Source organism: Giraffa tippelskirchi, chromosome 2 (genome assembly GCF_054371585.1).
Source record: "Giraffa tippelskirchi isolate mGirTip1 chromosome 2, T2T-mGirTip1v1.2.pri, whole genome shotgun sequence".
Lineage (NCBI taxonomy): Eukaryota > Metazoa > Chordata > Mammalia > Artiodactyla > Giraffidae > Giraffa > Giraffa tippelskirchi.
This window is the reverse complement of record NC_137276.1, coordinates 132515751-132804108: the sequence shown is the minus strand read 5'-3', so window position 1 is coordinate 132804108 and position 288358 is coordinate 132515751. Positions and strand designations below refer to the sequence as shown.

General features: G+C 35.9%; 1 long non-coding RNA gene and 1 pseudogene across 1 annotated transcript; both read left to right on the top strand.

The window, feature by feature from the left end:
- Window positions 1-67515: 67515 nt before the first annotated feature.
- On the top strand, window positions 67516-280263 carry LOC145539221 (uncharacterized). Its single transcript, XR_014077642.1, has 4 exons — window positions 67516-67668; window positions 227247-227363; window positions 228387-228463; window positions 277746-280263. It is a non-coding gene; the product is annotated as an uncharacterized LOC145539221 (long non-coding RNA).
- On the top strand, window positions 108468-109460 carry LOC145539774 (mortality factor 4-like protein 1; annotated as a pseudogene).
- Window positions 280264-288358: the final 8095 nt, after the last annotated feature.

Below are 288358 nucleotides of genomic sequence, written 5' to 3'. Positions count from 1 at the left end.
ATTTCCTTTGTAGGGAAAATAGATGGTTTTTTTTTTTTTTCAGAACGTTGGCAGTATTGGACATTATATGTTCTTCCATTTCTTGTAAGAATTAGGTTTATTTCATTTTTAACTTTTTTATTTTTATATTTTATTTGTTTATTGAAGAATTGTTGATTTACAATGTTGTATTAGTTTCATGTATACAGCAAAGTGATTCGGATTATATATATATATATATAGAGAGAGAGAGAGAGATTCACACACACACGTACACATATATATTCTTTTTCAGATTCATTTCCATTATAAGTTGTTATAAGATATTGAATATAGTTCCCTGTGCTATACAGTAGGCCCTTATTGTTTATCTACTTTATATACAGCAATGTATATCTCTTAAATTTAGTCTGTTAGGGAAAACTTAGAAATGCATCTTTCTTGCCCTCATTTTCTTGACAACTTACAGGAATCACAAACTAAATCTTGCCAGAAAGCTGTAAAAAGACTACATTTCCTATTTCTTTATTCCTGTACCTAGGTTCTGCTGAGCACCCTATGCCCATCATGGCTTGCAAACCATTATATATAGTAATGTTCCAAAATTCCTCTTATCATAGTTCATTGATATTCCTTCAGTCACTGCAAATTATGAAATATAACATTCATTTCTACATATGAATTCTCCAGTAGGGTCATGGCTATTGTTTAAAAATTAATTGTCTTCAATTAGTAGGGATGAAAATACTTACTATACAAGAATTGTAGCTCATCATTTGATGATGGAGCCTCCATAATTAGAAAGGATAAATTTACTCCAACATTCAGAACTGAAAATATCAAGTTCTTTCACTTTTTGAATAAAATATAGATTAACTACCAAGTTGGTGAGAAACACAATATCAGTTCTTAAGGAAACTTCTACCCCAGTATCAGGGGAGGTGATATTTTCAGAAATCTCATTCTGTCAAGTACACATAAGGAGAGCCCAATATCTTTGGTTAACACAAGATGTTCCTGGTAGACCCATTTTCCAAATTTCAGGCCTCCTTAATGTCAGGTCACTCCTCTGCCCTGTGTTTGGATCATACTTGGGTATCTGGGTCAAACAAGGATTTTACTAGGTTTTGGAGCTTCCATGTACAAAACTTAACTTTCTGTGGGTCCTCAGGGTACTGAAAAAGTGGATTCTATAGATCTGTTCTCACATAGACTTTCCAGTCTTGAGAAAAAAATCTCTAAAAACCGACCTCACCCTAAAGCCACTTTTGCACATTTGACTTGAAGTTCTCATTGTGTTATTTCCTTCATTGGAGAGCGTCTTACTTTTTATTTGTACATATTAAAAGCTCTTTAAGATTAGAGGAAGTTTTGTTTTATTGCCACTTTTGCGCATTTGACTTGAAGTTCTCATTGTGTTATTTCCTTCATTGGAGAGCGTCTTACTTTTTATTTGTACATATTAAAAGCTCTTTAAGATTAGAGGAAGTTTTGTTTTATTGCACTAACAAGATTTTTTTCTTTGCTCAATTTGATTTTGTCTATATACACATATAATAGCTCAGTGATTAACTTTGACTCTTTCTGAGATCAGACAAATCTTGAATTGAAATTTTGGTCCCAACATTGACTTTCAAAGGTCTCAAAGTTTCACTTTTATCTCCACTGTAAAATTAGAATTATCATAGCATTATTATGAACATTGCACAAATAACATATATAAATTGTATAGCCCAGAGCATGACACACAGGAAAAAAAACACCTCTCAAGAAATATGGTAATCATTATCACTAACATTTTGATACTAAATAAAAGATGTGTGCATTATATGTAAAAACTTTCTCTTACTTGTTCATAGTAATTTAACTTGAATTTTTATTTTTCATTTGTCTGGTAACTTATTTGTCTGGTGTTCTTTTCACTGCTCTGTCCTCAGTCCTTAAAATCAGATTGAGAACTTAGTAAATACTCATTTAATATTTGTTGGTTTAATGAATAGTCATAGACTTTCACTAATAGAACCCTTCCTTGGCAAAAAGCTATGACAAAACTAGACAGTGTTTTAAAGAGCAGAGACATCACTTTGTGACAAAGGTCTGTATAGCCAAAGCTGTGATTTTTCCAGCAGTCATGTATGAATGTGAGAGTTGGACCATAAAGAAGGCTGAACACCAAAGAATTGATGCTTTTGTACTGCAGTGTTGGAGAAGACTCTTGAGAGTCCCTTGGACAGCAAGGAAATCCAACCAGTCAGTCCTAAAGGAAATCAGTCCTGAATATTCTTTGGAAGGACTGATGCTAAAGCTGAAGCTCCAATACTTTGGCCACCTGAAGCAAAGAGCCAATTCATTGGAAAAGATCCTTATGCTGGGAAAGATTGAGGGCAGGAGGAGAAGGTGGCAACAGAGAATAAGATGGCATCTCTGACTCAATGAACTTGAGTATGAGCAAATTCCAGGAAATAGTGAAGGACAGGGAAGGCTGGCATACTGCAGTCCACGGGGTCATAAAGAGTCAGACACAACTTTGCAACTGAACAACAAAGAGAATGCTAGATGGGGGCTGAGGGTTGAAAGAGATTTTCTTCAATTTCTTTTTCAAGTGTGAAGTACAACAAACCTTTAGGCAAGAAAACACATGGTCATTTCCAATCTTTTTGAATAGGTAAGGAAAACTATCTAGGGCTGATAAACAGAATACAGCTTATTTTCAACTTATTTACAGTTTATTACAGGATTACTAAGTAATCCTGTCATGATGAAAAAGTTTGAAAAACTGAAAAGATCGCATCAAATAAATCGAAGTCATTTGCCATTCATGGCAAAATTGACTGTGATATTGTTTGGATTCCAGACACTTGACTTTTATAATTCTAGCTTCATCTACATCCAAATACTAGAAAATGAGTTGTGTAATTCTTACAGCTCTCATCCTGTGATTACAGTGCTGTTCCCATGATCAAGCTGTGTCTATTACAAATCCCAAAAGATTTTGATACTGAGGAATACAGTTTAAATGGAAAACTAGTGGGTTTGGTAATAATGAGATAAAGCAGATTTTCGTGTTTGAGAAACTAGTGTTGGAATCATGCAGTCATGAATGCCCTTCCATCTCTTCTGAAAGAAAGCAGTTTTGACAGTGAATACAGTAAAACTGAAATGACTGATCAATAGTAAAAGGGGCAGAATAAAACAACAGCAGTCTTGTACTTGAAACCCAAAGATGACAAAAATCTGTTCCTTTAGAACATGACAAACTATCTTTTGTCTTGGTAAATTAAAAAGATGCTTTGCAAATGCTGCAAAACCATGCTTTTGTTTTTCTGACTTATACTTCTTATAAAACACCAATTAACATCATATATTTTAGAAAACTGCATTTAAATTTTTCTATAACTGTGAATGAGAGTGAGTTTGGCAGTCTTTTAATAAGAATAAAGTAACATTCGTAATGAGTCAAAGGGCAGTCAAGTGATACTAAGAATGATTTCTTGAAAAACAGAATCAGTAAATTTTTCTTAGAACAGCTTTTTAATATATATATATGTATACAGATACTTTTGCAACAACTATAAAAATTTTTATAAAGACAATATAGTGTTTACTATAGTCTTGCACATATGTACAAAAATAAGTTAAACAGGATTTAAAACCTTGAAAATTGTAACTACCATTTAAATAAACAATTTATTTGCTACTATTTATACAATAATGGGACGTCCCTTGTGGCTCAGAGGGTAAAGCATCTGCCTACAATGCGGGAGACCCAGGTTTGATCCCTGGGTCAGGAAGATCCCCTGGAGAAGGAAATGGCAACCCACTCCAGTACTCTTGCCTGGAAAATCCCATGGACGGAGAAGCCTGGTAGGCTACAGTCCATGGGGTCGCAAAGAGTCAGACATCACTGAGCAACTTCACTTCACTTCGCTTCATACAATGATGACTTATAAAATTAAGAAAAAAAAATTTTTTTACCTGTGATATTCACTGTCTTTTAAAGCCATTATTATCATTCAACTAACCAAACACCTACACCTTCAGATAATGCAAGAATTCTGGTGACTAAGATTATACTATTAGCATACATTGTCTCATGTTTAATTTATGACTCTGAAAGTTTAGCTTTTTCCTTTCTTCTTTGGACTGTAGGGATAGTGCTCAGTTTCAGCTAATCCTTTCATCTTTTTTCAATCTAGATTGTGAAGGTCGAACTGAATATAATATTCCTTATAAAATCAGAACCAAGGTCAGCCTTTGAATTTTATGATCAAAATTTCCCACAGGAGAGAAGACTAAGACCTGGGAATCAATCCAGAATCTGAAACCACCATGAGCTAATTACTGAACACTCTTCTCTGAAGGTCTTGGTTTAAAAACAAAATATATTCCTTGAAAAAACTTTACAGCTGCAAGTCCAAGTTAAAAATAGTAACAACCAAATGGCTTCTTTATTTTAACATGTGGTAATTTAAGTAGTTTTTGTAAAAAATGACCACATTGCATTCCTGGCAATTGCTTGGTTCCTTTACTCCGGACTCAATGCATTTGCAAACCCATGCACAGCATTTTGACATGACAACATGTTCTATAAAAAACCCTCTCTTACACATCTGTGTCATTTTTTTCTATGCAAATTCAGAATAGATTCACTTCTTAATGGATTATTAATTTATGAGTAGGGTAAATGAAATGCTTCTAAACTTTAAAAATGTCCTTGTAAGTGAGAATTAAGAAAAAGAGAGAAACCTCTACTAATAACCGCTAAATGTATACTCCACCTTTACTCTTCTTGTTTCTATTTTCAACTTTTTATTTATTTCCATGGCAAGAATAATACATAGCTGCTTTTCTCTATTTCCAATTCCACATGCTATCCAGCAATAAGAACTGGAAACAGTTTTGTGTACTCTTTCTAAATGCTTAAAAACATACACACATTCTCATATTAGAGCCTCTTATTCTGATGTTTCAATAAGTATTTGATCAAAAATATCTATTAAATTTACTAGAAGAGGACAACACATTTCACAATATGGCAGTTTGTTCAATTTTCCTTAATTTGTCGGTAGAGTTATCATATCATTTTTAATATCTGTGGATTATTTGAGTACATAAAATATATGATGTGTATGTATGTATGCACATATAAATATATGTGCTTGCTTTCCTCAATGATAAGTGTTAAAATTGTTTCATATAGCTGTTTCTTAAAAAGTGGCAATAACATCTCTACACATACATCTATGCATATATATAAGTGTAAGATAATTTTATTTATTTCTTGAATTCCAAATCAATGATCTTTATTTTTAAATATTAAAATCTTGAAAGTAAACAAAAAGGTATAGTGAAAAATGTATTAGCAGCCATGTCCTTAGCATCCTGATGTAACAGCTATTAGCATTTAACCATATTTTTATATCTATTGAAATGTGTCAGATTTTTACTTGAAATGCATTCCCTTCTTTCCATCAAGGAAACCTTGATCCTAAAGTTCAGGTTTACATGCATTGTCAATGTTTGTATTTCACTACAATATATGGTATATATCCAAATATGTTATTATTTGGCTTCTTTTGCATTTACCTTAACTGCAAAATTTTCTAAATATTCTTTTAATTTTTTTTTTTTTACACAGCAGTCATACAAGTAGGCATATGGGGATCAAGTTCATTCATAATTTATAAATGCTGTGTTATAGACAAATTTCAGAATATTGTACAGTTTGCTTTTTCATTACCCTATTGATGGTCATTTAGTTTATTTAAATTTTCACCACTAGAATGAATTGTTTGCTGATTTATCTGGTTATCTTGTAGTATATGCATTTACTCAGGTGATATCAGTATACCTGCTTGAAAGTAGTACTGCTTCATAATAGAGGTTGTCAGATTCAGTTTTATTAAAAGGTGATCTTATGCTGTCCAAAGTGATAAAGCTAATTTATGGTTTCACTATTGGATATGAGAGTTAACATGCTCTGTAATGGTGGATCAATGATAGAATTCTCACCTTCTACATGGGAGACCCTGGTTTGATTCCTCACCAATGCATACCTTTAGCTGCTAGGCACTTTACATTTTGGCCTTCCCTAATGGCTCAGATGGTAAAGAATCTGCCTGCAATGAAGGAGAACTGGGTTCAATCCCTGGGTAGGGAAGATCCTCTGGAGAAAGGAATGGCTACCCACTCTAGTATTCTTACCTAGGAAATCCCATGGACAGAAGACCCTGGTTGGTTATAGTGCATGGGGTCACAAAGAGTTGCACATGAATAAGCAACTAACACATATATTTGTCAACAGTTTTAACACTTCATTATATGAAAGCTTTGTAAAATTTTAATTTATGACAATTTTATAGTTCTGAATCAGCATTTAATTGTCTTAGTTGTCTTTCTCAGATTATTAGAGAAGTTGAATGAATTTCATAGATTGGGAACCAACTAGATGGTTCCTTTGATAAAATATATTTTGTTCATAATTGTTTTGCCAATATGTAGAAGTTACTTATGTATATCTTCTAGTAATTATTTATGTTTTATTTGTTGCAAATACCTTTAGACAGACCAGAATTACCTTTCAAATTATTATTGTCATTATTTTATAAAAGATGACTTGTAAGAAAATGTCAGTATTTATTTTCATGAATTATATTGAATATTGAGAATTAATATCACTAGCTTCCATAACAAAATAGACCTTAATGACACAGATAACCACAGTGGTGTGATCACTCACCTAGAGCCAGACATCCTGGAGTCCAAAGTCAAGTGGGACTTAAGAAGCACCACTACAAACAAAGCTAGTAAAGGTGATGGAATTCCAGTTGAGCTATTTCAAATGCTAAAAGATGATGCTATAAAAGTGCTGCACAACTATTTATTTCAGGAAATTCTTGCCCAGATAGTTAAGGTTAGAAAACAATAAAGAACTTTATTGTCAGCAAACAAATTTATGTAACTGGACAAACTTTCCTCCATCAGAAAAATAGAAAGCTAAGCTAAGCATACAGATTACTTATGAAATAATGAATTACTTATCAAGATTAACTTCATGATCTTCACTTCTTAGTGTCTATCAATCCTACACTATTTCGTTGCTGATTTGGCCTAGTTCTAATTAGTTTCTCACCTTGAAGCCTCTGAAACAATTGAGAGCAGAGTCAGAGATGTGTCAATATTTTCTATGACAAATCAATTTCTTCTAAGAAGTATTAAGACTGTGAAAATGGTGTTCTCTCTTACTAAAGTAACTTTCAGTTCACTTCAGTTCAGTCGCTCAGGCGTGTCTGACTCTTTGCGACCCCATGAACTGCAGCACGGCAGGCCTCCCTGTCCATCTACTAACTCCCTGAGTCCACCCAAACCCGTGTCCATCGAGTCGGTGATGCCATTCAGCCATCTCATCCTCTGTCATCCCCTTCTCCTCCTGCCCTCAATCTTTCCCAGCATCAGGGTCTTTTCCAATGAGTCAGCTCTTCACATGAGGTGGCCAAAGTATTGGAGTTTCAGCTTCAACATCAGTCCTTCCAATGAACACCCAGGACTGATCTCCTTTAGGATGGACTGGTTAGATCTCCTTGCAGTCAAAGGGACTCTCAAGAGTCTTCTCCAATACCACAGTTAAAAAGCATCAATTCTTCGGTGCTCAGCTTTCTTTATAGTCCAATTCTCACACCCATACATGACCACTGGAAAAACCATAGCCTTGACTAGACGGACCTTTGTTGGCAAAGTAATGTCTCTGCTTTTTAATATGCTATCTAGATTGGTCATAACTTTCCTTCCAAGGAATAAGCGTCTTTTAATTTCATGGATGCAGTCACCATCTGTAGTGATTTTGGAGCCCAGAAAAATAACATAAGCCACTGTTGCCACTGTTTCCCCATCTATCTGCCATGAAGTGATGGGACCGGATGCTATGATCTTAGTTTTCTGAATGTGGAGATTTAAGCCAACTTTTTCCCTCTCCTCTTTCACTTTCATGCAGAGGCTCTTTAGTTCTTCTTCACTCTCTGCCATAAGTGTCATCTGCATATCTGATATTATTGATATTTCTCCTGACAATCTTGATTCCAGCTTGTGCTTAATCCAGCCCAGCGTTTCTCATGATGTACTCTGCATATTAGGTAAATAAGCAGGGTGACAATATACAGCCTTGACATACTCCTTTTCCTATTTGGAACCAGTCTGTTGTTCCATGTCCAGTTCTAACCGTTGCTTCCTGACCTGCATACAGGATTCTCAGGAGGCAGGTCAGGTGGTCTGATATTCCCATCTCTTTCAGAATTTTCCACAGTTTAATGTGATCCACACAGTCAAAGGCTTTGGCATAGTCAATAAAGCAGAAATAGATGTTTTTCTGGTACTCTCTTGCTTTTTCGATGATCCATCAGATGTTGGCAATTTGATCTCTGGTTTCTCTACCTTTTCTAAAACCAGCTTGAACATCTGAAAGTTCACGGTTCACGTATTGCTGAAGCCTGGCTTGGAGAATTTAATGAACTTAATTTGCTGATTTGAGTAATCAGCTTTGCTATGTGGTTTTCTGGAAGAAACAAACAGATGACAACCCTGGAAGTCACACTGAGTTCCAGTCAAGATCATCCTCACTGCTGTACTTCAAAATCCCCAGCTGGGAAACACTGCACTCCTGGGAGGTCATTTTAGCCTTCTTCCCAACCCCCCCCACCCTGCGCCCCACACCTCCCAGGGGTTATAGTGAGATAGGGGTTACGTTGTGTCTGATTCCGATTTTTTTTTTTTTTTGGCTTTTAAAGCTCTCAAATATTTCCTGAGGAATGAGCAGCACTTTTATGAATCTTTAACTATCTGATCAGATATAAAAACTTTTCTCCTGGGCAAAAATCAGCCTGTTTAATAACAACATGACTGTCCATTTTTACACATTCTGCTGTGAATCATTAAGAGGGAAACCATGAAGTTGAGGATGGATGCAAAACCAATATGGTCATCTCTTGAGCTGAATGTAAAGACTGATGGATTTTTCAACAGAGTATTGTTCTTTACAGACAAAATTTCCTTGGTTCAACTCTCAAAGGCTTGGGAGAAATCTCCCCTCTCTCATCTTGCTTTTTCCTTAAGGTGTCCCTAAGAATCCAGTCTGGAAGTGATCTCTTCTCTAAGAATATGGTCTGCCAGGAACTGAAAATCTATTAGGTCTCAAACAGAGAGAACCAGCCATTAAGTTAGAGGCCTGAGAAATAAGATACACAAATATTAGTCATTCAACAATTTTCAGACACTCGTATGACTGTCTTGTAAGTTATGTTCACTCCACATCAGATCACTGCTTCTTATGTGTATTCAATCTATAGCTTTAATTCTTATGCCTATCTTTAAAAATAGCACAGTTTCACCAAGGATAATTAGAATTCAATAGCCATTTGGGAAACTTTCAATATGGACAAAACAGTCATTTGATAAGTGCCTAAAAATAAAAAGGGAAGACTGTAAAATTACAAACATCCAATGGTCTATATTTTGCATTAGTATGTTAAAGTTTCTAATGAAATTCTAACTGCATAAGTGTTTTGATAAAAAAATGTCTTTGCCAAGAAAAATTATGAACCTACAAAGCTTTCTATTCTCCTACATCTCCCAAATCCCAAAGTTAACACAGTGGTCTTTATTTTAGTGACCATCTTCCCCTGTGCTATGTGCTTTCATTATCATCTCACTCTAACCTTTTTATTACCCACTTTCTTTCATTTTTTTTCAAGCCAGAAACACCCTCAGCTTAATTGCTTCTTAAAATTAATCTCCCTTTGAAACAGGTACAATCCTCATGGTTAATTTCAGATCCTGGTATCATTCTCTGCTGATAACTGTTATCTAAGAATTTTCAAAATTCTGAGAGTATATAATTCTGCACTTCAAGATTTATAAAAATTGGTTTATATCCTGAAAGCAATCTCAAATGAAAAAAATTGTATATAAAGACAGAATGGGGAGATTCTGTGGGTGATTTATAAAACAACAAATTGCATAGAACACAAAAATTCAGAAAACCTAGACACTGAACAATATCTTTTGGAGGATTTACCTAGAGTCTCTCCTGTGAAATAGATTGGACTCTAATTCAATCTTGCAGATATGAAAGAATGAATCCAATGGAAACTCCCAAAATAGGTTAACATAACTGAAGAGCATTCAGAAGTGGATTCTGAAACTGATGTGACACTGGCTTTCTTTTTACTTTTTTACAACTAACCTTAAGACATAAGTAAATGTATTTAATTTGTGAGCCAAAACCAGATTGGTAAACGACCTTGTTCCCAGATTCCTAACTCCTCACTGAACAATTGCAAAGAGTGGACAAAAGCAGACCCTAGGCATTAAGTATCTGACAAGGAATCATCTTGATAAAGACACTTGAGGATATTGTACACAGTAGTTCTCTCCCACTGAGGGATAAAAAACAGCAAAGTCTAAGTGGGGAGTCTGAATTTCACCTTCAGTCTTCCCCAATAGGGTGATGTCAGTGAAGGCTAAGAGAACCTGAACTTTTAGTAATGCCAAGTTATGACTGATTTTATTTTTCATAATTAACCTGTCATTTGCATTTTACAATGCTTACTTAATGTTTTCTCAGTGTTTCCTGTTTCATTCTTAATACCATTTACTTATATTTTTTCTCAAAACATTTTGCCAGAAATTTGTTTTATATTGTCATTTTCTAGAACCAGCTTTAAGTATTCTGACCTAATAAGTATTATTACCATAATAAGTATTATTATTACTTATTAATAATAATACTTATTAATAAGTAATCATACCATAATAAGTATTATTATGTATTATAATTATTCTGCCTTCCATATTCACTTATATTACTTAATACTTTTAAGTTCACAAACATTTTACTTTGATTTATTGAGTTGATTAAGCATTAGTTAGAAATATATTTAGAGATAACAGTAAAATTCCTTGTAGTTGTTTATTTGGTTTAATAAATAAGATTTTCTTTATTTTCTCTTATTCTCAGAAAAACTGGAAATGAGTGAATTGATGTTAAGATGACAACATAGTTCCCACTTCAGTTCCTCCCACAAATAGACCAACTAGCAAATACCCAGAGAGAAGAAACCATTTTGAAAATCCCACAACCCCAGGCTGAGGCTGATGCACCCCCACCTCCAACCATAAAGACTGAGAAGTGAAATCTGAAAGAGATGTGACAGGTAAGAGGAGCTAAGCCACTACACTTGGACCATTATACCCCTCTCCCAGGTCATCATAGCACTGCAATAAGAGGACCCCCCCGCCATGGGTCTCTGGTCTCTCTAGTGGGAAAAGAAAGCCCAAGGTAGACATCCATGCCCTTCAACATTGTGGGATGCTTCCTAGGAGGCCCACTGGGCTCTTAACTCCTCATGCAAAATCACTGGTGGAAACTGTGGGTTAAACCACTGGGGATCAAACAGAGATGGAGAAGGGGTGAGGCTTATAGTAACCAGTGTTCTTATCTTGGAGAATCCACATTACTGCTTGCAGCAGCACTCAACCAGAGATGGCAGCCAGTGGCTCTCAGATGTGGGATTGCTGGATCATATGATAGTTCTAGTTTTAGTATTTTGTGCAATCTCCATACTGTTTTCCACAACACCTGCACCATTTACATTCCCACCGATAGTGTATAAGGATTCTGATTTCTCCATAACCTCACCAGTTCTCCTTATTATTATCATCCATCTTTTTAGGTTCACAGATTAAAATTTATTCTCCTTGCCCATACCTGGTCAGTTGAGAGAAAGCACCTATTTTCTAATATCTTGCTTGATAGAGGAGGTCTCCCACTTAAGAATTGGCTTCCCTGATGGCTCAGAGGTTAAAGCGTTTGCCTCCAATGCGGGAGACCTGGATTCAATCCCTGGGTCAGGAAGATCCCCTGGAAAAGGAAATGGCAACCCACTCCAGTATTCTTGCCTGGAGAATCCCATGGACGGAGGAGCCTGGTAGGCTACAGTCCAAGGGGTCGCAAAAAGTCGGACAAGACTGAGCGACTTCACTTTCACTTTCCCACTTAAAAGAAGAGTCAGGTAGGCTCTTTGTGGCTCAAATTTTTGATTTCTTTTTGTAACAAGTCTTAGAAGAAAGAGGCCTGGGACTTTCTTCCCTAACCACTTCCATTATCTCAGTGTATGGATTCTCTGGTCTTACATAGTGAGGGGGAACTTTCTCTTGTGAGCCTTAGAAAGAGTGGGTAAAGGCACTTTCAAATGATAATCTGCAAAAAACAAAAGGTGTGAGAAATGGAATATTATTCAGCCATAAAGAAGAGCATCCTGCATCTTGTGACAACATGTCCATGTAGCATTTCCCTGAGGGCATTATGCTAAGTGAAGTAAGTCAGAGAAAGATAAATACTGTATGATTTCATTTATATATGGAATATTAAAAAGCTGATATTATAGAAACAGAGAGTGGATTGGTAATTGCCAAGAATGGAGGCTAGGTTGGAGAAAAAAATGAATGAAGGTGGTCAAAGGATACAAAATTCCAATCATAAAATGATTGAGTTCTGGGATTATAATCTACCATATAATCACCATAGTTACAATTGCTAAGAGAGCAGATCTTAAAAGTTCTTAACATACACAAAAAAGTGTAAGTATATTAGCTGATAGGTATGATAACTAATCTTATTGTGGTAGTCATTTCACAATATTATATATCAAATCATCAAATTTTAAATCTTAAACTTATACAACGATATGTGATAATTATATCTCAATAAAGCTGGAAAAATAGTTTTTTAAAAAAATTACTAGAGGCGATCTTTTTAGGGCAAGGTGAACCTGAAGTATTATGTTGTATCTTCGATATCCATAGACTCTCTTCTCCAAATTACTCCATCATCCAAAATAAATGCTAACACTCTAGCTATGTAATCAGTGCTACAGATAGTAATATCTGCTATAGATAATAAGGAAGACAATTGAAGAAATGAAGGACACTTCCAAGTTTTGCACAAAAATTTGAACCTCAATGCTGAAAATAAAGTCATAAATGTATATTTAAGGCGGTCAAACAAAGATTTTTGGATAGAAAATCTAGTCTTTATTCTGAAGGTTATATACCAAGTTAAAATCAGAAATTATATTACCCAGAAAGAATAGGTGAAAAAGTATTGGATTACGTATGTTCTCAGCTAAAAATACTTATGAATTAATTCTGAGCCCTTTTTTTTCTAATAGCTACATTTAAAGTTCATGTTATGGGCTGAATTGTGTTGCCAACCAAAATTTTTATGTTGAAGTACCAACTCCTGGTACCTCAGTATGTAACTGTGTTTGGAGATAAGAACATTAAAGAAGTGATAAAATGAAAATGAGATTTTCATGGTGTGCCTTAATTCCATATAAGAAGCTGAGATTAGGACACTGGCATGCGTGCCCAAAAAGGAAAGACCATGAGAAGGCACAGCAAGAATGCAGTGCCTTCTAGCCTCCTAAGCCATATTTTATATAGATGCTTTTTCAAAGAAACATGGCAACAGTATTAAAAGTTGTTTTTATGAAGTAGCTTATTTCTTTAAATTATTTGATCCACTATTTATCTCTAAATTTCTCTTTGCTTGATTATTTTCACGTTACAGTACTTTGTTTCTTTTTGACAAATCCCAATTAGAATAGCATATTGCACGTTTACATGGAACAAAACTGATTTTTCCACTGTAAATTTTAGTTGTTTCTAAAGTGTTCAGTTGCTTGCGGTAAATAAGCCACCACATTCATACTAACTAAAACATTTTGACGATGCAACTTCTTTTAGATTGCTCTGCAATTGATTATTTTAGTGTTCAACTTAGAATATCTGTGATTTCACATATTTCTGCCCCACAATCCTCTGGGAGTGAAGGTTTTTAACAAAGAATTTTTGATCAACTCTCTTCTCGGATGTTGACAATCCAGTATCTATTCAATAATTATGAGACTATGGTTTTGAAATGCTTCTGCTTTGGAAATGATATAATCACTAAATGATCTCAATGCATATTGATAAGAAACAAATGCCAGTATATGCTCCATAATTTAAAACTGAAATTATGATTGTAGATAGTATATAAGGACATTTCAAAAATATAGGAATTTCATATAAATATATCCTAATGAAAATTTAGGATTGCTTTTATATGACAGTGCTGCCCATGAAATTTAACATGTCAAAATAACCCTAATTAGTTCAAACACTTTCCTTTCATAAGGAGAAAGAATACATTTTTTGAGACTTTTCAGAAGCCCTCTGGAAAGTCTCAAATAACTTTCAAGGTCAAAAAGATTATATTTAGGATTTGATTTTTGGAATTTTTGTCAAAAATATCAAAAAGGTTTAAAACAGTTGAATAGGATCAAAAGCCACTGTTTATGAAACTTAGTTAAGCATTTAACCAAGTGACAATCAAAGACTTCAAAGGCAAATACAAAAAGCTACATACTCATAAAAACTTAGCTCTTTTAATAAAGAAGATTCAGTTTTCTTAAGTAATCAAAGATTTGATAAAGATAACACTTAGCACAGAAAATAATTTTGATAAAACCTACTCCTTCTAAGCAGATTACTTAAAAGGTAAAGAAAATCCTTTCATAATCCCATAAAGAACAGTCCAATAAAACTTTATCTTTTTAGCAGATAAAATAAAATTAAAATTTGATTTTATTTAAGTACATTTTGATATTTAATATTATCTTCCTTCAGTTCAATTAAATACAGCTCTTTTATAAATTTGTTTGACAATATCCTCCATAGATAGAAAAAACATCATACATACAGAACATATGTACACAGATATATATAAATTTACAGAAACAAGCAGAGACCCCATAGCTTTTATTCTAAAAATTTAGCCATGAATCAGGTATACCAATAGAGAACTCCATTAGTTTATAAATAACAGTTGAAACCAAATTGTTTCTGGCAGATGGAACAAGTTAAGGATACCCATTCACATAGCTAAATCTTTTTACTAATATTTATGGAGAGGGCTTTTAAAATTTGTATTTGTCCTTGATGAGTAATCTTACAGAGTCTATGGTTTACGGCAGGAGAGTTTTTATGTCAGTCTGTATTTTTAAAGGTGTCTTTTTTCCTGGTTTTGTTTTGTTTTGCTTTGCTTTTTTCAGTCTCCATGTACAATGTTTTGGTTATTTCCTGGGGTGTTTCCATTTCAAATATATGAAAATATTTATAACTTCAAGAGACAGAGGAATAATGTAAGTCTTCTACTAAGAGTTTCTGGGATATATTTCTATATGCTTAAAGGTCTAAGGTGGTTGCTATTTAAATTTTTCTTTGTATTAGGGGTTGAAAGGTATGGCCAATCTGTCCATTTCCTAGCCAATCACTACAACATCCTCCTCTTCATTTTCATCACTTTCCAGGGATGCCGTCTCTAATCATCTTAATCAATCTTAGCTGGTTTTGTCACAAGCACTGGAAAGCTTATTCAAGTTAGCTTGTGCCCTCTTTGCTTTGCAAAACAGCACTCTAAGGTCTCCAGTTTATTACTCTGCTCTCGCATTTTTTCTACTTGCCCCAAAGCTAGCAGAGTAGAATACAACAGCACGTCCTTTGATGCTATCAGCTGTTTTTCCAGCTTTCTGTCTTGAGTTTGAGCCTCTAGTTGGGTATTGATATCCAGCTGAGCTGCCCACAGTAAAGGCCAGCTCACTATAGCAACCATTCATCTCTTTTCTTTCCCACAATGAGCTATATACAGTTCTTCAAATAAGTGCATCAAGCAACCAGCATTTGGAGGGCATCCTCATATTCACAAGGCAGTCTACAAGCATCTGACATATAGGCTACCCCTCCCTATACAGAGGTCTACGGACAACTCGGGATTTTCTCCAAGGATGTTTCTTCCCCTTGGCCTATTCCTTTGTCTTCCTGACTGGCTCACCAACTGTTGGCTCATAAACCAGCCCTCACACATACAGGGCAAGGTGAGACTGAAGAAAGAGGCAGACCAGGTTGGTAGGTAGACAATTAATAACAAGGGAACTTATTTATGAGACTTGTTTTAGGAGGCTGCAAGATGAATAGATCTTTACACCAGCCTGCCAAATCTTAAAATCTTAGAGATCTTAACCAGTTTCAGTCACGTATACTGTCCAGGTGATCTCAACATCACATTACTAGGTCAAGGCTATGTCCTTGAGGCAGCTTCTGGCATGAGGAAAGGAAAGGAATATCCGGAATGTACATTCCAATGATATAGACGGGAGTGAGGAGCCTCTGATTGCCAGGTTGCAGGCCTCAGGATGAATAGAGGTCACTCACACTCTCTCAATGACCTTCTCCAACAGTAGGTGCTGAACATCCACCAGTATTCTGCTAAATCTGATAAGCTATTCTCATTGCACAGATCAATAAATAAACACTATGGAAATTTTTAAAACTTGCCCATCTTTCCTCCCGTCCTCCAATGAGGAGTACAATGATGCGTAGTCAGTTGTGTTTATTGAGTCCATGTTTTTAATTATCAAAATGTCATTTTTAAAGATCTAGTACCACTTCCCTCTTCTATGTTAGAACCCATAATGAGAGGAAAAAAAAAGTCATCTATCTAAGTATTATTTCTCTTGTTTCATTTTTTTTTTCTTTTGTTTATTTATTTCATCTGTTCTCTCTGAAGATTTATCAGGTTAAACTAAATAGTAAGAAAAAGAGAGAAGATTTCATTTATTTACTCATCAATAATAATTATGATGTTTCTCTGGGCAATGGGGAGGCCTAGTAAAGGAGACAAGCTTATAGAATTTACCTTCTAATGGAGAGAGGAAACAACCAATAACCAAAGAGATGGAGATTATGCCATTGATGTATAAATATCAAGACAAAAGATGAGGGTTTCATAGGTGGTCAGTAGGGAAGTCCCACTAATGGAGTAGAGACCTAAAGAAAGAATGAAAGCTAGTTATGCAGACATCTGAAGGAAGATTATTACAGGCAAAAGAAAGAGAAGGAGTAAAAGACATAAGGAAGGAATGTGTTGCTAATGCTTGAAGAAGAGCAAGGAGACAAATGTCACATTTAAAAAAAGTAAATATAGAGCTTTTTATTTAAATTTCCAAATATGTGTGTATGTATACATTTCTTTTTCTTCCTAATGTATTAAAATATAATTCACATATAACACTGGTAAGTTTAAGGTGTACAAGGTAGTGGTTTTATTGTTGTTGTTGTTGATAATCTCAGTCATGTTCAACTCTTTGTGACCCCGTGGAATGCAGCACATCAGGCTTCCCTGTCCTTCATCATCTGCCAGAGCTTTCTCAAACTCATATCCATTGAATCAGTGATCCCATCCAACCATCTCATCCTATGTAGTCCCCTTCTGACTTCAATCTTTCCCAGCATCAGGGTCTTTTCTAATGAGTAAGCTCTTCACATCAGGTGGCCAAAGTATTGGACCTTCAGCTTCAGCATCAGTCCTTCCAATGAATCTGCATGATTTTATACACTTGTGTGTTTGTGTGTGTGTGTGTGTGTATGTGGAAAATGATTATTTTATGTGTAAAATAATTACCACAAGTAGATTAGTTAACACATCCATTCCCTCATATAGTTACAGTTCTGTGGATTTTTTTTGGCCAAAGGGAACAAACTTTTAGTTATAGAATGAGTAACATCTGGAGATGCAATGTAGAGCATGGTGACTATAGTTAACAACACTGTATTGTACATTTGAAAGTGCTAATAGAGTAAATTTTAAAAGCTCTCATCACTAAAAAAATCAAAAGTATATTTAATAGATTTTCTGAATAGAAATCTCTGCTTTTATTTAGAAAAACGTAAAGCCAAAATGATCTGTCTTCTCTTTCATTAAGGAAAATATGAAATACAAAGTGTAAGTAGTACTTTGAAATGAATATACCTCTGTTAAAAAGGCACTGTAAAGCATACCACTTGGGGCTAAAAATATTCAAGCACCATGTTAAAATCCCTTCACTTTGATGATAAGGCAGGCTAAGAATACATAAATTTGTGATCTGGGAAACTAAATAAAGAACTTGCCTCTAACCACTCAGATTTGATGAAAATATATGTATATATTAATCCTGTCTGATCATGATTGAAAGATTTCTTATATTATTTTTACATGCCAGTTAATGTAAAGGTGTAAAGACTTTTTTCTTATAAAAGACAACTACATCTAAATTTGAAATTCACTGGCTTAAGCTACACTCCTATAGACAAGAAATATGTTTTTGTAAGAAACAGTCCATAAAAATATATGCATATTATTTTTATTTAAATTCTAAATGAGATCATCATGTTTTTTCTATTCTATTCTATTTCTATTTTTTCTATTCTTTTCTCAAAATAAGTATAAAAGTTAAAAGAGGTTTTGTTTGTGGTAGATGACTGCTGTGATCCTTTACATTTACAAAGTAGATATTGACATAAAATTATTAAGGCACAAAAATTATTTTTAGAGTTTCCAAAATCTAAACATTGAATGGGGCATAATTTATACTTCTACATTAACTTTCATTGTGATAATTCATTAAAGTTGCATACTCTGAAAATGAAAAATATTTATCTGTATTTCTGTTCAAGAAATATTTACTCAGAACTCCGTGTGCACTAGACATCCCCATTCTGGGGATAAAAGAAAAATTAAGAAAGTGAAAGCAAAGTGTTAGTCACCCAGTCATGTCTGACTCTTTGCAACCCCATGGGCTGTAGCCCACCAGGGTCCTCTGTCCATGGGATTCTGCAAGCAAGAATACTGGAAGGGTTCATTCCCTTCTCCAGGGGATCTTCTTAACCCAGGGATCGAACCTAGGTCTCCTGCTTTGCAGGTGAGCCGCCAGGGAAGCCCCCAAAAAAGAAAAATAAGGTGCAGTGTTTATCCTCAAGAAGATCACAGTCTAGTAGGGAAGCAATACTAATAAACAGATTAAGATTATGATATTAAGTACGAGAGGTGAAATGATCATGATATGCCTAAGCTGGTGTGATGTACAAAGATAGACAGCAGACAATATACATGGAACAAGAAAATAATTCAACAGTCATTTAGAAAATATCTCTTAATCTTTTACTATTTGCCAGTTAGTGTTTTTGTGACTGGGAGCATGGCAGGGAAGGAAACCGCTTTCACAAGACTTATATTTCATGATGGGGAAACAGATAAGTTGTATGTCCTTTGGGCAAGCTCAGGGAGTTAGTGATGGACGGGGCTCCTGGTGTGGTGCAGTCCATAGTGTTGCAAAGAGTCAGATACGACAGAGCAACTGAACTGAGCTGAAGTTATATGTCAGGTGATGGTAAGTGCTTCATTCCTGAAAGGAATTATGAATCTGGACTTGACAGCCATTTGAGATGTAGGAAAAACTTGCTTAAAGTAACTTGACTGGGATCAGAAATAATGTCAATTGTCATTCTCATTATCACCATGTGAAGGGAACAGATTAAAAGCCAATGAAAATACATTGTTCTAGAAATCTCTGTTTCCAAGTTTATATGCACAGTATGGAAAGCATGATAATAACCAAGAATGACTAATATGATACGCCTAGTATGTTAGGATAAGTATGTCGAGGAGTAGACAGAGGCAAAGGTTTGACTATTGGGTAGTCCAGATGAGAAACAAGGATCGATAACCATAATAAAGGTTATAGTGGGAAGAAAAAATTATAACCGTCCTAATTCTTCCTTCTCATCTTATAAAGAAGGTGCATTCTTTTTGACCTGGCATCAGCCTCTCCAGATACTGTGGGGTGGGATGGAATAATAGGTAAGGAGAGAAACTCTTATTCTTTATAACAGAAAGGAAAATACAGCAGTGACTTTTTTGTGGGGTGGGAATTATACTTAAAGAAGAAATGTATATCAAAGGTCCATTTACAGAAATATATTTAAGGTCTTACTTTGTGGTGGATATTATGACTCCAATCTTGTGTCTTCATGATACCTGAGTAGACATCTGTCTTACTAAAGATTTTGTTAATGGATCTATTGCTCTGTTGAGAAAGCATCATTCTTCAAGAAAACTTGACAAAATTACTAGAGAAAGACTATAACAACAGTTCCTTTTGAAAACACAGTATATGTGGACTGAGAATCTGAAATAGCCTGGGGGTTTTCATTTTACTTTTTCAAAGACAATGTTAACCTTTAAAATATATAGTTGCTTTTTAAAATTGTGTATCCACAGTAAACCCTTCTGGTCAAATGTTTTTATATACCTAATAATTTTTAAAATGTACTTGTAAGGTCACAGTTTGGACAGGAAGAGCAAAAGACAACCTGCAGGTTTCAATTCCCTTCAGAAGTGTTTTCTGCAAATCAGTCAAAGGAACTCTCACATTTATTGGCTAGAATGCCTATCTCAAGTGGTAAGCTTTCTAAGAAAAAAATAAGAGAATGGATGTTTTCTAGGTAGGTAGTAAGTTTCATCTGTCTAAATAAAAATATACATTCAAAGTATTGTTATTTTAAAATTCTTATTTTAAGTGATTTAATTGAATTATTGCTGCTTGTAGAAACTTGGAGAAGGGAAGGGCAACACACTCCAATATTCTAGCTTGGAGAATTACATGGACAGAGAAGCCTGGCGGGCTGCAGTCCATGGGGTTGCAAAGAATCAGACAAGACTAAGCTATTTTATATATATACATACCAACTGCTTATACTGGTAAAAGTAAAACAATGGGTTAAACAATTTTAATATAAAGAGTAATTAAAATTTAGTAATAATAAACAAATATGTTCTTTAGTAGACTAAGAAAAACTTAGACAATGAGCTCTGGCATAGACATCTCTCTATACTAATTGAATGAAATATCTCTAAGGATCACGAATTGGAAATCTTTCAAAACATGTCATTCATGTCTATTTCTTGGTTGCCTTTGGGCATAAATGAATTTCAATCCTAGACAATTTATAAATCTACCTTTCCATCAGTTCAGTTCAGTTGCTCAGTCGTGTCCGACTCTTTGCGACCCCATGAATTGCAGCACGCCAGACCTCTCTGTCCATCACCAACTCCCAGAGTCTACCCAAACCCATATCCATCGAGTCGATGATGCCATCCAACCATCTCATCCTCTGTCGTCCCCTTCTCCTCCTGCCCCCAATCCCACCCAGCATTAGGGTCTTTTCCAATGAGTCAACTCTTCGCATGAGGTGGCCAAAGTATTGGAGTTTCAGCTTCAACATCAGTCCTTCCAATGAACACCCAGAATTGATCTCCTTTAGGATGGATTGATTGGATCTCCTTTCAGTCCAAGGGACTCTCAAGAGTCTTCTCCAACACCACAGTTCAAAAGCATCAATTCTTTGGCACTCAGCTTTCTTCACTGTCCAACTCTCACATCCATACATGACCACTGGAAAAACCATAGCCTTGACTAGATGGACCTTTGTTGGCAAAGTAATGTCTCTGCTTTTCAATATGCTATCTAGGTTGGCCATAACCTTCCTACCAAGGAGTAAGTGTCTTTCAATTTCATGGCTGCAATCACCATCAGCAGTGATTTTGGAGCCCAAAAAAATAAAGTCTGACACTGTTTCCACTGTTTCCACTGTTTCCCCATCTATTTTCCATGAAGTGATGGGGCCAGATGCCATGATCTTAGTTTTCTGAACGTTGAGCTTTAAGCCAACTTTTTCTCTCCTCTTTCACCTTCATCAAGAGGCTCTTTCCATAGTTTCTAACAAAGGCAGGCAAATTCAGCCAACATTTTATTATAAACATATTTCAGGTGAACATCATCAGCTAACCATAGATAAACTTAATATATTAAACATTTCATGCTGAATTAGGAAATACTTTAATCTGTTTGTCCTTTCATTCAGAAAATATTTACTTTGAACCAGTTAAGTATTGCCCCTACTGAGAATCTATGATTCAGCTTAGTGTTTTGAAATATGTTCTATATAATTAACTGATTCATGGTTGATTAAAGGAAAAAAGTTTTACGTTTTGTAAATATTTTCGTCTGCTTGCTTGAAAAGTTGTCTATGACTTGGGAGTACTAAGCTTAGTATAATTAGGCTGTTGATGTGAAGAGGCTCTCGGCGGGGGGTCATGGGAAGAGGGGCAAACTCATAAGAAATGGCACAGACCTAAAAGAAAGATAGAATCAAGTGAGATCTAACAAGGGCTGTACTTCACAAATACTCCTTTCAGCTTGAGACCAAATCAAAAAGAAAGGGGCAAGAGTACCCTCACTTCAAAAGCTGACCTAGAATAGTTTTTCAATGGTTACAGGCAAGTATTCTCACTGGGAAAGGCAAAGTCTGCAATTACTAAATGGTTTTAACCTAAACTCTGATTAGATATGGTTCATACAAATGCCACTTGCTGGAATGGAAAAGAAGGAAGTTCAAATGGTTAAATCGAGTCAAAATGTGAAGGTTGTATGCACCACACAAAACTGAGTGATTTGAAACTTCTTTTGTATGAAATTGTGCTATATCTTAATTCTTATATCAAGCCAGAAGATATATTGATTGATTTATCACTAAGTGATAAATTTTCTGAACCCTGGTATATTTTCGCCAAAGTTCATCTTATGTAGTACGATGTCATCATTAAAGTAATGTATAGAGAAATAAAAGGATAGTTCTAGATATTAAATTTCTTACATTAAATGTAAAAATCCCCAAGGAACTTTGAAAAAAGAAAATTATTGGATCTTCCTGGAGGATTTTTTTTCTTTTACAATTATTGTTGTGTTAATGCTTTTTTGCTAGTGTTATCAATGTTGCAATCATGCCCATGTTAAGTGAATTTCTCCAAGAATAACAGATAACTGATCAAATGTTGTTTGGCCCACTAATGTTGGACTAACAAATGTGATGATCAAAGATGTCTTGATCAACCATGAGGGGCTTTTTAAAAGCTAGCTTAGAAAAAAAAAAATGAGTTTAGGGAGTTCCCTGGTGGTCTAGAGGTTAGGATTCGACACATTCTTTAAAATGATTTTTGGTTTATAAATCTGCCAGACTCTTTACGGACATGTTTATTTCAAGTTGTTAATTTTGAGAGACAGCGAGAGAATCAAGTGAAAAATGCAAGTTATTTTAAAATCCAACATAATTGGTATGAAAGGTAGTATATCGGCAAAGAGTAGTAAAGGTATACATTTCATTATTTAAAGAAGGAATAGGGAGAGGCTGTGATTGGAGAAGATTTAGAACACATTATAAAGAAAATAGATGTGTGGCATTCAAAGAAGTCTGTTACAATGTCTTGGAGCCATAGCTTACAGAAACATGCAAGCAAAATTGCCATCTGCCATTCAGAATGCATAAGTCTGTGCATTCAGTTAAGAAACAAGAACTGAGATGCTTTTCATTTACTTTCACAAAACCTTATAGGAAAAATAAAACCTACATGATCTGATGGCAGGAAGCTGCGGGGATAGCAGGGTGTGGATTAGTCTTTGAACTTCATGAATACATGAATGGCAGTAGAAGTACAATATGGAACAATTTCTAGGCAAAGTACAAGTCTTAGAGACAGAGAAAGGAGCTATACATGCAAGAATTTGGAAGGGACAGAATGCACAGGTAGAACTAACACAAAGTATCACTTATAATGTAGTCGCAGGAGGCAAGAAAGGATTAACAAATTTAGCAATTTACCTTTGTGGCATGCTTTGGAAGATTTCAAAACCAGGAGTACGAACTTCAGTGTAGGTGTTTGCAATATAGCTCAATGATGTGAAGTTTCATTAGGCTTGCTTCTGGCAAATCCCAGATTACTTCATGGAAAAAAAGATTCCATGAAGATATCGAAGACATCAAAATTGAAGATATTGAAGATAATTTCAGTATTTTGGAAGTGAGACAATGTGGGAGGATATGAGAAGAGAACTCTTAATTATGCAAGGATATTGGATTTTCTGGGCTTCCCAAGTGGCACAGTGGTGAAAAATCTTCCTGCCAATGCAGGAGACACAAGAGATATGGCTTTGATCCTTGGGTTGGAAAGATCCCCAGGAGAAGGAAATGAAAACCCACTTCAGTATTCTTGCCTAGGAGATTCCATGGACAGAGGAGCCTGGCAGGCTGCAGTCCATGGGGTTGCAAAGAGTTGGGCATGAGCATGATTAAATTTTATCCAGAAAGCAATGAAAGTATCATTTGCATTTTAAAAATTCTTCTTTGCTTTGTGGATAATATATGGAGGGGAGATGAGGTCAGAGGCAGAGGGATAAATTGGAGAATGTTGCTTGATTCAGGGGAGAAATAGTCATGTTAGAGAGAAGATTATAGATTCAATGAATATTTCAGAGTTTGACTTGTCAGTATTCAAAGATTAATTGAAATGAAACTGTTGAAGGAAAAGATGAAATTAGAGGAGAGAATGGAGGAGCCTGGTAGGCTGCAGTCCATGGGGTTGCTAACAGTCAGACACGACTGAGCGACTTCACTTTCACTTTTCACTTTCATGCATTGGAGAAGGAAATGGCAACCCACTCCAGCGTTCTTGCCTAGAGAATCCCAAGGACAGGGGAGCCCGGTGGGCTGCCATCTATGGGGTCACACAGAGTCGGTCACGACTGAAGCGATTTAGCAGCAGCAGCAGCATAGCTCTCTGGCTTGAGCAAATAGGAACAGACTGTCATTCTGAGATGTAATAGGTATTTGGTAGGAGAAGCTTTATGGTAGTGGGTAGTGGTGATATGTTTTGGGTTCCTTTAGAACAAGTTGGAGCAGCAGGAGCTCTCATTCACTGTTGTTGGGACTGCAAAATGTTACTGCCACTTTGGAATGTTTGGAGGTTTATTACAAAACTATAAACACACTCTTACTATTTGATGCAGTAATCGTGCTCTTTGGTATTTACTCGAGGGAATTGAATATTTGTGCCCATGAGATGCCAGCACAGTGATATTTATAGCAGTTTTACTCATAATTGCTCAAACTCAGAGACCATAACATGTCCTTCAGTAGGTAAATGGATAAATGTACAACCAAACATTGGACTATCATTCAGTGCTAAGAAGAAATGAGCTATCAAACCATGAAAAGACATGAAGAAACATGCATGCATATTATCAATAAAAGAAGCCAAACTGAAAAGAATATGTACATATAATTCCAACTACATCAAATTCTGGAAAAAACAAAAACTTTATAGACAGTAAAAAAAATCACAGTTTTCCAAGGGTTGGAAGGGAAGGATGAATAGGTAAAGCAAAGTGGACTTTAGATCAGTGAAACACTCTTCTGTTATGATCACTACAATAAAGGGTACACATCATTACACATTTGTCAAAACTCTTAGAACATAAAACACCAAGAGTGAACTCCAATGTAAACTATGGACTTTGGGTAATGGTGTGCCAAGATAGGTTCATGGAATGTAAAAAATGTGCCATTGTGGTGCTGGATGTCCAGGTAGCGGAAGTTGTGTTATGTGTGAAGGTGGGGATGTGGACAGGGTATATATGGGAACTTTATGTACTTTCTGCTATTTTGATATTTTGTTGTGAACCTAAAACTTCTATAAAAATTACTTTATTAATTTAAACACACACAACCTCATGGGATCTTGGTAAATTTCATATTCTGTGTATATTTTTTATGACACACATAGTTCCTGAAAGAATGTTTGGATGTGTATAAGGATACAGGAATCTGTATCTACGTCTATATTCATATCTCATAAGGTGGGAGAAAATAGGGGGAAGCTGAAAGAAAAGCTAGGGCAAGTACAGAAATTAGTCTATAATAAATTGAACATATCTATAATATTTACCTTTGCACCTCTACAGGGCTCAAAATTTATTAGAAACTCTTGTTTAAAAAGAATATATTTTACTCATTTACACATTTCACATCACAGGGTCAAATGTATTTTTGAAGATGTGACAATTACTCTTTAAAGATAATGTTTACTGGAATAAGTCCTTGATGGCATTGTCTTTTCATAGTTTCAGGAAGGCTTTGCTTCCTGAGCTCCTGTCTTAGCATTTTCTCCTGTAGAGACCATAAGTCATCTTCCAAAAGCAATTTTGCAGAAGTGGTAGGTGGAGCAATAAAGTGCAATCCAGTTACTAACTCTCTATTGCTTTTATTGAACCCAGTGGCAGAACTTTCATATAAAGTATCCTATATGAAAGACTCCACATACAGTCTGACAATACAACAAATGTGTGTACTCAACCAAACTTTCCAGTATAATCCCCTGTTGGGCATAAAATGTCTGTGCACATAGACATGCAGGCATTCAGAGAAGCTGAATGACTTTAGCTTGTCTTAAGCTTCAGCATCCTGGGTTGCATATGCGAGCTGTCCATCAGAGAGGAATTCATGCAGTGAGATATGGAAAGAGAGAAGTAAAGACTAGGACAAATCAGATCAGCATGCTTCAGACTGAAAACTCATGAATTCCTAAATGTGTTGTGACCTAGCTTACCCTATATAAGTCTGGAAAAGCACTCTTTCTATTTGTATCAAATAAAAGAAGTAGTGTAAGTTATAAATGACTCAATTTCACATGTAAAAATATACATCAAGTATAGATTTGAGCTGACATTACCAATTCTCTTACTTGAAACATAAGTACATGAACTGTGACAAGTAAATGTGGCAGAGCAAACAATATCTATGAAGCATTTATAATGTTCTGCCAAGAAATCTTTCAATGTTTATTGTAACCACCAACTTTACATATACCATAAGAAAACAGAATTTCCCTTTACATATCCTTTATTTTTAAATTAAACTTTCACTGCATTATGCTTTATTTTACTAACTGTGTAGCTTGAACACAAATTACACAAATAAGAATAAATACTAAGTCTTTTCTGCCTTGAGAAACACACACACACCAAATTATAGTATTTTAAGAATTAGAAGTCTTAGAACATAATAAACTCGATGATGTAAAACTCAGGCTCGTAAATAACACACCAGTACTGCATGATATTTTGATCGATACAGATTTTAAACTCAAATACCAATATGGGTCAAGTAGATAACCTAACTGATAAATTTGGACAGCTGGAATCTGTGGTAAAAAATAAATTGTCACCACCCAGTCTTCCCTTGTGGCTCAGCTGATAAGGAATCCTCCTGCAATGCTGGAGACCTGAGTTCGATCCCTGGGTTGGGAAGATCCCCTGGAGAAGGGAAAGGCTACCCACTTCAGTATTCCGGCCTGGAAAATTCCATGAACTCTCTAGTCCATGTGGTCGCAAAGAGTTGGACACTGAGTGACTTTCACTTTCACTTTAAGTGGTATCCTACAAAAATCATGAAACTGAGTTGTGCCTTATCTTCTGATTTTCTAAGTTAATTGGGAATGGAGATTTTATATTTAAAACAGACAGCCTATATATAAAATATAGACAATTAATTCTAAACACATGTGTGTGTATACATATATATGTATATATATATGTATTTATCTCCCTACTTCTGCAGGATGGTCCTAGCCAAATAAAGACTCCCATTTAACAACAATCTTCCAAACCCAGGGATCGAGCCCAGGTCTCTTGCATTGCAGGCAGATTCCTTACCAGCTGAGCCGCAAGAGAAGCCCATTTAACACCACCAAAATTAGGCAATTATTAACAATATGAATAAAGTTATTTTAGGCATATGATTGAAATATATACATATATAATATTCCAGAGAAATAAATGGTTAAATTGTATGAAAATATTTTTATCAATGTCTGGAGAAAGCAAATTGATTCTATTCATGTCCTGAAATCTATGTATATACACAAGGTTTTATAATTTTCAAAATTAAATTATGTAGGTTTATGCTTTGAAACAAATGCAATTTTAATGTTGACTCATAATTATAAATAGAAAAAAATTATTAAAAGTTTAGAAAAATGGTCTCTCTCTCTCTCTTTAGTTGCTAAGTCATATCCATCCAACTCTTGCAACCCCATGGACTGTAGCCTGCCAGGCTCCTCTGTCCATGGGATTCTCCAGGCAACAATACTGGAGTGGGTGCCATTTCCTTCTCCAGGGGATCTTCCTGACCCAGGAATCGAACCTGGGTCTCCTGCTTTGCAGGCAGATTCTTTACCAACTGAGCTATCAATTGTTTAATCATGTACTAATCATATTTTTCTTAATATTTCAATACTATTCATTTATTTAAAATTTTAAATGATATTTTCTCACTGTTGAAAATATTGACAAATAAACATATAAATTAAAAGCATGCAGATACATCAAAGAGATAGTCAGGGTTAAACTTTTGGTGAATTCTATTCCTGATACTTTAATTGAATATATATAACCAATAGAGAATTTAGAGTGAATTGGCTTTAAAGTTCTATAATCTGTCTTGTAATTTTTATAATATGAGCATTTATACTATTAAACAGTGTTTGGATATTTATTTTTAATGGCAATGTGATATGCATCATGTAATTACACATAGTTTATTAGGCAAAACTTATAGTATTAGTAATGTGTGATGCTCTCAATATTTTACTATTATGAAAAATGCTATGAAGGACATTTTATTCATTAATATTTCTTGGCATCTTTAGAATAATTTGCTAGAGAAATTCTGAATCACATAACACAATTAAATTTACTGCCAGAATGCTTTCCACCATTCTGTGAAAATTTCCATCTCTGCACAGTCCTGCTAGCTGTAAATATGAATAATAAACAAAATTTTGTCAATTTGATTGATGATAATCTCATGAAATATCTATTCTTATCTCCTAATGAATATGAGCAAGCGTATTTTTCTGTGTTTGCTATTTGTATTTCTTTTCCATCCAATAATTTTTTTATTATACTTGCTCATTTTTCTACTGGGGAGAAAGTGATTAGTGATATATTTTCAAGGATTTGTAGTAAGAACAATAATCCTTTCTCTTTCATAATTATTGCAATTCTTTTCCTATGTTTTCACACTTTAGTACTTTTACTGAACTAAAGGAGTGGATAAGGTACTAGAAATATCTAATATTTACATGTTTATGTCATTTTGCAAAATATGAGCGTAGCAAAAATAAGAAAACGCTAAAGCAGATTTATTTACCCTCGATATATATTCATTTTCTTATGAATTTTCTCTCACTTTATAAAAGATTCTATTTCTTGTGTCAGAGTGAGAACAATCTTTAAGTTCTTCTCTCTAGAGAAAGTAGATGAAATAATTAGCTTCATAAAATTGTAGCAAACTAAGGAAAATTAGGCAAAATGATAGATTCTGATTTTGACCATTGGGTTGGGGAGACTGCTAAGTATAGAAAAGATATAAAGACTTCTTTAAAACAATCCCTGTCACACTGCTCTAAATATGACTGAATGTGTGGTATACTGTGTAAATGCTTGTAACAGAAATATATCTTGTTTCTAGTCCTAATAAATATTCCTGTTGTTTTATTCCATATTAAATTGACCTGTGCTCCATGAATGTTTGGAAAGAATTTAAAATTGTCTTTACTTTCAAGTAGGAAGATAGAGAATAATTTTAAGACTCAAAACCACCTTTCACATGTCCCAGAGAAATGAAAATGCAGTTCTATGTAAAGGAATATGATTATGTTGCAGAGATGCACTCTTGTGATTGTGAATTTATAGTTGGAAACTTTGACAGTTGGGAAAAATTTTTAAATTAATTGATCCAATGTAATATAAGGATTGGGGGCAGGAGGAGAAGGGGACAACAGAGGGTGAGATGGCTGGATGGCATCACCAACTCGATGGACATGAGTTTGGGTAAACTCCGGGAGTTGGTGATGGACAGGGAGGCCTGGCGTGCTGTGATTCATGGGGTTGCAAAGAGTCGGACATGACTGAGCAACTGAACTGAACTGAATATTAAGTATAACAATATCACAAACTGAAGTTTTTAATGGGTGCCACCTGTATATTTTATTCAAAGAATCCATCACAGAAATTAATTCTACTGAATAATCTATAATTTCATGATATACTATGAAATCCAACTTAAATCACTTTATACAGTTTAACTTTGCCTCATATGGATTGAATTTTTGATAGTGAACAAGAGAGCTGAATGAATAAAGAAGATGGTGTATAACTACACAAGAGTGTGGGATTCTTGGGAAGAGGAAGTTTAAGTGATGAGTTATGATCATTCTATTTTCATTCATGTAATAAAAGTATATTGTTATTTATATAAGTAATCCAAGTTGCCTTTTTATTAATCTGAGCAATAATGTTTGCTTAATCTTATTTAGAGATCCAACCCTTGAAAAATGTAACTACATTAACTTTGAATTATATTAGTTTTAATGTAATCAATGTATTCTATTTAAAACATATAAAATGTATTAATGAAAGAAGTGTAAATATTAAATCAAACTGAGGAGCTTCCTGAATTTTATATAGTTTATATGCCTATTCATAGAATATTCATGGATAAATCGTCACTAACAAAACCAAAAATGAATCATTGATAAATCATTGTCATGGATGATGTCTATGAGTGACTAATTTTTAATTAGTCAGTTTAAACTGAGAAAATCATAAATAATTTTCCAGTGGGGTGATTTAATTTAATATTGAGTTATAGAAAGATGATGAAATACAGCTAAGATAAATTAGAATCAAGTGGATATCAATCAGGATCTAAAGATGAATTAACAGGCAAAGTTGCTAGAAAATTTTATCAACTTATCTACATGAAACATTTCTGGGACAAATTCTTTCAAGCCGGCTTGAGGAATAAACAAACATCTAGCAGCAGAATTGATCATAACTGGTGAGAGTTAATATTAGAGAAATATTTCTTAGGAGAGAATGAGACCAACACATGGCACTTGACACATATTAGGAGTTTAATAAATGTTAAATAAAATTTAAGATTTAAAATAGGTGGGGAAAAGCAGATCAAAACAGTATCTGATTCTGATAGATGTTTATTGAATGTCAGATTTAAAATAGCTACTCAAAAAAAGATATTTTAATCAATTAATTCACAACTAATTTGATATTTATATCTTGCCAAGTACAAATTAAGCACCTGTATATACTCCTGAAGGTTAATAAATACATTCATATGAATGCAGCTACAATTTTAGTATTTATAAAGTTTTAAGTTAATTAATGATTCCAAGAGAAATACATTGCATATGTATGAATTTCTGTGTTTTATGACTTTATTTATCATTATTTTAAAAAATCCATTGCCTTTGGGGAAAACATCAATTTCCTTTGGGTTTATTTGTATGATAAACATATAATATAGTCACACACTGCAGTAATCATAAAACTGAAATTAGTAGTTGCTCTAGACAAAATGTAAAAATCAAAAACTGGAAAAGTTCTCACTTATACTGACAAAATCATGTTTCATGTTGATGTTAGGTACAAATCAATGCAATACTGTAAAACAAGTATGCTTAAATTAAAAATAAATTTTAAAAATTTTTGAGAAAATTAAAATTTAAGTACTGTACATCATTTAAAGACATGAATGAAGCAACTTGGCACGCAGGCACACAGTTCATTTAAAACATCCATACTAAGGACAATGAGTCTGATTTTGCATGAATATATGATTTGTTTATTTGTGACTATCATATATATTATTATCAATATTTTAGAATATCATATGTCATATAGCTCTGGTATAAGTAATAGTTTTGTAAAGAAATATTATTATAGCCATGAAGTGGCAACGAAGAAAAGCTAAATGATCAAAGAACAATTTTAAATGAGATAGAGTTTAAAAAAATGGTTAGGAGGTGATGACCATTCATTGAAAGTCTGCTATATCCCAGAAAATGTGCTATATATTTTCACATTGTTTAATTTTCCAAAATAACTTAGCAGATATTTTTATTCTCATTTGTTAAATAAATAACAGTTTGATGAATTAAAGGAAAGAATTATGATTCTTTCTTTTCCTGTATGAATGATTCAGAAATGATTCATACATCTTCTAAAATTATGCAGCTAGAAGGTGACAAAAATTGTTCAACCATAACTGCAAAACTTACATTTTTACCATGATATCATGCTGAATTTTGGTATAATATAATTCAAATTACAATTAAACTGAGACAAATTTATACCATTATTCCTCTTCGTGTGGAAAGGCAGTTCAACATAAATCCTGATAATGAGAGACATGGTCTATGAAAAAGTCAGAGACTATTCAAATGGCCATATAAGTAAGTAAACAAAGTTAACACTGGATGGGGATTTCCAAGAGGAAGTAAAGAGCTTTCTAGTCCTGTACAAATAACCATGGATCAACTGGCTAAACAACCTAGCCCACTTCTCTATTGTGTCTCTGTGCTTTATCTATCTGAGTCATAGACCTTGAATACATCACATGATCAAACCAACTCATCCAAACATTAAGCATGATGCTCACCTATCTTACTGAAGAACTATAAGTATTGATTTTCCAAGATAAAATTTCCTAACTCCCAGAGGCTATAAATGACTAATTATATTCACCAAATAAATTAAATCTTCCTAGAGTCAGTTTATTTACCACTGGGAGTCCTGAGATTTCAGTCTTTACATGACAATGTCTGCCCTGTTGTTCTTCAGTTGTTAAGTCGTGTCCACCTATTTGCCACCCCATGGGCTGCAGCACACCAGGCTTCTCTGTCCTTCACTATTTCCTGGAGTTTCCTCAAACTCAAGTCCATTGAGTCTGTTATGTCTTGTGAACATCTCATCCTCTGTCACCCCCTTCTCTTCTTGCCCTCAATCTTTCCCAGCATCAGTGTCTTTTCCAATGAGTTGAGTCTTCATATTATGTTGCCAAAGTATTGGAGTTTCACCTTCAGCATCAGTCCTTCCAATGAATATTTCTTTAGGGTTGACTGGTTTGATCTCCTTGCTGTCCAAGGGACTCTCAAGAGTCTTCTTCAGCACCACAGTTCAAAATCATCAGTTTTTCAGTGCTCAGCCTTCCTATGGTCCAACTCTCACATCCGTATATGACTACTGGAAAAACCATAACTTTGACTATATGGACCTTTGTCATTCGTCAGCAAAGTAATGTCTCTACTTTTTAAGATGCTGTCTAGGTTTGTCATAGCTTTTCTTTCAAGGAGCAACCATCTTTTAATTTCATGGCTGCAGTCATCATCCATAGTGATTTTGGAGCCCAATAAAATGAAATCTGTCTCTGTTTTCACTTTTTTTCCCCATCTATTTGACATGACGTAGTGGGACCAGATGCCATTATCTTCATTTTTTGAATGTAGCCAGCTTTTCATTTTCCTCATTTATCCTCATCAAATCGCTCTTTAGTTCCTCTTCAATTTCTGCCATTGGAATATCATCTGCAGATCTGAATTTGTTGATATTTCTCCCAGCAATCATGATTCCAGCTTGTGTCTTCCAGCATGGCATTTCATATGAGGTATTCTGCATATAAGATAAATAAACAGGGTGACAATATACAGCCTTGACGTACTCCTTTCCCAACTTGGAACCAGTCTTTTGTTCCATGTCCAGTTCTAACTGATGCTTCTTGATCTGCATACAGGTTTCTAAGGAGGAAGGTAATGTGGTCTGGAATTGCCATCTCATTAAGAATTTTCCACAGTTTGTTGTGATCCGTATGGTCAAAGGCTTATGAAGCAGAAGTAGATGTTTTTTTCTGGAATTTCCTTGCTTTGTCTGTGAGCTGACAGATGTTGGCAATTTGATCTCTGGTTCATCTGCCTTTTCTAAATACAGCTTGTACATCCTGGAAGTTCTTGGTTCACATAACATTGAAACCTGGCTTGAAGGATTTTGAACATTAATTTGCTAGCATGTGAAATGAGTGCAATTGTATGGTAATTTGAACATTCCTTGGCATTGCCTGGTATGACCTAAATCAAATCCCTTATGATTATACAGTGGAAGTGAGAAAAAGATTTTTTTTTTTTGAGAAAAAGATTTAAGGGACTAGATCTGATAGAGTGCCTGATGAACTATGGATGGAGGTTGGTGACATTGTACAGCAGACAGGGATCAAGACCATCCCCCCAAAAAAGAAATACAAAAGGAAAAATGGTTGTCTGAGGAGGCCTTACAAATAGCTGAGAAAAGAAGAGAAGTGAAAGCAAAGAAGAAAAGGAAAGATATACCCATTTGAATGCAGAGTTTCAAAGAATAACAAGGAGAGATAAAAAGCCTTCCTCAGTGAACAATGCAAAGAAACAGAGGAAAACAATAGAATGGTAAAGACTAGAGACTCTTCAAGAAAATTAATAATCTTCAAGAATATTAATAATCATGGCCTACCTACCATTTACCAGCTGAGCCACAAGGGAAGCCTCCAAGTTGGCTTAAAACTCAACATTCAGAAAACTAAGATCATAGCATCTGGTCCCATCACTCCATAGGAAATAGATGGGGAAACAATGGAAACAGTCAGAGACTTTATTTTCTTGGACTCCAAAATCATTGCAGTTAGTGACTGCAGCCATGAAATTAAAAGTACACTTTCTCCTTGGAAGAAAAGTTATGACCAACCTAGACAGCATATTAAAAAGCTGAGACATTACTTTGCCAACAAAGTTCTGCCTACTCAAAGCTATGGTTTTTCCAGCAGTCATGTATGGATGTGAGAGCTGGACTATAAAGAAAGCTGAGCATCGAAGAATTGATGCTTTTGAACTGTAGTGTTGGAGAAGACTCTTGAGAGTCCCCTGGACTGCAAGGAGATCCAACCAGTCCGTCCTCAAGGAAATCAGTCCTGAATATTCATTGGAAGGACTGATGTTGAAGCTGAAACTCCAATATTTTGGTCACCTGATGCAAAGAACTGACTCATTTGAAAAGAGCCTGATGCTGGGAAAGATAGAAGGCAGGAGGAGAAGTGGACAGAGGATGAGATGGTTGGATGGCATCACTGACTCAATGGACATGAGTTTGGGTAAACTCCGGGAGTTGGTGATGGACAGGGAGATCTGGCATGCTACAGTCCATGGGATCACAAAGAGTCAGACACAACTGAGCGACTGGACTGAACTGAACTGGGATTGATAAAACTGACCTTTTCCAGTCCTATGGCCACTGGTGAGTTTTCCAAATTCGCTAACTTATTGAGTACAGCATTTTAACTGCATCATCTTTTAAGATTTTAAATAGCTCAACTGGAACTATATCACCTCCAATAGCTTTGTTTGTAGTAATGCTTTCTAAGGCCCACTTGACTTCACACTCCAGGATGTCTGGCTCTAGTTTGGTGACCACATCATCATGGTTTTCTGAGTCATTAAGACATTTTTGTATAGTTCTTTTATCTATTCTTGCCATTTCTTCTTAACCTTTTCTGTTTCTGTTAGGTCCTTGCCATTTCTGTCTTTTAATTTACTCATCTTTGCATGGAATATTCACCTGGTATCTCCAATATTCTTGAAGAGATCTCTAGTCTTTTCCATTCTATTGTTTTCCTCTGTTTCTTTGTAGTGTTCATGTAGGTATACTTTCTTATTTCTCCTTGCTCTTCTCTGAAACTCTGCATTCAGATGGGTATATCTTTTCCTTTCTCCTTTGCCTTTCACTTCTCTTATTTCTCAGTTATTTGTAAAGCCTCCTCTGACGACCACTTTGCCTTCTTGCGTTTCTTTTAATTTAGGATGGTTTTGCTGACTGTGGCTCAGATCATGAGCTCCTTATTGCAAAATCAGGCTTAAATTGAAGAAACTATGGAAAACCACTGGACCATTCAGGTATGGCCTATATCAAATCCCTTATGAATATGCAGTAGAGGTGACAAATAGATTCAAACAATTAGACCTGGTAGACAGAGTGCCTGTAGGACTATAAACAGAGGTTTGTAACATTGTACAGGAGGTGGTGGTTTTGTCTGTTTTTTCTTATAATTTTTTTCCAATCTGATAGATAAGAAAGGAATGTGAGTTTAGTTTTAGTTTGCATTGCTTGGATTACAATCTAAGCTTGTTCTCTTCTCTTATGTTTATAGGCTGTTTATATATTTTTCTTTGTAAATTACCTGTTCATCAATTGGAAATATTTCATAATACTACATACACATTTATACTTTGCCATAGTAAACTGTTTCTAGAATCTTATTGTTTACTTTTAAAAATATCAAAATACATGCATTCATTTTATATACATTATTCACCATGCAATATATTCATACATGGTTTTTCCTGGAGCCTTTAATTTTAATAACAAAATATTGCAAGCACAGGAACAAGCAAGGATTTCTTCTTTCACCACTACTATTCAACTTAGTATGGAAATTCTCAGCTACTGCAACAAAAATGGAAGAGATTATATATATATACATATATATATATACACAAAGAAAAAATTACATTTCATTTGCAGAAAAAATGGTTATCTATGTAAAACATCTTGCCCACCACCAAAAATGCACACAGATATTCTTGTAACTAATAAGCGAGGCTTACAGGGTTGCAAAATATAAGGTTAATATACAGATGAAGCACAAAATGGAATCAAGATTTCCAGGAGAAATATCAATAACCTCAGATATGCAGATGACACCACCCTTATGGCAGAAAGTGAAGAAGAACTAAAGAGTCTCTTGATGAAAGAGGAGAGTGAAAAAGTTGGCTTAAAGCTAAGCATTCAGAAAATTAAGATCATGGCATCGGGTTCCATTACTTCATGGCAAATAGATGGGGCAACAGTGGAAACAATGGCTGATGTTATTTTTCTGGGCTCCAAAATCACTGAAGATGGTGATTGCAGCCATGAAATTAAAAGATGCTTACTCCTTGGAAAGAAAGTTATGGCCAACCTAGATAGCATATTAAAAAGCAGAGACATTACTTTGCCAACAAAGTTCCATCTAGTCAAGGCTATGGTTTTTCCAGTAGTCATGTATGGATGTGAAAGTTGGACTATAAAGAAAGCTGAGTGCTGAATTGATGCTTTTGAACTGTGGTGTTGGAGAAGACTCTTGAGAGTCCCTTGGTCTACAAGGAGATCCAACCAGTACATCCTAAAGGAAATCAGTTCTGGGTGTTCATTGGAAGGATTGATGCTGAAGCTGATGCTCCAGTACTTTGGCCACCTGATGCAAAGAGCTGACTGATTTGAAAAGACCCTGATGCTGGGAAAGATTGAGGGCAGGAAGAGAAGGGGATGACAGAGGATGAGATGGTTGGATGGTGTCACCAATTCAATGGACATGAGTTTGGGCAAACTCCGGGAGTTGGCGATGGACAAGGAGACCTGGTGTGCTGAAGTCCATGGTGTTGCAAAGAATTGGACACGACTGAACTGAACTGACCTGACCAGTAGTTCATTATTTTTCTATATACCAGCAGTGAACAATTGCACCTTAATATTAAAAGAAAGTAGCAATTTTTTTATCATCAAAAAGTAAGCATAAATCCAGGAAAGCAAACACAAAACCTGTAAATGAAAAGCTACACAAACTTCTGAAAAGAAACAAAGAAGTTCTTCTGTGTTTATTGATCAGATTATTCAATATTTTTACACTGTCAATTCTTCCCAACTTGACCTATAGACACAATGCAAATTTCATCAAAATTTTAGGAAGGGATTTTGTAGATATCAATAAATGATTCTAAAGTTTATATGGAGAGGCAAATATATGGAAAAGCCAAAACAGTATTAAATAAGAATAAGGCTAAAGACTTACACTAACTGATTTCAAGACTTAATATAATGTTACAGTAATCAGAACAGTGTGATGAAGAAATTAAGATACAAATCAATGGAACAGAGTACAGAGTTTAGAAACATTCACACAAATACAGTCAATGGCAAGACAAAGAAGCAAAGACAAGTCCATGGATAAAATATATTCTTTTTGGCAAATGGTGCAGGGAAGATTGAATATCCATATACAAATAACTGAAACTAGACACAGAGCTTATACTATTAGTACACACATGCACAAACTAAATAATAGACCTAAATGTAAAATGAAAATCTATGAATCTTCCAGAAAAAAACAGGAAAAATGTTATAGGATCTTGAGGTTAGGATGAGTTTTTAAATATAAGAATAAAAGCATAATATATAAGAGAAAAAATGATGTTATGAATTTAAGAAATATAAAGCTTAAAGCTTCTGCTCTGCAAATGACACTGTAAATAGAATGAAACAACAGGTCACAGACTGGGAGAAAATACTTGCAAAGTATATATCTGATTAAGGACTTGGATTCAAACTCTATAAAGGATTTTTAAAACTCGACAATAATAAAATACATAACCTGATTAAAAATGGGTAAAAAGACCTGAATAAATACTTTGCTGACTAATATATACGAATGGCAAATAGCAGGTGAAAAGATGCCCAACGTAATTTATTATTCAAGAATTTGAAATTAAAACATCAGTAAGATACCGTTAGCACGTACTAGAAAGGCTAAAATCCAAAAACTCCAACAATACCAATTTCTGGCAAGAAATGTGGAGAATAGAAATGCTTAGTCACTTGTTGTAGAATGCAAAAGAGTACAACTTTGGAAGACAGTTTGTAAGCTTCTTATGGAGTTAAACATAGTCTTACCATAAGAACCAGCTATTGCTCCCTGTGTTTAGCATTTTCTGCTTCTGAGTATTTACCCAATGGCTTTGAAAACTTATGTACATATAAAAATCTGTATGCAAATATTTATAACAGCTTTTCTCTTAATTGCAAAAACTGGAAGCAAACACAGTGTCCCTAATAGACACAGGAAAACAAAACTCTGTTACAACCATACAATGAAGAATTAGTCACCAACTTGAAAAAATGAGCTACCAAGATATGAAAGGAAATGAGTGAATAAATGCATATTGCTAAGTAATTGAAACCAACCTTAAAAGGTTACATACTATATGATTCCATTAAATGACATTCTGAAAAAGGTGAAACTACAGAGATAGTGGAAACATCACTGGTTGCCAGGGTATTAGAAGTGGGGGTTAAAAGGTGGAGTAGAGGGGATTTTTAAGGCAATGAAACTACATTGTATGATACCATAATTGCAGATACATGACACATGCTTTTGTCAGAACACATAAAACTTTAAACATGAACAGTTCAGTTCAGTCACTCGGTCGTGTCTGACTCTTTGCAACCCCATGAACTGCAACATGCCAGGCCTCCCTGTCCATAACCAACTCCCGGAGTTTACCCAAACCCATGTCCATTGAGTCAGTGATGCCATCCAACCATCTCATCCTCCATTGTCCACTTCTCCTCCTGCTTTCAATCTTTCCCAACATGAGGGTCTTTTCAAATGAGTCAGCTCTTCACATCAGGTGGCCAAAGATTTGGAGTTTCAGCTTCAGCATCAGTCCTTCCAATGAACACCCAGGTGTTCATTTAGGATGATTTCCTTTAGGATGTACTGGTTGAATCTCCTTGTAGTCCAAGGGACTCTCAAGAGTCTTCTCCAACACCACAGTTCAAAAGCATCAATTCTTCGGCGCTCAGTTTTATTTATAGTCCAGCTCTCACATCCATACATGACTACTGGAAAAACCATAGCCTTGACTAGATGGACCTTTGTTAACAAAGTAAGGTCTCTGCTTTTTAATATGCTGTCTAGGTTGGTCATAACTTTCCTTCCAAGGAGTAAGGGTTTTTTAATTTCATGGCTGCAATCACTATCTGCAGTGATTTTGGAGCCCCCAAAAATAAAGTCAACCACTGTTTCCACTGTTTGCTATCTATCTGCCATGAAGTGATGGGACCAGATGCCATGATCATAGTTTTCTGTATGTTGAGCTTTAAGCCAACCTTTTCACTCTCCTCTTTCACTTTCATCAAGAGGCTCTTTAGTTCCTTACTTTCTGCCATAAGGGTGGTGTCATCTGGATATCTGATGTTATTGATATTTCTCCCAGAAATCCTAATTCCAGCTTATGCTTCTTCCAGCCCAGCATTTCTCATGATGTACTCTGCATAAAAGTTAAATAAGCAGGGTGACAATATACAGCCTTGATATACTCCTTTTCCTATTGGAACCAGTCTTTTGTTCCATGTCCAGTTCTAACTGTTGCTTCCTGACTTGCATATAGGTTTCCCAAGAGGCATAAACTGTGAACCACAAATAATGCAATTCTCATCTAGGAGTTCAGACAATCCCATGATGAAATGCTGAATATGACAAAATAATCTAAGCCTATGACAAATACATAAAACAACCACACCGGAGGTAAAGGAAAAAGAATGTGCTAATCTAAATAATTTTGTAAATGAGTAGAGTCTGTAAGACTAAAAGCAAAAGAAACTATACATAAATACTATACATAAGTAATAATTTATGAGGTTGTTTCCTATGGTGGCACAGTTCAGATTCTGATATATTACATTTGTATATATTATACATACGTAATGTAACTTAACTATTGATATGTGAATGATAGCTAATAGAAGTCAAGTTTGCTACTGTTGGAGTGGAAGGTTATATACAAACGTTGGGAAGATAAGATGTTCCATGTAACAATGGACTGGATTTAGAGACATTAGTATGAACTCATGCTTACCTATAGAAAACCTATAGATATCAGTGCTTACCTAAAGGATAACTTACAGATATGTGTCTATAATGACCAGTAGGCATGTATGTGTCTCTTTGATCTACAGGCTGAGAGGTCCCAGAAGTCATCATATCCCAGTAGCAATGAAAACACCTACCATTCAAATACTTGCTTCTAGTACCATATGCCAATGGGAGGAACCCCACTGATTGGGAATATGTCTAATTCTAGGACTAAGGCAAGAAATGTACAAGATGAACCCTAATCATCTTACAATTACAGAGTAAGGAAGTGCTAAGAAAAAAAAAATCACATTGAAAGGGTATATGCCAAGGGACATAGGAGCCAGAAAGTGTTCTCAGTGACCAAAACTGAGAAGTAAAGCACATAGCATTGATTTATATGCCAAAGGGTAAAATAAATACGCATGAGTTCATACTGATAAAAATAAATGATCTGATAAATAAACGAGAAAAAATAGACAAATCTCTGGCTAGAAAAATTCTTAATAATTTATGTAGGTACTCCACTCTGAAGGCGATGGAGTGGAATTTCCACTCAAGTGTGTATGCATAGTGACTTGCTCCCAAAGAATACACTATAGAAAGGGAGAGGGAAAAAAAAGAGCAACTTTACAGTGGAGAAACCTGAAATGTTAATATCAATAGCGATAAGGTAAAAAAAATTGCAACTAAGACCAAGGAGGAAATGAGCTTGCCCAGGGAACACAATAGAAAGAACACTGGTATGGCTGTAGCGTAGGAAATGAAGGGGATGTGGACACAAACCAGTGTCAGTAAAGGCAATCAGGATATGAAATATACTTGAACTAGGGCTGTATACTGGTCTTATGTGGCTTGATATATCTTTGTGTTTTAATGGTAAATGATCAACTTTCTGTGGTCGTTGTTGCTCACTCAGTTGTGTCCTAGTCTTTGTGACCCCATGAGCTGCAGCACACCAAGTTTCCCTGTCCTTTGCCATCTCTCGCAATTTTCTCAAACTCGTGTTCATTGAGTTAGAAATGCCATTCATCTATATCGTTCTCTGTCTTCTCCTTCTCCTGCCTTCAATTTTTCCCAGCATCAGGGTCTTTTCTAATGAGTTGGCCCTTCACATTAGGTGGCCAAAGTATTGGATCCTCAGCTTTAGCATTAGTTCTTCTGTGGTTATACACCAATTATTCTCAACTGTAGTGGTTGACTTTGTTCCTATTAAAATAGTCACTTTTGGTGTGGGGAGGCACGTAAAGGATTTCTCTGCACTAAGAATATAAAAAGCATTTTTCAGTGACATGCTCACAAAAAGCGTTTTCATTACCTAAATTGCTTTGTTTGGCTTTTCGTCAAAGTGTATAATGTGTTGTGAAATGCAACAGTATTAATACTTGGGACACAGTGTTAAGACTTTTAAAAAAGGCAAAAGAGTCATCCCTACACTTTTCAGGGCCATAGTCACTGTGGTCTGGTCAGTCCCATGCATCACAGAGGGATGTAGACATGCCCAGGAAGGCACTCTGAAGCACTAGGCCCTTTGCAACCCAGGGCTTGAGTCAGGGCCACACTTGCCCAGGTCTAAGGAGGTACTGTTCTTTGTGTAACTGAGAATACTCTATATTATTCTCAGTATTATTCCCTATAATACTGATTCAGCATTCCTCTCCACAATTTATTCCCCACTGTGGTCAAAGGATTTGGAGTAATTTATTAAACAAAAGGTTTAAGAATGGTTAATCCCATGGCTCTCGCTCAGGACCTAACAATAACAAGCACAGAACTTCTCCTTTGGGAGAGGACTGAAGGTGCCTCTAGGCACTTTATTTGCTCTAAATGGTAATTTTAATTCAGGAGAAGAAAGTTCTAAGCCCACTTTGAAAACGGAGTCATATTTTCTGATCTGGTTTTACTTTGATTTTTTACTCATAACTCTTGTGTTAGAATTTAGAGGGTACGTAGTGTTCCTTCATGTATGTGAAAGCCCTAATATTTAAAAGAAAATAGCATTTGTAAACTATAAAATGACACAAAATTTATGGACAAAACCATGTGCTCATGTATACCATGGTTTGAAATCATATATGTACAAAGGGTTACACAGTTTGCATGATTGTCCAGATCAGGTTAAGTATAAACTGGTGAATGCATGACCTGTATAAGAACATTCCCACTCACCAATTTTGAGACTGTTATTCAAAGAAAACATTTGGAAATTAGCTTATCCTAGGGCTGCTAAAATGCATTTTCTTTGAGGTTTGAGATTGATTGTGCTTATTCTTTTTAATGTCCCTAGTACCCATCATTACCTGGTGTGCTATTAGGTACCCAATGAATATTGCTTTATTAATTGCTTAATGGATGAAGGATCAGTTCTCTTGAATTTATGATTTATTATCTATAGCTCAGATTGCCCTAGTCAAATGTTCTTCTACAGTTAATACTAACAAGGTAACAGTGTTTAGGTGTGCTAGATTGCCAGTCTAAAGTAATTATACACACACACATTGTTCAATACAAAAAGTGAGAAATAGAACATCTCAACAGACCCATCACAAGCACAGAAATTGAAACTGTAATCAGCAATCTTCCAACAAACAAAAGCCCAGGACAAGATGGCTTCACAGCTGAATTCTACCAAAAATTTTGAGAAGAGCTAACACCTATCCTACTCGAACTCTTCCAGAAAATTGCAGAGGAAGGTAAACTTCCAAACTTATTCTATGAGGCCACCATCACCCTCATACCAAAACCAGACAAAGATGCCACAAAATAAGAAAACTACAGGCCAATATCACTGATGAACATAGATGCAAAAATCCTTAACAAAATCCTAGCAAACAGAATCCAACAACATATTAAAAAGATCATACATCATGACCAAGTGGACTTTATCCCAGGGATGCAAGGATTCTTCAATATCAGCAAATCAGTGAATGTAATACACCACATTAACAAATTGAAAAATAAAAACCATCTGATTATTTCAATAGATGCATAGAAAGCCTTTGACAAAATTCAACATCCATCTATGATAAAAACCCTCCAAAAAGCAGGAATAGAAGGAACATACCTCAAAATAATAAAAGCTATATATGACAAACCCACAGCAAACATTATCTTAAGTGGTGAAAAACTGAAAACATTTCCCCTAAAGTCAGGAACAAGACAAGGGTGCCCACTCTCACCACTACTATTCAACATAGTTTTGGAAGTTTTGGCCACAGCAATCAGAGCAGAAAAAGAAATAAAAGGAATCCAGATTGGAAAAGAAGAAGTAAAACTCTCACTGTTTGCAGATGACATGATCCTCTACATAGAAAACCCTAAAGACTCTACCAGAAAATTACTAGAGCTAATCTATGAATATAGTAAAGTTGCAGGATATAAAATTAACACACAGAAATCCCTTGAATTTCTATACACTAACAAGGAGAAAACAGAGAGAGAAATTAAGGAAACAATTCCATTCATCATTACAATGAAAAGAATAAAATACTTAGGAATATATCTACCTAAAGAAACAAAAGACCTATATATAGAAAACTATAAAACACTGGTGAAAGAAATCAAAGAGGACACAAATAGATGGAGAAATATACCATGTTCATGGATCGGAAGAATCAATATAGTGAAAATGAGTATACTACCCAAAGCAATCTATAGATTCAATCCAATCCCTATCAAGCTACCAATGGTAATTTTTACAGAACTAGAACAAATAATTTCACAATTTGTATGGAAATACAAAAAACCTCGAATAGCCAAAGCAATCTTGAGAAAGAAGAATGGAACTGGAGGAATCAACCTGCCTGACTTCAGGTTCTACTACAAAGCCACAGTCATCAAGACAGTATGGTACTAGCACAAAGACAGGAATATAGATCAATGGAACAAAATAGAAAGCCCAGAGATAAATCCATGTACCTATGGATACCTTATCTTCGATGAAGGAGGCAAGAATATACAATGGAGAAAAGACAATCTCTTTAACAATTGGTGCTGGGAAAACTAGTCAACCACTTGTAAAAGAATGAAACTAGAACGCTTTCTAACACCATACACAAAAATAAACTCAAAATAGATTAAAGATCTAAATGTAAGACCAGAAACTATAAAACTCCTAGAGGAAAACATAGGCAAAACACTCTCTGACATAAACCACAGAAGGATCCTCTATCACCCACCTCCCAGAATATTGGAAATAAAAGCAAAAATAAACAAATGGGACCTAATTAAAATTGAAAGCTTTTGCACAACAAAGAAAACTATAAGGAAGGTGAAAAGACAGCCTTCAGAATGGGAGAAAATAATAGCAAAGGAAGCAACAGACAAACAATTAATCTCAAAAATATACAAGCAACACCTGCAGCTCAATTCCAGAAAAATAAATGACCCAATCAAAAAATGGGCCAAACAACTAAACAGACATTTCTCCAAAGAAGATATACAGATTGATAACAAACACATGAAAATATGCTCAACATTACTCATTATCAGAGAAATGCAAATCAAAACCACAATGAGGTACCATTTCACGCCCATCAGAATGGCTGCTACCAAAAGTCTACAAGCAATAAATGCTGGAGAAGGTGTGGAGAAAAGGGAACCCTCTTACACTGTTAGTGGGAATGCAAACTAGTACAGCCACTATGGAGAACAGTGTGGAGATTCCTCAAAAAACTGGAAATAGAACTGCCATATGACCCAGCAATCCCACTGCTGGGCATACACACTGAGGAAACCAGACTTGAAAGAGACATGTGTACCCCAATGTTCATGGCAGCACTGTTTATAATAGCCAGCACATGGAAGCAGCCTAGATGCCCATCAGCAGATGAATGGATAAGGAAGCTGTGGTACATATACACAATGGAATATTAATCAGCCATTAAAAAGAATACATTCGAATCAGTTCTAATGAGGTGGATGAAACTGGAGCCTATTATACAGAGTGAAGTAAGCTAGAAAGAAAAACACCAATACAGTATACTAACACACATATATGGAATTTAGTAAATTGGTAAAGATAACACTGTATACGAGACAGCAAAGAGACACAAACATATAGAACAGTATTATGGACTCTATGGGAGAGGGCGAGGGTGGGATGATATGGGAGAATGGCATTGAAGCATGTAAATTATCATATGTGAAATGAATCGCCAGACCAGGTTTGATGCATAATACAGGGTGCTTGGGGCTGGTGCACTGGGATGACCCAGAGGGATGAGATAGGGAGGGAGATGGGAGGGGGGTTCTGGAAGGGGAACACATGTACACCCATGGTGGATTCATGTCAATGTATGGCAAAACAAATACAATATTGTAAAGTTAAAAAATAGATAAATAAACTAATTTAAAATAAAAAATGAGTAATGTTAAGGACTGATGTTATTGGTTATATCAAATACATAAGACATTGGTATATTCTGTTACATAAGTTCAGTTTTATGTATTAGGGAAATTGAAATCAAAGAAACTTTCTAAAAATGAATCTTACAAATGGGTGAAATATATATTAATAAATAAAGAAGATTCTGAATGTCTTTTACTTATAAGTTTTGTATTGAGATACATAAACTCAATCATGGTAGGTTAAGTATTTTCTTCAATTTTTAAACAGTTTCTGATAGTTTTTCATTTCTAAGAATATCTAGTTTTATCTTAGAAAATATCAGGAGATTCATCATTTTTAATTTTGTAATGTTTGCTTGTCCAAAGTAATAAATTCTCTGTATCATAAAAGTGTTTAGAAGCTGTTGATTTCCAAGTTCTTTATTTACATATGAATGTACTACCTAAAATCCAAATGTGAACAGGAATATCATGTCAAACTTCTATTTACAACATAAAATCCTGTGATAAAACTGATAGAAATGATTGATATATAAGTGAATCCTAACAGTAAACATTTTGGATTCAGTTTGAAATTTAACTACATCTGAGTCATTATAAACAAAATAGCAATCATATTCCTTGGGATGGTTTGAACAAACATTACTGAAGGTCAAGGATTTAATGATAATATTTTCAAATTTCCCCCAAATTTTCTTACTGATTCAAATTTCATGGAATAGGCTTCCATATGTTCTTATATTGTGGAAAGAAAGTTACCACAGGAATTTAGTGTTCAGGAATTTTGACACTTTTAGACTACCTATTACCAGAAATTAATAAAAGGTGGCACCAAAATGAAGTGTGTATTCCTTTGCACCCCAAATACAAATTTACTTTTGAGTAGACACCCTACTACCCACAAATGCAGAAGCATGCCTATACTTTCAGTTAATGGCATTCGTTTTTACTTCTTTGTAAATTTGAAGCAATCAGAAGAGACCATTCACAGATTTCTAATACCTTATCTCCTCTACTTTCAGCATCAGAGCTACATCTCATTCCTTCCTGCCTATTATCAAAGATGAACTCTCCGTGAATCTTTATCAATTCAATCACTCTGTGGCACTAAATCCACTGCATTTCAGTATTCTACCTAAAGATATTGCCTCCCACAACATTTTCCTCTTTCTCTCTTCTACATCAAAATTTCGCTTTTTACTGGATCATTCTTGTTACCATTCAAACATTCCTTAATTTCTTCCATTAAAAATAGAGAAAGAAAGCCTCTTGATCACATTTATCTTAATGAGCTATCACTTTAGTTTGCAATAACAATCCTCAAAAGAGTTGCACATATTTGCTATCTTAGGTTCCTTTTTACCCATACTCTCTTAAGTCAATTCTCCTCTGGCTTTCACTCCCAGTACTCCAACCAAATTGCTTTTATTACAAGAGCCAATGTTCTCCATACTGTTGAATCCAATGATCAGTTTCCAGACCTCATTTTACTTGAGCTACCAGCAACATTTGGTGTATGTGATCATCCCCTATACTGTAATTCATTTCTTTGCTTGGTTTCTAAGATACCACACTTAATTTTCTTTGCACCTTACTTGACACTCTTTCTTATACCCTTTTACTGGGTATAATTTCACCATAATCACTTGGTCATAATCATAATAACCTCTTTCCTAAACTAGTACTATGGGTCCCTTATTGCAACATCTGCATCTATTATTGCCTCTCACATCCCTCATCCCCATTCTTTTTTTAAAATATTTTATTAATGTGTATATTTATTTATTTATTTTTCGCTGTGCTGAATCTTCATTCCTGCATGTGGGCCTTCTTTAGTTGTGGCGAGTGAGAGCCACTCTCTAGTTGAGGTACTTATGGTGCCCTATGTTGTTGCAGAGCTCAGGCTCTAGAGCGCAAGCTCAGTAGATGCGGCACCCAGGCTCAGTTGCTCAGAGGCATGCAGGATCTCAGTTTCCTGATCAGGGGTCAAACCTGTGCACTCTGCATTGTAAGGTGGTTTCCTAACCACTGGACCACCAGGGAAGTCCCTATCTCCATTCTTTTGTCAACACAACTGCCAGGATGATTCTTTAAAAATCTTAATCAGATCAGTAAAACCCTAGTTAAAACTCCACAATGGCATCATACATTTAAGAGTTAAAATCTTAAGTTCCGTACGATGGCCTAGTAGGCCCTATTTGAGCCAGCCTTCCATTATTTTCTTTCCTTTCCTCTTTCCTGTAAGCGCTTTGCTGCACTGACCTTGGCATTCCTTGAACACAAGATTCTCTCCTGCCTTAGGGTCTTCACACTGCCATAAATGCCAGAAAATTTGGACAGATATTTCTATGGACAACTCTATCATCTTCTTCATGATTTGCTCTAATACTGGTTTTGAAAAAATCAACCTCATCTCACATCTTGCATGCCCAATTTCCCTTACCATTATTGACATTTTTCCTATCCATTTGAAAATTACCTTGTGCCATACTATGGGCTTTCCTTGTGGCTCAGCTGGTAAAGAATCCACCTGCAATGAGGGAGATCTGGGTTCAATCCCTGGGTTGGGATGATCCGCTGGAGAAGGGAAAGGCTACCCACTCCAGTATTTTGGCCTGGAGAATTCGATGGACTGTATAGTCCATGGGGTCACAAAGAGTTAGACACAACCGAGCAACTTTCACTTTCACTTTTGTGACATACTATATACCTATATGAATTGTCCCTTGTTAAACTACTAAATTTTAAGTCTGGATTCCCTGGTGGCTCAGATGGTAAAGAGTCTGCCTACAATGCAGGACACCTGGGTTTGATCCCTGGGTCGGGAAGATTCCCCTGGAGAGGGAAATGGCAACCCACTCTAGTATGCTTGCCTGGAAAATCCCATGGATGGAGGAGCCTGGCGGGCTACAGTCCATGGGGTCACAAAGAGTCGGACATGACTGAGCAGCTTCACTTTCACTTTCTTTTTCAAGTGCAGGGCTTTTAACTTTATTTTTTAGTTCGAAAGAAATTCCAAGTGCTTGGGGTATAGTGGTTGCTCTAAAAATAATGAATAAGTGGACAAAAAACAATTTCACCGAATAACATCATTTATGTTACACTCTTATGAATCTAATTGCATCATTTAGCATTTCTTAAATTGTTGTGTATGTGTGTATTTATAATCTGCCTCATGATTATTATTAGTGTAGTTTATGGTGATGTTTTTCCTATACTGTGTGAAACCATGCTCAACAGGAAAACCCAGAGATGACTGTTTTCACCAGATAGCTGCATTATATACAAACAATCACATTCTATGATGTATTTTGGGTTAATCTTTTGGGGCTGTTGATGTTGTTTCTCATTCATTTAGGATACACACACACACACACATGTGCACGCATGCTAAGTCACTTCAGTCGTGTCTGACTCTTCATAACTCTATGGACAATAGCGTGCCAGACTCTTTTGTCCATGGGATGCTCCAGGCAAGAATACTGGAGTGGGTTGCCATGCCCTCCTCCAAGGAATCTTCATATATATATGTATATATACATATATATATGTATATATATATATGTATATATATATAGGCTTCCCAGGTGGTGGTAGTGATAAAGAACTGGCCTGTCAATGCAGGAGATGTAAGAGATGTGGGTCGGGAAGATCCCCTGGAAGAGGGCATGGCAAACCATTCCAGTATTTTTGCCTGGAGCATCCCATGGACAGAGGAGCCTGGTGGGCCAAAGTCCATGGGGTAACAAAGAGTCGAACATGTTGAAGCAGCTTAGCAGGCATGCATATATATATATATATATATACACAATATATATATATATACACACACACACACATACACATATATGTATGTATATATACATATATGTATATGTGTATATATATATATGTATATATACATATATATATGGTTTGTGTGTGTTTTGACTCATGTCTTTTTAATTTGAGAGGCTTTTTTTCTTTGTCCTATTCTGTACTCAAATTTTCTACAGATTTGTCATGTCTTTCTTTGGTCATACACGTAGTGGTCAAGTGTACACTCTAGAATTAGGGTACTAGCTGAAATCCCGGCTTTTTCATTTACTGTGTACTCTTGGAAGCTGATCAATATTTCTGCACTTAGTTTTTATATCTGATAATTAAAGATGATAATTGCACATCTCATTGGATTTTTGTGAGGATTAAATAAGAACTCTTCTAGTGGGGTCTGGCACATAATAAATGCTAACATTTTGTGTCTCTCATATTTCTGCCCGAGTATCAACTTCTTGCTTCTTTCTAACTTCTTATCATAAAATTTATTTTTTTCTCCTCCAAAAACACTTGCACAAAGAAATTTTGTAAAAACTTTAGTCTTCAGATTTTAAATGGTAGAATTCAATTTCTGCTTGATCATTTAAAGAAAGGTCACTTATGCTTTTGTCATATTATGAGTCACTGACTATATCTCTCACTCTCACTCTTGTTCTCAGTCTGTCTCAAACCTACACACAGGGGTATTTTTTTTCTTTGTTGCCCATAGATTATTTTATTAAAGTAATTTTTTTTTTTCAGGAACTGTGGCCACAGGCCAGAAATTTTACTCTTAGGTGGAGCCTTCCTCATTTTAAGTTTTACAGCAGACACAAGTCTCTCAATGCTAAACATGGTCACCTTGACCACTCCTGTGGAATATCCCTCGGGGCCCTAGGAAGTTGTGGCTAAAGGCATTATTATTTAATTATATCACACCCAGTATCATAAGGTTACATTTGTTAGTATAAAGACACATCTCTGCTCTGGTTTGGGGATTTCTTCAATCCTCTTTTAAGATTAAGATGACATCAACTCCCATAGTTCTATGAACTCCCATATCCAAAGTGCAATATTATCAACACATGCAAAGTTGACAAGCGTTCATTGCCTTACTAATGAACTAAGTATGTTCTCTATAATGAACCAAAATGTTGGAAAATCTTCCTACATTTAGAACTAATATTTAGTACTATTTTTATGCTTAATTCTGTAAGTATGATAAGAATAGCTTTGCAGTTTAAAATAATGGTATGGTGGAGCCAGTTTATGTGCTTTCAAATTTCTTATCTAGATTCTGATATACAGAGTCTAAATATATTCCTCATAAAGCAAATATTTTCTCCACTTTATTGCATATGTTATCCGTCACAGTTCTTGTTTGCAAATGACACTGGTTCAAGCAGATTTAAATGAAAAAGCAGTTTTAGTACAGAATCACTCAGAGTAAGGCAGAAAAAACTGGAGAATCTATCTTGGAAAATAGAAAGGAACAAAGAAGGCTTTAAATCACAGCTAAAGTCAAAACAAAACATCAGAACCCTTTGGGTAAGGACATTATTTCCACTGTTTCCAAACACTTGTATTTCTGACTTCACTGTAGACAGGGCCAGCACTGGACAATGGGAGCCCTACAGGTTCTATGGCAATTACTGCTTCTAGAAATTAGACATCACCTTTGTTGCTGATTCAGAGTTAATTCTCCACACTCTATTCTGTTTTTCATCAAAATAGTTCAAAGACTAGGAGTCTGGATTTAATTTGTTAAACAAGAGAGGCTGAGAAAATAAGTATCTGCTCTTTCCCTGTTCCATAGGTGAAGGTGAACTCTACGTAGAACCAGATTTCATGAGTGGTTAATTTCCCAATTATCTGAAGGAGTTCAGAACAGGTTACCAAAAATAATGAAGTTTGATTCAATTTCCACTAGATAGTTTGCCAATAAAATTAATGTTTAAAAACTTGGAGCAAGAGATTATATGTATCCTCACATTCATTGCAGTTATTCACAGCAGCAAGATATGGAAACAACCTGTCCATTAATTGATAAATAGATGAAGAAAATGGGACACTATATACAATGAAATATTATTCAGCCATAAAAAAGAAAAAAACCATTTTTGACAACATGAATGAGCTTTGAGGACATTATACTAAGTGAAATAAGTTGGATAGAGAATAAAAATACTGTGTGATCTAACATACAGAATACAAGTGTCAGTCTCATAAAAACAAAGAGTCAACTGGTGATTGCCAGGGTCTGGGGGTTTGGGGGAAATGGGCAGATGTTGTTCAAAGGTTACTAACTTCTATTTACAAGATAAGTTCTAAGGATTAAATGTACAGCATGGTGACTATAATTAACAAACTTGTATTGTATTTTTGAAATTTCAAAGAGAAGATCTTAAACGTTCTCACCACACATATACACACAAATGGTAATTATGTGAGACGATAGCTGTATTAACTTATCAATAATGCTACCAAATGTAAGCTTGTGTGCCTGACACACAGGGAGGCCAAACAAACTGAAATGTTGGAGTCTGGAGCAGAGAAAGCTTTATTGAAGTATCATGCAAGGATGTAGGTGGCTTGTGGCCCCCAAAACCTGAACTCTCTGAAGGGTTTCATTCAGCCAGGTATTTTTAAAGACAAAGTGAGGGAGGGGCATGGTTAGTTGTTATAAACTTCTTGGTGTCAGAATCCTTTGTTCTTGCAGTTATCAGGTAGATCAAGTAAGGATGTTCCTGTAAACTTCCAATAAGACAAATACTGTTCTCTGTTCTGCAACTGTTTATCACTGTATGAATAGATTCTTAAAGATCAGAGCCTTGAGAATAGGCTCTCATGTATCTCTCAGGCTGTAAGCAAAATTATTTTATGAAAGATGTAGATCTAGCATGACTAAGCACAGGCAACAGAGCACAAAGACTAAAGTAAAAGAAACAGATCTAATATGGGGTCAGACTTGTTCTTCCCTATTACAATAATATTTTATTATGATTACCATAATAATCTTATTATGATAATCATTTCACAATGTATTTATATATCAAATCATCACACTGTATAATTTAAAATTACACATGAATATATGTCAATTATATCTCAATAAAGCTGAGGAAAAAACCCTCAGGGCAGTATTTTTTAATATGGCTATAAAATAATACATTTCCACTATTAAATATTCAAGTACCTGCATTAGAGAAAACTACTGCTCACATTTTGATAAACATGGTTTGAATATTTCTCTATGTGTTCATGCAATATGTAATCTTTGTTACTAACCTGGCATCAGTTTCTCATAACACAGAGTCCTTTTTGAGGTATGAAATTACCCCTTCCCCATGCAGTTATGTGCCATAAGAGAGACTGACACTCAACTTCATTTTGGGGTATGAATGATATAAAGTGACCCAATCTACATTACCAGGGAATAGTCCAGGAGGACATATACATTTTTTTTTAGAGTCTGCTTAAAATTCTAAGAAAATTTCTCTTTGATTTTAAGAGAGTGAGCTATTGTAAAACATTATAGATAGACACAAGAAAAATGAATGTAGCCCTGATTGCAATTGGCAGCCATTCTACAACCGAAATAGAAAAAGTTCTAAAATGAAGTTGACAAAGAAGGGAAAATAAAATCACTGAAAAAATCTGAGCCCATGAAAATATTTTAAACTGCTGGATCTAACGAAAGTTGAAACTTTGTTGCTTCATTGTATGTTATCAAATATATTACCTGTGGTGAAATTTAATTTTAGTTAGATTTTCTACTGTTTGCGGCTCGAAGAGCTTTAAATAGAGCTAAACAAAATAAACAGAAAGTCACACAGTACAAATTTTCACAACATTTAAACCTTTTAAGCTACTCTCCCCCCATCTCAAAATAGATATATTAGCTAATAGATTGATTTAAAAACTCATAGTTCCAACTTTTACGAATTTTAGTAATGCATAGTATAGATGTATGTTATTTTATTTCAGCATGTCCTTATTAATGAATGTCTAAAATATTTTGTTTTGTTTTGTTACTATAATTAATGCTGTAGTGGCAAAATCTTGGCATGCCTCTTTGTGCATAATCATTATTACTACATTAACTGTAGTGTGCATGTGTGCTCACTTCAGTCGTGTCTGACTCTGTGACCTAGCATAGCCCACCAGGCTCCTCTGTCCATGAGATTCTTCAGATAAGAATACTGGAGTGGGTTGCCATACCCTTCTCCAGGAGATCTTCCCAATCCAGAAATAGAACCTGGTCTCTTATGTCCTCTGTATTGGCAGGTGGGTTCTTTACCACTACCACCACCTGGGAAGTCTATTAACTGTAGAGTGATTACTAAAAGTATTACATGTAGGTCAACCAATATACATATTTTCAATGTCAAAATTGACAGCAATATTACTCTCCAGAAATTTACAATGACTCATATTCATGTAATTGTAAAAATATTTATTTCTCTATGTGATTATCAGATTTGGGGCTGAAAAGTTTTTTAAACATTCCAATCTAAGTGGATAAAAATATTATATTATTATTTCAGATTTTAATTCTTTCCTTGCTTGTACAAGCCTATGTGACTTTTTACATTTGGTTATCATCATTACTTCTTTTATAAAATACTTGTATATGCCTTTACCCATATACTCTTTGGGGTGTTCATCTTATTTCTTGTTGCTCTGTAGGTGATCAATGTATATTTGTTATTTTAACATTTTATTGCAGGACTTGAAAACATTTTCTTTTGTATATAAATGTGCTTATTGCAACTTTACATATATTCATTTTGATATAGCCAAATCTGTTATTCTTTCTTTTATGGTTTTTAATTACTCTCTTGCTTAATTTATTAAATTTTCTTCCTCTAAATTGTGATTCTCAACTGTTTTCAGCCTCAAAAGGGATTGAAAATGTTCTATCATCTCAATGCAAATCTAAAGAACACTAAAAAAGTAAATGTTAATTACCAAAGTTAAACAGGATATATTGTTAATTGTGTTTTATGCAGTTTTAAGTGAACTGTCAATGGAGTGGTGGCTCAGTTTGTAAAATCATGATTAATTCATGCCATAATTAAGAAAACAGTACTCATCTTGGCTTTTGATTTGTAATTCTTTAGTATATAGTGTTAGTTCATGTTAAAGTATATAAAGTTTGTTATAGGAAAATATGGAGTAAATTTATAATTGTGGAAAAATAAGAGTATTCATATATACTGTACATAAAATATGTTCAAAGTAAATAATTATCAATTGCAAATCAGAGTAACATAGTATCATCTTTACTTTTGTTTGAAGGTCTTAGATGCATATTCTATTATATTTCTTTATGGCCTTAACATAATTCTTACTAGTACATATATTTCTGTCTCTTAAAGAATTATTTGCCACAAGTTTATATAATTAATATCACAATCTTGACAGTCTTAAAGGTGAATTAATAAAAAAGACTTGTGAGCTCTCAATTATCACTTGTAGTTACATGATATTTTCTTGCAATAAAAGAATACAAAAAAGAATAAATTATTCAAGGTTGTTTAAATTTATTTTAATAATCATTTGAGCTCTTCTCAAATACATGCTTATCTCCAGTGTATAGTGTATGTTTAATAATTATATGTTAAATAAGTGAAAGTGAGTCATCTAGGTAACATAGTAAATGAAAATAAGACATTAATCTAATAAATTTACTCTAAGCAACGAAAGCTATTTTAAGCACTAATTATGTGGAATTACTGGGGCAATAACTCTAATGTGAATGAGATATCTTTAAAATGTGCTAGTTATTGTCCTAATTTCAAGATCGCCTCTATCACAGGTTCTCCAAAGCTTTATTATATATGCATACATACACTACAATATTATACACAGTTTTTTTGGCCTTTTTTTGCCTTTGGTTCACTTTTTTTTTTTAGAAGACACAGTGCTGATACCTCTTCTACTTGTTTCTTTTATTCTCTCATGCCCTACTCTCTACTTATCCTATTATTATTATCTCTTACTGATGACATCACTTCCATTTCATTTTCTACTAATTCCAACTTCTCCTTTGACAAGGGCAACTGTCTATGTACTCCACACACTTACTATCTTTTGTGTGCTGAATGTTGTTTTATTTTCATGAGATCAAAGCGTGAAGATGGGACTTGAGTTTCAGCTATGACATGTAAACAGTTTAGAAGTCCTGAGGGCACAAGGTAAAAGCTAAACAAACTGAAAAACCAGTGTTTTTCTTAGACTTATCAGAAAATTGAGATTGTAAGCCATATCACTACCTTAAAATCTGGAGAGACATGCTACAGTACAGCAACACAGCTAACCAGACAGAGAAGCTGCCAGAGCCATAAACTGGTAGAACACTTAAATGATAACTTTGATGAATTACTGGAGGCCTAGTTTGGACTCCTGAGAGTGAAAAACCCCTAAAGTGATTCAGTCTTGGAGGGGGATCTCACATTTTGGGAGGATTTTGCTCCAGGAACTCAGAAAGAAGTTCCTCACATTGATCAGTTAAGAAAACTTCCCTCCTGATTGGCAAGGGGTAAAGTACCCATTGTGAAATACGCCAAGTGTACACTATGTATAAGTCCTTCTCTCCAGTGAAAATACTTGACCAGGGAGCCTTGTTCTACATAGACAGGGGTGTAATTACCTAACACAAACATTGACTAACCTTTCAACCTCACATAAGTGGGAAAGAAAAAAGGATAAACACTTGTGAAGGCCACAGTCAAGCTACACAGGCCTACTAAAGGATTAATATTAAATCAAAAGATGATAGAAAAATTACCTTCTCAATTCCTTACCACAGCTTGAGCAAGCCTTCAAAGTAATAACAGGGAATTATCACTGGAAATGATGCAAAGCATATGCAATCTTTAGGAAAATGTTTTCAGGGAAACACAAAGTCAAGAAGTTTAATTAATAAGGGATATGTAACCCTTGTTCATGAACTCCAATTAGCCTAGGAAGTGGGATTTTTTGAGGGGTATAGAAATGAATTTATATTCTTGAAGACATTATCTGAAGCTTTGAAGTCAAAATTAGGAGATTCTTCCATCATAGTAACATACTGGTACTCATGTCTGTGATTTTAGCCACTTAATTTGCAGCTTTGTTTGATGAACTATACACTCTCTCAGTTACAAAAGTACATTAAATATATATATATATGTATATTTATATATATATGTGTATATATAAAGTGTATGTCTGTGTATAAAATAGAACATGGAACAATGATAAAATTAGGTTTTTAGGGTTTATGGCATACAAATTAGGGAAAAAAAACAAGACAAAGCTTTCAGACTATAAACTAAAATTTAAAACTGCTCTTCTAATAATGAGGTATGAAAATCAAGAATACATGTATTAATAGAATACATGCTTTAAGATTTATGCAGATCTTATACTGTGCATAAAATTATATAAAGTAGTTTTATTATTTTTAACAATAAAAATATTACTTTTTTGCTTTGAATTACATATGCTACCCTTTTGCCTTCTGAATATACCCCATTTTGAACTAATATATAGTTGTAAATAATAAATTCCATGGTAGAAAATTCCTAGGCATTTCAGAAGATGATGCAACCCCAAATATTTTCATCAGTTAATTCATCCCTCAATTTACTCTTTTACTAGAATGTTATTACCTTTTCTAACAAAAATGTATATTTGAGGCATGATCGTATAAATGGGCACTGCACACAAACTAAATGAAATATCCCTGTGCTTGTACTTAGAGACTCAGAAGAATCTTTGTGTAACTCAGGTTTATTTATAGAAATCAACTCTAGTTACCCTAGTAGCAATGAATTTAAAACATAGCTCAAATATTTTTACAGCTCAAATAATGGTTGAGAAATGAGCAGGAATCCAATATGGCCAGATAGGCTGATCCACACCAAATCATACTAAAATAAGTGTCAGGTTGGAATGCCATCATCACTGCAGCTGATGACCAAAGCCCACTGTTGGCATTACTTCCACTGAACCTGTATGCTGTCATCACTATTTCTGGTCCTGTTGGCACAGCTGCTACTGGGCTTTGGGAGCTTCTGATGATTAAATGAGCATTAAGTTCCAAACTCTTTGCAACAGTCTTTACAAACTGAGTTCGGAAAGATAGGACTATGTATGACTCAACACTGTCCCCATCTCTCACTCCACATCTAGTCTTCTGGGAAATCTATTGTCTTTTAAGATAAATGCATCATATGGCCACATTTCACTATGTCCGCTATATCCCAATACAAGTATGCAGTGATCTTTTTGTCTGTGTGTGTGAGTGCCAAGTCCCTTCAGTTGTATTCAACTCTATGGATGGTAGCCGGCCAGGCTCCTCTGTCCATGGTATTCTCTAGGTAAGATATTGGAGTCGGTTGCCATACCCTCCTCCAGGGGATTTTCCATGGAACCAGGGATCCAGCCTACATCTGTTATGTCTCCTGCATTGGCAGAAGAATGACATGGTTTGATTTATGATTTAAAAAGATAACACTGGGGACACCCTTCCTAGGTGGCACTAGCGCTGCCTAGGAAGCCAGATTGCAGTAGATTTCTTAAATACTTGTTTTCACACTGCTCTGTCCTCAAGGGTGTATCCAGTGTGATCTTTTAAAATCATAAATCAAACCATGTCATTCTTCTGCTCAGAATTCTCCAGTGTCTTGCTATTTCACTCAGAAGAAATTCCAAATAAGCAAAACTCATTGAATGGCTAGATGCAAACACTTGAGTAATTGGACTTCCTGTTAATTCCTCACCTTGATTCAGTCCTCCTGGCCCTCATTGATCCTGCATAAAGGCAGATGTGCTCCATCTTAGAGCTTCTCACTTGCTAGTTCATCTGCAGAAAGGCTCTTCTTCAGATACCCACATGACTAACTCCCTCTTCTTTCTCAAGTCACTACTGATTTCCCATTTCCAAATGTAGTCTGCCTTCTCTCCCTGGCATTCCCAATCCACTCAACCCAAATCTATTTTATCCCAGGGAAAACTTCAATTAGCAATTTACTCTTTTATATGTATTTTTATGTTGTTTGTCTTCTCTCATTCTTTTTATTTTCACTTAAAAACATATATATTTTCATAAATATATATATTTTATCATAAATTTATTTATTTTTAATTGGAGGATAATTGCTTTACAATATTATGTACATCAACATGAATTAGCCAAGGGTATATACATATATCTATTCCACACCCTCTTGAAACTCCCCCCACCCCTCTAGGTTGTCACAGAGCACCCGGGGTTTTTTTCCTGTGTCATAAAGCAAATTCCCATTGGCTGTAGAAAAATAACCTATGCTAGGGTAGGTGTTGAGGAAGAGGGAGGGATGACTAAGCAGATCATAGATGATTTTTCGGAGAAGGCAATGGCAACCCACTCCAGTACTCTTGCCTGGAAAATCCCATGGATGGAGGAGCCTGATAGGCTGCAGTCCATGGGGTCGCAAAGAGTCGGACATGACTGAGCGACATCACTTTCACTTTTCACTTTCATGCATTGGAGAAGGAAATGGCAACCCACTCCAGTGTTCTTGCCTGGTGAATCCCAGGGATGGGGAATCTGGTGGGCTGCTGTCTATGGGGTCGCACAGAATAGGACACGACTGAAGCGAGTTAGTAGCAGCAGCAGCAGCAGATGACGATGATTTTTAGGGCAGTGAAACTCTTCTGTGTAATATAATGGTGAATCTGTGTCATTATGTATTTGTCAAAACCAATGGAAAATGCAGCACTAAGAATAAATCCTAATGTAAAGTATGGAGTTTAGGTGACACTGATGTGTCAGTATAAGTCCATCAAGTGTAATGAATGTGCCACCCTGATGTGGGATTGCTAGTGGCGGAAACTGGGTGTACAGCAGTGGGTATATGGTAGCTCTCTGTATTTCCTGCCTGATTTTCCTGTGAACCAGAAGCTATGCTAAAAATAGTCTATTAGTAAAACCCTTTATATTAGAAAAAATAATTATAACTGAAATTAGATTAGTATCCAGAATACATCAAGAGTTTCTAAATGTAAATAAAAAAATTAGGACAAGATATAAAACATTTCCAAGCAAGAAAATATGAATGGATATAAAAACATGCTATATTGCAAGAGGAAAATGTGAATCAAAATCATGCCCTCTAAAACGAATTTTTGTGTAATTCACATACATTGAAAATAACACTCTTAATAATTATAGTAATTAATTGAAAAAATATGGAACATTGGGACCTAGTTTATAATTCTGGTGATGTTTAAAATGACACATCTGTTTGATATGACAATGTGACAGTATCTGAAGTGTTACTTTACAGCCTGTTTTTAAAGTCCTTGAAGTAATGTTTCCTAAATATTTAACACCAAGAAATCTATTTCAAATAAACTGGAGCTAATTGAAATAGAAGGCAAATCTTCAGATGGAAGATTTATAGTATCAAATGTTGACACCAGTTAAATGAAGCTGCACTTTCCCAAGAGGACAGCTGGACTCTTCCTGCCATGGGCATCAGAAAGACCACTGATTGTATAGTTTCTGTGGCCCATTTAGGTGTAAAATAGTGAAATGGTGCTGTCGCCCCAAAGTTGAGGATTTGCTACCTGGGTCCTATGGAAGTATTAAGTAGAAGTAAGAGTCTGTAGTAAGAATCACTTTAGAAATAGTCTTCTGGTCTTTAGACTTTCACATTCTATAATGCTTACCTGTCAATGAATATGGCATTGCCAATCCAACCTGATGTCATTGTCACCCTGAATTTCCTCCGTGTATGGTTCCACCTTGGGTTGAACTGGCAACTGGCACGTGCTGAGTCAGAACACTGGACTAAGACTATTCTGACTTCTATGGTGTCCACACACATGCATTTAAATACACTTGTAACTGGTTGATTACCATGAAGTGTAACTTCCACTTAATAAAAGTTTTTGTGTATCTGCTTCTAAAAAAAAAAAAAATCCTTGAAGTATCTTTGCTTTTTCCTCTCTATAGGCATAGTTATCTTGAAGAATGTTTCCTGGCTTCTCTGAGAAAGGCTAAGAGAAAAAAACAAAATTCATATTTCAGAGATTACCATAGGAGAGTCTCACAGGTATATCTAATCTTCTTTTCATTCAATGAGTTCTGAATTCATTTTTTCTGGGAAATGTGTTTGGCACTGTGACTCAAAATCTGTTTACAGGATCTTGTTTTACATATATAAACACATCATTATATATATATTTGCACACACACATATGTGTGTATATATATATATATATATGCATGCACACATATATGTATATATGCACAAATATATACACACATGGGCTTCCCTGGTGGCTCAGATGGTAAAGAATCTGCCTGCAATGCGGGAGACCCGGGTTCAGTTCCTGGTTTGGGAAGATCCCCTGGAGACGGGAATGGCAACCCACTCCAATATTCTTGTCTGGAGAATTCCATGAAGAGAGGAGTCTGGCAGGCTACAGTCCATGGGGTCGCAAACAGTCAGAAAAAATTGAGCAATCCACACACACACACCACACATATATAGGTAAAATATATATACAAATATATTTTTCAATTATACAATCAAAAATAATGTGTAGTTAAAATAAAGATGACTTTTGGGAGGCTGCTCTGTATTTCAGTCCTCAGAGTCATGAACAATTAGAATGAACCTACAAGATTCTTTAAGGCAGACCATTTTGATGACTATACTAACTCTGAAATCTATTTTGACAACCATACTCACTCTGGAGCTTTGTGCCACTCGTTGATCTTTACCTCCTTGGGGTCATTTCACTCTCTTAGTTGTAGTTGAATTCAATCCATTTCAACCACAGAAAATTCTACTAGCATCTGTGTGTGTGTGTATGTGTGCACATTAGTCATTCAGCCATATCTGACTCCTTATGACCTCATGGACTATAGCCCACCAGGCTCCTCTGTCCATGGAATTTCCCAGGCAAGAATACTAGAGTGGGTAGCCCTTCCCTTCTCCAGGGGATCTTCTTGACCCAGGGATCAAACCCAGGTCTCCTGCATTGCAGGAAGATTCTTTACCATCTGAGCCACCAGGGAAGCCCCACTAACATGTATAGTTTAGATAAAAAATTGCCACAAAATTGCTTGTCAAAGATGGTGACACCCCTCCTCAAAGTATATCCTTTGTCCTTGGTGGAAAAATGTCTTCTGGGTCCTTCTAGGGGATCTTTAGGACATGGATGGTCCATGCCAAATTCATTGCACCAATTTTATGTCAAAATCGTTTTATTTTTCAACATAGTACTTGGATTTGCTGGCATTTTCATTCATCATCAGCTATCAGTGTCACCTGATCAATTATGTGGCCCACTTACAGCTGTAATGCTACCATAGTGAATCTAGAAACTCTAGCATATAGATTGATATTAATTCAGTCAATCTGAATTAATTATGCACTCAGAATACCTATCTACAGTCCCCAGTATTTCTGTAATATAAATACCAATCTAAATTGTGAAAATGAAACACTGAAAATCTTTTGGTATAATGCCTCTTTTCAAGGTTATCTTTAATTGAAAATCCCCAGAGGATTTTAAACTGTTACCTAATTCAACGTTTCTCAATATTGGCTAAATTTCAAAATCAGCTGGGGATATTGAAGATTCTTAATGTCCAAGTCATTCCCAAACTAATTGCATTAGTATTCCTGGAGAGGAATTCTGGCATCAGGACTTTTGAAAGCTCCCTGGGCAATTTCACTGCATAGACAAGGTTGAGAAATACTGCTTTTGTCACCGAACAAAACTTGGGTCCTCTTGCCCACACACAGTAAAGCCAATCTACTGACTCTGGGTTGTGGTAAAGGAAAGTGCAGTGTTTACTACATGGTGCCAAGCAAGAAGTCTGAGTAGCTAGTGCTTAAAAGGTCTAAACTCCCTGAAAGCTTTCAGGGAAAGAGTCTTAAAGATAGGATGAGGGAGGTGAGTTTGTGTGGTGCATGATCAGCTCAGGGACGCTCTTCTGATTGATTGATGGAGAGGTAATTGGGAGTCAGCATCATTAGCCTTCCAGATCTAACTAGTCTGGAGTCTACCTGCTTGTGCCAGCATACAGTTAACTTCTTCCACCTGGTGAGAATTTCAGTATCTGCAAAACTGCTCAAAGGATGTGGCTCAGAATACTGTGTATAGCCTAGCCCTTGAGAAAATCTATGGTTCTATTTAATGGCTAAACCATTATTATTTTGTCTTGTTTGACTGTTTGTATTGTCTTTGACTGCTTGACTTGACTTTATGTATTTTCTCATTGTCTTGTTAAATTTACACTTTGGAACTCAGGGAAAGCCTAGGAGGCTAAAGTTTTTCTACAGATAGGAGGCAACCAAAGGACATGAGGGGGAGAGGTCTGTTCTGGGAAGACCCCATAGGGTCCCACTCGGTTACACTTATAGAAGACAGTGATAAATGTCATATACAGAGGTTGAATGTTGGCCGTCCAAAAGATATGTCCAGGTTCTGATCTTCAGAACCTATGTCTGTTAATTACCTTATATAATGAAGACTGAATATTGTCTTATATGGCAAAAGAAGTGATTAACAATCTTAAGAGGCTTTTCCTAAATTATCTGGGTGGGTCCCAAAAGGAATCACCTGTATCTGTGTAAAAGCAAGGAGGAGGGAGTTTAGGGACAGACACACAGAGGAGAGGATATTTACAGAGGAGAAGGTGCAGTGAAGATGGAGGCAGAGATTGGAGTGATGAAGCTACAAGCCTAGAATGGCTGGCTACCACTATAAGCTAAGAAGAAACATCCAGTGGAATCTTCCTCACAACCCTTGAAGGGAGTGTGGCTTCACCAACACCTTGATTTCAGACTTCTGGCTTCCAGAACTGTAAGAGAATAAATTTGTTATTTTTTTAAGCTGCCAAATTTGTGACTATTTGGTAAGTAGCCATATGAAAACTGATACAAGGAGGAATAAAAAGCAAATTTATTTTTCAAGGAAATTTCCACATGTTTTAGTCTTAGATAATGGCTACCAGGAAACACACATAGCACATACCTGGTACCTGGTACTGTCCTGTGCATTTGCTGTGAAGAGGAACAAAGGCACTCAGCAGTAGAACATATGTACACACTCTGATCCTTGAACAACTTAGAGGTTAGGGGTACCAACTCTCTGTGCAGTCAAAAATCTGTATAACTTTCCAGTTGACCATCTATATTCGAGGTTCTGCATCTGGGGATCTAACCAGCTGTGAATCATGTAGTACTAAATACGCATTTATTGAAAAAAAAATCTAAATATAAGTGGACCCACACAGTTCAAACCTGTGTTGTCCAAGGGTCAACTGTATGTATAAGTGTAGAGACAGAGCCAGCAGAATGAGCATCTCCCCATCCTTATTGAGATATATTTTGACTTATGAACAGCTGAACCATGGGGGTCCTCCAGAAGACAAACTCTAAGCATGGCAAAGGAACTGAGAACATACAGCCCACCATGTAACAATGCATACTTCCTGGTTCAGTATATAATCTTTTGTAGCTTAAGTAACTCAAGTAGAGAGTTCACAAATCAAATATTGATGCTATCAGTCAGAGGCCCTGTTGAACTAGCTTTTTGCTAAATGATCAAAATAAAGGAAAGAATAAGCCTCCTCAGGCCATCAGAGTTTCTCTAGCACTTTGCATATTTGAAATCGATTTAATTCTTTCAACAACCATATTTTATAGGCACTATTATCCTTATTTGCACATTAGGAAATTAGTCTCAGAGTACCTGCTCAATTAAAATGCCAAAGGAAAGGTTGAGATTTGAACACCATAGGCTGGCTCTCCTACCTGTACTTCTGCCCACATAGCTACATCTTAGTGAGTGGGACTCTGAGGTTTCAATGTGTCAGATTTAGTAAGTCAGGGTCATGTTCCTGGACAGGTGACCCATTCAGTTACACAGGACTCTGAACTTAAAATAGTCCTGTGATTGGCTTAATTCATCTTGAAATCTTAATTTTAAACAAACATAGCCCTTAAACAATGGGCGATACATTTTGCAATGGGTTCTCCAAATTACATAGTCAGTCTTGCTCTAAGTTTTGGAATTCTCCTGAATAGTTTAATTCTATTCTTGGTTTTCCATTCCTTACTTTACACAGTGCTTATGTGCACATGACATTAGAAACTATATTTCAGAGTTTCTAAATGCATACCTTAACATCATTTTTTAATATTGCTGATTTTTGGATGTGCCTTTCAAAAAATGGCATCATATGTTCCTTGTTCTGGTGGCAGTTCTGAGTAGCTGTGACCTACACTTGTGCAAAAATAATCATTGCTTTCCATATTACCATTAAATCAAGTTAGCTACATAACAACACATGTTGTGTTTAATTATCACTCAAAATGTCTTCAAAAAGATTGTCACACTTTTTACAAAACTCTGTGAATAATCACTAGACACTCTGTTAAAGAGCAAATTTTAGTTTATTTGACCTCACTGAAATAAGAGAAAACACCACCTTGATATTCTTAGAATTAATTTAGTAGGATGAAATCAGAAGTGGGATCTTTATAAGGATTTGGGGTCTCTGAGCTCAAGTGGTCTCAGGTGGTTCTTTTAAGGTGGAGAACCAAAGGGCTTAAGCCAAAATATGTGAGCCTTTGTCCCATTCCTTTACTGTTTGGGAATTTCCTGAAGCAACATGCACAAGTCATTTATGGGTTGACAAACTTATCTTTCCTGAAACAAGCTACAATATCATGGGCTACAGGTTTTGTTTTTAAAACTAAAGTTTACTGTGTTCACAGGAAATGTACAGTTTATACTAATGGGAGTAATACTACAATTCCATATTTTGTTACAGAGCAAAAGGCACCACAGAAACAAAACAGCCCACAAGCACAAAAAGCTGTGCAAAATTTCTGCACCAAGTTGGGAAGAGCATAAGCTATCAAACTAGATACAATGTAACTGGAGGCAGAATAAATTGCCAATTTCTTTAGAAGAGGAATTTTTTAAAAAACAAGTTAGTAAGAAGGTTTTCTGTTTCAGGCCAATCCATTGTTCAACTTTTGACAGCTTGCCAGGAAATTTGCATTTTGGAGAGAGCTGTTTAATTTCCAAGTGCTTCAACTCAGTGAATGAAGAAGAGTTTATTTTATTTAGAATGGACCAGCATAAAAATTTGGCAGGTGTCAGAAACTTGGAAGAATACCCCAGAAGCTCTAACAGAACTTTTGTAAAAAAGAAACTGGAGCCTATTACATAGAGTGAAGTAAGCCAGAAAGAAAAACACCAATACAGTATACTAACACATATATATGGTATGTAGTTAATCGGTAAAGGTAACCCTATATGCAAGACATCAAAAGAGACACAGATATATAGAACAGTATTATGGACTCTATGGGAGAGGGCAAAGGTGGGATGATATGGGAGAATGGCATTGAAGCATGTAAATTATCATATGTGAAATGAATCACCAGTCCAGGTTTGATGCATGATACAGGGTGCTTCGGGCTGGTGCACCGGGATGACCCGGAGGGATGGGATGGGGAGGGAGGTGGGAGGGGGGTTCTGGAAGGGGAACACATGTACACTCATGGTGGATTCATGTCAATATATGGCAAAAACAATACATTATTGTAAGTTAAAAAATAGATAAATAAACTAATTTAAAAAAAAGAAATGCTGTACCATCAACAGTATTGGGGACACAACAATAAAATTGCATGGGAAAATCAATATATCAATGACTCCAAATTGAAACGAGATTAAAAAATTCAGACATTGAATTTAAGACCACTTTGGTTATACCTTAGCTAGTTTATTCCATAAGAGTTTCCTTTATGGACTATGTGTTAGTTACTCAGTCCTATAGGACTCTACAACCCTATGGACTATAGCCCACCAGGCTCTTCTGTTCGTGGAATTCTCCAGGCAAGAATAATGGAGTGAGTTGCCATTTCCTTCTCCAGAGGATCTTCCAAACCCAGGGATTCAACCCTCGTCTCCTGCATGGCAGGCAGATTCTTTACCATCTGAGTCACCAGGGAAGCCCATTTTATGGACTATAAGAGTGACCAATTCATGATAAAATAATTTACATAAAAACCTTGTCTTGGTTAATTTTTTGTTTTGTTATTCTAAATCTTACTGGGCTGCCGTCTCTGGGGTCGCACAGAGTCGGACACGACTGAAGCGACTTAGCAGCAGCAGCAGCAGCAGCTTCTCACAGCAGAAGTGAGTTTGGAATGCCAGGGTCATATTGGGATCCTCACAGTGGGGCTCCAGGAACCAGGGAACACGGGAATGAAATAAGTGCCACACTGCAGAGGACCAGGACTTCTGGCCAGGAGGTCCTTGAAGGAAAGGATGCCAGGAAGGACGGGTCAGGGCACCACGTTTCACCACCTTAAGAAAAAGGGCTCTCGGCACTCATTGCTGCACAGTGACCCTCCGCATTCTGAACCTGGTAGGTAAAGGTATCTATGAAGCGGTAGTGGAGGTCCAGTGGCTGCAACAGAGAACGCACTTCCCCCCCAGGCAGCGGCAGCCTTTGATAATGTGTGTAGGAAGGAAGGGCTTGGGGACGCTGAAGTGCTTCCTTAGCACTAGCTGTTCACCCTGTTTGTGAAAAACGCTTCGCCCTTGAGGGCCCGTCTGAAGTCCCCCATGAGCCTGAAGAGCGGCGGGATACTGATGATGTCTTGCTAGGTCAAGACCAGATCTCGCTTCAGTACCTCTTGGTTCCAGTTGATGCAGCTGTCTGCATATGAATTCTGTTCTCTCAATTTCTTGTTTGACAGAATATTCATTATTTTTGCGGTTTTTCTTCCGCCTCGAAAAGCAGAGCTTCCCTGCTTTTCCCTGAAGGAGGTGGTCCTCCTTCAGGTGTTTCCACAACAGTTTGTGAGTAGCAGCTGGAAGCTATTTCTTGGCGCAGGAACCCAGCTCGTGCGTCACGTGACCTGTATACAGCCAATAGGCATACCGTTTTAGGGAGGTCTGCAAGTCCTCAGGTCTGAGGATCTTCCGGGTAGAGCGGTGCGTCTCATGGCTCCATTGCTCGAGTAACAGCTGTTTCCAAGAGAATTCTGTCCAGGAATCTTTCTTCTCCTGGACAGTAACCAGAGGTCTCATTCCAGGGCTTCCAAAGGAGTTGAGGTCAGTAATCTGTTTCTTTTTTTACATAGGGATACCAAAAATAATGTCACATTATTTCGTTACTAGCGTGTTCAGTTTGATGAATCAGGGCAGCGATTCAGAAAAAAAACAAGATCAAACTTTATCTACTTTCTTTACGCTGAGGCTATCAGATAAGATATTCTTTAACAAGGTCATAGAAAGTTCCTGGGTTGCTAAATTGACTTTTCAGTTCAGTTCAGTCACTCAGACCTGTCCGACCCTTTGCGACCCCATGGACTGCAGCACGCCAGGCCTCCCTGTACATCACCAACTACCGGAGTATACTCAAACTCATGTCCATTCAGTCAGTGATGCAATCCAGCCATCTCGTCCTCTGTCACCCCTTTCTCCTCCCGCCTTCAATCTTTCCCAGTATCAGGGTCTTTTCAAATGAGTCAGTTCTTTGCATCAGGTAGCCAAAATATTGGAGTTTTAGCTTCAGCGTCAGTCCTTCCAATGAATATTCAGGACTGATTTGCTTAAGGATTGACTGGTTGGGTCTCCTTGCAGTCCAAGGGACTCTCAAGAGTCTTCTCCAACACCACAGTTCAAAAGCATCAATTCTTCGGTGCTCAGCTTTCTTTATGGTCCAACTCTCACATCCATAAATGATTACTGGTAAAAACATAGCTTTGACTTAGACGGACTTTTGTTGACAAAGTAATGCCTCTACTTTTTAATAAACTGTCTAGGTTGGTCATAACTTTTCTTCCAAGGAGTAAGCGTCTTTTAATTTCATGGCTGCAGTCACCATCTGTAGTGATTTTGGAGCCCCCCAAAATAAACTCTGTCACTGTTTCCACTGTTTCCCATCTATTTAACATGAAGTGATGGGACCAGATGCTGTGATCTTATTTTTCTAAACGTTGAGCTCTAAGCCAACTTCTTCACTCTCCTCTTTCACTTTCATCAATAGGCTCTTTAGTTCTTCTTTGCTTTCTGCCATAATTGTGGTGTCATCTGCATAACTAAAGTTATTGATGTTTCTCCTGGCAACCTTGATTCCAGCTTGTGCTTCATCCAGTCCAGCATTTTTCATGATGTACTGTGCATATAAGTTAAGTAAGCATGTTGACAATATACAGCCTTGACATACTCCTTTCCCGATTTGGAACCAGTCTGTTGTTCCATGTCCAGTTCTAACTGTTGCTTCTTGATCTGCATACAGATTTCTCAGGAGGCAGGTCAGGTGGTCTGCTATTCCCATCTCTTGAAAAATTTTCCACAGTTTGTTGTGGTCCACACAGTCAAAGGCTTTGGCATAGTCAATAAAGCAGAAGTACATGTTTTTCTGGAACTCTCTTGCTTTTTCAATGATCCAAAGGATGTTGGCAGTTTGATCTCTGGTTTCTCTGCCTTTTCTAAATCCAGCTTGAACTTCTGGAAGTTTATGGTTCACGTATTGTTAAAGCCTGGCTTGGAAAATTTTGAGCATTATTTTGCTCGTGTGTGAGATGAGTACAATTGTGTGGTAGTTTGAGCATTCCTTGGCATTCCCCTTCTTTGACATTGGAATGAAAGCTGACCTTTTCCAGTCCTGTGGCCACTGCTGAGTTTTCCAGATTTGCTGGCATAATGAGTTCAGCACTTTCATAGCATCATTTTTTAGGATTTGAAATATCTCAACTGGAATTCCATCACCTCCACTAACTTTGTTCATGGTGATGCTTCCTAAGGCCCACTTGACTTCACATTCCAGGATGTCTGGCTCTAGATGAGTGATCACACCATTGTGATTATCTGGGTCCTGAAGATCTTTTCTGTATAGTTCTTCTGTATATTCTTGCCACCTTTTCTTAATATCTTCTGCTTCTGTTAGGTTCATACCATTTCTGTCCTTTATTGTGCCCATCTTTGCATGAAAATTTCCCTTGGTGTCTCTAGTTTTCTTGAAGAAATCTCTAGTCTTTCTCATTCTATTGTTTTCCTCTATTTCTTTGCACTGATCACTGTGGAAGGCTTTCTTATATCTCCTTGCTATTCTTTGGAACTCTTTATTTAAATGGGTATGTCTTTCCTTTTCTCCTTTGCCTTTCACTCCTCTTCTTTTCATAGAGAAAAGCTGTTTGTAACGCCTCCTCAGACAACCATTTTGCCTTTTTGCATTTCTTTTTCTTGTGATGGTCTTGGTCACTGCCTCTTATACAATATCATGAACCTCCATCCATAGTTCTTCAGGCACTCTATCAGATCTAATCCCTTGAATCTATTTGTTGCTTCCACTATATAGTATTGGGGGATCTGATTTAGGTCATACCTGAATGGTCTAGTGGCTTTCTTTACTTTCTTCAATTTAAGTCTGAATTTGGTAATAAGGAGTCATGATCTGAGCCACAGTCAGCTCCGGGTCTTGTTTTTGCTGACTCTATAGAGCTTCCCCATCTTTGGCTGCAAAGAATATAATTAATTTGATTTCATTATTGACCATCTGATGATGTCCATGTGTAAAATTTTAGTAAGGTATTTTCTTCTTCTGTACTTTCTATGTCATTAGTTACAGACATCCATCCTGCAGTTATTAAAATTCTTGTGTCCTTTTCTCTATTTTAGGGGGTAGCCAGCTAAAACCCTAATGGCTCCAATGAGCACCTCATTTTAGTAGATCCTCTGTATCAATTTAGTTACCTCTTTTGTTAATTTGTGTCTTGGAATGCTGGATTCTAATACTAAAACTCAATGTTTACTGCATTCCATCTGAATTAAAAAAAAATACCCAATCTCCACCTGATGGCCACCTGATGCGAAGAAGTGACTCATTTGAAAAGACCCTGATGCTGGGAAGGATTGAAGGCAGGAGGAGAAGGGGACGACAGAGGATGAGATGGTTGGATGGCATCACCAACTCAGTGGACATGAGTTTGAGTAAACCCCGGGAGTTGGTGATGGACAGGGAGGCCTAGCGTGCTGCAGTCCATGGAGTCACAAAGAGTCAGACATGACTGAGTGACTGAACTGAACTTAACTGAACCCAATCTCCAGGTTGTCCCTACTCCTGGGAATCTCTTTCTAGAAACCTACCCTGTCCCTGTTTGTAGTATCTGTTTCAGTCAGAGATTGTGACCGAAAGTGAGGTGTCCAGCTGCTTGCCCTGTGAAGCCAATAAAGAGATAAAGTTGGTGGAAAGGAAAAGTTTGCTTTATTTTGGAGTCTGGGGATCAGAGATGGAGGGAAAAGGGCAGAAGTCTTCTGCCCGAAGGCTGACTTTCCCTAACAATCAGTCGACAAGGACTTTTACAGGTGAAATGAGGGGGCTCCAGGTAGAAACAGCACAGTCAGCTCTGTTGTTTTGAAATTGGTCACACAGTACTCTGATCAGCATCATCTTGATTGTTTTAAATACAGTTAGTATTTAGTTCCAGGGTCAGTTTGTTCCCATTTTTTTTGAGCCCAGTTCTCGGAATTACGCCAACTTATATCTGGTCATTATGTAGTTAACTTCTTCCATCTGGTGGGGGTTTTAGTATCTATAAGATAGCTCAAAGTATATGGCTCAGAATATTATCTGTAGTCCTTGAGGAGAAACTCAAGGTCTTTGACTTTGCTTAATGACCAAACTATTATTTGGTCTCCTTTGACTGTTTTCCATTGTTTTTGTGTTTCCTCACTTCTCTGATTTATTCTTTGGCTAAACTTTTACCACAGAGAAGAGGCAGGCCAAGAAGTGGGGGTGGGGGGTGGGTTGGGGGTGGGTGAGAGGGGGGAGGATCACAGGGTTTTGCTCTGTTTCAAGATAGTGGTTGAATTTATCAGAGATCAACCATGGTTAACTACTCAGAACAGGAACTTACTAGAAATACATTGTTTAGGTAACATGGTTGTTCTCTGTGCCATTATTATCTGAATTCAAAGACTCACATTGTATATAAATGTGTATGTCTTCGGTACAATACTCTGTCAGTTGTCAAAGGAGCAAAGAAGTCTAGTACCTAAACTATGTAACTTTGGGAGTAGAAAGAATACCGCTTCTCCGTGTATTCATGTATAAGAACTACATGTTGATATATTCTTAAAAAATGGGACAGGTTTTTGAATGCCAGTATGCAGGGAGTGTTCATTGTGTCTTCAAATTCACCTGAGAATTGTTCCAGTTATGTGTTAGGGATGAGGCAGAGGATAAAGAGTTTTCTAGGCTGTGGGAGTAAAGGAAACTGGTCAGAATCATAGTTTAGGATTCTTGTTTAAGATGGAAACTGCCAACTTTTATTTGTCCTTTTACCCAAAATCCTGCAGAAATGATAGGAAAAAATGCATAATTTTATTGAATAGAAAAAGGAGAAAGAGTGGGAGACTTTTACTTTTGTAATTTTAGAAAGCTGAAATCTCACTGACCAATGAAGAGAGAGAAAGAATGTGAGAGTGTGTTTGGTACGGAAAACAGGAATATATTGCGACAGAAATGTAGGTGGTTAAACAAAAGACTGCATAGTGAATAGCAGAGCTAGATCTTTCACCCTTCCCACATTTTCAGGGAAATAAATCCATTCATTGGCAGCACCAGTGTTGGTCCCCAGGTTAAAACCATAAAGGGCATGATCTGTCTGGGAAAGGCCTGGGCTCTGTGCTATTGTTTTCTTGGAGAAAAGCCACCTTTACTTGGCATTGAATGGTTTCATTTTCAAAATCACCACTTTATTGTTAGCCACTGTCATTAAACAGAATTCTCAGTCATCTCTTCCAGAAGATACCTCTTAAAGAAACAGAATTATATAACTTGTCAAAAAACTCACACTGTCCGTCCATATTAATAAAATTTTATTTATAAATTCAAAGTATACCTAAGGGGAATTTTGAGAACCATTGACTTGACTTAAAAAGACATTTATGGAAATAAAACAAGTTAAAAATTTTAGTATTTTTACATTTGTATTTGTCACTGCCTTAAAAGTTTTGTCTAAAGTATGTGATGATTAAGTCTTCTTAGTTTAATAAAGCGGAGAAGGCAATGGCACCCCACTCCAGTACTCTTGCCTGGAAAATCCCATGGACGGAGGAGCCTGGTAGGCTACAGTTCATGGGGTCGCTAAGAGTCGGACACGACTGAGCAACTTCACTTTCACTTTACCCTCTCATGCACTGGAGAAGGAAATGGCAACCCACTCCAGTATTCTTGCCTGGAGAATCCCAGGGACGGCAGAGCCTGGTGGGCTGCCGTCTATGGGGTCGCACAAAGTCGGACACGACTGAAGCGACTTAGCAGCAGCAGCAGCAGCAGTTTAATAAAGAAGAATGAGAAGCTACTTCTCCCCCTTTCCTCCTTAAGTGCTTCTTCTTGAGAGCACAAAACCTTTTGATTTTACAACACAAGGTCCTGGGCCTTCTGGCTGTTGAAATGTAAATGCAAACCTCCAAGCCCCAACATTTATTTAGGAGGCCTCCATAAGAAAAGCTATCACAAAGTGTATTTTCTTGTCTCAACGAAATGGAGGGAAGCTTTTTTCTTTTTTACTTTTCTGTATAAATTTTATGAAATGCTGTCTGGACTCTGTAATCTTTCTTGTTTTACTTTACATACAAATAATCTAAGAGGAGAGGGAAAAAGTTGGCTTAAAGCTCAACATGCAGAAAACTAAGATCACGACATCCGGTCATGGCAAATAGACGGGGAAACAGTGGCAGACTTTATTTTTTGGGGCTCCAAAATCACTGCAGATGGTGACTGCAGCCAAAGAATTGATGCTTTTAAACTGTGATGTTGGAGAAGACTCTTGAGAGTCTCTTGGACTGCAAGGAAATCCAACCAGTCCGTCCGTAAGCAAATCAGTCCTGAATATTCATTGGAAGGACTGATGCTGAAGTTGAAACCCCAATACTTTGGCCACCTGATGCAAAGAGCTGACTCATTTGAAAAGACTCTGATGCTGGGAAAGACTGAAGGTGGGAGGAGAAGGGGACCACAGAGGATGAGATGATTGGATGGCATCACCGACTCAATGGACAGGAGTTTGAGTAAACTCTGGGAGTTGGTGATGGACAGGGAAGCCTGGCATGCTGCAGTCCATGGGGTCACAAAGAGCTGGATAGGAGTGAGCGACAGAGCTGAACTGAATCTATTAGTGTTAATAGTTATCCAGTTATATATTATAATTGTTTTCTGCTAATTTTCTGTTGGTAGGGAGAGGACTTTTGTTGACAAGATTACTTTCCTGACTATATATATATATATGTATATGTATATAGATAGATAGATAGATAGATATGGAATTGGCTTTTATAATTTATACTACTAGTTCTGGAAGCAGAACCTTCACCTTTAATCCACCTCTAAGAATTTTTGTACTTACATATAGGATGCTTATCAGGAGCAATGCACTAAAACAAAAAAATAAATGACATAATTTAAAGCAGCATTTCAGCACATTGGGTGAGATAGTTGGAGTAAACATAATTTCTGTAAAGTTTCTCAAACCATACTATACCTGAAATTATGCAATTTCTAGTCAGTTCACTGTATGTCACATTTGTGTATTTTACTATTTCCTGTGGCACACTATTATTAGCTCTGAGAATTGGGAGTGGAAATGAGTTTGTTAATCTGATGGTTATTCAGTTCTGCCTTCCTTTTTTAGCCCCAGCTGAAAATATATTCAAAGACTCAAGTGGCGAATCATATTTATTTCGGTAATATAGACTTAAATATGCTTAATTCTGCTCATCTGTCTGAAATGTTTTACATAATATTTATTATTTAAATAGTACTTAAATTGTGATCTGTGTTTAGAAAATAGGTAATTATACAATTAGATTCTATTTTTAACCTTATATCTGGAATGAAAAGTTTTGCTGCAATTATTACACAGAGGCCACTTTCACTGTAATTCTGAATTTTCATGAGTCCATTGGGAAAGCTTAAGATGTGTGTAGGGGTAATGTGAGTTTTATTGGACTTCCTTCCTCAAGAAATAACCATACTAATTATTTTCTATGTAGTGTACATATGAGTTGCATTGTTCTGCACCTCCTTCAGTATTAATGTGTTCCCTGGCTAGATGCTATATTGTGTATAAATTCATGCCTATGTATCAGGCATTTTGTAAGACCCTAGATGGTGGTGATGACTGGGGCTCTGTTGGTAAGAAAAAAAAATTCTCTATAATCAGAATTGATGTCAATTTCTGTGAGAATGAATTGTTACCCTTGGTAACAGGATAATTTCTTTTCTCAGGAAATGTGCCATATGGGTGCTTCAGAATCAGTCTTTCTTTTGCAGAGATTAAACATTCCGAGATGGCAGAAGCTAGATTGTTAGAATTCATGCCTTTGGGCCTTGTGTGGTCTCCATCTTTACCCAGTGATTATTCCATTCCTGCACCTGTTATGCCAGGTCTGGCATAGCCAATAACAAAGACTGTTTAATATCAACAAGTAATTTTGTCTACTTGGTAGTTCAGCACTCTTTCCATGGTGAGTGCTTGCTGGTGGGCATTTATATCAGGCATGAAAAATGTCACTTGATGCCCCCTTTCATATGCTTCTTCCATAGACTTTATTTTATCTGATATTCCAACCTTTTAATTTTAAGTCCATTCACCATTGCCCATAATTACACAAATTCTCATATCTGGCTATATCCCCTTCCCTAGTAAGTCACTGGTTTAAGAGTAGGACCTCTGTTCATTGGGAAGATTTTCACTCACTCATTGTCCTTCAGAGCTACCACTGAGTGGATGCAATGTAGCCTTCATTTTTTGGGTGAGTGGGTGGGTGGAGGTGTTGTTTTATATACTGAACCAATCTATCTATTTCTTTTCCATGGGGATTGTCTTGATCGCTGTCTCCTGTACAATGTCACGAATCTCTGTCCATAGTTCATCAGGCACTCTGTCTATCAGATCTAGTCCCTTAAATCTATTTGTCACTTCTACTGTATACTCATAAGGGATTTGATCTAGGTCATACCTGAATGGACTAGTGGTTTTCCCTGGCATCACTGACTCGATGGACATGGGTTTGGGTAGACTCTGGGAGTTGGTGATGGACAGAGAGGCCTGGCGTGCTGCAATTCATGGGGTTGCAAAGAGTTGGACATGACTGAGCAACTGAACTGAACTGAATCTATCTATAAACCAAGCTGAACTTTTCATATTCCTTCCATATACCCATAGATAACAAGGTGAAGGAAAAATGAAAATATGGTGGGTGACATGGGAATCTAGGCTTTGTACTTATGCAATTTACTTAAGCCTTCTAGTACTGCTCAGACCTGATCCTTGATGCACCATTTCTATCCCACAATGAACTATTGCTGGATCTATCCAATTTGATGATTTTATGGGTTATCACAATGGGAATATATCCATTGGGGCTGTTCTGGAATTTAACCCTAGTTATCAATCTCATAGCCAAAAAAAAAAAAAAAGATGCAGACAACTCTTGAGGGTGCACTTTGTTGCCTTGCAGAGAGGAGGACTTTGCAGCTTGTTCCCATATCAAAAAGCTGCTATTATTTTAATAGGAAGGAGTGTGCTCCTGCTGAAGACTGAAGATTGTAACTGTGAGCCCACAGAGGAGTCCACACAGTAACCCAGATTTGTTTCAACCAGGATCCTAAACACAGCATAACAGTTCTGCCTAAACTGAGCATGAATTCAATAGTCTCTGTAGCTAAGAGATCTTAGTCTCATGAGTCTGCTCCTCATTTTGTCCTACCCCACACTGCAAGAGCTAAGGGCCTCTTCTTAAACCACAGCAGAGGCTCTCTAACTCACACCCTTAGCTACACTCAGGTTTTCATTGTCCTTCTGCAGGATATCTGTGTAACTGTGTAGATAATGGCCAGTTCCATTATCCTTATATGTATCCTGCTTCTGAACTTTTCAAACTCCTTGTTCCTTACACTGGCTGGGGCATTCCCTTCCATGGTTGTAACACTATATCCTCCAGGCTGTTTTCCATGTTGCTCATGGCTTCACCCTCAAAGCTATGACAGTTCCTGATGGCACTTACAACAAGAAGCAGTCAGGTGGGCAAACTCCTTGTGGGAGTTTCCCTTGTGAAAGGAGATATGAGAAACTTAACGGTCGTGTCTGCACTAGTTTATAAACTATGTTATGTCCTTCCTGTAGCATGATTAATTTAGATGATAAAAATATCATGAAAATGTTTATTCGACATGTGACAATTTTTCACTAAGAAGGTAAAAACAGTATGATGCATGTTCTCTGCTCTGAATTTATCATTAGAATGAAATGTGTGTTAGGTTCAAGTAGCTATACTTAGAGATACTGTATAATGCTCATGAGAAATTTCTTAGGAAATAAGCATGTTTAGAGATGAAGTTAGAGGTCATATCCACTTGAGAACTAGAAGAAGGCAGGCTAGAGGTGCCATTTAAGCTTGAAATTGAAATGATAGTAAAAATTTGGAAAATAGATTATTCCAAAGAGGAGAAAAAATGAGGAAACTATAAGCGCAGGTGGAGGAAAGTGCAAGAGGTGCTTTGGGAAAGGGAGCAAGCACTTGAACTGGATATAGTATACTTAGTACAAAAGAGTGCCGCATGTGTTTAGGTGATGGCAGATTGTCGAGAGCGTTAAAGACCAATTTTGAGTAAGCGCCAACCCAGTGCAGCTGTGGAACTGCATTTTTGGCCCAGGCAGAGCCACTTCTACAGCTGGCCTAGATATTTGCTAAAATTTCATTAAGCATTACCAGTACTTCATCGTGGAATCCATGGAGGCATAATATCCTTTGCTGGTTGGTCTGTTTTGTGTTTTGGAGAAGTTTACAACATTTTGTGAGGGGGGGGATAAGAAAGCAAACTTTTTCTGCTTTCCTACAAAGAACTTCATCTTTTAGATAAACTCATTCCTTTCACAGATAAGGACACAGACTTCATAATCAGTTCCTTCTTGTTAGTTGTGTCATGATATCATTGATGAAACATTAAACAAATTCAGCATAATGGGCTTGGGAATGCAAAGGTAAATTTCAGATTTGTTAAGGAAATAAAAATAACAAGCCTTTGCATCTAATGGGACGTGTGAAATCAGGGAGAGAGTGCAGTTAATGATGGGGAGACTGGTGATAAGAATAAACAAAGGTAATGAACAAATTAAACAATGCCACAATAACACTAAAATGTAGCAATTTAAGTTTATATATTTGGTAAATTAAAAATACACTGTGATTATTTTAAGTCACTATTTGTTTTATGAAAAATGTCAGTCTTTTCAGTAAATGTTAATGGAAAAGTTTATTTAAAAATTGTGCATTGGGTTCATGAGTTAACGTGTCACCTATTTTCAAAATTAGTAGGTGCTGATAAGAATTCCGTAGCAAAAATGTGATTACTTCTATTGCTCTTGATACTGGGAGTGATGATTTGTTACGATAAGTGTAAGTTGGTGTTTCATGCTTAATTTCTGTATTATTATATTGAACTTATTATGGTATAAATGTAGTTCTTAAACTTGCAACCTTCTATGTGGATGTCAACACACATACACCTACTTTAGGTCAATTTGAAAAGAATACCAAGTATTAAACATTTTCAAAGTTTAAAAATAAATTTTGATATTTCAACACTGTGACTACTTTCAGCAACAATAAAAATGTACTTTGAAAATATTGATATCAAGGGGAACTATTTATATGGTTTTAATTTCTTTGAAAGCAAGATGCCAGTAGGCTCTAATAAAAATACATCTTTATCTGAAGGGAAAATGTTCATACAAACGGTGGATGTAGATGCTTTCAGTATTGTATTCCCCACATGTTTACTAGTGTTTATTGAAATTTTTATCTATAATTTTACTTGGTTAGCTATACAAATGTAAAGTGTTTCATGCTTAATGAAAACACTTATCAAACCTACCTGTTATTCAGATACATCTACTGACTTGTGTTTCAGAACTATGCCCAGTTATTTACATTTTCTGAAAAGAAAAGACGATATGTTGATTTTTAAATTTGTATCTTTTGATCACTTCACTCATTTTATACCCCCAACCCCCACTTCTGGCAACCGCTGATCTATTCACTATATCTATGAAATCAGTTTGGTTTTTATTTTATCTTTTTTAGATTCCACATATTAGGGAGGCAACATGATACTTCTTTCTCTGTATGATTTATTTCAAAGAGTGTAATACACTCAAGGGCCAGTCAAGGTGTCACAAATGGCACCTTGTGCCATTGCTGGATGTTATCCCATGGTGTGTGTGTGTGTGTATTTAATTGACTTCTGAACAACACGGACTGATGGACTGGAACTGCGAAGGTCAGTTTACATGTGGATTTTTTCAAGAAATATGTCCTATAATAAAAAACAATCTACTGTTGGTGAAATCTGTGGATACCGAACTGCAGGTAGGAAGGGCCAGCTGTACAGATGTACTCAGATTTTTGTCTTCATGAAGGGTCAGCACCCCTAGCTCCAGTATTATTCAAGAGCCAACTATGTATATAATATAAAATCACATTTTCCTTATCAATGAACACTGCATTGTTTCCATGTTTTGCCTATTGAAAATAATACTGCAGTGAACATAAGGGTGTAGATATATTTTTGAGTTACTGTTTCATATCCTTTGGATAAATACCTAGAAATGGAATTGCTGGATAATATGGTAGCTCTATTTTTAATTTGTGAGGAACCTTCGTACTGGTTTTCTATAGTGGCTATACCCATTTACATTCCCATCAACAGGAAGCTAAGGTTCCCTTTTCAACATCATGTGTTGTTTTTTGTCTTTTTGACATTAGCTCTTTTAATATGGTTGAGTTTGTATCTCTTAGTTTTGATTTGCATTTCTCATTGTGATGCTGAGCACCATTTCATGTACATATTGGCCAATTGTGCATTGTCTTTGGGAACACATCTATTCAGATCCTCTGCCCATTTTTTAAAATAGGAATGTTTTATTGTTTTTATTATTGAGTTGTGAGTTTTTATAGCTTAGATGTTAACCCCTTATCCGATACATGAATTGCAAATATTTTTACCATTTGGGAGGTTGCCTTTTCATTTTTAAAAAAAGATTTATTGGTTGATTTTTAGCTATGTTGGATCTTTGTTGCTGCTCCTGGGCTTTCTCTATTAATAGTTACAGAGGGTGGGGCTACTCTTTGCTGTGGTGTGTGGGCTTTTCATTACAGTGGCTTCTTTTGTTGCAGAGCATAGGTTCTGTATGCGTGAGCTTCAGTAGTGATGGTGCATGGACTTAGTTGCTCTGCAGTATGTGGGATGCTCCTGGACCAAGGGTCGAACTCTTGTTCCATGCATTGGCAGGCAGATTCTTAATAACTGGACCACCAGGGAAGTCCTGCGTTTTCATTTTTGTGATGGTTTCCTTTGCTGTGCAGAAGCTATAGTTAATGTTCTAATTTCTTCTTCTTGTTATTCTTTTTTTTTTTTTTTAATTTTTTTGCTATTATTGCTTTTGCTTTTGGGGTAATGTCCAAAAATCATTACCAAGACTGAGTCAGTAAGTTTTATGCCCATGTTTCCTTTGAGAAGTTCTGTTGTTTCAAGTCTTATGTTCAAATATTTATCCATTTTGTGTTAATTTTTATGTATGGTACAAGATAGTGGTCCAGTTTCATTCTTTTGTATGGGGCTGTCCAATTTTTCCAAATAAATTTGCTGAAGAGACTTGCTTTCTAATTGTACATCTTGGCTCATTTGCCATAAAATGGCCAACCATATATGTAGGTTTATGTCTGGGCTTTCAATTCTGGTCCATATATCGTGTATCTGTTTTTATGCTGACATTAAACAGTTTTAATGACTGTAGCTTTGTAATGTAGTTTGAAACAAAAAGGCATAATGCTTCTAGCTTTGTTTCACTTAAGATTTCTTTGGCTATTTTGGGTCTTTTGTTGTTGTTGTTCAATCACTAAGTTGTGTCTGATTCTTTGAGACCCCATGGACTGCAGCACGCCAGGCTTCCCTGTCTTTCACTATTGCCCAGAGTTGGCGCAAACTCATGTCCATTGTGTTGGTGATGCCATCCAACCATCTAATCCTCTGTCACCTCCTGCCCTCAATCTTTCCAAGCATCATGGTCTTTTCCAGTGAGTCAGCTCTTCCCATCTGGTGGCCAAGGTATTGGGGCTTCAGCATCAGTCCTTCCAATGAATATTCAAAGTTGATTTCCTTTAGGATTGACTTATTTAATCTTGTTGTTCAAGGGACTCCAATAGTCTTCTCCAGCACCATAGTTCAAGAATATTAGTTCTTTGGAGTTCAGCCTTCTTTATGGTCCAAATCTCATATCCATACATGACTACTGGAAAAACCATAGCTTTGATTTTATGGACCTTAGTTGGCAAAATGATGTCTCTGCTTTTCAATATGCTGTCTAGATTTCTCACATAGATTTCCTTCCAAGGAGCAAGAGTCTTGCAATTTCATGGCTGTAGTCAACATCCACAGTGATCTTGATGATCTTGTTGATCTCAGTGATTTTGGCCCAAGAAAATAAAATATGTCAGTGCTTCCATGTTTCCACCTTCTATTTGCCATGAAGTGATGGGACTGCATGCCATGATCTTAGTTTTTCAGATGTTTACTTTTGAGACAGCTTTTTCACTCCTTTATCACCCTCATCAAGAAGCTCTTTAGTTCCTCTTTGCCTTCTGCTATTAGAGTGATATCATCTGTGTCTATGAGGTTGTTGATATTTCTCTTGACAATGTTGATTCCAGCTGGTGATTTACCCAGCCTGGCATTTTGCATAATGTACAGACTGGTTCCAAATAGGGAAAGGAGTACATCAAGGCTGTATATTTTCACCCTGCTTATTTAACTTATATGCACAGTACATCATGAGAAACTCTGGGATGGATGAAGCACAAGCTGGAATCAAGATTGCCAGGAAAGATATCAATAACCTCAGATATGCAGATGACACCACCTTTATGGCAGAACATGCAGAAGAACTAAAGAGCCTCTTGATGAAAGTGAAAGAGGAGAGTGAAAAGTTGGCTTAAAACTCAAAATTCAGAAATCTAATATCATGGCATCTGGTCCAATCACTTCATGTCAAATAGATGGGGAAACAGTGGAAACACTGAGACTATATATTTTTGGGCTCCAAAATCACTGCAGATGGTGATTTCAGCCATGAAATTAAACGACGCTTGCTCCTTGGAAGAAAAGTTATGACCAACCTAGACAGCATATTAAAAAGCAGAGACATTACTTTGCCAACAAAGGTCCATCTAGTCAAAGCTATGGTTTTTCCCAGTAATCATGTATGGATGTAAGAGTTGGGCTATAAAGAAAGCTGAGCACTGAAGAACTGATGCTTTTGAACTGTGGTGTTGGAGAAGACTCTTGAGAGTCCCTTGGACTGTAGGGAAATCCAACCAGTCCATCCTTAAGGAAATCAGTCCTGAATATTCATTGGAAGGACTGTTGTTGAAGCTGAAACTCCAGTGCTTTGACCACCTGATGCGAACAACTGACTCATTTGAAAATATCCTGATGCTGTGGAAGATTGAATGTGGGAGGAGAATGGGATAACAGAGGATGAGATGGTTGGATGGCGTCACTGACCTAATGGACATGAGTTTGAGTAAACTCTTGGAGTTTTTGATGGATAGGAAGGCCTGGCGTGCTGCAGTCCATGGAGTCACAAAGAGTCGGACAGGACTGAGTAACTGAACTGAACTGAAGTCTGCATATAAGTTTAAAAAGCAGAGTGATGATATACAACCTTATCATACTTCTTTCCCAATTTTAAACCAGTCCATTGTTCCATGTTTGTTCTAACTGCTGTTTCTTGACCTGCATATAGAATTTTCCATAGTGCTGTGATCCACACAGTCAAAGGCTTTAGCATAGTCAATAAAGCAGAAATTGATTTTTTTAAAATTCCTTTGTTTTCTCCATTATCCACCAAATGTTTGAAATTTGATCTCTGGTTCCTCTGCCTCTTTGAAATCCAGCTTGTACATCTGGAAGTTCTCAGCTAATGTATTGCTGAAGCCTAGCTTGAAGGATTTTGAGCATTACCTTGCTAACGTGAAATGAGTGCAATTGTATTGCAGTTTGAACATTCTTTGACATTGCCCTTCTTTGGGATTGGAATGAAAACTGACCTTTTCCAGTCCTGTGGCCACCACTGCATTTTCCAAATGTGCTGACATATTGAATGCAGCACTTTTAACATCATCTTCTTTTAGGATTTGAAATAGCTCAGCTGGATTTCCATCACCTCCACTGGCTTTGTTATTGTAATGCTTCCTAGGGCGCACTTGATTTCACACTCAAGGATGTCTGGCTCCAGTTGAATGATTACATCATCATGGTTATTTGGGTCATTAAGACCTTTCTTGTACAGATCTTCTGTGTATTCTTACTACTTTTTCTTAACCTGTTCTGCTATATGGTTACTGTTTCTGTCCTTGATATCTCTAGTTTTCTTAAAGAGATTTTTAGTCTTTCTCATTCTTTTGTTTTCCTCTATTTCTTTGCATTATTCATTTAAAGCCTTCTGATATCTCCTTGATATTCTTTAACTCTACATTCAGTTCAGTATATCTTTCCCTTTCTCCCTTGCCTTTCACTTGTCTTCTTTCCTTAACTATGTGTAAAATGCCTCAGACAATCAATTTGCATTTTGCATTTCTTTTTCTTGAAGTTGGTTGGTCACTGCCTCCTGTACAGTGTTACAAAGCTCCATAGTTCTTCAGGCACTCTAACTACTATATCTAATATTCCCTTGTCACCTCCAATGTGTAATCATAAGGAATTTGATTTAGGTCATACCTAAATGGACCAGCGGTTTTCCCTACTTTCTTCAATTTGTCTGAATTTTGCATTAAGGAGCTCATGATCTGAGCCAGTCACCTCCAGGTCTCGTTTTTACTGATTGTATATCCATCTTTGACTTTTCCATCTTTTACTGCAAAGAACATAAATCTAATTTCAGTATTTACTGTCTGGTGATGTCCATGTGTAGAGTTGTCTCTTGAATTTTTGGAAAACAGTGTTTGCTATGACCAGCATGTTCTCTTGACAAAACTCTGTTAGCCTTTGTCCTCCTTCATTTTCTACTCTAAGGCCAAACTTGCCTGTTATTCTGGATATCTCTTGACTTCCTACTTTTCATTCCAGTCCCCTATGATGAAAAGGGCATCTTTTTGGGGGTGTTATTTCTAGAAGGTCTTGTAGGTCTTCATAGAATTGTTCAACTTCAGCTTCTTTGGCATCAGTGGTTGGGGCATAAACTTGGATTACCTTGTTGTTGAATGGTTTGCCTTGAAAACAAACTGAGATCATTCCTTTGTTTTTGAGATTGCACCCAAGTACTGCATTTTGGACTCTTTTGTTGACTGTGAGGACTGCTACATTTCTTCTAAGGGATTCTTGCCCACAATAGTAGATAAAATGGTCATCTGAATTAAATTCACCCATTCCCATTCATTTTAGTTCACTTATTCCTAAGATGCCAGTGTTCACTCTTGCAATCCCCTGCTTGACCATGCCCAATTTACCTTGATTCATGGGTCTGACACTCCAGGTTCCTATGCAATATTGTTCTTTATAGAGCCAGACTTTACTTTCACCACCAGACACATCCACAGCTGACTGTCTACAACAACACCTTTGAAATTTACCTTTGCCTTCCCTTTCCCATTATGCTGAATTTGTTTAATACTTCATCAGTGACATCATTACATAAGTAACAATAAGGAACCGTTTGTGAAGTCTGTGTCCTTATTTATGAAGGAAGTCATTTTATCTAAAAAATGAGGTTCTTTGTAGGAAGACAGAAAAAGTTTATTCTACTCGTTTTATTATACCCCCACTCACAAAATTTGTGAAATCATGGGGTGCATTTAATAAGAGGCTGGTTATTAAAATAAATAAATGTAATGAACAAACGATGAAACAATGCCACAATAGCACTAAAATGTAGCAATTTAAGCTTATGTATTTGTAAATTAAAAATATGCTTTGATTATTTTAAGTCACTATTTGCATTTTGAAAAATAACAGTCTTTTATCAAATGTTAATGGAAAAGTCGATTTAAACTGCACATGGAGTTCATGGACATAGAGTTCATAAATACTATATGTAATCCAACTTAATGTGTCACCTATTTTCTGATAAGAAGTCTTGTTCCTTGGAAGAAAAGCTATGACCAACCTAGACAGCATATTAAAAAGCAGAGACATTACTTTACCAACAAAGATCTGTCTAGTCAAAGCTATGGTTTTTCCAGTAGTCATGTATGGATGTGAGAGTTGGACCATAAAGAAATCTGAGCACCAAAGAATTGATGCTCTTGAACTGTGGTGTTGGAGAAGACTATTGATGTTCCCTGGACTGCAAGGAGATCAAACCAGTCAATCCTAAGAGAAATCAGTCCAAAATACTCATTGGAAGGACTGATGCTGAAACTGAAGCTCCAATACTTTGGCCACCTGTTATGAAGAACTGACTCATTGGAAAAGATCCTGATGCTGGGAAGGATTGAAGGCAGGAGGAGAAGGGGACGACAGAGGATGAGATGGTTAGATGGCATCACCGATGTGATGGACATGAGTTTGATTAGGCTCCGGGAGTTGGTGATGGACAGGGAAGCCTGGTGTGTTGCAGTCCATGGGGTCGCAAAGAGTTGGACACGACTGAGTTACTAAACTGAAGAAGTCTTTAGCTAAAAATGTGATTACCTCTGTTGACCTCGATGCTTGCGAGTAATTATTTGTTAGGATAAGTGTAAGTTGATGTATCATGTTTAACTCCCATCTTGCAATATTAAATTTATTATGGTATTCATATAATTCTTAGACACACAACCCTATATTTGAGCAAATACACATGTACATATATGTACTTTAGGTTAACTTGAAATTAATATCAAATATTAAACATTTTCAAAGTTTAAAAGTGAATTATTGCGTTTGCACATTGAGACTTCTTTCAGTAACAGTAAAAATGTCCTTTAAAAACAGTTGATCTCAAGGTTAATTATTTATATGGCTTTCTTCTTTGAAAGGAAAATGTTTGTAAGCTCTAATAAAAATATATCTTGGCTTTATCTGAAAGGAAAAAGTTCATAAAAATATGGATATAGATGCTTTCAGTTTTGTATTCACTACATATTTATTCCAGTGTTTATAAGAATTTTTATCTAGGATTTTACTTGGTTAGCTATACAAATATTAAGGATTTCATATTTAATGTAAAATTTTATCAAACCCACCTGTTGTTCAAATATACCTACTTAGTGTGTTTCAGAATTATGCTTATTTTCACTTACTGAAAGGAAAGGACAATGTCTTTATTTTTAAGTTTGTACCTATTGATCATCTTCAGTCATTTCACACACACACCTATCCCCAACATCTGGCAATCACTGATCTCTTCACTCTATGAATTTGGCTTTGGGGGCTGTTTTATTTTTTTTTTTTTAGTTCCATATAAAAGTGAGGCCATATGATATTTGTTTTTATCCCAGGGGATCTTCACAACCCAGGGATCAAACCCAGGTCTCCTGCATTGCAGGCAGATTCTTTACCAGCTAAGCCACCGGGGAGCCCTGATTTCTTCCACTTAGTGTAATACCCTCATGGTCCATCCAATTTGTCACAACTGGCAGGATTTCCCTTTTTATTTCAGGATAATATCCCTGTGTGTGTGTGTGTGTGTGTGTGTGTGTGTGTGTGTGTGTCTATAAGTGACCTTTGAATAGCACTGGCTGGAGCTACAAGGATCAGCTTACGTGTGGATTTTTTTCAAGAAATATGTACTACAGTACAAAACAATCCACTGCTAGTGAAATCTGTGGGTTTTTTTCGAGAAATATGTACTACAGTACAAAACAATCCACTGCTGGTGAAATCTGTGAATACAGAACTGCAGATATGGAGGGCCAACTGTAAAGATATAACGAGTTTTGACTACATGAAAGGTCAACGCTCCTAACTCATTGTTGTTCAGAATTCAATTCTTAAATATAATATAAAATCACATTTTCTTCTTTCATCCATTGATGGATGATGCTGTTTCCATGTCTTTCCTGTTGCAAACAGTGCTGTAGTAAACATGTGGGTGCAGACATCTTTTTGAGTTAGGTTTCATATCCTTTGGATAAATATCTAGAAATGGAATTTCTATATAATGTTGTATTTCTATTAATATTTTGAGGAACTTCTATACTATTTTCTTTAGTGGCTGTACTCACTTACATTTCTACCAACAATGAGCTAAGGTTCCCTTTTTTCACCAATGTGTATCTTTTGTCTTTTTGACAATAGTTGTTCTAACAAGGAGTAAGGCTATATGGCATTGTAATTTTGATTTGCATTTCTCATCGTGAAGTTGAACATCATTTCATGTACATGTTGGCCATTTGCGTATCATCTTTGGGATAGTCTACTCAGATCCTCTGTCCATTTCTTAAATAGGAATTGTTTAATTTTGTTACTAAGTTCTATGAAATTTTTATATTTGGAATATTAACCCCTTATCAGATATGTAAATCATAAGTATCTTTTCCTATTTGAAAGGTTGCCTTTTCATTTTCATGATTTTCTTTGCTGTGTAGAAGCTTTTAATTTATATGTAGTCACACTTGTTGATTTTTGCTTTTGTTGCCTTTGTTTTGGAGAAATGTTGAAAAAATCATTACGAAGACTAATGTCAATGAGCTTCAGTTCAGTTCAGTCACTCAGTCGTGTCCAACTCTTTGCAGCCTCATGGACTGCAGCATGCCAGGTCTCCCTGTCCATCACCAACCCCCGGAGTTGACTCAAACTCACGTCCATTGAGTCGGTGATGCCATTCAATCATTTCATCCTCTGTCATCTGCTTCTCCTCCCGCCTTCAATCTTTCCCAGCATCAGGGTCTTTTCAAATGAGTCAGTTCTTCGCATCAGGTGGCCAAAGCATTGGAGTTTCAGCTTCAGCATCAGTCCTTCCAATGAATATTCAGGACTGATCTCCTTTAGAATTGACTGGTTGGATATCCTTGCAGTCCAAGGGACTTGCAAGAATCTTCTCCAACACCACAGTTCAAAAGCATCAGTTCATCAAATTGATTCAAACCAAACAATTAAGTCATTTAAGTCAGTAAACTTAATGCCCATGTTTTCTAATAGGAATTTTGTGGTTTCTGGCCTTATGTTCAAATCTTTATATATTTTGAGTTAATCTTTATGTATGGTATAAGATAGTGATCCAGTTTCATTTTTTGTATGTGGCTGTCCAGTATTTCCAACACAATTTACGGAAGAGACTTGCTTTCCCATTATATATCTTGACTTCTTTGTCACAAATTAATCAGCCATAAAGGTGTAGGTTTTTGTCTGGGTTGTCAATTCTGTTCCATTTAGCATATGTGTCTGTTTTCATGCTGACATCAAACAGTTCTGTGATGACTATAGGTTTGTAATATAGTTTGAAATAAGGAGGCATGATGCCTCTAGCTTTGTTGTTCTTTCTTAAGATTGCTTTGGCTATTTTGGGTCTTTTGTGGCAGCATACAAATTATTGGATTATTTGTTTCATTTTAAAATCTGTGAAAAATTTATTGGACATTTGGCAGAGTTCACACTGAATCTGTGGATGGCTTTGAATAGTATGGACATTTTAAAAACATTAATTTCTCCAATCTATGAACATGGAATATCGTTCCAATTATTTGTGTCTTCAGTTTTTTCATCCATGTTTTACAGTTTTTAGTGTATCGGTCTTTTACTTCCTTGCTTAAATTTATACCTTGGTGTTCTTTTGATGCAGTTATAAATGAAATTGTTTTCTTAATTTCTTCTTCTGATAGTTACTAGTGCCCAGAAAAGCAACAGATTTTTGTATATTGATATTTGTATCCTTTACTAAATTTGTTTCTAGTTTGAGCAATTTTTGGTGGAGTCTTTAGGGTTTTCTTTTCTGATTTGGAGCCTTTTCTTGCCTAATTGCCCTAGTTAGGACTACTAATACTATGCTGAATGAAAGTGATGAGAATGCGCATTCTTGTCTTGTTCCTGATTTTCTGGGGAAACTTTCCGGTTTTCACCAGTGAGTATGATGTTATCTGTGAGTTGGTCATGTATAGTCTTTATTATGGTAGGGTACATTTCCTCTATATTCACTTTGAGAGTTTTTAATCATAAATTCTGATGACTTGTCAAATATTTTTTCTTCATCTTTTGAGATATTGATTTTTATCCTTCATTTTGCTGATGTAGCATATCATATTGATTGTGGATGTTGAACTATCCTTGCAACTGTAGAGTAAATCCCAGTTGATCATGATTTATTATCTTTTTTTTTTAATTTTGTTGAATTCAGGTTGTTAATATTTTGTTGAGGATTTTTCTCTGTTCATCAGGAATATTAGCCTGTAATTTTCTTATGGCCTCCTATCTAATTTTAGTATCAGATTAATCATGGTCTATGAAGCACATTTGAAAGAGTCCTCTCTCCTCCTGTGTTCTGAAAAAGTTGTACAAGGATTGATATTAGTTTTTATTTAAATATTTGGTAGAATTCAACAGTGAAACCATCTGTCTTGGACTTTGTTGGGAGGTTTTGATTACTGATTTAATTTCCTCACAGATTCAGTTTGATTACTTACTAAATTAATAATTATTCTGTTCAGACATTGTTTTTTCATGGTGAAGTTTTGTTGTATGTTTCCAGAAATTTATTAATCCCTTCTAGTTAATCAAATTTTTGGCATATAATTTATAGTATAGATATGAAATATGAATTCTGAAGGGACCCAAATATCCAGTCTGTAAAAGTTCTATTGACTATATGGGTCAGATAATTCTTTGTTATGGGAGGTCATCCTGTGCACTGGAGCAGATTTAGTGGCATCCCTGCCACTAAATGTCAGAAGCACAGTCTATTCACAAAAAGTCAGAAGCAGTGCTCAGATGTGAAAACCAAAAATGTCTCCAGCTGTTGCCAAGTGTCCTCTGGAGATCAAAACCACAATGGTTGAGAACAACTGCTCTGGATGAATAGTTAAAGAATCCTTAACAGGAAAATGTGTGTGTGTGTGTGTGTGTATATATATAAATTTTCATGTACACACATTATATATACACACTTGTATATATCTACTTTATATATATATATATATATATATACATACTCATACATGCACAAATTCCCTTAGAATATGTTATGTATAATAGAGGCAGGGAAAAATTAATGGTATGCAGACTAACTATATATCTTCTTGGGTAATTCATAAATTGAACTGACTTAAATGACCTTGCCTTACTTATACTCTCTACTAGAGAACAGGATACCAAAATTCTAGTTTATCACATTATTAAAAACAATAAACTCAAATTTTATATTGTGTATATTTTAATAAATTATTTAATTAAATTTTAAATTAAAATATTTTAATTTAATTAATGAAAAATTTCATATTTTTATTTTCACAAATAAATGCAACCTCACCATACAAAAATAATTGAGCCAATTTTGTATATTTAAGTCCTTGAATTTAACATTTTTTAAAAAGGAAAAATAAAAGTTTATTCTCAGGTGAAGATTTTAGCATGTATCATGTCAACAAAACAAGTCTATTTTGGCAAGTTGCTATTCCTGAGACCAGAATTAATGGACTGCTTAGAATAATTCATTGATTCAGAAATAATGTATTGAATATCAGCTATGTTCTAGCCATTGTGATGGGTACCAGGAATATTATGGTGAATAAGACAAGGAAAAAATACTCTTTAACTATCGTGGAAGTTTCTTTCTGATTGGGGCTGGGGGTTATTGAGGAGATAGAAAATAATCATATAAATGTATTAAAGATACTTATATAACTATATAGCTATATAATTAGTGAAGCAATAATATATGTAACTGATTTAGGGAGTGCTTGATGGGGTTTGAGTAGTGTTACATTAGGTAGATAGAGAGCTCCTAAAGATCTTTCAGGAGAAATGACATTTGAACTGAGAGGTTAGTGATGGAAAGTAGGCAGAACTGTGAATGAGAAATATTTCAGCCAGAGGATCAGCAACAGCATAGTTCAAAGAGTGTGGCATATTACAGTGATAGCTCACTCATATGGCTGAAACTTGAAGGAAAGAGATAGGAGATTTTTTTTTTAATGACTATCTTAAATGATTTTATTTTTTCTAAAAATGACTATCTTAAATAACTTATCTTCATTAAAAATGGTGTTACACTTTTTAATTTATTAAGCATTGCCATTTAGATTGGTAGCTAAGATGTACATTTAAATCTAAGCTCTGTTTAAATTTCAAGGAATTTGTACCAAATCATACTGTTACTTTCTGAACTTACTTATTTCGATTATTTGAAAGATTTGCTCAAACAAAAATTAAGTGCTCACCCTAGACTTTTTCTTCGCCAGTCAACTTGGCTAATATTTCTGGCAATTTTTTCCTTACCTATCTTCATTCACTTCTTTTTTTAACCTTATCTTGTCTCCTGTCTTGGTCCTCACCATTTTGATTGGGTTTTAGTAACCTGCTTGCTATACCAATGAGTAGTTGTTTAGTTTGGAAAATACCAAATTAATGCTCTGTTAAACCTTTTTAAACTTTAAAGTTTGTACAGCTGCCTGTTTTCCCCATAGAAAAATGATAGATCCTTAAAGTTGGAGATAGGTGTTTAAGGCTTTTTGTAAACTCTGTATACTATTTAATCCCTTTAAGCTCCAGTGTAATACTTTATTCACTCATATATAGTTATTTAATTCCAGGGCATGTACAGAGTTCATGGGATACACTTGTAAATAAACCAAAATAAATAACTGGCTCTCATTGTGGTTACATTCTCAAGGAATGAAGTAGACTAAACATTGTAAACACTATAAATAAGCTATATACTCTTTAAAAATGAAATGCTATGAAAAAAGAAAAATATCCCAACAATTTTTGTGACTGTGCATGTACATGGTATTTGTTTCAATTGCAAAAAAGGTAGTCAGGGTATACTTTTGGAGATGATGATATTTGAGCCAAGACAAGAAGCTTTTTATTCAATCCATATTGAAGAAGCAATATAACTTATCACTGTAATTATGATTCAGTATACTTGACCAGCAGAAAATGTGTCTGGAAAGCAGACATAAATAAGAGCATTTACAGTTATTTTGAATGTAAGCTACAAACTCAGGTTTGCAGTAGTCATTTCCTCTGCCTATTAGAAAATTATAGCTTTTGTTTCCTTAATTTTAGATTGTGTCCCTTGCTAAGAAAATTAAATTTCATAGATCTCATTTTACAAGAATGAATACTTCTTACTAAAACAAGTTGCAGTAGTTTCCTCAATTCTTTCAATAAATGAGAACCAGAGGTTCAAGCTAATTTAACTGACAAAAAAATTAGTTTGGTAAGTGATACTTTATAAAAAGTCTATTCAAGCATATTTGCATTTTATATATGCATGTGAATGGTGTGTATGTGGGTATATATATTACTGAGATAAAGTAAAAAAATCTGAAACTATACATAATTTCACCAAATTTATTTTTGCTTTATTTCATTAACAGATGCCATCAACCATAATTAAATTAGATGATAAATGACCTTTTTCAAGTGACTAACTGTAGAATATGAGGAAATTAACTATTTTCAGTTATATTTTTCATGTAGAAAGTGAGTTCTCAACTCGAATTTTATGGGTTCACAAGTAAAATTGAATAACAGTGTAGTGAGTCTCAAAATAATAATCGGAGTACCTAAGACTTAATTTCAAGTGAATAAGACACTATATGTTCAAATATGCACGTATTATTGTAAGTTAAGGCTGAAAGAGTAATTCATCATGTGTCATCTTGCTTTGTTGAACTTACTTTGGTTGTGTTACATACAGTTGCTGTTATGTTTTAAATGACTCCTGAACTGTCATAAATAGTGTTATTTCCTTAAATACAATGATTTGTTCATTAATATTTAAAGCAGTTATGTTTGCCAAGTAATGTTAGAATAAAATCTGTAGTGTCAATTCACATTTGTTTCCTGAGTTAGAATAGTCACTGTCAAATGAATAAATATTTTCAGATATAAACAGTTCCTAAGGATAGGAAATATGTAATATTCTGATCATATTATTTTAGTCAACATATCTATAGCTAAAAGTTAGCATTTGGAAATGAGGATTTGAAGGCATATTTTAACATGGCAAATAGACGTATATCTTAATACTTAATTACATATTAAATACTATTTAGGAACCTGGGAGTTTAGGGTTGGTAAATCAAACTATTTATTTGGAATGGATAAACAACAAGGTCCCCTTGTAAACTATAGGGAACTATATCTGATCTTTGATAAAACATAATTCAAAAGAATATTTGAAAAAATGATGCATAATGTGTATAGATGAGTCACTCTGCTGTATAGCAGAGACCAACACAATATTGTAAATCAACTATACTTCAGTAAAAAAATACTATTTAGTAAATTAATTCCAGATCTTAAAAAGAGCTTAGTAATTTTTGCAAAAACACATCTTCTAGTCTGCTGTTGGTTTGTTGATTTTGTAGAATCCTAATAAAATAAGTTGAAATATCTTAATATTTTTAGAATAATGTCTTTAAAAGATAAAATGCTGTTTGTTATTCTATCCACAATTCTCCTTTAATATATAATCTTCATTTGATTTTATAAGCATGGACTGCTGTTGATGAAAAGCAATGTCATTTCTAAAATCTGTATAAAATTTGGAAGTTTCTTAAACATGATGTATAAGAAGGCAAATGAACCTTGGGGTCAGAAAACTTGAACTAAGAAACTTGTTAGACTTAATGGAATCCCAGTAAATACAAAAATGATATTTTTAAAATGAAGGGGATCTGTTGAGGTCCTTTGATGGACCGGAACCTGGCGGTCCAGAGTCGATGATAAGAAAGTAAAAGAGACCAGGAGGGTTCTGGGAGAATAGCATTGAAACATGTATATTGTCATGTGTGAAACAGAACACCATCCCATGTTCGATGCATGAGACAAATGCTCAGGGCCGGGGCAATGGGATGGCCCAGAGGGATGGGATGGCGAGGAAGGTGGGAGGGGGGTCCAGGAAGGGGAACACATGTAAACCCACGGCTGATTCATGTCAATGTATGGCAAAAACTACTACAATATTGTAAGGTAATTAGCCCCTAACTAAAATAAATAAATTTATTTATAAAAAAAATAAAATAAAAAAAGAAAGTAAAAGAGAGAAAGAGGCTGATGTTCCCTGGTTTATGCAGAAACCAATAAAGCCCTTGACACAGGGCTTGCGCTGCTCACAAAGGCTCAGGGCATCCTCTTGAGGAGGTCTTGAAACCCCGGGCAAGAAAGTGAGCTCAGCGAATTTCCACATTCCAGAGAATTAGCCTAGAGAGAAAGAAGGACACGGGAACCCAAGCTGCTCGGATGGAACAGGGTCCTTTATTTGTGGAAATGCAGGTTTTTATATCTTCATACAAGACAGCTTTAGGCAGTAAAAATAATTGAGGAAAAAACAAAGCCAAGCAAATAACAAATTCAAAAAGGGTCAGAAAACATTCCGTATCCTGAGTAAGTGGGGCATAACTGAATAGATTACATTTAAGTAAGGTCATTGAAGGGAGTCACTAAAAGGCATCCAAGCAGGTGTCTTTTCTCATGATCTCATTCCTGAGAGCTGTTTGCAGTTCTGCTCATCCTTGTTTTCCAGTGACTGATAAGGAATAGAGAATCCTTGAGAACCGGCATACAGAATAACATATTGGATCCCTTAAGGCTGAATGTCCCCCAACAGGGATAGAGTTGACAGTAAAGTTCATAAAGAGAAGCAGAAAAAGAACAGTAGATATATAGACTAAAAGGGAACTTATATTAGGAAGGAAGTCGTTTTACCAAACAAGACAATATCCTGAAAATGTTCTTTAATTAGTTTGGTACTGGCACATGAATAGAAAAGTCCAGAAATAAACTAAACTACATATAGAAATCCATCATTCAGCAGCAATGTCAAAGATAAGCTTTTTTTTGGACAGCTGGATAGGCATCTGGAATAAAATACGTAAATTGCTCATTCGTGTCTGACTCTGTGACCCCATGGACTGCAGCATGCCAGGCTTACTTGTACTTCGCCATCTCCTGGAGCTTGCTCAAACTCATGTGCATTGAGTTGGTGATGCCATCCAACCAATTTGTCCTCTGTTGTCTCCTCCTCCTGCCTTCAATTTTTCCCAGCATCAGGGTCTTTTCTAAGGAGTAGGTTCTTCGCATCAGGTGGCCAAAGTATTGGAGCTTCAGCTTCATCATCAATCCATCTAATGAATATTCAGGATTGATTTCCTTAAGATTGACTGGTTTGTTCTCCTTGTAGTCCAAGGGAGGCTCAAGAGTCTTCTCTAACATCACAGGTCAAAAGCATCAATTCTTCAGTGTTCAACCTTCTTTATGGTCCAACCCTAACATCCATACCCTACTACTGGAAAAACAATAGCTTTGACTATAGGGACCTTCGTTGACAAAGTAATGTCTCTGCTTTTTTTTTTTTTTAATAAATTTATTTATTTTAGTTGGGGGCTAATTACTTTACAATATTGTAATAGTTTTTGCCATACATTGACATGAATCAGCCATGGGTTTACATGTGTTCCCCTTCCTGGACCCCCCACCCACCTCCCTCCCCATCCCATCCCTCTGGGTCATCCCATTGCCCCGGCCCTGAGCCCTTGTCTCATGCATCGAACATAGAATGGTGTTCTGTTTCACATATGATAATATACATGTTTCAATGCTATTCTCCCAGAACGTCCCACCCTCACCTTCTCCCTCAGAGTCCATAAAATTGTTCTATGCATCTGTGTCTCTTATTCTGTCTCGCATATAGGGTTATCGTTACCATCTTTCAAATTCCATATATATGCATTAGTATACTGTATTGTTGTTTTTCTTTCTGGCTTACTTCACTCTGTATAATGGGCTCCAGTTTCATCCATCTCAGTAGAACCGATTCAAATGTATTTTTTTTAATGGCTGAGTAATATTCCATTGTGTATATGTACCACAGCTTCCTTATCCATTCGTCTGCTGATGGACATCTAGGTTGCTTCCATGTCCTGGCTATTGTAAACAGTGCTGCGATGAACATTGGGGTACACGCGTCTCTTTCAATTCTGGTTTCCTCGGTGTATATGCCCAGCAGTGGGATTGCTGGGTCATATGGCAGTTCTATTCCCAGTTTTTTAAGGAATCTCCACACTGTTCTCCATAGTGGCTGTACTAGTTTGCATTCCCACCAACAGTGTAAGAGGGTTCCCTTTTCTCCACACCCTCTCCAGCATTTATTGCTTGTAGACTTTTGGATAGCAGCCATTCTGACTGGTGTGAAATGATACCTCATTGTGGTTTTGATTTGCATTTCTCTAATAATGAGTGATGTTGAGCATCTTTTCATGTGTTTGTTAGCCATCTGTATGTCTTCTTTGGAGAAATGTCTGTTTAGTTCTTTGGCCCATTTTTTGATTGGGTCGTTTATTTTTCGGGAATTCAGCTGCAGAAGTTGCTTGTATATTTTTGAGATTAATTGTTTGTCTGTTGCTTCGTTTACTATTATTTTCTCCCATTCTGAAGGCTGTCTTTTCACCTTGCTTATAGTTTCCTTTGTTGTGCAAAAGCTTTTAATTTGGAACTGTAGGAATCAACCTGCCTGACTTCAGGCTCTACTACAAAGCCACAGTCATCAAGACAGTATGGTACTGGCACAAAGATAGAAATATAGATCAATGGAACAAAATAGAAAGCCCAGAGATAAACCCACGCACATATGGACACCTTATCTTCGACAAAGGAGGCAAGAATATACAATAGAGAAAAGACAATCTCTTTAACAAGTGGTGCTGGGAAAACTGGTCAACCACTTGTAAAAGAATGAAACTAGAACACTTCCTAACACGATACACAAAAATAAACTCAAAATGGATTAAAGATCTAAATGTAAGACCAGAAACTATAAAACTCCTAGAGGAAAACATAGGCAAAACACTCTCCGACATAAATCACAGCAGGATCCTCCATGACCCACCTCCCAGAATATTGGAAATAAAAGCAAAAATAAACAAATGGGACCTAATTTAAAATGTCTCTGCTTTTTAATAAGCCGTCTAGGTTTGTCATAGCTTTTCTTCCAAGGAGCAAGCGTCCTTTAATTTCATGGCTGCAGTCACCATCTACAATGATTTTGGAGCCCAAGAAAATAAAGTCTATCACTGTTTCCATTGTTTCCTCATCTATTTGCATGAAGTGATGTGACTGCATGCCATGATCTTAATTTTATGAATGTTGAGTTTTAAGCCAACTTTTTCACTCTCCTCTTTCACCTCTATCAATAGGCTGCCTAGTTCCTCTTCACATTCTGCCATAAGGATGGTGTCATCTGCATATCTGAGGTTATTGATATTTCTCCCAGAAGTCTTGACTTCAGCTTGTGCCTCATCCAGCCAAGCATTTCACATGATGTACTCTGCATATAAATTAAATAAGCAGGGTGACAATATACAGCCTTGACCTACTTCTTTCCCAGTTTGGAACCAGTCCATTGTTCCACGTTCAGTTCTAACTGTTGCTTCTTGACATGCAAACAGGTTTCTCAGGAGGTGGTAAAGGGATCTGGTATTTCCATCTCAATAAGAATTTTCCAGTTTGTTGTGACCCATACAGTCAAAACCTTTAGCATGGACAATGAGGCAGTAGATATTTTTCTGGAATTCTCTTGCCTTTTCTGTGATCCAGTGGATGTTGACAATTTGATCTCTGGTTCCTCTGCCTTTTTTTAAATCCAGCTTGAACATTTGGAATATCTTGGTTCACATACTATTGAAGCCTAGCTTGGAGAATTCTGAGCATTACTTTGCTAGTATGTGAAATGAGTGTAGTTTACAATAGTTTGAGCATTCTTTGGCATTGCCCTTCTTTGAGATTGGAATGAAAACGTACCTTTTCCAGTCCGGTGGCCACTGCTGAGTTTTTCAAATGTAGCACTTTGACAGCACATCTTTTAGGATTTGAAATAGCTGGAATTCCATCGCCTCCACCTGTTTTGTTCATAGTAATGGTCCTAAGGTTCGCTTGACTTCGTGCTGTAGGATGTCTCGCTCTAGGTGAGTGATCACACCATCGTGGTTATCTGGGTCATTGAGATCTTATTTGTATAGTTCTGCTCCGGAAAGCCTGGCATGCTGCAGTCCATGGGGTCGCAAAGGGTCACAACCGAGTGACTGAACTGAACTCTGTGTTCTTGCTACCTCTTCTTAATATCTTGTGTTGTTTATAGGTCCATACCATTTGCGTCCTTTATTGTGCCCATTTTTGCATGAAGTGTTTGTTTGGTATCTCTCATTTTCTTGAACAGGTCTCTAGTCTTTCCAATTCCTTTGCTTTCCTCTATTTCTTTGCATTGTTGACTTAGGAAGGCTTTCTCATCTCTCCTTGCTCTTCTTTGGAACTCTGCATTCAGGGTGGGTATATCTTTCCTTTTCTCCTTGCCTTCCACTTCTCTTTTCTCAGCTGTTTGTAAGGCCTCCTCAGATAGCCATTTTGCCTTCTTTCATTTCTGTTCTTGGGGGTAGTTTTGATCACCTCTTCCTGTACAGTGTTACAAACCTCCAGCCATATTTCTTCAGGCACTCTATCCGATCCCTTGAATCTATTTGGCACTTCCACTGTAGAATAGTAAAGATTTGATACAGGTCATATCTGAATGGTCTAGTGGTTTTCAACACTTTCTTCTATTTAAGTCTGAATTTTGCAATAAGGAGTTCAGTATCTGAACCACAGTCAACTCCCAGTCTTGTTTTTGCTGACTGTATAGAGCTTCTCCATCTTTGACTGCCAATAATATAATCAATCTGATTTCAGTATTGACCATCTGGTGATATCCATGTATAGAGTATCCATGTATAGAGTTGTCTCTTGTGTTGTTGGAAGAGTTTGTTTGCTATGACTAGTGCATTCTCTTGGCAAAACTGTTAGCCTTTTCCCTGCTTCATTTTGTACTCCAAGGCCAAACTTGGCCTGTTACTCCAGGTATCTCCTGACTTCCTACTTTTGCAATCCAGTCCCCTGTGATGAAAATGACATCTTTTTTTTTTTTTTTGGTATTAGTTCTAGAAAGTCTTGTAGGTCTTCATAGAACTGTTCAACTTCAGTTTCTTCAGCATTTCTGGTTGGGACAAAGAGTTGGATTAATTTGGTATTGAATGGTCTGTCTTGGGAGTGAACCAAGTTCATTCTGTCCTTATGGGGATTGCACCCAAGTAATGCATTTCAGACTCTTTTGTTTACTATGAGGGCTACTCCATTTCTTCTAAGGGATTCTTGCCCACAGTCACAGATATAATGGTCATCTGAATTAAATTTGCCCATTCTGGTTCCTTTTAGTTCACTGACTCCTAAAATGTCGGTGTTTCCTCTTGCCATCTCCTATTTGACCACTTCCAATTTACCTTGATTCATGGACTTAACATTACAGATTCCTATGCAATATTATTCTTTCTCATTTTCATTAGTTTTCTGTATTTCCTATTCAAAGTTCATACAACATTGACTGCTTTGTTCTTTTCTTTTCTACAATAATGTATTTCTCCTTAAATTTTTGCTCTCCCTGTATCCCCTTGGTTGATTTGAACAGTACTTTATTCTTGTTCTGAAAAATCTGTTATATTAAAACTTTGCAATTTCAAAATTTTATTTACAGATTTTCCCCTGCAAGAAATAAACACCTCATATTACCTACCAGTCAAAATTAGCTGATATTCACACAAAATACCATGCAATTCAGCAGTTCTTGAAATTGAACACACTCTTTTTAAAGATATTTTATTAGTTATGCTAGAATATATTTTATTTAGTCCAGTTATAATTATGAAGTTACTATTTTGATGATATAGCACAATTTAAATGTTGAAGAATTTATTTTCAAATAGATTCTAAACTATACATTTCTAAAATTTATAATACCTTTGCCTGTCTCTGCTGAAGAGTATTCCTCACTTTCCTTTTTATTACACTAAGAAAAGCACTAATATTCATATATTATTTGGTATACAGCTTGGCTTATTATCAGTTTTATTTGTTTCATATCAAACACTTGTGTTTCTACATTCTTCACATTTTCTGAAATGCACTAGTTAACAATGATATCATGCCACTGCTATAGTGAATCTAGCATTTTAGAGATATAATTATAATATCAAGATAACCTTATGTTGTTTCTTCTTGAAATGCTAACGCTGCATTCTATTTTCATTCATTGCCAAAAATTAGAGTTGAGAAATGAAAGAATAAGATTTATACTATATGTAGAAAAGTTGTTGAAAATATCACTGAAAGCCATCATTAACGTATAAGGGTATATTTTTGTTAAAGACACCAAGTTGAAGCAATTTGCCATTTTTTGCTAATTTTAATTACTGCCTTTGTGAATTTCTTTATAACTGCCAAATTTTCAAGTAATGGCGTGTTCAGTGATGGCATTCATCAGGTTGTCATTCATTTTTGTGAAGTTAAAACTAATTGGCAATGCTTTCAAGAGCTGCTTGTTAAAAAAAAAAAGTTTAGATAGATATGTTAGAGTTGGGAAAAAGCCCTCAAACTGCCCAGCAAAACAGATGGTTCAATATAAATTTAAAAAATTGCATGTTTGCCAAGCTGCATGCATTGCCTGCTGTGTAAAAGCAAGAAAACAGTAATATACCTTTAATATATCTTTTCTGAAGAAATCAGTGCTTAAGACATGAATTCTAAGTTTCATGATATTTAACCAAAAGTAACATAATAAAAAGTAGCATCATAGTAGATCTTTTGATGGTAAAAGAAGGGTATTCTGAATATTTTACCATGTAAATGTTATGTGGCTATCAGGAGGTTCTGAAATATTATATGCAATCATTTCTTAATACTTCACATAGGAGCCTCAACTCTGTATTTATAAATTAAATGAATACATACCAAACCCATATCACATAACAGGAGGCCATCGATTCTCCAGTTAACTAAAGCCTTTTATAAATGTTACCCTGTTTTGCCTATTGAAAAAGAGAGATGGGTGTGTCTTTCACAGAGCAGGGCTAGATGAGGTGGGAGGGGCCAGTCCCCATACTGTTTCTTATCTCCCTTGAGCCCACAGTGCCTGAAATGAACTCAGTTTTCTGATAAAGATTCACTCTGCAATAAATCAATAATAAAAAATTGACCAAAACCTAACAAAAATATTTAGTTAGAAATTAAGGAATACATTGCTAGCCAATCCTGCATGATGGTTCTCAAAAGGTAGTCCCTGTTTCAGCAGCACTAACTCACCTGAGAACATGTTAGAAATTCACATTACTGGGCCTCACTCCAGATCTACTGAATGAGAATCTCTGGGACTGGGCCCAGCAATCTGTATTGTAACACACTCTCCAGGTGATTATGATACAAACTAAAATTTGAGAGACATTGTCACAGAATATATGAAACTAAAAAAGGAAATATGAAATTCTAGAAAATAATAAAAAGAATGCTGTTTATTTATGGAAGAGTGGAATTTGTAGTGATTTATATGCTTATAGATATTTTTAAAAGGTCAAAAATTAATAATTTAAAGCTATAATTTATATTTTAAATATTTAAGGTTATTAAAAGGATAATGAGATACCCACATTCTTTTTAGGGGTGCAGCATAACATTAAAAACAATATATAAATAGCAAGGTGCATATATATGTGTTTTATATTTAATCTTGGAATGAACACTTAAAAGGTAAAATATATAAACAAATGTAAAAAAAAAAAATGCCACTGGTTAAAATGGAGCTTGCAGAGACTCAAGACACACAAAGTAAAATTCAATTTTAATTGACTTAATATTTTTGGGTGCCCTTTCTTCATAATGAAACATTGTAGCAAATGACAACTCCTGATCATAGTTTCTTGAGAACTAGATACTTGAATCAGTCCAGTTCAGTTCAGTCATTCAGTTGTGTCCAACTCTTTGCAACCCCATGGACTGCAGCAAGCCAGGCTTCCCTGTCCATTACCAACTCCTGGAGTTTACTCAAACTCATGTCCGTTGAGTCGGTGATGCCATCCAGCCATCTCATCCTCTGTCGTTCCCTTCTCCTCCTGCCTTCAATCTTTCCCAGCATCAGGGTCTTTTCACATCAGTTAGTTCTTAGCATCAGGTGGCCAAACTATTGGAGTTTCAGCTTCAGTATCAGTCCTTCCAATGACTATTCAGGCCTGATTTGCTTAAGGATGGACTGATTGGATCTCCTGCAGTCCAAGGGACTCTCTAGAGTCTTCTCCAACACCACAGTTCAAAAGCATCAGTTCTTCAGTGCTCAGCTTTCTTTATAGTCCAACACTCAGATCCATACATGACTACTGGAAAGACCATAGCTTTGACTAGATGGACCTTTGTTGGCAAAGTAATGTCTCTGCTTTTTAATATGCTGTCTAGGTTGGTCATAACTTTTCTTCCAAGGAGCAAGCATCTTTTAATTTCATGGCTGCAGGCACCATCTGCAGTGATTTTGGAGCCCCCCAAAATAAAGTCTGTCACTGTTTCCACTGTTTCCCCATCTATTTGCCACAAAGTGATGGGACCAGGTGTCATGATAACCTGAGCATATTCAAGTCTGTGGATAATCCATGAATCTAAGATGTTCCTTAATTTTTAGTAGAGAAATAATTTGAAATGAGGATCTGGTTGTAAAATATGCATTTTCTGACTTCAGAGGAATTTGGCACATTACCAAATATCTTCTTTAAGTCTACAGTTTATCTGTTATCTATACTTGAAGTACTGTATACAAAGGCTGGATAAAGTATGTTACATTAAAACCTATAAGATATTTGAAGCATAGAGGATAAGTCTTACTTTGCCTCTCATTAGTCCTTTCCCATTTTTGCCGTTTGTTTTTGGTATTTAGTTACAAAGACTTTAATTATTTAGAGCATGATTATTGTACCAGGAAAATATATTTTCCTAGGGGAGTAAGTGATTGAATATTACGAATCAAAAATGATCTTTCAAGTTACAAAATGGCGAGAATACATAATTTAAAATAATGGATAGAGTACAAAAAATTTTAGGAATATAATAATGTTCCAGAAGGAATTTTCATGTTAGCATCATTAATACCAGTTTTGATATATTAAATACTTAGAAATTCAATGTATTAATAATTCTAAGAACTAGGCACATTCTTGATATAGTTAAAACAATACCTTTAAAATGGAACTCTAAAGAAATGGAGAATGAGATGGAATTTAAGCTGCTCTTAGATGTATATTTTTTCCTTTGATCTTTATATAATACAGTGTTACATTGCTAGCACAGTTAATAACATTCATAAAAAATGAAGAATAGTACATGACTAGTTGTATTCTATACTAATTCAGATAAAAAGACAATTGTGAAGATTAAGAATATTTGCCTTTGCTAATATTGATGCAGACTCTATGTAAGTTTACATGTACTAAAGTTGTTTAGAGTAAAACTTATTTTATCCAGGTGCTTCTCAAATGAAATATTATAATTACTGGGATCTGTTATTCAAAATAAAGTACATAAAGTAGTTATTGAGGGTTTTTTTCCTTTTTTACTATTAAGGATAATCTAGCATCAAATTTTCTTCAGGTGGAAATACTAGGTAAATATTAGCACTTTTAAAACAAAGAAGTATTAATATTTTGAAAAATAAAGAATATTAGACAAGGGATAATATGAGAAAAGTATAAAAAATGTATATTTGTATCCAATTTTAATTCAATATATTTGGTTTTTACAACATACTTGCTTAATATACATATTTGGTTAACTTTAAATCATTAAATGTAGTTGTACACATATGTACAGGTATGTGTATATTCATATATGTATATATACATATGTGGGTATATATGTGATATGTATATATAAGTTATGTAACATGTGGAAATTAACATTTCTTCAATAATTCGATATTGAGATCAATGATATCAATATTTCATTATTATAGCCTCTTAATAAAAGCCTATCCATAATAAAAAGTTTCCTCATGGCTCACTGAATTAATTTTGCACATTAAATTCAAGTTAATAGTGAAAATCTATGTGCCATTTCCCCACAGAGTTGATAAGCCTCATGCTCCCATCACAGAGAGTAGTAATGGTACTATTAATGACAGTGGAGTCACTTGTTATGACAAATTATTAGTTCTAAAACACCCAGCAAACTAAAATGGCATCCTGTCAATTTCTACACTTTAGATATGATCAACAATAGGCTATTACAGCAATAATTAAGCAATAACTCATCACTGAAATGGAAATGCTATTAAATCTAGACAGCAAGGAGAAAGGGATACTATAAGGCTATAAAATACAGTTCTTCAGTTATATTAGGAGTTAAACATTAAAAGATCAACTAATATAAAGTCAGATAATATAATGGGCCACAATTCTTACATAATGGCAAATAATATGCAAAAGTATTGGCATGGAAACAACTTGCTTATGTTATTATAATTTCTAATGAAAAATTGTATGATTTGGAAATATTTTCACTAATATATATGTTTGGCTCAAATTTGGTTTTAAATGTAAAAAGTAATTAAATGAGTTGTATATGTTATTATCTAGCATATACTATACCCTATGGTGTTAGTCTAGTAATTTAGAAAAAAACAAGCTCATCACTGAAAGCTCTTTCTGTAAATATATAATGGAAGGAAAAAGGAGGAAAAACTGTTATTTGGGAATATGCTGTTAAAAACTGTCAATGAAAATTCTGAATTACATTTAACTATGCCAGTTTCTGGGTTTCTCTGGTGACTCAGATGGTAAGAATCTGCCTGCAATGCAGGAGACCTGGATTTAATCCCTGGGTCTGGAAGATATCTTGGAGAAGGAAATGGCTGCCCACTCCAATATTCTTGCCTGGAAATTCCATGGGCAGAGGAGCCTGGTAGGCTACAGTCCATGGGGTCACAAAGAGTTGGACACTACTGAGCGATTAACACTTTCACCTTCACTTTTCATTCCAGTCTCTAATATAATGATTGAGTTTAGGTAATAATCATAATCTATTCTGTATAAGGACTTACACTGCCATTATCAATAGTAAAGCCTTACAGGTCACAGTAACACTTCAGCATATGAGCCAATATCATAAGCTATAGGGGTCTGTCACCAGTCATTATCAAATAGCTAACAGAGCCCTGTATTTTCTGAAAAGAGAAAAGAAAGATTGAAGGTATCACTTAGAATAATATTGAAATATCTTAAGCAAAGTCATATAATATACTTAAGTGTGTTTGGTTTTTTGTTTACGCTTTGATATCAGGAAGTCATTTAAAAAGCTTTTTGTAACAATAATTTTTGTATGCTACATTCCCAGGCATCTGGCAATCATCTGAATTATCTCAATTCTGTCTTTCACCTAACTCCATATCTCTGTTACCAAGTTTTGTTGGTTTTATACTTTTAACATTTTTCCAAAGCTACATTCCTTCCATATCTATTGTTAGCACAGTAATTAAATGAGTTATAGGACACTAACTGTACTACTTAGCAGTCATAACTTCTCTTCCAATCTCTGTTATAGCTTTATTCAATAATCTATTGAATAAAGCTTTATTCTCCTTTATGGAGACTAGTCTAAAACAAAACACATTATACCTTTAGATAGTTTCTCATTACTTTGAATGTGATGTACATTCAGTCAGTTAGATGAGTAGTTCTAAAACATTACTATATGTATGAATCACTTGGTGAACATGTTAGATTCACTTTACTAGCTAAATTCCAGAGCTTAACCCTCAGAAAGTCTAATCTAGAAGGTCTACATGGGGTCAGGAATCTACATTTTATTTTTTTTAGTTTTCTAGTATATAGCAAAGTGATTCATATATATATATATATATGCTGCTAAGTCACCTCAGTCGTGTCCGACTCTGTGCGACCACATAGAGGGCAGCCCACCAGGCTCCGCCATCCCTGGGATTCTCCAGGCAAGAACACTGGAGAGGGTTGCCATTTCCTTCTCCAATGCGTGAAAGTGAAGTTGCTCAGTCGTGTCCAACTCTTAGCGACCCCATGGACTGCAGCCTACCAGGCTCCTCCATCCATGGGACTTTCCAGGCAAGAGTACTGGAGTGGGGTGCCAATGCCTTCTCCAATATATATATATATATATAAACATATATATATATATACATATACAAATACATATATTAATATATATATATATATCCTTGTTCAGATTCTTTTCTCATATAGGTTATTACAAATACTGAGTACAATTCCCTGTGCTATACAGTGGGTTCTTATTAGTTATCTATTTTACGTAAAAATAGTGTGTGTATGCTAACCCGAATATCCTAATTTATCCCTTTCCCTCATGTTTCCCCTTTGGTAACCATGTGTTTGATCTTCAGATCTATGAGTCTGTTAGTGTTTTTTAAGTAGGTTAGTTTGTATCATTTTTTAATTAGATTTTACTTATAAGTGATACCGTATGATATATATCTTTGTTTGACTTACTTCACTTAGTATGATAATCTCTCGGTCCATCCATGTTGCTTTAAATGGTGTTAGTTTGTTCTTTTTAATGGCTGAGTAATATTCCATTGTATATATGTACTACATCTTCTTTATCCAGGAACATGTAGGTTCCTTCCATGTCTTGGCTATTGCAAATAGTGCTGTCATAACTTTGGGGTGCATGTGCTTTTTCAAATTATGATTTTCTCCAGGTATATGACCAGGAGTGGGATTGACAAATTATATGGTAGCTCTATATTTAGTTTTTTAAGGAAACTCCATACTGTCCTCCATAATGGTTTTATCAATTTACATTCCCACTGTCAGTGTAGAAGGAGGATTCCCTTTTCTCCACATCCTCTCTAGTAATTATTGTTCATAGACTTTTGGATGATATCCCTTCTGACCCATGTGAGATGATACCTCATGGTAGTTTTGTTTGCATTTTTCTAATAATTAGTGACATAGAGCATCTTTTCATGTGGTTTTTGGCCATCTGTATTTCTTTGGAGAAGTGTCTTTTTATGTCTTCTGCCCATTTTTTGATTGGGTTGTTTTATTCGATATTGAGCTGCAAGAGCTATTGGTATATTTTAGAGACTAATCTCATCAGTCACTTCATTTGCAAATATTTTCTCCCATTCTGTAGGTTATCTTTTTGCTGATGGTATCCTTTGGTGGGCTAAAGCTTTAAGTTTAAAGTCCCATTTTTTTTTTTTTTTTATTATTCTAGAAGGTAAAAAATCAGAAAAGATCTTGCTGTCATTTATGTCAGAGTGTCTGCTTGTGTTTGCCTAGAGTTTTTAGTATCTGGCTATATTTAGGTCTTTAATCCATTTTTCAGTTTAATTTTTGTGTATATGGTGTTAAAAAGTGTTCTAATTTTATTCTTTTACATGTAGCTATCCAGTTTTTCCAGCATCACTTACTGAAAAGACTGTCTTTCCTCCATTGTATATTCTTGTCTCCTTTGTCCTCCTCTTGTCTCCTTAGTTGACCACAGGTATGTAGCTCTGTCTCTGAAATTACTGTCCTATTTTATGGACCTATATTTCTATTTTTTTTCTAGTACATTTTTGATGACTAAGCTTGTAGTAAAGTTTGAAGTCAGGTAGCCTGATTTCCTCTAGTTCTGTTTTTTATTTATTTATTTTTTAGATTGCTTTGGTTGTTTGGGGTCTTTTGTGTTTCCACACAAATTATAAACATTTTTGTTCTAGTTCTGTGTAAAGTGCCATTGGTAATTTGATAAGGATTGCATTAAATCTGTAGATTGCTTTGGGTGGTATAGTCCATCCTCACAATATTGAGTTTTCCAATCCAAGAACATGGTATATCTCTCTCTGTTTGTGTCTACCAACTATGCTCTAGATGACCTGGCTCTTTCCCACTATTTAACATATTTTAAGCTTAATAGTACAAATTTGTTTGTAGTACTCTCTCTTCCTTATGCTGAGGGATGCCAAGGGATGTATAAACAGAAATTGTCTATAATAATGAAGATAGAGAATGACAGGACTGCTATATTTCTCTATAAGGGTAGTCAGGGATGACATCTAGGTTATGATAGCTTTTGAGTTGAGAGCCTAATGAAGTAAAGGGGAAAGCCTATTAACATCTGTATTAAAACCATTCTGGGCAAATACAAAGGTTCAGAATCTGGAGTTCAATGGAAAAGGAGTCATCAAAGGATACAGAGTTTGAGATGTAGGGCGAAGCATCATCTTTTAAGGCTGGATAATAGAGATTTCCAGTAAAGAATACCTAGAGTGCTAGGTAAAAATGCACACTCCATTACTGAATTTTTCTGAGGTAGAGGAGCTCCCAAGGTCTGTACTTCAAAAATGTTTCCAAAGGGATCTTCCTGACACAGAAATTGAACCAGGATCTCCTGCATTGCAGGCGGATTCTTTACCAGCTGAGCTACCAGGGAAGCCTGGATTATGATATAACATATAATAAATTAAAATTTCAATGTAATGGAAACACATTTTAGGAGAGTACCTCTCAAACTCAGACAAGCATCAGAATTCCCTATTGGACTGGTTAAAATATATTGCTAAGCTTCATCTTCAGATTTTTCTGATTCAGTAATTTTGGGAGTTGGGCCTGAGAATTTGCATTTTTAACAAGTTCCCAGGTAATGCTAATACTTCTGGTGCTGGGATCATATTTTAAAAACCACTGAAAAATGTTGAGCTAAACCAGGCCCAGGATGTAGAGCTGGCGGTGTCTAAAGGTGCATCTCATGCAGAATGGGGTGGTATAGAGTAGCAGGTGCTGGTGGGTGTGGGTGGGAGAAGGAGGAGGTAGTGGTGGCAAATCACTTATAAATGGTGACAAAGCAGGATCAGAGGCCTAAATTCCAGGGGTGTGAAAGAGTATTGTGCTTTCATGGGCCTCTTCTTTGTTTTATTCTATTTTTTTTGAGAGGGAGGGGGGTTGTCTTTACGAACCAAATTGTGTGAAGATGACCATAAAGGATAAACAAGTGAAATACGTTACAGTGGTTGGAATAAAAATTGGGATGAATGGGTTCCAAAGCAGGGTACTCAAATACGTGGGCACCAATCTGCAGAAATAATGAGAACTTCAGAAAGCCAATCAGGAGCAGTATGCAGAGGGGAAGACAATGAGGGGCTGCCCCTGGAAAGACCTCTGGTCTGCAACAGAAAAATGTTAAAGTGAAAACAAAAAGAACAAACAGAAACACCTGAAAATAGAGAAGGTACCAATGAGACACCTCAGTCTCCTCAGGAGAAAAGAGCCTAAGTAGATCCTACTGCTGAAAATGAGGAAACATTCACGGAGAGAGTTGAAGTTAATACAAAGATTCCTGAAGAACTAAAACCAGGGCTTTTTCATGACTGGGACTTAATTACCTGGCAAAAACAGCTCTTTTATCTTCCTGCCAAGAAGAATGTGGATTCCATTCTAGAGGATTATGCAAATTATAAGAATCTTAAGGAAACACAAATAGTAAGGAGTGTGCTGTTTAATGGAGTCCTGCAAGGGATAAAGGAATACTTCAGTGTAAAGCTGGGCACTCAGCCGCTCTACATATTTGAGAGACCACAGTACTCTGAAATCCTCGCAGACCTCTCTGATGCACCCATGACCCAGGTGTATGGAGCGCCACATCTGTTGAGACCATTTGCATGAATTGGAGCAATGTTGGCCTATATGCCTCTGGATGAGAAAAGTCTTGCTTTATTACTGAATTATCTTCATGATTTCCTAAAATATCTGGCAAGAACATTACAACTTTGCTTAGTGCCAGCACTTATGAAGTGGCTTCTCCAGAGTACCATCAGAAAGCTGTGTGAGGCACTTATACTCTGTAAATTCGTTTTTGTTTTTTAGTCTTTCTCTTGTATGAATGATGTACTTTGGAAATGTTAGTGTATAACAGGATTGCTGGATATCTGTTTGATTTCAAAGAGAGAAAATAAAAGGAGTTACAGCTACTTTTTTCTTTTTTTCATTTCAAAGTTGCTACCAGGGTATTCAACGATGGCCAACAGAGAGACATACTGTAGAGTATTTCATTGCTTAATTGACAAAGCTGCTTTTGAATATTTGTGGTTCTAGTCCTTTGATACTACACACTTTTATAATATGTGTTAATGCTGTATGAAACAATGCTCTGATTCCTAGTGCCAAAGGTTCTATTCAGCTGAACACACATATCCATTTTCTGTCCCCGCCCCCAGCTTTTTTAATGGTGCTTACTTCAAGAGCCCATCCTTTACAAGTCATCCTTGTTGTTCATTAGGCATTTTATCTTTGCTCAGATTGTTGAAGGATGGTCACTTGTTTCACAGGTGTTGCATTTTATTATGTTTTAACATGATAAATATATTGCACTGTAGCTACAGTTTTCTGGAAAAGCTAGTCTTTTAGAAATCATTTTTCATATCGTCAATATTTTTTTTCTTTAAATGTCTAAAAAAAGAAAAACGTTGAGCTACATAACAAAGACCAGTTTATAATTTCAAAGGGTTCAAATGTTGATTCACAGGTAATTAAGACCAAAAGGTACAGGGGAATTTCTGGCAAGAATAGACTTCTAATCATCCAAGTGATAAGACATTGATTCTTTTTTTTTTTTTTAAGCTAAAAAGACTGGCAGTGAGGCTGTAGTGTATATAGTGAAGGGAAGGTGGTCAGAGAACTCAAATTCTTACTAGAGAGAGATGCAGATCGAGCAAGATCCTCCAGGTTCTTATAGACCATGTTTGTCAAAAAATTAAAATATAAAGATGTATTGGATGGCTTTAAAAGAAAAAACATCATCATCAGAATTATTTTGAATATTTGAGGGAATGCTAAACTGACAGGAAACTAGAACACTAAAGAAGATAAAAGAACAGGAAACATGTTGATTTCAAAGTTATAGTGATCTGTTTCATGTGTCCCTATACTAATGAGTGTTAATACTGAAAATAATTTAGTTAAGTAAATGTATATGAAATAATTTTCAATATTTAGGTGAATATAAAAATGTAAGTTATTTTTGGTATTAATGCTTATTTGTATTATTTCAATTCCTCCCTGGTGGCTCAGCTAGTAAAGAATCTCCCTGCAATGCAGGAGACCCAGGTTCAATCCCTGGGTCAGGAAGATCCCCTGGAGAAGGGATGGGCAACCCACTCCAGGATTCTTTTTATGAAAGTAAAAGTGAAAGTCACTTAGTCATGTCTGACTCTTTGCAACCCCATGGACTAGACAGTCCATGGAATTCTCCAGGCCAGAATATTGGACTCTTTGTAACTCCATGGACTATAATACAGTCTGTAGAATTCTCCAGGCCAGAACACTGGAGTGGGTAGCCTTTCCCTTCTCCAGAGGATCTTCCCAACCCAGGGATCGATCACAGGTCTCCCGCATTGCAGGTAGATTCTTTACCAACTGAGCCACAAGGGAATATAGTCACCTGAAATTTGAAGACTAATTATTTCATATACATTTACTTAACTAACTTTATAATAATCACTTGAAGTAGATAGAAATTAATACCTCCCATGAAAATATAAAGGGCTTCCCTGATGGCTCAGACAGTAAAGAATCTGACTGCAATGTGGGAGACCTGGGTTGATCCCTGAGTTGGGAAAATCCCTTGGAGGAGGGCATGGCAATCCACTCTGGTATTCTTGCCTGGAGAAGCCCCAAGGACAGAGGTGTTGGGTGGGCTACAGTTTATGGGGTCACAAAGAGTCATACATGACTGAGTGACTAAGCACATGAAAATATAAAGGGAGTTTTTATTAAAATGAACTGAATTCTTGGTACTTAATCAAACAGATTTATGAGGTATCTTGGAGATAACCTACAAAGTGAGTTCAGCCATGTCAAAGGATTAGTCATAAGTTCACTAACATATATTGAGGAAAAAATGCAACTCCCTTTGGTGGTAAACATGCGTGTAAATAGGCTGAAAGAACCCCAGATATATACTAGGTTGACTGAAATAGTCATATGTTTTCATTTCTCTTATCCATCAATCATTTATTGAGTATATGGCTTTTCAAAACAATGAAAGGAAATATTGGAAATTAAAAAAATGTCCCTAAAAAGAAAACATTAGATGTCTTATTAATGGGTTTTACTTCATGTAGCTTAGTTACACTGTAAAGTAGTTTCATGTTATTCTACTTATGCAATACTGTACCTCACACATACACACTTATATGAGCATATGTATATACCCATATACACCTACATTCACTATTCTGCATGAATTATTTTTGTACATTGTAGTTGTTATTCAATCACTAAGTTGTGTCCAACTGTGCAACCCCATGAACAGCACAGTCCAGGCTTCCATGTGCTTCACTGTCTTCCAGAGTTGGATCAAACTCCTGTCCATTAATTTGGTAATGCCATTCAACTATCTCATGCTCTGTCTCCCCCTTCTCCTCCCGTCCTCAGTCTTACCCAGCATCACGGTCTTTTCCAATGAGTCGGCTCTTCCCATCAGGTGGCCAAAGTACTGGAGCTTCAGTTTCAGCATCAGTCCTTCCAATGAATATTCAGGGTTGATTTCCTTTAGGATTGATTGGTTTGATCTCCGTGCTGTCCCAAGGGACTCTCAAGAATCTTCTCCAGCACAATTCAAAAGCATCAGTTCTTCAGTGGTCAGCTTTTATATGGTCCTCCTCTCATATCTGTATGTGACTACTGAAAAAATCATAGCTTAGACTATACAGACATTTGTCAGCAAAGTGATATCTTTGCTTTTTAATGTGCTATCTAGGTTTGGCATAGCTTTCCTTCCAAGGAGCAAGTGTATTTTAATTTCGTGGTTGCAGTCACCATCAGCAATGGTTTTGGAGGCAAGAAAATAAAATCTGTCTCTGTTTCCAGTTTTTCCCCATCTAATTGGTATGAAGTGATTGGACTGGATGCCAAGATCTTAGCGTTTTGAGTATTGAGTTTTAAGTCAGTTTTTTCACTCTCCTCTTTCACCTTCATCAAGAGGCTCTTTAGTTCCTCTTTGCTTCCTACCATTAGAGTGGTATCATCTGCATATCTGAGGTGTTGCTATTTCTCCTGGCAATCTTGATTTCAACTTATGATTCATTCAGCCCAGCATTTCACATGATGTACTCTTCATATGAGTTAAGCAGGGTGACAACATACAGCCTTGATGTACTCATTTCCCAGTTTTGTATGGGGAAGCACGGTGATTAGATCAAAATATATCCATAAGAAAGAACAAAAAGAAAGGATTGAATAGAGAAATTAAAATAGCTCAATTTAAGAATATTACAATTTGACATTGAAGAAATAAGGAAATAAGGTAATTTCTGACTATTGCTCATTAATAGACTGCCTGATTTTCTAATATTACCAAATTATACCAACTTCATGAGGCTGCCTATATTATGTAGAAGGAAAAAATGGTGACCTAATTTTGGCCAAAACAATGGAGATAAATCCAAGTTTATCAGTCTTTTCTTAATGAAAATTTATATACTTTACCTTTTTCACTCATAAAGTCTGAATCCATCTTGTGTCTTGGAGTACATTGATAAGGGTGTAGTTTCATGGTGAGGGGAACACTCCTACCTTGTAACCAAGCTGCTGATCCAAGCCTGATTAATGTAGTATTCCATCATACCATCTACATGAAATTTTACAAGTATTATATCATAGTAGTTACATGAAGAATTGCACAAGTCTATATATTTGGCATAATGTTAAGAGTAATTGGCAAAAGTTTATATGGCTCAACATTTAATAAGGCATTTAGAACACTCCACAATTTATTATTCCTATGACAAATAGAGTATTTTCTAAGAAAATTTAACAATTAACAATATACTCTTTCTGCAATGTGGCCTTGTCATTTCTCCATCAAAAATCATATTATGTTTTTCTTTCTATTTCTTTCTCTCAAGGGAAGTGTAGGATGAATGTTCTACCATTAGAATATATCAGGAATGTTGCTGGTCTGGTAGTAAGCATTTGCCACTTCTTATCTTATGGGACATTCACTCTTGAGATCCTCTCACTAGGGAACAAACCATGCTGTGCGAAGAGGAACCCAAGCCCATGTGGCAAGTTCATCTACAGGAATTCTGCGTTACAACTCCACCTTAGTTCCCAGCCAACAACCAGACAATTCTGCCACCCAAGTTAATGGGTCACCTCCTCTGTGTGGACCCAAATAGGGGATCTCAAGTAAGAATCACTCACTTAAGTGTAGTCAAATCACTGCACCACAAAGATACTTTGTTATAAGCCACTAAAATTGGGCCATTTGTTATGTAAGAATGGATAAATGAAATACAAACAAACACTCCAGCTGGAAAATCTGTAAGTCCTTCATTAAGGAACTTAAAGAGGTCTCTGGAATTTTCTCTGGGCTTTGGAAATGCATATTCTGTTCTAAAGAATATTAGTTGTCAGGATACAAATTAACTTGCTCAAAATTATGAATACCTGGTCACAAAATGTTTGTCCCAATAAGAACCTTCTAGGTACATGCTGTTGAAGGAAAAGTGAAATGTCTTTATCTTTGGAAAATATCTCCAGCCTCTCTCCCTTGATTTTTCTTATAGAAGATATCTGCCTCTACCCTCTAAGTATACAATTTTCAGGGTTTATACTTACAGCCAAGGTTTTCTATAAGCAGCTCTGTCTTGATTTGGGGGAAAAATGTTCTCACTATCCTGATGGGTCTCAGTTCATCCTCTCAGTGATTGGATGTACTTTTTTGTCTTATACGCAAGATCTTGCTGGTTACCAGTGGTATAAAATTTTAGAATTTTAAAGTATAAATTATTCAGTGTTTCTAATGGTAGCCTGTCATCTAATTAAAGTGTTCATGTCATCACCATCACCCTAAAAAAGTACAGAGAAGATTAGGTAAGTGGTTTCCAAAAGTTGTTCTTTTAATGATTTTTCCCCTCTTCATTGCATTAGAACATTGAATTCAATATCCTATTTAGATTATTAGGTTAAGGAAGCTTCTAGAATTATAATACATGCTGTACTAAATTCTTTTCTCATCTACATACCTCTGAAAATTCAGCGATCACTTTGAATTCCTCTAATAAGATAAATTTCTTCAGTAAATGTGTTCCATAAAGATACTTTCTTCATTCACAAGAGGTAATGGTCACTTATTACACAAGTTAATCAAGTTAATTGATCATAAGAATGAATTATACTTCCCATTGTTACTTCGAATTTTAGTTCTTTTTATTTTTTTAAATGGTGGAAAATTGTCAATAAATTACAAACTGAGACTGTCTTTTATTTGGGCAAATTTAAGGTAGCTAGCTGTTTCATTTTTAAATATTCTTTAAGGTTTTATTTTTCTTTTTATTGACATACTTCAGTTGCCAGGAGATTAATACACACTGTAATCTAGGCAGTGAATATAGTTATTATTGCCATGGAGAAATACAACTATGGAATTATAAGATGCAAGAGACAGCAAAGGTTTTAAAAATCCAAGAGGGGTGATAATTTTATTTTAGAACATTTATTATTACACAATCTTAGAAGTTGAAGATAGACTTAAAAAAAAAAAAAGCCAATAGAATACTCTTAGTGTTCCGTTATTTGTTAAAGCCATCTGGAATTTGAGTACATTTTGTATCCTGTTATTTTCCAGAGAATAGTTATTTGATGGTATTTGTGCCTTTGCAGCATTTTAATACTTAGATACATCAGGAAAGTATTCCAATAAGCCACTGAAATTAAATGCAAAACACTAATTGCAACTACATTTAACTTAAGTTTATCCATACTTGATGACAAATTAAGTAAAGGAGAATACAATGTGGATTTTAACTTTAGCATGTTAAATTTGAGTGCCCTTCTGTCTTTCCAAATTTATCACAGAAAAACAATAAAATATTTAGGTCACTGGATCTTTTAAAAGGCTGAGTTTCTTGAAATTGTAAATAAGCAAGTTATCTGTTATGAAACAGCTTTTAAAAACTATTGTATGTTCAAAGTGTTAATTTTTTTAATATAATGACATCTCATTGTTTCTTACCAAATTCTATTTTAGACTGAGGAGAAGAGATTGAAGTGTTCATTTTGTTGTTATTGTTCAGGTGACTTGGACACCCTGGACTGCAGCACACCAGGCCTCCCTGTCCCTCTCTATCCTCTAGAGTTTACCCAAATTCATGTCCACTGAGTCAGGATGCTATCCAACCATCTCCTCCTCTGACTCCGTTTTCTCCTTTTACCTTCAATCTTTCCCAGCATCAGAGTCTTTTTCAATGAGTTGTCTGTTCACATCAGGCCAAAGTATTGGAGCTTCAGCATCAGGCCTTCCAATGAGTATTCAGGATTGATTTCCTTTAGGATTGACTAGTTTGATCTTGCAGTCCAAGGAACTCTTAAGTCTTCCCTAGCATCACAATTCAAAAGCATCAGTTCTTCAGCACTCTTTATGATCAAACTCTCACATCTGTACCTGACTACTGGAAAGACCATAGCTTTGACCATATGGCCCTTTGTTGGTAAAACGATGTCTTTGCTTTTTAATACACGTCTAGTTTTGTCATAGCTTTCTGTCCAAGGATCAGGCATCTTTTAATGTCATGGCTGCTGTCACCATCTGTTGTAATTTTGGAGCCCAAGAAAATATAATATTTTACTACTTCTACTTTTCCACTTCTATTTGCCATGAAGTAATGGACCAGATGCCATGATCTTATTTTTTTGAATGTTGAGTTTTAAGCCAGCTTTTTCACTCTCTTTCACCTTCATCAAGAAGCTCTTTAGTTCCACTTTGGTTTCTGCCATTAGAGTAATGTCATCAGCATGTCTGAGGCTGTCGACATTTCTCCCGGCAATCTTAGTTCCACTTTGTAACTCATTCAGCCCAGCATGTCTCATGATTTACTCTGCATGTAAGTTAAATAAACAGGGTGACAATATATAGCCTTGTTGTACTCCTTTCTGAATTTTGAACCAGTCAGCTGTTTCATGTAGGGTTCTAACTCTTGCTTCTTGACCATCATACAGGTTTCTCAGGAGGTGGGTAAGGTGGTCTGGGACTCACATCTCTTTAAGAGTTTTCCAGAGTTTGTTGTGTTCCATACAGTTAAAGGCTTTGGCCTAGTCAATTAAGCAGAAGTAGCTGTTTTGGGGAATTCCTCTGTTTTTTCTATGATCCAGCAGATGTTGGCAATTTGACACCTAGTTTTACCTTTTCTAAATCCAGCTTATACATCTGGAAGTACTCAATTAAAGTACTGCCAAAGCCTAGCTTGTAGGATTTTGAGCATAACCTTACCAGCATGTGAAATGTGAACAATTATCTGATAGTTTGAACATTCTTTGACACTGCCCTTCTTTGGGATTGGGATGAAAACTGACCAAATTTGCTGACATATTGAGTGCAGCACTTTAAAAGTCTTCATGTTAGTGTTAACACAAACTACATTTTGCTCCCCAATGTAGATGGGCTAGGCAAGAGCAGCAGCAAGGGAGGGACCATATAAAAGGTTATTTTATTCTCTTAGTGGTGATAAACTGGGCTAAAGCAGTGAATAGGCAGATTAAAATACAGGAAGGTATTTGTAAGATATTAAAAGCATTGAATTGAACTGTTTGAACATAGAACTGACATAGTATTGAAGACTGAATACTTTGCATTCTAATCAGATAAAGATATTTTTAGAATAATAAGTAATAAAATAAATGAAATAAATTCTTTTCTAAGTACTGCCAATATTTTTTTTACACTATCAAATAGCAGAAAGGGATAAAAAGAGCAATGCTAAACTGCCAAATTGAAAATAAAGGATATATGTAAGTCACAATATATGTTCAGTCAAGTCATAATGCTGTATAACTTAAACTTATACAGAGCTAAATATAAATTATATCTCAATAAAATTGGGGAAAGTAAAACATGCTTCTGCCAGTTAACTACATCTGTTGCAGCCTTTAAAAAAGAGTTGGAAAAATTGCTTTGTAAATATGTAAAACAAAAAACTCTTTACATCTAATAAATCCACTTTGAAAATGAATACAATACTTTTTAAAGTCAACAGCCTCATATTGTATAAAGTAGAGGATACATATTGTATACTCTATTGAGTATACATGTTGTATAGAGTATATTCAGAAGAGATATACCTAAGTGTAACATAGACATTTAAAAAATAAGATATCTGACGAGTACAAATACTAAAAACAAACAAAAATATTTCATATTAAGAAAATTGAAATTCAAGGCAAAAGCAATTCAGTGTGGCATAAATATCTTATTTCCATAATCATAACACTTGAAGGAAAATTAAAATAGCAGTTGATGCTTTTTATATAAAATAGCCTAGCATTAAATCATTGTTGGAAATAGAAGCATATATTAGAAAAGATTTTTTTATAAATCCTATAAGCATAAACTATATTGAAGATTAATCTTATAATTGAGGTCAATATTTATCTTATGAGGTGAAACTTTAATACTTTTTTTAATAAGTATTTATTAGCAATTCATAATGTTGAGGTAAGAAAGGGGAGATTTTTACATAAGGAGCCAGGGTTAGGCTTATTAGACATTTCCATCCATGAATCAAAGATAAACTTTTGATTCAAAGCAAAACATTCTGTCAAAAGCCCAGTAAAAGTAATACAACATACATAAGATGTTAGTACTAATGTAAAGACAAAACTATGTAAAATAGATGACCAGTGCAAGTTCAATGCATGAAGCAGGGCACTCAAAGCTGATGCTCTGGGACAACCCAGAGGGATGGTGTGGGGAGAGAGGTGGGGGCGGTTTCAGGGTGGGAAGGACACATGTGCACCCATGGCTGATTCATGTCGATGTATGGCAAAAACTACCACACTACTGTAAAGTAATTAGCCTTTAATTAAAATAAATAAATTAATTAAAAAAAAGACAAAGCTAATAGGCAGGTTTTTGCACCACACGTTTGTCTTTGAAGAAGAGATTTTCTGGGATTGAAATCTGTTGGATGCCAGAAACTGAGAACTGTTGTTCCCCAAACATGTTGACAGCTTACATACCAGTGGAGTAGTACAGTGGATGAATCCAAGAACTACTTAGTTCCGTGTTACCAGTTTTGGCATGGAGCACAACAGGCTGTGTAAGATGTTTAGAGAAGGAATGATCATCCTCTCTTGCACTCTGAAGAACCACTGCAGGTTTCTGACCTTGGGCTGCTGGTAATGAATGGTGCTCAGTTCCTGGGTTTCTGTTGGTCTCCAAGTGAGGTCTGTCATCCCTGAAAGCTCAGTTGGTAAAGAATCCACCTGCAATGCAGGAGACCCCAGTTCAGTTCCTGGGTCAGGAAGATCTGCTGGAGAAGGGATAAGCTACCCACTCCAGTATAGAAGGCTTCCCTTGTGGCTCAGCTGGTAAAGAATTTGCCTGCAATGCGGGAGACCTGGATTTGATCCCTGGGTTGGGAAGATCCCCTGGAGAAGGGAAAGGCTACCCACTCCAGTATTTTGGCCTGGAGAATTCTGCAGACTGTATAGTCCATGGGTTCGCAAAGAGTTGGACACAACTGAGTGACTTTCACAAGTGAGATCAGCATTTGTGTTCAGGATGTGATAGGTTTCACTTTAACAACTTTATTGTGAAATGTGACACTTGGAAAAGGCTATTTAAACTTAATGAATCATAGATTCCTTGCCTATAAAATGGAAATAACAGTTTTTGCACAAGTTGTTATAAGGCTAATGTAAGATATTCTTCCTTGTTTACTAAAAACAGTGCCTGAGATATCATCTCTCTATTGTCAATCATAGTTTTAAGTATAAATAAATATTCACTAAATTTCCATAAATCAACTAAATTGTGCATAATGTCAGATAAAACTGGAGAAACATTAATAAAAAGATTAGATAGAATGCTAAGTATTTCAGAACATACACATTTAAAACTCTACATAATAACTGAGTAAAAATGCACTCAAAAAGATAAATGGAATAATATGTTGAAGTAAAAAAACACTCAAAACTATGTCCAAAACTTTGCGGGAAGCAAATACAGAATCATGTAATTTCATTGTTAGACAATAACTACTGGAAACATACTGATTAAAAATTCAATAAAAAATGATAGAATAGAATGGCCAGATAAAGTATTGGATGCCCAGTTTGATTTGAATATCAGATTTTTTATAAGTATGTCCTAAATATTTATTGTCATTGTCTGAAACTAAAATTTAACTCAGTGCTCTATATTTTTGTTTGACATATCTGCCAACCTTAAACGCTATATTCGACATTAACGAAAATAATAAAAATATAAAAGTAAGCATGTAAATAAAGATTTTAGAAATTAGAAATTATATAACTAAAAATTCAGTGTATGGGTAATTAGCATGATAAAATGTTGAAAATGTCAGATGTCATTCTTTTAGTAGAGAAGACACATGTAAAATCACAAAAGAAAGAAGTAATACAAGGAAATAATACAGATATTACTGTATACAGTTTGCAAAATATTATGGCATATACTTCAAATAAATGATTAGGAAAAAATGCCCAGATCATATTAAATTAGCTATGTGTGTGTGTACTAAGTCACTTTAGTTGTATCTGACTCTTTGTGACCCTGTGGACTGTAGCCCTCCAGGCTCCTCTATCCACATTCTCCAGGCAAGAATACTGGAGTGGGTTGCCATGACCTCCTCTAGGAGATCTTCCCAACCCAGGGATCGAACTTGCATCTCTTATATCTTCTGCATTGACAGGTGGGTTCTTTACCACTAGCTCCAACTGGGAAACCTAGATGAGCTATAGTGAGGTCAAAATCATGGCTAAACTGGCACTTATATCTTATTCTTACCAGGCGGTGAGGGGACTAGGGACAATTGTGAGATATGAATTATCATATATACACTATTATATATAAAATAGATAATTAATAAGGACCTACTGTGTAGCACAAGAAACTCTACTCAGTACTCTGTAATAGTCTATATGGGAAAATAATCTAAAAAAGAGTGGATACATGCATATGTCTAACTGATGATGTCCTGTTTTGATGGACATCTAGGTTGCTTCCGTGACCTGGCTATTGTAAATAGTGCTGCACTGAACATTGGAGTGCATGTATCTTTTCAAATTATAGTTTTGTCTGGATATATGCCCAGGAGTGGGATTGCTGGATCGTATGGTAGCTCTATTTTTAGTTTTTTAAGGAACCTCCTTACTGTTCTCCATAGTGGGTGCACGTTTACATTCCCACTAGCAGGGTAGGAGGGTTCTCTTTTCTCCACATTCCAACATACATTGTTTTTTGTAGATTTGCTGATGATAGCCATTCTGCCTAGTGTGCAGGGATACCTCATTGTAGTTTTTATTTGCATTTTTCTAATAATTAGTGATATTGACCATATCTTTTCATGTACTTTTTAGCCATCTGTATATCTTCTTTGGAGAAATGTATATTTAGATCTGCCCATTTTTTGGTTGGGTTGTTTGTTTTTTTATATTGGGCTGTATGAGCTGTTTGTATATTTTGGAGATTAATCCCTTGTTGTTTAGTCACTAAATGGTAACTGACTTTGCAACTCCACGGATTCCCTGTCTTTCACTACGTCTCAGAGTTTGTTCAAACTCATGTCCCTTAGAGTTGGTGATGCCATCCAACCATCTCATTCTGTGTCACCCCCTTCTCCTCCTGTCTTTGATCTTTCCTGGCATCAGGGATTTTTCCAATGAGTCTGCTGTTCACATCAGGTGACCAAAATACTGGAGCTTCTGCTTGAGCATTAGTCCTTCCAGTGACTGTTCAGGGTTGATTTCCTTTTGGATTGACTGGTTTGATCTCCTTGCTGTCCAAGGGACTCTCTCTTCTTCAGCCTGACAGTTTGAAAGCATCAGTTCTTTGGCACTCAGCCTTCTTTGTTAGTTGCTTCATTTGAAGATTTCATGACCTATTAAACATGTGTTGTACATCTGCTTTAACCATTAAAGAAAATAATGCATTTAAAAATCAGATTGGAGTAACTGGTTCAGGCATCCAAAATGGAGCTGGGTGGCCATTGTAGATGTACTTTCAGACATGTTCATGTATCACTGAGAACTTGAATTTTCTGAACTGTATTAGATTCAAGGACACTACCAGCTCTCTCAAAACAATGTCTGCTAGCAGCTACAAAGTGCAGATTTGTGGTCTCAAGTTCTTCCCTTGTAACTGTGCAGCCATTTCAGACCCCAACAAACCCGCCTTTAACCAGCATCTTTGCTTCTTGCCAGCTCCAGTTGTAATAGTTTACAACTTATGTAATTCTTCAGTGTTTGTGTATATAAGCCTCTCCCATTTTGTAGTCTGATGGAACACTATTTTAGTGCTTCTTAAACCTGTTTCTACCCGGCTGTAGTGCTCATTTTTGCTCAGATAAAACTCTTTTCTATTCCTACAGACTGTTTATTGTCTCTCCATTGACATTGTGATACATAAGTTAATATTTTAGAGTATTAACAAACTGGGTTGTATAAAAAAATAAGTACTTTCTTAGGGAAAAATAGTATGAAATCTAGAAGTCGGTCCTCAGATTGCTTTGCAGTTGACTTTAAGTTCTTACTCTATTTTTAAGAAAACAGAACATGAACTATTATATGATTCATTATGGATAGGATTTTTAAAAGAAAAACCTATAAGAAACCTCCAACTAGTGGATCTATACTCATAAGAAAGATAACCAATAAAATTCACGTCTAGAATATTTAGAGGGTGGTAGCTTGATTCTACCATGAAATGTTAGCAGTGTTCATCTTTATTTATATTTTTTGTCTTTAATATTAATGACCATGAGTCAGTTTTCCCCCAGTACAGACAACTGGGGATATGTGACCCCAAATTTTATATATTTAAAGCTTAACAATAACCATTATAATATTAACAGAGAAAACGTTTTATAGAAACTGAATTTTATAAACTATGGAGCCTCTTCAAGGAAAAGAATGATTCAAAATTAAATATTTCTGGAATGAATAAAGTAATTAGAACACATCAAAAATTTAAACAATTTTCCCCTGTTATATTGACATATAATTGACATACAGCAGTGTATAAATTTAAAGGTGTATAGCATGATAACTTACATCATGAAATGACTGCCCCAGTAAATTTATGGAACATCTGTTATCTCATATAGATACAAAATTAAAAGGATAGAAAAAATTTTCCTTGCAATGAGAACTCTTAGGATTTACTCTCAACTTTCAGATATAGCATAGAGCAGTGTTAGTTATATTAATATTAATTTTATTAGATATTACATCTCTACTATTAATACTTAGTTATCTTATAACTACAAGTTTGTATTTTTTGACTGCTTTTATCCAATTGCCTGTACCTCTAGTATCACATAATTTTAAAAACTGTCAAATATCACACATGTATCCACAATTTAAAAAGCAACATGGTAACTGCAACAGTATTTCTATAATATATTCTTATATATTGTACAGTTTTTGTCCTTTAAATAAGATTTTCCAAAGAGAAATACAGTTTAGTCTTTCCTCTGGCATGGTTGACTGGAATCTGATTTTTATAATTTGGTGTTTTGAATAGTTTTCTTTAGCCTCATATGTTATTAGTATAATGTAAATTTTTTTGATTACTGTCAAAGTTGAAAATTCTAATTTTTATGTGTGCTGTCAGACTTCAGGAAATTTCAAGTTGTCTTAGATTTATATACCCTCATATCTTTACCACTGGGCACTGAAGACCCATTCATGTCATTATGTGATACCTGACTCTGCTATTTAGTGTCTCATTGCCTAGTGAGTCAGAGAACTTGCTAAGCATGTTCCTGAAAGCCATCTGTACTCTGGTATGGCTAGCAGTATTTCATTATGGTAGGTAGAATTCCAAGATGACTTCTGAGAGTTTAGTCTCTTGGTGTACACACCCTGTGTAATCCTTTCTGCTTGAGGTGGGCAGAATTGTGAATGTAATATCTAGCACTCTCCTAATTAAGTTTAGTTATGTCAGCTGTCCCTAACCTTTTTGGCATGTGGAACTGGTTTTATGGAAGACAATTTTTTCATGCACTGGGGGTAGAGAGGGAAGGATGGTTTGGGGATGATTCAAGTACATTACAATTGTGCACTTTATTTCTATTATTATTACATCATTTCCATCTCAGGTCATCAGGCATTAGATCCAGTTGTTGGGGACCCCTGAGTTATATGAAAAAAGGGAAAGGATTCTATAAATATAAATAAGGTCCTAAATCAGTTGACTCTAAGTTGATAAGAAAGGTGATCATCTTGGTTGGGTCTGACCTAGTTAAGTAAGCCCTATGAAAGGGGTTGGGCTCTTCCTTAAGTAAGGGATTCAGAGCACGGCAATCTATGAAGGCCTATGGAGGGAGACATATGTATGACAGGCAGAAAGACAATGGAGGCCTGTGTCCTACAAATGCAAAGAGCTTAATTATACCAAAAAACCCATATGCTTAAAAGAGGACCCTAAGTTAGAGAGAGGAAAAAAGTCAGGCTAACACCTGATTTATGCTTTGTAAAACTCCAGTGATAAAACCCTGCACAGCCATGTTCAGACTTTGGCTTTCATGAATTTTAGATAAAATATCAATATTGTTTTTAGCCACTAAATCTACAGTTAGTTGTTATATAGTGGAGAAAATTAATATTGTAATAATACACAGAAATTATACAGAACCTATACATAAATCTCCTAACCCTAAACTAAATGTATTTGCAAGTCAACTTCCCCTTAGCCTGACTGTGAAAATGTCCATAGCATTGTACTTGACCGACACACACACACAAATGATGAAGAGGAAATACTAAGTGAAAGTGATAAGAATCACTACAGTGAAACTATTTTTACTTTGTAAAAATTATACAATATGTAAGAAAATGTGAGGATGTTTCTAGGGTCCCTTCTTGAGTGTTGGGAGGGGTTCATACACATGAAATACAACAATACTTATGTAAAACATAAGCTTCTCATGTGTTGGGCACAGGGATAAATACTTTTGTGCATAATCTCATTTAATTAAATCTGTGCATGAGTAATAAGGATCAGAAGGCAAGTTATTTCACTGTAGATCCTGTGATCCTAGTTGTTGCAATTAGATCAATTGCTTTGCATTAATGACATACAAAAAATGTTAAGAGAACAAACATACCATGTCAGTATCAGAAAACCTGTGTGAAGAGTTTTAGGTTGATTTTGACATTGAACTTTACTGGTTAAGATTAGATTATGTTTGTTTTGATATCTTAAAACTCAAAAAATGTACTCAAAGAAATGTACTAATTGAACAAAAACGCCCTTTCTGTGGCAATATTGAACCTGTAGGGGACAGAAATTCCAAAAACCGTTTCCTATTCTTTTAGAAGAAAGAACATTAGCCAAAAGGCCATTGACCAATATACATTGTGCATCCTATGCAGATGTACCTTTAGAAGAACAGTGCAAAGCTTGTTGAAATACAAGTTCTCAGCTAAAGAGTAATAGGACTATTGGGTCAAAATTTCTGTATATTTTAAACTTTGGTTTCATCATTAGGACAACTTAAAAATATTTTCCTGAGAGTACAATGTGTATTGCAAACAAAATCTGGAGAAAAATGATAATTTGTTAATGGTAGGCTGGTATATTGAGCTTAAATGTGATTCTTCTTATAAACCGTAGTATATGAATTGAGACTGAGTTCATAAAATTAATTTTAGAGAAAAATACAGAAAGAATTCCTCTCTCGTCTGCCAGGTAGACTAACATTAAATTCACAGCATTTCATTTTCATGTTGGGAACCAACCAACATCTTGTTCCTCAAAAGATAGCTATCAATTAATCTTTTTCAATTTAGAACAAATTAATACTTGGAAAAAAAGTCCAAAGAATTGAAACTATCCTTTTCTTTTGAGAAATAAAAACTGGATGGGATAGGGTAAACTAGAATATTTCTCTTTAAAACAATATTTCTCTTTGCAGAGTTCTTGAGAGAGAAAAATGCAAATAGAATACAATTGTTGGAATATTAAACAGGAAATATATAATCTTTAAAGAAACTAGAGTTATCAGAGAATAAAAAAAACAATTATATAATATAGATAAAAGTGATAGTATCTTCCCATCTATTATTGAAAAACATATAATTTAAAAACAAAATAAGTTTCTATGTTATTTTGAGTGATTAAAGACAAAGGCATCAGAACAACATAACTTACAAAAGATAAATTTCATAGTGGTAATTCTAACTGTAAAATCAATGAATTGTTTTTTTTTTTATAATTTATGGCTATGCTAATTAATTTTAATGAAATAGATGTTAGATGATATTTTAAAATGTATGTAACCGGAAGGCTAGATACTTGTCGTTAAAGCTGGGCAATGTTAATTTTTTGCATTGACTTTTTAAAATAAGTATTCTTTGCATGAATTTTTTTATGTTCAGCACTGATTGATAATTTGAAAGGTCTCGTGTTACTGGACCTACATTTCTTCATTGTGTAATTGTTAGCACTCTAATGGCAGCCTCTTTTAAAGGAAACAATGCTCTCCAGTTTCCCATAGTGTCACAAGCCTCTCTAACTACTTACATGCTTAGCTTCCTGAGGCACTTGAGTTTGATTATTATTTTGTATACATGCAGGCACATAAATAAATTTGTGTTCGTGATAAAAATAGATACATCCTTGTTGTAATTTGCATTGCTAAAATTTTGACACTGTGAATGTTTAACATTTCCAGACACTTTCTATAAAACAATTATATTAACTCATAAAAAAGGCTTTGGCATACCTCTTAGATGCTTATAAATATCTTAAACTGAAAATCATGCAACTCATTAAATATTTATTAGTCCCATTTGTGCAAGGCTGGAACCTTTAATATAAGCCCCAGACCTCCAGCAACCTACTCCTATTCTTTGTATGACAGGCATATATAAAATACATGAAATAAAGGAGAATTTGAAAAAAAAATACAACACATAATTATCAAACAGTAATGTGCTTGAAAATTATAATTTTGCTTCATAGTAATTGGAGAAGACTTTGCTTAAAAGGTGACACTAAATCTTTGTCTTGAATGATGAGCAGAATTTTATCTTTTGGAGACATGGATAGATAAGATAAAGACTGAGCAAAGGAAAAGAATGCATAGAACTACCAAATACTTTGAAGACTGGAAAATATTATTGTTTTTGTCTTTTAAGTAAAACAACAATATGTATTAGAAGGTAAAGTAAATGGAGCAAGAATGCAGAGAAATGACACTTTTCATGGTATTTCAGTTCAGTTCAGTCGCTCAGTCCTGTCCAACTCTTTGCGACCCCATGGACTGCAGCATACCAGGCTTCCCTGCCCATCACCAGCTCCCAGAGCTTACTCAAACTCCTGTCCATCGAGTCAGTGATGCCATCCAACCACCTCATTCTCTGTCAGCCTCTTCTCCTCCCACCTTCAATCTTTCCCAGCATCAGGGTCTTTTCTAGTGAGTGAGTTCTTCACATCAGGTGGCCATTGGAGTTTCAGCTTCAGCATCAGTCCTTCCAATGAATATTCAGGACTGATTTCCTTTAGGGTAAACTGATTGGATCTCCCTGCAGTCCAAGGAACTCTCAAGAGTCTTTTTCAACATCACAGTTCAAAAGCAAAATTCTTCAGCGCTCAGCTTTCTTAATAGTCCAACTCTCACATCCATACATGACTACTGGAAAAATCATAACTTTGACTAGATTGACCTTTGTTGGCAAAGTAATGTCTCTGCTTTTTAATATGCTGTCTAGGTTGATCATAGCTTTCCTTCCAAAGAGTGAGCATCTTTTATAGGTTAAGTGATTGTGCAGTAGCAAAAGCCCATTCCCTTAATCTCAGTAGATAAAAGAAAAATGGCTTATTTCCTGCCTACATGCATATCTAGGATTACTATAGGCTTTGTTTCACATCATAGTAATGCTGGAAAGCTGCCTACTATAGGTTGTTACTGTTGTTCAGTCACTAAATTGTGTCTAACTCTTTGTGACCCCAAGGAATGCAGCACACCAGACTCCTCTGTTGTCCACAGTCACCTGGAGTTTGCTCAAATCCATGTGCATTGAATCAGTGATGGCTATCTAACCATTTCCTCCTCTGCAACTATCTTCTTCTTTTGCTTTCAATCTTTCCCAGCATCAGGGTCTTTTCCAATGTGTTGACTCTTTGAATCAGGTGGCCAAAGTACTAGAGCTGCAACACATCAGTCCTTCCAGTGAATATTCAGGGTTGATTTCCTATAGTATTGACTGATTTGATCTCTTTGTGGTCCAGGGGACTCTCAAGAGTCTTCTCCAGCACCACAATTCAAAAATGTCAATTCTATATACACCGAGGAAACCAGAATTGAAAGAGACACGTGTACCCCAATGTTCATCGCAGCACTGTTTACAATAGCCAGGACATGGAAGCAACCTAGATGTCCATCAGCAGATGAATGGATAAGGAAGCTGTGGTACATATACACAATGGAATATTACTCAGCCATTAAAAAAATACATTTGAATCGGTTCTACTGAGATGGATGAAACTGGAGCCCATTATACAGAGTGAAGTAAGCCAGAAAGAAAAACAACAATACGGTATACTAATGCATATATATGGAATTTGAAAGATGGTAACGATAACCCTATATGCGAGACAGAATAAGAGACACAGATGCATAGAACAATTTTATGGACTCTGAGGGAGAAGGTGAGGGTGGGACGTTCTGGGAGAATAGCATTGAAACATGTATATTATCATATGTGAAACAGAACACCATTCCATGTTCTATGCATGAGACAAAGGCACAGGGCCGGGGCAATGGGATGACCCAGAGGGATGGGATGGGGAGGGAGGTGGGGGGGGGGGCCCAGGAAGGGGAACACATGTAAACCCATGGCTGATTCATGTCAATGTATGGCAAAAACTATTACAATATTGTAAAGTAATTAGCCCCCAACTAAAATAAATAAATTTATAAAAAAAAAAAAATGTCAATTCTTCAGTGCTCAGCCTTCCTTATGGTCCAGCTCTCACATCCATCCATAACTACTGGATGCATCTTGGCCTTAACTATACGAACTTTGGTGGCAAAGTGATGTCTGCTTCTTTATACCCACTCCAGCGTTCTTGCCTGGAGAATCCCAGGGATGGGGGAGCCTGGTGGGCTGCCGTCTATGGGGTCGCACAGAGTCAGACACTACTGAAGCGACTTAGCAGCAGCAGCAGCAGGTTTGTCATGGCTTTCTGTCCAAGGAGCAAGTGTCTTTTAATTTCTTGGCAGCAGTCACCATCAGCAATGATTTTGGAGCCCAAGAAAATAAAGTCTGTCACTGCTTCCACTTTTTTCCCATTTATTTGCTATGAAGTGATGGGACTGGCTGCTATGATCTTAGTATTTAAATGTTGAATTTTAAGCCAGCTTTTTCACCCTCTTCTTTCACCTATATCTTGGGACTCTTTAGCTCTTCTTCACTTTGTGCCCTAGAGTGGTGTAATCTGCATATCTGAGGTTGTTGATATTTCTCCTGGCAATCTTGATTCCAGCTTGTGATTCATCCAGCCTGGCATTCCACATGATGTCCTCTGCACATAAATAAGTAAGCAGGGTGACAATATACAGCCTTGATGTACTCATTTCCCAATTTTGAACCAGTCAGTTGTTTCACCTCTGGTTCTAATTATTGCTTCTTGACCCGTATACAGGTTTCTCAGGAGACATGTAAGGTGGTCTGGTACTCCCATCTCTTTAAGAATTTTCACAGTTTGTTGTGATCCACACATTCAAGGCTTTAATGTAGGAAGTGAAGCAGAAGTAGTCATTTTTATGGAACTCTCTTGCTTTCTCCATGAGCTAATGAATGTTGGCAATTTGATCTCTGGTTCCTTGCCTTTTCTAAACTCAACTTGTACATCTGGAAGTTCTTGGTTCATGTATTGTTGAGGCCTAGCTTGAAGGATTTTGAGCATTACTTTACTAACATGTAAAATGAGTGCAGTTGTATAGTAGGCAGCTTGAACAATCTTTGACATTGCCCTTCTTTGGGATTGGAATGAAAACTGACCTTTTCCAGGTCTGTGGCCACTGCTGAGTTTTCTAAATTTGCTAGCATATTGAGTGCAGCCAGCACTTTAACAGAATCATCTTTTATAATTTGAAATAGTTCAGCTGGAATTCTGTCATCTCCATTAGATTTGTTTTAGTAATGCTTCCTAAGGCCCTCTTGCCTTCACACTCCAGGATGTCTGGCTATAGGTGAGTGAAAACACCATCATGGTTCTCCAGGTCATTAAGACCATTTTTGTACAGTTCTTCTGTGTATTCTTGCCACCTCTTCTTAATCTCTTTTGCTTTTGTTAGGTCCTTACCAGTTCTGCTGTTTATTGTGCTCATTCTTGAATGAAATGTTTCCTTGATATCTCCAGTTTTCTTGAGGAGATCTCTAGTATTTCCCCGTCTATTGTTTTCCTCTATTTCTTTGCATTGTTTTTTCAAGAATGCTTTTTCATATCTTCTTGCTGTTCACTAGAACTCTGCATTCAGTTGGGTAAATGTTTCTCTTTCTTGCCTTTCACTTCTCTTCTTTCCTTGGATACTTGTAAAGCCTCCTCAGAGAACCACTTTGCCTTCTTTCATCTCTTTTTCTTGGGGCATTTTGGCCACTGCCTCTTTTACAATATTATGAACCTCCATCCATAGTTCTTTAGGCACTCTGTCTATGAGATCTAATCCATTGATCTATTTTCACCTCCACTGTATAATCATAAGGGATTTGATTTAGGTCATACCTGAATGCCTAGTGGTTTTCACTACTTTCTTCAATTTAAGTTTGAATTTTTCAATAAAGAGCTCATGATCTGAGCCACAGTCAGCTCCAGGTCTTGTTTTTACTGGCTGTATAGAACTTGTCATCTTTGACTGCAAAAAACATAGTAATTCTGACTTCAGTATTGACCATCTAGTGATGTTTGTGTAGAGTTGTCTCTTGGATTGTTGGAAAAGCATGTTTTCTATGACCAGCATGTTCTCTTGACAAAACTCTGTCATATTTTGCCCTACTTCATTTTGTACTCCAAGGACATACTTGCCTGTTACTCCAGGTATCCCTTGGCTTCCTATTTTGCATTCTAGTCTCCTATAAAGAAGTGGACGTCTGTTTTGGTGTTCCAAAAGGTGTTGTAGGTCTTCACAGAACTGGTCAACTTTACCTTTTTTGATATCAGTGGTTTGCACATAGACTTAAATTGCTGTGATGTTGAATGGTTTGCCTTGGAAACAAATGGAGATCATGCTGTTGTTTTTGAGACCACCCAAGTACTGAATTTCAGACTCTTTTGTTGACTTTGAAGGCTACTTCATTTCTTCTAAGGGATTCTTGCCCAGAGTAGTAGATATAATGGTCATCTGAATTAAATTTGCTTATTTCCATCCATTTTAGTTCAGTGATTCCCAAGATTTCAATGGTCACTCTTGCCATTTCCTACTTGACTGCATCCAATTTACCTTTATTTATGGGCCTAACATTCCAGGTTTTTATGCACTACCATTCTTTACTGTATCATACTTTATTACCACCATCACATACATCCACAGCTGAGCATCATTTCTGCTTTGGTCCAACCACTTCATTCTTCTGGGAACTATTAATAACTGTCCTCCACTTTGCCCCAGTAGCATATAGGATACCTTCTGACTTGAGGGGCTCATCTTCTGGTGTCATACCTTTTTGCCTTTACATACTGTTCATACTGGAGTGGGTTGCCATTTCCTCCTCCAACGGACCACTTTTTGTCAGAACTCTTCACTGTGACCCACCCATCTTGGGTGGCCCTGCATGGCCTGGCTCATTGAGTTATGCAACCCCCATCACCATGACAAAGCTGCGAACTATGAAGGAGCTACTGTAGGTAGAATCTGTCATTTATATTTTTGCTGGTCACTGAGGAAGGAGGAAGCATCATACTGAATCACTTATTGGAAGATCCCATCTGGAATAAATATCACTTCCATTCATAATTTATTAACCACTGAAGGTTATCTGACCATGCCTAATTCTTGAGACACAATTACCCATGCATATATTACATTTCTGAGTGAAGTGAGCTAAGATATTTATAGTCAACCCAAGACAGACGGGTCATGGTGGAGAGTTCTGACAAAATGTGGTCCACTGGAGAAGGGAATGGCAAACCACTTCAGTATTCTTGCTTTGAGAACCTCAAGAACAGTATGAAAAAGAAAAAAGATAGGACACTGAAGGATGATTCCCCAGGTCTATAGGTGCCCAATATGCTACTGAAGATCAATGGAGAAATAACACCAGAAGAATGAAGAGACAGAGACAAAGCAAAAACAACACCCCGTTTTGGATGAGACTGGTGATCGAAGCAAGGTCTGATGCTGTAAAGAGCAATATTGCATAGGAACTTGTAATGTTAGGTCTGTGAATGAAGGCAAATTGGAAGTGGTCAAATAGGAGATGGAAAGAGTGAACGTCGACATTTTAGGAATCAGCGAACTAAAATGAACTGAAATGGGTGAATTTAACTCAGATGAACTTTATATCTACTACTAGGGGCAAGAATCCCTTAAAAGAAATGGAGTAGCCATTATAGTCAAAAAAAGAGTCTGAAAAGCACTACTTGGATGCAGTCTCAAAAACAACAGAATGATCTCTGTTCATTTCCAAGGCAAACCATTCAATATCATGGTCATTCAAGGCTATGCCCTAATAAGTAATACTGAAGAAGCTGAAGTTGAATGGTTCTATGAAGGCCTACAAAACCTTCTAGAACTAACACCCAAAAAAGGTGTCGTTTTCATTATAGGGGACTGGAATGTAAAAGTATAAATTGAAGAAATGCCTGGAGTAACCAGCAAATTTGGCCTTGGAGTACAGAATGAAGCAGGGCAAGGCTAATAGAGTTTTGCCCAGAGAATGCACTGGTCATAGCAAACACTTTCTTCCAACAACACAAAAGAAGACTCTACATATGGACATCTCCAGGTGGTCAACACTAAAATCAGATTGGGTATATACTTTGCAGCCAAAGATGGAGAAACTCTATACAGTCAGCAAAAAAAAAGACTGGGAGCTGACTGTGGCTCAGACCATGAACTCTTCATTGCCTAATTCAGACTTAAACTGAAGAAAGTAAGGAAAACCACTAGACCATTCAGGTATGACCTAAATCACATCCCTTGTGATTATACAGTGGAAGTGAGAAATAGATTTAAGGGAGTAGATCTCATAGACAGAGTGCCTGATGAACTATGAATAGAGGTGCATGATATTGTACAGGAGACAAGGATCAAGACCATTGCCAATTTCATCTATCTCATTAGTAAGCCAGAAATAAAAACACCAATACAGTATACTAACACATATATATGGTATTTAGTTAATCGGTAAAGATAACCCTGTATGCGAGACATCAAAAGAGACACAGATAAATAGAACAGTATTATGGACTCTATGGGAAAGTGCGAGGGCGGGATGCTATGGGAGAATGTCATGGAAGCATGTAAATTATCATATGTGAAACGAATTGCCAGTCCAGGTTTGATGCATAATACAGGCCACTCAGGGCTGGTGCACCAGGATGACCCAGAGGGATGGGATGGGGAGGGAGGTGGGAGGGGGGTTCTGGAAGGGAAAAACATGTGCACCCATGGTGGATTCATGTCAATGTATGGCAAAACAAAACAAAACAAAAAAAAGACCATCCCCAAGAAAAATAAATGCAAAAAAGCAAAATGGCTGTCTGAGGAGGCCTTACAAATAGCTGTGAAAAGAAGAGAAACAGAAAGCAAAGGAGAAAAGGAAAGATATACCCATTTGAATGGAGAGTTCCAAAGAAAAGCAGGGAGATAAGAAAGCCTTCCTCAGTGATCAGTGCAAAGAAATAGAGGAAAACAATAGAATGGGAAACACTAGAGATTTCTTCAAGAAAATTAGATACCAAGGGAACATGTCTTGCAAAGACGGGCTCAGTAAAGGACAGAAATGGTTTGGACCTGACAGAAGCAGGAGATATTAAGAAGAGGTGGCAAGAATACACAGGAGAACTATACAGAGAAGATCTTCAGGACCCAGATAATCACGATGGTGTGAACACCCACCTAGAGCCAGACATCCTAGAATGTGAAGTCAAGTAGGCCTTAGGAAGCATCACTATGAACAAAGCTAGTGGAGGTGATGGAATTCCAGTTGAGCTATTTCAAATCCTAAATGACTGTGCTGTGAAAGTGCTGGACTCAATTTGCCATAAAATTTGGAAAACTCAGCAGTGTTCAAAGGACTGGAAAAGGTAAGTTTTTACTCCAATCCCAAAGAAAGGAAAAGCCAAAGAATGTTCAAACTACTGCACAATCGCACTCATCTCACATGCTAGTAAAGTAATGCTCAAAATTCTCCAAGCCAGGCTTCAACAGTACATTAACTGTGAACTTACAGATGTTCAAGCTGGTTTTAGAAAAGGCAGAGGAACCAAAGATCAAATTGCCAACATCCGCTGGGTCATCGAAAAAGCAAGAGAGTTCCAGAAAAACATCTATTTCTGCTTTATTGACTATGCCAAAGCCTTTGACTTTGTGGATCACAATAAACTGTGGAATATTCTGAAAGAGATGGGAATACCAGACTTCTTGACATGCCTCTTGAGAAACCTGTATGTAGGTCAGGAAGCAACATGGAACATGGAACAACAGACTGGTTCCAAATAGGAAAAGGAGTACAAATCTGTATATTGTCTCCTTGCTTATTTAACTTATATGCAGAGTACATTGTGAGAAACTCTGGGCTGGAAGAAGCTCAAGCTGGAATCAAGATTGCTGGGAGAAATATCAATAACCTCAGATATGCAGATTGCACCACTCTTATGGCCGAAAGTGGAGAAGAACTAAAGAGCCTCTTGATGAAAGTGAAAGAGGAGAGAAAAATTTGGTTTAAAGCTCAACATTCAGAAAACTAAGATCATGTCCTCCAGTCCCATCACTTTATGGCAGAAAGATGGGGAAACAATGGAAACAGTGACAGACTTGATTTTTTGGGGCTCCAAAATCACTGCCGATTGTGACTGCAGCTGTGATATCAAAAAACACTTACTCCTTGGAAGGAAAGTTATGACCAACCTAGACAGTATATTAAAAAGCAGAGATGTTACTTTGCCAACAAAGGTCCGTCTAGTCAAGGATATGTTTTTTCCAGTTTTATGTATGCGTGTGAGAGTTGGACTATAAAGGAAACTGAGCACTGAAGAATTAATGCTTTCGAACTTTGGTGTTGGAAAAGACTCTTGAGAGCTCCTTGGACTGCAAGGAGATCCAACCAGTCCGTCCTAAAGGAAATCAGTCCTGAATATTCATTGGATGCACTGATGTTGAAGCTGAAACTTCAATACTTTGGCCACCTGATGCGAAGAATTGACTCATTTGAAAACATCCTGTTGCTGGGAAAGACTGAAGGCAGGAGAAGAGGATGACAGAGGATGAGATGGTTAGATGGCATCACCAACTCAGTGGACATGAGTTTGGGTAAACTCCAGGAGTTTTTGATGGACAGGAGGCCTGGCCTGCTGCTGTCCATGGGGTTGCCAAGAGTTGGACACGACTGAGCAACTGAACTGAACTGAACTGAGGATTACTAGTGTAAGAACATATTCCAAGATAGTCCATTTAGGGATGTCTTCCTCCCTTAGAGATGCTCCAGGAGAAAGACATAATCTTTCCATAGGGAAATAGTAGTCTACTCTGAAGAGTGAACATAATTTTTTTTCCTTTCCTGATATAAAAATGGGTCTGTTACCAGAATCCTGATATAAGATCAGAGTCTCATAATTTTAGAATTCCTTTCCTTTATTACATTTTAATATGTGTGCAGATACCATCCAGCTCTCACCATGCATGTGTGGATCGGGGCTTGGGACAAATGTTATGGTGTTACTTTGGCTGTTCCTTCTTTTTTCTTGAGTAACAAATTCTTTGTCTCCAACCCAGAGGCCTCAGATTTTCTGTCAGGGTATAAATATAAAACTCTGACAGTTAACCTCTCAACTTGAAAATAGAGTAAAATCTCAAAAAATTCAGTTTTTTGAACTAACAATAACATATTGGAGTCAGAGAAGTACAATCTTAACATGTGCTTAGACAGAAGAGATGTGGGAATAGCAGCAAACCTCTAGAATGAAGTGTGAAAAAGAAAATGGGAATAATACTGTTGGTTCATTGGTTTCTCACATGTTATGGAAAGCATTCTGGTTGTAGTAACCTTGTTGTTGTTACTGTATAGTCACTAAGTCATGTTTGACTCTTTTGTGACCCCGTGCACTATAGCTTACCAGGTTCCTCTGTCCATGGGATTTCCTAGCCAAGAATACTGGAAAGTCCAGTAACCTTGAACTTACGTTTCAGTCAGTTCAGTCACTCAGTCCTGTCTGACTCTTTGAGACCCCATGAATTGCAGCAAGCCAGGCCTCTCTGTCCATCACCAACTCCCAGAGGTTACCTAAACTCATGTCCATCAAGTTGGTGATGCTATCCAGCCATCTCATCCTCTGTCATCCCCTTCTCCTCCTGCCCCCAATCCTTCCCAGCATCAGGATCTTTTCCAATGAGTCAACTCTTCGCATGAGGTGGCCAGAGTATTGGAGTTTCGGCTTCGACATCAGTCCTTCCAATGAACACCCAGGGCTGATCTCCTTTAGGATGGACTGGTTGGTTCTCCTTGCAGTCCAAGAGACTCTCAAGAGTCTTCTCCAACACCACAGTTCAAAAGCATCAATTCTTCGGCGCTCAGCTTTCTTCACAGTCCAACTCTCACATCCGTACATGATTACTGGAAAAACCAGAGCCTTGACTAGACAGACGTTTGTTGGAAAAGTAGCGTCTCAGCTTTTTAATATGCTATCTAGGTTGGTCATAACTTTCCTTCCAAGGAGTAAGTGTCTTTTAGTTTCATGACTGCAATCACCATCTGCATTGATTTTGGAGCCCAAAAAATAAAGTCTGACACTGTTTCCACTGTTTCTCCATCTATTTGCCATGAAGTGATGGGACCAGGTGCCATGATCTTAGTTTTCTGAATGTTGAGCTTTAAGCCAACTTTTTCACTCTCCTCTCTCACTTTCATCAAGAGGCTTTTTAGTCTTCATTAGAACTTATATTTAATACTGCAATTAGACCCAAATATGGCTTCCCTGGTAGCTCAGTGGTAAAGAATATACCTATCAATGCAGGAGACATGGTTCAATCCCTGGGTTGGGAAGATCCCTGGAGAAGGAAATAGTTGCCCACCCCAGTATTTTTGCCTGTGAGTCCCATGAACAGAGAAGCCTGGAGGGCTACAGTCCATGGTTTTGCAAAAGAGTTGAACATGACTTAGCGATTAAACAGCAATGACAATAGACCCAAATAAGAAAGTCCTTAGGGACCCTGAGCTCCATTCCATGGTGAATCCTATATATCACAGATGTAAAAATATAAATAAAGAAAATTCAGAGACTTCTCTCACTTGTATTCTGATGTTTATCATTAGCTTATCACAAAGTGTTAAATACAATATTTGTTCTTGAACTAACATTTTTTTTTAAGTCCCAAGTAAGCACTTTTCTACATCTTTTTCCCTTGAAGCAAAAGTTCCTCATATCTGAGTGGCATAACTATTCCTGGGCTCTGCTGCTATATATAGTATGTTGAAAACAAATACTGCTTAGGATTTGGGAAAGATTTGTGTGGTGAAAATACTCAATTGTAAGCTGAATAATGGCTATCCAAGATTTCCAGGGCCTAATACCCAGATTTTGTGAATATGTTACTTGACATGGAAAAGGAATTTGGCAAAAATAATTAAAAGTACCCTGGCTTATCCACATGGGCCCAAACTAACCTTAAAGCAGAGTATCTTTTGTAGCTATGATGAAAGGGGATTAATACCTATGGGAAATGGTCAGAGAAATGCAACTCTTTGTTGGCTTTGAAGATAGAGGTGGGGGACAGGAACTGTGTGATGACAGATTGAAGTTATGATGGAGCATCTTAGTTCAGGTGTACAAAACCAGAATTGAGAAACCGTTGAGGACCTGGTCTGAGATTTGTCCCTGCACTACAGAGAATGTGAAATTTCTGTGAACTATACACGACTCAAGGACACCAGCCTTTTTAAAACCAACATCTGCAAGCTGCAACCTTGTGTCTTAAGGTTGTTCCCCCCTTGTAACTGTGCCATTTCAGACCCCAACCAATTCTTACTTGATAAGCATCCATACTTCTTGGCAGCTTCAATTACAGTTCTTGATAAACAACTCATGTAACTTATTGAATCTTTTGGTTTTTCCCTTCGTAAGCCTACCCCATTTTGTAGTCTATTCTGTGTGCTTAGTTGCTCAGTCATGTGTGACTCTTTACAACCCCATGGACTGTAGCCCACCAGGCTCCTCTGTCCATGGGGATTCTCCAGGCAAGAATACTGGAGTGGGTTGCCATGCCCTCCTTCCTCCAGGGGATCTTCCCAACCCAGGGATCGAATCCAGATCTCCCTCACTACAGGCAAATTCTTTACCTGTTGAGCCACCAGGGAAGCCCAAGAATACTGGAGTGGGTAGTCTGTTCCTTCTCCAGGAGATCCTCCCAACCCAGGAATCGAACTGGGGTCTCCTGCATTGCAGGTGGATTCTTTACCAGCTGAGCTATGAGGGAAGCCTTATTTTGTGGTCTGGAGGAACACAATTTAAGTGCTTCTTGCATTTGTGTCTCCCAGGCTAACCACCCGGTCCTCCACAAAACACCCTTTTATTTCAATCAGGTCTGTGTTTCTGAAAATTTGGTTAAGACAAGTAATGTTGATGGTCTGTAGGATCTGGAAAAGGCAAGAAAATAGACTCTCCCAAGGCATCGCTAGATCGGAATAAAGCCCTTACAACATCCTTGATATTAGTCTAATTAGACCCATGTAGGAATTCTGACTTATGTAAACAATAAGATAATTTTGTTGAGGTCATCAAGCTTGTGATAATTATCAGGGCAGCAATAGAAAACAAATGGAGTACAACAAAAGACAGATGAATTAACTTATCACATCCTTCCTTTAGAATTGCATGGATGCAACTGATTCTTATACAGCAAGTATCACCTTCTGTTTGTGGTGTGCACACATTTCATTGTTTCTTCATAGTTCCCATCTGTGTTTTTTAGTATATAAAAGAATTGCACAAGGTAGCTAAGGAATATTTGCAATATTAAGGAAGCTGTGTTAACGTTAAGTATCTTTTATAGGTCTCAGTTCAGTTCAGTCTCTCAGTCATGTCCAACTCTTTGCGACTCCATGGACTTCAGCATACCAGCTTCCCTGTCCTATTTGTAGGTCTAGATGTAGTATATAATATCAGTGTTTCACATTGACTACTAGATGTCTAAGGGCTTCTGAGGAGGTGCTAGTGGTAAAGAACCTGCCTGCCAATATAGGAGATGTAAGAGACACGAGTTCGATCCCTGGGTCAGGAACATCCCCTAGACGAGGGCATGGCAATCCTCTCCAATATTGTTGCCTGGAGAATCCCACTGACAGAGGAGCCTGATAGGTTATGGTCCATAGGGTCACAAAGAGTAGGACACGACTGAAGTAACTGAGCACACACACAGCACAGATGCATATTAAACAAGATTTGAGAATGCATCATTAGTGTTTAATATATTTTGCAGTTCATATTTATTAAAAGAATTTTGATTAAAATTTTATACTATGATTTATATTTTACATATAAGGAGTTAAAGATTAAAATTATGTTTATATTTAATTTATACTTTTGAAGAGCATGTATTAAAATTTTTATGATTCAGTTTTTTAAATTTGTTAGATCATTACTCTTAATAAAACAAAATTATGTTTCATAGTTGGTTATAACAAAATTATAGATTTTCTTGACATTAAGATTATAAAAATGAGCTTTATGGAATATACTATTAATTATATATTTCTTTTCTTGTCAGACATCTAAATATTGTTGACCCAATAAGCAATATATGATAAGTCATGTCCAAGAATTAATTCAAAATTCTTTGGTATTTTGCCAAATTTTAATTGTATAGAAACAGCTTTATGTGTATTTTTTCTTTTTGAAAGCATATATGTAAAATCGGATGTAGGAAGCATTATGTTTAAAAGCTTATTAGTAAATATAGAAAAAAGATAAACATGGAGACATGTTAAATGGCCCTCTTTTTGTATTACTGTTCAGTCCTTGAAAATGTTAGAGGGAGGGCTATGTTAAGCATTGGTAAATTTATCAATAGTTTCCATGAACTGCACATACACGACCTTGTTCACAGGCCTTTTTATTACTGTCACTTTAGGTACTTTGCCTGTTAAGATATTTTCCATTTGAAATAGCTGCAACAACAAAAAAATAATGAATTAGCATTTGAAATGAAATTATTTTGTGTGTTAGAAGACTAGAAAAAAACTAATGAAGAATAACTGTGAAGCAAACATTTGTTATTGAAGGAATGACCACAATTTCATATTCCTTTCAAAGCAACAGTTAAGTGCTTTATGGAGCCTAAGAAATAAAAATCCCTATAGATAAATTTGTGTTGTAGTTTCTTATGGCAATACATTCAAACTTAGAATGTAAAAAATATAAAAACACTCATTAAGGAATTTCTTTCTTTATATATAATATAAATTATATTATGTGTCAAATAATAAGACTGTATTTCAAGCTGTATTTCTATAAACAGATCCTTCAAGAAGTATGAAATAATAATTCTGAGTGATATGGAATTATGGGGTTCTAAGTTACAAGCAACTGTTTATTTTTGTTACTCCTTAAATGTTCATTAAATAATAATTCATCTCACAATCAGTGGCATATTAGATTAGATGAATTATGATAAATCATAACTAAGGATGCTTATCTAGAAATGCAGGGATGCTTCAGTGTAGAAAATTAATGCAATACACTATTTTAATGGGCTACAGAGAAAAGCCTAAGAGCATATTAATAAATGTAGAAGAGTCATAGGCAAAATTTGGCTTTCTTTCATTATTCAGACTTGGCACATAAATAGCCTTCCACAATATGATTTAAAGCATCTGTTAAAAATTGTACCTATTGGAAGTTGTCTAGAATCTATCCCTTATATTAGGAACACGATTGGGGGTTCACCAGCATGACTGTTTGCAATATTGCATTGGTAGGCAGAACCTACCAGTTATAATAAGCAATACAAGAAGCACAGTGAAAAAAAAAAAAAAGTAAGTTACTACTTTTCAATAATGTTAATATCAAACTAGGACATAGAGCATAATAAAAAGTCACAGTTGACAGTAGTAATCAAAACAATATGGCACCTGAGAATGAACCTAATAAAATATGTAAAAGCCTAAATTGAAGAAAAGATAATGATCAAACAAAAAGCATAGATAATCTACTATCAGAACTCTGTAATAATGAGACGTTAATTTGTAAATACAGTGCATTTTCATTCAAAATCCAAAAGGCTTTAATAAAACTAAATAATCTATTTGTAAAATGTATGTAGGCAAATATGGGCTAATTTTTGAAGAGCATGTGGGAAATGTTTTAAGAACTAGATGAGGATTAATTTTACATATAACATACCTTACCACAAAGCTGTATTAAGGGCATGTTATTGATAAACAGATAGAGAAAGAGATCAATGAAAGGTAAAATGCTCAGAAGCATATCAGTGCAAGTATACAAACTTGATATGTGGCAGAACTAATAATCTAGGCTAGTGGAAAATAAAATGTATATCTATATCTGTATATAATAATCAATTCCAGATAGATTAGAAATTTGTGATACAAGCAGACTGCACAATTCTTAGAAAAGTAATGAACATTTGATTAATGTTGGATTAAAAACTACTATTTCTAAGGAAACATTTTAAAATGAACTTGAAAGTAAAAGGAAGGAATTTTGTTCATTAAAATTTGAATTTACAAAACAGGAAGAATGGCATAAAGTCAGACAAGCAGAGAGCCGGTTAAAGATATGTATATAAACCTTTGACCTAGAATGTTTGTTTACAAAATCCTAATCATCAGTGAGAAAATTTATTTTCAGTATGAGTGAATAATATGAATAGATGCTTCAATGTAGAAATTGTTTGAATCACCAATAAACAGCTAGTCTCGTCACTTGTTGCTATGTAACAAACCAAGATTGAATAGGCTCATTTGGAAGATTTTCCCTTAGAATCTTTAAAGCATATTCAGTTAGAATATGGCTGGGACTGGAGTCATCATTTGTGCTGTCTAGCGCTCAGGCTGGGTGGCTAGGAAAGCTGAGGTCAGATAATGCATCTCTCCCAAATGCCAGGAGGCATTATAGGTCTTCTAACATCATTCTGGATTTCTTACATTATGATCAACTTACCCCAGAGTGAGTATTCCAAAAGATATGAAAGTTAAAATGTCAGCCTGAGCCCCCACATTGGCAGTGTCACTTCTGACCTACTGTGCTGGATGCAGGAATCCTGAACCCACCTGTTTTCAAGGGATTAGCTCAATTTTTAGTGGGTGGAGCTTCAAAAAGTTTGTGGCCATCTTTGATCTACTGCAAACTGAAAATAAACTCAAACTATAAGCACAGTAGTGTTGGAGAAGACTCTTGAGAGTCCCTTGGAATGCAAGAAGATCAAACCAGTCAATCCTAAAGGAGATCAGTCCTGAATACTCATTGAAAGGACTGATGCTGAAGCTCCAATACTTTGGCCACCTGATGTGAAGAACTGAATCATTAGAAAAGACCCTGATGCTGGGAAAGATTGAAAGCAGGAGGAAAAAGGGACGACAGAGGAGGAGATGGTTGAATGGCATCACCAACTCAATGGACACTAGTTTGAGATGTTGATGATGGGCAGGGAGGCCTGGCATGCTGTGGTTCATGGGGTTGCAAAGAGTTGGACACGACTGAGCGACTGAACTGATAAGCACTCAAGTAAATTAAGGCAATGATGAAATGGTCTTTATCCAACATCTCATTGACTGGAGGTTTGAACTCTGAGAAGGGAAAGTTTTTAGTGAGTAGGTAAACAGAAAAATCTCTTGCAGTTCTGGGTATATGGACCTCGGTACAAGACTTTGGAGGACAGTATTTATACCACCTAGTAAAGTCAAAAATGCTCAAACCTTCTGGGCTTAGAAATTCCGCTTCTATGTGGAATAGAATACACACTTCTATGTGTGTAACCTAGAGACACTCTCACAAATGTGCATTAGGATATTTGTATGTGAAGTTAATGTTATTCATTGTTCATAGTAGCAAACAGTGCAACTGCTGGATTAACTCTCACTCAGCAGAGGAAAATGGGAAATAAAAAGAAACGGGGTCTCATTTGTATCTGCTATATTTAGTATTTAATTTCATTCCTTAAAAGTCTGAGGTGAGTATAGCATAATGTTAAGATTTACTGAAGCCTGGGAAGTTTGTAAATGAGTGTCATAATATTAATATATTTCTTTCAGTGGATAAAAATGATTTCAAAATTTTAATAAAGAGAACTTAGGAAAAAAAACTCAAGTAATACTGGATTCTGTGATTTAGATCTCAGAAAGTATGTCATAAAGGAGAAAAGATATTTACATATATTAATGTGCTTAAAGCAACTTTTCTTTGGGACATTTTCTTTGTAAAGCCCTTAATTTGTGCTTAAATTAAAATATACACTCTAAATACATCAGACAAGAGAGAAAAAAACTCATTTTTGTTTACTTTCTGCATATATAAATATTGCGTACATATATTTTTCAAGCTTTGATGTATCCACACAAATTGAAAGTGAATGGTTATGTTTCAGATTATTATTATCAAATGATAAAATGTACATGAAATTAATACATTATATTATGAATCCACTTTAATGGAAAATATTTATACTTTTAAAGTGATGTAATCATAAATAATGCAAAGTGTTAAAGTATTTGTAGTTGTAACACTCAAATAATTACCAGTATATACTTTTGCAGATATAGAAAAAATAGTGTTTATAACTTCATTAAGGATAGTCTTAATATGTTCTGCAGGTATTCTCTTTAGTTGCTGCTGCTGCTGCTGCTGCTGCTAAGTTGCTTTAGTCATGTCCGACTCTGTGAGACCCCATAGACGGCAGCCCATCAGATTCCCCCGTCCCTGGGATTCTCCAGGCAAGAACACTGGAGTGGGTTGCCATTTCCTTCTCCAATGCATGAAAGTGAAAAGTGAAAGTGAAGTAGCTCAGTCGTGTCCAATTCTTAACTACCCCATGGACTGCAGCCCAGCAGGCTCCTTGGTCCATGGGATTTTCCAGGCAAGAGGACTGGAGTGGGGTGCCATTGCCTTCTCTGATTCTCTTTGGTTAGTTACTAGTAATTTAAAAAATGTATCCTATGTGTTTTAGAAAATTGCATCCTCCAGATCTGGGATTAGTTTTTTATTCATATATGTTAGGTCAATCATGATAATTGATTTATTTAAATCTCTATTGAATTTTTGTCTGTTTGTTCTGTCATTTACTGAGAGAATGGCTTTTAAATCCTCACAATATGATAGCAGATTTCTGAATTCCTGCTTCTAGTTCTGTTAACCTTTTAGCTTTATAGTTGAAGCTAGATTATTAGGGGAAATATATTTTGAATTATTGTATCACCTTAATTAATGAAACTTCTACCATTATAGACTGATTTTTTTTTCTTTTTTTTTTTTGTGGCTATGTTTTCCCTTAGAATACTTTCTAAGGGATTAATATTTTTTTAATAATAGTTTGGAATACTTTTTTATACCATTTGACTACAAATATTTACTGCGTCCTTATGTTTTTTGTCTGTGTCTTGTAACGTGCATATAACTGATAATTTTTAATTAATTAAGTGGTGCTCTTAATAATTTACATTTACTGATATTTTAAGATTAATTTTTTAGATCATTTTCTTTTGGTGCTTTGCGCTTTTCCCTTTTCCTAGTACTTTTCCCTTTCTAGTCAATTTTTAAGTTCAATTTTTATTCCAGTTTCTTCTTTACCACTTGGAAAATGACACACTGTATCTCCATTTTTTTCCCCTTGGTTAAGCTATTGATGTTTATAATAATAAAATCTAAAATTTACAAATACCTCAAGTCACATTCCAAAGAATACAGGTAAAGTAAATTACTATTGTGTCTGGCTTCTCTCATCTCAATTAGCAAATGCTTCTTGCCCATTACTTTAATTCTGCTTTTTTATAAATGCAAAGCACATTTAGCTTTTCTCATGTGTGTCATCTATTTTTTGCAGGACATTCTCTCCTGCAAGTCACACCTTTTGTAGATTATATACCATCTTCCTAAAAAACATCTTTCAAATGTAACTTTATTGAGTCATCTGGTATTACTCTCAATGGTGGGTACTCTGCTCTGTTTTTCTTTGTCTGACATGTTATTGAGAAATGATTCCATGGAATAGAGAATTATTGAGTGAATTTAAGATTTTATGGATGTATTTCCATTGTGTATGGCTTCCATTATCTCTGTCAAGATGAGACTTGTCAAATTGCCTCTGTCCTCTCTCCACAACTTTTAAACTCTTATTTCATTCCTTTTGTGTTTTAAAGTTTTGGTAAATCCCTAAAGTAGATTTAATAATATTTACTTTCCTCAAGATACATCAGGATTTCAGAATGTAAGACTGTTGTCATTCATCAGCTGGGAAGATTTCTTAAGTATGATCTCACCAAATATTCTCTTTATATCATTGTTTTCCTTCCTGATAGAGATCTATTTTGAGTTATAGTAGTTTTTTCCCCTTTTCATCTTCCATGACCCTTAATTTCCATTTCATATGTTCTATTTCTTTGTTTTACTTTGCTGCTTTTATATATTAACCTAACTCTTAATTCATGTTCAATAATTTGATCTTAGACTGAGTCTAGTTGGCTGTTTTAAATCATTAATTTAGTTTCCATATTAATCATTGTATTTTCCTGTCTAGAAATTCAATTTGCTTTTTATTCAGATCTCTGGTCATTTTTTTACGGACAATTTTCCTTTTTCCTACTTTCAATATTCATTTCAATGTTTTAATATAAATATACTCACTAAATTATGTTGAAAGATAAGAAACTTATAAATTATGGCTCAACTAAATAGATTGTGTGTCCAATAGATCCAATAACTGCCTTTGATTTTTGAAGACTCTGATTTAAAGCTTTGTACTTTTTTGCTTTTTGCAGTATTTGGAACTTTTTTTTAATGAACGTATTTTCCTTTGAACTTTTTCTGTGGCATTTTTGAAGCTTTGTTTGGGATTAAGTTCTTCAGGAGAGGATTTGACTTTGCTTCCAACATATAACGCTACAAACTCAGGATTATTTTCAACTTTATTGTAAGCCTGGGATTGTTGTTTTGTTTCAAATAAACTTTTATTTTAGGAGAGTTTTAAATTCACAGAAAAATTGCAAATGTAACAGAGTTCCCATATACTTCACTTAGTATCCCCATTTATTAACATCTTGATTTATTTCATCCAAGAAACCTACATTGTTCCAGGCTTTATTTGTATTTTACTAGTGATGAATCATTAATGTTGTTTTTTTTTTAATTTTCCAGTATCCCACTCAAAAGCTCATGCTTCATTTTTTTTAACCTTCTAAAAATAGTATTTGTATGTATGTATGTATTTAGCTGTGCTCAGTCTTAATTGCAACATGTGGGATCTTTACTGTGGCATGTGAGATCTTTTTTTATGTCTCCTTATTATCCTCTGGTCTATAGCAGCTTTTCTGTCTTTCTTTGATTTTTGTGATCTTGATAGTTTTAAGGATTACTGGTCAGATGTTCTGTAGAATGTTTCTCAATTTAGGTTTGAATTATGTTTTCCTTATGGTTGGACTGGGATAATAAGTATTGGGAAAGATCATCACAGGTGAATTGCCCTTCTCACCAAACATATGGGCATTAATATACCTGATTAGTACATCATTAATACACTGTAATCATTTATTTTGTTCTAAAGTATTGCCCAGGTAGTATAGATTTAGATCTCAAATCTATGTGATGGAGTGATTGTCATTAGGAATTTTTAAGCAGAGTTCCCTTTTTATTTTATTTCATTTTTTCTCTTTCCAGATCCAAGGTAGAATCTATATATTTCCACACTTAAAAAAGAATGGGAATAAAATTTCTGAAAAATTTCTTTTTCTTTGGAAATGTAAAATTTAAAATTAGAACTCTGAATTATGAATTTTTCATTTAATGTTTTTGGAAATAAATACTCATTAGTAATTATCTTAGACCAGACTGATATAACAAAACATCATACACTGAGTAGTTTAAACAACTGGCCATTTATTTCACAAAGTTTCAGAAGCTAGGAATTCGGAGATGAAGCAGATCTGATTTCTGTCAAGGGTCTACTTCCTGTCTTGTAGACAGCTATCATCTTCTTGTGTCCTCACATGGCAGAAGAAGGAGAGGAAGGAACAAACTTTCTCCTAATTCTTTGTAAGGGCACTAACTGCATTAGTCAGTTATGCAATACTTGGATGCAATCTCAAAAATGACAGAATGATCTCTGTTCGTTTCAAAGGCAAACCATTCAATATCACGGTAACTCAAGTCTATGCCCCGATCAGTAACGCTGAAGAAGCTGAAGTTGAATGGTTCTATGAAGACCTACAAGACCTTCTAGAACTAACACCCAAAAAAGATGTCTTTTTCATTATACGGGACTGAAATGCAAAAGTAGGAAGTCAAGAAACACCTGGAGTAACCGGCAAATTTGGCCTTGGAGTATAGAATGAAGCAGGGCAAAGGCTAACAGAGCTTTGCCAAGAGAATGCACTGGTCATAGCAAACACCCTCTTCCAACAACACAAGAGAAGACTCTTCACATGGACATCATCAGACGGTCAACACCAAAATCAGATTGATTATATTCTTTGCAGCCAAAGATGGAGAAGCTCTATATAGTCAGCAAAAACAAGACCGGGAGCTGACTGTGGCTCAGATCATGAACTCCTTATTGGCAAATTCAGACTGAAGTTGAAGAAAGTGGAGAAAACTACTAGACCATTCAGGTATGACCTAAATCAAATCCCTTATGACTATACAGTAGAAGTGAGAAATAGATTTAAAGGACTAGATCTGATAGACAGAGTGCCTGGTGAACTATGGACAGAGGTTCGTGACATTGTACAGCAGACAGGAATCAAGACCATCCCCAAGAAAAAGAAATGCAAAAAAGCAAAAAGGCTGTCTGAGGAGGCCTTATAAATAGCTGTGAAAAGACTGGAAGTGAAAAGAAAAGGAGAAAAGGCAAGATACACCCATTTGAATGCAGAGTACCAAAGAATAGCAAGGAGAGATAAGAAAGCCTTCCTCAGAGATCAATGCAAAGAAATGGAGGAAAACAATAGAATGGGAAAGACTAGAAATCTTTTCAAGCAAATTAGAGATACCAAGGGAACATTTCATGCAAAGATGGGCTCAATAAAGGACAGAAATGGTAGGGACCTAACAGAAGCAGAAGATATTAAGAAGAGGTGGCAAGAATACACAGAAAAATTATACAAAAAAGTTCTTCACAGCTCAGACAATCATGATGGTGTGATTGCTCACCTAGAGCCAGACATCCTGGAATGTGAATCAAGTGGGCCTTAGGAAGCATCACTATGAGCAAAGCTAGTGGAGGCGATGGAATTCCAGTTGAGCTATTTCAAATCTTAAAAGATGACACGGTGAATATGCTGCACTCAATATGCCAGGAAATATGGAAAACTCAGCAGTGGCCACAGGACTGGAAAAGGTTAGTTTTTATTCCAATCTCAGAGAAAGGCAATGCCAAGGAATCCTCAAACTACCGCACAGTTGCATTCATCTCACACGCTAGTAAAGTAATGCTTAAAATTCTCCACGCCAGGCTTCAGAAATACGTGAACCATGAACTTCCAGATGTTCAAGCTGGTTTTAGAAAAGGCAGAGGAACCAGAGATCAAATTGCCAACATCCGATGGATCATATAAAAGCAAGAGCGTTCCAGAAAAACATCTATTTCTGCTTTATTGACTATGCCAAAGCCTTTGACTGTGTGGATCACAATAAACTGTGGAAAATCCTGAAAGAGATGGGAATACCAGACCATCTGACCTGCCTCTTGAGAAACCTGTATGCAGGTTAGGAAGCAACAGTTAGAACTGGACATGGAACAACAGACTGGTTCCAAATAGGGAAAGGAGTACGTCAAGGCTGTATATTGTCACCCTGCTTATTTAACTTATATGCAGAGTACATCATGAGAAAGGCTGGGCTGGAGGAAGCACAAGCTGGGATCAAGATTGCCAGGAGAAATATCAAACCTCAGATATGCAGATGACACCACCCTTATGGCAGAAAGTGAAGAAGAACTAAAGAGCCTCTTGATGAAAGTGAAAGTGGAGAGTGAAAAATTTGGCTTAAAGCTCAACATTCAGTAAACTAAGATCATGGCATCTGGTCCCATCACTTCATGGCAGATAGATGGAGAAACAGTGGAAACAGTGGCTGACTTTATGTTTCTGGGCTCCAAAATCAGTGCAGATGGTGATTGCAGCCATGAAATTAAAAGACGCTTACTCCTTGGAAGGAAAGTTATGACCAACCTAGATAGTATATTAAAAAGCAGAGACATTACTTTGCCAACAAAGGTCCGTCTAGTCAAGGCTCTGGTTTTTCCAGTAATCATGTATGGATGTGAGAGTTGGAGTATCAAGAAAGCTGAGGGCCGAAGAATTGATGCTTTTGAACTGTGGTGTTGGAGAAGACTCTTGAGAGTCCCTTGGACTGCAAGGAGATCCAACCAGTCCATCCTGAAGGAGATCAGTCTTGGGTGTTCATTGGAAGAACTGATGTTGCAGCTGAAACTTGAATACTTTGGCCACCTGATGTGAAGTGCTGACTCATTGGAAAAGACCCTGATTGTGGGACAGATTGAGGGCAGGAGGAGAAGGGGACCACAGAGGATGAGATGGCTGGATGGCATCATCGACTCGATGGACATGGGTTTGGGTGGACTCAGGGACCTGATGACGGACAGGGAGACCTGGCGTGCTGCAATTCATGGGGTCTCACAGAGTTGGACAGTAATGAGGACTGAACTGAACTGAACTGAACTGCATTAGTCAGTCTCCACCCCCATGATCTCATCTAATCCTAATTATTTCCCAAAGGCCCCACCTCTAATACCATCACATTGGGTGGGTAGGGATTTATAATATAAATTTGTGGAGGAACAAACATCAGTCCAGAAAAGTAATCTTGTATTTGATTTGGTGTCTTTCAGTTGGCTTCTTCCTAGCTGTATGAAGAAAAGTTAATTGAACTTTAAGCTCCTCACTTGACTGTCTTTATAGTGAGGATAAAGTGTAATAATGCATATAATTTAGCACCACAGTGACATATTGTATGCGCATGGTATCTATTTTCAGTTAGTATTATTGAAAGAGGAAAAGTCTACTCTGGGAAAGAGAGCATGATAGCCTTGTTCTGGAACCAGGGATAAAAAAGGATATATCTAATAGTCCTTTGTGAACAACTTTTGGCTAAAAATAAGATTTTTAAAAATCATATATATGTGTGTATGTGTATATATATATATAATATATATATATATATTATATATATATATGCAGAGTAAATATTTAGGATGAAATTAGAAAGGGAATTTAAAATCTTTGAGCCTTAGCTTTTTAATGTTCCTAATTACTTTTTAAAGCAGTTTGTAAATTTGTTTGTATAGACATGTGTTTTGTTTGTTTGTTTGTTTGGTTTGGTTTGGTGGTTTTTTTGGCCATGCTACATGGCTTCTGGGATATTAGTTCCCTGAGCAAGGATTAAACCCCTGTCCTTGGCAGTGAGGCTATGGAGTCCTAACCACTGGATCACCAGGTAATTCCCTAAATGTGTGTTGTTAATGTAACATAAATTAGCTTTTGGTAAATGAGAAAAATAATTGATCAGGAAACTAAGACAATATATAACTTTGACCCCAATTTAATTTGGCACAGTGTGTATATTATATACATCCCTGTAATTAATTATCTTTTCCAGTTTTTTATTACCCACAGTTATTTATTTTAAGATACAGAAATATTTTTCCAGTTGTGGGTAATGACATATGACTATTCCTGAGCTCTCTGTCAAAAATGTATAGTTTCCATACCAGAAAAAAAGTGAGGAATGAAAAAAAAAAATTAAAAACCTCATTAATTTTATGCAATTACAATTGGTTGGGTTTTTCTACGGCCTTTTCTATTAGGTTTTTCATCAAATATCTTTTTTTCTTTGCTGAATATTTGTATTGCTTGAAAAACTGGCTAAGTTGATCCTTCCATTCATATACAGAGTTTATGAAGAATATAATATTTTTAAAGAACCACCACCAATACAGAAGGAATTTAAGCCAAAACCTTAAAATGAACATATATTTTACAATAAAAGAAAATACCAAACAGTTGAGCTGATCGTTTGTCAATATAGTGAAAGTATTAGATGCCCAGTCATGTCCTAGTCTTTGCAACCCAAGCAAGAATACTGGAGTGGGTAACCATTTCCCCCTCCTGGAGATCTTCCGGACCCAGGGACTGAACCTGGGTCTCCTGCATTGCAGGTGAATTCTCTACTGTCTGAGCCACCAGGGAAGCTCCAGTTATTCAAAAGTTGTAATGAAGCATGAGAGGTTTATGGAAGCTTCCTGACAGGAGAGACTGACTGAGGGAGAAACTGGGTCTTGTTCCCTCCCAGTTGTTTGACCTGAGGCCAAACTGTGGTGCAGGTAATGAAGATAATGGCAACCTCCTTCAAAAGGTCCCATGCGCTCACTGCTGCACTCAGTGCCCACTGAACTGTGGTGTTGGAGAAGACTCTTGAGAGTCCCTTGGACTGCAAGGAGAGCCAACCAGTCCATCCTAAAGGAAACCAGTACTGAATATTCATTGGAAGGACTGATGCTGAAGCTGAAACTCCAATACTTTGGCCACCTGGTGTGAAGAACTGACTCATTGAAAAAGACCCTGATGCTGGGAAAGATTGAAGGCGGGAGAAGGGGATGACAGAGGATGAGATGGTTGGGTGGTATCACTGACTCAATGGACATGAGTTTGAGTAAACTCCAGGAGTTGGCGATGGACAGGGAGGCCTGGTGTTCTGCAGTCCATGGGGTCGCAAAGAGTCGGACACGACTGAGCAACTGAACTGAATGAGGAATAGCTTGTTAAATAATAAAAACTTGTAAACAAAATGATAAATATAAGATCACATGATTCTAGTATTATATATAAATATGATTAAAGTTAACTAAATTGCTATGAGCATGGCTATATTCAACATGAAAACTATCTTTCATCCTTACTTTCTTAAAGATTTTTCACATTTCTACTTCTAAATCAATATCTGAAAATTTACTTACAAGTAGAATAGTTTAACTCATTGACCTTTACAGCAAATAAAACTTTTCCCCATATTTTGAGGAGGATCATAAACAGTGTCAAGATGGAAATTTTTAAATAGTTCATTAAAAACCCTTATTCCAATATGTGATTGCCCTTTTCCTGTAATCAGGGGAAGAGTAAAAGTTTTCCCTGAGTTTCATGTCTCAACACCATGAGCAATAATATGCTTTTCAGACTTCCCATTTGACTTCAGATGTTTTTCAGCATATTGGGATTATACAGACTTCATGAAAAGGTAGTTTTCTATTTCTAAGGATATGTTTTCAGATAACTAGAGAACGAAGGCATAGGTAGAGAAGTAGCATTACCTTAAGGAGAAAGGGCTTGGGATTTAAGGTCAGGGTCAAACTTCATTCTTTTGCATGTGGACACAGTAATTTCTTTAAAAGAAGTTGATTGGATTTATGAAACTTAAGTCTCTGAAATGGACATTATAAGAGCGTGGATAGAGATTTAGATCTGGTTAAACAGAGAAGAATTGATCACTTCTGTGTAAGGATACAGATTTCCAGCTTCTCTTGCTTTAAACTTGAGAGATCTGTGTAAGGATACAGATTTCCAGCTTCTCTTGCTTTAAACTTGAGAGATCTGACCCTTTCAGCATGCCAGCAAAGTTTCTGGAGTCAGACAGCTATTGTGTTTTTGGATAAGGAACCAGCAGGCCACCTTGCTCTATTCCCCATCACTCCCTGTTGTCATAGCAGCACTTAAGTCTAGTGGCAGGGGCTTTCAGCATCATCTTTCCACGTTTATTCTCCTCATGGTAGAGTTAAGAGGAAAGCAAACACCTACTTGTACGCTTATCTGTTTCACAAGTGGGAAAGGTAAAAATTATCCCAGAGGGCTACATCTCTCAAGAAAAGATAAGGAGCACTTTTTCTCTCCCTGTAAATGAAGAATATTTTTCAACTTGGGATATTTCAAACATTCGTATTACCTGGTCCACGCCCTATAGGCATTTGAGTTTGGAAACCCTACTTTAAGCAGTAACTCATGGTAACAGCGAGAAGTGTGTCATAAATATTCTCAAAAGTTCATCATTATATATCTTGCTCCAGAGGGAAGCAGAAATGAGAAAAGATTTTATTAGTGCAGATAGGAACCCTTCTTCTTTCTGTTCAGGGCATGCTATTTTAGGGGCTCAAATTGAAAAAAAGTCTCCTGGCATATGAATTCCTTGAAGTATGATACCTGATAACAAACTCTTCAAAATATTCAAAATTGACATTTGAATAGAAGTTTTGCTCAGTTTCCATTTTGAAGCTGATAATATATTAAACTGTTTAACATTAGTAATTAAAAAAAGATTTAAGCTGCCTATGGATCTCTTGGGCTTCCCTGATACCTCAGTTGGTAAAGAATCCGCCTGCAATGCAGGAGACCCCTGGTTTAATTCCTGGGATGGGAAGAGCCTCTGGAGAAGGGATAGGCTACCCTCTCCAGTATTCTGGTCTGGAGAATTCCAAGGACTATACAGACTATACAAAGAGTCAGACATGACTAAGCTACTTTCACTTCACTTCATGGATCTCTAGACTATTTTTCAAAGATTTATTACTTTTTACTCACACATACACAATGATAGGTTAGGTAATAATGAAGTACATAGAAATAGGTTTCAGTAAAACAATAGTTGAATTTTGAATTCTGACAAGTATTAAAACTTGAAAAGAAATCCTTTTAAGCCTATCTAAAGTTCTTGGTGGAAATGTAACATGCGAGGAGAATTCTAGCTACTATTTAAATTTGAAGTGCTTCAATCCATTATGGTGACAAAAGTTGTTTTAGCAGCTATCATTTTTTAAAATTTCAGCACTTTGGCTCCTTCCAAGATAAATGTCCTTTCTTCCTTGCCTCTCATTTCTTAAATTATTTTCTGAGGATAGCAATGTTTGGGCAGTTTAACTGGCTCCAGCCCTAGGCATTGTGTCATTGCTTCCTTTTCTTTACTTACTAATGGACTGCAAATATTCTTTTCCTTAAAACAAAACAAATAAACAAACAAAAAAACCTCCCCCTCCTCTGTTGCTTTCCTGGTGTTAACAGGGTCTACCAGGAGCAAATCTCCACTCTTCCAGAAAGCACGCTAAGGTGTCCTCTGCCTTCATTCTCTCCTTCTGCTCACACAAATTAACTCTCCAGTCAACAGCAGTATGATTTCTGCTAACACTGTCACATTAATCCAGGGTTCTTAATAGAGGAGCTATAGAGTCTGGCAAACCTCACTTGAGAAAGCTGCCCTCCCACCAGACTGGAGCACAGTCAGTGCATTGCAGCCTCTGAAAAGAGATTTTTGTTAAGGACTACTTTCTTTTAGTTATAAAATGATCAACTTTTATTTATACTTTTGTAATTGTAAGTCAAACTGTATAAAGGGTATAATAAAATTAAGAATTTTCACCACTTAAAAAATCCAGTAGTACAACCGAATCCCACAAAAACTTATAGAAAATCAAAAAGAGAAAATGCATATGTATAGCATCATCTAGTCTGTCTAGTCAAAGCTATAGTTTTTCTAGTAGTCATGTATGGATGTGAGAGTTGGAGTATAAAGAAAGCTGAGCACCAAAGAATTGATGCTTTTGAACCGTGGTGTTGGAGAAGACTCTAGAGAGTCCCTTGGACTGCAAGGAGATCCAATCAATCCATCCTAAAAAAAATCAGTCCTGAATATTCATTGGAAGGACTGATGCTAAAGCTGAAATTCCAATACTTTGGCCACCTGATGCGAAGAACTGGCTCATTGGAAAAGACCTTGATGCTGGGAAAGATTGAAGATGGGAGGAGAAGGGGAAGACAGAGGATGAGATGGTTGGATGGCATCACTGACTCAATGGACATGAGTTTGATTAAACTCCAGGAGTTGGTGATGGACAGGGAAGCCTAGCATGCTGCAGTCACAAAGAGTCAGACGTAACTGAGCGACTGAACTGAATAGCATCATCATCAGATAACTATCAAAGTATTTGTCAAAATAATTCCATACTTCTTACAGTGGTTTCTGAATTATTGTGATTTCCCAAGTAGTTCAGAACCCACAAAATGATTCTCTGTTTCATGTTCAGAGTACTGAAATGGTCTATCATTCTGCTAATTTAATTAAATGGCATCTGGTTTTAATGATCATTGTAAGCCTTTTTATTTTTTGTATTTTACTTTTTTCATTTAACATACTTTATTTTTATTGAAGTATATTTGATTTACAATGTGATGTAATTTCTGCTGTACAGCAAAGTGATTCAATTATATATGTATATAGATATTTACATTCTTTTCCATTTTAGTAAGACTTTTTTCTTATTCCTTAAGGATTTCTATTTCTTTTTTTAAACTTTTTATTTTGTATTGGAGGATAGTGAATTAGCAATGTGATAGTTTCATTTTGACAGCAAAGGGAATCAGCCATACATATACATGTATCCATTCTCCCCCAAACTCCCCTCCTATCCAGGCTGCCACGAAACATTGAGCAGAGTTCCCTTTGCTATATAGTAGGTTCTTATTTTCCATTTTCCATAACTGTTACACATTTGGCATGGATAGCACACAGGTTGGTATCTTCAAAAAGGCCAACCAGATAGGCCTCACTTGCCTCCTGCAAAGCACCAATAGCTGCACTCTGGAAGCACAGATCTGTTTTGAAGTCCGGAGCAATTTCCCACACCAAACGCTAGAAGGGAAGTTTGCGAATCAGAAGTTCAGTGGACTTCTGCTAACGTCCAATTTCACAGAGTGCCACAGTACCAGGCCTGTAACGATGAGGTTTCTTCACCCCTCCAGTAGAGGGCTGGAGAAGGCAATGGCACCCCACTCCAGTACTCTTGCCTGGAAAATCCCATGGATGGAGGAGCCTGGTAGGCTGCAGTCCATGGGGTCACTAGGAGTCGGACACGACTAGTGACCTCCCCTTTCCCTTATTTTCCATTTTAAATATAGCAGTATGTACATGCCGATCCCAAACTCCATAACTTTCCCATCCCTCCATCCTTCCCAATGACAACCATGATTTCTTTCTCCGTCAGTATGTTTCTGTTTTGTAAATAAGTTCATTGTGTCATTTCTTTTCAGATTCAGTATATAAGGGATGTCATATGATATTTCTCCATCTCTGTCTGACTGTAAACCTATTTAACATGTGAACATATATATATATCTATAGGATATTTGATAAAATTAATTTCTTAAAGCTGCAGATCTAAGGAAGCTAACTTAACTCATCACAAAATCGTAGACACCTAGAAAAACTGAAATAGTATTCATTTCTTTATTTGTTTCTTTAACAAACACTGCTTTGCTCAGTTCTCTGTCAGGTATTCTTTAAAAAAAAGAGGTTAATTGCCTGGTTTGATGGCTTATGCATTGTAGTGGGAGAAAACATATAAAACAGAATTTGATCAAGTAATTAACAAGAAAATATTCCAGTCTTCAAGTTCTCAACCTTGAGAGAACTTAATCACTTTGAAAATTTACCAATGTTTGTGTCACTCCCCTAGAGATTTTGGTGTGAATCCTCTGTGTGTGAATTTTAAAAATGCCCCATATGAGTCAGAGACTAAGACACTTAAGTTAATCAGAGAATTAAGTAAGGAAATATGATAGAGTTTCCCAATTTCTGTGATTCTAAAGCCCACTAGCTCGATGTCACAAACAGCTCCTTAAAATATACTCAAGGCTTCCAGAGTCACAAGTATCTAAATTTCATTGAAGCAGGAGTGTCATTCAATAGAAATGCAGAGGATGTCTGAAGGAAGATTTAAAAAAGCCTAAAGGTGGCTTGCAAAAGATAAATTTCTGCAGATCCTGAGAATGAGATTTAAAATGGAAAATACCCATGTATCAAAGACAAACATGAGCTCAATTGATTGAAGAAAGGGATTGAGAATGAGTATCAGAATTTTAGTGAAGGCTGAATAAGGTAGAAGAGGAGATTAAAATGCTATGGATAGATTGAAAAGACCTTGAGTGATCAAAATATTGGGATTAAATTTTTTATCTCTTTATCATCTGTATGTATCAGTGCAGATACTTTATATATCTACTATCTTCTCTATACTGATAAAATTTTTGGTTCATTTTACTTCTTGGTATTGTTCCTGGTGTTCTTAAGCTATATATTTCAAACTCAAATACACAACTTAACTCAGTTGGATACCCTAGTGTTAGTGTGCAAAAAAGACTAAACTTTCCCTAAGCTGTATCTTGGACAGAAGATCAATTTTTATTAGAGATGTGAGTTAGTAAGTTACGTTTCTGCCTCTTTTAGTTCTCTTTCTTATTCATCGAGGGGTAAGACCCAGATTCAGTGAGATGAATATTTTTTCAAAGTCATTATCAGCCAAAGGAGAGTATATGGTATATAACCATTATGAGCATGGGTTCTAGTACAAAGTACACAATTAAAAAATGTGTATTGAATTCTGACATTTATGGGCTATGTGATCTCTAACATGCTAAGTAGTTGATCTTTCTGTGTAGATTCCAAGTTGATAACAGTAGAAATAAAGCAATAAAACACATTCTGTTTTTTCAAAAATTATTCATGATAAATTCTACCAGGATTACATTTTACATTTTTTGTGTATGTGGAAGTATTTGATTTAGGAAATTCCGACTCAAACCCAATGGATAATAAAAATATTAAGGATACAACTTAAATTATAAAATGCACAGTTAAAATATGATATAATGCCTTTGTTTTATTACAACTCACTATATCTCAGTGGTGCTTATTTTCATAATTTAAATTGTAAAATATTAACTGGTCAACCAGTCATTTAAAATTTCAGTGACTAACAAAGGCTCCATAGTTACTTCTGCTGCTGCTGCTAAGTCACTTCAGTCGTGTCCGACTCTGTGCGACCCCATAGATGGCAGCCCACCAGGCTCCACCGTCCCCGGGATTCTCCAGGCAAGAACACTGGAGTGGATTGCCATTTCCTTCTCCAGTGCATGAAAGGGAAAAGTGAAAGTGAAGTCACTCAGTCGTGTCCGACTCTTAGCGACCCCATGGACTGCAGCCTACCAGGCTCCTCCGTCCATGGGATTTTCCTGGCAAGAGTACTGGAATGGGGTGCCATTGCCTTCTCCGATAGTTACTTCTACAAAAGTCTATTTGCTAAAATGGTCAATATGTTAAAATAGGAGAATATGATAAGTAGTCAACTATGACACCCCACTCTAGTGCTCTTGCCTGGAAAATCCCATGGACAGAGGAGCCTGGTAGGCTGCAGTCCATGGGGTCGCGAAGAGTTGGACACGACTGAGCGACTTCACTTCCACTTTTCCCTTTCATGCACTGGAGAAGGAAATGGCAACCCACTCCAGTGTTCTTGCCTGGAGAATCTCGGGGACTGCGGAGCCTGGTGGGCTGCCGTCTATGGGGTCGCACAGAGTTGGACACGACTGAAGCGACTTACCCTTAGCATAAATTTTGTGGTATGTGGACACTACAATATAATTACAGTGAATTTGCTGACATAATACTGATTATGTCTGCAGGATCATATGAATAATGTTTCATCATTGGTAGATTGGTAGATACCCTTTACTCTAGATTATAAGAAACAGCAGTGGTTAATTATAAAATTAGAACTTACACATTTCCCCCAAGTGAAAATGAAGGTCACTCAGTCATGTCCAACTCTTTGCGACTCCATGGACTGTAACCCCCCAGGCTTCTCTGTCCATGGGATTCTCCAGGCAAAATTACTGGAGTGGGTTGGCATTCACTTCTCCAGGGGATCTTCCCAGCCCTGGGATCAAACCCTGTTCTTCTTCATTGCAGGTAGACTTTACTGTCTGAGCCACAGGGAAGCCCTATATCCCCCAAAGCCTTTCATTAAAAATAATTACATATAATTAAAGTAAATAAACAATTGCCTATAAATACTACATAGTCCTGTTGTTAACTTACAAGTTGTAAATAGTGTCAGTCTTAACACTGTTTGGATCCTTACTCAGCTTTCTGTGCCTCATAATTCCAACTGAAACAGTCAATTTTGTTAATATATTACAGGTTCAGAACTTTTTTCATTTTAAGTGGAAATCCCTTTAGCTTTGTTCCCGGAGCAGTTTTGTTTTCCTCCACTCGCCACATCTCAGAGAGGGTATCTTTGAACTCTACATACTCAACAGTGGTTTAGTTGATCCATTTCTTATCACAGTAAATGCAGGGCTAGGATTTTTTTCCAAGTCCCTTGATGCTAGCTCCATCACTACTCTGGTGTACCAAATGACTTACATTTTTATATTACTGAAAATAATAAACTGATTTAATTTTCCATTTAAAAAAAATCTATCAAATAAATACTAGTTTGACCAGAAATATTAGCCAGCACTGGTTCCTTTGCCTTCTAATTGCACTAGGTTTTAATAAGTGAGAGTCTAATTCTTAAAAAGTTTATCTGGTAGCAACCTTGGAAAGAAGCCTTTGGTGAAAATATGTACTTGAGTTACCACAAAGCAATTCTGTTCTGATTTAGAATTTTTGTTTTATAGTTCTTCGATAAGGTTAGAGTTAAACTTAATCTAGCTCCATTTCACATTACAAGTGCACATTACAGATTATCTCATAGCTGCCTTTTTTAATCCTGTGGGTAATTTTTTCAAGGCCCCAAATATATAAAAATTACTTAACCACAGCATGATAATAGCTTTTCCCTCTGGGTACAGATATAAGAATATGTAGCACATTACAAGTCCTCATAGTTTCTATCTTCCCAGCAGGACAGCATTCTGCAAAATTTATAAATATGCTAAGCTTTTCCAAATATTTGTCATTGCTTAATAAATTATGCTGGTTAATATCATATCCAATAAAATATTTATTTTAAACATCAGGGGGCATGGTTTCAGCTAAGACTTTAGTTAAGATCTGTGGGTCAGTAAGGATATATTGTCTTTAATCAAAAAGAATAATAAATTGAGGCACACACAGTAGCATAGGCTGAAAATCTGCAGTGAAATTTGTCCTACCCTCATGCTGTTAATCTAATTACCATACAATTTAAAGTTAATAATAAATAACAGGCTTAAATTAGACCAGATTAAAGTATGGGCAATTATGCCAAGAACTTTAATAGAAGACATAATGAGTTTTATCAATTGATTTCAATTATATTTGACTTCTCTGAAACTCTCAAATTGAAATGGATTAAATCTCAAATTAAAGAGAATAGAATTTTTGATTGAGTCACAATAAGACAATAATGTAAATCACCCCCTGCCTTTTTATCATGTTATATTCCTTTGGAAGAGAAGTTTTCAGCACAGTTTGAGTTGTAGGTCATGCAATATCAGAGCATTGCATTAGCAGAGAAGTGATAAGATTTATTCCCTAAACAATAGTTTTAGGTCTTTGTTTACACATCAGAAGAATTCTTGCCTTGTTTTCTATATCTCTGAAGTTAACTGAAAGCTCTGTTCAGTTTCTCAAAAAAACTACACTTGATGCTTAAGAATATATATGACTATAGAATATGTATGACTATACCCCATATTTTTAGTCTGAGAACAACTCTGTTAGAAATACAATTGCAGAATGTTTTTTTTTTTTTTAAATGGAGAATTACCAGCCATTATCTCTTTAACTATGACCTCTGTCCCATCCTCATATTCTTCTTCCCTGAAAATTAAATGCACTTAAGATTTTCTGAGGATATTCTGTACATTTCTTACCTCTCTTCTCTAGTTTTTAGTTATTTGCCCCTATAGTTTTGTGAACTTTCTTCTCATCTACTTTATATTCACTAATTTTTTCAGCATGTCACATCTGCTATTAAATATATCCAGTGGGTGTATGTCAATGTTGGATTTGCATATAGGAAAATACACACATTTTTAAAGTATAAATGAGATTTGTCAAATTTATACATCTTCACAAAACTGACAAATTATTTCCATCATCTTAGAATAGATTCACATGTTCCCTTTAAATCAATCCCTACTCCCATAGTCATTCAGTATTGATTTTGTGCCTAATTTTTTTGTTCAAAATATTTCTTATGATTCATCCTTGCTGTTGCATCATCATTAGTTTATTTTTTATCACTAGTGTTCCTTTATATGAATATACCAAAACTGTTTATCCATTCTCCTGGTTTATGGTCATTTGGGTGTCTTCTAGTTTTTAGCTATTGTGAAAGGATATCTATAGAAGTTTTTAAATCCTATTGTATTAATGTATATATAAAGGTCTTCATTTCTTGAGTCAAATATACATTGTGAAATTGGTAAGCTAGTGGGTAAGTGCGTGATTAGTATTATAAGAAACCACTTTTACCAAGTGGTTATAGTAGTTTACCTTCTCTCCAACAATATATGAGAATTCTAGTTTCTCCACATCCTTGCCAGCATTTTGGTATTGTCTGTCATTTCTTGTCATTCAGGTGGGTGTAAAGTGTGATATCATCATGATGTTCCTATTACTTCTCTGACCAATGATATCTTCTTTTGTGAATGACTTATTCAAATAGTTTGCCTGTTTTGTCAATTGGGTTGTCTTCTTAAAGTATAAGCATTCATTATGTATTCTAAATAAAAGTCTTTTGTCAGACATAAGCAGTATTTTTTTTCCTGGTATGTGACTTGACTTTTTATTTTTAAAGGGTATCCTTTCTTGTTGTTAATTTTTTCAGTTGTGTCTTCTGCCCTCAACCTTTCCCAGCGTCAGAGTCTTTTCCAGTGAATCGGCTCTTTGCATCGGGTGGACAAAGTATTGGAGCTTCAGCTTCAGCACCAGTCTGTCCAATGAATATTCAGGACTGATTTGCTTTAGAATGAACTTAGTTGGATCTCCTTACAGTCATAAGGACTCTAAAAAGTCTTCTCCAACACCACAGTCCTGCATATTCTTTGGAAGGACTGATACTGAAGCTGAAACTCCAATACTTTGGCCACCTGATGCAAAGAACTGACTCATTTGAAAATACTCTGTTGTTGAAAAAGATTGAAGGAGGGAAGAGAAGGGGATAACAGGGGATGAGATGGTTGGATGGCATCACCTACTCAATGGACACGAGTTTGAGTAAACTCCAGGAGTTGGTGATAGACAGGGAGGCCTGGCGTGCTGCAGTCCATGTGGTTGCAAAGAGTCAGACAGAACTGAGCAACTCAACTGAACTGAACTCAACACCACAGTACAAAAGCATCAATTCTTCAGCCTTCAGCCCTCTTTATAGTCAAACTCTCACATCCATACATGACTTACTGGAAAAAACATAGCTTTGACAATATGGACTTTTCTCCAAAGTGATGACTCTGCTTTTTAATACATTGTCTAGATTTGTCATAGTTTTTCCTCCCAGGAGCAAGTGTTTTTTAATTTCATGGCTGCAGTCACCATCTGCAGTGAATTTGGAGCCCCCCAAAATAAAGTCTGTCACAGTTTCCATTTTTTTCCCCATCTATTTTCCATGAAGTGATGGGACCAGATGCCATGATCTAAGTTTTTTGAATTTTGAGTTTTAAGCCAGCATTTTCACTCTTCTTTTCACCTTCATCAAGAGGCTCTTTAGTTCCTCTTCACTTTCTGCAATAAGGGTGGTGTCACCTACATATCTGAGGTTATTGATATTTCTCCCAGCAATCTTGATTCCAGCTTGTGATTCATCCAGCCTGGCATCTTGTGTGATGTACCCTGCATATAAGTAAAATAAGCAGTGTGACAGTATGCAGCCTTGATGTACTGCTTTCCTAATTTTGTACTCGTCCATTGTTCTATGTCTGGTTCTAACTGTTGCTTCTTGACCTGCATGCAGGTTTCTCAGGAGGCAGGTAAGGTGGTCCGATATTCCCATCTCTTGTATTTTCCACAGTTTGTTGTGATCCACACAGTCAAAGGCTTTCACATAGTCACTGAAGTAGAAGTAGATGTTTTTTTCTGGAATTTCTTTGCTTATTCTGTGATCCAACGGATGTTGGCAATTTGATCTCTTATTCTTCTGCCTTTTCTAAATCTAGCTTGTACATTTGAAAGATCTTGAAGCCTAGCTTGAAGGATTTTGAGCATGTCCTTGTTAGCATGTGAAATGAACACAGTTGTGCAGTAGTTTGAACATTCTTTGGCATTGCCCTTCTTTGGGATTGAAATGAAAACACCTTTTCCAGTCCTATGGCCATTGCTGAGTTTTGCAAATCTGCTGGCATATTGAGTGCAGCCCTTTAACAGCATTGTCTTTTAGGATTTGAAATAGCTCAGCTGGAATCCCATCACCTATACTAGCTTTGTTCATAGAAATGCTTCCTAAGGCCCACTTGACTTCACACTCCAGGATGTCTGGCTCTAAGTGAGTGATCACACCATTGTGGTTTTCTGGGTCATTAAGACATTTTTTGTGCAGTTCTTCTGTGTATTTTTGCCACCTCTTCTTAATATTTTCTGCTTCTATTAGGTCCATACTGTTTCTGTCTTTGTTGTGCTCATGAAATGTTTGCATGAAATGTTCTGTTGGTATCTCTACTTTTCTTGCAGAGATCTCGAGTTTTTCCCATTCTTTTCTTTTCCTCTATTTCTTTGCATTGCATTGTCCCCTTAATAAATCTTTCTAATCTCTCCTTACTTTTCTTTGGAACTCTGGATTCTGTTGGGTTTATCTTTCCCTTTTACTTTTGCCTTTCTCTTCTCTTCTTTTCTCAGCTATTTGAAAGGACTCTCAGACCACCATTTTGTATTTTTGAATTTGTTTTTTGGGGGTATTGTTTTGCTACTGTCTTCTGTACAATGTTATGCACCTCCATCTATAGTTCTTCAGACACTCTATCAGATCTAATCCTTCGAAAGTAGTTGCCACCTCCCCTATATATTCATAAGGGATTTGATTTAGGTCATACCTGAATGGCCTGGTGTCTTTTGACAAAAACTTATTTGACAGAGGTTTACAATTTTGATTAAATATAATTTTTTTATGGTAAATGTCTTTAGGTTCTGTCCAAAAAACAATTTGCCTTTCCAAATTTTCAAAGGTATTTTAAAATTTCATCCAGAATTTTTAGATTTAGAGTTTCAACTGTAGCACTGTAGTACTTCTCAAACTAAATGTTAAAATTTGTGAGTTTTTAATACTTATATTGACTCCTCAAATTCATGATAATGCTGTACATCTCTATATTTTTAGTTACTTTACCCATATTTTATAGAGATCTAAATCACACACTGTTTTATCTCTTACAGTGTTTTGATGTGTTTGATGGAGAAGGAAATGGCAACCCATTCCAGTACTCTTGCCTGGAAAATCCCATGGATGGAGTAGCCTAGTAGGCTACAGTCCATAGGGTCACAAAGAGTTGGACACGACTGAGCGACTTCACTTTCACTTTCATACTGTTTTAGACAGTAGTTTGATTTTTTCAAGTTGTTCTCAGTTAGCTATTGAAATGCATTTTGATGTTGATCTCAAAACCTACAAACTTGTTAACTTGACTTAATATTTTGTGTAGTCTTCTTTTCCTCAGATTCCATAAGATCGTCTGTGTTAACAGTCAGGTCATCTCTGAAAAAAGAGAGTTGTGCTTTGTTTCTAATACTCATTCCTGTTTTTCTTTTCCTTGCCATCTTGCACAAGTTAGGACCTTCAACCCAACGTTGAATAGATGTAAGTAGTAACAACAGACATTCTTGATTTGGTGCTGCCAGGTTTAGAGATGTTTACAAGAGTGGGAGCTTGCTGCATAGTGAGTTTGGTGCTCTGTGGTGACCCAGATGGAGGAGACATGGAAGGGGACCCCAAAAGGTAGGGGATATATGTATGCGTATAACTGATTAACTTTGCTGTACAGCAGAAACTAATACAACATTGTAAAGCAACTATACCCAAGTTAAAAAAAAAAAATTAAATGCATTGTTTAATGTATGAGCTCTAAAGTCACAAAAGTAGTTTCCAAGCAAAAGTAACAAACTTTTATTACTTCATTTATTCATGCAATATATCAGTCATTCATTGACTATACAAGGCAGGTAGATACTGAAACAGAACATATTTTTGTCCTCATGGAGCTTACAAATTGTATAATGACAAGATATGAGAGCACAGATAATAAACAAGTAAATAAATATAATCACGTTATTGGAAATTACTACCGTGAGAAGTAATTGAGTACATTTTCCCAATTACATTACAACTTTTTTTTGTTTTTTGAATGGTATTTCCTGTCTTTCCCAATACTTTTTTTTTTTATCATATAGGCTCTATCTATCTGATCATGTAGACTCTGTCTGGATAAGTTTTTCTATATGTATCTGAAATTTACATTTAGTGAATGAGTGGGTGAGTGATTGAATAACTAAATAATTTCTTTTACTTGGAAAATGATTTTGTTACTTAAGAAATATTTATTTTTCAAGAAGCCATCTAAATATTTTCTGTTTCTTTGCAAACCTTTGAGGAAGCATTATTAACCTCTCACCCTTAACAGAGTACTAGGTTTGTTCCATTGACCACATTTTTTACAGTTTAATACGTGTCAATTTGTCTGCAATTCTTATTTAAGTTTGAAACCAGACTATGCTTGAAAAAGATAGTGGCTGTTTCATAAATACATGTTTAAAGGATGAATGGATTAAAAACTATTGGACATTGTTGATCCACTGAGTAAAATATTTAAGAAATTCTGCATTTTATTACACTTATATACCAACAATTTAGTACTTGTCAGCATTTTTATATTATGTCAGGATCTCATTTCATGGTAAAAATGGAACTTTACAGTGTGTATGTCAGGAAACATTATTTTCTATTTGACAGGGGCACTGCTTACACTTAGAGACAATAACTTTTCCATTAATGCCATCATTCAATCAAGAGCCTAAGGCACTGACATATATTATAAAACAGCAGTTCACAGAGAAAAGCATTTTAAAATTTTCAGTGTGAATATAAAGGTTAAATTAATTAATACAAGTGACAACTTGTTGCTCAAATTAGAAGGATGGGCTCACAAATCAATAGTTAAATGATAGTTGTGTCTATCCTCAACATCTGTGCAATGGCACATTGTTAGTTCACAAAGCTGTTGTGGAGGATATCATGGCTATATAACCAGTCATTAATACCCAAAATGTCCAAATACTACGTTTCTACTAGAAATAAACCTCTGAGTTAAAAAAAAAAAAAAAGAAAAAGGAAACCTATCGATTTTGTCAGGGCATCAGGAAGAATATCAGGGTATCAACAACCACCTATGATTTCTGTATATTTAAAAATAAGCAGAAGTCAAATTCCATAAATAGAAGCAATAATAGCTTTAGTTTCCTTAAAACAAGCTATGTCAATACTTTTCAAAAAATCTTTCTTTTCTACTTTTAATCTAATATCTTATCATATATCCAGAATAAATTATTTGGATTAAATTTCCAAATTAATAATCTCATTTCATATTCCTCCAATATCTAAAATATCCAGCATGAATGGGAATTATATTTACAGGATTTAGGCACACCTGAATATAATTTCAATCTGAAATTTAGTCAATCCCTAAATTTGCATTTATTCTGCTTTCTGACTTTAATGTCTGGAATATTTACCCTTAATTGCATGTCTGTGCTCTCTTTGAAATACTATTACTGGGAAGAAATTTTATGATAAACTTTTATAAAAGCTTGTGAAATATTTACAGTCACAAACAAGAATTCAAGAGTAGAAACTATAGACAATTAACAGATATTTTCAATCAAAATATCAATAGAATGTCACCTTTTACTAAAAGTTAAAGGTCTGGAAAAAAGTACTCTATACTGATGGTTCATTTAAACATAGACAAGAATAATTTCACATTCATAATGAAAGAGATGATGACTGGAAATATAGTCATTACTGATACAGTCATTCTGGATTGTTGGGAAAACAACAACAACAACAACAGAATGTCTTAAGGAACTCTTATGGTGAATTCAATGAAATTACTAATATTTAATTTTTAACCTAATAACACAGTGATTTTATACGTTTCAAGCTAATATCTGCCAAGGACATTGGCAGCTATTTTGCATTAGTAACTATAACTGATAGTAACTATAAGTGATTTACCTTAGTAACTGTAGCTAATCTGTAACAATCTATATCAACTTCTGAATGCTAATGAGATCACGTTAAATTTTTTTCATTGTATTTAAATATTTCCCATGGATAAAACTACTCAATCACCAGTCCCCAAGTGACCCCTCAAATAGAGAGTTTCCATACCACATCTTGGAGAGAAAGTGGACTCTTATACATTGCTAGTGGGAGTGTAAATTGGTTGAGCCTCTTAAGAAAAATATTTAGCATAAGTATATAAAGGCAACCTTCTGTGTAATAACATCAGTGGCAAAAGTGGTAAAGAACCTCCCTGCCAGTGCAGGAGATGTGGGAGGCATGGTTTCAATCCTTGGGTTGGGAAGATTCCCTGTGGGAAGAAATGGCAACCCACTCCAGTATTCTTGTATGGAAAATACCGTGGATAGAAGAGCCTGGTGGGCTACAGTCCATGGGGTCACGAAGAGTTGGACATGACTAAGCAATTGAGCATGAGCAATTATCATTAAACCCAGCAGTTTTATCTCCTTCATATATGCTCAAGGAAAACTCCTGCTCAGGTATTGAAGAAGACATAAAGCAATTTATAATAGCAGAATCCTGAATGGACCCAAATGCGTATTGGCAGAAGAATGGATTAATAAATTATACATATTTAAAATGAAATATTTTATAACAGAAAAATATAGTTAACATACAAAAACCTAACGAAATGGCAACATACATTTGAATAAAAAATCCCCCCGATAGTACTTAGAAGGTGATATCTTTTTAATGAACTTAAAAGTTTTATTGAAAGTTAAACAAAAAATTTAAGAGATCATATAGTATATAAAAAATCAGGGGACTGTTTCACACAAGATTCAGGATAATGGTTAATTTGGAATGGAGGTTTGGCCAGGCGGTATATATTGGTAGATGTAAGATGTTACCAACTGTCCAGTTTTGTTTTCAATTTTCTGTTGAATGGTATATTATTATAGATATGTACGTAAATGGACTTCCCTGGTGGCTCAGTGGTGAAGAACCTGCCTGCCAGTGCAGGAGATGTGAGTTCACTCCCTGGGTCGAGAAAATCCCCTGGAGAAGGAAATGGCAACCCACTCCACTATTCTTGCCTGGGAAATCCCATGGACAGAGAAGCCTGGTGGGCTATAGTCTTCAAGGTAGCAAAGAGTGGGATAGAACTAAGCTCGCACACAAGTACATAATGAAAGGAGACTTCTTGTGGACAAATTGTCATAAAGCAAACATTGCGATTAATTCAATTCAATGAATATGTAGTTCAGAATAAGAAAATAAATGAATAGTAAAGTTAAACCTCTGGGAGTTAGGTAATATTATGCCCATTTACAAAAGAGAAAAGACACAGGCAAGTTTGTGCAGGTATTATTAGTTAGATATGTATTTCTTAAAGCTACTTTACAAAAGGAATGCCTGATGACATATTTGATGGATGACATGAGAACCTGTCTTGTCACAGTATAGCTAATCTGTCATCCAGGCAGGGTGTCAGAAATGTCTATCATCAAAGAGAGTTTCTGAGTTTCTGAATTCTGGGTTTATTTTTCAGAAATTTCCCTGATTTTAATGAACCAGTCACATGTAGAGGGCAGTGTGGACATATTATTTCAGCTCTAGCCAAGATGACCTTGCTCTGCTTTCCACCTAGTATGCCCAGAGGTTTTCCTCAGTTCAGTTCAGTTGCTAAGTCGTGTCTGACTCTTTGCAGCCCCATGGATTATAACCCACCAGGCTCTTCTGTCCATGAGGATTCTCTAGGCAAGAACACTGGAGTGGGTTGCCATGCCCTCCACCAGGAGATCTTCCCAGCCCAGGGATCGAACCCAGGTGTCTCACACTGCAGGTGGATTCTTTACCATCTGAGCCATCAGGGAAGCCCAGAAGTTCTCCTAGAGTTTCCCGGTTCTGATCTATAACACAGCCTCCTTAGAAAGGTCTAACTGACCTCCCTACACAAAGTAAGCACCTCACCCCACCTCAACCTTGTCAAAATTGCTCTAATTTTTCTTTCAGCTCCCTGTTTTCTTTTATTAAATTTCTTCAACTTCATGCTTTATCACCCATTTATGTAATTGTTCAGTTGTTTAATTTTTTAATTTTTAATCTTATTACTATTTAAAATGTAAATAACTTTATGTATTATTTATTTTTAGATTTAGTAGCATTTGATGTTCTTTGGTTGTGCTTTAAAAGTTGATAACAGAGGAAACTTTTTTTAAAGTGATATTTTTATGATATTTTTGACTTGTTTCCATATGATCATGGGAACATATAAAAATAAGGCTCTACATCTTTGGTCATCTGATGGAAAGTTTATACGGTAAAGAATTCCAACCAGGGAAACTTTATTCAGTAAACGTGTATACTTAACAGGGAAGTCTTCATCATTGTTTTCCTTGACAAGCATACCTGCCTTGTGATTTTTAGATTTGAAGAAGGTATCTTTGCTGTGTGTGTTGCCTTGCCTGCTAACCATATCATAAAATTGCTGTTGGCTGAAACACCAAGAGAAGTAGATAGCTCTACAAATAGCTTTTGTGTCATTTATATGAGTATCAGTTTGGGCAAATTGAACTAAGAGTGTCCCCATCTATCATGGAAATTAAGATACTTGAAAGAGTGTTCTCTGGCTTTGTCCTTTTTCTGCAATTTTTCTCACCATGTTCTCACACTTCAGGAACTCATTTAAATATTTTACACTGACTTGAATTTAGTTTTGGTGTGTTGCTTCATTAGAAGCAATAATGAGGCTTGAATAATGACGCTTGCTAATGGAATAAAAATACTGCAGAACAACAGCAGCAGGTTCCTTCATCCCTCTCTCCTGATAGAGTATTAAACACTGTTTTAAGGTTTTAACGCAGGAGGATATCTTATACGTATCTGTTAGGTTTCTGCTGTGCCATTTCAGTTATTGCTAAGGATGACTTGCTGTTCAAACTGCATTTTATCCAGTCAGCATTACTCCATAAAATAAATTGTCTAAATTTTGGCCTCCGAAATGTGTATGATCTAGACTACAGGACAAAAAAAAAAATTCTTAGCAATGTTAAATACAACTGTACCTTATGTATTTGGGTCTAGTTTCTCATGAATAATACTTGTTTAGGATAAGGAAACTATTTGCCCTACTGTGTCAAATATAGCTTGTATTTGTGCAATCTGTTGCCTTTTTGGTTCCTTTTGGAAAAAAAAAATTGCTCAGATATATAGAAAGACTTTATTTTTTACAAATAATGAAAACATCATATCTAGAAACAGAATATTTGAGCTGGAAATAACTTTAGGTGATTTAGTTCAACTCCTTTTTTACAGAGTGGGAACTTATATTGGATTTGATATCAAAATGGAATTGATCTTAAGCATTAACTTTAGATGACTAGAAAATGTTTTCTTTTTAGTGAATCACATGCATGATCAAAGAAAACTGAGATATATTACATATTCTGAAATTTGACACCCCACTAAGATCTTCACTGGAATATTTTAATTATGATAAGTGTTGTGATCATTACATCTCAACACTTCAGGTTTCTCTTTCTCAAATCATGGATAAATGCCAAGTAAATGGCATCTTTAACAGAAAGAACTATGGAAATATTTGATGGATTTAGATCATACATGGAATATTGAAATCATTTAATGCAGTTCAAGCTGTAATCAAATAAGAAAATATTTGAGCAACTAGGTTGAATTCAGCAAGTTTGAATAGATTTTTACCCCAGAGTTGTTAAGCTGTGATATTGACAATGGGCTGGTACTACTCTAGGCCTTTTGCTCTTCCCAAATGAAAAATAGTAGAGTGGTCTGCTATGATTTAGGTAGAATTATAGTACATTATATTTCTGGGTTTTGTTTGTATGCTTTATTTATCAAAAATGTAAATCTTTGTGTAGCTTTATCAGACATCTCTCAATATGAATTGCTCGAAAATATCTTGACCCTTTAAAGGCCTCTGAAAAGCCAAAGTAGGTAACAACTAGATCATATTTTCAGGTCTATATGTGCTGCTAACAGAAGAGTGCCAAATATATGCTTTATTTTTAAGGAATATATAGACACCAATTTTAAGTCTCTACCAGTTAAAAAAATATCAATTGCATTAATTGGGCATATTATAAATAAAAAATACATATGTACGAATACAATACGTGAAGTGTATGTTTGTACATTGGCTGACTTAAAAAGTACATAATTACAATGAAAAGGATGGATGGAGTACCACTGGTGACTAGCAGTGGGAATAGGTCTCAACTCAGTTTTGAGATGCTGAAAAATATTTAGTGAAGTTCAGTTCAGTTCAGTTCAGTCACTCAGTCATGTCCGACTCTTTGCGACCCCATGAATCGCAGCATGCCAGGCCTCCCTGTCCATCACCAACTCCCGCAGTTTACCCAAACCCATGTCCATCGAGTCGATGATGCCATCCAACCATCTCATCCTCTGTCGTCCCGTCTCCTCCTGCCCCCAATCTTTCCCAGCATTAGTGTCTTTTCCAATGAGTCAGCTCTTCACATGAGGTGGCCAAAGTATTGGAGTTTCAGCTTCAACATTAGTCCTTCCAATGAACACCCAGGACTGATCTCGTTTAGGATGGACGGGTTGGATCTCCTTGCAGTCCAAGGGACTCTCAAGAGTCTTCTCCAACACCACAGTTCAAAAGCATCAATTCTTTGGTGCTCAGCTTTCTTCACCATCCAACTCTCACATCCATACATGACCACTGGAAAAACCATAGCCTTGACTAGACGGACCTTTGTTAGCAAAGTAATGTCTCTGCTTTTAAATAGGCTATCTAGGTTGGCCATAAACTTCCTTCCAAAGGAGTAAACGTCTTTTAATTTCATGGCTACAATCACCATCAGCAGTGATTTTGGAGCCCAAAGAAAATAAAGTCTGACACTGTTTCCACTGTTTCCCCATCTATTTCCCATGAAGTGATGGGACCACATGCCATGATCTTAGTTTTCTGAACGTTGAGCTTTAAGACAACTTTTTCACTCTCCTCTTTCACTTTCATCAAGAGGCTCTTTAGTTCTTCTTCACTTTCTGCCATAAGGGTGGTGTCATCTGCATATCTGAGGTTATTGATATTTCTCCCAGCAATCTTGATTCCAGCTTGTGTTTCTTCCAGCCCAGCATTTCTCATGACGTACCCTGCACATAAGCAGGGTGACAATAGACAGCCTTGACGTACTCCTTTTCCTATTTGGAACCAGTCTGTTGTTCCATGTCCAGTTCTAACTGCTGCTTCCTGACCTGTATACAGGTTTCTCAAGAGACAGGTCAGATGGTCTGGTATTCCCATCTCTTTCAGAATTTTCCACAGTTTATTGTGATCCACACAGTCAAAGGCTTTGGCATAGTCAATAAAGCAGAAATAGATGTTTTTCTGGAACTCTCTTCCTTTTTCGATGATCCAGCAGTTGTTGGCAATTAGCTCTCTGTTTCCTCTGCCTTTTCTAAAACCAGCTTGAACATCTGGAAGTTCAGGGTTCACGTATTGTTGAAGCCTGGCTTGGAGAATTTTGAGCATTACTTTACTAACATGTGAGATGAGTGCAATTGTGCAATGGATTGAGCATTCTTTGGCATTGCCTTTCTTTAGGATTGGAATGAAGACTGGCCTTTTCCAGTCCTGTGGCCACTGTTGAGTTTTCCAAATTTGTTGGCAAATTGAGTTCAGCACTTTCACAGCATCATCTTTTAGGATTTGAAATAGCTCAACTGGTATTCCATCACCTCCACTAGCTTTGTTCATAGTGATGCTTCCTAAGGGTCACTTGACTTCATATTCCAGGAGTCTGGTCTAGGTGAGGGATCACACCATCATTATTTGGGTCTTGAAGATCTTTTTTGTATAGTTTTTCTGTGTAGTCTTACCACTTCTTCTTAATATCTTCTATTTCTGTTAAGTCAATACCATTTTTATATTAGTTTGTTTGTTGTTTCGGTATTAAGGTATATAAGATTTTTGTGTATTTTGGAAATTAGTTCCTTATTGTTTGCATCATTTTGCACATATTTTCTTCCATTCTATTGATATTATTTTCATTTTGTTAATGGTTTCCTTTGATTGCAAAAGCCTTTAATTTTAATTAGGTCCCATATGTTTATTTTTCTTTCTGTTTTGATAGCAAATGAATCCAAAAAGATATTGCTGGAATTTATTTCAAAGAGTGTTCTGCCTATGTTTTCCTCTAGGAGTTTTATTTTAACATTATCTGGTCTTACATTTAGGTCTTTAATCCATTAATTTTTTGTGTATGATATTAGACAATGTTTTGATTTCATTTTCTACAGGTAGCTGTCTAATTTCCAGCACTACTTATTGAAGAGCCTGTCTTTTCATCATTGTATATTCCTGCTTCTTTTGTCATAGATTATTTGACCATAGCATGTGGGTTTATTTCTGGGCTCTTTTCTATCCCTCTAAATGCTGGTTTTTTTGGCCAGTACCATACAGTTTTGATGACTATAGCTTTGTAATATAGTCCTTCGGGGCTCATGATTCCTCCAGCTTTTTTTTATGCTCAATTTAGTCTTGGCTATTTGGGGTCTTTTTTGTTTCCATACAAATTTTAAAATTCTCATTTCAGTTTTTTTTTTTTTTTAAATGTCATTGATAATTTGATACGTATTGTGTTGGATACTGTCTTCTTAAGCAGTAAATATTCTATTTGTGAAGTATTTGCAACTACGGACAACTACTAAGCCAACTGTTTGATAAAAATTAATAAATGCAGACATTGTATATTCATTCCTTGAATATACTGCAACTTCAGTTCCAGCTTATCACAATAGGTCATGTGAATTTCTTTGTTTCTGAGAGCATATAAAAGTTATATTTACACCAAATTGTAGTTTATTAAATGTACACTTGTTGTGCTGTTGCAAAATCACGTCTGAATCTTTGTGACTCCATGGACTGCAGCACATCAGGCTTTCCTGTCCGTCACTATCTCCTGGAATCTTGAGAAAGAAGAAAAGAGCTGGAGGAATCATGAGCCCTGAATTTGCACTATCCTACAAAGCTACAGTCCTCAAAACTATATGGTACTGGCACAAAAAAAGACACATTTCCTGGAATTGGCTCAAATTCATGTCCATTGAGTCAGTGATGCTATCCAAGCATCTCATCCTCTGTCACCCCCTTTTCTTCCTGCCCTCAGTTCTTCGCAGAATCAGGGGCTTTTCTAATGAGTTTACCCTTTACATCAGGTGGCTGCAGTACTGGAGTTTCAGTTTCAGCATCAGTCCTTCCAATGAGTATACAGGGTTGATTTCCTTTATGATTGACTGGTTTGATATCCTTGCAATAGCATTACATATAAAAAATAATGCCCATAGCTTAGTTAAAAATTTTAATACTTTATTGCTAAAAAATGCTCACCATTATTGGAGAATTAAACAAGTTGCAATCTTTCTTTCTGGTGGAGACTCTTGCCTTATGTTGATGGCTGCTTATTCATCAAGGTGGTGGCACAAAAGGTTGGGGTGGTTGTGGCAGTTTGTTAAAGTAAGGCAACAATGAAGTTTGCCACAAGGAGTCTTCCTTTCACAAATGATTTCTCTGTAGCTTGTAATGCTATTTGATTGCACTTTACCTACAGTAGAACGTCTTTCAAAATTGGAGTCAATCCTCTGAAACCCTAGCATTGTATAATTAACTTAAGTTTCTGTAATATTCTTTTTTGTCTTTTAAGTAAGCTTTACAGCATCTTCATCTGCAGGAGAAGAATCCAAAATGGAATCTTTTCTTTGCTCTGCATAAGTAGCAACTCTTCTTCCATTAAACTTTTCTCAAGAGATTGTAGCAGTTCGCATTTTTAAGTTCTACTTCTAATTCTAGTTTTCTTGCTATTTCACCTCATTGAAACTGCTTCATGAATCAACTTCTTTCAAACTCCTGTTTCTCTTGATGTTTTGTTCTCTTTTCCACAAATCATGAATGTTCTTAATAGTATGTAGAGTGGAATGTTTTAAATTAGTTCTGCTCTTATCTATCAGAGGAATCACTTTCTATGACAACTATAGCCTCAAAAAATGTATTTATACCTAGTACATCTTGAAAGATGAAATTACTTCTTGATCTTTGGGCTCCAGAATGAATGTTGTAATAGAAGGCATGAAAACAACATGGATTTCATTGTCCATCTCCATCAGAGCTCCTTGGTGACCAGGTTCATTGTCAGTGAGCAGCAATACTTTGAAAGGAATCTTTTTCTCTGAGCAGTAGGTCTCAACAGTAGCCTTAAAATATTAAGTGAACTATACTATAAACTGATGTGTTGTCATCTTGGCTTTGTTGTTCAATTTCTAGAGGAACAGGTACAATTCGATTGAGACTAATTCTAAAAGATGCTAGATGGTAGGGTCCTTAAGAATTATCTACCACTAGGGATGATAGATAAGCACTGGATTCAGCTTCAATTCATCAGCTGCCTTAGCCCCTAACAAGACAGTCAACCTGTACTTTGAAGCTTTGAAACCAGACATTGACTTCTCTGAAGGTGTGAAGGGTCTAGATGTCATCCTCTTCCAATATAAGTCTGTTTCTTTTACATTAAACATCTGTTGTTTACTGTGGTCACCTTTATTAATTATCTTAGCTAGATATTCTAAAAAACTTGATGCAGCTTCTACATCAGCATTTTGTTTCAACCTGAACTTTTATATTATGGATATGATTTCTTAAACCTCATGAGCCAACATCTCCTGTTTTAAAGCTTTTTTTCTGCAGCCTCCTTGAAATTCAAGAGAGGTAAGACCTTGCTATGGATTAGGAGAATGTTGTGTCTGATTTGATCTTTTGTCTAGAGTCCTAAAACTTTCTCCATATCTGCAGCAAGGCTGTTTTGCTTTCTTATCATTTGTGTGCTCAATAGAATAACACTTTTAATTTCCTTCAAGAACTTTCCCATTGTATTCACATCTTCACTGTTTTGTGTAAAATACCTAGCTTTAGGCATATCACAGTTTTAGAAATGCCTTCCTCACTAAGCTTAATCATTTCTAGCTCTTGATTAAAGTGAGAGACATGAATTTTTCTTTCACTGGAACACTTAGAGGCCGCTGTAGAGTTACTAATTGTCCTGATTTCAATATTGTGTCTCATGGAAAAGGGAAGCCCAAGAATAGGAAGAGAGATGGAAAATGGCTGGTTGGTGGAGTAGTCAGCACACACATATCTATCACTTTCTCATATGGGCACGGGTTTGAGGTGTTCTCCAAAAATTACAATTGTAACATCAAAGATGACTGATCACAGATCACCATAAGAAATATGATAATAATGAAAAAATTTGACATATTGTAAGAAATACCAAAATGTAGCACAGAGACACAAAGTGAGCAAATGTTGTTGGAAGATGGCACTGATAGAGCTATCTCAAACCTTCAATTTGTAAAAAAAAAAAAAAAAGAAAAGAAAGAAAAAAAAAACAACCAAAAAATATCTACAAAGTGCAATAAAGCCAGGAGCAATAAAGCAAGGTATGTCTGTACACAGTATCCATGCACTGGTTAGTGGATTGTGAGGATCATCTTAAAATGAGGTCTCTGTTTCAGTGTCAGCAGTTGATAGTTGATGCTAAGATAGGATCAAAGTATAAATATGATATGCTGTTTCTTCCCCATGTTCCCCTCATGAACCCTTTTCTTTTGTTCAGATTCTAATACCAGACAAAAAAGAAAGGTACAAGAGCTATAAAAGCCATGAAGGCTGGGCCTAGTGAGGAGTTTTCTGAGTTATTAAAGAAGAAAAAACATAAATTTAAGGTTTGGGAAGAAGAAAACAAGGATTTTTAAAATATAGTCTTATAATCTTCAATGAAATACTTAACAATTTTAGAATAAAAGCCAGATTCTTCTAGAGTAAAAAAGTATTTACATATATAAATATAAATATAAATTAAATACAAGAATACATATATTTATTTTAAACAAATAAAAACATATGTGTGCTACATAAAAATTTAAGTAGATCATGGAAAGTAGTGAGAAGAGTAGAGGTGGTAGAACTATAGCTATTTCTTTTAACAAGTAAATTGGAACAAGTATCAATGTATCTGAGAAATACATGACTGCTGTATTCTTTTTGATACATTTACTATATTTTATAATTGAAGGTGAATATAATATTTCCACTTCATTCAACATTTATTAAAAGCCTACTCTATGCTGTACTACTAGTACAGTACATTAGTAATACTAATGTACTACTATTAGGACTGGGGCTGTACCTTTGAAAAGACAGATTGAGCCCTTATTCCCATTCCTGAGAATTTACATTCTCAGGAATCATTAAAATTACTTTTGAAATTATCACACTCAGGAGCATGAAAACAGAAAAATGACTTATTTTTAAAATAAAGTTAAATGTTCCTCAGTTGCTCACAAATTTTTACTGAGTACCACACTATCTTCCAGACACTGATCTATGTATTGTGAACACAAAGGATATTAGAATAAAAGCATATTTTCAATTAATAAATATTCCTTGGCCTATAACATTGACTACAAGGATCAGTTCCTACTATTATGAAACAATTTCCTAAGAAAGATAAAGAATTTAGAAAATAATAATTAAGCATTTGACCCTCTATGAGGGCATTAAGTTAGTAAGTCAGTATGAGCTTAGAGATGTGGGCTTGGAGACATTAATACTGCAGTGAAAAAAGAATCCCTTTTATTTTTTATTTTTTTTTTTCAGTAGTTTTTTATTTTTATTTTTTTTTAAATAAATTTATTTATTTTAGTTGGGGGCCAATTACTTTACAATATTGTAATAGTTTTTGCCATACATTGACATGAATCAGCCATGGGTTTACATGTGTTCCCCTTCCCGGACCCCCCACCCACCTCCCTCCCCATCCCATCCCTCTGGGTCATCCCATTGCCCCGGCCCCGAGCCCCTGTCTCATGCATCGAACATGGAATGGTGTTCTGTTTCACATACGATAATATACATGTTTCAATGCCATTCTCCCAGAACGTACCACCCTCACCTTCTCCCTCAGAGTCCACAAAACTGTTCCATGCATCTGTGTCTCCCATTCTGACTCGCATATAGGGTTATGTGCTAGCAAGTAATGTATTTCTTGGGATTGTTATGGCAGACATGCCTTTCCCAATTTTAATATTTGCTAGATTTTAGTCATGCTCCTTCAATTTTACTATAATAAGAATCTTACTGGAAAACCATGATGATCAAGGCATGGGGATACTCAGAACTCATTTCTCCCTACTGCAATAACTCTGAGTAAGAGCATACTCCTGTCTTCAAACCAGGAAACAAAGTACAGGAGACTAAAGAGAACATGCTGCAGCTGTCGCTTTGTTTCCTTTCATTCCAGATGCCAGCAAGGCCTGTTTTCTTCTTCTTTTTCCCTCTTCTTCTTTTTCTTCGCCTTCCTCTTCTTCCTTCTTCTGTCCTTTGTCCGCCTCTGCTTTTCCCATATTCCTCCTCTTCTTTCTTGTTCAGATATGTAATATCATTATATTATTTTCAGGTGTACAACATAATAATTTGGTACTTATTTATATATATTGTGAAATGATCAGCACAATAAGTTAGGTTAACATCCATCACTTGGAGTAGGAAATAGCAACCCATTCCAGTATTCTTGCCTGGGAAATCCCACCATCACCATACATGGTTATAATATTTGTGTGTGTGTGTGTGTGTGTGTGTGTGTGTGTGATGAGAACATTTAAGATCTACTCCCTTAGCAACTTTCAAATATACAGTATAATATTATTAACTGTAATCATCATGCTGTACATTGCACTCTCAAGGGTTATTTATTCAATAACTGGAAGTTTTTACTTTTCATCAATTTCAACTGTCTTGTCCCTCCTCCAACCCTCACTGACTCCTCTGCAAGCCACCAATCCATTCTCTGTATCTATGAGCTCAGTGTTTCATTTGGTTTTAGATTCCACATATAAGTGAGATCATATGGTGTTTATCTTTCTCTGTCTATTTAACTTAGCATAATGCTCTCAGGAATCACTATGTCATCACAAATGTCAAGATTGCCTTCATTTTATATGGATGATTAATACTCCACTGTGAGTATGTCCATTCATTTACTGTTGGATATCTACATTACTTCTGTATCTTGGCTATTGTAAAATATGCTACAATCTGCATGGAGATGCATATATCATTGTGTGTGTTAAGTTGCTTCCGTCCTGTCCAACTCTTTGCGACCCCACGGACTGTAGTCCTGCCAGGCTCCTCTGTCCGTGGGATTCTCCAGGCAAGAATACTGGAGTGGGTTGTCATACCCTCTTGCAGGGGATCTTCCCAACCCAGAGACTGAACCCGTATCTCAGGTGGTTCCTTACCGCTAGTGCCCCCTGGGAAGCCTATATAACATTTAGTAAAGATCTTTTTTGCCTTCAGAAAATACCTAGAAGTAGAACTTCTGGATCATATGATAGTCCTATTTTTAATATTTTGAGGAACCTCCACGTTGTTTTCTGTGGTGGCTATAGCACTTTACATTCCCACCAACATCGCACGAGGGTCCCTTTTTCTTCACATGCTAGCCAACATTATTTGTTGTCTTTTGACAAGACCCTCCCTAACAGGCAGCTTCCTAACAGGCAGCTTCCCTGGTGGTTCAGTTGGTAAAAAAATCTGACTGCAGTGCAGGATACCTGGGTTTGATCCCTGGGTTGGGAAGATCCCTGCAGAAGAGAATGGCAATCCATTCCAGTATTCTTGCCTGGAGAATTCCATGGACAGAAGGACCTGGTGGGCTATAGTCTATGGGTTCGCGGAGTCTGACAACTGAGCGACTAACACACAAACACACACAGACACAGACACAGACACACACACACACACACACACACACACCCTAACAGATAGGAGGTGATATTTCATTGTGGTTGCATCTTTATGATTTGTGATGTTGAGCACCTTTTCCTGTACCTGTTGACTATCTGTATTTCTTCTTTGGAAAATTGTCTGTTCACATTAAAAAAAAAAAAAAAAACAACTTTATTTTTTTGCTGTTGAACAAATTCTTTATACATATATATTTGGATATTGACCATTTATCACATGTATGATTTGCATTATTTTCTCCCATTCTGTAGATAGGCTTTTCATTTTATTGATGATTTCCTTTGCCTTGTAGATGTTTTTCATTTTGATGTAGTCCTACTTGTTTATTTTTGCTTCTATGCCCTTTTCTTTTGGTGTCAAATATAAAAAGTCTGTTGAGTTTGCCACTTATATTTTCTTCTAGAAGTTAATGGTTTCAAGTCTTTACATTTAAGTCTTTATCCATTTTGAGTTAATTTTTATGTATGGTGTAAGATAGTTGTCCAGTTTCATTCATTTTCATGCCATTATCCAATTTTCCCAGCACCATTTATTGAAGAGACTGTCTGTTCCCTGTTGTGTACTCCTGGCTGCTGCCAAGTCGCCCCAGTCGTATCCGACTCTGTGCGACCCCAGAGACGTCCGCCCACCAGTCTCCCCCGTCCCTGGGATTCTCCAGGCAAGAACACTGGAGTGGGTTGCCATTTCCTTCTCCAAGGCATGAAAATGAAAAGTGAAAGTGAAGTCGCTCAGTAGTGTCCGACTCCTAGAGACCCCATTGACTGCAGCCCACCAGGCTCCTCCGTCCATGGGATTTTCCAAGCAAGAGGACTGGAGTGGGGTGCCATTGCCTTCTCCTGGCTAGTGTTTTAAGATAAATTAATTGACCATATATGTATGGGTTTATTTCTGGGTTCTGTATTCTGTCCCATTGATCTATTTGTCTGTTTTTATGCTGGTATCAGATTATTTTTCATGATTCTAGCTTGGTAATATAGTTTGAAGTCAGAAGTGTGATGCCTCCAGTTTTATTTTTTCTCAAAATTACTCTGGCTATTTGGAATCTTTATGATTTCATAAAAATTATAGGATTATTTGCTCTATTTCTGTGAAAAATGCCATTGATATTTTGATGGAGATTTCACTGAATCTAGACTGCTTTGGATAGTGTGGGCATTTTAACAATATTAATTCTTCAGTCTGAGAACATGGAATAATTTTCCATTTATTTGTGTCATCTTCAGTTTCTTTCATCAGTAGGTCATAGTTTTCACAATATGAGTCTTTCACTTCCTTGGTTACACTTATTTATAGTTATTCTATTCTTTTTGATGAAATTGTAAATGACATTGTTTTCTTAACTTCTGGTAATTCAGTATTACTAGAAATGGAACAGATTTTTGTATAATGATTTTGTATCCTGCAACTTAACTGAATTTATTAGTTCTAGCAATATTTTTGGTGGCGTCTTTAGGTTTTCTATGTATAAAATTATATTATCTGCAAACAGTGATAATTTAACCTTTATCTTTCTGATTAGGATGTCTTTTTATTTCTTTTTCCTGCCTAATTACTCTGGCTAGAACTATAAGGACTGTGTTGAAATAAAAGTGGCCAAAATGTGCATCTTGTCCTGTTCCTGACATTAAAGGAATTTATCCATTTCTTCTGGGTTATTTTGTTGGTGCATAATTATTCTTTATAGCTTCTTATAAATATTTGTATGTCTGTGGTATCAGTCGTAACAGCTCCTCTTTCATTTCTGATTTTATTTGAATTATTATTATTATTTTTTTGGTGAATCTAAAGCTTTGTTAATTTTGTTTCTCTTTTAAAAAAACTAGCTCTTCATTTCATTGATCTATTTCCTTTCTGTTTCTATTTCATTTATTTCTATTTGATCTTTGTTATCTTCCTCCTACTAACTTTTGGCTTTGTTCTTCTTTTTCTAATTCCTTGAGGAGAACTGCTTTTGTTGCATCCTGTAAGTTATGGTATTTTTGTTTTCCTAATTTGATTCACACTAGGTGCATTTTTATTACTCTTGTGATTTTTTCTTTTCTTGGACCCACTGGTTGTTCAGTAGTTCAGTAACATGTTGTTTAATCTCCAAATATTTGTCAATTTTCCACTTTTTGTGTGTAATTTCTAGTATTCCACCACTGTGGTCAGAGAATATGTTTGATCTAATTTCAGTCATATTAAGTTTAGTAAGACATATGATCTATACTGAAGAATATTCCAAGCACTTTTGAGAAGACTGTGTTTTATGTTTCTTTTGTATGGAGCGTTTTTGTCTGTTTTCTTATTGATTTTCTGTCTGGAAAATTCATCCATTGATGAGAGTGTGGTATTAAAATCTCCTGCTATCATTGTATTTCTGCATATTCCTCCCTAGGAACATTAATATTTGCTTTATATTTAGTAGGTGTTTCTACATCAGGTGCACGTACTTAGCATTGTTATATTCTGCTGTGGAGTGACTATTTTATCATTATTAGTAATCTTTTTTGTCTCTTATTACAGTGTGTTTTAATATCTATTTTTTTGAAGTAAGTATAGTTATCACAACTTTCTTGGAGTTTTCAGTTGCATGGAATATCTTTTTCTACCACTTTATTTTTAGTCTGTGTGAGACCTTACATCTGAAGTGAGTATCTTGTAGGTATAATATAGATTGGTTTGCTTTTTATCCATTCAGCCACTGTCTGTCTCTAGAAGATTTAGTCCATAATGGACTTAAATTGATTGTTGATCGGTATGCATTTATTGACATTTTCTTAATTATTTTTTAGTTGTTTTGTAATTTCTCTGTTCCTCATTTCAACTCTTGCTCTTTTCATGATGAATATTTTCTGTAGTGGTTTGCTTAGATTTCTGTTGTTAATCAGTTGTGTATCTACTATAGGCTCTGGTTTGTTGGTTAACATGAGGCTGACTTAAAACAACTTATATCTATAATGGTCTGTCTTAAGTTGATAACAGGTTAAGTTTGAAGGCATTCTAAAGCTTGACATTTTTATTCTTCTCCCACATTTTGGTATTACAGTTTGCATCTTTTTATCTTGTGTAATCCCTTAAATTATTGTAATTAATTTACCTTTAGATTGTAATCTCTACTTTCAGTATTTTCTGTTGCTAATTTGTGCCATTTTATTTCAGCTTACAGAAGTCCTTTAATAATCCTTGTAAGACTGATTTAGTGATATGAATTCCTTTAGATTTTGCTTATCTGTAAAAAGCCTTTAACTCTGCTTCAGATGTGAAAGACAGCTTTGCTGAGTAGATTATTCTTGGTTGACACTTTTCTTTTCTTTTCAAGCTCAGTTGGTAAAGAATCTGTCTGCAATGCAGGAGACCCCTGTTCAATTCCTGGGTTGGGAAGATCCACTGGAGAAGGGATAGGCTACCCACTCCAGTATTCTTGGGCTTCCCTTGTAACTCAACAGGTAAAGAATCTACCTGATGTGGGAGACCTGGGTTTGATCCCTGGGTTGGAAAGATCCCCTGAAGGGAAAGGCTACCCACTTCAGTATTCTTGCCCTACAGAATTCCATGGACTGTATAGTCCATGGGGTTGCAAAGAGTCAGACATGACTGAGCAACTTTCACTCCATTTTATTTTCTTTGAGCTCTTTGAATATATCTTTTCTGATCTGCAAAATTTTTGCTGAAAAATCTTCTGGTAGCCCTATGGGGGTTTCCTTGTACACTCAATTCAGTTCAGTTCAGTCGCTCAGTCATGTGCAACTCTTTGCGACCCCATGGACTGCAGCACACCAGGCTTCCCTGTTCATCACCAACTCCCAGAGTTTACTCAACTCATGTCTATTGAGTCATGATGCCATCCAACCATCTCATCCTCTCATCCCCTTCTCCTCCCACCTTCAATCTTTCCCATCATCAGGGTCTTTTCAATTGAGTCAGTTCTTCACATCAGATGGCCAAAGTATTGGAGTTTCAGCTTCAGCATCAGTTCTTCCAATGAATAGTCACAAGTTGTTTTTCTCTTGCTATTGTAAAAACTCCATTCTTTCTTTAACTTTTGGTACTTTAATTATGTGACTTGATGTGAGTCTCTTTGGGTTCATCTTATTTGGAACCCTCTGGACTTCCTAGTTCTGGATGCCCTTCTCTAGGTTAGGGAAATTTCAACCATTATTTTTGCAAATAAATTTTCTGTCCCTTTCTCTCACTCTTCTCCTTATAAGACCCCTGAAATGCAAATATTGGTTTACTTGATAATGTCCGCCAATCCCCTTAAGCTATATCAGGCTTTTTATTTTATTTTTCTTTTTTTTTGCTCTGATTGGGTGAGTTCCACTCACCTATCTTAGAGCTCACTGGGCCTTCTTCTACTTCATTAAGTCTTCTGTTGAACTGCCTTTTTTTCTAGTTCATTGTTTGTTATTTTTAGTTGTGACTTCTGTTACTTTATTATATTTTCTCTGTTGAAATTCTTACTTTGTTCATTCATTCTCCCAAGGTCAATGAACATCTGTATGACCATTTTTTGAACTGTTAGAAAAATCACTTATCTCCAGTTTATTAAGATCTCTATATGAGATTGTACCTTGTTGTCTTATTTGGAACTTCTTCTCTGTTTCTTCATTTTCCTTGACTGCCTATGTTGGATTTCATGCAGTAGATAAGCAACTACCTTTCCCATCCTTGAAAGAGTGTCCTCATGTAGGAGATGACTTTATTGTTCAAATCCTTCCCTTTTCTTGGTTGTCTTGTAAACCTTTGTGGTTGTCCAAGCAGCCTACTTTATTTTTTAGTGGCTCTCAGTCAAGGGTGTAATGACACTTGTCAATGTCCCAAAGGATCCAAGTTGGTATCTAGATTCAGGATGTTTGGAAACCAGACCCTTGGGCACCAGCTTTTAAAGTATGCAAATATATACAGTTCTATGGGACCAATAACATAAGATCTGCTGGGACCAGTGCCAAGTGATCAGGAAGCATTTCCCTGGGAAGCAGTCACAAAACCTGTGCCACTGGATATAAAAACCAGAGCACAGGATATGTATAAAATTCTCATTCAAGAGATACTGTGCCTTTGCAGTGCAACAGTTGGAAAGCATGAAGATAGTACCTGTCCTCCAATGTCTCTGAAAAGGATTACAGTCAGATAATAGATGCTAATAGTTCACAACAAAATATGAAAAATTCTTAAAGAGGTGGGAATACCAGACCACCTTACTTGTCTCCTAAGAAACCTATATGCAGGACAAGAGGCAAAGGTTAGAACCAGACATGGAACAACGGACTTGTTCAAAACTGGGAAAGGAGTACGTCAAGGCTGTATATTGTCACCATCCTTATTTAACTTCTCTGCAGGGTGAAAGTGAAAGTCTCTCAGTCATGTCTGACTCTTTGTGATCCCATGGACTCTAGCCCACCAGGCTCCTCTGTCATGGGATTCTTCAGGCAAGAATACTGGAGTGGGTTGCCATTACATTTTCCAGGGGATCTTCCCAACCCATGTATTGAACCCAGATCTCTCATATTGCAGGCAGATGTTTTAGCATCTGAGCCACCAGTGAAACAGAGTACATTGTGTATGCAGAGTATATCATGGAAAATGCTGGGCTGGATGAGTTACAAGCTGGAATCAAGATTGCTGGTAGAAATAGCAACAACCCCAGATATGCAGATGAATAGCACTCTAATGGCAGAAAGCAAAGAGGAACTAAAGAGCCTCTTGATGAGAATGAAGGAAGAGAGTGAAAATGCTGCCTTAAAACTCACCATCTGAAAAACGAAAATCATGGCACATGGTCCCATCACTTCATGACAAATAGATGGGGGAAAAGTGGAAGCAGTGACATATTTTATTTTCTTGGGCTCCAATTTCACAGTGGATGGTGATTGCAGCCACAAAATTAAAAGATGCTTGCTCTTTGGAAGAAAAGCTATGATATACCTAGACAGTGTATTAAAAGTCAGAGACATCACTTTGCCAACAAAGATCCATATAGTCAAAGCTACAACTTTTTTTCCAGTAGTCATGTACACATGCAAGATTTGGACCATAAATGAGGCTGAGTGCTGATGAATTGATGCTTTTGAATTATGGTGCTGGAGAAGACGCTTGAGAGTCCTTTGGACAGCAAGGAGATCAAACCAGTTAATCCTAAAGGAAATTGACCCTGAATATTCACTGGAAGGATGCTGCTGAAGCTCCAATACTTTGGCCACCTGATGTGAAGAGCCAACTCAGTGGAATAGACTCTGAAGCTTGGAAAGACTTGCAAAAGGATAAAGGGGTGACAGAGGACCAACCCAGTGGACATGGGTTGAGCAAACTCCAGGAGATAGTAAAGCACAGGAAAGCCTGGCATCCTGCAGTCCTTGGAATTGCAAAGAGTCGGACAAGACTTAACAACTAAACAACAACAGATGCATCCTTAATTGGAAACCCTCCCCTTTCAGGCCATAACCATGGGGATTAGCTAATACACCTGTTTCATAGAAAGACTGGGGAACTCAGTTGGATGCCTCTCTGCTGTGTTAACTGGTACCCAGTTAACTCTTTCTCCATTGTGTGTAGTTTTGTGGGACCTTTGAGCACAAGCTCTGCTGTCCACCAGAGCTTGGTGATCTATAGGTGTCCTCTGGGTGGCATCCACAAAAATTAAGGAACAAGATGAGGGTATAAGCTCCTTTCTGGGATACACTGGTGATCAGGAATGAGGCAGACAGAGTGTGACAAAATGGCTCCTGCTGGCCTCCTTCCTTAAAGAGTATAGCTTTTAGGTCCTTAGATATGTGTTAAATGGGATGCCTTCCCCTCAGGCAATTTAAGTGTGTATTGCTCAGTGGGATTTAGTAACTATTGGTATAAATCTTTGTTCCCTCTTCATTCCTTTAGAACTTGGAAATCATTCAAAACATAATGTCCTATGTGTGATTCTTATCTTCCTGTTTGTTTAGTAAAGTGCCCAGTACACTGAAGTACAGACGGAGGTAAATAAGAACTCTAATGTACAATTTAAAATTCTGCTTTGTCCTAAGAAAATAATGAGCATTTTAGAGTGATTCTATTTTAAGTTTTACTGTGATGGGTATAAGTCATAATCCTTCACTCTATACTTTCCTTTTCAAAGAATATAGACTTTTTTAATATGCGGAAAGGATATCACCTCTCCGGAGACAACACATCTTCTACTGTGCTTGCCAGGGTGCTCTGTTTATGCTACTGGCACCGGGTATTCAGTGTCTTGGCTTTCTAGTTCTGTCATCACTAAAGTGATTTTATGCAAGGATTTCATACTGATTATCTGAATTGGCAGATAATCTGGACTGTTTCCTCCCTATTCATAATGGAGCCTCTGGGATGCTAAACATTGACTTCCAGTTCCTCAGAGAAACTCCATCTTCTCTGCCTACTTGTTTCTGTTCCACTGAAGTTTCTTTCTAAGTTTTTCTTCTTTTTCATGAAGTTCTCCTTGAATTTTTAATGATTACTCCTTTGCAAATTTACCTGCTAAGCTATTAGATTTGTACAGGTTCATTGCTGTTTTACTTTCTTTGTAAAGTGCGCTTTATATCATGACATAATGTTCTTCACTCTGATTCATGTCTTTAACCTCAAACTATAGCATGTACATGAATGATGCTGCTTTTATTTTTTCAGGTACCTCTTTTGCAACACCTTCATTTTCAACATTTCTTCAATACAGAATTGGTTTTAAGTCTGCTTCCTATGACCTGTATTTAAACAAATGCTTCTGAACTCTGTATTGTAATAGGAGTCATGGCATTTTCTTGTTGTTGTTGCACTGGGTGTTTGTTGCTGCACATGGGCTTCCTCTTATTGAAGTGAATGGAGGCTACTCTTTGTTGTGGTGTGCAGGTTGCTCATGCTGGTAGCTTCTCTTGTTGTGGAGCACAGCTTCTACGCACACAGGCTTCAGTAGCTGCAGAACAGGGGGCTTGTTATTTGGGGCTCATGGGCCCTAGAGTATGCAGGCTTTAGTTGTTGTAGCATGCAGGCTCAGTAGTTGTGGCTCTCAGGCTCTAGAGCACAGCCTTAGAAGTTGTGGCAAACAGGCTCATGTGGAATATTCCCGGGCCAGGAATCGAACCTGTGTCCCCTGAGTTGGCAGGTGATTTCTTATCCATGTGCCACCAGGGAAGTCCAATTGGAGTCGTAATTCTGTCCACACATAGGGCAATGCTTGTTTATGGTTGTCCTGCTTTTCCCATCTTATTTTATGTTTATTGTTTATTGTAAAGCTATCGTTTCCTGCATTTTCTTGTATTTTTGCATGATTTGATCAGGTTGCTATTCATTTCATGTTTTCCTCCACATATTTGGATATTGTGACTATAATTTTCATTATATCGTCTTACTTGACCTTGCATTTATGGTTAGATACATATTTCTCCACTGCTGTTTAAAAAGAAAGTATTTCCCCATGACAGATACTGATTCCCCACCAGGATGGTGTATGTCACCCATCCCACAAAGATGAGACATAAAGAAACACTTTTACTTATCCTGTCTCCCCCGTATTCTTCCCTGACTCTGGGACCATTAGACTGCCTCAATTCCAGACTAAGCTAGTTAATTTTAATCATTGGCTGTGATTAAAGTTTTCTTATCGTTTGGAATATTCCTGTTGTTTCACGTGTCCTTATACTTGTTTCTTTCTTTTTTTAAAATCATTTATTATTTGATTTATGTATATACTCAATCATCTACCATAGATGGAGTTTATTACATTATTTTTGATTATTTTAGATCATCAGTCGTCTGCCTATGAGATGATATTGTCAGCGGGTATAGGATTTGGGGGATACAAAATTTTTCTCAGTAGTCAGCAAATATTGTATTACTCTCTTCAAGTTTCAAGTGTTACAAATCAGACATTTGATGCCAGTCCTTTTCCCTTTGTACTTAACATTTTATTATTATTATTGTCAATGTTATTCAAATAGCATAAATTATTTTTATGCTCTAAGAACTTGAAGGTTTAGCTTTATTGTAAAATTTTAAAAATTGCTTGGACTTCCCTGGCAGTACCATGGTTATGACTCTGTGCTTCAGTGCAGGGGGCATGGATTTGATCCCTGGTCAGGAAAGTAAGATTTCACATGCCACAAGATATGACCAAAAAAAAAAAAAGGTCACATTGTAAGAAGGTATATCTCTGCTTTTCATTAGTCCATCTTAGAACCTGATAGATGCATTCATATCCAGACACAGGTCTCCCTAAAGCTCAGACAGATTCCCATCCATTTCTTTAATCATTTCTTATCCTGCACCTTTTTCTCTTTCCTCTCCCTTGAAAGATTATTTGCACATTGAGTGTCCTGAATTTCTGTTTTTTTCTTCCTTGTCTCATATATATTATATGTTATATATATTCCTGTAAATTTTTCCTCTGTTTTTGGTAATTTTTTTTTTTGTATTTCCAAATGACTAATTTGGGGTGATTAACTGTGGATATGCGGATGACACCACCCTTATGGCAGAAAGTGAAGAAGAACTAAAGAGCCTCTTGATGAAGGTGAAAGAGGAGAGTGAAAAAGTTGGCTTAAAGCTCAACGTTCAGAAAACTAAGATCACGGCATCTGGTCCTATCACTTCATGGGAAATAGATGGGGAAACAGTGGAAACAGTGTCAGACTTTATTTTGGGGGGCTCCAAAATCACTGCTGATGGTGATTTCAGCCATGAAATTAAAAGACGCTTACTCCTTGGAAGGAAGGTTATGGCCAACCTAGATAGCATATTTAAAAGCAGAGACATTACTTTGCCAACAAAAGTCCGTCTAGTCAAGGCTATGGTTTTTCCAGTGGTCATGTATGGATGTGAGAGATGGACGGTGAAGAAAGCTGAGCGCCGAAGAATTGATGCTTTTGAACTGTGGTGTTGGAGAAGACTCTTGAGAGTCCCTTGGACTGCAAGCAGATCCAATCAATCCATCCTAAAAGAGATCAATCCTGGGTGTTCATTGGAAGGTCTGATGTTGAAGCTGAAACTCCAATACTTTGGGCACCTCGTGCGAAGGGTTGACTCATTGGAAAAGACCCTAATGCTGGGTAGGATTGAGGGCGGGAGGAGAAGGGGATGACAGAGGATGAGATGGTTGGATGGCATCACCGACTCGATGGACATGGGTTTGGGTAGACTCCGGGAGTTGGTGATGGACAGAGAGGCCTGGCATGCTGCAATTCATTGGGTTGCAAAGAGTCGGACACGACTGAGCGACTGAACTGAACTGAACAGTGGAAAATTCTGAAAGAGATGGGAATCTGAACTGATAGGTACCATTATATTTTTCATTACATGAATGTCATATTTTAAATATAAGATGGATTTTTGTCTGTTCAACATTCAAAATGCCCTTTACTGCTATTTTTTTGTATGCTTTTGTTTTTGATCATCTTTCCCCACCTGTTCTAATATGCTAAAACTTGTGACAGATCATCTATGAAACTACAGAGCCTGCTTAAATATACTGTTACTATTCTTTGTTGAGTGACTTGGCTCACTGGTACTCAGGTTTTGATTTCTTCTCTACTCTGTGAAGCGACAATCCTTCAGTAGGTGGAGTATTTCTTATATGGGCCAACAGTTACAACTGAGAATTGTGGAGTAGAGAATATTTCATTCCAAAATATACCACTTTGGCATATTGATTATTTTGAAGTAAAGATACTAAGCAACCTGTGTAAGTAGGGTACTCTGATTTTCCTCTCACTTTTTCTCCTGAAATAAAGATATAATTCTCCCATATGAATGGTATCTTTCTTGTACCAGGAGGGTAGAGGATATCTTTATTACTAGAGATATGGCATTTAGGGCTGTAAAGGCTATAAAAACAAACCTTGCTACTTTTCATCATTTGCTACCTGTAGCCCCAAATTGTTGGTCTTGTCAGTTTCTACAAATTTATTGTCTAAATGGTATAAAAGTTTTCTGTTCTCGTTACTTCTTCGGGTCTTCATTCCCTTGTGACGGTTTCTATGCAAATGGAAAAATGCAAAAAAATTGTATGTCTTCTTCCTGTTAATCTTTCTCTGTCAGTGTAATTTTCAGACCTAGTCAGGGACCTGAAGAGAGTGAAAGAAAACTTATTCCTCCTCTACACTTGTGGATGGTCTTGCATCTTACCTTTCTCCTTCACTTTTACATTGGTCTCCTTGTTCTGGGAGAGATTAGGGTGATTTGCAATGTGAGCTGGCTAGAATGCTCAGAGAGCTGCAGGTCATGTGATTCTCAGGATCTTCTGCTTTGAGGATCTCACATCTGTGCCTCTTCACTCTGTTGTCCCCAATTCATCCAGGCCATGGAGGAGAATGCCATATACCAGTTCTCCCTACCTTAACTCCTACAGAGGAAGCAGGTTTTCTGTTTGTTTGTTTTTTACAGTTTTATTTATTTATTTTTTTTGGTGTGTGTGCTTTTGTTTTTGCATTTATGTGTCTTTAAAACCCCAGTTGTCCTTTGGCTTAAGAAAAGGAAACCTTAATTCAGCTTATGTTCAAGGACCATTTGAACATTTTCTTTCAGGTTCTCTTGGTTCATCCAAACTCCACTTTCTGTTATTTCCTGGTGTATTAGTTTATGGCCTTGTTGACTTAGGTGGATAATCCACCCACCAATTGATTAGCTCAAATGCGTAGATTTCTAGGGAAAAAAAATTGATGTGCACATGATTTGTTTTAGTTAGAAAATAGGACTGTACACATGTGCATGCATCAGGCTTCCAGTATTTTTAGAAAGGTATTCTAAATGCATATTAAATCTTTGCAAATCACCCTTAATAAGCTTTAAATGTCACTCTGAAAAACACAGTGTGACTGTAATGTCTACATAAGCTTCTTTATAGCTTCTTTATAGCTTGTATAGCTGAATCCATAACATTTCCAGGATTATTCTTTTGGTCTCATTTTATAATTAATTCCCTCCTTAGGCCATCAATGGATGTTCTGTGGGTGTGCATATAATAAATGTTGCGAGAAACAAAATGTACAAGTCCAAGCTCTGGCTTATGAAGTGCAAGAAAATCAATTTTGAGCAGTTCAGATTAAATTATTTTACTCTTTGAATATAATATTTAGAGAAAAACACAACAAACTAGTTTATTCTGACGGAATAATTTGGTGAGTTATGACACAAAACTTTCAGTGTCTTTATTTCTAAGGTGAAAGATAATATACAACTAATAGTAAGATTCATTAGACACTCTGTGCCAGGCAAGTCAGTAATTTAAATGCACTGTTTCCTTTAGTAAACATAACTCAAATTAGTAGTGATTACACTATTTTTCATTTTATGGGTAAGGACACTCGAGTGTAGAGAATTTAAGAAAGTTATACAAAATGATGACTAATATAGCCTGATTTTAAACCCATGTTTGTCTGAATCCAAGGTCTCACTTAACTGTAGCTGTATGGAATTTGAAGTTTACTCATGAATATGTATATGAAATAAGTCAGACAAAGAAAGATAAATGTCATATAATATCACTTATGTGTGCAATCTGGTAAAAGATACATATGAACTTCCACAACAGAAATAGACTCACAGACATAAAAAACAAATTTGTGGCTACCAAACAGGATAGCGAGTTGGGGAGGAAGATACATTAGGAATATGGATTAATAGATACAAGCTACTAATATAAACTAAATTAACCAACAAGGTCCTACTGTATAGCACAGGGAACATATTCAATATCTTGTAATAACCTAAATAGAAAATAAACTTAAAAAATATATATTATAAATGTATATATATATATATATATATCTGAATTGCTTTGCTGTAGACCTGAAACTAACACATTTTAAAATAAATATACTTCACTTAATAATGGGTAGAAATTTAAAAAATAAGGATAACACAGATGAAGAATTGATTTAAATATATCTGAAATTATATGAATTATTAAATGTGATTTCCTATCACTATTGAATACTCTTCTAATAACCATGAAATATTTCTATATATGAGTCTGTGGCTGCTGATATTGAGAAAAATATTAAGTAAATACTGGGTTCTAAATTATTTGTCATTTTTTCATGAATATGCTTTCTCATATTTAAAAATTTCTCACATATAAATTATGGAATAAAACTTTCCAGAAACAGCTAATTTTATGTGCACTTTAATGATATTCAAAATGATAAACAAAGGATCTGTGATTATGGCTTTGTTATTCAGTCCTCCCTACCCCTAATTTAAAATTAAATCAATATCAATTAATAAAATCCCCTCTAAATATAGGCAGAAATATATTTTGTTATAGCAGTAAATGTAGCATATTAAAGAAGACTGTCCTTATTATAAGCCTAACAGAGCATGTTTACTTCAGAAAACAACTTCAACACATTTAATGTAAATGATATATGTTTTTCTTCCATGTAAAACATAGTGTTTAAATAAAGCATGCAATTTAAATATTAAACTTATTAATAGACTCTTTTGTAATACATTTTTATATGGGAACATAAAGGTTTGCACTTCATAAGCCAAAGCTTGTACGTTTTGTTTCTTGAAGGATTTGAATGTGTATATTCACAGAATATACAGCTCTTTGCATCAGGTGGCCAAAATATTGGAGTTTCAGCTTCAGCATCAGTTCTTCCAATGAACACCAAGGACTGATCCCCTTTAGGATGGACTGTATGGATCTCCTTGCAGTTCAAGGGACTCTCAAGAGTCTTCTCCAACACCACAGTTCAGAAGCATCAATTCTTCGGCGCTCAGCTTTCTTTATAGTCCAACTCTCACATCCACACATGACCACTGGAAAAACCATAGACTTGATTATACAGACCGTTGTTGGCAAAGTAATGTCTCTGCTTTTTAATATGCTGTCTAGGTTGGTCATTACTCTCCTTCCAAGGAGTAAGCGTCTTTTAATTTCATGGCTGCAATCACTATCTGAAGAGATTTTGGAGCCCAGAAAAATAAAGTCAGCCACTGTTTCCACTGTTGCCCCATCTATTTGCCATTAAGTGATGGGACTGGATGCCATGATCTTAGTTTTATGAATGTTGAGCTTTAAGCCAACTTTTTCACTCTCCTCTTTCACTTTCATCAAGAGGATCTTTAGTTCTTCTTCACTTTCTGCCATAAGAGTGGTGTCATCTGCATATCTGAGGTTATTGATATTTCTCCCAGCAATCTTGATTCCAGCTTGCGTTTCTTCCAGTCCAGCATTTCTCATGATGTACTCTGCATATAAGTTAAATAATCAGGGTGACAATATACAGCCTTGAGGAACTCCTTTTCCTATTTGGAACCAGTCTGTTGTTCCATTTCCAGTTCTAACTGTTGCTTCCTGACCTGCATACAGGTTTCTCAAGAGACAGGTCAGATGGTCTGGTATTCCCATCTCTTTAGAATTTTCCACAGTTTATTGTGATCCACACAGTCAAAGGCTTTGGCATAGTCAATAAAGCAGAAATAGATGTTTTTCTGGAGCTCTCTTGCTTTTTCGATGATCCAGCGGATGTTGGCATTTCTATCTCTGCTTCCTCTGCCTTTTCTGAATCCAGCTTGAACTTCTGGAAGTTCATGGATCATATATTGCTGAAGCCTGGCTTGGAGAATTTTAAGCATTACTTTACTAGCATGTGACATGAGTGCAATTGTGTGGTACTTTGAGCATTCTTTGGCATTGCCTTTCTTTGGGATTGGAATGTAAACTGACCTTTTCCATTCCTGCGGTCACTGCTGAATTTTCCATATTTGCTGGCACATTGAGTGCAGCACTTTCACAGTGTCATCTTTCAGGATTTGAAATGGTTCAACTGGAATTCCATCATCTCCACTAGCTTTGTTCGTAGTGATGCTTCCTAAGGTGGTTGACTTCACATTCCAGCATGTCTGGCTCTAGGTGAGTGATCACACCATTGTGATTATCTGGGTCGTGACGATCATTTTTGTACAGTTCTTCTGTGTATTCTTGCCACTTCTTCTTAATATCTTCTGCTTCTGTTAGGTCCCTACCATTTCTGTCCTTTATTGAGCCCATCTTTGCATGAAATGTTCCCTTGGTATCTCTAATTTTCTTGAAGAGATCTCTAGTCTTTCCCATTCTATTGTTTTCCTCTATTTCTTTGTGTTGATCTCTGAGGAAGGCTTTCTTATCTCTCCTTGCTATTCTTTGGAACTCTGCATTCAAATGGGTATATCTTTCCTTTTCTCCTTGGCTTTTTGCTTCCCATCTTTTCACAGCTATTTGTAAGGCCTCCTCAGACAACTATTTTGCTTTTTTTTGCATTTCTTTCTCTTGGGGATGGTCTTGATTTCTGTTTCCTGTACAATGTCATGAACCTCCATCCATTGTTCATCAGGCATTCTGTCTATCAGATCTAGTCCTTTAAATCTATTTCTCACTTCCACTGTATAGTCATAAGGGATATGATTTAGGTCATACCTGAATGGTCTAGTGGTTTTCTCCACTTTCTTCAATTTAAGTGAATTTGGCAATGAGGAGTTCATGATCTGAGTCACAGTCAGCTCCCGGTCTTGTTTTTGCTGACTGTACAGAGCTTCTCCATCTGTGGCTGCAAAGATGATAATCAATCTGATTTTGGTGTCGACCATCTGGTAATGTCCATGTGTAGAGTCTTCTCTTGTGTTGCTGGAAGAGGCTGTTCACTATGACCAGTGCTTTCTCTTGGCAGAACTCTATTAGCCTTTGCCTGCTTCATTCTGTACTCCAAGGCCAAATTTCCCTGTTACTCCTGGTGTTTCTTCCTACTTTTGCATTCCAGTCCCCTATAATGAAAAGGACATCTTTTTTGGGTGTTAGTTCTAGAAGGTCTTGTAGGTCTTCATAGAACTGTTCAGCTTCTTCGGCATTACTGGTCGGGGCATAGACTTGAATTACTGTGATATTGAATGGTTTGCCTTGGAAATGAACAGATCATTCTGTCGTTTTTGAGAATGCATCCAAGTACTGCATTCGGACTCTTTTGTTTACTATGATGGCTACTCCATTTCTTCTAAGGGATTCCTGCCCACAGTAGTTGCTATGATAGCTATGTATTCCTATATTTTAAACCCTGTTTTTGTATTTCGATAAAAGAAAAAAGTAATGCTCATTTCAGAAAAAAAAAAAAACACCATATTGTTGTCACCTGAATATTTTTGTTTCCAATTTATCATCAATAAATATAAGACAATTTGGATAATATTGAGACTAGAAGTGATGATAGTTTCAAATTTGGAAGGAGAAAAAAAATAAACTTTGTCTATGCATTATTCAAACCTCAATTTGTTATCAAGTATTGTTTCTGTTCACTAAAAATAGGTAGCTCTTATTAAGAGCACTTTAGCACCCTGTTTATTTAATTTTGGCAGGTGTATGTGTGTAATTGATGTTCTTTTATTTCAAAAATGTTACGTAAGGAGTTTTGTTGGGTTTGGTTATCTATAATAATGATGAGAAGAAATTGTGTGTGTGTTGGGGGGGGTGCTTTGGGGCAGGATTTCAATGTCATTTTCTCTCATGTGATTCTGTACTCAGCAGGTGTGCTTTAATAAAGATTTGGCTACATAAGTCATCTCAAAATGCTCCAAGACCAGTGGCATATGCCACATCACATACACTTTGTGATGTCCTTCAGTACTCAGCAAGGAGAACTCATCCTTTTTATACTTCATCCCAGTGACAGACATACCCAGACAGATCAATATATATGCTAAAAACAAAATATGAAAGGAAACAGTTGATTACATCATCCACAAAAGTAGCTAAGTTTTTTAACATAACTGAATTATTAATAGCTCAAGAAAATAAAGAGAATTGGTGATCTAGGTATTTTAAAAATACATTCTAAAAAAATTCTCTTAAGACAGTAAAAACTATTTTTAAAAGTACCTTTCTTATGAAATTATGTATGTAATCATATGAAGAAAAGTTATTTATATTAGTCAAATAACAATAAAAATAAACTATCATTTGAGTTGTGCATGTCTCTGTCAACATTTTAAAAATGTGGATGGATCTGTGATACCTTTCAAGGATATGGTCAAGGTTTTTAAGCTCACTGCAAGGCACTATTAAGAGACAGCAGTGATTGTAAAGACTGCTGATCATATAATACTAATGCTAGCTTCAGAGTTAAAGAATGTCCAGGAATGTTGTTCAGTCGGTCAGATGTGTCTGACTCTTTGTGACCCCATGGCCTGCAGCACACCAGGCTTCTCTATCCTTCACCATTTACTGGAGCTTGATCAAACTCATGAGTATATTTTGTAGCCAGAATTTATACAATAGGACATCTACTGTAATAAATAATTGTGACCTAAAATTGCTGTTTGCAAAATACTCAATACTAATCACAAAAAGCAAAGGAGAAAAGGAAAGATATTCCCATCTGAATGCAGAGTTCCAAAGAATATCAAGGAGAGATAAGAAAGCCTTCCTCAGCGATCAATGCAAACAAATAGAGGAAAACAACACAATGGGAAAGACTAGAGATCTCTTCAAGAAAATTAGAGATATTAAGAAGAGGTGGCAAGAATACATAGAACTGTACAAAAAAGATCTTCACGACCCAGAAAATCACGATGGTGTGATCACTCACCTAGAGCCAGACATCCTGGAATGTGAAGTCAAGTGGGCCTTAGAAAGCATCACTCTGAACAAGGCTAATAGAGGTGATGGAATTCCAGTTGAGCTATTTCAAATCCTGAAAGATTATGCTGTGAAAGCGCTGCATTCAATATGCCAGCAAATCTGGAAAACTCAGCAGTGGCCACAGGACTGGAAAAGGCCAGCAGTTTTCATTCCAATTCCAAAGAAAGGCAATGCCAAAGAATGCTCATACTACCACACAACTACACTCATTTCACATGCTAGTAAAGTAATGCTCAAAATTCTCCAAGCCATGCTTCAGGATTACGTGATCTGTGAACTTCCAGCTGTTCAAGCTGGTTTTGAAAAAGCAGAGGAACCAGAGATCAAATTGCCAACATCCGCCGGGTCATCGAAAAAGCAAGAGAGTTCCAGAAAAACATCTATTTCTGCTTTATTGACTATGCCAAAACCTTTGACTGTGTGGATCACAATAAACTGTGGAAAATTCTGAAAGAGATGGGAATACCAGACCATCTGACCTGTCTCTTGAGAAACCTGTATGCAGGTCAGGAAGCAACAGTTAGAACTGGAAATGGAACAACAGACTGGTTCCAAATAGGAAAAGGAGTTCGTCAAGGCTGTATATTGTCACCCTGATTATTTAATTTATATGCAGAGTACATCATGAGAAATGCTGGACTGGAAGAAACGCAAGCTGGAATCAAGATTGCTGGGAGAAATATCAATAACCTCAGATATGCAGATGACACCACTCTTATGGCAGAAAGTGAAGAAGAACTAAAGATCCTCTTGATGAAAGTGAAAGAGGAGAGTGAAAAAGTTGGCTTAAAGCTCAACATTCAGAAAACTAAGATCATGGCATCTGGTCCCATCACTTCACGGGAAATAGATTGGAAAACCATGGAAATAGTATCAGACTTTATTTTTTGGGGCTTCAAAATCACTGCTGATGGGGATTGCAGCCATGAAATTAAAAGATGCTTACTCCTTGGAAGGAAGGTTATGACCAACCTAGATAGCATATTTAAAAGCAGAGACATTATTTTTCCAACAAAGGTCCGTCTAGTCAAGGCTATGGTTTTTCCAGTGGTCATGTATGGATGTGAGAGTTGGACGGTGAAGAAAGCTGAGCGCCGAAGAATTGATGCTTTTGAACTGTGGTGTTGGAGAAGACTCTTGAGAGTCCCTTGGACTGCAAGAAGATCCAACCAGTCCATCCTAAAGGGGATCAGTCCTGGGTGTTCATTGGAAGAACTGATGTTGAAGCTGAAACTCTAATACTTTGGCCACCTCATGCGAAGAGTTGACTCGTTGGAAAAGACCCTAATGCTGGGAAGGATTGGGAGCATGAGGAAACGGGGACCACAGAGGATGAGCCAGTTGGATGGCATCACCGACTCGATAGATGTGGGTTTGGGTAAACTCCGGGAGTTGGTGATGGAGAGGGAGGCCTGGAGTGCTGTGATTCTGCAAAGAGTCGGCCACTACTGAGCGACTGAACTGAACTGACTGAATCACATGTTTTCAGTGATAGACTTTTATATGCATCAAATGAAACTAAAAATTGATAAATCGTTACATGAAATTCTACTTAAGACATTAAGGTGAAACACTAATAAATAATTAATATAAAATATTTAAATTATATATGTACAGACTCCTTTTTAGAAACACTAACTTCAAATGATACTTTCAAAACTTCACTCTGTCACAAAAACAGAATGTGCATCAAAGACTATTCAACTGTACTTTACACCTTAACAAAGTTTAACTTTTCCTTAAAAAAAAAAATCCTACTCATCAGCGATCAACATTTACTACATTCTACTGCCAAAGCTAAGTCACCTCAGTCGTGTCCGACTCTGTGCGACCCCATAGATCGACTCTGTGCGACCCCATAGACGGCAGCCCACCAGGCTCTGCCATCCCTGGGATTCTCCAGGCAAGAACACTGGAGTGGGTTGCCATTTCCTTCTCCGCCTTTATTACAACCTCTCAGTAAATTTTACGGAGAAGGCAATGGCACCCCACTCCAGTACTCTTGCCTGGAAAATCCCATGGACGGAGGAGCCTGGTAGGCTACAGTCCATGGGGTCGCTAAGAGTCAGACGACTGAGCGACTTCACTTTCACTTTTCCCTTTCATGCACTGGAGAAGGAAACGGCAACCCACTCCAGTATTCTTGCCTGGAGAATCCCAGGGACGGCGGAGCCTGGTGGGCTGCCGTCTATGGGGTCGCACAGGGTCAGACACGACTGAAGCGACTTAGCAGCAGCAGCAGCAGTAAATTTTATACAATCACTACCTTCAGGTGACTGCTTCAGGAATAACAAAAAGCAATTGAAACTAAAACCTTAGTACTAGGAATGGAGCTTTATTTTGTATTGTGGGTTTTGGGGGTATTGACCTTTGGTTTATTTTCTTGAAACATTCTCATCATAAGGAAGTACAACTCTTTATTTGACATGTCTTTCAAAAATTTCAGTAAAATATATTTTTTTCCTTTTGATATCTTTACTTTAAGTGTCAAATTTCTCTGTAAAAATGTCTTTGACAATTATAAGATTCAACAGAAATACATGCACACATGTATCAGTCAGATATGAGTCTGTCTACAAGTAACAGAAAGCACAAACAAAAGTGAGTCACACAGATAGTGCTTTATGAGTCTGTCTACACATAACAGAAAGCACAAACAAAAGTAACTCACATAGATAGTGCTTTATTTGTTTCTTATGTGACAAGAAATCCTGAGTAAGTGACTGCTAGAATAATCTTGAAATTCTAGGGCCAGTGTAGTTTTTTATTTTTTATTTTTTCTGTTCAAATAAAATTTCCTGTTCTCTTATGACTTTAAAACTGTTGTGTGATCCTAGACATACTGTTTTCTTTCAGAATAAAAAGAAGGGTTAGATAAAAAATGGGAGTCAGTGCATTTCTGTTTATTAGGGCTGTGACAGAGCTAGCAGCACGGAGAAAGAGCTAAGTGAATATTTGACTTTCATAGCATACCTAAGCATGTAAAAAGGAAATTGATGTTGAGTGTAAGATTGAGGTAATGTACAATGACTTCTGGAATATTTACAGGAAACGTTTACAGACACTTCGGAAAAGTATAGATTAACTCTGTTGTCTGTTCTTATGAGTTGAATTGGATACCCCTCAAAATATATATTAAAATTCCTATCTCCTAGTTCCTCAGGATGTGAACTTACTTGGAAATAGGGTCATTGCAGATGTAATTAGTTAAGATGAGGTCATACTGGAGTGGTATGGGCTCTAATCCAATAGGACAGGTGTCCTTATAAAGAGAGGAGAGAGGCGCAGAGAGAGGACAGCCATGTGAATATACAGAGATAAAATAAAGATATATAGGAAGATGTAGGCAAAGGTTAGAGTTGCGTTACCACAAACTAAAGAATGTCTGGGGCTACCAGAAGCTCTAAAAGGCAAGGAAGGATATTCCTCTGGAGGCTTCAGACAGGGAATGACACTTGTAATACCTTGATTTCAGTCTTCTGGTCTGCAGAAATGTATGAAAATAAATTTCTCGTGTTTAAAGATATTCCGTTTGTTACTGCAGCCCTATGAAGCTAGTATGGCTACTTACCAAATGTCACTCTACAAAATAATTTCTGTTAAAAAATTAGTGAATTTTTCCCATAAATTTCCTTAATTGTATATCACAAAGTGAAAATGAAAGTTGATCGGTCGTTGTCTGACTCTTTGCGACCCTATGGACTATACAGTCCTTGAAATTCTCCAAGCCAGGATACTGGATTGGGTAGCCATTCCCTTCCCCAGGGGATGTCCCCTTCTCCAGGGGATGTTCCAACTCAGGGATCAAACCCAGATCTCCCACACTGCAGGCATATTCTTTACCAGCTGAGCCACCAGGGAAGCTCAAGAATACTGGAGTGGGTAACCTATCCCTTCTCTAGCAGATCTTCCTAATCCAGGAATTGAACCGGGGTCTCCTGCATTGCAGGTGGATTCTTTACCAGCTGAACTACCAGGGAAGCCCTGAGTATCATAAAAATATTCATAAACATATACTTAGATATTAGTTGTATGTATTAGTTGCCACTTGGGCACTATCTCATATTTCTTGCAATCACTACAACGCTCACAGCCAGAACTAATACTTATTGCTGGGCTTTGACCCATTTCATGCTTAAAGCATCTACCCTGAAGCAGAGTCAGCTCATCCTTCATGTTTAGTCCCTAGAGATTATCTAATGCTGTTGTAAGAGATGCCAGCAGGAGCCTGCTTGTCTGAAAGGCAGGCTTGCCCACAAGTTCTGGAGCACTCCTGTCCACTTAGGAAACAAATAATGGAGTATGGAAACTAGTAAATAAATACTTCTTTAAATTCTCAAACAATTTTTTGTTTCTAAGTTTTTTTCACTTTTATTGGAATATAATTGGCATATAGCACTGTATAAGCTTAAGGTATACAGCATAATAATTTCTTTTTTAGGTATATGTATATATATGTACAGCAAAATGATTATCAAGTTATATTACCTTTCATTTCAGATAATTACAAAAAATTTCATTCTTTGTAATAAGAACTTAAAGGATCTACTCATAATAACTTTCAAATTAACAAAGCGGTCTTAATTATGGTAATCACATTATATGTTGCAATCCTAGTACTTATTTATAACTAGACTGTGCCTTTTGACCATCTTCTGCAATTTCCCCACTCCTACACCCCTGCTATTGGTAATGACAAATCTGATCTTTTCCAATGAGATTTCTGTTTTTGTTGTTTTCTTAGATTCCACATGTAAATGAGATCATAGAGTATTTGTCTTTCTGTCTGATTTATTTCACTTAGCATAATGCCTTCAAAGTCCACCAGTGTTGCAAACGGCAGGATTTCCTTTTTTTTGTGTGGCTGAATAATACTCTGTTGTATATATACCACAATATCTTCATCAATTCATGTATTGATACATAGGTGTTCATGTGTCTTGGTTAATATAATACTACAATGGACATGAGGGTTCAAATATCTTTTTCACATAGTGTTGATGTTATATTTGGATATATACTCAAAAGTGGGATAGCTGGTATTTTTTTACTTGAGGAACATCCATACTACTTTCCATAATGACTGACTACCAATTTACAATCCCACTAGAAGTGCACAAGGGTACCATTTTCTCTACATACTCTCCAGCATTTGTTATCTCTTGTCGTTTTGACAATGGCCATTATAGCAAGCATAAAATGATACCTCATTGTGGTTTTTATTTTTATTTCCCTGATTGTTAGTGATATTGAAAAGTGAAAGTGTTAGTCATTCAGTCGTGTCCAGCTTACGACCCCATAGACTAGTTCACTAGGTTCTTCTGTCTATGAATTCTCTAGGCAAGAATACTGGAGTGGTTTGCATTTCCTTCTCCCGGGAATCTTCCCTACTCAGGGATCGAACCTGGGTCTCCTGCACTGCAGGCAAATTCTTTACCGTCTGAGCTACCTTTAAGGGCTGTGATACTGAGCTTCTGTCTATATGCTGCTGCAGCTGCTAAGTCGCTTCAGTCGTGTCTGACTCTGTGCGACCCCATAGATGGCAGCCCACCAGGCTCTGCCGTCCCTGGGATTCTCCAGGCAAGAATGCTGGAGTGGGGTGCCATTTCCTTCTCCAGTGCATGAAACGGAAAAGTGAAAGTGACGTTGCTCAGTCGTGTCCGACTCTTAGCGACCCCATGGACTGTAGCCCACCAGGCTCCTCCATCCATGGGATTCTCCAGGCAAGAGTACTGGAGTGGGGTGCCATTGCCTTCTAGTCACCTATGTATCTTCTTGGGAGAGGTCTCTATTGAAGTCCTTTGTTGTTTAGTTGCTAAATGATATCTGACTTTTTTGTGACCCCACGGACTGTAGCCCACCAGGCTCCCCTGTCCATGGGATTTCCCAGACAAGAAGAGAATACGGGAGTGGGTTGCCATTTCCTTCTCCAGGGGATCTTCCTGTCCCAGGGATCAAACCTGTGTCTTCTGCATTGCAGGAGGACTCTACCTCTGTGCCACCAGGGAAGCCCATTCAGGTCCTTTGCCCATTGTTAGCTTGGATTTTTGTGTGTTTTTTGCTATTGAGTTGTATGTGTTCTTTATGCATTTTGGATATTAACACCTTTTCAAATACATAATTTTCAATTATTTTCCATTGATAAGTCATCTTTTCATTCTGTTGTTTGTTCCTATTGCTGTGCAGAAACTTTTCAGCTCGATGGAGTCTCATTTGTTTATTTTAGATTTTGTTATTTGTGCTTTAGGAGTTCAAGTGAAAAATTGTCACTAAGACATATCAAGAAGTTCCCCCCTCCCCCCCCACTTTGCGTTCTTCTAGAGTTTTATGGTTTCTGGTCTTACATTTAAATATTTAATCCATTTTCGAGTTGATTTTTGTGAGTAGTGTAAGGGAGGAATCTAGTTTTGTTCCTTCACAGGTGTATATCCAATTTCCCTTGTACCTTTTATTGAAAATGTCATGTTTTCTTCACTGATTGTAATTGATTCCTTGTGAAATATTACTAGATAAAATAAACATATGTTTGTTTCTGGGCTCTCAGTTCTTTTCCTTTGGCCTATGTGTCTGTTTTGATGCCAATATCATACTGTTTTAATGACTGTTTTACTATGGGCTGTTTTAATGACTATTCCTTGGGCTTCCCTTGTGGCTCAGCTGGTAAAGAATCCTCCTGCGATGTGGGAGACCTGGGTTTGATCCCTGGGTTGGGAAGATCCCCTGAAGGAGGGCATGGGAACCCACTCCCGTATTCTTGCCTGGAGAATCCCCATGGACAAAAGAGCCTGGCAGGCTTCAGTCCATAGAGTCACAAAAAGTTGGACACAACTGAGCAACTAAGCACAGCACAACATCATACTGTTTTTAATGACTATAGTTTGTTAATATAGCTTAAAATTTAAAAATGTGATGCCTTGCACTGCGTTCTTTCTCAGATTGCTTTGGCTATCTAAGGTCTTTTGTAGTTCCATATAAAATTTAAATTTGTTTTTTTTTTATTTCTATGAAAACTGCCATTTAAATCTAAGTAGATATTGTATTCAGTCTGTAAATAGTTTGGGTAGTATGGATATTTTAACAATATTAATTCTTCCAATTCATGAATATGGGATATCTTTCTATTTACTTATTTCTTTCTTAGTTTCTTATACAGCAAAGAAATCTTCATCTCCTTGGGTTAAATTTGTTCCTAAGGATTTTGATTTTGATGCTATTGTGAATGGAATTTTAAAAATTTCTTTTTCAGATACTTGTTAGTGTATGGAAATACCACTGATTTTTGTATGTCAATTTATATCCTGCAACTTTTATGAATTTGCTTATTAGATCTAAAAGTGTTTATATATAAAATTATGTCATCTGCAACAGAGACGATTTTACTTTTTTTCTTTAAATTCTGATGCTTTTTCTCTTATCTCATTGCTCTGGAATGGACTTTCAGAACTGTGTTGAATAGGAGTGGTGAGAGTGGCACCTTTTTCTTCTTCCTGATCTTAAATGAAAATCTCTCAACCTTTCAGCATTGATTATGATGTTAGCTGTGTGCTTGTCAAATATGGCTTTTATTATGTTAAGATAAAATCTTTTTTTTTAACCTAGGTTGTTCCATAAACTGATGTTGAATTTTGTCAAATACTTTTCTGTGTCTATGGAGATGATCTGTATTAATTTTTTATGTTATCTCATTATTGTATTACATTTATTAATTTTTATATGATAAACATCATTCCATCCTGAGGATAAATCCCACATTAAGATCCTTTTTAATGTGCTGATGAATTTGGTTTGCTAGTATTTTGCTGAGAATTTTTACACCTATTCTTACACTTATTTTCATTAGGGATACTGGTCTATACTTTTCTTGTGGTGCTCTCTTCTGGCTTTAGTATCAGAGTAATGCTGGCCTCATAAAATGAGTTTGTGTGTATTCCTTTATCTTTGATTTTTTGGGGGGAAGAGTTTGCATTGGTCTTTATTCTTGTTTAAATGTTTTAGAATTTCACCAGTAAGGATGTCTGGTCCTTGGCTTGTCTTTGATGGGAGATATTTGTTTGTTTTACTGATTCAGTCTCCTCAAAGTTATTGGTCTGTTCAGATTTCCCTTTTCTTTCTAATTAATCTTGGTAGGGTTGTATGTCTCTGATAATTTTTCTGCGTCTTCTAATTGGTCCATTTTGTTGGTGAATAATTGGTCATAGTAGTCTCTTATGAACCTTTGTATTTCAGTCCTATCAGTTATAACATTTCCTTTTTCATTTATAATTTTGTTGACTCTGATCTTCTTACTTTTTCCTTGTTAATTCTAGTAAAAAAAAAAATCAATTTATCTTTTCAAAGAATCAACTCTTTGTTTGGTTAATCTTTTCTATTGTTTTCCTATTCTCTATTTCCTTTATTGCTGTTTATTTTATTTTATTTTTTTTTATAAATTTATTTATTTTAGTTGGGGGCTAATTACTTTATTGCTGTTTAAATCTTTATTGTTTTCATCTTATAAATTTGGGCTCAGTTTGTTACTGTTTTGGTAATTTTCAGAGGCATAGAGTTATGTTGTTTTATTTAAGACTTTCCTTATTATCAATGATTGCATTTATTACTAGCAGTTTCCCTTTTAGAACTGCTTTCACTATATCCAGTAAGTTTTGGAATACTATGTTTCCACTTTAATTTGTCTTAAGATAATACTTTATTTGCCCTTTAATTTCTTCTTTGACTCATTGGTTTCCAGAAGAGTTATTTTATTTCTGTGTATTCATGGGTTGTTCACTGTTTCTTCTGTAATTGATATCTCATTTCATACCACTGTGGTCAGAAAAGATACCTGTAATTTAAATCTTCTTGAATTTGCTAAGACTTGTTTTGCAGCTTAACATATGATCTATCCTAGAAAATATTTCTCATGTACTTGAGAAGAAAGTGTATTCTGGTTTTGTCAGATATGATGCTCCATATATGTCTTATTAGGTTCATTTGGTGTATAGTGTTGCTCAAATCAGCTATTTTTAAATTAATTTTCTGTACAAGTGATTAACTTATTATTGACAGTGGGATATTTAAGTCTTCAACAACTATAATATCACTGTTTCTTCTCCTTTTCATTTTGTTAATTTTTGCTTTATATATTCAGATGCCTCAATGTTGGGTATGTAAATATTTACTGTTGTTACATCTTTTTGATAGCCCCATTTATCATTATATAATGTCTCCCTTTGCTTCTTTTTACCATTTTTAAGCTCTATTTTGTCTGATATAAATACTCCTGCTTATTTTTTTTTCTTTTCAGTTATCATTTGCTTGAAAAAATTTTTGCCATCTCTTCACTCGTGGTCTTTTTTTGTCTTTAGGGATAGACCGAGTCTCCTGAAGGCAGCATATTGTTGGATCCTAATTTTTTATCCATTCAGTCATTCAGTGTATTTTGACATGATAATTTAATCTCTTTACATTGGAAGTCTTTATTGATTGGCAAAGATTTCATATTGCCATTTGATCAATTGTTTTCTAAATGTTTCACAGATTCCTTGTTTCCTGCTTAATTATCCTGCTGTCTTTTTTTCTATTTTGATGTCTTTTGGTCTTGATATTCTTTGTAATTCATCAATTTCTTGTGTGTAATAGCTACAAGGCTGCAACTTTTCCCCATGTGGTTACCATGAATCTTACATAAAATACCTTAGAATTATAACATTCTTCTTTGAACTGACAACAACTTAACTTCAATAATATTCCTACCTTTTCATTTTTATTTCTCTTTCCCCTCACATTTTAGGATATTGATGTTACACTTTATGTATATTTATTTTTATTTAGCAAAATGTTGATTGAACAATCAGGAAAATAATCTCTTTTCCATATTTAAATCATTTTCTAGAAGTTGCAAATATGCATTTAAATATGACCATTGTTTTTTATAATGTTATTGATGTCCTGGGTTCTTATGCAGGCAATGTACTGAGAAGGCAAGTGTTTAGAGATGTAGTTACTCAGTTGAATTTACATCTGTAATATCCTTGATTCCTCACCCCTTCCTCCAATTCCATCATCATCAACATCTTTATTCAAAAAAATTTTATTGGATTATAGTTGATTTAAAATGTGTTATTTTCTGCTGTACAGCAAAGTGAATCAGTTAAACATATACATATATCCACTCTTTTTAAAATTCTTTTCCCATATAGGCCTTTACAGAGTATAAAGAAGAGTTCCTTGTGGCATACAGTAGGTCCTTATAGTTATCTATTTTATGTATAGTATATGTATATATAGTATAGTATATAGTATAGTATATATAGTATAGTATATAGTATATAGTATAGTATATAGTATATAGTATATAGTATATAGTATATATATACTATAGTATATACTATAGTATAGTATATAGTATATAGTATAGTATATTATGTACTGTGTATATGTAAATCCCAATTTCCTAATTTGTCCTTTCTCCCCTTTCCTCTCTGATAGCCATGTTTGTTTTTGACATCTGTGCCTCAATTTCTGTTTGTAAACAAGTTCATTTGTACTATTTTTTAAAACTCCACATATAAACAATATCATATATTTGGTTTTCTCTATCTTGCCTACATCACTGAGTATGACAATATTCAGGTCCATCCATATTGATGCAAATGGCATTATTTTGTTCTTTTTATCATTGAGTATTATTCCATTGTATATATATTCCACATGTTTATCTGTTCCTTTCCTATTGGACATTTAGATTATTTCCATGGCCTGGCTGTTGTAAATATGTTGCAGTGAACATTGAAGTGCATGTATTTGCTTGAATTATCATTTTATCTGGATATATGCCCAGGTATGGGATTGTTGGATCATGGTAGATCTATTATTAGCTTTTTAAGGAGCCTCCATACTATTCTCCATAGGGCTATACCAATTTACATATCTAGTAACAGTGTATGAGGACTCCCTTTTCTCCCGACCCTCTCCAGCATTTATTGTTTGTAGATTTTTGATGATGGCCATTCCAACTGGTGTGAGATGATACTTCATTGTAGTTTTTATTTCCTTTTCTCTAAGAATTAGTGATGTTGAATATCTTCATGCTTTTTAGCCATCTGTATGTCTTCAGGAGAAATGCATATTTAGATCTTCCTCCCATTGTTTGATTTGATCATTTATTTATTTGCTGTTGAGCTGCATGAGCTGTTTGTGTATTTTGAAGATTAAATCCTTGTTTGTTGTTTTGTTTGCAAATATTTTCTCCCATTCTGAGAGTTGAATTTTTGTTGTGGTTTCCTTTGCTGCTGTGCAAAAGGTTTTAGGTTTAATCAGGTCCCATTTGTTTACTTTTGTTTTTAATTTCATTACTGTAGAAGTCAGATCCTAAAAGATCTTGCTGTAATTGATATCAGATAGTGTTCTGCCTGTTTTCCTCTAAGAGATTTACATTTCATCATTACTCCACCTTGAATTTATTTCTGCCTATGGTATTAGGGAGGCCTTCCCTGGTGGCTCAGATGGTAAACAATTCACCCACAATACAAGAGACCTGGATTTGATCCCTGGGACAGGAAGATCCCTTGGAGAATGGAATGGCTAGGCATTCCTGTATTCTTGTCTGGAGAATGCCATGGACAGAGGAGCTTGGTGGACTACAGTCCATTGGGTTGCAAAGAATTGGACATGACTAAGCTACTAGTGCTTTCACTTTCATGGTATTAAGGAGCATTCTGATTTCATTCTTTCATATGTGGCTGTCCAGTTTCCCAGTGCCAGTTATTGAATAGACTGTCTTTTTTCCATTGTATGTTTTTGTCTTTGTAAGAGATCAGGTGACCACAGATGCATGAGTTTCTCTCTGGGCTTTCTATCTTGTTCCATTGATCAACATTTCTCTTTTTGTGCCTGTACCATAGTGCTTTGATCACTGGAGCTTTGTAGTATAGTCTGAAGTCAAGGTTGCCTGATTCCTCTAGCTCTGTTTTTCTTTTTCAAGATTACTTTGGCTGTGGGATCTTCTGTGTTTCCATACAAATTGTAAATTTTGTGGGTCTGATTCTTTGAAAATGCCATTTTTAATTTGATAGGGGTTGCATTGAATCTGTAGACTGGCTTGGGTAGTACAGTGATTTTGACAATATTGATTCTCCCAATCCAAGAACATGGTGTATCTCTCTACTTATTTGTGTCATCTTTGATTTCTTTCATCAGTATAGAGTTACAATTACAGGTCTTTGGCTCCTTAGGTTGGTTTATTCCTAGGTATTTTATTCTTCTTGGTGTGATGGTAAATGTGATTGTCTCTTTGACCTCTCTTTCTGATCTTTGGTTGTTACTGTATAAGAATAAAAATGATTTCTATGTTTTAATTTTGTAACCTGAAACTTTACTAGATTCATTGAGGAGCTCCAATAGTTTTCTGGTGATATCCTCAAGATTTTCTATGTATACTATCATGCCATCTGCACACAATGACAGTTTGACTTCTTTTGCAGTTTGGATTCCTTTTATTTACTTTGTGATTGCCATGCCTAGGATTTCTAGAACTATGTATAATAAAAGTGGCAAGAGTGGACAACTTTGTCTTGTTACTGATCTTATAAGAAATGCTTTTGGCTTTTCACCATTGAGAATGATATTAGCTGTAGGTCTGTCATATTTGGTCTATATTATATTAAGGTTGGTTCCCTCTATGACTATTTTTGTATAGTTTTTATGATAAATCTCATGGACTAAAAATCCCATGGACAGAGAAGCCTGGTGGGCTACAGAATCCACGGGTTCACAAAGAGTTAGACACGACTGAGTGACTAAACTTATCATAAATGGATGTTGAAATTTTTCCTAAGCTTTTCCTTTATCTATTGTGATGATTATGTTCTTTTTATTCTTTAATTTGTTAATGTGGTGTATCACATTGATTCACTTGCTTATATTGAAGAATTCTTGCATTCCTGAGATATATTCCACTTGATCATGGGGTATATATATTTTTTTTAATGTGTTGTTGGATTCTGTTTGCAAGTATTTTGTTGAGAATTTTTGTGTCTGTGTTCATCAGCAATATTGGTATATAATTTCCTTTTTTGTGTGTGATATCTTTGCTTTTGGTATCAGGGTGATGGTGGCCTCATACAATGAGCTTGCTAGTGTTTCTCCCTCTGCAAATTTCTGGAAGAGTTTCAGAAGGATAGCTGTTAACTCTTGGCTAAATGTTTGATAGAATTTACCTGTAAAGCCATCTGGTCCTGGACTTTTGTTTGTTGGGAGATTTTTAATAACAGTTTCTATTTCAGTATTTGTGACTGGCCTGTTCATAGTTTCTATTTCTTCCTGGTTCAGTCTTGGGAGGTATTTTTTTACTTTCTATTTCATTTCTTTAGAGATTCACTGGTTGTTTAATAATATAGTACTTAGTCTCCATTTGTTTATGTTATTTACAGTCTTTTTTCCCCGGCAATTGATTTCTAATTTCATAGCATTGTGGTCAGAAAAGATGCTTGATTTGATTTCAGTTTTCTTACATTTCCCAAGACTTGACTTGTGACCCAAGATGTGATCTATCCTGCAGAATATTCTGTGTGCACTTGAGAAGAAATTTTATTCTACTGATTTCAGATAAAATGTCCTATAAATGTCAATTAAGTCTATCTGGTCTGTGGTGTCTTTAAAGACATGTTTCCTTATTAATTTTCTGTCTGCATAATCTGTCAGTTGATGTAAGTGGGTTACTAAGTCCCCCTACTCTTAATGCTACTCATGGATTTTTCCTTTTATGGCTTATAGCATTTGCTTTATATATTGAGGTGCTACCATTTGGGTGCATACATGTTTACAATTGTTATATCTCCTTCTTGGATTGATCCCTTGATTATGTAATGTCCTTCCTTGTCTCTTGTAATAATACTTATTTTTAGTGTATTTTGTCTGATATAAGTATTGCTACTCAAGCTTTCTTTTCATTCCCATTGGCATGGATTATCTTTTTCCATTCCATCACTTTCAGTCCATATGTATCCCTAGATCTGAAATGGGTATCTTGTACACAGCATATATATGGGTATGGTTTTTCTGTCCATTCAGTCAGTCTTTTGGTTGAAGCATTTAGTCCATTTACATCTAAGTTAATCATTATTATGTATGTTTCTATTACCATTTTCTTAACTGGTTTTATAGGTCTTTTTTCTTTCCTTCCTCTTTTGTTTTTTCTTCTCTTGTGGGTTGATGACCATCTATAGTGCTGTGTTTGGATTGCTTTTTCTTTTTTATATGTGTATCTATTATTGTTTGTTGCTTTGCCCTTCCCCTGAGGTTTTGATATAGAAGTCTATATACACAAGGCTGTTTTAAGTTGCTGGTCTTATAATTTCAAATTTAATTCCCATATTTGTACTTTCCTTTTTTTAATGGTTGCTGTTTTTTGCAACCATATTTCCCTATGGATGATTTCCTGCTTTTACTGTAGGTTTGCTTTTACCAGTGAGCTTTCCAATTTGTGATTCCATGGAATTCTCTAGGCCAGAATACTGGAGTGGGTAGCCTTTCCCTTCTCCAGGAGATCTTCCCAACCAAGGGATCAAACCCAGGTTTCCTGCATTGCAGGCAGATTCTTTACCAGCTGAACCACAGGGAAGCCCAAGAATACTGGAGTGGGTAGCCTATCCCTTCCTTCTCCAGCAGATCTTCCCGACCCAGGAATTGATCCAGGGTCTCCTGCATTGCAGGTGGATTCTTTACCAACTGAGCTATCAAGGAAGCCCATATATTTCCCTGTGGATGATTTCCTGCTTTTACTGTATGTTTGCTTTTACCAATGAGCTTTCCAATTTGTGATTTTCTTATTTCTAGTTGTACCCTCTCCCCCATCTTTTTTTTTTTTTTTTGTGCCTAGGTAAGTTCCTTTAGGGTATGTTGTAAAGCTGTTTTTGTGCTGCTGAATTCCCTAAACTTTTGCTTGTTTGTAAACCTTTTGATTCTCTGTCAATTCTGAATGAGGGCCTTGCTGGGTAGAGTATTCTTGGTTGTAGGTTTTTTCCCTGTTTTTACTTTAAATATATGGTGCCATTCCTTTCTGGCCTGCAGAGTTTCTGCTCAAAACTCAGCTGATAACTTTATGAGGTTTCTCCTATATGTTTTTCCCTTATGTGTTATTTGTTGCTTTTCCCTTGTTACTTTTAATATTTTTCTTTGTATTTAATTTTTGTTAGTTTGATTGATATGTTTCTCAGCATATTCCTCCTTGGGTTTATCTCTGTGCTTCCTAGACCTGGGTGACTATTTGCATTCCCATGTAAGGAAGTTTTTTACTATAATCTCTCCTCAGGCCCTTTATCTTTCTCTTCTTCTTCTGGGACCCCTATAATTTGAACATTGCTGTGTTTAGTGTTGTGCCAAAGGTCTCTGTATCTGTTCTCTCTCTTTTTTTTTTTAATTCTTTTCCATCACAGTTCTTTAGTTTTGTTCTGTTCTTTAGTTTTTCTGTATCTTTGTTTAGTATTTCTTATATCTTCTTCATCTGTGCATCCATTCTTTTTCTGAGATTTTAGAACACCTTTACTATTATTACTCTGAATTCTTTTTCTGGTAGGTTGCCTGTCTCTTCTTCATTTAGTTGTTCTACTAGGTTTTTATCTTGCTCCTTCTTCTGCAACACATTTCTCTGTCCTCTCATTTTGTCTGACTTACCATGTTTGTGGTCTCTTTTCCACAGGTTGCAGGATCTTAGTTCCTCTTTCTACTAGTATCTGTCCCCTGGTGGGTGAAGTTGGCCCAGGGGCTTGTACAAGTTCCTGGTGGGAGACACAGGTGTCTGCTCTCTTGTGAGTGGAGCTGGGTCTTATCCCTGTGGTGAGCAGGGCCATGTCGAGTGGTATGTTATGCAGTGTCTGTGAGCGTAGTATGACTTTAGACAGCTTGTCTGCTGATGAGTGGGTCTGTATTCCTATCTGTGGGTTGCTAGGCCTGAGGTGCTCCAGCATGGGAGCCTGCAGGCTGTTTGGTAAGATTGGGTCTTAGTGCCAAAATGAGGACCTCTGGGAGAGCTCACACCAATTAATATTCCCTTGGGCCTCTGATACCAGTCCATTTGCCCCCACAGTGAGCTACAGCCAACCCCATGTCTCCCCAGGAGACTCTTCAAGAGCTTTAGATAGGTCTATCCCAGGTTTCTATGGAGGTACTGCTTTGTGCTGAGCCCCAGGGCATATGAGCCCTTGTGTGCATCCTTCAAGGGAGAGTGTCTCTTTTGCCCAACCCTGTGGAGTTCCTGAACTCAAGCCCTGCTGGCCTTCAAGGCTAAGCGCTCTGGGGATTCTTTGTACTGATGCCAGTCCCTGTCATGGAGTGCTATTTTTATTTGGAAATGAACCTTACCAAATAGCCTGCAGGCTCCCATGTACCATGCATGGGTTTATTTTTTGGAGGAACGGTGTGAGGGCTTTATTTATTATGATGACGGCCACCTCTTTCCTCAGTGTATTTGCTGGCCATTATCTTCTTGATAGGGGGTTTGACTGGTATTGTGGTGACCAGAGTCTGCCCTGGATATAGATTGAGGACTCCCCTTTGCTCTATGGTTGTCATTACCCTGTCAGGGATGGGGTTTTCTCTCACTTTGTTGGAATTGAGGCCCCCTGATCAGTTACTTAGCTGTGTTTCCCAACTATAATGCAAAGTAGGTGGAATTGGAGCACTCCCACTGGGAGAGAATCACTGAGTATTCCTCCTCTGACACAGTTAGCCTATGAGTGTACTCTGTTGCATCCTCCTTTCCTGTTGTGGGCTCAGAGTGTACACTGTTGGTACTGCTTTCAGTCCTACCTTAACATGAATATGTTGACAATTGGCCCTGGTAACTCTCAGGTTGTTGTTGTCACCAGGCCTCTGGCACAGATCCACTAAGGTCAGATCTCAGACCTCTGTCAGAGCTGTGGAGGCAGTTCAGACTCTGGCCTGGCCCACCCACCACATGTACATGCCCACAAAGTCCACAGCTGATAAACCCAGTCCCATCACAGCTGCAGGAACACTTGTCTATTCAGATGTCCCACGAGCACTGAATTTAGGAAGCCAGAAGCAGAGGTGTAACTCCATGGTTGGAGCCACTGTGAGGAGAGATTTTAGCTTTTCTTCTTTAGTCTTCTTCCTGGTACTCAAATGTGGTTTCAGCCTTACCTCTGCCTGTGGGCCACCCACTGGTATCTGTCCTGATGCTGCTGGAGAACATGAGCCTGTCAGGCTGGAGGAGACAGAGATGATGCGGCGATCAGTGGGGCTGCCCAGGAGGGAGGAAGCTGAGCCAGCTATCAGGGTGACTGGGTGGCCCAGATGGGAAGGGGTCAGAGGCAGCGATGGCCAGGAGCTCACAAGCCACCTTGGTAGGAGCCCTCCCTAGTTGCCTGTGGAGGGAGAGGCCAGTGTGTCAGGGGTGAGGCTTCAATGGCAGCCCTGCTCTTTGCACATCGCTCAGCAATGGCACTTTGCTTCCATGGCAGGCCAGACTTCCTCCATGAGCATTCCTGGTTGTGGAACTCCTCACTCCATCCATTCATTCCAGCACCCAGCACCTGAATGTACCCCTGAGTGTAGACACCCATCTCAGACTGGGGCTCGCAGGGCTGTGGCACAGACCATTTGGGTAGGTCTCAATCTGTCCTGCCTGCCATAGTCTGGATGCTGCATCGTCCTCTGAGCTTCTCGTCTATCTCAGCTGATCTTCCTGCTTATAAGGGGGCTTTCCCATATATGGGACTCTCCCCTCATCTTTACCTCTCTTGAGGATCACAAGTCCCCTCCTGCTTCCTCTCCTCTTCCTTTAACCTTCTTTCTTTAATCTACCAAATTATGTGGTGATCATTCTTATACTTTTAGGAGACCAAGACCCTCTGCTAGTGTTCAGCTGGTGTTCTGTGAGAATTGTTCCATTTGTAGATGTATTTTTGATGCGTTTGTGGGGAAAGATGAATTCCATGTACTCCTACTCCTCTGCCATTTTGACTCACCCTACATATTTTATATTCAGTTCAGTTCAGTTCAGTAGCTCAGTCGTGTCTGACTCCTTGCGACCCCATGGACTGCAGCACGCCAGGCTTCCCTGTCCATTGCCAACTCCCAGAGTTTATTCAAACTCATGTCCATTGAGTCAGTGATGCCATCCAACCATCTCATCCTCTGTTACCCCCTTCTCCTCCTGCCTTCAATCTTTCCCAGATCAAGGTCTTTTCAAATGAGTCAGATTGTCACATCAGGTGGCCAAAGTATTGGAGTTTCAGCTTCAGCATCAGTCCTTCCAATGAATATCCCAAACTGATTTCCTTTAGGATGGACTGGTTGGATCTCCCTGCAGTCCAAGGGACTCTCAAGAGTCTTCTCCAACACCACAGTTCAAAAGCATCATTTCTTCGGTGCTCAGCTTTCTTTATAGTCCAACTCTCACATCATACATGACAAAGGAAAAGCCATAGCTTTGACTAAATGGGCCTTGCTTGGCAAAATATCTCTTTTTTAAAATATGCTATCTAGGTTTGTCATAACCTTTGTTCCAAAGAGCCAGCGTCTTTTAATTTCATGGTGCAGTCACCATCTGCAGCGATTTTGGAGCCCCCCAAAATAAAGTTTGTCACTGTTTCCACTGTTTCCTCATCTATTTGCCATGAAGTGATGGGGCCAGATGCCATGATCTCAGTTTTCTCAATTTTGAGCTTTAAGCCTACTTTAATTTCATGGCTGCAGTCACCATCTGCGGTGATTTTGGAGCCCCCAAAAATAAAGTCAGCCACTGTTTCCACTGTTTCCCCATCTATTTGCCATGAAGTGATAGGACCAGATGCCGTGATCTTAGTTTTCTGAATGTTGAGCTTTAAGCCAACTTTTTCACTCTCCTCTTTCACCTTCATCAAGAGGCTCTTTAGTTCTTCTTCACTTTCTGCCATAAGAGTGGTGTCATCTGCATATCTGAGGTTATTGATATTTCTCCCAGCAATCTTGATTCCAGCTTTATATTACATATCTATTAAGTCTTCAGTCATTGTGTTCCTCAGCTTTAGGATTTTTGTTTGTTTCATTGAATTGATTTTCTGCATGCATTGTTTTTTTTTTTAATTTTGTTTGTGTGTTCTTGTCTTTAAGAGAATTATTCTCGGTTCATTGATAGTTTATAGATCTCCTTTCTTTAAGTCATTTATTGGATATTTCTTATTTTCCTTTGGTGGTATCATGTTAACCTGATTTTCATGATCTTTGATTCCTTATGTGGGTATCTGTAGATCTGAGTAAGATGTTTCCTTTTTCAGACTTTAATTAAAAGTTCACTTTGGCAGAGACAGAACTTTAACATTTATTTCAGCTTGGTTCTGGATGTATCACCTGGTAGTATCCTTGAGCAGAAGGGGCTTACTATTAAGACCTATTGTGGGGCGAGACCACTGTTCCAGTTTTGAATTTGTAGGGGAGAAGGGTGTACTGTTGGCTAAGAACAGCAGTTGAATAGGAGTGCTGGTTTGGTTTCCTGCCCATTTGACACTGTAGACTGGATTCTATGATGGCCTAGGTTCTCAGATCAGACTTCCTATTCCTAGATGGTCAGGCTGGGGTACTGTATTCAGCAGTCAACAGCATTATTAATCAGCTTTCTTGCCATTGCAGAGCAGCAGAGCAGCAGGGCAGGCTTCAAGGCATTAAGAACTCATTGTTTGTAGACCCAAATCAGGTTTCCATGTGCACTAAATTTCCCATCCAGACAGAGCCACTAGTTTTGTTCTATAGATAGGGAAAGCAACAGACTGCTTTCTATTCAAGTGGCACTATAGACAGGGCTGTAGGATGGACTCTGAAGCTTCTTGTGTGCTCTGGTTAGGTATCCTGGTCAGGAAAGCTGAAGGCTTTATTGAGTAGTAGAAGGGAGCTCAAATTAGTTTCTCTGGTCTGTAGGGTACAATATAGGTTCTCTGGCAAGGGGTTTTATTGGGGATCAAATTAGACTATGCCTTGTGATGGGCCATCATTCTTTTTTTTTTTTTTTTGTTTTTTTTTTTTTTCCATCATTCTAACTCTGCAGATGGGTAGGGTTACTGACCAAGTTCTCCATTAAAGTACTGTTGTAATCAGGGTTGCAAGATGGGCTACACAGATTTCCCAGGGGCTCTGATTAGGTATTTTAGTTGGACCATGCCAGAGTCTATATTCACCTTTCAGGAGAGCTTTAAGTTATCTTCCAAGCCTGGTTGGGTCTGCAGAACAAATCGTAGGGTCAGCAAGGCTCTTTGCTTTGGTATCACATTAGACCTGCTTGCAAAGCTCTCTGGACAAATAAGGCCACTGCTTTGACTCTGAGGACACAGAATCACTGGTTCAGTTTCCTACTCAAGTGCTGTTATACTGGGGCTGTGGGATGGGCTGCTAAGATTCCTGGGAGCTCAGGTTAGGTTTCCTGGCTATTGAGGTTATATTTAGCAGATGGCAGGACTACAGACTAGTTTCTCTGCTTGGCATGGGAATGCATAGAGCAGGACCCCAGGATGATAAGACTTGTTTGGGGAGCTAATCAGACAGACCTGAATATCAAACTTTCTGGTCAGATAGGATCACCAGCTTGTCTCTGAAGATGGGCAGAGTGACTGGCTGGACCCTCTGCTTAAGTGCTGCTGGTCAAGCCAGTTCCCAGATGCTTGGCCAGGCTTCCTGGTCAAGCAGGACAAGGAGCTACACTCCCAGGAATTATGGCCATGCTTCTTAGTTGGGGCAGGGAGCTACACTCAGCAGTGGATGACTCAGCCACTCAGCCTAGGCTTTTCAGGTAGAACAGACTGTAGGGCTAGCAAGGTTATTTATTTAAGGTTTAAAAGCAGGAAGACCGTGCTGATGTCCTTGGTTAGACTTAGCACAATCTTGGCTCTGTAGATAAGCAAAGCTACATGTCCCTTCAATTTCTTCTCCATAACGTGATTCTCAGTGGTCAATTCCCATGATCCTTGAGAGACTAGATCAGAGTTAGGACTCCCAAGAATCAACTGACAGTGCTGGGAAGCTCATTGGCCATCCTAGGCTCTCTTTTCCCACTGTAGAAACTTTAGACTAGGTAGGGTGTGGCACTACCCTAGCCTGGGGGAGGGGTGGTGTAGTCAGCATTCAGAGGCTCCTCTTACTCTTCTACTAAGGAGTGTCTCCATCTCTGTGGTGCAGAGGGCCTCACCTTCTAGGATTTTCCAAGAGATGTTTTGTTCATGATAAGTTGTTTGTTAGTTGTTCTTGTAATAGGGAGTGAAGTCGGTAATGCTCTATATTGCCATCTGGGTATCATCTTTTCATCAGAAAGACAACTCTGGAAAGCATTTTTGAATTCTTCTGTAAAAATCCCAGAAGTATTGGTCTCCAACTGTCTACAAGGGTAGCCAAATTAATATTGCCTCTTTTTAGACTTGAATTCCATTCCAGTTTTGTTTACCTTGTCTTTTACTTCCACAGTAGCTACTGCTATTGCCATAAGTAATGAAATCCTTTGTTTCTGACCATGAAGAAGTCTGTCTTCTGCCAGGATTCTAAAAAAGGCCAACTGGTTAGTTAGCTTACAGTATTAATTCTCAGATCCTTCACAGTTAATTCCTGACAAAATGGAATAGAAAAAAACAATTTTTATGATGTATTTCTTACTGCTTCTGGTACTTTATAAAATAATTTATCTTTATTTAAAGAGTTGGAATCATTAATCATAAATCATCAATTTGGAATATATCCCATATCAAGTAAAATAGCTTTTCCTTCATTAATACATACTTGGCACCTGCAGATGGACCATGGCAAAGAAAACTGAAAGTAAAAGTCCTAAACAGATTCCTATATCTCAGGATAGTGCATTGCTATAACACAGTAAATGTTCTGACAGTTGATAAATTTTAGTGCCATATTAATTTTGTTTTTGTTTCCAACATATGTACATGAAGACATATATACAGAGGCATGACTCATTAGTCATCCATTTGTTTATGTATTAGTTAAACTAATCAGTTCTCATGGACTCATGTGTTAAAATTTCCTACCATAACTATTGGGGAAAATATTATTAGTGACATGATGCTTAATAGATAGCAGAGTATATTTAACTTTGCTATTAAAATATTTAAATTCATTGTATAATAATAAATATTTTGGGACTATCTGAGTATTTTGTAAAATTTAAGTCAAGAATGAGGTCACATATTTGATTAAAAGATTGAAGAATCAGTAAGGGCAGAATAGAACTCTGATTTTTGTCCACAATCTGTATCTCATGGAATGGGATAAAGGATCATAGAGAGCTTAATGGTTTATTCTTTTTCACTGTCACATAATCCTGAGGAAAGAATGAACTCTTCAGTCTTCTCAATTGTCAATTCACAGCCTTTGATAAGTAGCACATTCACTGAACAAATTTAAAAAGAAAAAAAGAAAAGAAGGAAATTGTGGTAGGAGGTTGAAGAGAAGATTAAGTTAGAAGGTAATAGAGAATGTATTACTGTAGATCCTTGACATTTTCCACATTAATGTAGGTGGTAGTAAAGTGTGATCAGTAAATTAGTCAAAAAACTGTACTGGTACCGGGTCATTCTTCTCTACTGCATTAAGTTCAAAGAGATTTCCCCTAAAACAATTTATTAAAATGTAGACTTGATTGTGGTTGCTTATGAAGCAGGAAAGACAGTCCAATTTTACTATAATTTCAGAAAGCTTTCTGATGGCTTAGTTACTAACATTATCAACATATTGTTTGCTCAAAATCCATTCTTTCGTTATTATCTCAAATAGGGTCCTCAAAGTGATGCAATGGTGTTACTTGGCAAAGGGTTATTTTATATTACACAGAAAGATGAAAATAGGCGCCTTTCATAGATGGACTGTCAGTATCTCAGTCTGCTGTTTGTGCAGTGCCCTGGAAGTGGTAGTCTGCCAAGAACTATCTCTCTGATTATTATAGTCTCATGGACCAGGAAGCACCAGAGCATAGAGTTAAGTGGTATTCTCTGGGTGGCAGTGATTAAAAAAAAAAAAACCAAAAAAACAGGGTGCCAGACACATGGAAATGCTCCCCTCTAGGAGACAGTGGCACTCTGGAGTGTGACAGAGGCAAAGCATGAAGATAGTACCCGCACTTGGATATTTCTGGAAAGCATTATTGTCAACCCTTAGATGTGTGTTTAATTAGAAGCCTACTCCTCAGGTAACATCCAGAGTGATTAGCTAATAGGTCTGTTTTATAGAGAGACTTTGTTCTGAATCTGTTGTCTCTTGCTGTGCTCTGGGGGTGGTAATTGTTTAAGAACTCTCTCTCCATGTATTACAGTCCTGTGGGGACATATGGACATAAGCCCTGCTGGCTGCCAGAGCCAGGCATATTTAGAGGTGCTCTCTGGAGGCAGCTGTAAAAACTGGGGTCCTGGAGACTAGTATAAGCTACCATTTGTGAGATAATAGCAAGAAGGCTCAAGCACAGGGAGAAGGCAGATTCCATCCACTGGCATTTGTTCCCTGAGAGCAATTCAGTAGATGTTGATCAAATCAGAAGTCTACCCTTCAGGCAAAAACTCCAGAAAAGTAACTAGACTTCTTTTTCAAAACACTTGGGATTGTTTCAGCCAGCTCTCTGTGCAGTGCCCTGGGGATGGTAGCCTACCAAGACCTGTTTCTCTGATTATTGCAGCCCCATGGGACTCAGGGACACAGCTCTCCTACCCTCAAGAGCCAAGGGCAATCAAGCTACCACCGGGTGGTAGCTATGAAAACCAGCCACCAGATATGTGTAAAAGCTCTCTTTCAGGTGATCCCAGTGCTTTATAGCATGGGAAGGGGAGAGCGTGAAGATAGTCCCTACTGAGCATAGGCAGGTATGTGAAAGTGAAAGTGAAGTTGCTCAGTCGTGTCCGACTCTTTGCGACCCCGTGGACGGTAGCCCAGCAGGATTCTCCATCCATGGGATTTTCCAGGCAAGAATACTGGAGTGGGTTGCCATTTCCTTCTCCAGGGGATCTTCCTGACCGAGGGATTGAACCCAGGCCTCCCTCATTGCAGACAGATGCTTTACCCTCTGAGCCACCAGGGAAGCCCAATAGGCAGGTATGGGGGAGTGTAAAGATGATGCCCACTGTGGGGGGGAAGATTTGAAAAACAAGAAGTAAAATACAGAATGGAGGGGAAAAAGATGGTACTGATTAGCTCGATCAAGGCAAGAGAGATGGAAGATGATGCCCCGAGGCTAGAGTGAGACAAAGGGGGAGCATAAAGTTGGTACTAACTAGCTAGAGCAAAGCAGAGGGAGTGTGTAAAAGTGGCACCCACCAGTCATTCACTAGATAGTGTCCCAGCACTGTGTTTAATTAGATTTCAGTTGTTGTTCTGTCACTAAGTCATGTCTGACTCTTTGCAACCCCATGGACTGAGGCCACCAGGCTCTTCTGTCTGTGGGATTTTTCACGCAAGAATACTGGAATCGGTTGCCATTTCTTCCTCGAGGGGACCTTACTGACCGAGGGATTGAACCTGCATCTTCTGCACTGGCAGGCAGATTCTTTACCCACTGAGCCATCAGGGAAGATAAATCAGGTTAATGCTTTAATATAAGCAAATGAGCCTTTCATTTAAAGGTTGAGCTCATTGGCTATCTCTGACCTGGGCCTTGGGACAGGGCAACACATGTGCATGATCCCTTTAAGAGCTATTTCTCAGATAGCTACAGTCTTGTGGGTTTCCTGGACATGAGCCCCATTGGTTTTCACAGTTAGATATTTTATGAACTCATCTCTCAGGTACAAGTCTTAAAAATTGGGGAACCCAATGTAGAATTTAAACACTTCACTCCACAAGGAGAAATTCCAGGTTTTGCATTCCCTCCTAGTGGTGAGTTTGCTGCACCAGGAGTGGGGTTAACAGCAAGACTGTGTCCCAGCCTCTACTACCGCGTTCAATATGGTTTTCTCCTTTGCCTGATGTGTAGTTATCACTGAGCTATTACGTAGTTTTCAGAATTTTTTTCAGAAGAAATTTTTATATATATAGCTGTAGACTTGGTGTGTACAAGTAGGTGAGTTCAAGATCTTTCTATGTTACCATCTTGTCATATAATTTAGCTATGACTTTTAAAACATTTTATATGTCTATAAACATATCTTCCTAGTTGACAGTAAAGTCATTTAAAAATTTTATTGTAACATAATTGACCAATTTTGTTACTTTCATCATAATGATTTGATATTTGTATAAATTGTAAGGTATCACTATATAAATCTACTTAACATATATTACCATACATAGTTACAAATTTTTTTGTGATGAGAACTTTTAACATTTATTTTCTTAGCAGTTTTCAAATATACAGTACATTTTTAACTGTCACCAGCATGCTATATAATATATTCCAAAGACTTATTTTATATGTGGACATTTATACCTTTGGACTGTCTTCACCTATGTTGCCCATCACTGCATCCCACCTCTGGAAACAACCAGTCATTCTGTGTGTGTGTGTGTGTGCGTGTGTTTTAATTTCATATACAAGTGAAATCATATGATATTTGCCTTATTTGACTTTCACTTAGCATAGGTCCATCCATGTTGCTCCAAATGGTGAAAGTTTATTCTTTTTTATGGTTGAATATTATCCCACAGTGTGTGTGTGTATCACATTTTCTTTTATTCATCCATCAGTGGCCATTTCAGTTGCTTCTGTGTTTTCATTACTGTATAAATAATGCTGCAATGAACATGGAGAAGAAGATATCTTTTCAGTTTAGTGTTTTTGTTTTCTCGGGATAAACAACCAGAAGTAGAATTGTTGGGTCACACGGAGTTCTATTTTTTTTTTTTAAGATCCTGTGTACTGTTTTCAACAGTAATTGCACCAATTTACATTTCCATCATCACTGCACAAGAATTCCCTTCACATTCTCACCAACACTTGTTATTTTTTTCTTTTTAATAATAGGTGAGAAGTGATACCTCAGTGTGTTTTTGATTTGCATTTCCCTGATGATTAATGATGTTGAGCACCATTTCATGTTCTTTTGCCATCTTTATGTCTTTGGGAAAATATCTCTTTAGATCTTCTGCTGATGTTTTAATTGTATTATTTTTTGATATTGAGGTGTATGAAGTAAATATATATTTTTTATGTTAGTACTTTTTAGATATATAATTTGCAGATACTTTATCCCATTTGGTAGGTAGTCTTTTTATTTTGTTGATGGTTTTCTTTGTACATTTTTAGTTTGATGTAGTCTCACTTGTATATTTTGCTTTGTTTCCTTTGCTTTTGGTCTCATATCCAAAAAAAAATTATTATCAGACTTATGGTGTTACTGCTTATGTTTATTTTCTGTTGGTTTTATGGTTTTAAGTCTTATATACAGTTTGAGTTAATTTTGTATATGGTGTTAGAGGGTGGTCCACTTTCATTCTTTTGAATGTGTCTGTTCAGTTTTCCCAGCAATATTTATGAAAGAGACTATGCTTTCCCCATTATATATTCCTGAATCCTTTGTTGTAAATTAGTTGACCATATATACACATGGCTTTATTTCTGGGCTCTCTAGTCTGTTTCATCCATCTATGTATTTTCTTGTTAATAACATTCTGTCTTAATTACTACTGTTTGTAATAGAGTTTGAAATCAGGAAGCATGATTCCTGTAGCTTTGTTTTTCTTAAGATTGCTTTGCTACTTAGGATCTTCTGTGGTTCCACTTTTAAGGCTAAAGAAATGTCTGAGATATGAGGGTACAACCAAAAATAATAAATGAATAATGTCCAATGGTAGAAACTCTTCAACTAAAATACTTGATACCTAAAAAAACCCCTCAAAAACAAAGCTATATAAATATCAAACCATTACTGATAAAGAGAAAATCAGGACAAATTGCAAATCATCATGACTTTTGACAAATCTTGGTAAATACTTGGTATAGAAAGCTACTGTGGGACTCAAAATATGAAAATGATAGATTCTCATGCATTGTCAAGTGAAGTAGACCCATTTTATACACTGTACAAATAACAAATGAAGGTCTTTGACCTTGGCTCTGATGTCTACTTACTGTAGTAAAGGCTCATGATTTGAATTAGTCATAATAAATCATTGCTATTATTTATTAAATATTATGGGTCTTTTCATTGGATACACACCAGAATCACTATTGCAGCTTTCATAATATTAAAAAAAAAGTACAGAAAGCTGGATCTTAACCCAGATCCACTTATCCAGATCCTCTAATTCTATAGTCCTGAGATTGTTATTTTGTTAAATGTTGAATTTAATTTCCAACCATGGAAAAGAATAACTGGTCTATTGAATCAGTGCTGTATTTTTGATTGGTCACTGATTTTCTCCTTTTTATGTCTAGTCCAAAGAACAGACTTATAATAAATTAGGGTAAGGAAAAGAGAAGTAGGACTGTTTTAGGGGCACTTGGCATATATCACATGAAATCCTGAAAATAAAAGGCAGTTTGCAAAATAAGTTACAAGAACCTGATAGAAACTGTTACCTGCACACAGAGACCATGAATACTTTTGTGTATTTTCATAGATCTCTATAATTAACATCAATCATGTTTTACTGAGTTTAAATTTATGAAGTAATAAAATTGGAAAACTAAAAAATCAATCCATTAAATAAACCATGGATTGGAAGGCAAATTAAAAATTGTAGTGATGACCTGTTTATAGTTTCAGACTTAGCTGCCCAAATCCTTTTGTCTATATTCTAATTTAAATCTGTTTACTTAAATTGAATAGTCTTCAATTCTGAGTGTGTATTAGAACCACACAGGGAACATAAAAAAAGTCTGTTTTTCAGCTTATACAAAGCAACTAAATCAGAATCTATGGATGGGCCCTGAGTATCTGGCATGTTAAGTGTTATCTCCCCTACCAGGTAACTGTCTGCAGCTAGGTCTGAGAATCATTATCTAAACTCCAAGTTTAAGAAATGCTAATTTATTTTAATTTTGTAAAATTTAACTCAGGCAATGATTTAGAAACATAGGCTAATATCTTGAAAATAGTATTAAAATAGTAAATGCTTTATAAAATCATCAGTATCAAAGATACAATAATTATTCAGTCCTGAAGTTGAAGTATTTGTCAGTCATGTCTGACTCTGCAAATCAATGGACTGTAGCCCACTAGGCACCTCTATCCATGGAATTCTCCAGGCAAGAAAAATGGAGTGGGTTTGCCATTCCATTCTGGAACTATAAAAAGATAAATTGTCAAATTTCTTTTTACCTAATTTAAAAAATCAGAGCAGGATTATTTATTTTGAAAAGATCTAGTAAGAGTCTGTTAAGGTTAACCAATAACCTCAGATATGCAGATGACACCACCCTTATGGCAGAAAGCAAAAGAACTAAAGAGCCTCTTGATGAAAGTGAGAGAGTGAAAAAGTTGGCATAAAACTCAATGTTTAGAAAACTAAGATCATGGCATCCAGCCCCATCAGTTCATGGCAAATAGATGGGGAAAGAATGGAAGCAGTGAGAGAATTTATTATTTTGGGCTCCAAAATCACTGCAGATGGTGACTGAGCCATGAAATTAAAAGACGCTTGCTCCCTGGAAGGAAAGCTATGATCAAACTAGACAGCATATTAAAAAGCAGAAACATTATTTTGCTAACAAAGGTTCATCTAGTCAAACATCTCGTCTTCTGTGGTTTTTCCAGTAGTCATGTATGGATGTGAGAGTTGGACTATAAAGAAAGCTGAGTGCCAAAGAATTAATGCTTTTGAACTGTAGCGTTGGAGAAGAGTCCTGAGAGTCCCTTGGACTGCAAGGAGATCCAACCAGTCTATCCTAAAGGAAATCAGTCCTGAATATTCATTGGAAGGACTGATGCTGAAGCTGAAACTTCAATACTTTGGTTACCTAATGCGAAAAACTGACTCACTAGAAAAGACCCCGATGCTAGGAAAGATTGAAGGCAGGCAGAGAAGGGGACAACAGAGGATGAGATGGTTGGATGGCATCACTGACTCAATGGACATGAGTTTGAGTAAGCTCTGGGAGTTGGTGATGGACAGGGAAGCCTGATGTGGTGCAGTCCATGGGGTTGCTGAGTCGGACACGACTAGTGACTGAACCGAACTGAAGGTTAATGATAAAGAGAGCGTGAGAGAGAGAAAGTGAAAGAAAATATGAACCTTCAATGTGAATAATTATTTAGGAAAATGCTGAGGAAAAGAAATCATGAATTTAAAAAGTTGTCAGCATGTTCAAGTTCTCAACTCTTCGTGGTTGCATGAAAAATATGCTTGCTTTTTGTTTTAGATATTTTGTCTTTAAATATTTTCTGCACTAAGCACAATGCATCTATAAATAGTTGTTTTTAGATCAGCTACTATTATACTTTTTGTTTAGTTTCAAAAATTTTTATTAAAAATGTGTGTAAGATTTTAAATCATAGGAAAGCATATGCCACTCTCTTAAAGGTATGCAGAACACAAGAGAATGAAACAAGAAAGAGTTTCCATAAAATATCTTTGCTTGCTAGTCAGATTTTCTTTCCTAGACTGAGGTAAATCTTCAGAGCAGCAGCCATAGAACATATTTGCAGCTTTGGAACACTGGTTTACATTGTGAAGTTTCAAGCACTAACAGTAAAATATAAACTATAGTTTCTGTGGTTCAGCACTGAAACTGTTTTATATGTGATTTATACTCGGGAAAAGAGCAAACAGCAATAATTGCATTGCTGATGTATTTAATTTACAGGTTGGGTGGCTCCAGAAGTATGTTTCAAAGTGTTCAGTCTTATTAACCATGAAGTATAAACTGCAGGATTCTCATCTGTAGGTGAAACAAGCAGATGCTGCAGCTTTGATTTCACAGGTAAGAAAATGACTTTTATTATTTTTGGTTTGGCAGCTTGCACTCTTTTATGTCTGTATATGTGTGTGTGTGTGTGTGTATATATATATATATATATACACACACACACACACGATATTTTTCAGTCAAATATATATGACTGTGAATACACAGCATTATTATTACAAACACAAGCCATTTTTTTTCATGGAGTAAACAGTTTTAACATCAGGTATTACCTTCTATGTTCTCTAAAAAAAAAATCTAGGGACTCTTTTATTCACTCACAAAGACCTCAGGCTGCCTCAATCAGTAGGTGATTGTCACACAGGTTATCAACTAGATACCTTTCCTGTATTGAATTAGACATGACTCTGGGGGAGATTAATATTGCAGAGAGAGATGTAGAGTGGTATTCAACTTGACCACTAATAATAAGGAATCCTCAAACTCTTTTTGGCCAAAGCTCTCATATGAAGACAACAGGAGTGATCCTCTACAATGAAGCTATGGGCAGAGTTACACCTTCACTGGCACACCTGTTAGTCATATACCAAACAAAGATTTTCCAGAGTAAATGGAAGTGCTTTATTGATGTGATCACAATAATACATACTTTTCTAAACACATAGACTCACCGTAATTTATCTAAATATCTGCTTTGATTTTTTTTAATTTTTCACTCAAATTGCCACTGAATAAACAGATTTGATTGCATATTAATACTTGCCTTATTTTTAGAGGGACTTCGAACAGTAAGATTGTCATGTTAAGGTTTTAATTCTATGAATCTATGATTCTTTTTTCAGAATGTTTGACTTCATATACTTATCCACTATGAAAGTGACAAATCATTTCATTCCACCCTTGAAGATTAAATTGTATTATATATTAAAATATTAAATTTAACTAATAAAAATTACATCTTTCATTTTTTCTTTAATTTACTTGTTACTGAGTACCCTCTATGTTCCCAGGACCATTATAGGCTCTGGGGCTTCAAAAGTAAACAGACTTAAAAATCTGTCCTCATGTTGATTACAGAGAAATAGAGCGAGAGAAATGGTGGAACAATATCCCTGAGAAAGGAAGAGTGGATGAAATGTACTTCACAATTAGAGGTATGAACCCTGAATGGTGGTCTGTGTATAGAGGAGAAGAACGTTAAGACATATAATCACAGATGAAGGACATAGCAGTGGGAGCTTGTAGAATCTGTCTTCTTATAGCTATAGTTCATTGTTTAATAAGAATTGAGATCATCATGTGAGAGTGAAGATTAATAGGAGATATAGTGGAATTAAAGTACTATATATGAAAGTGTTGTCTTAGAGAATGGGAGAATATGGTTTTGTTTGGCAGCAGCATTAAAGATTATTTAATTTGGTGATTTTTCAAAGAATATAAAGTAAGACTAGCAAGCTTGACTGTAGTTTTTCTAGTTATATTTAACATAGAATATAGTTTACCCTTGAACAACATGAGGGTTATAGGTGCTGACCATTCACACAAACAAAAATCCAAGTATGATTTATAGTCAGCCCTCTCTATATGCAAATCCTTCATATGTGAGTTTCTGCAGATTCCCAACTGTGGATCATGCAGTATTATAATATTTACTATTGAAAAAATCTACATATAAGTCAACCCAGCAGTTCAAATAGGCCTGGAGAACACAGAAGTTTGCAGTTTGTTTATGGGAGTATAATGATGTAAAAGGAAGGTAAGTAGAGATCATGATTCATCCTGAGAATTATGATAGGAAAGTAAAGAAGAAAGAAGGGTGAGGGATGGTGTAGCATCAAAGGCAGTTAAAAAGTTAGGACATGAGAAAAAAAAAATTTTTTTTCCAATGAGTTGGAAAAAAGAACTGGTGATTGGAAAAATATTTAAAATTGCAATTATAAAAGTGCTTTGTATGATGGTAATGACTAACAAAATAGCTACAGAGGATGGTAAACAAAATTATTGCAGGAGAGAAGATCAAGCAAATGAGTGAAATAGGGGTCATCTTTCTGTTTGTTATAATCTCCCATGTTAGTACAAGAGATCCAGAGAGGGAGGGTTCCATGGAGGAACAGGTGATGACAAGGGGAGACAAAACATAGTTACTTTGGGGGAGGAGGCAAGATGACAAAAAAAGACATGATCACTCCTTCTTATGAAATTACCAAAATCACAACTAACTGCTAAACAGTCACCTACCAGCAAATTCTAGTCCCTACTAAAAAAAGATACCTTACATCCAAGACAAAGAAGAAGCCATGGCCACACAACAGGAAGGACACAACTATGATAAAAATCCCATAACTGCCAGGTGGGTGTCTCCCAAACTGGAGAGCAATTGTACCACAGAATTTCTCTCCCAGGAGAGAGAGTTGTGACCCCTATGTCAGGCTCCCCAGCCTGGGGGCCAGGCAATGGGAGAAGGAGCCCCCCAAGGAGTCTGGCTTTGAAGGCCAATGGGGTTTGACCACAGGAATTCCACAGACTGGGAGAAATGGAATGCAACTCGTGGAGGGTGCACACAGGGTGTCCTGCACACTAGGATCCAGGGAAAAAAAACGCTGTGACCTTGTAAGAGAATGGGCCAGACTTACCAGCTAGTGTTGGAAGGTGTCCTGCTAATTTTGGAAGGTGGCTATGGCTCACTGATGGTGGCAGATCCGGCGAGGGCTCATTGGCATGAGCTCTCTAAGAGGTATCACCTCAGACCAGTCAGGTCAGAGGGGCCATCATCAATAAATCTATAAACAATAAATGCTGGAGAGGATGTGGAGAAAAGGGAACTTTCCTACACTGTTGGTGGGAATGTAAACTGGTATAGCTACTATAGAGAACAGTATAGGGGTTCCTTAAGAAACAAAAAAATAGACCTACCTTATGATCCAGCAATCAAACTCCTGGGCATATATCCAGGAAAAAACATAATTTGAAAATATATATGCACCCCAATGTTCATTGCAGCACTCTTTACAATAGCCAGGATAGGGAAGTAACATATATGTCCATTAACAGAGGAACAGACAAAGATGTGGTACATATATACAGTGATATATTAGCCAGAAAGAACAATAAAATAATGCCATTTGCAGCAACATGGATGGACCTAGAGATTATTCTATTAAGTGAAGTAAGTCAGAAAGAGATATAAAATATGATATCACATATATGTGGGCTCTAAAAAAGGGGTACAAAACAGAAATAGTTACAGATGTAAAAAATTAAGCAGAAAGTAAAAGTGTTAGTTGCTCAGTTGTGTTCAATTCTTTGAGACCCCATGGTTCATATCTCTGTCCATGGAATTCTCCAGGCAAGAATATTGGAGTGGGTAGCCATTCCTTTCTCCAGGGGATCTTCCCACCCAAGGATCGAACCCAGGTCTCCTGCATTGCAGACAGATTCTTTATTGTCTGTGCCATCAGGGAAGCCCTAACTTAAGCAGGGGAGGGATAAATTGGAAAATTGAGATTGACATATACACACTATTATATGTAAAATAGATAACTAATAAGGACCTACCATATAGCACAGGGAGTGTTACTGAATACTCCATAATGGTCTATATAAGAAAAGAATGTAAAATGGAGTAGATAATTGTGTGTGTGTGTGTGTGTGTGTGTATATATATAAACTGATTTACTTTGCTATATACTTGAAATCAACAAAACATTGTAAATTGATTATTCTCCAATAAAAATTAAAAAAATGAAATTATAACACTAACACCATGCAGAAAAATTAACTCAAAATGGATTAAAGACCTAAATGTAAGACTGGATACTATAAAAGTTAGAGGAAAATATAGTCAGAACATTCTTTGACATAAATTGTAGCAATATCTTTTTTTGATCTGTCTCCTAAAGTAATGGAAATAAAAGCAAACATAAACAAATGGGATCTAATTATATTCAAAAGCTTTTGTACAGAAAAGGAAATTGGAAATCATAAACAAAATAAAAAGCAGCCCACAGAATGGGAGAAAATATTTGCAAATAATGTGACCAATAAGGGATTAGTCTCCAACATTTACAAACAGCTCATGTAACTCAATATCAAAAAATTAAAAATGGTTAAAAGATCTAAGTAGAAATTTCTCCAAAGAATAAATCTAAATAGACATATCTCCTTACATCAGTCGGAAGCCATCATCAAAAAATGTACAAACGGTAAATGCTGGAGAAGGTATGAAGAAAAGGAAACCCTCCTATCCTGTTGGTGATAATGTAAATTGGTACATCCACTATGAAGAATAGCATGGAGACTATGTAGGTTCCTTAAGAAACTAAAAATAGAGCTATCATATGATCCAGCAATCCCACTCCTGGACATATATCATCTAGAGGTGAACGTGATTTGAAAGGATACATATACTCCAGTGTTCACTGAAGCACTGTTTACAATTGTTAAGTCAAGGAAGCACCCTAAGTGTCCATTGACAGTTAAATGGATAAAGAAGGTGTGGTATTTATATGCAATGGAATATTACTCAGCCATTAAAAAGAAGAAAATAATGCCATTTGCACCAACATGAATGGACCTGGAGATTATTATTCTAAGTGAAGTAGGTCAGATAGAAAAATACATATTATTTGATATCATTTATACAAAGCATCTAAATTTTAAAAATGGTAGAAACTTACTTAGAAAATAGAAACAGACTTAGATAATGAATTTATGGTTACCAGGGTAACGGCTGAGGTGAGGGACAGATTAGGAGTTTGGGACTGACATGTACACACTACTGTATTTAAAACAGATAATCAAAAAGGACCTATTGTATAGCACATGGAATTCTCCTCAGTATTCTAAAGGAAAACGAAAAAGAATTTGAACAAGAATAGATACATGAATGTGTATGACTGAATATACACATTCAGTGATTCAGTGAATAACTGAATCACTCTTCTGTATGCCTGAAACTAATATAATATTGTTAATCAACTAGATTCCAATATAAAATTTAAAAAAAATTAAGGTTACCTTGATTAAATTTTAAGAAAGGGAAAGGAAAATGGCCTAGAAATAGCCATGAAGAACAAGGAGGGCAACTGTTCCATTTTTAGAAATTAATTGCTTCAGGGGAGTAAGAAAGAAGAGTTATCCTTTAAGGGAGCTGTAAGAGAAGTAACATTATCAGAAGTGAGCAAGATGTCAGATGGCAGAAATAGGTAGAGAATGTCATAGAAGAGTGGAAGATGTCTCTCTTTTTTAAACCTATGATTGACTGTGTTCCATAGGGCACAATGAAACAGTTTCAGGTATATGTTTTAATTTGATTTTGCTTATGAATTTTATCAGATATTCCAGTTTATTGCTATAAATTTCCCTGTTATTTTATAAAGCTGTTTATATATTAACCACCTACATGTGTTTCAAATATGTTTCTAGTTTTTCCTTGAACATTTATGATATTGCTAAATTCCATGAAGTACAGTTTATTTGTAATTTTAATGGTCATCAAACATGTTTATTTCACAAATATTCTCATTTGAAAGCCCATGTCCATTGCATACATTTATCTTACCTCAGGTTTGTGGAAATAGGTATATACAAAATAGTCATTTATAATTTTGGAAATCTGGTATATAAGAGAGGAATCAAAGATTAAAACTGACTTTTCCCACATACGTAAGTAAATGTTTTAAAGTAATTTTTAAATAACTTACCTGTTCTTTAGACTGTGATGTGTACTCAGAATAACAACCTTTTCAAAATATTTATTCTGTTTAATCAATCTGCGCATCCACATATCGGTTCTGCATTGTTCATGCATTATTGAATATTAAAATTTATGGACATATAAAATAATTGCACATATTACATTAATAACCAGTATACTGCTTTGAGCCTTTTTAGGGTTCATATTTTTTCATGTAAAAATATACACATTCCTATACAGACTGGATGTCTGAAAAGGCAAACATCAAGGCACTAACAGTGATTATCTCTGGATGTTAGAATAAGATTTTTGTTTTATTTTATTTTTGCTAATTTTTTTTTCATTTTCCTGCAATTTTATGAGATAATATATTTATCCTTTAAAATACCACAAACACAGGTATATACTAACAACCATTTAAAGAGGCTTTGAAAAGAGAGAGAATAACCTTTCTTCAGCTTCTCTGTGCCTCAGACAATCATGCTTGTTTCAGTTTATGAAACTCAACATGTTTCATTTTGGACAATTTCATTTTGACATTTTCAGTGCATCTTGTCTCCCATAAATATACTTTGTATAGCTAAATCCTGTTCATTTTTCAGATCTCAGCTTAAATGTTTATAACTGTTATTTTATAGAAGTTTTCTGTCCCTAACCCCACTCCAGTTTTGCATAGTGTGTACTTTTCCGTGTTACTCCTGTGTAAAATGGTCATCAGTTAACCAAAGTCTTCCTTTTTGATTGTCAGTTCCACTGGGTAAGAGAGTGTATTTGTCTAGATGCTTGGATACTTAATAGAGAGGCAAATCTGAGACAAGCAAAATGGTATTTTGAATAAATGAATGAAAAAATGGCTAGCAAAGGGCACAGTTTTACCTTTTCTCTGTCTCATTAGGATATAAGCTTGACTGAGTAACTTAGCTTCTCTTGAATTTCCTCACCTGAAAAAAATATTGAAGGGAGCAATCTGTTTTATTTATTTAAAGTAAATACAAAGGCATGTATGTAAGTCACTTATTCTCTGCATATAAAATGAACATCCAATTGATGATTATGCTATCATTATTTTAAAAACTTTTCAGGAATACATTGTTAAAAAAAAAAAAAATGACCAACCACTGCAATGGAAACTACAATAGAGAATCTCTGAAATAATGACCACCCATTGTTCTTGCCTGGAGAATCCCAGGGATGGTGGAGCCTGGTGGGCTGCCGTCTGTGGGGTCACACAGAGTCGGACACGACTGGAGCGACTTAGCAGCATTAAGGTGGGAGGATGGTGTATATTAGTGTTTAAAAAAATCACATTAAATCCTGAAGAAATCAATAGAAGTGGCCAAGATGGCAGAGTTTGAAAACCTTGAAATCACCTTCCTCCATGGGCACACCAAAATTACAGGTGAATTTCATACAATTTTAAAGAAGAGTTAACAACTATACTTTTCAAACTAAAGAGTGCTTTTAACACATTCTATGAGGCCAGTATCACCCTGATATGAAAACAGATATACCACCACAAAAAAAAGAAAATTACAGGCCAATATCACTGATGAACATAGATGCAAAAATCCTCAACAAAATGTTAGCAAATCAAATTCAATAATGCATTAAAATGATTATATATTATGATCAAGTGGGACTTACACCAAGGATGCAAGAATGCTTCAATATCTGCAAATCAATGTGAAACACCCCATTAACAAATTGAGAGCAAAAATGATATGATTCTCTCAATAGATGCAGAAAAATCTTTTGATACATTTTAACATTCATTTATGATAAGAACTCTCAACATGGTGGATATCGAGGAATTTACCTCAACATAATAAAGGCCATATATGACAAATATGCATCCAACATCATAACTCAATCATGAAAAGTTGAAAGCATTGCCTCTAAGGTCAAAAAGAAGTCAAGGATGTTCTCTTGCCACTTTTATTAAACATAGTATTGGAAGTCCTAGCCAGAGCAATGAGAAAAGAAAGAGAAATAAAAGGAATCCAAATTAGAAAATAAATAAAACTGTCTCTGCTTTTAGGTGACATTATACTATTAAAATTTATTAGGATAAATAATTTAGTAAGATAAAAAATTGATAAACATAAATATATTACATTTTTATAAACTAATATTGACCTACTAAAATAAATTTTTTAATTGTATTTATAATTTCATTAATAGAATGAAATATCTTAAAAAACTATTTAAATATCTAAATTTAAACAAGAAGGTAAAGCTCTATTCTCTGAAAAATGTGAGATACTGTTGAAAGAAATTGAGAATGACAGAAATAAATGGAAAATAAATGCACATAGATTGAAATAATTAATAATGTTAAAGATGACCATAGTAACTTATAGACTCAATGTATCCATTTCAAAATACCAATGGTATCTTTCATAGAACTAGAAAAAATAATTCTAAAGTTTGTAAAGAATCACAAAGCCCTCAAATAGCCAAAACAATATTGAGAAAGGACAAAGGTGGAGGTATTATGCTCTCTGATACCAAACTATATATACTACATTCTATGATAATCAAAACATTATGGTACTGTCACAAAAACAGACACATAGATCAATGGAACAGAATAGAAAGCCCAGAAATAAGCCTATACTTATAGGGTAGATTAACATAAGAGGTGAACCATAAAGAAGGCTGAGTGCTGAAAAATTGATGCTTTTGAATTGTGGTGCTGGAGAAGACTCCTGAGAGTCCCTTGGACAGCAAGGAGATCAAACCAGTGAATCTTAAAGGAAATCAGCCCTGAACATTCACTGGAAGGACTGATGCTGAAGCTCTGATCAATACTTTGGCCACCTGATGTGAAGAGCCAACTCATTGGAAAATACTCTGGTGCTGGGAAAGATTGAGGGCAGGAGGATAAGGCGGTGACAGAGGATGAGGTGGTTGGATGGCATCACTGACTCAATGGATATGAGTTTGTGCAAACTCTGGGAGACAGTGAGGGACAGGGAAGCCTGGCATGCTGCAGTCCATGGAGTTGCAAAGAGTTGGACATGACTTAGCATCTGAATAACAAATAGTCACAGAATACCTTATAATTTCAATTATGTAGAATCTAAAAAACAAAGCATAAAAACAAACATAACAAAACAAGACTCACAGATACAGAAAACAAAACAGATTGCTTCCAGAGGAGAAAGTGGTGGCAAGGTAAAGGAAATAGATAAGGGAGATTGAGAGGTATAAACTTCCAATATCAAATAAGTCAGGGGTTTTAATGCACAGCATAGGGAAATATTCAATAATATTGTAACAACTCTTCATGGTGATAGATGATAGTTAGACCTTTTGTGGTTATGATTTTGTAGTATATAAAAGTATCAAATCACTGTCATATAACTGAAATTTATATAATATTGTATGTATAATATACTTCAATAGAAACAAACAAAAGGAAATGAATTAAAGCTTAAACATAAGGCCTGAAAACATAAAAGGACTTGCTGAATAGCATAGGGAACTCTGATCAATATTCTGTAATGACCTAAATGGGAAAAGAACTTGAAAGAGAAAAATGTATAACAGAATCACTTTGCTATACACCTGAGACTAACACATTATAAATTAACTATACTCCTATATAAAATAAAACTTAAAGAAAACATAGGCAGTAAGCTTCTTGACATGGGTCTCAGTAATACTTTTTTGGATTTGTCTCCTCTGACAAGGGAAACAAAAGTTAAAAAACTAATGGGAGTAGATCAAACTAAGAAGCTTTTGCACAGGGAACAAAACTATCTAAAACAAAACCCAAAAAGGTAACCTACTGAATGGGAGGAAATATTTGAACACAACATACCTGATATTCACAATATACAAAGAACTCATACAACTCTTCATCAAAAAAAGAAAAATAATTAAATGTGGGCAGAGGATGTGAATATATATTTTTTCCCAAATAGACATAAGAATGGCCAACAGACAAAAAAGATGCTTAACATTACTAATTGTCAGGGAATTAAAACCAAAAGTGAGATGCTACTTCATACCTTTCAGAGTGGCTATCATCAAAAAGACAAGTAACAGGTGTTGGTGAGGATGTAGAGAAAAGGGAACCTTTGTGCACTGTGGGATTATAAATTGGTGCCTCCGGTATGGAACACTGCATGGTGGTTCCTCACAAAATGAGAACGGCCATATGATACAGCAGTTTCCCATCTGAGGATCTATGTGAAAGAAACTAAAACACTCACGTGAAAAGATACACACACCCCTGTGTTAACTGGAGCATTATTGACAGTAGCCAGGGTATGAAAGCAACTTGTGTCCATCGATAGATGAATTAGTAAAGATGATGTGTGTGTGCATACACACATACGTACAATGGAATATTGTATATATTCAACCATGAAATGAAAAAAAATGTGCCATTTGTGACAACGTGGATAGATCTAGATGTCTTATATTAGTGAAATAAGTCAGAGAAAAACAAATAGTGTATGATCTTACTTACATGTGGAAAATTAAAAGCAAAGGAAACAAAAGAAAATGAAAAGAGACTCACAGATACAGAGAACACACAGATGATTGCCAAAGGGGAGGAGAGTAGGGATGGTGAAATAGTAAAGGGAATTCAGAAGTGCAAATCTCCAGTTATAAAATAAATAAACCAGAGCAATGTAACATGACATAAATAATATAGTCAGTAATACTGTGATAACTTTGAATGGGGACAGATGATTACCAGGTTTATTGTGGCGATCATTTCTTAGTGTATGGAAATGTCAAATCACTATGTAGTACACATAAAACTAACATAATATTGTATGTCAACTATATTTCTACTTAAAAAAATATGAATTAATGTCTCAGCATAATGATTTAACTTTCTGCAACAGTGTTTAACAACCTAAAGGTGAAATAAGTGTATTTTTAATGGGGGTTGACAAATGGTGGAATGTTAGTATGCCACAAACTACTGCAGCTGAAGGTCAGGTGGGGGGGTGTCTTTGGTAGAATTGAGTAGTTTATACTGGAGAGAAAAGTAACAAGATCAAAGATTCAGTCAGTCACTCAGTCCTGTCTGACTCTGCGATGCCATGGACTGCAGCACGCCAGACATCCCTGTCCATCACCAACTCCTGGAGCTTACTCAAACTCATGTCCATCGAGTCAGTGATGCCATCCAACCATCTCATCCTCTGTCATCCCCTTCTCCTCTCGCCTTCAATCTTTCCCAGCATCAGGATCTTTTCCGATGAGTCGGTTCTTTGCATCAAGTGGCCAACATATTGGAGTTTCAGCTTCAGCATCAGTCTTTTCAGTGAATATTCGGGACCGATTTCCTTTTGGATGGACTGGTTGGATCTCCTTGCTGTCCAAGGGACTCTCAAGAGGCTTCTCACAGTTCAAAAGCATCAATTCTTTGATGCTTGCTTCTTGGAAGAAAAGCTATGACCAACCTAGACAGCATTACTTGCCAACAAAAGTCCGTCTAGTCAAAGCTATGGTTTTTCCAGTAGTCATGTATGGATGTGAGAGTTGGACTATAAAGACAAATATTGAAGACATGCAAAAACAGAAAGAGGCTGAAGCAGTATCAGAGAATGTGAAGCCTTCTAATTGTATCCATAGATAATTATAAACTGCATTATTGCATAGGTTTTCATTAAGATTTTATCTGAGGAAAAAAAAAGAATAGCAGGATAGAAAGCAAAAAAAGAAAAATCTTACGAAATGTTATTATTAATAGAGTTTATGTTGTTTCCAAATTCAGACTTTGAAAGGTGATTTTTATCACATAAATTTCATGAGTCTAATTAATTTCAGTTAACCAATGACTTCTTGTCACTCTGCCTCCCCCTCCACCCCAATCACTCATTTTAATAAAGTAACTGAAGGAAAGTAGCTAAATTGTGGCCATGATGCAGGTTCTGTTTAAAATAAACAACAAAAACATCAGGGTGATTTGGTATTTTTTTTTATAACTTTCCATTACAACTTCTCATTGTATTTTAGATATACTTTGCCAAGTCACATTTTTTTAATACAAATAACATTTTAACTTGTAACTAGGTCTTGGTAATAAGAGAGTCATTTTTACAATCACTTTTGTAAAGTGATAGGTTGATCAAAGTTTTCTTTAATATAAAAACTTCTCAAATTTAGGGGTTTCCCTGGTGGTTCAGACAGTCAAGATTCTGCCTATAATGCGGAGACTCAGATTTGATCCCTGGGTTGGGAAGATCCTCTGGAGAAAGAAGTGGCAACCCACTCCAGTATTCTTGCCTGGAAAATTTCACAGAGGAGCCTGGTAAGCTCAGTCACGGTCCATGGGATTGCAAAGAGTTGGACACAACTGAATGACTAACACTTAAACTTCTCAAATTTAAAGCTTGAGCAGTTGAGATATATCCACCAAGCATTTTTATTTCGGTGTGATATCTATAATTACTTTTGTTACTTCAATTATCATAGGAATTATGAACTATGATTTATAACTTTTTGTGAGATTATTAGATAAGATGTATATTCAAGTAATGTTCTATTACTTCGAACATATAGATTTATGATATGATAAAATTATTTGGGTTATCATTAAATGTAATTAGCTGAAGTTAGCAATTTAAAAAATTTGCTCTCACGTAAAAGAAGCAAATGTTAATATATTGACAAGCTATTTTTCCAAAATTAAGAGTTCCTCTCAGTACTTGCCTTGGTAAAGATAACCATGTAAAATCTAAACAGATCTAATTGCTTAGTTTTTGACAGAAACAGTCATGGTATACTGGCAGACTTAACTGAATTATAAGCATTAAAAAGGAGAAAAAAACCCACTGTAGTATTGACAGCCCTCAGTTTTTGCATGTTTTCTCAAAATGAAAGTTTTTTAAACATAGAAAAAGGCATTTGAAAGTTATCCTTCAGTGGGATACTTTTATGTTAAAATATATATGTGTTTGGTATGTATGTACAATCATGGGGTTATAAAAGGTTAGCAGTAGAAAGGGCCTAAGAGATTATCTAATCCAATTCTGTGCTTTAACAGAGAATAAATAGATATCAAGAAACAAAAATGGAATGACTTTCAAATATCAGATTCTGTCTTACCATATTATTTTTCCATTTCTATAACTCTCTTTTCTTTTCATCCCTCCATACTCCTACCTTTTAGTCCTATGTTCTTTATTTCTTCAAATAGTGGGGAACACCTTTTTTCATTGAGTACCGTTAGGATAAACAAAGATGAATAAGACACAGTAAATATTTCTACATATGTCTGCCAAATATTTGGCAGCGTTTGTCAAGATTATAGATGCAAACCAGCAGTTTCTGACTCATCAGTATATCACTTGTAAGAATACCAATATATTCTATCAATCTAATCACTGCAATGTCTACACAATAATAATTAAAGTTTGTTGTTGTTGAGTAAAGACTAGTGTGGCAGACTAAAAAGACCACAGATTCTTTAACAGTCCTCCTATTAAGAAGTAAGAAATTTATTCCTTTCTCCTTGAATCCATCATGACCTGTGACCTATCCAGTAGAAACTGGTGGAAATGATATTGTGTTAGTTTGGAAGTATACCTATCAAAACGGACTGGAAGCATCCACTTTGGTATCATGAGGCTTTGAGCTGTTTTGTAAGAGGGCCAGTTACCATACGTGAGGTACCATATGCAGAAGCCCTGAAACAACTCTATAGAGGGACCCACTGAGCGCATTTCTCCAAGTATCTTTACCAAGAGACCAGACATGTCAGAACACCCATTTTGTATCATCCAGCCCAGTCTGGCATCAGCTATGTCTTTCTTAACAGAAGACCTCACTTTATACAATATGGACCAGAAAAATCACCTACCTGTATCCTGTGCATGTTCATTATCCACAAAATGGTGAGATACAATAAAATCATTGGCATTTTAGCCAGTTTTTGACTTTTAGGAGAGTTTTTCATGCAGCAGTAGATAACTGGAGAAATTGGAAACAAGGTGACTACAATGAAATAAGCAATTATACACAGAATGAGTCTGTTCTTATTGTTCAGTATGGTATGATCTGTGAGATAAATGCGGACAATGAGCTACAAAACATTAATATATACCTGTTAAGACATCAACCTATGTAGCCATATACTACACCTATAATGTTAAAGGGATACTGTATCTGAAATGGTGCCCCCTCCTCAAACTGGTATCAGTGCTTGACTTTGTGTGGAGAAAACAAGGAAATAAGTAACTTATAATATTAGACCATTTGCTGTGCTGTATTATGCATTCAGTAAAAGTCAACTGGAAGGAAAAGAGAAAGAGAACAAAGATGATAATAGTATGGTTTTGATTTTGCTTAGTCTTATACTTCTTAGTCTTATACTGCTTAGTCTTGGTGTCTAGTGTCCTATAAGAATTTTAGAATTTGTCTTTAGGGTCCTTTATGGAATATTAGAGTGATCACATAGTATTAGTGACTTAGCAAAATATTTCATGAGCTGCTAATGGAATCTAAGGCTAAATTCCTTGCTGAGCAGATCTGGCCGTAAAAGAGATGTACAAATTCAGAACATCAGGTTTGCATTTCTAATCATGCTCCATACCCCATACAGCATGTATAATGAAAGATGATTACACAGTAACTGGTAACACAGCTGGGAAGTGTTCTCTGAATAAGATTTTTGTTCTCTTCTTATTTCAAAACAGCCTTTATTTCCATGACATCTTGCATAGAGCAGATGGTCTCAAAAGTTAAATTTGACCATGAATACCACATTAGCTGTCATGTAACTAGGGAAAGACAATTATAAACAAGAACTTCTTTTTAAAATGTTTCATTTATTTTACTGTTATATGTGTATGTTTGTATTTGGTGAAGAAAGTATTTAGCAAATATGGTTTATTTCTGTTTTATAACTCAATATTGCCTTATTTTATTTATGACCATTCAAATTCAAACAAGGATGCATCTCAAGAGTTATTAATATGCAATAGGGTACTGCAATCATATCACTAGCACAGAAAAAGAAAAGAAAAAGTTTTTCTTATTGTTTTCCAACTAGAGAGTCAATATAAGCAGATGTTCCATTTTTGACTTGCCAAGGAAATTAGCACTTTTTCAAGGAGGTATATACAGAGTTGAAATATCCTCCAGTCATTGAAAAAATAATTCTCAGCATGGCAGTGAGCTGTGAAGAGGCAAACATTTTGAAATGGGATGACCACCTAATACATTTTTTTTTTGCATTAAGTCTACAGAATTTATGCCAGCCTTCTCTTTAGTAGTTTTCTGTTCTGGTGTTCATCCATTGACCTTATTTTCAGGGTTGGGGGGTGATCATTTCAAAGAGATGAGAATATAGGAAGAAAACAAGAATCACAGTAAAAAAAAAAAAAAAAGGAACAAGTGGGAAAGATTTAGAAAATTTCAAAATAAAGCAAACAGAGAAAACTTTAGGAATAATCATATAGTAGATCTAACGATCCAAAAATATTCTTTTGCCTAGATGGTTAGTATATGATTACACAAGTTTCTCTACTGCCATCTTTACTTTAACCCACTGTTCCTTCTATAGCTTGCGTTTTATCAGTACTGGGGAGTAGTGTAATATAGGAGTAACAACTCTGAATCTGAAGCAAGACTCCTGGCTGCCAAGCTTTACAACTTCCTATCTGAGTATCCTTTGACATGTTATTTCATCTCTTTATCTTGAAGCTTTGGATCTTTTAAAGTAGAACAATAATAATATCTTCATTATTGAAAGCATGAAAGGATTAGAAGAGTTGATACTTGCAAAGAATATAGAACTGTAAGTAAGCACTTACATGTTGTTAACCACTGTCTTCATTCATTAATCAGAGATAAAGATATCCACTGCTGCCATTTCTATATATGCCTTGTCTAGTTGTGTGCAGTTACTCAAATGACTCTTCATGAAGAAAAAAAAAAATTGTTAGCCTTCCAGGTAGCACCTCCATATAATGCAATATCCTGTCAAATACTTCCATGTAACCATATATCTAGCTTTGGCTAACATTACACTGGTTAATATTTAAAATGTACTGTTTTCATGAAAGAGCTGTACCATGACAATCACTTACATTTTAAATTAGTTATGAAATACTATTCACTTATTGATTGATTGATTGAATCACTATATCGATATTAAACATCCACCACATTCCAGAAATTATTCTGTGCTCTGTGGTGACAGACATACCTAAATGGCCCTAGCTTGATGGCTCTCATTATCTGCCAGAGGAAACAGATCATAAAGCTAAACAAACATATAATACACTGTGGTAAGTGTTCTTCTTGTCTTATGACCTAAGTAATATAGGAGTAGAGAAGAGGGAACATTTAAATCCACAGTAGAAGAGAGGGGAGCAGTACAGTGTGGTCGACACATTACAGACACAAGGACTTTCAAGACTTAAGTGGAAAACCACATGTGAATAAGACACAGGGACATGCTGTGGTAGGAAATATGAGTAGCAGAGAGTCTGATAGTAAAGTGCCTGAGATCTATGATAAAGAATTTCACTGCTATTTTTAAGTAAAGGAGAAGTTCAAAAATTGCCAAAGATATTAATAGAATCTGTGGTTAAAATGTGGCTAAAATTCTTTTTTTTTCAATTCTTTGAATTTATGTTTCTTAATGATTATGTTATTGATAATGCTGCAAATTAAAATAATACCTGTGTTCTAGTTATTTTGACAGAACCACTTGTTAACTTGTGTTCTACAGGTTAAAATCTGTTTTAAAAGGTATTAAACATTTACTGCAACATGGAATGCATACATGCACATATAAGGAATGATACAGCCTCTTTCAGTTCAGTTCAGTCGCTCAGTCATGTCCGACTCTTTGCGACCCCATGAACCACAGCATGCCAGGCCTCCCTGTCCATCACCAACTCCCGGTCTCGGGAATTCTCTGAACTATGGATGCCCTAAGACATTAGCAAGGAAGAAGAGTGAAGCTTGAGAATTCATCTTTCTTCTGGAAATAATAGTGCCACAACTGTAATACCACATTACCTCTTAAACTGGAGTCATACCTGTTCACCTTGATATTCATTTTTAAAACAATAGAGTAAAAATATAACTGTTTTCATGAAAAAGATATACTGAAATATAGCAAAACAAAATCATATTCTACTCCAAAATTTTATTTCGAAGTCATAAATCATGTAGCATAGTTCAGTTCTGTATCTTTGACCTTGTGCAGTGTTAAAATCCAGGCTAAGTCTGCCTCTGAAATGGAGTCATGCTCCATGAGTTTCCCTAGTGTTTATACTTCCTTTTGCATCATGCGGAGAAGCTGTGTAAGAGGTATGTTGGCATTCTCTATGCTATTTTTGAAACATTTATGTAAGTTTACAGTTAGTTCAAAGGAAAATTTTAAAGCATTAATAACAAAAAAATGTAAACATTCATTCAAACATTATTTCTGTTTAACTCTAAAATAGACGGTCATTTTCTGAAAATTTCTAGTATCTTTCAAACAATACTCAGGAACAAGATAACTAAAAATAATGAGAGCAATGACATTAACAATAAATTAAACATTTACTACTTATTTACATATTTATTTTATCTTTTAATACTGTCTACTTTGTAAAGCTACTGTTACTACATTTATCACATTCAATGATGTTAATTATTGGTCTGGCCAAAAAATTCATTTGGGCTTTTCCGTTATAGGAAAATCCAAATGAACTTTTTGGACAAACCAATATATGAAAATTAGATTATAAATGAGTCAAAAAAATCTTAATATAGCATAAAATGATCTCTTAGATGTTAAATATTTGCACCTATAACACATATATTAAAATCTATATGTAAAGAGTTAATTAAATTAAATGCATATAATTTCCCATGGGAAATACAGATTTAACATTAAAATGCTAGATAATATAATACAAATACAATGTAATATTGTTTGATAAGTGAAATATTTGAAATGTGACACTAATTTAAGCATTCAGAAATATAGATCAAAATAAAACCTTAAAATCTCATGCTATTCTAAAAATTATCTCAATAATAATATAGAACAAAAAGATCACAGAATTCAGTGTCTCCCATCTGATAAAATTGCTCACATGAAATAATTAACTAGAAAGCAACCGCTAATACTTGACAGAGATTTTATCATTTTCTTTAGCTAATCATCTGGCTCATCATAAAATGACATCAGTTGTTGAAGAGACCTTTTGACATTGGCCAGGCCCCATTTATTTATCTTTTGACATCACCATAGATTCTGAATGTAGAGTTCCAAAGAACAGCAAGGAGAGATATGAAAGCCTTCCATAGCTATCAATGCAAAGAAACAGAGGAAAATATTAGAATGGGAAAGACTAGAGATCTCTTTAAGAAAATTAGAGATACGAAAGGAAAATTTCATGCAAAGATGGGCTCAATAAAGGACAGAAATGCTATGGACCTAACAGAAGCAGAAGATATTCTGAAGAGGTGGCAAGAATACACAGAAGATCTATACAAAAAAGATCTTCATGACCCAGACAATCACAATGGTGTGATCACTCACCTAGAGCCAGACATGCTGGAATGTGAAGTCAAGTGGGCCTTAGGAAGCATCACTATGAACAAAGGTAGTGGAGGTGATGGAATTCCCGTTGAGCTATTTCAAATCCTAAAAGATGATGCCGTGAAAGTGCTGCACTCGATATGCCAGCAACTTTGGAAAACTCAGCAGTGGCCACAGGACTGGAAAAGGTCAGTTTTCATTCCAATCCCAAAGAAAGGCAATGCCAAAGAAGGCCCAAACTACCACACAATTGCACTCATCTCACATGCTAGTAAAGTACTGCTCAAAATTCTCCAAGCCGGGCATCAGCAACATGTGAACCGTGAACTTTCAGATGTTCAAGCTGGTTTTAGAAAAGGCAGAGGAACCAGAGAGCAAATTGCTAACATCCGCTGGATCATCAAAAAAGCAAGAGAGTTCCAGAAAAACGTCTATTTCTGCTTTATTGACTATGCCAAAGCCTTTGACTGTGTGGGTCCCAATAAACTGTGGAAAATTCTAAAAGAGATAGGAATACCAGACCACCTGACCTGCCTCTTGAGAAACCTGTATGCAGGTCAGGAAGCAACAGTTAGAACTGGACATGGAACAACAGACTGGTTCCAAATAGGAAAAGGAGTACGTCAAGGCTGTATATTGTCACCCTGCTTATTTAACTTATATGCAGAATACATCATAAGAAACGCTGGGCTGGAAGAAGCATAAACTGGAATCAAGATTGCCAGGAGAAATATCAATAACCTCATATAGGCAGATGACACTACCCTTATGGCAGAAAGTGAAGAAGAACTAAAGAGCCTCTTGATGAAAGTGAAAGAAGAGAGTGAAAATTGGCTTAAAGCTCAACATTCAGAAAACTAAGATCATGGCATCCAGTCCCATCACTTCATGGCAAACAGATGGGAAAACAGTGGAAACAGTGGCTGATTTTATTTTGGGGGGCTCTGAAATCACTGCAGATGGTGATTGTAGCCATGAAGTTAAAAGACGCTTACTCCTTGGAAGGGAAATTATGACCAACCTAGATAGCATATTAAAAAGCAGAGACTTTACTTTGCCAACAAAGGTCCATCTAGTCAAGGTTGTGTTTTTTCCAGTGGTCATGTATGGATGTGAGAGTTGGACTTATTATAAAGAAAGCTGAGCACCGAAGAATTGATGCTTTTGAACTGTGGTGTTGGAGAAGACTCTTGAGAGTCCCTTGGACTGCAAGGAGATCCAACCAGTCCATCCTAAGGGAGATCAATCCTGGGTGTTCATTGAAAGCACTGAAGTTGAAGCTGAAAACTTTGGCCACCTTTTGCGAAGAGCTGACTCATTGGTAAAGAAAGACCCTGATGCTGGGAAAGATTGGGGGCAGGAGGAGAAGTGGACGACAGAGGATGAGATGGTTGGGTGCCATCACCGACTCAATGGACATGAGTTTGGGTGAACTCCGGGAGTTGGTGATGGACAGGGAGGCCTGGCGTGCTGCGGTTCATGGGATTGCAAAGAGTCGGACACGACTGAGCGACTGACATGAACTGATGTGAACCAAACCATAGACTCAGATGTACGTAACCAAATTGAAATGAAAATAATCAAATCACTGAGGATATTGCAACTATAAAATATCTTGGGGAATTTACACACTTCTTAAAAATGTAGACAAGATCACTTGATTTCTTTGTGTTTGTCACTTATAGTCAATAAAATTGGGAATTAAATTTGTATTTGAATAGTTTAGGTACTAACTAACTTGTGAACAGCTTCAGTAAAGTCTGAAGAATCAAGAAAACAACTTATGATGATATTTAGGTCAATTCTAGTTTTCCTTGCTCTCTATGAGAGATAAATATTGAAAATGTACTCTATTTTGGAAGCTAGTATTAAGAAATATACAAAGTCTCATACTTGATAGAGATTTTATTCTTCTCATTTTCTAATCATATATTGTTTCAGATAAAATTTAAACAATGCTTTTCTTTGTTGTAGAATAGCAAATTTATTTTTTTAATCCTTGAAAATGTATTTTCAGTTATTAATACATTCTTCTGTATCATACCTTCAGAGAAGAGCAGCAGTCATTGAGGCTTAGTTTGATTTGGTTTTCTTTCATAAGTGAAAGGTATAAAGAATACTTTACAGCATAGCTATAAAGTGTGCCAATATGATTAAAGTAGCAGTTGTTTTTGCTATAAATAGTATTCTCTAGCAGCTCAGGAGTTCTGCAAATGACATTTACCCTACTAGAGTAATAAAGACAATAATCATGTGCTGGAAAATTTACATCACATAAGAAAAATGGTAAATTCTAAATTAAGTTAGTGTTGAAACTTTCTACTTTCTTTTTTTTTTCCATTAAAAAATGTACTTGATATAGCAGAGGTTGCTGTCTAAGAGATTAGTATTCAAAAAATGTCTCTGTGCTTACTTAGCTGCCTCAGCACTTTAGTACTAAAGTTAAAAATAAGAAGTAATAAAAACCAAATGAGATTGTTCAGTAGGTACAGCTGGTCACTATTACAGAATCACAGTGTGAGCAGTATTGTTCACAAAGTATTTCTGGGTCAGCTTTGGATGTTTTTCTTACAAGTATCCCCACTACTGAATATCAAATAACATGCTGATTCTATAAATCAGTCAGGTTTAAGATTACAGATATCAGTGTTAGCAATGTTTCCGTATTATTGAAAAGATCCTAAGATCCTAACATTCTAGATCTTAAGATCTAGTTATCCAGAATAGAAGGGAAAAACAAGAAAAAAGGTCATTAGGGGCTTCAGAATATTTGATTACTTGTTGATGGTAAGTTTTATTTCTACAGTGAAGAAAATTGCATCTATAATGCTGATTCCACCTACACCAAGATAAGAATTACATTTAATTGGAAGTCATTGCCTCTGAAATTATTTCTAACCTTAGTTCAACAGTTTCATACAGTCTACTTGATGGAGGGTATGTCTTAGTTGCTTGATTAGACTACATTACATAGATACACCTTGGAAGTGACTGAACACTTAACTCTCTGGTGTTTAAATTGTTTTGCAGAATAACGGACTATAAATAAATATAGCTATTCTTATGCTATAAAAGAAAACTATCAAACTGAGCACATTTTTCTGCACAGATATTCAAAACAAAAGCAATCTAGAGTCAATATTTGCTCAAAACTTTTGTGTAGCATTCTACTTAAAGTTGACAGTGGGAGAAAATCCATAGATGTCGTATTGTAATCAACTACACATTCCTTTGGAACACTAGTACACATCTTGGAGATAGGTAATTAGATAGGTAGGATGCCATTTACTAAGCCAATAGAAGGATTTCTCTTCCAGATAGATAGAGGAAATATATTTTTGAATATTTCTCCCAGTAAGTACAACTAAGACACTGGGCATGTAGAAACAACCTAAGAAGACTTTGAAAAGGAAAGAGTAGATTGGCTAAGGACTTTGCAAACCAGTGAAAGCCACACTGGTATATATCTTAGGTATTGGTTTTGCCACAGAACTCCCAGACTTGGTACTTAAAGGAGCTAGCAATGGAGAAGTGCTAATGGGAGCAGACAATAAAAACTCTTCAGAATTCCTGCTTTCTTTAGCTTTGGCCAGGAAAAGGAAAGCCTAGAAAGACAGAAGTTTTGTAGACAACTGCTGAATTGCAGATAAATAGCACAGGAAATAATGGCCCCACTCGAACCCATGCCACCAAAGACTGAGAGGCAAGATTTCCACCCCTCACAAAGTTATAATGCAGATCTCCAATTCACCTTCCTCCTACCGATTCTCTAGTGGTGTCTGAGAGGGCTGCAAACTAAAGAGTAAGCAAACTCAAGTTGAAAGTTGAAACTAAAGTTGAAAGAGAAAGCAAACTAAAGTTGAAAGCAGTGAGAGAGAAAACCTCATCTATTAAGGAAAAGATTTAAATGAAAACAAATTTCTCATTAGAAACCATGGAGACTAGAATGAAGTAATACATCATTTTTCAAGCCCTTAAAGAAAAGAAATGGCAGCCCAGGGTTCTCTATCAATTTAAAATATCCTTCAGGAATGAAAATTAAATCAATATATTTCAGATAAAGAAAATGTATGAAAATGTGTTGTCGGGAAATTCAGGAAACTTGGAACATCAAAAATAAATAAAGTACAATAAGAAAAAAAGTAAGGATAGGTAAATAGATATTCCTTCTTTTGAGCTTTCTAAATTTTCCCTACTGGTTGAAGTAAAAATTATAGCAATGTCTGACTTAGTTTTAAAAGTGTTAGAATAAATATTTGAGATAATTTTATTGTAAAAGGAAAAGCAAAGGAAGAATGAGAGATAAGGTTTAACTCCAAAATGATAGCAACAATAGATTCTAATGTAATATAACATCAAACCACACATTCTGTCTGGTATAGTTTAATATTACCCATCAAATATGATATACTGTAATACTATAAATAAACCACTAGAAAATCTAAGAAGAGATAGACTAATAAAACATTACAAATGAAAATGGCATTCTATAATGTGTTAAAGGAACCCACAGGAAGATTGGGAAAGGGGTGGCAGGGGAACAGAGGGACCAAAATATTCATTAAAAACAGAAAAATAAAGAACAATTATACTTACATTCCCAACAGACAAGAGTTTCTATTAAGTGTAAACAGTCTAAATATACCAACTTAGAGATTAGCAAAATGGATTTAAAATATGTACCAAATATTATATATACTGCTTACAAGAAATTCACTTCAAATAGTAAGAAAAAAAAAAAGTTGAAAGTAAAAGGATGGAAAAGATGTATCATGCAAATGTTCATTCAAAGAAAGCAGGAATACCTACACTGATACCTCTTTAGAGCAAAGAAAATTACTAGATACAAAGAGGGACTTTATATAATGATAGAAGGGTCAGCCCATCAAAAATAAATTACTGTCTTAAATATTCATGCACCAAACAATGGAGCTGCAAAATATGAGAAGTGGGGGAAAAAATAACACAAGTGAGCAGTTCAATCTGATATGAATTATTTAGATGATCAGAGGGAAGGAGATTTGATATATACAAGGGCAAGACAGTATAAAGATGGAGCTGAGAGAGGTTTGAAGATGCTGGCCTTGAAAAAAAAGAAACAATAAAGAAAAGTAATCAATGAAATTAAAAATAGGCAAAAAAAGAGGGGGGGAGAAAATGAACTGATTCTTCAAAGAAGAGAGAAATTACCACTATCAGTAATGAAATGGGGTGATATCTCCAAAGACACTATAGACATCAAAATGATATTAAAGGAACAATATAAACAGTTCTAGGGCTGCCCAGGTGGCTTAGTGGGAAAGAATCTGCCTGTCAGAGCAGGAGATGCAGGCGATGTATGTGTGTTCGATCCCTGGGTCGGGAGGATGCTCTGGAGTAGGAAATAGCAACTCATTCCAGCATTCTTGCTGTAAAGTTCCATGGACAGAGGAGCCCGGTGACCATGGGGTCACAATGAGTCAGACAGGACTGAGAATACACACACACACAAATAATTCTATATATGTAAATTTCACAGCTTAGTTGAAATAGACCAAGTCTTCAAAGTAAAAACTAACACCTAAAATGATACAGATAACTTGAATAACCCTGTACCTACTAAAGGAAATTAATTTATAATAATAAAACTACCCCCCCAAAAAAAACTCCACACAAAACTCCAACTACCCCACACAACTCCAGACCTAGACAGCTTCATTAGGGAATTTGGTTAAATCATTAAAGAATTGAGATTAATTAAAGAATTAAGACTAATACCATACAACCTCATTTACAGATCACAAGAGGAAGAGACATTTCACAAATCACTAATGAATCTAGTATTATCCTGATACCAAATAAGACAAACATAGTTGAAAAAAGAAAATTACAGATTACTATCCCTAATATAAATGTAAAAATTGTTATGAAATATAAGAAAATCAAATTCAAATATAGTATGTGTATATATATATATATATGTGTGTGGATATATATATATATATATATACATATATATATATATATATATATATAATTTTACACCATGAAAATAGTGAGGTTTATTTTAGGAGTACAAGACTTGTTCTCTATTTAAAATCTCAATCCATGTATGGTATAGAAGAAAAATTAAATGGTCATATCAACCGATGAAGAAAAAGTATTTAATAAATTCAATTGATCCAGTATAAAGTCTCAGAAATATAGGGATAGAAGAAAATGTCCTCTGTTAATAAATAGCATTTACAAAAAAACAACCAAAAAAACCCTACAATTAACGTGCTTAATTTATTGCAGTTAACAAACTGAATGTTTTCTCCTCTGATCTCTGTTATTCTAAATAGTGCTCTTATTTGCAAAGCAGAAATAGAGACACAGACGTACAGATGCCAATGGGGGAGGAGGGGCTAGTGAGATGACTTCAGAGATTGGGATTGACATATATATATATACACACTACTATATTAAAAAAAGTATAACTAATGAGAACCTATTGTATAGCACAGGGAACTCTACTCATGACTGGTGACCTAAATGGGAAGGAAATCCAAAAAAAGGGGACATATATTGTTGTTGCACAACAAAAGCTGTCATATATATATATATATATATATATATGTATGTATGTATGTATGTATGTATGTATATATGTGTGTGGGTGTGATTCACTTTGTTGCACAACAAAAGCTGTCACAGCAGTATAAAGCATCTATACTCCCAATAAAATAAATAAAATAGAAATAAAATAGTGCTGGGAGTTCTATGCAGTGCAGAAGAAGAAAGAGGTAGAATACAGACTGAAAGAAGAAATAAAACAGTATCTGCAGATAGTGTGACGACATAAACAGAAAATCAAAATTTATCAAAAACTCCTGAAACTAAGAAAGTCTCATATATTTGCAACATACACGATAAACATACAAAAATCAATTGCATTATTATAGACTAGCCATAAATATTGATGCTAAAATTTAAAATATAATATCATTTATAATTGCTCAAGAATGAGAAAATTAGATGTACATTTAGCAAAACATGTATAGAACTTAAATGTTGTAAACTACAAGATGCAGATTTAAAAAAAAAAATCAAAGATCTAATAACAGAGAAGCACTGTGTTCATGAATTACAATACATTATAGTAAAAATATCAGTTCTTCCCTAAACTGATATATATGATTAATCTGATTCTTATGAAATTTTCTGCAACAAATTTTGGAGAGATAGACAAGATTATTACGAATTTATATTGACAGGCAGAAGAACCAGCATCATTAAAATAATATTTAAAAAGCAGAATAGAGTGAGAAAAATCAGTCCATCCAGTTGTAAGAAGTATTACGTAGCTACAGCAATCAAATGTGTGGGTTTTCAGAAGAATTCAGAAATAGGCCCACACAAATATGCCCAAATGACTTTGACAAAGAACAAAAAACAACTCAATGGAGGCAAGATAGTGTTTTCAATGAATGATTCTAGAACAAATAACGTCCATAGATAGGCAAAAATAAGTTGGGAAATCTTGACCTAAGTCTCACTTCTTATAAAAATGGTAAGGCAAAATAAATCATGGATGTGAATCTAAAATGTAAAGCTATAAAAAGTTTGCCAAAAATATTAGGAAAGATCTCCAGAATTTATGACTATTTCATGTGTTCTTACCAAAATGTTTTCTTTCATGAATAATGTCATGTATAAGTTGGACTTCATCAAAATTATGAACTTTTGCTCTGTGAAAGACCTGGTTAAAATATGACAACACAAGCTACAGAGTAGGAGAAACCATTTGCAAACCAAATATCCTATGGCATATATTCCACAGAATATATTAAAAACTTCTAAGACACAAGAGTTAAAAAAAAAAAAAATCACCCATCGAACTAGAAGATAGGAAAAGACATGAAGAGACATTTCACCAGAGGATATACAGGTCTTAAACAAGAACACACACACAAAAAGATGTTCAATATCATTAGCCATTGTTTCATCACTAAATCGTGCCCAACACTTCTGCGATCCCATGGGCTGTAGCACGCCAGGCTCCTCTGTCCATGGGATTCTCCAGGCAAGAATACTGGAGGTGGGTTGCTAGTCCCTCCTCCAGGGGATCTTCTTGCCCGCATTGGCAGATGGGTTCTTTACCATAGCACCACGTGGAACACACATATACACAGGAAAATGAAAATGAATATGTACTGCCTTAGTCCTAATCACAGGCACAAAATGTCCTTCAATGGGTGAATACCACAGTGAAATAAACTATGGTTTATCCATATCATGAAATACTAGTCAACAGTAAAAAGGAATTAACTATTGATACATATAACAATGTGGATTAGTCTATAGAGAATTGTGCTGAGACAAAAAAAAAACCAAACAAAAAACTGAACTGCAAGGGATTTACCAACTATAGTATTCTGTTTATACAACATCCTTGAAGTGACAATACTGAAGAAACAGAGATAATATCACTCAAGTGCCAGGAGATAAGGAGGGTGTGTGGCAGGAGGGAATTAAATGTGGTTTGAAGATTCTTGTAATGATGAAACTATTCTGTCTTGACTACATCAACTTTAATATCCTGGTTATCATGCTGTACTACAGTTTTACAAGATGATACCTTTGGGGTAAACTGGGTAAAGAGTACAAGAGATCTCACTGTAATATTTCATATACCTTCATGTCTATCTACAGTTATCTCAGAATTAAAAGTTTAATTTTAAAAATATTTTCAGAAGTCAACAGAATGTGGAATTGCAGGAAAGTAACCTTCAAATACCAATATTCACTATTAACTTGTTGGGTTCTTTGAGATCTTTAATATGAGTGACAAACATTTAGAGTGGAGTTAATTCAGAATTCATTTTGCCATATAGATGATTTGTTGAAGGTCTGTTTAGTCACTGCCTTTGGTAACTGCTATTCAAAAACTTTAATTATATAATTATCATAACAAAAGAGAATCTAATCAAATATCAGAGGGGAGTGAGAGGTCACCAATTTGAGTGTTTTAGAGAAAATATATTTTTTATGTTTCTATAAAATTAAGTCTCTCTGAGCAAATTTTGCTAAAACTTGGGATCAGGGCTAAATGACAGGTCTTAAAAATTAATTTATGACTGAATAGCCAGTGAGAACTCCAAAAAGATATACCCCTCCAGAGGCATACATTTGTGTTTTCAAAGGGACACAAGATGCCTGAGATATAAAAGCTGGAGACTATACTCTTATCTCCCCACTAAAGAAATTTATTTATATTACAAAGCATGAAGACCAAAGATCATTCTCATTACATTTCTAAGTATATTCAGAATGGGAAAGGGAGAAACCATCTGCCTTTCAATCCTAATAAATGCACAGATCCATTTTTGGAGGGTTCCTTACCTATAACTCTGATCTATTAGAATGATATCTGGTTCTTATCACATCATACTGGAAGGAAGAAATTATGGCACAGGAAAACTGGTACATTATTTGCTGTGAGTAAATAATAATCTGTTCCATTTAGAATAATATTAATAAAGACATTTTAAAAAACAACCATAATTGTCTAATTAAAACTTAGATATCTAATTAAAACTAGATATTTACACTGAGATTCAATTTAATTCTTACTTCTCAGGTAGCTAAAGTAGAAAAGGAATTATGATATTATATAAAATCTTCCTTGTCAACAAAAGCAAAAAAATAAAAGTTTACAAAGATAAAATCATTCAGAGACATAGTTTTTTTTTTCTTTGAATTAAAGCAAATTGGTATTTGTTTTGAATAAAAGAAATAATTTATCATGCAAGTCCTTTCATAAGAAACATTGAGAGGAAATTCTTTAAAGTTTTAAAAATAGGGAGATAATACATGGGTCTTTATATATAACTTCAATAGAGCAGTAATACAGTATATTATATATTTTTCAGTTAATTCTAGGAATACAAAGTAGAAAACAAAAGAATGAATAATGAATATTTAACATTCTCAAATAAAAGCTTTTTAAGACTATTATAAAAGTTGAATTGTCAGCTATTCATGATTGAATACCTGATATATATGTGTGATAGATATGTGCTATATAGTATATGATATGATTTACATGTCAGAATTGAGAAAGGCAAGATTATATATCAATTTATATGAATATGCATATGTAAGGTTATAGAACAGTCCACAAGACCACCATCACTTTTGACACCAATAGCAAATTCAGTGGTTATCTAAATTTTTAGCTTCAGTAATTTGTTGGGAAGGTACATAGAACTCACTGAAAACTGTTATGATTATGGCTTGTTATAGTAAAAGAATACAGATTAAAATCAGCCAAGAAAAAGAGAATCATGTGCAAAATATAGAACATTACAAACATGGAGTTTCCAGTTGTCTTTTCTCCTACAGATCTGTATGTGACAGTATGCATGTAGTTTTAGCACTCAGGGAAGCTCACTCAAGACATGATATCTAGAGTCTTTACTAGGGCTCCATCACATTGACATGGTCAACCGCCCACATGCCTGACTTCATTCTCCAGACCCACCAGTGGTCAAGCTGATACCATATGACCCAGAACTGCTACCAGAAATTCTACTGTTAGACTACCTGATATGTCCCCAGGTCCCCAAGTAAAAGAAATTTTTTATTAGGCAGGACATTCCAAGGCATTAATGATTACCTCTTTGGGAAAGGTTAAATTCTTTACTATATAGTATGTATGTATTTTTACACAAGCATACTTCGTTTTACTGTGCTGTACTTTATTGTACTTTGCAGATAACTGATTTTTTTCCCTTACAAATTGAAGGTTTATGGTAACCCTATGTCAAATGTCTATTGGTGTCCTTTCTCAAACAGCATTATTTTCAAATTGATGTATGTATATTGTTTTTCCTTTTCTAGAAATAATGCTATCATACTTACTAGACTATGCGTGCATGAGTGCATGCTAAGTAGCTTCAGTTGTGTCAGACTCTTTGCAACCCCATGGACTGTAACTCGCCAGGCTCTCTGTCCACGGGATTCTCCAGGCAAGAATACTGGAATGGGTTGCCATTTCCTTCTCCACGTGATCTTCCTGACCCAGGGTTCAAACCCACGTCTCTTATGTCTCCTGCAGTAGCAGGCAGGTTCATTACTACTAGTGCCACCTGGGAAGCACACTGGACTATATTACATTGTAAGCATAACTTTGATATGCACTGGAAACAAAAAATTCTGTGACTGTCTTTATTGAGGTATTAGCTTTACTGCCAGTGGTCTGGAATCAAACCTGCAGTATCTCCAAGCTGCAATGCTTATGGATAAAATTCCCGTAAAATCAGATTCCAGATGATCTGGGTCATGTGGCATACAGAGTCCTCCATTGATTTGCAATAAATCTAAGGCCAGTATTACCAATGTGTGTGTGTGTGTTAGTCGCTTCAATCGTGTCTCTTTGCAACTCCTCAGACTGTAGCCCGCCGGGCTTGTCTGTCCAAGGAATTCTCCAGGCAAGAATACTGGATTGGGTTGCCATGCCCTTCTCCAGGGGATCTTCCTGATCCAGGGATCGAACCTAGGTCTCCTGCATTTGCTGGCAGATTCTTCACCAATTGAGCAACGCTTGAAGCCCCACAATGTTACCAATAGTCTCCTTTAATGATTGGAAAAAGAAAAAGGTTTATATTTTCTGTGCAGTTGAGGCCATGTGTTTCAATATAACTCAACTATTAGGACTTAGATCCTAGACCATCTTTATCAACCTAACTTTGGTGTTTATTTCAGTAATGCTTGCCCAGAAAATAAGTCCATAAACTAATAAATGGTTTACAATTTGCTTCAGCAAAGTTGTGGAAAACAATTTATTCAGGCAAATGATTTGCTTATCTGGGCAACAGTTGCTCTATTGGGCAATGCATTATACACTTAAGAAAACTGCTTACTTTTCAAAACACAGATTGCTCACCAAGACCTTCTTCTTATTATGTTCACGAATCCTAAGCTTATACCATAAACTAAATTATTCATTTGAAAAAGACCTTAGAATGGAAATAAAGAACCAAAATCTCAAACATTCAATGGTCTGTATTTTAACTGGTATGAGACTGCTTCCAAGTAAATTGAAATTGCAAAATTACTTTTATAAATTGTGTCACTAAGGCAAATAAATATACGTGGAAAATGTGTCTCTTTTACATTCCCACATTCCCCCCAAATAAATTAAACTATATCCCTTCCCTTATCCAATATACTTACATGCTTCCTCCCTCTGCCTTTCCATCTGACTAATTCACCTATGATGCTCACCATTCAGAAACTTCCAATACCTAATTCCCTTTCAAGTTGAGTCATAATTAGAATACAGTAAGCCACTTAAAGCTTATTTTGAGCCCTTGTACTGGTAATAGGTGAGAGCTATTGTTAATAGTCCCAAAACCTAGGAAAATGAACAGAAATTTATAGAAGAATTTAGAACAGTTCTAAGAATGTCATCGGGAATCTCACTTGAAAATAATGAATGACAAAGGCAGAGGATGAAGATCCTGATTGATTTTTACGAGGTCCCATTTTGCATAGGGAACTAAAGTGCGTTCAAAAAACTGAAAATGCTGCATAATATCTTGGGAGATTCTCTCTGACATCTTTATAGTATAAATAGATTATATTTTAATACAGTCCTACACACAAAGAGACAATGAATTGTTAAATAATTTCAGTAATAGGTTAACTGTTTCATGTAAGAATCAGATGTAAATCCTTAACAGATGTTTTGAATCTTCCTCTTCATGTTTTCTGACTAGCCTCAAGGTAGAAATAGAGAACTTAAAATGCAGCAAAATCTGGAATGGGAAATATGTAGTCCTATTGCCAGATCTCTACCTTCTGAGCATTTTTAAAGAGTCTCCAAATAAAAGTGAAATAATACCCAGGAAAAACTAATGCTGAAAGCCTTACAAACAAAGCAACTGGCAACTCCTATCCAGTTATTATGTACCAGCATAGAGAGTCTTTTGAAAAAGACACCTGCAGACACTGCAGGCAGAAAACAACATTACGTAAACAACTGTCCTTTTTTGCTAAGAAAATGAATAAGAAAAACAATTTAATAGCTGATCAATGAAAGTGTTAGCAGGAACCAAGTGCCCAATTGCCTCATTTATTCTTAAATAATCATGGGAGAAATCTGTGTAAATATTAAATGGCAACTCTATACATTTTTGAGAGACGTAGTTATGGAATGTGAACTTGAAACACGTCCGTGCTATGCGAACTCTGCCTCAGAGTCGGTTTGAAATAACCCACAGATACTTGCCAGGCCCTAGCCTGCAATCTTTACACGGGTTTCCCTTTATGACCGGAGAATATTTACTTTTATTTTTCTGGAAAACACAACAATGTATTGAGATAGCTATGTTCCTGGAGTTTACCAAGACATTGTCTTACTTTTCAAAGCCTTTAACAAAGGCCCCTGAGGATCGTTAAATTACCCTGAAATTCTATTATTATCCAAATATGCAAATGACCTCTCCATATGTTCTAAACATGAAGTAAGCTCTAAGATTGATTACAACAATATACCAGCTGTTTTAGCTCAGAAAGAATATTGAACTTCTAAATCCATGCTTTAATATTATCAAAGGAAATATGTCCCCTAGGATATGATTTATACCTAAGAGGTGAACTCCTATATCCCTTTCTTCCTAAAACATTTTCATTCAAATCAACTTTTACTGCAGCTGGGTCCTAGCATCTTTCTGACAAGTGTCCACATTCCATGTACATGTCTTAAAAATCCCTTCCCTAGAAAATTTTGTGTTTTGAGGGAACAGACTCTGTGATAGGAACAGGAAAATATGAGGCAGCATACAACAAATCTGAACTCACCCCTAGAAAATCTCTCCTTACCCAACACAGACCTCTGTTGAGACTGAAATCACTTGTGAGTATCTAGAAATAGAGGAACTATCTATTCACTGGTAGTAGCAATGATTTTGCAGGTAGCACATGATTTGTAATATGATAGAGATGACGAGACTTCGTCTCAGAAAAATTCATTAAAGAATAAAGATATTCAAAGTGCTCTGTTACCTATATCTGTAAAGGTAAAGGCTCACACCAAAATGAATAACAGCCAGAAAATGCCTTCTGTGATCTTTATACCAGATAGGCAGCAATCACTAAGACTTTGCCTGTGAGTTTGAAAGAGTCCATTATGGCTCAGCAATTTTCTCCAGAAAAGCAAAAGGCAAAGTAGAAAAGGAAAGATATACCTATTTAAGTGCAGAATTCCAATGAATAGCAAGGAGAGATCAGAAACCCTTCCTAAGTGAACAACGCAAAGAAATAGAATGGGGAAGACTAGAGATCTCTTCAAGAAAATTGGAGATTATGGGCACAATAAGGACAGAAATGGTATGAACCTAACAGAAGCAGAAGATATTAAGCAGAGGTGGCAAGAAAACACACAAGAACTATACCAACAAGATCTTCATGACCAGAATACAATGATAGTGTGATCACTCACCTAGAGCCAGATAGCCTGGATGTGAAGTCAAGTGGGCCTTGGGAAGCATCACTGTGAACAAAGCTAGTGGAGGTGATGGAATTCCAGCTGAGCTATTTCAAATCCAAAAAATGATGCTGTGAAAGTGCTGCACTTGATATGCCAGCAAATTTGGCAAACTCAGCAGTGGCCACGGAATGGGAAAAGGTCAGTTTTCATTCCAACCCCCCAAAAAGGCAGTGCCAAAGTATGTTCAAACTGCTGCACAATTGAACTCATTTCACATGGTAGCAAAGTAATGATTAAAATTCTCAAAGCTAGGCTTCAACAGATGTGAATCAAGAACTTCCAGATGTTCAAGCTGGATTTGGTAAAGGCAGAGGTACCAGAAATCCAGTTGCCAACATCCAATATCATAGAAAAAGCAAGAGAGTTCCAGAAAAACATCTACTTCTGCTTCATTGAATACGTTAAAGGCTTTGATTGTGTGGATCACAATCTGTGGGAGATTCTTAAAGAGATGGGATACCAGACCACTTCACCTGCCTCCTGAGAAACCTGTATGCAGGTCAGGAAGCAACAGTTAGAACCAGAAATCGAACAACAGACTGGTTCAAAATTGGGAAAGAAGTACGTTAAGGCTTTATATTGTCACCCTGCTTATCTAACTTATATGCTGAATATATCATGCGAAATGCCCGGCTGGATGAAGCACAAGCTGGAAGAACTAATTGCTGGAAGAATTAAGAAGCAATTAAGATAATTGCTGGCAGAATTAGCAATAACCTCAGATATGCAGATGACACCACCCTTATGGCAAAAAGTGAAGAAGAACTAAAGAGCCTTTTGATGAAGGTTGAAAGAGGAGAGTGAAAAAGTTGACTTAAAACTCAACATTCAAAAAACGGAGATCATGGCATCTGGTTGCATCACTTCATGCAAATAGATGGGGAAACAATGGAAACAGCAACAGACTTTATTTTCTTGGGCTCCAAATTCACTGCAGATGGTAACTGCAGCTGTGAGATTAAACGACGCTTGCTCCTTGGAAGAAAAGCTATGACAAAAGCAGAGACATTACTTTGCTGTCAAAGATCTTATAGAGTCAAAGCTTTGGTTTTTCCAGTAGTCATATATGAATGTGAGAGTTGGACCATAAAGACGGCCGAGTACTGAAAAAATGATGCTTTTGAACTGTGGTATTGGAGACTTTTGAAAGTCCCTTGGATTGCAAGGAGATCAAACCAGTCAATTGTAAATGAAGTCAACACTGAATATTCATTGAAAGGGCTGATGCTGAAGCTCCAATACTTTGGCAATCTAATGCAAGGAACTGATTCATTAGAAAACACCTGATGCTGGGAAAGGTCTGGGAAAGATTGAAGGCAGGAGGAGAAGGGGACGACAGAGGATGAGATGGTTGGATGGCATCACCGACTCAATGGACATGAGTTTGAGCAGCCTCCAGGAGATGGTGATGGACAGGGAAGCCTGGTGTGCTGCAGTCCATGGGGTTGCACATAGTCAAACATGACTGAGTCTCTGAACAACAACAAATTTCCTCCAGAATAAGAAAAAAAAAAAAATTTGGAAAAATATAGTGGTAAATAACATGATGATTGTCTCTGGGACTTTTAAGACAGATTTGATGATACCAGAGGACATCAAATGGGATCTTACATAGATTTCACATCAAATTACCCACCATAGAAAAACAAATTGCCAGTACACTTAAATCAGACTTTTACCACCATGCTTTACAGTAAGTTAGATGATTAACAATGGGGGAAAGTTGTATTTATATTCCAGTTTTAGAAAAATCTAACAAACTCCTAATTTATCTATTCCTTCCTTTGCCCTTTGTTAACCATAAATCTGTTTTCTGTGTCTATGTCTCAGGCGTACTTTAACTATTTAAGCTAATGTACAGTTCTGTTTCTAGGCTATTTCTGTTTCATTTTTCTTCTGAACTAAGTGTACTAATAGCACAATTGCTAAGAAGCAACTGTAGTTTAATAATTGATTATTCATCTACTTTTTTCTTGATTCCTCTTTAAAGATGCTCATCATTTTAGTAATCTTTTCAAAGAACCAAGTTTTAAAAGTTTTTGTTTAAACTTAAAAAAAAATTTCTGCTTATCTTTATTCTTTCCTTCTACCTTTCTTTTGTTTCACTGCTCTATATTTCTCTAGCTTCTTTAGAGGGAAATTTGATTTTCAAGCTTTTAATGTTTCAACATTGTTCATAAGAAAATTTATACAATCCATCTTCATCTTCAAAATATTTAATTCTGATAGTTCAAGGTTACTATGTTTTTCTTTCAGCATTTAAAATATCTTTCCTTTGACTCTTAACATCTATAGCTTCTGCTGAACAAACTTAATGTTTTATGAAAGCATTGTCTTTTTTTCTCTTGCTACTTTAAGGATTTTATTTTTACTTCTGGTTTTAGGAAGTTTGACTGTGGTAAGCCACAGGTGGTTCTGTTTGTACTTTTCCTTTATGAAGCAGGTCCTAGCTTCTTGATTTTATGAGTTAAAGTCTTTCCTCAGTTTCAGAAAATTATGAGATACTATCTGAATACTGCTTCTGCCTCAGTCTCACTGTCCTTTCATTCTGGTCTTCCATTTAGAGTTAGATCTTTTGTCTGCATTACATAGCTCTCTTATGCTTATATCTGCATTTTTCCTTTGTTTTTTTTAATGTTTATCTCTTCAGTTTTCCCTCATAATTTTCTATTTTGCAGTCCTTCAGTATTCTGTCTAGACACAATCTATGATTTCTTAGTTTCATATATTTTTAAACTCGTAATTTGCTTAAATTTTATAATCCTTCAGTATTTAGTTCATTTTGTGTTTTCTAAATAATTGTCTTAATAAATTAATAATCATAATTATGTTTAAAGTCTATGATTAATTACAACTATATCTGAATCACTTAGGGATCTGTTTTTGTTTTTTCCCCTGTTTGGGGGACGTTTATTCTGTATTATAGTATGCTTCATTTTTGTTTCACCTTTTAATTTTATGATAACCTTACTGATATATGAAAGATTTAAGGCATAAACTTATCGAACCAGATAGGTTCTGCCTAAATCTCATGTAAATCAATCTTCTGTATCTCTCTTTAAAATTCAGGAAATGCACATACTTTTAAAGAGAAAATAAATAATATAAACTGAAATGCCTATAACTCAGTTGCTACAAATTTTTGGATTCCTCACATGCATTTCATTTGGATTTATTTATATCTTTTTACATTTTATTTTGAAATGATTTTCAACTTTCAGAAAAGTTAAAAAATATAAATAATCCCATTTACACTTTGCCCAGATTCAAAAAGTTACAAAATTCTTCCTTACTCCTAAGTCCTTTATTTAGCATATTCCCTTATAACAAAGCATTTCATTTAAGTGCTAGGTAGCTCAGACTGTAAAGAATCTACTTGCAATATGGGAGACCTTGGTTTGATCCCTGGGTCAGGAAGATCCCCTGGAGAAAGAAATGACTACTCACTCCAGTATTCTTGCCTGGAGAATTCTATGGACAGAGGAGCCTGTTGGGCTACAGTCCATGGGGTTGCAAAGAGTCAGACAGCACTGAGCGACTAACACTTTCACTTTTCATATTTATCATGCTTAGAAAATTTAACATTTAGGTAACACTTTAACCTACAGTATATATTGAAATTCTTCATATTTCATAATAATATTCTATAAAGGATTTTGTTTGTTTGCTTTTCATATAAAAGATTCAGTCAAGTAGGGGAAAAAAGGAAAAAAACAGCAACAAAACTTGCTACTACTTGCTGTTTAGTTTCCCTTCATCTGGAAACTTTCCTCACTGTTCCAGCATTTTTCTTGGCATTTGCCATACCAGTTGTCTCAGTTTGAAGTTGGTTATTTTTTTTCTTCCTCATTATATGGTATAGGCTATGCATTTTTGGCTACAATAATGTAAAATTGATTATTCCTTCTCAGAGTATCATATTTTCAGACACATATACCTGTTTGTCCATTATTGGTTATATTGATCATAAAGTGTCATCTGATTTCTCTGTATAGTCACTACATATTGATATTTGAAGTTGTTAAGTAATGTGTGAGGACACATTTAAGGCTCTGTATATACTCTGTTCTTGGTAGTTATAAAACAAGTCTAACATATGATATTTTAAAGTACCATTAAATGAGATTGTTCCTAGTGTTTTCTCAGGGATTTTCTAATCAGTGGTCATTGCACTAAATCAGGTTCATGGAATAGCTTTTAAATGTTATGTAAATCACTGAAAGAAAAATATTTAAATTGTATAAGAATAAAATGATAAATTTTGACTTCTTTTTGTTTAATATATGTTTCATTCATATTCTAGCCATAGTAAAATTACTCTACATGACTGGTAAGAACAATGACAGCAAACAAGCTTTAGTATCTATCTCATTATCTGTGAAGTAATTTGTTTCCAAAACTCTTGTCCTTTTAACTCTGATATATGATATGCAGCAGTACTATTGCTAGTTTAGAGCAATTATTTTTTTATATGAAAAAATTTAAAGAGTTATAGAGGGAAGGCAAAGTATTTTCTTATTTATCTGTTTAGCAATATAATTATTAAAAATGTGTACTTGATTTAAAAAATTGAACTCAAATACAAAGTTTTAAATGTGGGGATTTTTAAACCTATGCCTTTTTATAAAATCCAGTTTCAGAAATTACTAATAGTCACTAAATGCATAGTAATTTACAAATATATTTTTTTCAGATATTGAATTGCTTTTGACAAAAAAAAAAGAATCAGTTCTTGATGAAACTGTAGTCAGTTTGAACATCAATAATTTTAGTACTATGGTTACAAAAAATTCACAGGATTTACATTATATAGTAATCTACATCATAGTTTATCTCAACATGAAGTTCCACACAGAACCTGGGGAAGTAATTCTCCCTAATGAGTAAAAAATAACATTGTATTTTATATCTTTTTTCAGTTTCTTAAAATGTTTATTGTTTTAAAAGCAAAACTTCCATAGAAGAAGAACAGAAAATAAACTGTAATTTCATGGACAATAAGCGGTTCAGGAGCTCAAAGAAAGAGGCTGAGTAGAAGATTACCATGAACTTAGATAACAGGCCTAGCAAAAGAGACAATAAAGAAATCTCACTTTTGAGAAAAGGAAATAGTATCAGGACAAAGGTGAATTTTTCCTCTCCGTAGTTCCAGATCTGCCTCCTAACTCCTTAGTATGGTACATGACAGATATAATATATGAATCATTGTCTCTGGGTTTTGATGATCATATTCAACTATACTAGAAACAGACTTCAAAGTAAATTACATGCATACTTTTAAGGAAAAGAGCAATCTTACTTGTTTCTTTCTAGAATTAAGTAATTAAAATTGGGAAAATACATATATAAATTTTGAAGACACAAAATAATAAGAAGTTTGAGGTGAATTTAACATTTAGGATACAGATGAAGAGCATATTTTCAAAGCTTTGCTCCAGAAAACAGACTTTCTTCTGAAAATAAAACTTTCCAGAAAATAAAACTTTCTATTTTACTCTATGTGATTTTCTCAATCCTGTGCCTCTATATTACTAATTTGGTCTTTGACAGTATCTTTTGTATATTTTGTGGATTCTCATGCCATATAACATTTGAAATAATTGTTAGTATGCTTAAGCTGATTTCTTGTTACTGATGGTTTCATTTTTATTTCTCCCACTGCACTTGAAGACTTACAGAGTCAGGTAATATGTATACAAAATGATGTAGAGATATTTTCCTGGATAAATTTAAAAATAGTAAATGCAAAAGAGAAGAGTATATAGAGGAAAAACCTAACTGATGGGAAATATTAATAATATAGAAGTCCAAGAGTTGTAGGTCTGGTTGTCCCAAAGTATACTGCTTACATCTACTAACATTTCCTCACTTAGTAATAAACTTTTGTATTGGTTACTTCTTTACAAAGCTATTTTCTGTAAGCAATGTCATTTCATTTAGTTTGATTGCTCTTCTAACCAAATATTTAATGATGAAACAAACCATGTCTTTCATATGTGTATGGCATATGTAAAGTAAGAACTATGACACATAACTTTCCAAGAGTCATATACTGGCAAAATGATGAGCTGTTAAACTCTTGCATCATAATTAAGATAGATTGAAACAGAGAAGAGTGAAGCTCCATCCCCCTCAGAAAAATATTTTTACTTAAAATCACTTCATATTAGCGTATTTGCCAAAGTAATATTTCCTGTATGACTAATATAGTATATTAAAAAGCTGACCCTTCTGTCATAATATGTTAATTATGGTCTTTATAACACTTGATGAATTATCATATAAAGATGCCTCCTTCACAAATTTCCAGTTACCTTCTTCATTCAGATTCATTGCTTAGTACATGAAATTTGTTTCATAACATGATTTCACATGCTACTATTATCATATATAAAATGATTAGAAAAAATGTCAAGAGGGGCCAGAGAGAAAGAGAGAAGCCAGGCAGAGAAGGGAGAATATAAAATATTTAATTTTCTTAAAGTGATTTTGAATTCAAGTGTTTATTTTTAATAATTTCAATTCTGGTTTTTCAAATGGCAGAAGTGTTATTTGATTTAAATAACTACTCTGTACTGTACTGTAGAGAAGGAATTTTGACCTTAATGGCTATGAGCTAGGGTGTTCCAAGGATGAAAAGTAGATGTGAAAAATAATGGGCATAACTGTTATGCTAGTAACCAATCTTAAAATTAATGGTTGTGAGACTCTGAGGACAGATGAAGGATGTTGTACTCTTAGACATAACTATTTAGACATGACCGTTTAATAGATAGAACTGATGTCTTTGAAGTGATTTACTGAGAAAAAGGAGCATAAGTCAGATATCACAGTAGTTATTCTGAAGTAAGTGATAAAGTGTATTTAATTTAAATCATGGTACCGTGATTGAATTAACAGTGTCATGCTCCAGTCATAAAGTAGTTCTTCTAGCCATGTCATTTCTAGAATTTTAGAAGAAACAAAAATAACACATTCAAATAAATGCTCTAAGTTTGTGAATTTTGTAATACAAAGGCCCTTAAATTAAAAGATATGCATGCCTAAGTGAGCACATTGAATATAAAGTGATTTAACAGTTAAATTTCCTTCTCATAGTCGGTCTTTTCTCTATGTATTGATTCCAAATTGAATTAATTTATTGAAGATAATACCATAGTCAAAATCTTTACATACATATATAAAGGATGCTAAACTTATTATTTACAAATTAATTACAAAGGGAAAGAAAAGGGAAAACATCTAATAGTATCTATTTGAGGTTAACATTTAAAGCAGAATTATATTTTAAACACACTATGTATTATTGTTAACAAAGGAGTATGGGTCTAGAATGAACTGGGAAGTATAGAGAAAATTTTTTAAAATGTAGCTGCTAGAATGACCATTTTGAATCCATAAGCAGTGAAAACTTACAATGAAAAAAATCCAGTTTCTGAGGGGTGAAATAATTTTTCTTGAAAATAACTGCCCATGTAGCTTTTTCAATAAAACCTGCAATTTTGAAATGTAAGCTTTTAATCCTTATCTTTTACAGTAAAATTGTCTATAAATTAACTTATGTGTGTGAAATGAATAATGCTTTTTCATTTTGATGTGCAAGACTTTATAATCAAGTATAGTTAGAAATTTATGGGCAAACAAATGTGTAATTTGTTTACATGACATGGTATCATTCCGTGTCTTTTTTAGTATATTAGATATTTATCTTCTTGTAAATAATTTGCCTATATAAAAAAGCAGAAAGAGAATTAACCATTCAGCAAACATTTACTAATATTCTGTGTAAGTCACTGAAGTGATTGCCATAAATACAAATAAAGGTCCTAGACCTTTAGATCACATTTTAGTTTGGATTAAGGTTGGAGTGGGATGAAATAGGATCAAATTCCTTAGCTACCTGAACATGTGACTTGCTTATCTTGGGCATGTTTTAGGTTACCACCAATATATATAGACATTCACACACACACACACACACACACACACACACACACACACACACACAGAAAATGTACTACTACCTTAGTTTTTGCCTACAGCTCTGTGTTGTATTTACCTCACTGCTTATGTTCCACTAGGGAGGATAGTGTAGTCGATTAAGCAGCTCAGTTTCAGCTCCAAAACTCATGTAGGTTTGAGATTATGCTTTATGTCTCAGGACACACATTCTAATCTAATCACTAAATCCTGTCTGACTCCCCTTGAACTACCCGAATGTCACTTCCAATTTACCTCTCAGTCTGTTTTATCCATATTTCTACGAACTAAAGATATAAATGCATGTTTCCAGTCATGAAATAGAAGCCTTAAGTGGGGAGAGTTTTGATGTTAGTGTCATACTTTTATGAAAATGACAAGAATATGACAAATGGAACTACCTTGCATTTGAAGAGAAGAGGAAGTCGATGCAAGTTGTGAAATTGCATTCATATAAACTTTTCACTAAGTACAAATAAACCAGAAAAAGCATAAGAGCAGTGACTGAATTCCCTAGGTTATCATTTTATTTAATTTTGTTAATGAGAATAATCTCAAACTTTGAAGAGAAGCATGGAAAGTCTTTATTACACAAAAGTATAAAACGCTATTGTTTCCTTTCATCACTCTAATGTCTCAATCCTAGAGCACAAATAGTATCTATGAAAAATCACTGTAATGACAATAATACTGGTAATGCAATTTCAGTTTTAATTGCTCCCATAATAAAAATGAGACAGAAAATGAATATATAAAAATATTGAGCATTTCCTTATCATTTCAGAAACAGATTTTACTTTTCTTCAATTAGTAAAATGTAACCAAGTTTACCAAGCTGACCCTTTCAATTTTTCACGTTACATTTTTTTGTTTGCTATTTTATATTGCTGCTGTCTCATCTCAGTAACTCACACTCAAAACCTAATGGTCTGTAGCAAAGCTCAGTCTCAGAAATAAGAACCATATGAATATTATGTGAAAGAATATCCTGTAAAAGAAAGTCCTGTGCTGCCTATGATCTAGCCTTCTAATTTCAGAGTATCTTTGCCTTGATAAACCTTATTGTTCTCTACCAAATATCATCAATTATCAGATGTCATGTATCATGAGATTCCTCCCTACCCATATGTTAGTAAAAAAAACTCACTGTCATCTTGCTTGTTCTTCCTTGTTGCTCTCTCTCAAATCCATTTTTTCCCACATGAGCTGAAAAACTATCTCGGTCTTAATTACTCCAAGCATGCATGACAGTCATGACCTATCTTAAGGCAGATGTCTGATGAAAATCTTTGATTGCTCCTACAGCCTCAATTGTGAGTTAATTAATGAAAGGTTTCCTGGAAAAAATATTTTTAAGCTGGTTTCTGTTCATGTAGTTTTCTGAATACCATTAAGGAGATCAGCTATTAATGTGTAACAGATAAAATATAACATGACCAGTACTTATTAGAGGAGAATCAGAGAGTGTATTAATCATGTAACAAGAAAAATCCATGAGAATATTTGGTGGGAATGTAATGAGTTTATAAAGCAAATTAAGGAGAAAATGTACAGACCATTAAGTTGATATGGAGGAAAAATCAAAACAAGGACATGCAGTGGTTTGTTTTCTTCCCACCTGAAATATGACATTTGAGGTGAGCCAAAAACAAAGGCGGCAGTTTAATAAAATAGTATTAAGGCTCCTATTAATGCTGAATTCCACATACATCTTGTAAAAACACACTAAGCTTGCCACCCCATCTCCTGGTTATGATGTGAAAATAAATAGAAAATAATAGAAAATAAATAGAAATAAAATAAAATACATTTAAAAATTTCTAGCTAGAGGTTGAGGAACATGAAACTCTTGCAAAATATTATGAGAACATCTGGACAGGAGTCTTGATGGGTTCTATTAAAAATAAGAAATAGAATGTGTGTGCTAAAGGGTCCACTTGATATTGCATGTTCGAACCTCTTGAAAATGGCAGACCTAGTTATCTGCCTGTGCTCTGATCATGATCTGAAGAAACAGCAAAGTAGATATTCTAGAAATACATACTTCATCATTTAATCTGCTAATGACATTGTTATATGGACAGAGGCATGAAAGGAATAGGATGGGTGGAAACATTAGTCAGGAATACATTCATAAGACAGCTGGAAACAAACAAACCAAAAAAATTGACAGTAGGATTTATTTATACTGTGAAACTCAGAGCAAGTATGGTGGCTTAAATTTGTCACTAGGAATTCAGATTATTTCCATTTTTTGCACTCAGCCATAGGGGCTATCTTTTATCATATGCTTGTGATTTTATGATTACATGTCTCCTCCTCCCAACCAAGTAAGAAGACACAGAAAGGGAGAATAAGTCATGATTGTCATCTGTTATAGAAAAAAAAAAAAAAAGTAAGCTGCTTTTCCAGAAAAGCCCATCTGATTATGTCTCATTGGCTATAACTGTATTTCATAGACTCATATTCACATAGCATACTCTAAACAAACTGGGGAGGGGTATGTAGGAAAAAAATACTAAACTAGTAATAAAGCTTTTATAGCAATTCCAGTATCAGCTAAAAGATTCTACACTCTTAACAGAGTAATTGAGGAGGAGCATATTTACAATATTTGGGTAATAAGAAAAATGCAAGAGATGCTATAAAGGACTTCAAGGTCAGAAATAGCAGAAAATCATTCCTTTGTCTAGACTGAAGTAAAAAGAAGCACACAAATAGTTATGGGAGGAGTCTTCTGGACAAGAACTGGGTCAAGCTACAGGCTAGCAGAGATGAAGAATAAGTACCCCAACATCACTGTCCTCTCACCTCTGTTCTCCTGCTTGTATCTACCACTGGTCAGATCCACCCAGAAGACAGAGGGTAATGAACCCAGTAAAACAGTATGTAAATATTCACCCCTGGGTAAGGTGAGAAGGCTGAGCAAGGCACTAGGCAAAAAGAAGGGGGTACATTTGAAGAAATAAATGGAGAATTGCAAGTGCAACATCCAAATATCATGTTAAATTTGTGGGAGAAATGTTGACCAAATAAAGATTTAGAAACATCCATACCCTCAGTTGAGATTTAAAGACTATGCTCTTGCTTGGGAGATAATGGAGGACAGAAGAGTCTGGCGTGCTGCAGTCCATGGAGCTGCAAAGGGTCCAACACAACTTAGTGACTGAAAAACAACAATAAACGCTTTTGGTACAAGTGGCTAGCTTGGTTGTATTGTTCAATTAAGATGATCATGAGTAATGATACTCAAAGCAACCTACTTCTTCTATTAAACATTTATTAAATATAACTAACTCATTATTCAGGCATTGTTTTTTCCCCAAATTTGATTACATACATTATGAAAGAAGACGCTGTGGCTGACACATCAGTTTTTGTGATAAGCAAAATTCTAAGATGTGTCCCTGGTGGCTCATATGGTAAAAAATCTGCCTGCAATGCAGGATACCCAGGTTCAAACCCTGGGTCAGAAAGATACCCTGGAGAAGGGACTGGCAAGCCACTCTAGTATCCTTGCCTGGAAAATCCCATAGACAGAGGAGCCTGGAGGTCTATAGTCCATGAGATCCTAAAGAGTTGAACATAACTGAGCAACTAACATTTTAAGATGTGTCCCAAGATTCCCATCCCACTGGGGAATATAAACCCTTTGTCAGATATTCAATTAAATAATAATCTATGTGCTGCTATAATAGTATTTTGTAGATGTAATTAAGATCTTAAACCACTTGACCTTAAAATGAAAATAATCCTTGGTAAGCCACAGGACTGGAAAAGGTCAGTTTTCATTCCTATACCAAAGAAAGGCAATGCCAAAGAATTCTCAAACTACCGCACAATTGCACTCATCTCACACGTTAGTAAAGTAATGCTTAAAATTCTCCAAGCCAGGCTTCAGCAATACATGAACGGTGAACTTCCAGATGTTCAAGTTGGTTTTAGAAAAGGCAGAGGAACCAGAGATCAAATTGCCAACATCCGATGGATCATCAAAAAAGCAAGAGAGTACAAGAAAAACATCTATCTCTGCTTTATTGACTATGCCAAAGCCTTTGACTGTGTGGATCACAATAAACTGTGGAAAATCCTGAAAGAGATGGGAATACCAGACCACCTGACCTGCCTCTTGAGAAACCTGTATGCAGGTCAGGAAGCAACAGTTAGAACTGGACATGGAACAACAGACTGGTTCCAAACAGGAAAAGGAATACATCAAGGCTGTATATTGTCACCCTGCTTATTTAACTTATATGCAGAGTACATCATGAGAAACGCTGGGCTGGATGAAGCACAAGCTGGAATCAAGATTGCCAGGAGAAATATCAAACCTCAGATATGCAGATGACACCACCCTTATGGCAGAAAGTGAAGAAGAACTAAAGAGCCTCTTGATGAAAGTGAAAGTGGAGAGTGAAAAAGTTGGCTTAAAAAAAGCTCAACATTCAGAAAACTAATATCATGGCATCCGGTCCCATCACTTCATGGCAGATAGATGGAGAAACAGTGAAAACAGTGGTTGACTTTATTTTTCTGGGCTCCAAAATCACTGCAGATGGTGACTGCAGCCATCAAATTAAAAGACGCTTACTCCTTGGGAGGAAAGTTATGACCAACCTAGACAGCATATTAAAAAGCTGAGACATTACTTTGCCAACAAAGGTCTGTCTAGTCAAGGCTATGGTTTTTCCAGTGGTCATGTATGGATGTGAGAGTTGGACTATAAAGAAAGCTGAGCACCGAAGAATTGATGCTTTTGAACTGTGGTGTTGGAGAAGACTCTTGAGAGAGAATCCCTTGGACTGCAAGGAGATCCAACCAGTCCATCCTAAACGAGATCAGTCCTGGGTGTTCATTGGAAGGACTGATGTTGAAGCTGAAATTCCAATACTTTGGCCACCTGATGTGGAGAGCTGACTCATTGGAAAAGACCCTGATGCTGGGAGGGATTGGGAGCAGGAGGAGAAGGGGACGACAGAGGATGAGATGGTTGGATGACATCATCGACTCGATGGACATGGGTTTGGGTGGACTCCAGGAGCTGGTGATGGACAGGGAGGCCTGGCATGCTGCGGTTCATGGGGTCGCGAAGTGTCGGACACGACTGAGGGACTGAACTGACTGAAGCTTCTCTTAATCAGTTTAGCCCTTATAAGGGTCAAACTCTTTTTGGTGAAGATTTCAAAGCCAGATTCTAAATATGAGATAGATTCAATGAGGGAGTTTTTCCATTACTAGCTTTTAAGATGGAGGAGGCCACATGGCAAGCAATGCAGATTGCCTCTGGGAGTGGAAAATGACCCTTACTTGCCAGTCACGAAATAGGGACCTCATTCCTAGGGCTATAAGAAACAGTTCTGCCAACAACTTGAATGAACTTGGAAGAGAAGCTCAGACTCTAGATGAGAACCACAGTATGGCCAACAATTATCTGGATCACAGCATTGTGTGAGCCTCAGCATAAAACCCAGTAATGCTGGACCCAGACTACTGACCTGCAGAGCTGAACCACTTAATGATCTTGTTTCAAATCATTAAGTTTGTTACACAGTAACAAATTATATACAGTATATAACAGTAAGTTGCATAAGTTACACAGTAAATTATATACTGCTATATCTAAAAGCACAGTGACTACCACAGGCAAGAAAAACAATACTGAATGAATAACTTTTATGTATGAGAGAATCAAAACATAATAGGAACCTTGTAGACCATATAATTCTCACTTCTTATTTTGCAGATAAGCAGACAGAAGCTCCAAAATTTGCATAAGAATTATTATACAAGTAAAAATAGCTGAACAATTTTGATCAAATGAATATGAAATCCTTCTGTACTTCCTGCCCCTGTCTGTATGCTGTCCATTGCTGTTTATCTAGCTTTCGTCTCAAACAAATTTTTTTTCTCAAATACTGCATTTTCTGGATTTTTATTCTTAACCAGGAAACTAATAGGAATCTTGGAACATACATTTTTAATATAACTTTTAAATTGCTAGAACATAAATAATCCACTAAATTTATGGAACTTACAATTTTATTTCAAATACATTTAGCCACCATCTATACAAGATGTATTGGAGAGAATGAAAAAGATTATAAATTTAGTTATATAGGAAATATGAATCTTTTTTTTACTTTAATATATTTTAAGGAAGTAGAATTTTAAAAATAACACTTTAGATACTTACCAGTTTACAAAAAAGACAATAGCCATTTTACTGAAATATATTTAATTTTGAACATTCTAGAAATAGTGTCAAGTATCTTGTTACTCTGTATTCTGGTATGCCACTTCTGAGTGTTTCCCAACCCATAGGAAAAAAAAAATAAAGAACGAAAGGCACAAACAAAAATTTTCCATTTAATAAGCTCTTAGAGCTAATGGAAGGGTATGTCTTTTAAATTTTTATATATTTGAAATATATTAACTTGTATGTCAATTTCTATATCTAAAAATAACTTTCAATTAATTAACGATTTCTAGACTGTTTTGGGACAAACCAAATGACATCTAAAATTTTTAACACTGAGAATTTGCTAAAAAAATTAATTTTGTTTAACAAGATATATAATAATGCTATTCTAGCAAACAATTCAAAGCATAAAGTTAATTCAAACAAAATTATATTTTGAAGAAATTGTTTCCTTCTTTTATTCAGGTCTAATTCAATTTTAGAATTAGAATTCTAAAATCATTAAAAATACTGAAGGAACTTAAGCTTGTATTGCCATTTTATTTCCAACTCCTAAGCTCAACTGGAAAAGTGTCATTCAACTAATTCCTAAAAACAGTGTGCTCTATGAGACTTCTTCTTAAAATCAGTTTCATTTGTTAAAAAGAAATATTTGATTTAATTATATATACAGTTTGTCTTCAAATTAAATGATGTAGAAAAATATCTTTTAAAATATAATTTTCTGGCTAAAAAGCAGAATTTTTCAACAGTTTTTAGCATGTACAAAATTATTTAAGATTTTAATTGAAAATGTTTTTTAAAATAAACTTTAAAAATTAGGAGAAAATATTTCCAGATAATAGAATTTATATTAGCATTAACAGTAAAAGATCATGAGTTAACTGAAATGTAAAGATCTTTATTAGCAGCAAATAATTATTTAGCTGACTTTGTGTGGGAGTATATTGCATTATATTGTACCTAACTGTTGTTTTCCAAAAGTTGTGCTACTAATTTTGTAAATTATCTGTAAGTTTAATTTCTCAGCAAGTTCATCAGTCACTTTAAATGGGCTTTACTTCCCTTGCAAAAAATAAAATGGAATTAAACCAAGAGAAAATTATCCCTTACTTTGGTAAAATCCAATTAACCAAACCAAAATATAAACATAATTTCATGATATGATTGAATTTTTTTTTTTTTGATAAGTCCTTGTTTGTTGTTGTTTAGTCTCTAAGTTGGGTCTTTTGTGACCCCATGGACTGTAACTCACCAGGGTCCTCTGCCCATGGGATTTCCCAGGCAAGAATACTAGAGTGGTTTGCCATTTCCTTCTCCAGAGGATCTTCCTGACTCAGGGATCGAACACACATCTCCTGTGTCTCCTGCACTGCAGGCAGATTCTTTACCACTGGGCCACCAGGAAAGCCCTAAGTCCTCAGTACTTGCATATATAACTTTGTCAATAATAAAATAGAAATATAAAAATATTTAATTTCAAAGATAAAAATAATCTTGTAAAAAACAAGGACACTAAATGAGTAATAATCATTGTAAATTGATATATATATATAGATAGATAGATAGACAGATAGATAGAGATATTTATGACATATATGGAAACTAATGGCATGACCAAACTCTAATTCAGTAAAAAGGTAGTTATTGTCTACCTTGCATTGTGACAGATTTTGCGGATTTACAAATACAACTAATTACTTAATATAAGCATTTTCAAACCTTATGTATCCTGATCTGACATCTATGTATCCAAGTAGACATCATGTAAAAATTTTTTTTTCCAGTTTATATTAACTGAATCTCTGTGACACCTAGCATTTTATTTTTCCTTGTATTAGGGCAACTGATCTATTTTATATCATCTTCCTCTAGCCTATAAATGTATTGAGAGCTGAAATTTGGCATAATATCCATTTATCCACCAAAAATGTTTGTTGGTTTGCACGTCATTAAATACTCAAAAGACTTGTTTTTTTAATTGGATGTGTTTGTCAAGTAACAAAAAAAATCCCACAAATGTTTTGGGAAGGATTCAAACAATTTTTACATGCTATTTATGCACATAGATAGACCTTTGGTTTATGTGTGTGTGTGTGTGTTTCCATTTCAAAGTGCATGAGCCCAAATAGAGTTCATTAGTCTCTTATTTCTAAAAGCGATATAGTTTTATCTTTTTCTTCTTTAAGATTTTCCTGGCTATTATTTAAACCTCTAGTGCCCATGTAAAATTTGTTGTTTTAGTTGCTAGGTTGGGTCGAACTCTTTTGCAACCCCTTGGACAATAGCCTGCCAGCTCCTCTGTCCATGGGATTTCCCAGGTAAGGATACTGGAGTTGGTTGCCATTTCCTTCTCCAGGGGACCTTCCAGATCCAGGAATCAAACCCACATCTCATGCATTGGCAGGTAGTTATTTTAACACTGAGCCACTAGGGAAGAACAATCTTAACTAAAGACTGAATTAAATATATAGATTATTTGGGAAGAATATTCATGTTTCTCTAATTATGAATCTTCTAATTTATAAAGTCCTCACCTGGTTGTTTTTGTGATACCCCCATGCTGAGATTTGACCTAGTCAGATTAAGAATGAAGCAAATACCTCCTATCTAAACAAATTATTTTCTCTTTATTATTTTCCCTCCCTTATAAAGCACACAGTAAATCTTTGCTTAATGTAATTTATTCTGTAATTAGTGATGAATATGCCAGTACCATCGTTATCACTGAGAATATAAATTGGAAATAAGAATACCTGAAAAACCAGAACAAATCCATCTATATCCACAGGAGGTAGTCAATAGGAAGACAAACGATTCTCCTGGTTTTGTTTTTTCCACACATTGTGTATTTAATTTGACTATGCTTCATTTAAATTTCATTATTTTATAATTATCCTCTATGAAAGAAAACAAGACGAAGCACACTCTGAGCATAGTATTGTGGACATGCAAAATGTAATCAATGTCAAAAGAATATAATTGAGTCCATGGAGCAGGGCAGATACATTTTATCTTCCACTTTAAAGTTTAAACAGTTTCCCCCAAAAAATGAAATTTAGAATGTCTGTCTGAGTTGAAATGGTTGAATAGAGAATGGGGAAAGAATACTGATGCCATTAGCCAGTAGTAGGAAGAACATTGCATGATAGTGGGAGGTTTCAGCTAGGAGTTAAAGAGGTTGAAGAATAAGCAGCATATTGAGAAACCCATACATAAAGATAAAAGAGACACACTGAAAAACAATCTATACAAACTCTCAGTGAAAACAAGAAGTCAGAAGCAGGCAAAACACCATAAAAAAGGACAGGCAAACCCAGCGAAGGAAACCAACAGTGAATGTCTGTCTTGAATGGGCAAATGAGAAAAAGAGAATCTGAAACGTTAATTAACACCTGCTAGTCTGGTGGTCTTTCTATCCTTTTGGCTTTGTTTTTCATATATTCTTCACTAATTTCAAACTTCTAGGAAATTTTAGTGTTCAAAACCAAGTATTCTCCTTGCTAATCAATTATTTTTTACTCTAGGTGATATCACAATGGAACCTACACTGTTGATTTCCTGCGATGGAATGCTGAGGCCAAGGTGAATGAAGAAACAACAGTAGGGAAGATGCACCAGGCAAGATGCTGATTTCTTTATATTTTCCCACTCTAAATAAAAATAATGGCTCTATTTCATGCATATTTATAAGGGAAGAAATAGTGATATACTAGCCAATTAATCTATATTTTTATTAAGAAAACAATTTTTTTGGAAGTTAAAATTCTTCAATTTTATCTAACTAGAGATAATTAATGCTTTATCTTTAGTCTCTAATTCTTATCCAAGAGCAGTGTTGAGAGAAATCTCTATCTCAGTCTATGAGATTAGCTACCTTTTATATAATTGTATAGAAAGCATAGAAAGTTACCAGTTCCGTAAGAGTAAAATTTTATAACATAGAGACTAGCATAGTTAACATATACTTGAATTTCAAAAGCTTTCGTAACCTATATTTAATGTATATAATTTAAAAAGGAAAAATTCCAATTTCTAGGCTTACTCATTTTCATATACCTTTTTGTCAAATATTTAAAAATGAGAATTTAGTATACATTTCTAATTTTTAATCAGTTTTTTAAACAGAAATATTTTGTTATACAGACATTATCTAAATATTTGGAGTTTTAAATAATACTTTTGGTATTTGGTTGGTGAGTGGAAGGTGCAATTGCTCATTTAAACATGCAAATAAACTGGAGAAAACTTTATATTTTTGACCAAGACCTGGTCATAGAAAACTTTTTGTTTCATAGGATTATTATACTTTATCTTCTGAACAAAGATAAAACTACTGTAACCACAGAAGTTAAACTCTTATCTTGTATATATATACACATACACATATATGCTGAGTCTTTTTTACCCATTTATCTGTTGATATACATTTAGATTCCTTCCACGTCTTTGTTATTATAAATAGTACTGCTATGAACATTGGGGTTCATGTATCTTTTTGAATTTGAGTTGTCTGCAGCTGATCTGTTTCAAATCCTAAAAGATGATGCTTTAAAGTGCTGCAGTCAATATACTAACAAATTTGGAAAACTCAGTAGAGGCCACAGGACTGGAAAAGATCAGTTTTCATTCTAATCCCAAAGAAGGGCAATGACAAAAAATGTTCAAACTCCCACACACTTCCACTCATTTCACATGCTAGCAATGTGAAATGCTCAAAATCAAGCTAGACTTCAACAGTACGTGAACCAAGAACTTCCAGGTGTACAAGCTGGATTTAGAAAAGGCAGAGGAACCAGAGATCAAATTGCCAACATCTGTTGGATCATGGAAAAAGCAAGAGAATTCCACAAAAGCATCTACTTCTACTTCATTGACGACACTAAAGCCTTTGATTGTGTGGATCACAACAAACTGTGGAAAATTGTTAAAGAGATGGGAATACCAGACAACCTTACTTGCCTCCTGAGAAACCTGTATGCAGGTCAAGAAGCAATAGTTAGAAATGTACATGGAACAACGAACTGGTTCAAAATTGGGAAAGGAGTATGTCAAGGCTTTATATTTTCACCCTGCTTATTTAACTTATATGCAGAGTACATCATGCGAAATGCCAGGCTGGATGAATCAAAAGCTGGAATCAAGACTGCCAAGAGAGATATCAATAACCTCAGATATGCAGATGATACAACCCTAATGGCAGAAAGTAAAGAGGAACTAAAGAGACTTTCATTAACAGTAAAAGTGGAGAGTGAAAAGGTTGGCTGAAAACTCAACATTCAAAAAACAAAGATCATAGCATCCAGTCACAGCACTTCATGGCACAAATAGATGGAGAAACAATGGAGACAGTGACATACTTTATTTTCTTGGGCTCCAAAATCACTGCAGATGGTGACTGCAGATATGAAATTTAAAAAGATGCTTGTTCCTTAGAAGAAAAACTATTACAAACTTAGCATATTAAAAAGCAGAGACATCACTTTGCCAACAAAGTCTGTCTAGTCAAAGCTATGGTTTTTCCAGTAGTCCATACTGATGTGAGAGTTGGACCATAAAAAAGGTTGAGTGCAGAAGAATTAATACTTTTGAATTGTGGTATTGGAGAAGACTCTTGAGAGATCGTTGGCCTGCAAGGAGATCAAACCAGTCAATCCTAAAAGAAATCAAACCTAAATCCTCATTGAAAGGATTGATGTTGGAACTAAAGATCTAATACTTTGGCCATCTGATGCAAAGAGCCAGCTCATTGGAAAAGACCTTGATGCTGGGAAAGACTGAGGACAAAAAGAGAAAGTGGCAGAAGAGGATGAGAAGGTTGGATGGCATCACCAACTCAATGGACATGAGTCTGAGCAAACTCTGGGAGACAGTAAAGGACAGGGAATCCTGGCATGCTGCAATCCATGACGTCACAAAGAGTTGGACATGACTGAGCCACTGAACAACAACAACCAGATATATCCTCAAAAATAGGATTGCAGTGGGGAAAATATTTGAAAATTATGTGATTGACAAAGGATTAATTTCCAAAATATACAAAAATATCATACAGATCAATATGAAAAAAAACCAATCAAAAAATGAGCAGAAGATATAAATGGACATTTCTCCAAAGACGACACACAGCTGAGCAATTGTTGTTCAGTCACTAAGTCGTGTCCAACTTTTGTTTGATTTCACCAACTATAGTATGGGCAATAGGCACATGAAAAAAATGTTCAACATCACTAATTATTAGAGAAATACAAATCAAAGGTACATTGAGGTATCACCTCACACCAGTCAGAATGGCCATCACCAAAAAAGTCTGAAAATAACAAAGAGAGCTTGTATAGAGAAAGGAATCCTCCTACACTGTTGGTGGGAGTATACTTTGGTACAGTCATTATGGAGAACAATACGGATGTTCCTTAAAAATCTAAAAATAGACAACAAAATCCTGCAATCCCACTCCTGGACATATGTTAAATGGGTTAATACATAGAAAATGCTTAGAGCTGTGCTTGACACATAGTAAGCTCTATAAAAGAATATTCTATAAGAAATCATTATTATTGCTATTGTTGATACTCATCATCATTTTGTTGCCATTATCAATCCAGCCTGAAAATAGCAAGCCTTTCATTTGGAAAATTCAGTTCTTTTTTTTTTTCAAGAACCTTTACTTCTATCATTTGGTCAATTATTTTTTCTTTTTCTTAAACTTATACTATTTAAATATTTACTAATTTTATTCTTTAAGTCTATTATATATACTCAATATTTTAATTTATTTTCTGTTTTATGAAATATGTCATTCACCCAATGTCTAACAGTGTTTCTTTGCTTCAGTTTATTTGGAAATATGATTTTAAAATTTATATACAAAAAGACTCTGTTTTTGTTTGTATGTGACCTCTAGTTCCTTGAAAGACTTTTTGATTCAAGTATTTATCAGTTTCCTCCCATGTAAATATTTCATCAAGTGTGTGCTCTGATAGTACTGTCTTATCTTCCTGTCTCTCTGGCTGCTCAAAGCCCCACATAGGGGTTTTTTTCCTGGGACAGAGAGACTGTTGATTATTGCAATACAAAACCTATGGATGGAAAGAAAAAGTCATTTGGACCAGTGGAGTAGAAGAAAGCAAAGTAAAGTTTTTGAAAGAAATGCTCCATTAACACATTGTGCCAAATATGTGACACTTTTATAAGGATCCTCCTCCATCCTTTCATTGGGCTAGACTGTTTATAACCCATGATTCATAACTTGAAGAGGTTTCAGAATGCCCAGTATGCTAAGTACACTGTCCTGGTTTTTGTGTATAAAATTCATTCTTTCCATTCTTATTGATAAAGATCTGAAACAATTCTGTTCATTTTTGGACTTCCCTCTGATTCCAAATAGTGATATTTGAAACTTGACATAGTGAGGAAAAATTAAAATTTTGAGATTAAAATACCTGAAATTTTACATTTCTTTGACAACATACTAGCTGTGTGATCTTGGATAAGATACTCAAGTTCTCTGATTGCAAATTTCCTCTTTTGTAAGTTTACTCAACTAGTATTAGTTCTTGGACTTTTATGAGGATAAAATGATACATATTTTGTATTGTGTTATATTACTATATTAGGTACTAGTGTCTCAATGTAAGGATGTGACTATGCATAATAGAAACTTCAAAATTTATCTGGAAAAAATGTAGATCCTGGATAACTCCAGGTAAAGCACATTGTTAATTATATTGTCATAATCTATAAATGACACATTTTGAATAATTCAGTCACTTGTTTTTTGTGTTGCAGGATAACCTAGTCATTTCAGCATTTCAGCATCAAGCTTTTTAAAATTTTTGTGGGAAGTTGGAATTGTCAAAGTAAAAACACATTCTTTTGTTTCAGATATTTTTAAACAGTTGGCTTCCCATTAGTTCTTTTAGTTGTTTTGTTTTTACTTGTTCTAGTAAATTATTTTAAGTAAATTATAATGTTTATTTATTCAAAGAATTTTCTGATTATTTGAATAAGAATTTTTCTTCTCATCCATAGAGTTCTCAAAATTATTTTCAAATATATACTCTGATCAGAAAATCGTAATACTGTAATAATTAGTAATTTGTTTTAGCTCACATAAAATAACACCATCAACTTCTTTGTAGATAGAGTTATGATTAAATAATTAAACACGTTCTCATGTAAAATACACTTTAGTATTCTCTGCTGTAAAAAGTGTTATAATTTCAATTTCATAAAAATAGTTAGAAAAAATAATAAAAATTGAAAAAGATTTAAATATATATTTTAAATTCAACGTTATTTTACATTCTTAAGAGAAAGGAGTAGTTTCACACTTGAGTACAGTGCTAGCTGTGGGCTTTTCATATACGGCCTTCATTAGGTTGGCATTAATTTTTCTCTATTCTTAGTTTCCCCATCTGTTTCCCATGAAGTGATGGGACCGGATGCCATGATCTTAGTTTTCTGAATGTCGAGCTTTAAACCAACTTTTTCACTCTGCTCTTTAACCAGCAAGAAGCTCTTTAGTTCACTTTCTGCCATAAGGGTGGAGTCATCTGCATATCTGAGGTTATTCATATTTCTCCCAGCAAAATTGATTCCAGCTTGTGCATCATCCAGCCCAGCGTTTCTCATAATGTACTCTGCGTATAAGTTAAATAAGCAAAGTGACAATATACAGCCTTGACGTATTCCTTTTCCTATTTGGAACCAGTCTGTTGTTCCATGCCCAGTTTTAACTGTTGCTTCCTGACCTGCATACAGATTTCTCAAGAGGCAGGTCAGGTGATCTGATATTCCCATCTCTTTCAGAATTTTCCAGTTCGTTGTGATCCACACGGTCAAAGGTTTTGGCATAGAAAATGAAGCAGAAATAGATATTTTTCTGGAACTCTCTTGCTTTTTCGATGATCCGGCGGATGTTGGCAATTTGATCTCTGGTTCCTCTGCCTTTTCTAAAACCAGCTAGAACATCTGGAAGTTCACGGTTCACATATTGCTGAAGCCTGGCTTGGAGAACTGTGAGCATTACTTTACTAGTGTGTGAGATGAGTGCAGTTGTACGGTAGTTTTTCTCTAGACAGGATCTAATCTACAATTACACATTATATTTAATCATCATGTCCCTTCACTTTCCTCTAATTTGGTCTGTTCCTCAGACCTAATTGTCATTCTTAATTTAATATTTTCTTAAGAGTGTAGGCTACTATACTTAGTAGAATGCACCTTCACTTGTGTGCTTTTTGGAAATTTCTTCTGACTGTATTTAGGTAATATATTCTGAACTTGAATAATATTATGTTCTCCTTAGTTTATCATTTCAGAAGGCACATGATTTCTCAATATTGGTGATGGATAGCTCAGTTGGTAAAGAATCCACCTGCAGTGTAGGAGACCTGGTTCAATTCCTGGGTCGGGAAGATCAACTGGAGAAGGGATAGTCTACCCACTCCAGTATTCTTGGGCTTCCCTTGTGGCTCAGCTGGTAAATAGGATTGTCCAAGTTATTAGATTACAACATTTATATCATCCAGTTTTTCACAGAGCTTGTCATGAATTACTGACACAATAATGGAGGTGGCCATATGGTTAAAAAAAAAAAAGTGTTAAGAGGTAGATTTCAGGGCTTACAATTTTGCTTTTTACTGAAACTGTTTGATATATGAGAAGATTTTTAATAATATTAGAAAATATTGTATGTTTAGTCACTTTAGTCATTTCCGACTCTCTGTGACCCCATGGACCATGGCCCACCAGGCTCATCCATCCGTGGGATTCTCCAGGCAAGAATACTGGAGTGGGTTGCCATTTCCTTCTCCAGTGATAAAGTATGAAGCAAGTGAAGTGAGTGAAGTGAAGTTGCTCAGTCGTGTCTGACTCTTTGCGACCCTATGGACTGCATCCCACCAGGCTCCTCTGTCCATGGGATTTTCCAAGCAAGAGTACTCAAGTGAGTTGCCATTTCCTTCTCCAAGAAAATATTGTCTAAACTTGGCAAATTAAATAGGAAAAAACCTCACAATATCTACTGATCTTATGCAAAATTATTTTCATTTTCTTGATTTCTATTGACTCATGTAAAATATGTTGATTCTCTATGATTTCTCAAATATTATCTATAAGAATATAATTTACATAGCTGTAATGATACTACAGACACAATTCTGATACATTGAAAGTATGCAGTGAGTGTGCTACATGAACTTCATAATAATAATATTAAGAAAGTATAACACATATTTGATTACCCATAATTTTATATTATCATAAAATTGTATTTTAGATGCTACTGATGCATTAAAACATGTTATTAAAAGAATATTTAATAATTATTCAAACTGACAATATTTTCCAAGTTTGTAACCATAATTATTTTTACTACATTTGAAGTTAAACAACTTTTCTCCATGCAAGCACAATCAGTCTTAATATTTTATTCATAGATGATTTTGAATGACTATTTATATTGATCTTCATTATCAAGTGTCACTCCTTTTTTGCTCTCATATATATAAAAATAACTTACTTATAGATTTTCAATCATGTTGAACCAAAAACTTCAATTTTCTCTGCTCTTCCAGTCATGTGAAACATTAATGTCAGTAAAATTCAGATACTGTGGGGTTTTATTTTCAGTAATGCAAAACTTAAAGAAAGCCAATTATATTTATCTCATCCCAATAAACCTATAAAGGGGGCATCGTTCTTGATTTTAAAAGTCAGTTTAATAAAACTGGAGTTTTGATAGGAAATGCAAGCATACCTGTACAACATACACAAATACTTGTATTTCTTGTCTCATTAGGTCCTCAGCAATGAAACATGTGACCTAAGGACTGGTCTTTTGACATGCAGTGAGGAAGAATAGCTGTAAGCAGATATCCACTTATAGATGGTTAGCAACTCAAAATTTCACTTTCAACATCATATTCTCCAACTAGAGATGTCAGCTTTTAACTTTTCAAGTTCAATAGATGTTTATATGATTTTTAAAACATACAACCTTCTAACAGAGAACAAAACCCACAAAATGGTTTTATTTGAATTAAAAGGCAAGCAGTCTCTTATAGAAAGAACATTTAGATCTTTTCTCTGTGTTGAGTCACATTCTATCTGTACACCACAGAGAATCATCCTTTAGATCCCAGAGATGATACACCAAGGTAGGCTCATGCCTTCTCTAAATCATGTACAAGCTGGTGGGATGCTGAAATACTATATTGGTTCTTAATACTAAGATTAGAGGGGTGAGCCCAAGTTAAATTATTAAAGTTCAAAATCACTTATAAAATGCCATCACCCAGAGCATTTTCTTACCCATAATACCAACAATCCATTAACACTCACAGCTCAAAGGATAACCTATCTTTACTCCCACTAGAAAAGAGAGCTGTTAGAGATTCAATTCATATTCCTCCAAAGAAATTTCATGGATTTGTGACTATCAGACACACTTTTCACATTCAAATCCTGTTAAAATGTTAATCACACTTCCCCTTTAATATTGAACATTTGTGTTTTCTGGTGTAATGAATCTTCAACCTCTTTAACCATCAATTTTTAATAAACAGTAATAGGAGGGACTATTTTTCATCAAATAAACACAATTCTAGTTGCTTTGCAATGATATGTTTGGTGCAATTCCTCTTAGTAAAATTACAATTGCTACTAAATTTTTTTTTAATCTTGCACTAAAGATAAATGATTAAGAATTAATTGTGTAGATACCATCTCAAAAAAAAAAAAAAAAACAGGACATGGCTTAAGACATGCATATTCAGATTTTCAGGAGAAAAGAAAGCAGCTAAACTAAGACCTACAGAGAGTATATATATCTGCAGATCCTAAATGTCTTGTTTAGCTTCCTATTATGCTCATGCCTTAAGGGAAGATCAGCTTCAGGCAAGAGTGCAAACAGGATGCTTCTTTTTTCCCCTCCTAAGCACAGGTATTCTGAGTCTCATTTCCTGCTTCTTTCTACTTCTTTCTTTCCCTTTTGTATCCTAGCTTTCCACAGAACAGACCCCTTTCTACTAAATGTCTTCCAAACATCCCCTTTCGGTTTCCACATCTCCAGGGTAATATCCCACCCACCATTGTTCATGGACCTGCTTCCTCTAAAATGAGAGCAGATCCATGTGGTGATCTAAAGTGCCTCTATTATTAAGGGTTCTTCTTTGAGAGTAGAGCTGGGGTGGAGAAACAGGGCATCACTATTGCCAGGCCAGATTTTGTAGTCACTCCAAATACCAGAGAGACAATTACTTATATTATCAATGTAGGATTTGGCATTTTTAGCTACATCTTTACTAAATCCATACACAGAGAATAATATTCAGTCCTAATTGAAGTAAAAAGATAAAAGGGAGGAATATTATTTATTGCATAGATATCATTTAAAGTATGATTTTCATCTTTATACTACCAGGAAGGAAACTATGGTCTATATGTAGTTACACTGAAATAGTTTTAAAAATTAAATTGTATCACTAATTATCTTGCTAACATTGAGTAAAATTTAACACTAATTTTTAAATATCAGGCAGAGTATATTCATGATTATATGCATAGGAATATGTTGTTATTTTCATTTTAGAATTATAATTTATCTTCCTACAGACTAAGATGGGCTTCCCTGGTGGCTTGGATGGTAAAGAATCTGCTTTCAGTGCAGAAGACCCAGGTTTGATCCCTGGGTTGGGAAGATCCCATGGAGAAAGGAATGGCTACCCACTCCAGTATTCTTGCCTGGAGAATTTCATGGGCAGAGGATCCTGGGGGGCTACAGTCATGGGGTCGCAGAGTCAGACACAACTGAGCAAGTAAAGCTTTCACTTTCACAGGATAAGAAAATATTGTAAAAACAATTCTACTTCATCAAGTGAAATACTGCTGCTGCTGCTGCTGCTGCTAAGTCGCTTCAGTCGTGTCCAACTCTGTGCGACCCCATAGACGGCAGCCCACCAGGCTCCGCCGTCCCTGGGATTCTCCAGGCAAGAATACTGGAGTGGGTTGCCATTTCCTTCTCCAGTGCATGATAGGGAAAAGTGGAAGTGAAGTCGCTCAGTCGTGTCCGACTCTTAGCGACCCCATGGACTGTAGCCTACCAGGCTCCTCTGTCCATGGGATTTTCCAGGCAAGAGTACTGGAGTGGGGTGCCATTGCCTTCTCTGAGTAAAATACTAAATACGCTATTAGAAAAAAGTAGTCATATATAGGTTTGCATATATAGTTTGTCCCCTGAAATGATATTTAATAAACATTTTCAAAAATAGATTAGAATATTGCCCCCAAATTTGAAAATATATCTATATATATCTATATCTATATATATATATATATATAGATATTCTGAAAAGAAGATACTTGAGAAGAATTATTTCAAACCAGGATATGCCATCTCTGTTACAAATTTATTTTGTTTCCTCATGAATGCATAATAAGTTATTCTTTGAAACATCTAATAGAACAGTAAAAATTCTATTGACCTTAAGGACAGTAGAAAGAAAATCAAGACAAAATATAGTTAATGTTTGACTTGTATTTTTGCAAATTAAATATATACTTTTAGAGTATTGATTTTTATAAGGTGATGACCCTGAAAGAATCTACTCAAGTTCCTAAGAGTATAAAAACTCTAAAATAGGAACTGATAGACCAGGTATTTAGTACCATGACAACATCACTAGCAAGGTCAACTGTTAGATCCCAAAGCTTGTATTTAAAAAACTAACCCCCATGTTCTGACGCTAGAGCTGCAGCAGTATTAAATTCTTGAATATATTGCTTAGTTACCATTTTTCTTCTATGGATTACTACTTCTCTGAGTACAACTGTCTTTATTAAGGCATGACTCTATAGGCCTGACACCAAAGCAAGTTATAATTTTATCAGCATCTGTACCTAAGGATTAACATTAAGAAAAATTATAAATTTGTCTGTACACAAGTGACATAAAAATAACAGTAATATTATTTATGAATTTGATCAACAAGCATAACCAATCAATGTATGTTTTCCTCACTAATTGCAAAAAATATCCTAATAAGGAAAGAAAATGAAAGCTACTGGAGGATACAGTTATATAAAGGGGTTAGACAGCAACTTGAAATTGCACTAGATGTAGCATTCTGCAAAATTA